The 259,048-nt window shown below is 38.3% G+C and overlaps 1 protein-coding gene across 1 annotated transcript; it reads left to right on the forward strand.

The window, feature by feature from the left end:
* The first annotated feature begins 40,005 nt into the window (after nucleotides 1–40,005).
* On the forward strand, nucleotides 40,006–235,915 carry plxna2.L (plexin A2 L homeolog). The gene is made up of 32 exons (XM_018246337.2): nucleotides 40,006–40,527; nucleotides 74,162–75,446; nucleotides 85,228–85,410; nucleotides 132,676–132,810; nucleotides 161,451–161,551; nucleotides 162,887–163,010; nucleotides 163,474–163,630; nucleotides 167,039–167,135; nucleotides 170,966–171,080; nucleotides 173,892–174,092; nucleotides 177,574–177,670; nucleotides 178,522–178,712; nucleotides 186,496–186,647; nucleotides 189,250–189,367; nucleotides 191,878–192,014; nucleotides 199,902–200,069; nucleotides 203,182–203,275; nucleotides 204,130–204,369; nucleotides 205,303–205,446; nucleotides 205,625–205,859; nucleotides 207,952–208,094; nucleotides 210,057–210,325; nucleotides 219,261–219,327; nucleotides 220,282–220,428; nucleotides 221,403–221,562; nucleotides 221,987–222,090; nucleotides 225,994–226,093; nucleotides 228,495–228,685; nucleotides 229,267–229,436; nucleotides 229,558–229,770; nucleotides 229,989–230,139; nucleotides 231,937–235,915. Exons 2-32 carry the CDS (start codon nucleotides 74,250–74,252, stop codon nucleotides 232,030–232,032), a joined length of 5,697 nt encoding a protein of 1,898 aa, XP_018101826.1. The 5' UTR covers nucleotides 40,006–40,527; nucleotides 74,162–74,249; the 3' UTR covers nucleotides 232,033–235,915.
* Nucleotides 235,916–259,048: the final 23,133 nt, after the last annotated feature.

The following is a 259,048-nucleotide window of genomic DNA, read 5'->3' on the forward strand; positions in this document are numbered from 1 at the left end:
AATTTTCCCGAAAAGTTGCTTTGTGGGAAAAGCTCAGGTTTTCAAGATTTTTTCGTGAATTTTCCCCGAAATCTCCGAATTTTTCAGTTTTCACCCGAAAGCTCCAAAAACATTGTGAAATTGCACGAAACCCCGACACAACCAAAAATCAATGGGACTGTTCCCATTGACTTTTATGCAACATCGACAGGTTTGAGATGCCGTGTTTTTATATTTGGGGTTTAATAAATTCCAAAAAAAATTAAAAGTCCGATTTAATAAAAAAAAATCAAACATTTTTGGGATTTTGGGGAATTTCGGGTATTCGGAGCTTAGTAAATAACTCCCTATGTGTATATCACCCAGGGCTACTTGGGGCCCAGCACTAAATACCATTGGTGGTGCCCACAGCACTACCCACTCCAAAATATGTGTCAATATTACCCTCATATTACATAAGACTTGCACATTTGTATATATATTAGAGCTGTCTACTGGAACTCCTGTATTCAAAGTAGTAAAAAACGATCTACCATAAACAATGTGTTTCCCAATTGAATGAGAAGCTGCTGTTTGTGGAGACTGGAGTTTTTATTGTTTCTCAGAGGATCACAGGTCACAAGCACTCAAGTACCATCAGCCTTATAGTGTCATTCAATGAATAGTTTAGACTGATTAGTAAATCATATAACCTCTCTAGACACTTGTTGAAGATAAGAGAGATGTGTCAGTTAGGCACTCTTATTTGGGAATACCTCTGAAAGGGGAAATGCAGCAGAGTACACTGTCCTTATCAAATACTTAAATAAACTATTTGATTATATTTTTTAAATATTCTTAAGACAATTTGTTACAATTTTTCCCTTCTTCTTTCAGTGTATCTTGCCCCAGCGATGAAAAATTTTTTTTGTAATATATTTTAAAATGCCTGTTGTTTCCTCTATATTACATGTATGGGATCCCTTATCCAGAAACCTGTTATCCAGAAAGCTCTGAATTATGGAAAGGCCATCTCCCAACTCCATTTTATTCAAACAATTAAAATGTTTTTTACCTTGCACTTGATACAAACTAAGATAAAAATTTAAGCTTATCGGAAGCAAAACCAGGGTCTATTTAATGTTTACATGATTTTCTAGTAGACTTAAGGTATGAAGGTCCAAATTAGAGAAATATCCATTATCCAGAAAACTCCAGGTCCTAAGCATTCTGGATAATAGATTTTCAGAAAAAAAGAAACCAAAATGAATTCCCTAAAGAGAATTTATCAGATCCTTGACTACCCTTTTGTTCATTAGACTCTACCAATAAAAAATGTAATTATATTATAGATCAGAGAATATTATGTTTAAATACAGCCTTCATAGAATATACAGTATATTCCCAAAAATGAAGTCTTACACTCTTGGGAAAAGATTTGAATATTTGGTGAGTGGTCCAAGCTTTAGTTAGATGGCTTTGTCCTTGCAGGCACAATATGGGTAGAGGATAAAGGCAGAAGGCAACAGATGAGGGTAGGGAATAGATATTAAGGGGCAGATTTATCAAAAGTTGAGGTGAATTCGAAATTCGAATTCCGAGCTATTTTTGTGTACCTCAACTAGGGAATATTCCAAATTCGATTCGAATTTGAAAAAAATGTGAAAATTCAAATATCAAAATTTATCATGTACTATCTCAACTTCGACCATTCGCCATCTAAAACCTGCCGAATTGCTGTTTTAGCAAATTTGGAGTCAATTGGTGAACTTTGAAAAATCTAAGTTTTTTTTTGGGGAGGGGAACTTTGATTCATACGATTCAAATGTGCTATTACTTCAATTCGTACGCATTCGAACGGACTATTCACCCTCAAAAAAAAACTTTGATTTTTTTTTTTAATAAACTTTGGTTAGTCGAATTTCGAAGTTTTTAAATTCAAAATGAAACCCTTGGTAAATCTACCCCTATTTATGAAGGGTCGAATTTGAAAAACAACAAAATTCTAATTCAAAAAGACCAACTGAAATTAAGTCAAAGTTTTTTCTTGGGCAAATAGGTCCATTTTCGAATAGGTGGAATCGTATGAATCAAAGTAATAGCACATTCGATTGAATAAAAACTTGTAATCTTCTAATTCGATCGAATGTGCTATTACTTCGATTCGTACACTTCGAATTTGGCCGAATACGGACCTATTCGATCAAAAACGGACCTATTCAGCCAAAAAATAAAAACTTGTAATCTTCTAATTCGATCGAATGTGCTATTACTTCGATTCGTACACTTCGAATTTGGCCGAATACGGACCTATTCGATCAAAAACTGACCTATTCAGCCAAAAAAAGCTTTGACTTAATTTTGGTTGGTCTTTTTGAATTCGAATTTTGAAGTTTTTCAAATTCGAAATTCGACTCTTGATAAATATGCCCCTTAAAGTAGAGGTATGTGTTTGGGTAAAAATAAGAAAATGCAATCAAATTTATAAAGGGATCTGCCATGATAACCGTGATATTAGAGAAGAGTATAAAACAGACTTGTTGTACTCTTGACTGTATGAAAAAAATGTTGACAGTAGTTGTTGTATAAATTGACAGTAGTTTTGTATAATATTAGTATAAGTTGACAGTAGTCAATTGGCTTCAACAATTTGTTATTTTACAAAACAGAATGGAAAATAAATTATGCCTTCATTAAAAGGAATTATATTTCCCTTTCCAAAATAGAACCTTACCAATTTTATTCTCAGGTGAATTATATTCTGCAATGTTTCAGACGTAAAATATGAATTTCCCTATGGGATCCTCTGCTGGATGTACAGAAAAGAAAGTACCAACTAAGAGATTTACAGCTTTACATCTTCCTGCTTTTTACACCCATTCAGATAGTCTTGTTATTATTTTATTCCCTAGGTATCATTATAGCTTTTATCATTATGTCATAAATTATAGAATTATTTTCAAAAATATACTGTTCAAACTCACTCAAAATACATCCAGTTAAAACCAGGAGTCATATCTGCTTACAAATCAACAGCTCTTTAAACTAGTGAAACCAATATATTCAACCAATTGTCCTAGGGTGCAATAAGTTGGACATAGGGTAAAGCTGGCCACACAAATCCACATCAGATCACCCATGAAAGATTTAGAAAAGCACAGCTTGTACATTTCAGGGCTGATCAATGAACCAATACACACAGCCAACCAAATCAATAGTTGACATTCAATCTCTGTACAGGATCTATTAGCCAGCTTTCTATCCATGTAAAATTATCAAGATCAACAGACCTCAGTTGAGAAAGCCAATATTTTTATGGCCCTGTATCAAAGCTGTGGCCAAATTTAATTAGACCACATCTACTGCAACACCACTGTCTAACTTTCTACAAAATGTAAACAAACCATATTCCTTTGAAAAAGTGCCCAGAACAAAAATTTCACATGAGCCATACCATGATGCAATTTAAAGCAATTTGCTAATCTTTGTGAATTTAGTGAATCAGAATGATTTGTTTAAAGTATTTAATCATTTGCTCGGTTCTTTTCTAAAAGGTGTTCTAGGTAAATAAACTCCTAAAGGCATATAATACCAGCCAATTCTTTATGTGGCAATGAACAGAGTTGTGTGTATTTTCTTTGCTAATTTAAATGGTACTCCTATGTATGACTGGTTCTTTAGGTATTGCTTGGAAAACCCAAACAGCCATTGGAATCTCACATTACCTTCGATAAACAAGGTGTATGATCACTCGCACATACACTAATAAATAAAAACATGGAAAAAGTGTGTGTGCTACACTGTTTGATTGAAAAGGTACATGAATTTGCAAACGATCTATACTAAGGGAATATTTATTCCGTCGTTCTGCCTGTGATTAAACATGCTCAAGGGGGAAATTAAACATCCAAGGGGGAAATTCACTAAAGGGGCTAACGTGACGTTAGCGAAAATTCGCCAGTGTGATGTCATTTCGGCACTTCGCCGATTTACTAACCAAAGTTCACTAGCGAAGGAGAGAGACTCTAGCGCTACTTCGCACTTTAACACTCTGGCGAATGGATGTAACTACGCAAATTCACGAAGATGCAGATTTTACTGAACGTTACCTCTTGTGCCAGACTTGCCTTCGCCACCTCAGACCAGGCGAAGTGCAATAGAGTAGATAGGAGTTCCTCAAAAAATTCCCAAAAAATGCTGGCGACTTTTCAGTTTTTCAGGGTGATAGACTGCAAAAGATTGTAATTTTTTTTTTTAGGCTACCCAGCTTCCCCCCTACATTTCATAACATATAGCACATAAACTATACAGTGGGCACATGTGTAGGGCATTATAACAACTCTATTTTCTTTATTAAGGTTCCCAGGGCTTGTGTAGCGTAATGTATTTGCTGCAACATATACATCCAATATACATTGAAATTTAACTTCCTGCCGTATGCAAATTAGCCAACGCTAGCGCAACTTCGCTTTGCTAGCCGAACGCAAGTGAAACTTCATCAACGTTCGGCGCCCTGGACGCAACTTCACATTTTAGTGAATTAGCTTTATCCTGGCGAATTTTCACCTGGCGAAGTGTGGCGATGTGAGTGAAGCCGTCGCTAGCGAATTTCCGCAGGTTAGTGAATTTGCCCACAAGACGGGGAGGCCCATTTATCAAAGGTCTAATTTCTAATTCATGTAAATGTTTTTAATTAAAATATACTAACAATTCGACTGGGAGGTTATTTAAGAAAAAAATCTAATGTCTTATAGTTGATGGAATGGTTCCGATCCGAAAATTCAAAATGTATTTAATTCATATTCATTTAGTACAAATGGAGTTTTTCTCCCCCCAAAAAAAATCTCGAATGTCAGGAAGGCTATTAACATCTCCAAATGGCTCAACAGACCATTGACTTGTAAATGAACACGTTTTCAGTGCCGAATATTCGAATTAGGACTGTTTCCATAGTCAAAGTGTGAGAAATCTCACATTTGAATTTACATTCGAATATGGCGATTAAAATTCAAGAATCCACTGAGAGCATATGATTAAGTGTTTGGAACACGAAACGCGTCAGGCTGTTTTGACACAATAAACTTTTTCACTTTTTGAACATCTGCCTGGTAGAAGTTTTTGCACTTGAGTGCCTGCTTCCATTCGAGATTTCGGTTTATCCGCCCCTTGTGCTGAGGGCCCAGGGCGGTGCACCTGGGCCACTTCTTTGATGTGGTGAGTAACCATTGTACTACAAAGAGACCCTACAATATCGAAGATTTAATCCACTGAAAGTGTATGGGCCAATTTATGAATATTTTTTTTTTTTTAGTTTCCCCAAAACTAAGTTTTTTAGGGCTAAAAATTGTATAGTAAAGTAATTACTGTAAACCACGAAAAACTCTGATACAAAACATCTCCATCTAAAAGCTGGCGAGGTCATGTAAAATTCAGGGAGTTGTCCTTTGCAAATTGTAAAATATTTCTTTACTCTGGGCTTTTAGGGGTTGTTTGTAATAGCACAGAAATTTTTACAAAAACAAGGTTTTTGTGTTCTTATTTGGATTTGTTACACATTTTTTATTCATTTGTGCCTTTTATATATCCGGATCTATTAATAGATAAGGAGACATGCATGCTTTTTTTAAAAATGTTGAGGATGAAAAAAAACCCGAAAATTTGAATTTTGATAAATATGCCTCCCATCTCTTCTGGGTCTTTGAAGCTGCACTTTATACAATCTTTCTCTTCCAAAAAAAAAAAATGCTATAAAATGCAAAAGAAAAAATTATTATATATTCAAAATATTCAATGAGTAATATAATATGGACTACTTTTTAATTAAAGCAAATAAGTTACTTTGCTGCACATTCTAACTATTTTAAATGGCTAATAGAAAATATATAGCTAAGATACTATGTAAACAAAAATTACGTTAATGATTTTTGTTGATTTTAAACATTATAATTTATGGAATAACAGAGGAAAAGTAATGCCTACTTATAAATAGTGTATATTTTACTTTCAAATAGGGATGTCGCGGACTGTTCGCCGGCGAACTTGTTCGCGCGAACATCGGCTGTTCGCGTCCGCCTAAAGTTCGCGAACGTCGCGCGACGTTCGCCAATAGGCGTTCGCGTCAAAATCGTTCGACCATTCGACCATTCGATCGCTAAAATCGAACGATTTAAAATTAAAATCCTTCGATCGTTCGAATCGAACGATTTTCGGATGTTCGAAGTTCGCGAACTGCTCGCGAACTGTTCGCAATTTTTGCCGGTGTTCGCGAACGGCGTTCGCGAACACATTATCGGCGGTTCGCTACATCCCTACTTTCAAACCATTACTATTTTGAGAGAGCAGTTCCATGCAGATTTAATGTGGAAACTGACCCTGTGTGTAGAGGCCAAATCAATCAGTTGGCCTAAGCCATGACCCATATCAAATTTGGGTGAAAGCCTTTCCTGGAGGAACAAACACAATCAGACAGTGGCCATTAAGAAATGTACTTATTAAAACAACTACCTGCTACAGAGTATTCCTGAGGCTGTCCTACTGGTTACACCTTAAATGGTAACAAGAATCTCACACTTCGGGGGTTATTTACTAAAACTTAAATTTATCTAATATTTTTATTAAACCAAGCTTGACCATACTCCCATCTATCGTATTTATCAATAAAATTTGGGTCGGGAAAAAACTCGATAAAATAGAAAGAAAACCTGAATCGTTTGAACTTTTCGGATTTGACGCCCAAATCCCTTGATTATTTTGGGTTATCTACCAAAAACCGGATTATAGGACAAACCCAGTGCAGATCACGATATCTTCAAATTGTGAAAATTGAACATCTGCCATTGACTTCTACATGACCTCGACAGGTTTGAGACGGCAGATTTTCAGACCAAAAAACATTGACCAGAAAAAATATAGAGTTTAGTAAATAACCCCCTTAATATAACTAAGTACACTCACAAAATATTGCTATTTAACTCCCGATCCTTCACTTTCCCTCTCTATCCAAAGCCTGCCTGAGAACACCTCAAATTATATTTATTTTATTTCATAATCTGCATAGGATCTGGCTTATGCATATCAACTATAACAGAAAAATGGCCCACATTAAAGAGAAGGTAGAATCGTTGCATAGCAAACTGAAACTCCCAGAAATGTTATCAAGCAGAAAAGTCATTGGCGCAGCACCCCTTTACCCCACAGATTGGAATCTACCATCTCTAAAGCAATATACAAAATGACTGGATCTTGTTGGGGTAATAGGACCTGCTTGGTTTATATCATATTCTTGTCACACTTTCAATGCATAAGAATCCACTTTTTTTGGTTGGCTAAAAGCTGAAATTTGAGATAGATTAGAACTGGATAGCCTAAATTAGTCTAGCATTGAGAGGTAATGTTTTCTGTCTTGAAAAAAATTGCATATTTTACTGCACTTATTAGCAAATGAGAAACATGTGTGCCTTTTACATTTCTATGCATCATTTCACACATTTTTAGAACTATTTATGTGACATCTGTCACAAAAGGCTGCTCAAATTGGTAGGTTCAAATTCTTGTCTCCAGCATCTTAACATTGTCCCCATTATCTCATCATCGTTATTTAGAGAATATAATGGTATCATAGGAGTCTTCTTGCCAGGCTATGAGAGCTATACAATGTATTTATATGTAGCCCTTGTCTTGTGGTCAGGTCATCCTTTTCTGGTCTTGTAAATAGCTAATGCTATACTGACCATAAACACAAGGTAGATTTCATACAGCTGAACTTTAAAAGGGATGTTTCTGTAAGGTGTTGTGTATATTCCACAAAAGCAAAAACACAGACCACAGAAATCAGCAGACCTTTTCCTGCAAATCCTCGTATACCTCAAGGTTCAGTCACAGTATGCCATGTCTTAAAAGGAGCTCTGTAACAAGGAATGTGAGAAAATGTGGAGAAAAGACATAAAGACATAAAATAATAATAATAATAATGAGGGTCGGCCTGGGGGCCCAGGGCCCACCGCAGCTGAGGTCGCAGGAGCCCCCTTCGGATTCCCTGCCACTTAGTTCCCCCCTGCCAAGCCCCCCCACACAGGTTTCACCTGCTAGCGACCCCCCCCGCCCGGTTTCGCCGCGAGACCAACCCTGCCCCTGCCAAGCCACCCCTCCGTGCACGTTCACACCTTGTAGAGGACATGTCCTGAGGCAAGAAGATTAGCGCAGGGAACAGGACTGGGCCAGAGGGGCCCACAAGAGCTAGAGGCCCATCTGGTTTTCTCCCAGTGCCCCGCCAGTCCGACCCTGATAATGATAACAATAAACATAAAGCACAGAAAATTGAATGTGGTAAAGAACAGATTGATATGGAAGATATAAATATATTTTGGAGTGTCAGGCAACTGAAATAATACCCCACACAGTATGCAAAGTGCAAAAAAGGCAACAAATGCCCTTTATTGGTATTTGCACACTGTGTTCTACCTTACGTTTATCGCCACTTGCCCCAGAAAGGGGCAGGAGGGTGATGAAACATAGGCTACCCCCTCCAACTGCCTACCCACCCCCCTAACTTTCTATAGTACTTGCACCCCTGTGTAATGTAAATTACCCATCATGTTCCTACAGTGATAACAAAGTTGACCAGCACACAATCGTAATCCGCCCACTCCCATCCTGTGGCCAAACAGACCCAGCAAGCCTCCTTTATGTATAGACATGAACCGGAACTGCACCATCTCACAAAAGGGGGTGGGACCATGGGCAGATTTTCAATAAGGCTAGGGGAGGCTAAGACTTCCCAAAGCTAAATGACAAAAAAAAGAACAAGAAAAAACTTTACTGACTGTTTTTCTCTTCAAGTTGTAAGTCCGGTCCTGCCACAAGGGGATTAGCTAGGCTTGGAGGAAGAAATCTGAAATTTCCTGCAGCCTAGCCAATCTACTAGTGGCAGAGCAACTGGCTGTACCAAATATTGCAAGTCACACTTATTTTTCCTGCTCATGTGTGAAATTCTGGTACCCATCGCAATTAGTCTGTTAATTCCAGTTACGCCTGCTTTATACCTAGCTCTCCCAGCATGCACAGTGAACCATCAACGCCTTTTTGGGTTTTAATATTCACTGTGTAGCCTCAAACCTACTGAGCTTTCCAACCAGAAGTGGGTTCCTGGCTGCCTATTGCTGCTGCACCAAAAGAACACCAAATGCCTGTAGGTACCAGGCCCCTAGGAATATTTTTTCTTTGCAGGGGGACCTGGCACAACATAATTACATCTGACAATACCTTTAATTAGTTGCTGCTTTTGAATCCTAAAATCTTTTCCACTATCACTAGCGATTCTTTCAGAGCTGTCAACCCCCTCAGGGATCATAGCAGAAGTGAAATTTTGTGTGCAGGTGAAAATGGTCCCTATGATGTGAGTAATGCTCACTGAAAACACTGAACACTTGCCAGTTTTGTGGCTTTTATCTTACCTGTACAGGTATGGGACCCATTGTTCAGAAACCTGTTATACAGAAAGCTCCCAATTATGGGAAGGCCAGACTCCATTTAAACCAAATAATTCAGATTTTTAAAACGTTGCCCTTTATTTTACCACCTTAAGGTTCAAAAACTCTTTCTTCCTTCTGAAGACACATTTTCTCTAAGACATACATCGCAGTCAGTTTTCTTTGGCCCTCAGTACATTTCACTTCTTGGTTGGCTGCTTCCATCGCTAATAATGGCAACACCAGCATTTATACTCTGTCTGCCAACATGTAGATCTTTGTGCTTTTTTTTTTACTTTTCTAAAAGGGCAAAGTAAGAGTTTTCACATTCTTAATGATTCAGTTGGTATGGAAACCTAGGGGCTAATGCAATTGACATACATTTAGGAAAATGTTAGGGTGGGTATATATTCCTTTTTTAAAAAAAAAAAAAATATCTGAGGTCTGGTCCAATTTTGCATTTAGCAACATTCCATCATGCCCTCTTGGCAAAGTCAATTTTGAATAACTATAAGAATGTGATTTTAAAAAGAAAAAGATGTCCTACCTAATATATTTGTTTCTAGGGAGGTTAAGTACAACTTTGTCTCAAATATGTGTTATTTCAAATCAAACTAACCTCACCAGTGTTAGGCCAGATAATGTGGGAAAGGGTGCAGTTTGAATTTATTGAGTGACAGACTAAAAGCAGTACTTAACTTTTACTGTAAAAAATTCTTTGTTAAAGCATACACTATTCACAAAGGTTCCACTCACCTGTGTGTGTATTTTCACACCAAAGGGAGTGGATCAGCTTTTTTTTTGCCTTAGTGTAAGTAATACTTAGATGCTTTCCCTAGGACCCTCTCTATTATCTGATGTTACATAATTCACTGCTCTATAAGTGTATTGGATAATGCACCACAGCGATACTTTCAACAAACAACAATTAATCCTTACTATTGGTTACAGACCTCTACAACGAAACAGAGAAAAATTCGCGAAACGGCACCTCGCAATTTCCCGTGAAACTGCGAAAAATTTGCATCCATCCCGGAATGGATGCTGGGGTCCGTTTTTTTTACTCCGGCGTCCTTTTTTTTTCCGCTGGCATCCGTTTTTTGTTTTTTTTTTACGCCGGCGCAAATGTGCCGGCGTCCAAAAAAAACCGGACCCCGGCATCCATCTTTTTTTTTTTTTACGCCGGCAAATTTTCACGGCAGTTTTCAGAATTTATTCATGACTGCCGAATAAATTCGCCCATCACTAGTTATAAGTTGCTTTCAAAGGCAATATTATGATAGATGTAAAAAAAGAGTTTAATTTGTGGTGTCGGTATCTATTTAACAAAATATATGAACAAATTGCTAGATTTTGCAGGTCATTTTTATCATATTTTACCATATCATCAGTCAAACTAAAGGCAGTTGCACCAGAATTCTGACAAAAATAGCGGCACTGAACAAGTATTCAGAGACAGCAGAGTGAACCATGATATTCTGTTCTATAGGAAAGGACAGCACCGGCTGTGAGAAAGGTGGAGCAGTATAGTGTAAAATATCATAGAATTCCCCCTGTGATTGTTATTAAAGATTATATGTAGGTGGCTTCACAGCTGATAAAGCTAGTTTTACTTCAGGAATTATATATATTAAATCTTAAGTAAACCAGAAAGTCCATATTTATAAGGCAAAATAAAATATGGAAGTTTTGTTACCATACATGCAGAGTTAAGTTTGTAGGCATGTCATTTCTTCAAAATCATTAACACCTTGAACAATGACCCAATTTCCCATCCAGTCAGAGAATAATCAATAGCAGATATGGTACATTTTTGCAATCACTGTAAAATATATTAAAAATAATTTGGTCTTGAAAGTGAGTCCACCACATTGCTATTGTACCTTAATACCAATGGAACACCAAGCAGGTCTACGCTAATCCACTTCCCTCCACTCTTTACTTTAAGGGCACATAATCTGCTCCAACTCAGTACCTGTCAGTGCACTTGGATCTGCTCTTTCTCTGCAGTTGGACAAACAACATGGTGTTCCATTAGCCAATATAACTGAACCACATGCAGAAAGAAACATTAGTAATTCTAAGTAATTAGAATTCTAATTATATATTAACAACTGAACCAGGCCTTCGGTCACCTCTGTAAAAACAATCCCTATATTATATGTATGTATACATTACATTATATGTTTACACTTTAAACAAGTGAAAATACTCCCCTACAGTCTACATAGCAAAATCCAATTGCTGTGGTTGCCCTGCAGTTATGTCCCTTTTAGTAAGTTTATCCCTTGCTTCCAATTCAGGTCACAATAACTTTCCTCAGAAGGTCTTTAGCAGAAACCCTGATGAAGAAACATTTACCAGTAGTAAATATTAATGTCATCCATCTTCAGTCAATTTAATTATGCTGCAAAAAATTAATATGATCAACTTTTACAACCATTACAATGATTACATTATAAGCTATCAGCGTTTTCCCAAAACTATGTTCAAAGCTTACTTTTTGAGTCAATATAAGTGTAAAACTATAGGTGTTTGATCACAGACATGCTGGCAAAGGCCTATCAAAATGTCTTTTCCATGGACACCATAAGCACTGGACTTTATTACTTTATTAACAGATCAAGTGGCCCATAGGGAAATCGGCCATAGTCTTTTTAGGAAGAACAGCTATTATAAAAGCAGCAGCCAGAATTTGAATGCCTGAAACATATTTATAATTCAGAATTTGGTCATATGTTTAATTAAAACCGAATCTCAGGACCCTACATTGCCACCAGATATTTAGAGTTGAAACCAGTGATCATCTCCAGGATCAGTTATATTACAGCCCACCTTTAAACCAGTCCTCTGGTCCCCTATTACCCCACCCTATACAAAAAGCTAATTATGACTATAAGATTCTGATTACATGCAGCCTTTAACCTTTTTACTGCCAAGAACATAGCTATAACCATCAAGCGCTTCTTCTGAAAAACGTAGCTCCTACATTGCTGCCACTTAAAGTCATTTTATGCCACAATGTAGGAGCTACGTTTTTCAGAAGAAGCACTTGATCTCCGCACTTCCTGCTTTAAATCAGTGCGGAGCAGTGCTGCCTCCTACCAAACCCCCTAGGCAACAAGCATACTCACCTGTCACACTGATTCTCCACATCCGATCGTCGCTCAGATGACCCCAAGTTGCAGCAACGGCATCAAGATGTATCAGATGCAGGGGTATTTAAATTCCAGCAGAAAAATGAGCACGCACACCTGAAGCCAACCAGTCTGGATAAAACTTGATTTTATTCTATATAACTAAAACAACTTGTCCTGACGCGTTTCGTTTCTAGAGATGTGTAATCATGGGTACATTTTCAAACAACCGTTACAAGAAATTTAAACATCCCAAAAGGATATGAAGTAAGGATCTATCCTACTCAGGATTAACCCTAAACTTACAATGTAGCTAACATGGAAATACCGCTATATTATGGTAACAGCTATATTAGAACTGTTATAATGAAACAATTGTAACAAGTTAATTATTCCTCTTGCCTGCACCACAATGAGTACAATCACATAGGAGATATATGTGGAATCTGTTATCCAGAAGCCATTTATCCAGAAAAATCCAGATTACGGAAAGGCCGTCTCCTATAGACTCCATTTATCCAATTAATCCAACATTTTTAAAACCTAGTACTTGATCCAAATTAAGTTATAATATAATAATCTTGATAGGAAGCACCAGCCTGTTGGGTTTATTCAGTGTTAACATGACTTTCTAGAAATGCATGGTCAGATATGTAGTTATAAACATGATATAAACCAATGCCCGGAGCTTACTATTTAAAACAAATGCATGGTTATATAAGTACAGGTATGGGATCTATTATACAAAATGCTCTGGACCTGGGGATTTCTGGATAATGGGTCTTAAGATAATTTGGATCTTTATACCTTAAATTTACTAGAAAACCATGGAAACATTAAATAAACCCAATAGCCTGGTTTTGTTTCCAATAAGGATTAAGGTACTGTTTTATTATTTGGTTTATTTGGATGAAATTGAGTCTATAGAAGACAGCCTTTCCATAATTTGGGAAATTAGATAAACTGTTTTGCTGTGGTGTGTACCTCTACTTATTAAACATAGTCTGGAGATCAATGTAAATTCCAAAAATTATTATTCCATAAAATCAAAATCATTCACAGTAGTCTAATCCCAGAAAGACCCCCAAATCCAAGGGCCATGTGGTTAAGTGAAATCAAACAAAAATGGGATAGACTTACTGTTTCTTGAAAAAGGAGACCTGTCGAGGTCATGTTGTAGTCAATGGCAGAGGTCCCTTTGAAGAGTTTTTTTTTACAGATTCGAGTTATTTCTTCACCAAAAACTGTGTTAATTTAAGTTTTCCGCAGAATCGAGTTTATTGTGTGAGTTCATTCGAAGTATAAAAAACTCATTTCTCAAAAGAAGCATATACTTAAGGGCCATTGGGGGCATCTTCAGCACCATAACCCTCAATAATATTTAAATCATAGACCCTCTTACGTTGATCAGCTGGAAGAGCTCTACAATATATCCTGTGCTCATGAGACTTCTTCAATAGCATTATAGTATGATCCTTTCCCACAAGGTCACAAACAAATGTTAAGACACAATCCGGGTACTAATCGCATAATATATATTTCCACTCTCCACTCCCTGATGAAAATTGAAAAAAATAATTTTATTTAAACTACTACTAGACATTTTGATCCACTAGGGACTATCATCTTGGCAAGAGCTGAAAAATATTTTTTTTAAATAAGAATTTGGGTTTTTCTATTTCAATAGCAATTCAACCCCCTCCCCTTTAACCTGCTCTGACGTGAAAATGGTATGCACAGGAGGGGGGCGCATCGGCTAGGACACCTCAAGACAGCCAGTGCCAGATCGCCCTTGATGGCACCAAAATTTGACAACTGGCAATTACAGAGTTGAGCTGTTTTAGAAACCTGGAATGAATACTATTAGGTCCTCGACCATTGTTTGCTTTCACATGTTTTAGTCTCTTTTGAACTTCTTTGAACTATTGCCGCATGCATACCAAGCAGCAATAATTAATTTATTAGAAATGGGTCTTTAAAAAGGAAGCTAGGCAGATCATTGATCCTTGCCTGGTACTTTGGCTCATATATGGGTCAACCCTGAAATGCCCACTGCCCAATCAGTGGCTGTAATTGGTAATTGATAAAAAATAAGGTAGCTAGTAAAAATATCGGTTGCTGGTAAAATAAGTATAAGAGGAGAAGCTCTGTTCGTTGGTTAAAATATAATTAATGGCTTTGGTAAGGATCTGTTTTTGTAAAGGAAAATAAATAAATAAAACTGTGGCTGACCTTCACCCACATTCCTGTCTCAATTAGGGATGGGCGAATTTGACCCGTTTCGTTAAAATTTCTCCGCCGGCGAAATGTCGCAGACAGGCATTAAAGTCTATGGGCGTCAAAAATTTTTTGTCATGTGCCGAAATTTTTTTTGACTGCCTAAAACACTGAAAAAGACTATAAAATGCAGTGAGGGTGATTTCTAGGCTTGTGTTGGAAAAGATGACTGATAGAGCTACTACTACAAGGCAATATCTATAATTATAACAATGGTAATGGGCCCAACGGGTTGTAGAACCACATCAACTAGCTGATGCAGACCTCAATAGCAGGAAAATTCTAACCTGCCCGATCGATGCCTGCCTGATTTTTGGCCAGATATCGATGGGCAGATAAGCTAAAGGTCTGATAGCAGCTTTAATCCATGCGTGTATGGCCACCTATAGTGATGGGCAAATCTAACATGTTTCGTCAAAAACTTGCAAAACAGCGAAATGTGTAAGTCTATGGGCGTTGTTTTCGCTGAAAATTTTCGCTCATCGCTACATGCAAACAGTATAGTTATCCTTAATGACCTAAATTCATGGGAGATCAAAAAAGCATTCAGCTTTTATTGTTATTTATTGTTATTTATTGCCTGTCATTGAATTCTAATGGCACAATTGGAATTTTATCAATTCTCATATACTTAAAATCATATGTTTTTAGTGATGGGCGAATTTGGGGCATTTCGCTTCACCGAAAAATTTGCAAATTTCCCGCGAAATTTTCGAAACGGTGAAAATTTGTGAATCTGTTTTTTTGATGCCGGCGTCCATTTTTTTGCCATCGGTGTCCTTTTTTTTTTGATGCCGCCAAATTTCCACCAGCGAATTTTCACTGTGGTGGCACAAATTTATTCGCCGTGGCAAATTGGCGGGAATTCGCCACAAATTCACGCCTGGCAAATAAATTCGCCCCTCACTATTAGTTCTTAACCCAATTTCTCTATAGAGGCACAGAGTCTCTTTAGCTGACTGAAATGAGAGACAGTTTCTGGGAGATGCTTCGCTCAAGTTATTACAGTTAATTGTAACTTTAATATATGTACATCCTACAGTACCACTTTTTAACTGTTTGATGAGTAGCTGATCTCCCTTACTGGCTACAGCAGTACAGCTGCTCCATCTAAGATTTGTGCTGAAGAAAAGCAAAGTGTATTTAAAAAAGAACAGCTTTCGAATGAAACATAACACAAAAAACAATCTGTTTTCCTCAGTTGAAAGAGCATTATAACAATATTTTCAAATATTTTATATAAGAAATGCCCTAGATAAGAAAAATACCCCTTATAGCTCAACACATATTGCACATTTGAAAATGTACCATCATTTCAATAAAGTGTGACAGTTTTATGTACAATATATTTTCCTTGTGATGGTTTCTGACCTAAATCATGAATATCTATTACCGAAAACTCTACTAAATACAACTGACCATCTGGGGATTGGTTAGGCAATAGATAATGCAGACATCAGAGCAGATAGAATAGTGTGATGAAAACCACTACTTGTTCATAGAAAATATTTTCACACGTGCAATGTGGGAATAACTGCTACAGGATGTCTTATCTAAAAACCCAATATCCAGAAAGATCCAAATTACAGGGAGCCATCTCCAGTATTACTCAAAAAAATGTTAAAAAAATTATTTCCTTTTTCTCTGTAATAATTAAATAGTGCCTTGTACTTCATTCTAACTATGTTGCATGAATTAATTACAAATTAATCAAATGCCTATTGCCATAGTTCCTTAACCAAGGGGGGTATTTATCAGAATTCAATTTTTCCTGATTTTTTAAGTAAAAAAAGTCCAACCAAACTAGAATCCACAATTTGACCTTATTTATCATTGAAAAATCGATTTGGAAAAAAACTCAAAAATTCTGATTTTTTTTTTAAAAAAAACCCCCCAAAATCTTTCAGGTTTTATGCCAGAAACGCTCAAATTTTTTGTGAAAATCACTCCAAACCCCCCTATTTTTTCAGTTTTTGGGCTGAAACTCAGCTCAGACCATGATATCTTCAAATTTGAAATGAGACCTTTGCCATTGGTTTCTACATCAGCTTAAAGATGGAGTATTTTCGAATTCAGACTTTTAGCAGCCACGGGGTATAATAAATGATGAATAATTCAAGGTTTTTTAAAAATCTAATTTTTTGAGTTTTTGCCATTTGGACTTTAATAAATAACCCCCCCAAGTGTTTAATCGAACAGTGCCCCCTAAATTTGTGATGGAGTCATAAATTAACAGGGCTTCATTAACAGTAAAAATGGTTAAACTGTTTTGCACCCTACCAAAATAAATTTAGAAAATTCTACTAGATAAAATGTTTCTGTTAAAAAAAAATACTGAGGCTTTGGATTCAAATAGCATAAATACCTATAATATCAATATCATGTCCTTTGAGCTCAAAACCTCAGTAAAGTAGACTTAATAAATGATGGTCTTATTCAGTAAAAGGTATCACCAAACTTTACATTTTCTAAATTATGGAAAGCATATTTCCCAAGCATTGTCAAGCAGATCTGAGACCATAGCAGATTATACAAATGATTTTCTTTTTTCAACTGCTACTGGTCCTTGGAATAGATGTTGCCTTACAATGAAATGGGAAACTTACTGTAACATTTCATTTCAGTATCATATTCATAGTGTTATTTAGGGCCAGCTTAATACAGAATGGGACACAGGTCAAAAATCAAGTCTGGGTCCCTCTCCTTTGGACTGTACATATACACTCTGCACCTCATAAAGTTTTGCCTATGCACTAATTATTACTGCACACAAACAATAAACAGTGTGAATTTAGTTATAATAATTTGATCATAATTAGTCAAACAATTTTGCCGTGGAATTATTAGCACAGCAGGATTAGAATTAGGAACATAACTAAAGGGAGGGCCCTTTGACATCTCCTATTATAATGTCTGCATAGAAAAGATGAATCTTAATAATTTGGGTTTAAGAGATTTTCCAGCTTGTTCTGCACTCACTATATACACTTACATGTTTTAGGAGCTGTTATTCACATTGGGGGCTGAAGCCAAATCTAAATCTAAATCCAAATCTAAACATGATATTAAGGTCAGTGGATCAGGATCTCCCTGTTATTCCATCACTGTATCTTCTTTTTATGTTCTATCTTCTTTTCCTATTATTCTCACATATCCACTATTCGCTTATCTTTTTCTACTCCCCTACCCACACTTTGTTCAAATTTGTTTATACAGGTATGGGATGCATTATCCAGAAATCCATTATCCGTATTCTATAAACCCTATAGACTCTATTTTAATCAAACAATTCAGATTTTTAAAACTGATTTCTTTTTTCTCTGCAATAATAAAAGAGTATCTTGTACTTGACCCAAACTAAGCTATAATTTATTCCTATTAGAGGCAAAAAAAAAAAACTACTGGGTTTATTTAGGTGGTTATTTATCAAAGGTCGAATGTTAGCATTGTTTTTTATATCTTGAATGAACTCAAATGAACTCACAACTCGAATGGTATTTTATTTAAGAAAGAACTGGAATGGATTGATTCAGCAAGTTGGAGTTACGAAACCCAAAAACTCAAATTGATTAAGTTTTTTGCAATAAAAACCTTGAATCATTAGAATTCATCTAGTTTTTGGGCAAAACCCCTCTAAAAAAAACACAAACATCATGAAGGCTATTAATATTTTTCAAATGGTTCAAGGAACCTCTGCCATTGACTCCTACATGACCTCAAACAGGTTTAGATGGTGTATTTTTGGATTTCAGATATTTACAGGGTTGAAGTATAATAAATCTTGAAAAATATGAGGTTTTTTTTCCACCCAAAAATTTGACTTTTGACCAAAAAAACCCCTCAAAAACCACAACTCCAACCTTAATAGATAAGCCCCTAAATGTTTACATGAATTTTAACTAGACTTAGGGGCATATTTATCAAGGGTCGAATTTCAAATTGAAAAAACGTAAAAATTCAAATTCAAAAAGACCAACCGAAATTAAGTAAAAAGTTTTTTTTGGTCAAATAGGTCCGTTTTTGATCGAATAGGTGCATATTTTGCCGAATTCGATTCAAAGTTTTCCCAAAAAGACCTTTTTGGGAAGACCAATTGACTCCAAATAGGTTCTAGGAGGTCCCCCCATAGGCTAAAACAGCAATTCGGAAGGTTTTAGATGGCGAATGGTCGAAGTCAAATTTTTAAAGAGACAGTACATGATAAGTTTCGATATTCAAATTTTTTAATTTTTTTCAAATTCAAATCGAATTTGGACTATTTCCTAGTCGATGTACACAAAATATAGTTCGAAATTCTATTTTTTTTTTTCAAAAATTCACCTCGACTTTTCATAAATCTGCCCCTAATGTATAGAGATCAAAATTATAAAAAGAGCCCTCATAAAAATAGGTCCTATACCTGTACTTCAGTTATCTCTTCTTTACTTCTCCTGAGTCCTGATTTCTCTCTTTCCCTTTTCACACTTGCCAATGCTTCCGCTGTGGATTTTTGCACCAAAATCTGCTCCATGTTTGAACACAAGCTGATGTCATACCAATCAGTGTACTTACAGGAGGGAGTGGACCCACTTGGATCAACTATCTCTCTATCTTCATTGATACGCAGATCAGGGAAGAGTCTTGTGTGCCATTAGGCTAAGGCTGAGGCTCTCCCCAATCAGTGTCTAATCAAAGCCTCAAGAGTGGAATTCAGCCACTCTTCATATATGTGGTTTTTAAAAGAGTATTTATCAATGGGTGAAAGTGAAAGTTTATCCTATGATATATACGCCTTTCAAAATCCCATAGAAATAAATGGAGAGTGGCAGAATTTCACTCCACTTTTTGATAAATATACCTCTGCTTTCTAGAGAATGTGTGGAGCAGCAACTATGGAATAGGGACTTGAAGCCCTAGCTTCACTAACATTTTACAATGGAACAAGGTAAGGGAGAGGCCTCAGGAGTGGGGAGATAGGCTAGATGGGATAGACTATCCTTGGTTTGTTTCAGTCTGTAAAATCAGGTACAATTATATTTATCTAGGAATTTAAAATTGCTCTAATAGATACAATTGAATGTCAAGCTTGAAGGTCAATTAAGATAAAATTCGGGGTCCAATTTGTTGTTCTATATATTCTTGAAACTATGACCAAATTACTTGGTTGGACCTCCAAGGGCAGCATAAACTAAAAATAAAGCACTGGTGTAAGAACACGAATTGTTATTTTTTTTCTTCTGGCTAGTAATTGAGGACATTTCATTAGCCCCCTGTTAGTATTACATATGACGTTATACTTCCATAAGAATGAGGGTACAAGTTTATTGCCACCTCAATATCACAAGTGCTTTATGGAAAACTGAGTACAGCACAAATGTTGCATGTTATTTGTGTAGACAAAATGTAGGGAATCACAACAAAGCACACTGGTGCAGTTATCTTCTTCAATGCAACCATTCACATATTCAATGACAGTTTCACCTTCTGCTACCCAAAGCAATTCATGATAACTATACTAGAAAGAAATGGTGGCAATTCCCCAAGTTTCATCACTGCAACTTTTTCAGAGCAGATGGAATTGGCCTTAATTCTGCAAGTATGATTACAAGCTGTCTCATGTGTCAGTGTTATGTTGTGTCCAATGCTTTGCACCAGAACTGCTCCATTTTGTTGTCACACATAGGGTGCTCTTTTCCACTCATTTGTTCACTGGTTTTTATACCAAACAGATGGTAATATGTTATCCTCTGGTATTGGAAAACAAGTTGGTTTTGCCCTTCTTATCTCCGTTTTTGTTGCAGTTGGGCAGACAGTTAAGCTCAAGTTGTCACTCTGTGATCATCCCATTTCATAAATCCATCTTCTACCAGCTGCTGCTCTGAAAGAAGAGACAGAGAGACGTGTGACTGCAATGAAGACAAGCTGATAGCTATGAAAGCAGGCAGTGGGAGAGCAGGAATGTGAGAAAAAATATTCCATGTCACAAAGGGCTGATTACGGCAGTGTCATTAATACCCACTGATTTCATTATTTCACTATAGGTGTTTGGTGATCATATATCTGTATTGCATTCACCATTCCTTAGTCGGTGACTGTTTCTAGCTTGTTCCATCTGTTGGGGGTGTGTGTGTCTACGTGCTCATTAGTCTGTCAACCCCCACTTCTGCCGAGAATCTCTTTTTCCCAAATCCCACTTATTGCTCCATTGTTATATGCATATAATGAGAAGGAAGACAATGGTTAAAATGCAAGATGTTCATATGTGTGTACTATAAAATTCATGGATACACATTGAAAAGGATTTACTATACAGGTATGGGATATAATATTTACAATACATGGGACCAGGACTTTTCCAGTGGTCTTTCTGTAATTTTGAGCACCATTCTTTAAGGCTATTAAAACATTTTAACATTAAAAAGCCTAATAGCATTATGTCATTAATATACATTTATGGCAGCTTAGTTACCATCTAGTACAAGTTACTGTATTATTACAGATATTTTGAGTGTGCCATTGTAATAACTTTCTAAGGATGTTCCACAAATAGGGGCAAATTTACTAAAGGGCGAAGTGACTAATGCTGACGAAAATTCGTCATTTAGGGAACTTCGCCGATTTACTAACGGTCGCCGGCGTAACTTCGCTAGCGAAGGAGATAGACTCTAGCGGTACTTCTCTCCCTAACACCTGGCGAATTTGTGCTCTGGCGGATGGACCTAACTATGCAAATTCACTAAGATGCGGATTTTGCTGAAATTACCTCTTGCGCCAGACCACCTCAGACCAGGCAATAGAGTAGATAGGACTTCCTCAAAAAAAATTTCTAAGTCCCAAAAAAGGCTGGCGACTTTTCATTTTTCAGGGTGGTAGGCTGCAAAAGAAAAAAAAATTTTCTGGTGTACCTGGCTTCCCCCCTACATTTCCTAACATATGGCACATAAACTATACACTGGGATCATGTGTAGGGCAATATAACAACTCTATTTTATTTTATTAAGGTTTCACAGGCTATGTAATGGCAGGTGTAATGTAATGTATTGGCTACAACGTATACGTCCATTCAACTTCCCGCCGTATGCAAATTAGCCAACCCTAGCACGGCTGTAGCGGGGGCTGAAAGGGCTTTGTAGCTGGGGGGAGCCTGGAAGTAGAGTCCTGCAAGGGTCCAGTTGGGCAGACCTGTACCCAACTCGGACCCGGTAAGTGGTAATCGGATCCGGTAAGTGGGAATCAGACCCGGACCTGCCAGCGAAGACTGGAAGTGATGTCACTCCGGGGGGCATATCAGACAGGTCAGGGGAAATCCTTCTACCGTATTTAACTGCAGGAGGTGGGGGGGGATGCAGCCTGCAATCAGCCCGGGTTCCCAATACAATTATTTTGCCATCAATATGGATTCATGCAGCTTAGTTACCATCACATACAAGGTACTGTTTTATCATTAAAGAGAAAAAAGAAATCATTAAAAAAAATTGAATTATATGTTTATAAAGGACTTCATAAGAGATGGCCTGACTGTAATTTGGAACTTTCTGGATATCAGATTTCCAGATAAGTGATCCCATACCTGTATTATTTTTATTAAGGAGACCCTTCAAGCTTATTACAAAGCAACGTCTATATTTGTACTGTCTGTTCCTGATCAGGGAAACACAAGCAGATGTCTGACCTAAAACAATGTCTAGCTGACTGGGCTGCATGCTTTGCTGTTCAGCTGCTGGAGATCTAGAAGTTTATTATCTCTGGTTAGAAATATGGGTGTCAAAAGGCATGACATTAGCACAGGGCGAGAAAAACGTCAGCCAAAAAGCACCTTCCAAATTGCAGATATTGGTTTCTAAACATAATGTAAACTTTCAATCTATAATTGTATCACCCAAAACTTGCATTGCAGTATAGGTAGATTTGACGATAAAATATTCTGCAAACAGTGTAGGGCAGCCAATTGTGAGCTCACAGAGCAAATCTAACTTTGCCGCTGTATTTTAAAATAGTGCCACGGGAGTCCTAGCAAATAAAACCAACATTCTTGAATGAGTTACATGCTGAGCTATTGAGAAGGAATAAAAAACAGAAGATCTGAAAATTGGCAAGGATAGTAGCAGGATAATTCATGTTGGTGGCTTATTATTCATTTCATGTGATCTTCACAAAAGCTTTTATATTAAACTCTAAAAACACATATCTCTAGAATGAATAGATTTATGGTGATTTGGTTTAATGTCTTTTTAGTGTGATTAAATAAAACCAGTCATGCCTTCATTCACATGGAAGTTGCAAGACTGACCAGACACAAAAGACTTTCTCTGAATTGCTAGTTTCCGCTAGGTCTCACTAGAGGGCGATATTTTGCAACTGTGGCTCGCCCTACTTATGCGACTCTTTTCTCCAGGCTAAATTTCATTATAGGCCAGTAGACACGGAACATCTTATTTTTCATACTTGACACAAAAACATTGAGTATGGAGACTGTTTGCAATTTAAATCAGTCAACAGAAATGATATGTAAGAAACTGCATTGCCTTAGTCTTGCAAAACACAATGTATAAGAAACTGCCTTATTCGTGATCAAGAGACAGAACGGGATTTCAGGCTCAGTTAAACCCTAGTAGTGTAACATAGTATAAACATTTAATTTCTCTATAGGGGACATTTTTAAAAAGATTAATTATATGAATTCATTAAAAACAGAGAAGAAAAGTAATTCTGGTCTATATTACAGAAAAATCCTTTATCCGGAAAACTCCAGGTGCCAAGAATTACAGATAACTGATCCCATTTCAGTAATACAAACATAACAAAGTCAAACATTCTACGGAAAATATAATTTCTGTATGGAATATACTCAGACACCTGCTTGCATGTTATTTGCTCATTATCACTAATCATGTGCATATTAAAGCATTGTTTTTTTATTGCTAGCTAACTTGCAGTACAAGTAGGAGCCCAATCATGTGCTAGGAAGAGCAGAAGTAATAAAAGGGTTGATTCACAGTCTCTGATTATTATATACAGGTTCTGTGACCCCCCCAAGGCTTTTTTTATTTGGTGTGTACTTTATATAGCACAGAATGAAATTAGTAACAGGCAAGCAGAAGTGAAGAACAGATGCTTTGTTGCAGAAGGGAAGCATTTTAAGTCTAAATCGTTTCTGTATCCTGCAATCCTCTCTCTCATCTCTGAATTTTATTTAATTCCATAATCCCCCTACCAATATAGTTACCCTTCCATGCTACACTCTCTGCATTTCTACATGCTATGCCCTTCTCTCTATTCCTACTCCATTATATGTGATGGGATTCTAGCTAAGGTCTTTGGTCAGAAAACATTTGTGGGGGCCTGCTCATTAAAGCTGACAGTCTAGAGAAGTTATCTTCATGCAATGACCATCTAGCTGTTGTTGTTACAATTCTGAGATGCTGTAAATTAAAAAAAGTCACAGGTTGGACAATAATCCAATGGCCCAGTAACATTATAATTTCTTTCACCTGATTTTTATTAACTATGCCTGCTACAGCCATGCTATGTTGTCTGGAATGAAAACTCAAGCGGCCTAGGATGGATATGAATGCGGCCCAGCTTGAAATGCTCAGTTCCAGAGGAAACGTCATAATAATAAGTCTATTTAATATACAGGTGTTTCATATTCCACTGTATAGCTCTATCTGGTTATCCAACTGGTATTGTAGTTCTTTTCTGTGTGTTTTCTTTACTTTTACAAATCAAAAGTGTTTGTGTATTTCATGTGTGGCCCAAGATAATTTTTCTTTTTCCAATGTGGCCCAGGGTAGCCAAAAGGTTGGGCACCCCTGTGTTAATGTTTTTAAGAGTGGCTTGGGTGATTTATTGGACAGACATAATATCAAAGGCTATTGTGATACTAAACTCAAACTAAAATAGTTAGTATAGGTATGGGTATATATAATTTATGTAAAAGTATGGAGGAGTGTGTGTATGGATGCGGGGTTTTCATTTGGAGGGGTTGAACTTGATGGACTTTGTCTTTTTTCAACCCGATTTAACCATGTAACTAACTATGTAACTATTTAACTATGCCAGGCCTCTGACTTGGGTCAGAAAGCCCTGCAAACAAAAATAAAATGTATTTTTAAATATAAAATAAGGGGTGGTGAATGTATCATATCATATTTTCAAAAAGGGGGTTTCTGTGCATTAGCAATGTATTCCAATGTGTTATTGAAATGCTGCCTTGTTGCTTTTTACTGATTTGGGGTGCTGTCTGCTGCATAGAGTTTGTATGCTCACATTTTTCCTGGAGCCTCTATTTTTTTCAGTCCAAAACTGATAGGTTAACTCAACTTTAGAGATTTTATGTTTTGGTAGTATAATTTGATTGCAAGCTCAACCCAGGCAGTCACTCAATCATTAAAGCATTATAATAAGTCTAGGAAATAAGAGGTTACTTATTCATGCTCAACACAGAAGTTTACCAATGGTGCCTGACATGTAGAAACTTTAAGGCTGATGGCACACAAAGTGGCCACTTCTCTTAAATGCAAAACACTAAAATGGGTGCTGGTAGGTGGGTCTAGTTTGAGGGCACTTACAAGCACAATTGTCTCATCTCCAGGGCTCATCCCTGATTCTAAGGGCTCTTGCACACGGCCGTTCCGACCTGCGCTCCCCTGCGTTCCGTTTGTTGGCGTTCAGCCGCAGGGGAGCGCAGGAATAGACGCAAGTAATGATTTGAAATGGGGCTGTACTCACTCAGGCGCGTGTAGGCGCCGAACGCAGGAAAAATGCAGCATGTTGCGTCTGAACCTGCGTTCGGCGCCTACACGCGCCTGAGTGAGTACAGCCCCATTTCAAATCATTACTTGCGTCTATTCCTGCGCTCCCCTGCGGCTGAACGCCAACAAACGGAACGCAGGGGAGCGCAGGTCGGAACGGCCGTGTGTAAGAGCCCTAATGGATTACTACCCAGATGCAAATTTGCCTAGTGTTGATAAATGAACCGCAGTCAGGAGAACTTCCAATCAAGAGATGCAGGTAAGAACAGAAAAAGGAATGTTTCTTACTGGTTGTCCCATGTGCCATAACCCTATCAAACACAAGAATAATGCATTGCAGTAGGAGGTTTATGATCATATTCTCTTGAACATTAGTCCAGATTCTTCTGCCTTGCCATTCCATGTTTTGCAACGATTTATACCATCAGTATTTCCAGTAAAGTTTAAGTTTATGCACAGTATGAAAATTGTATGGGTTAGCACCATCCATCAAATGGAGAAAAAGCGGATGTTGTGCAGGGTCGGAATTGTAAACCATTAGTAATAGGAGAAAAGGAACTAACCCTTAGAGTTGCACCTCCCCATGATCCGATAGCTCAGTGAACAATTAAAACATAACCTTTATTGTGTGTATTAAAAAGAAAAATCCAGGAAGAACATCAAATCATGGAAGGAACAGGGAGAAGGAAAGACTGAAAGTAGGGGGCACTTAATCAGTGTCAATGCGCTACAGAGTGGGTCTCAGACTCGCCTAATCGGCTTGCAGCCAGCTGCTTTAGCCACCTGGGGATACCCCTTGAGTAAATCATCAGTAAACCACCCCTTCTCCCGCAAACAGTCCCTCCCAGTTGCACGGACAGAGAAAGGTTAACTCTGCGCCATGTGTACACGACACATTATCCAGCCTGGCTTGAAAAAATAAATTTCTACCCTTTAAGGGCAGGACTACATGGCCGATTCAGCCGTGATCCGACGCGCTGCGCAAAATCGCAGGCGTCATGTCGGATGCGACGGAAATAAGGTAAGTAATTCAATTGTCGCATTGTGTCGCAGCATTGACACGCTGAGTCTGCATCCGACAGTTGTGTTGCATTGCATCAACAATGCGACACGATCCAACACTGCCTTTACTTACCTTGTTTCCGTCGCATCAGATGTGACGCCTGCGATTTTGCGCAGCGCGTCGGATCACGGCTGAATCTGCCATGTAGTCCTGCCCTAATGCTCTGCCGATATCACCAACCCCTTCACCCACAGATCACTCCTCCCAGTAGAGAATAGTTTGTAGTATCAGTTCCGTTCAGCCCCCATGCATAACCAAAATGCGCTTGACGCTCGTTTCGCCCGCAATAGGCAGGCTTTGTCAAAGGCAAGTTTTGACACAAACCTGTTATCCAGAAATCTCTGAATTACGGGAAGGCCATTTCCCATAGACTACATTTTAGCCAAATAATCCAGATTTTTATAAACAATTTCCTTTTTCTCTGTAATAATAAAACAGTACCTTGTCCAAACTAAAATATAAATAATCCCTATTGGAGGCAAACCCAGCCTATTTAATGTTTAATTGATTTTCTAATAAATTAAGGTATGAAGATCCAGATTACACAAAGATTCGTTATCCAGAAAACTCCAGGTCCCAAGCATTCTGGATAACAGATTCCATACCTGTAAAGCACCAATTAGCACATAGGGTGGAAAGCCTGGCCATATTTCAAAAAAATGATTTATTTCTCATATATGGGTAGGTAAAGCTCAACAAAGTAGGAGGCATGCCTCACATCTCACATATTACATGTACAGTGGCTGCAGAGGATATTTATAACTTTGTATCATATACTTAACTGTTGGCTGCACAATTATACATAATGTAATAATATAAAGAAAGTAGACTAGATGAGATGTGATATTGGGACTCAGTTTCATGCAAAGACATTTTCACACTGTTTGTTATTGTTTCTGTTGCAGTTGGACTCGTTAGCATATGAATTGGGAATGTTGTAATGAGGCAATTAACCACAGGTAGATCCAAGCCCTGCCTACATCTAGTAAATGAAAACACTCACAAAAGGAGCTCACACCCAACTAGAAAGGTTCATTTTAATTGATGCATGACCAATAAAAAAAATTCTGTACCATACAATACCAAAACATTACTATACTTATACCCATTACAGTACGTAGACATTACTATACTTTATCGTACATATACATTACTATACTTATATCCTTTACAGTACATACACATTATTATATTTATACCCATTACAGTACATACACATTACTATATTTAAACCTATAACAGTACATATACATTACAATACATATGCCCTTTACAGTACATACACATTACTAAACTTATACTCGATACAGTACATACACATTACTATACTTATACCCGATACAGTACATACACATTACTTTACTGATACCCAATACAGTACATAAACATTGCTATACTTATAACCATTACACCACACACACACATTGCTATACTTATAACCATTACACCACACACACACATTACACAATTAGGTTTTTAACATACAAAGATTTTAAGGAAAATACATTTATGATCCACGCATAACTTTTCACCACATGTGAAATTTAACACGTGCAGTGGGTTGGTTAGTATTTTAATGCACTACTTATTGACCTGGTTAAAAATAAATAAACATAGTAAATGTGAGTAATAGTGTCACGAAAGGCAGGCTGATTCTTGTACAGTGGGGGAGGTGAGCTAAACTGTGCCAGCTGGAGTTACAGCCAAATGTGGTGATATATGCAATTCGATTCAATCATGTTTCACTGGGGTAGTGGTTGAAAAGTGTCTCTCTTCCAAATAAAATTCTAATTGTAACAAACTACATTTGAATATATTGTATGTATAAACGAGTGGCCCTTTCTGTTTCCTTATATGCAGTTAAATATTATTGTGACATATATTTGCCTTAAAGGAGACGTAAAGCTTAACTAAAGAAGTAGACTAGAAATGTTGCACATTATGTTTTTGGCATCTATACCAGCCCAATGCAACCATAGCCATTTAGCAGTAAAGATCTGTGTCTCCAGTAGCTCCCCATCTTCTTTTCTGTTGATTCACTGCACATGCTCTATGCTGATGTCCATTACTGAGCTTTGGGACTGACATACAGTATACTGAATATATATATATATATATATATATATATATATATATATATATATATATATAATATGATATAAATGTCACAATAAAAGGCTGAATAGTAATTTATACAGATAATTACTACATGGCAGCACATAGACCAGTGCAACTAGCATTGCAGCATTAGCTCCTATTACAAGCCAACCTAATTTTCTGCTTAAAGAATTGCTTAGCTTCTCAACAGCTGATCAGAGCCCACTGAGCATGTAAGTGTCGAAAACACTTTCCAAGATGGTGACCCCCATGCAACAAGTTTAAAGTCCTGCATCATTGCTGCTATTGAGAAGCTGAAACTTTAGGTTGGTGCAATAACTTCAGTATATTAAATATGGTATTTTCAACCATATTCATGTTTAGGGTTTAGTTTTCCTTTAAAAATTTAGCGTAACCCATTTGATACCACAATAACTTTGCCATAAATTGTCCTAGGAAGAACTGAATCCATCTGCCAAGCCCACGGGAATGATCTTTCATTAAACACCTCCACACTTAATTTACTTTGGCCTTAGTAGTGACTACTCCCTCCAACTACCTTGAAAACCTGGATTGACAGGATTGCAATGGTCAGTTTACTGGGAGGGGCACTATCCATAACTGTTAGCTGTTCAACCAGTCTGTCCAGGATATGACAGCAAAGGGTACTGATAAGGGACCCCTAGGGCCAAAAGGGAGGACAAGTAAAGGAATCCAGACTTGCATAAACAATAGTCAAAAAAACCCAGCATTCCTCTGTCATGTATCATGTAATTACCAACAATACACAAGGTTGCCTGGCCACGCATCCTGTAAAGGGTGCAGTCACACTCAAAATAATAATTATGAGAAACGCCAAGCGCCTTGGGGGTTAAAAAAACAGATACATTTTATCGATTAGTAAAAGTGTTTTTATATTTTCTTTAAGGGTGAGCGATAAAACCTTTTAAGATGAAACTGTGGGTTGTTGGGAACCCTGCTTATTCCCCATAAGATGACATAACCTTTGTATGTACAGGGATCACACTCCTCCGGGAGAGTACACTTGACTGCAGATGTTCATTTTTATTTTACTATCCAGAATCCCTGTGCACTAGTGCCTTATATATGCTGTGCGACAAAAGGTAGCAGAACATGACACGTAAATGAACTTAGTAAAGCTGCCCGTACAGATGTTGTTGTTGGATACAAGGAACAATCAGAACAGACATCCTCATGCCATGGATTGCAGTTGGTTTGGCCATAAACAATCAGTATTATCTGTCTGCGTATAGTCAATATGATGATAACAATAGAATAATATTAGTGGCAACAGATGAAGTTACTGGCTGCTTCCAAACAGGCATTATAAAGTCATGCAATCTTTCCAAAGGACAATAATATTTCCAACATACAGTAGTCTTCATTTTAATTATTCATTTTTCTGTATACAACCACTGGTTACATGATATATCTTGGTGAATTTATAACTATGATGTGATTTAACTGACTTAGTGGGAGCAATTTTGTTTTGCATTGCTCATGTTATAGTTGCCTTTGTAATGTGGGCTAAATACTTGTTTTGGAGTAGGTCGTGGCAGTGTCTGTCTGGCTGTTTACATACTCTGCACTGCTGGTTGTGACTCTAAAAATATTGCTTTCTATTGCAAAAACCAATTAAACATGTTAAATGAGTGTATATTGGAAAGTGTCTTAGAATTGCTTCTTTTATTTTACAAAAACTATTTTGTATTGAGCTTCATAGGCATAAGATGCTGTGACTTCATTGAGGTGAATCTGGATGCGGCTCCAAGCGGCATGCTGTAACTATGTCTGGCAATTGGAACTGGATTGCATCACATTCTGGGAACAAACCCATCCAGTTCTCACAGAAGCATCCAATTTGCAAGGTTCAGATACACTAAATAAAACATCCGTAGTATGAATAAAGCCTAAAGCTGGCCACCCATGGGGATATTTCCTTGAAATCTGTTTGTTTGGCCAAAATATTTAATGTATGGTACAACCACAAATGTGGGCAGACTGAGCAAATCTGCTTATTTACCTGCCAGACCAAACAAGTGGATTTAAGAGGAAGCAGGGAGTGAGGCCCCATCTCATAAACATGTTCCAGTCAGTTTCCTTCAAAGACTGTGTACGGAACCTAAACTGTTTTATATCTTTATTTATAGTTTAACAGTTTTACAGGTGTACAGAAAGGAAAAAGTGGGAAAGGGGAAAAGCACTGAACATAAATCAGTCACATATTACACATTACACAGCATTGTGGACATATATTGGTTCCTGTTACTCATTGGCTGATACTTTATACTAAATGAGTTCTCAATGGTCAGTAATGGTTTACATACAGGTATGGGATCCATTATCTGGAAACCGATTATCTAAAAAGTTCCAAATTACGGGAAGGCCGTCTTCCATAGACTCCATTTTATCCAAATAATCCAAATTTTTTAAAATAATTTCCTTTTTTGTGGTAATAATAAGATAGTACCTTGTACTTGATCCAAACTAAGATATAATTAAGATATTATTATTAATCCTTATTGGAAAAACAGCCTATTGGGTATATTTAATGTTTTAAGGATTTTCTAGTACACTTACGCCCATATGTAACATAAGGCACTAAACTTGCCCAGGAGCAATAACCAATATCATCCAATAAGATATTTGCTTTTAAACAGGTGACCAGTAAATACTATCTGATGATTGGTTGCTATAGGTTACTGCACCTGCGCAAACTTAGTGTCTTTAATTGCATTACCTCAGTAATGTATAAAGATCTAAATTACAGAAAGATCCATTATCCAGAAAACCCAAGCATTTTGAATATAATTTCCTAAAATTTCCTAAAAAGCATACAATATTTAATTTTTTTAACTAAGGGATTTCGTTTGTGTATTTAGCCTATAGCAACTAAGCAGGGCCAGGACAAGCTGACCGGGCGCCCTAGGCAACCCAGTCAGCTAGCCCCACCCCTCTTCGCATGTCTCCTTGCCATAACATCAGGGAGGCTAATGAAAGGGGAAACATAAGGACAGGGGAGGGACAGAGCAGAGGGGAGGGACAGAGGGGCAACAAATTTAATTTATGTCATGGAGGGATTAATTGGTGAATTGGTGAATTCATGAAATTGTAAAATAGAATGTATTTAGGGTTGCCACCTTTTAGCCCGGTGGAGACCAGGCAGGGGGCAAGGCTGTGACGTAGAGGGGTGGGCTGTGATGCATAATGGGGGGACCATGATGTCGGGGGTGGGGCTATGTTGCGGCGATCGGATAGAGAGTCCTGCCGGTTTTCCAATTTGGATAACCGGGCAGGCAGTTTTGACCCGGGCAGCACTTCATATTACCGGGATGTCCGGGTCAAAACCGGACAGATGGCAACCAATTGAAATGGGTATGGACAGCAGTGATTGTCTCAAAAGTACCTCTTAACTGTAGCGGTCTTGAATAAAAAAATTAGTAGGAGAATGGATTTTCCCTCTGGACAGATCACAAGTAATCCAGTGGAACAAACAGTAGTCTGTCAAATTATCTCATATGCAGACATGAGGGTGGACAGAAGTGGACTAAGATGGATTAATGGGGTAAAATTATTGTCAGTCGCCAAAGCCACACTCAAGTTTTCTTGTATGCTTTGGTGTGACACTGTTTATCCACATGCCACAATTTATGAACATTTTTTGTCAATGCAAGTTTTTTGATAGGGAAATTAACCTAAAAATAACACTTGGCTTAATAAACAGATTTAAAACTAAGCAATGTTCCAAAAATAAACCATTAAAAGTTATTTGTAAATATAATCAACATTGAAAGCTGCTGCTGGTTTGATAAAACAATGTGCTTAAAACAATGTAGTAAAAGTCAGCCTTGCATGCTCTTTTGCAGATATGTCTTTAATAGTCAGAACCACCAGGACAGACACTGCTCATGGTGTGCTTTCAGTTATATTTACAAATATCTTTAAAACCATTAAAATTTTGCAAGTAATATATGATGGGAAGCTGGTTAGAATTGCATTTACTTTCATTAGGTGTTCGTTTTTACTCCATGTGGATTGCCCTATTTTCTTGATACACTCTTTTTCAGGAAAAACACCCCACTCCAAAGAAAAAATCTACCAGATGAACTAATGTGTAAAAGGAAGGTGAATTCCCTTAAAACCCTTGTATATAAAAGGAATGCCCAGAAGAGTTTTTCACCACTCCCTCTGGAAAAAAAAGGAATTTCCATACATGAAGAGAACAAATGGATTAACAAGTGTTACAGTGATATCACTGCAGGGTAAATTCTCTTATTCTGTATAAATAACATCCTACCTCTACGTTAACACTTATGAGTATTATGAAGGAATATGAAGGAAGGAATCAAACATATCCTCTCAAAATAGATCATTAATTAACAGTCTGTTCCGGCACCACTGTTATAAAGGATCTGTATCCCAAAACAATGAAATCATTCATCTGAAGATGTAACATGTAAAAAAATTATTGGATACAAAAGGCCATTTTATTATAATGTGTTTTCTAACTGTTCCAATGTGCAAGACCATCTTTTTTTCATATATGCCCATATTTGCTTGAGCTGTTGGCCAGGCATGTATGACACCTCAGGACTGCACCATTGAGAGACTATCGAGCGATCCTATTACATTGCAGTCGTTGTGTTCAAACTAAGAAGTTGATTTGCCGATACAGATGATCAGAGGGTGGATGATACAAAGGCATATGAAGAAGTGAGAGAAGCCAAAGTGCCTTATAATATCCTATCAGATCCGCTGATTGGCATCCTGAACAAATGCAACAATGCTGTTTGAAAATAATAAAATCCATCCTTTGAGTCTGAATGCTGACTGGGTGGATAGCCCAAAAGTTGGCCTGCTGGAATATCCCATACTGTGGGTCTGGCCCCCCATTATAACAGTGGATGAATTGCTCAGTATTCATTTGATAGATATTTGCCCATTTTACTTTATAACTTATTTGATCTGAACTGAATTATTGGTTACTTGTTGGTTTTAGATTTACAAACGGACATTTAGCTTTAAATATATCAGTGTTTATTGCAAATTGTATTATTTCAATCTCTACTGACTGTATATTGCAAACATGTAGATTGTATGAATTTAATTCAATTACCTACTCATTCCTATTATAAATATGAAAAAAAAAAATATTTGTTGCCTTCGCCATCTGTTAACTGTGGTATGTGGGTTGTCATAGTAGACATGCCTAGAGTTACCATTTTCCTTCTAGTTTTGTGGGAAATTTAAAATTGTAAAGTTTTTAAGGTTATTTTATGCATAGAGGTTAGTTAGTGTAATAAACCATCCATGGGTAAATTTGTTTTTAATCAATCTATTGCCCCTATTATAAAACAGCATTGTGAGAAACCCATCCTTCTTCTTTTCACTCTCATTGTTTTCTATTCACCTGCAGACCATGGGATCCCTCTTTATCCACCACCAAATTCCCATGGTAACCAAGAAAAACGTGGTTTCAGCCTTTCAGAACACTAAGGAAGGCATAGTACTTGGACCAATGCTGTGGGACTTCAAAGGTTATGGAAGAGAAAATGGATGTCTAGTTGAGGGAGACTTAATACAGTCCAAATCTCCATTTTTCCTTAACATTAAAAAGGTAATTTATATCACAGAAATGTGGGGGAAATAAACAACCATTTTGCTTTAGCTTGAACTTTGACCATGACCACTCAATGTTATAGTAATGTTGTGTAGCCACATAACATTTATTACTACATAAGAGTTATGTCTATTACTGATCTTATGAACATTTTATGGACTTGTTTGTAGAACCAGAACTGCTACTTTCACATTAGTGCTGCTTTGTCCATTCTAACACTGGCAGTTCCCTGCTCTGAATATAAATAGGTTCTCAGTAAGTCCAACACAGCTGCAGAGTTGGGGCCTATAATCGTGGTGATGGACAGTCTTCTATAGCTGCGGTGTTTCTTCTCTTTGTGTAATTAGGAGTCATTTCAACAAGAGACATCTGGTTGTGTGAGTTACGTGCTTCTGCTGCAAGAATAACACAAGAATGAGAGAAACACCCTCATCAGCCCCCCATTGCTTGTTATAGAAATCTTGGGCTTTTGACTCTACCCACTTTGCCTTGTCCTTGACATGACAATAATAGGTTTGTACAATACAGTACTTACCTATCCCAGCTGGCTTTAACTGCTTTATAAATGCTCACCTGCAGCAACTATTCTCATGTCCACTATGCCCAGACCAAAGACTAATACTGAGATCATGTTCTTGTGCATCTTACATGCAATTTTATCAACTAGCCATAAATGATGTGATGGATTACAATCCTGAAACAGTCTGTTGGATTCAAACCTGTGACTACCCAATAGCTGGACCTGGTTTTCCCTCTCTTAGAGGGGGGTCATGGACTGTGCCCCATATCTGGTAGGGGCATGCTAAAGAGCCCCTAAGATAGTTTGCTAGGGGTAGGGAGAAAAATAAATATATGAGACTTGGTGAGCGTCCATTGTGTTTCTCAGTATTAATATATGTATGCAAGATAAATCATTTTAACTAGGGATGGTGTGCTGGATTAGCTATAAGGTCAAGTAATGTGCTAGTGGTGCCACCAACATGTGTCTTTAGATGTCACACATGCACAGCTGTCAAGTGCATGATTGTCAGTCTTTATACTTGCATTATGCTGGGCCCAGCTTTAGCAAATGATTGGGTGCCAATGGATGTGCAGTATGCTTAATGTCACTTGCCTTGTAATGAAGTATAGGGGGCCATAACAATATTTCTCTTTGGAGGCCCATTAATTTTTAGCTGCACTACTCATGATGAACTCTTACAGAAATGCATACTTTCAATTTCCGAGCTTTAAAAAGCTTTTTATGCAATCGCCCCTGGGCTGGTTCTTTAATTATGTTCTGCTTTGAGGTCAACATTCCACCCCTACAAAATGTATTAGCTTGAAATGATAGTAAACGATCACTTAATAGATAAGTGAGTAACAAAGGACAAAACGTGACAGTGACTGGCACAGAGTATTGTGCAGTAATGAGATGCATGCCTGCTGACTGCTGAAAAGGTTAAAGGGGTGACATTGATAAAATATAAGTTGCTAGTAAATAGAAGTGTCCATGGTGGCACCCAGAAAACATATTCTGTGACTGACAGAATTCACTCTGGACAGAATTTGCTGACAAAATAACATTTTGAAATATGCTGCTCTCTAGAATAATGTGTATGCCTAGACTTTTTAAGGTAAAAAACATTTTAATGTTTGCATTATTGGTCAAGGGAAGACTGTATGAAGAAGGCTAGCAGTGGAATTGTGGATCAACAAGAGACAAAAAGACAATGTATTTGTAAGGCTATGGGAAGGCAATGATGTAATTGGTTAAAACTGAAGTTATATTGCAACAATGCAGAAAATCAAGTAAGATTCCTATAACATAGACTGCACATTTATTCAAGTATTCCTTGTTTGACAGCAGCATGACTGGGTTAAATACTGAAAGGGGGGTCGTAAATAGTTGTTGCTGTTATTCTTTTAACAATGGCTTGGTTACGATAAATAGCGTGGTATTCCTTCCTCTGCCTTAGGAATTTTTCCCTGAAAAGTAAGCTATGGGACCACATGGGTTTTGTGACTTCCAGGCAATCCCTAAGCCTCCTTTCTGCAACTAAATCACACTATGGTCATCACTGTTATAATGGGATACTGAGTTTGCTTTTGGATGAATTCTCAAAAGCAAAGCAGGTTTAGTTCACCTAGTGACATGACAATACAGAGTCTGGCTTGACCTCTGCTAATGTAAAGAACCCTCCTCAGAAAGAGATCAAGGAGACAAGCTGAACGCCAGAAGGGGGTTGACTTCATGTGGGCTTCTGACTTACACTGGGGCATGAACTGACAGTGTGACAATTAGACATGACCAGAATATGTGCAAGTTGCCCTAGTTCCAAATGCAGAGTTATTGTCCCAAATAGGAGCCTGCTGTGACGTCTTGGTTATTTTTATGTACCTATCGTCTCTGATACAGTATCTTATTTATCTGTTGCCTGCCCCAAATACAGCCTTAGGGTTGTATATTCATTGGAGCTTTGGCGAATATGCTTTCATATTCTGAAAGCCCAAGCAAAAGAAAGTAAACATATTTAAATATACTATTTTATGCATATTTTTCATACTGGACAACATTGACAAATATTTGTAAATGCATAGAAGGCAATATCAGTTTTCTATTGTTACTGGCCCCTCAGTTTTAGGTCTGTCCTGGTTATGGATACAGGGATCGGATCTGTTATCCAGAAAACTCCAAATTAAAGCAAGGCCACCCCCATAAACTCCATTTTATCCAAATAATCCACATTTTATAAAATGATCTCCTTTTTCTCTGTAAGGAGAAACCAGCGTGTTTATTTCATTTTTACATGATTTTCTAGTAGACTTAAAGTATTAAGATCCAAATTACAGAAAGATCTGTTATCTGGAAAACCCCAGGTCCCAAGCGTTCTGAATAACAGGTCCCATACCTGTTTATTGAAATAAACATAAATACCCAATGGGTTTCGATCCCACTAAAAATGTGGAGATCTTCATCAGGGGAACACAAAAAAGAAGGCTGGTTATGTATACAGCACTCTACTCTACAGTACTACTACTATCTGCTATGGCTTCAAATTATGCAAGTAAAGGTGTAGCTTCCAGAATGCATTGTGGCCTAACATCAGCACAGGAGTGGAATTAAGAAAGGGGTCCTTTGCATTACTGTCTGCCCTGCACTGCATTTACTCAGCACAACCACCTGCCATTGCCACACAGCTGCTTGGTGACAAATGTGTTGCTATTGTAATGAATGAGCCCCCAGTTCTAGGGAGTGAATGAACTGCGTTATGCATATTATCTGTTAAATTAATATAAACATTTGTATTGTTGCTTTAAAAATATCTTTATTCATACAAGATAGCAATAACAGGTATTCAAATCCCTATTAATAATTTTCCTTTTTGACTGAACAGTGTAATTAACCTGTAGTCCGAACAACACGAAAATCACGTATGTGATCACCAGCTTCAGACAGCAAGCTCTTGTAAACACTTTCCTTTTTGGAATGTAGAGTAAGTAGAAGAATGCTTTGTGGTTCTGCCCCTGCGCAGTGTCATGATTAGGTGCCCAGTACAGGTATGGGATCTATCAAACCCGAGGGGTGGGGGTGTCAGCTCCTACAGGTACCAGTGGGGAGGGGACCTAGGTAGGTGGGGCCCACCGGGTTTTTTCCTAATGTCCCACAGGCCAAGTCCTACCCTGCATAGAACCCTAAAACATAGTGTGCAGCATTTATAGTCTACTTCTTTTTCAATCTTTCATTCTTCTTTATTTTTTTTGTTAAAGACTCAAGGTATGGCGATCCAAATGACATTAATACATTAATTATGGAGTATGATAGAAGAAGCCAGGCTTTGGCAGGCAGGGGGTTAAGCATTATGCCAATAACATGAAGAGAAGAAAGCTCTAGTAGACAGGTGGTAAAGCTGCTCTGTAACTGCATGTCTTTGACAAGTAGAGAGAAAGGCAGGCTCTGGCAGGCAGGGGTTAAGCTATATGCCAATAATTTGTCGAGATAGAGGTTTGCTGTGGCAGGCAGCGGGTAAGCTCTCTTTTGCCTACATGTAGTTAAAATAGGGGCAAATTCCCTAACCGGCGAAAATTTGCCAGACGTTAATTTGCTAGGACAACGCTAATTCACTAACGTTCAAAGTTGCGTCCAGGGCACCAAACGCTGGCAAATTTTCGCTAGTATTACTTGGGTAATCAAAGCGAAGATACGCTAGCGTTGCCTAATTTGCATACGGCGGGAAATGAAACAGTTCCATGGACGTATATGTTGCAGCACATACATTACACTACACAAGTCCAGGGAACCTTAATAAAATTAAATAAAGTTGTTATATTGCCCTACACATGAGCCCAGTGTATAGTTTATGAGTCATATGTTAGGAAATGTAGGGGGGAAGTCGGTTATCCAAAAAATAAAATGTACGCTCTTTTTCAGCCTATCACCCTGACAAAGGAAAAGACGCCAGCGTTTCTTGGCAGAGAATTTTTCAACAATTTTTTTAGGAACACCTATCAACTCTATTGCATTTTGCCTGGTCTGAGGTGGCGAAGGCAAGTCTGGCACAAGAGGTAACATCAGTGCCAGGCCGCGCTGCACAGGTGCCCCTAGGCAAGCCAGCTTAGTGCGAGTGTGCATGCGCAAGGTGGCGCTCGCGTGCGAATTCGCAAATTGGCACAAGCGTGCTTTTGAGCGCAGAAAGAAGTTAAAAACTACAGAGTTGGGCACAGAGGGGACCTGACTGGGGGTAGGCAACAGAGGAGGTACGTGCCTGGTGCCCCCCCCCAGCTTTGCGCCCTAGGCACATGCCTACTCTGCCTACCCCTTGACCCGGCCCTGGGTAACGTTTAGTAAAATCTGCATCTTAGTGAATTTGCAGAGTAACGTCCATTCGCCAGAGCGAAAATTTGTCTGGCGTTAGAATACGAAGTAACGCTAGCATCTCCTTGCTAGCGAAGTGATGCCTGTGCCATTAGGAAATATAATGGCCTTCCTATATATTTATCTTTTTTCCCTATTAATAACATTGGGATCAACCATCATTTTTACCGGCCAGGTGGAAACCCTAGTGGTAACGCTAGCGTTATCCACTGTGCCTTTAGTGAATGTGCAGAGGAGCTTTGGAGAAGCCGCACACCACACAAACCCGAAAATTCTTATCCTGGTGCCCAGCGATAGAGGAATCGGCCACCTCACAATACAGGTAAGAAGAATTTCACTGGCACACAGGAGTTGCAGTAGCAGGGCAAGCCCTTGCAATTTTATTATGAGCTGTGCAACGTTTCGGGGACAAAGGGGCATGTCCCCGAAACGTTGCACAGCTCATAATAAAATTGCAAGGGCTTGCCCTGCTACCGCAACTCCTGTGTGCCAGTGAAATTCTTATCTTTAGTGAATGTGCCCCACGGAGAGAGAAAGTCAGGTTTTGGCAAGCAGGGGGTTAAGCTGTATGCCAATAACATGTAGAGAAATTGGCATTGGGGTTACCTATCCTTTGACTGTATGTAGGTAACAGGGAGAGAGAAAAGCATGCTCTGGCAGGCAGAGAGTTAAGATGCCCTGAGATAGTATGCTAATTAGAATGAGAGAGCCAGGGAGATTGTGGCAGACAGGAGGTTAAGCGTGCTTGTGAGAGTATGCTAATGAGAGTAGAAGGCAGGCTGTGGCAGGCAGGGGGTTAAGCAGCCCTGTGACAGTATGCTAATGACGGCGAGATCGGGAGGCAGGCTCTGGCAAGCAGAGTGACTGCTGAAGCCGTGTGTGTGTGTGTGAGAGAGAGAGAGTGTGAGTGTGTGTGGAAGGGGGTGTTTCTCCGGCTGCATGTGAAAGCGAGAAACAGCTACTGGAAGCTCTCAGCTGCTTGGGAAGCGGAGACAGGAGAGGACGCGGCAAGAGAGGAGAGAGAGGCATCTACACAGGCTGCACTTCTACTGGCACAATGGCACCCCTAAGGCACCACTGAACGAGAGGAAGGCTTGGGGACTGGCTGAGACTGACAGAAAGGAGCAGCCCGATTCAGTGCCGCTACATACGTGAGACATTGGAACAGCCCGTGCAGAACGACTCACCCACGAAGATACTTTAGGAATACAGATAAGCCGGGGACCTTGTGGATCTCACAAGCACATGTGGATTAGACCAGTGGCAGTGTAAAGCTGGCGTTGGCACAGGCGGAATGAGGTGAGACATGCTGCTGCTGTTGCTGCTGCTGGTGACAGTGCCGCTGGGGTTGCTGTAAGATCGCAATGGCAGCAGCTACAGCATCGCAAACGCTGTTGCTCCTCTGCGATTTTTATAACCAGACCTGGCAAGTAGGAGGTTTATCCCCAAGTCTTAGGTGTGTGCCCACCACTATCACACCTTGTTTTTTTTCCCCTCCAGTCTCTGCAGGGGAAAAGCCCCCATGTGGTGCTTGCAGATTTTGGCTGAGATCATGAGGAACTTGCTTGTCCAGAGCTTCATCAGCAGATCTGCCAGTGAGGATCAGTAGTACTGGGGGGAGCTCTGGGACATGCCCATGGGCTGCCACTTCAATTAACCCCTTTAGCAGCCAGGCATCAAGCATTAGTTGCAAATGGTGATATTTCAGCACTTGCATAGTGGAGTATGGGGAACAATGCACTGCAGCTTCACATAAATAACATGGAGCAATAAGAGATGTCATCACCATTATAACCACAATGGTAATTAGCTTATAGTTGTCATTACATTTCAATTACAATTAAAACACACACACACACACTATAGTATATATATATATATATATATATATATATATATATATATATATATATATATATATATATATATAGACCCCTTAAATGTTTTCTATGAAACCCCTCGGCTTAATTAATTATGATGAATGGTATTCAATAATTAAAGCCATAACATGCAGATAAACTCATGAGAAATTGTATCACTACATTGCATTAGCCGGCTGGCAGTATGCCAGTCACTGAAAACGATCCCTCGGTAACTGAATAGTTAATGATATGCACACGCATATCTGAACAGGGTAAAATGGAAGCAGAGGTAGAAATTAAACACTACTGGAAGATAAATGGGTTAATCGAGAGGCTAAACCTCCCACATACACTGGTATCATTGTGGGCTCTTTGTGAATCTGGTTTTGCTATGTGAATATGTTTCTTCTTAATGCTGTGATGAGTGACAGGCATCTTTATAAATCAGACCTGGCTTTATCCTACGCCTGCGTTGACCTTTCTAATTTGGCTTTGTCTCCTAACTCTTGTCTATGTTAGACAGCAGCACAATACACCGCTCAGACCTGGATTTGTGACCAGCATCCCATGCATCACACAAGAGGTTAAAATAAAAGCACGCATGCAGCACTTTTGAAATTGCTTTCCATTGCCTGATTATATTTTCCCTTAAATATTAATATCTGGCATTCCATTTTTCAGTGCAAATGATGTGTGAGATACACATCTATTACGATGCTCTCTCCTTCCCATTTCTAGCAGAATACCAAAGCAATATCACATTGGTGTAAATTCTCATGCTGTAGTGCAATGGTGCTGAAGTTTGGGGGGGGGCAAGGAATTCTATAATTAGAATATTAAAGCGAATGATGAGCTGAGATTGTGCTGATTCCTAAGTGCCAGTGATTGGCATAGGAATGCAAATAAAAATGATAAGATGTCATTTGTAAATATGCACTGCAGTGTGTTCCGTTGATGTCTGGCTGTTGCCGGGAAGATACAGTGCCAGGCTATGGTGAAACACGGGTATCCAGTACCAGCTGCTCACACTAAAAAAATACATTTTTGACATTTTTTGTTACTGCGTCTATAAGAGTAGTGTGTTTAAGTATTGACCAATGGGGAGTATTTTGTTATTGTGTGTACAATGTGGTACATGCAATGTGAATATTATTGCCTAGATTAGAATTGTTTCTGTTAAATAGCACTTTAGCTTAAGTTGCGGTCTCATTTTGGTACTCAGTGACTCTGGGACGTAAAGTCATGTTTGTGGTTACAGAGACCTGACACAAAAATCAAACCATTTTGCTGTGCTTCACACCTCTGTGTGCCAATAGAAAGTGTATCAACCCACTGGTTGTAAATACAGAGCAGCTGCACTCTTTTAAACTGGGGCTGAAGGGGGGTTCAGACAGACAGTCTTCCAGCTGCCATTTAAATGAAGTTCCATCACACTGAGAGTTATAGTCAAAAAACAGCTAGTTGGCCACAAGTTTGTCATCCTTGGACTGGGCAGGGATGTCTGACTCTTGATATACAATTCTTGTGTAATATAATTCCAGGCATTCTCAGACAGCCACTGGCTGTGTTAAGATCCTGTTAGTTGCAGATAAAAACAGCTGGATGGAAACAACCTTGACATATCGAGATTGGCATCCAGGGGCAAGAGGCAATTCAATGTGATACCTTGGCTTTGATATCATGACGCTATCATTAATGAACATTTCATATAGAAAGAGAAGATGTGGGGGAGCTAGTAAACCCTCCAACAGGTAGGAAGAATCATTTAGAAGAATTTTTATATTTCACATACTGGACCACATTTTCTTACGTTTTGGTTGTAATATAGGTTTGTATAATATAAATATTGTATAACTTTCTGTCCATCCTAGTCCATTACTCCATGGCTAGATAATGGATGGGTAAGAGGAGTAAAAGTGGAGTTGGAGTTATTCTGGTACACTGGCATTACTCCTTATTTATGAAATCAAAGTATTCATTATTATAGAAGTTGTCCCTGTGCTACATAATGATCACTTTAGACCACACTTTTTATACACTTTGCCGTCTACATGTCTGGTGAAACCATATTTATCTAAATTAAAATGGGTTGTATGCAATGATTTTTTAATGCATTACAGCTCTGCTAAGAGTTTTGGGTTGGAACAGAAACCCGTTATTCTGTGTCCAGTAATAAAGGCATTTGAGAGTTGCAAAGTGCTGAACTGGTGCAGAGGATATTTTTTTCCTTTAGACCCAAGTTTTGTTGTTGTGCAGCTTGTGTTCCATCAGACTGAGGAAAGTAATTGTAGCAATTTTGATTCCACTTAGGGTTGCAATTAGGGAATTTGGGGGTTCCTGGCTACATTACTGTACTGTATGGTTAGAGTGAGTAGTAATGGTCAAATCTGTACCATTTTGCTGAATGGGCTTTGTTTTGCAAAATTGCAAAAAAAACCTGGGGGGAAATTTTGCTCATCACTACTTGTGACTACAGTTATGGGACCTGTTCTCCAGAATCCTTGGGACCTGGGTTTTTTCTGGATAACGGATCTTTCTGTAATTTGGATTTTCATACCTTAAGTCTACTAGAAAATTCATGTAAACATTAAATAACCCCAATAGGCTGGCTCTGCTTCCAATAAGGAATTATTATATCTTAGTTGGGATCAGGTACAAGGTACTGTTTTATTATTACTACAGAGAAAAAGGAAATAATTTTTAAAGATTTGGATTATTTGATAATGGAGAGACAGCCGTTCAGTAATTTGGAACTTTCTGCATAGCGGGTTTCCAGATAATGGATCCCATACCTGTACTAACATACAGCTGGAATAAGCAGTGGTTTTGGATAGGTCAGATGTCATGGAAAACAAGGAGCATGGTGAACCTGGACACCTGAAACTCAGTTATTATAATTTTATAACCCCCCCCCATTCAGAAATTGTTGTCCCATGAAGTGTCAGCATACACTGATTTGGAATGGTGAACTGAAACCATTTAAATTTCAGTTTGTACAGTGAATGTATAAAAAGCAACAGTTAAATCCCTGTGTTTCTTAATATGAATATCTGTTCATGCAGATAACCCTTCCCCTGCCTAGCAAATCAAATATAAGATTAGAAAGCAAACAGGGCCTCGCAAATGCATGAAGTTGCAAATATAAGAAGTTCTGTTTATGCTTGGGTGTTACCCTGTAGGCAAGATTGGCGAGGATGTTGGATAGCATGTACTCTCACAAAGCAAACACTGTTTTGTACTATTATGCAAACGGAGGCAGGTACGAATGAAGCTTATCAGAGGATGGCATAATAACTGGTGTGATTTGCCAGAGGAGATATGGGCTCTTGCTGGTGTAATTGCCAAAGATACCAACTAAACCTATGTGCGAGTGGTAATAATCCACTCCAGGTATTTTTGAGACATTATTTTATGTTGCCATTTAGAGTAAATTGACATTAGGTTTAAAAAAATATCCAGGATTGGATCATTACCACCTTCATGACTTGGGCTGACATTTCTTAACTGGTACATTTACCAGCAAGTGACAATAAGTTGGCTCAAAAGGCGGTGCACAAGCTGGCAATTTGTGTTTCTTGTTCAAGATGGCTAAATTGGTATATTTTTCCACCGTGAGAATGCTTGGTTATTGTAATTAAAGAACGGGATATACGGGGTACCCATTATGAGTTCAATTAAGACAGAACTGCACTCAAACCACTGCCAAAATGATGTTTTCAGCACCTTTAGAAAACACAGGGCAGCAGACATTCCTCTGCGCCTTTTTGCATGCAGTATGGAACTGGACAAATAACTCACATTCATGGCTGGACAGCTGGTTCCGCCCACAGCGCAGCTTTATCTGTGTGTATTAATTAAGCCTTGCAAAAACAATTGAGGCAGCAAACATGTAATTTGACATTCACTCACCATGGGTGCATTGCTAAATACAGTCATTATTGTCACTAGCTAAACTACTGGGTCAGATGTGTCCCTCAGTATTTAGAAAATGTCCAGCCTGCTTAGCTGGGCATCCTTAGAATAAAACTGCAGTTAACAGGAACATTGAAGGGAAACCATACCGCATATACATATGATTCATACTTTGTAACATTTTTTGAACAGATAGTTAATATTGAAATCTTAGCTTTTTGTGTGCAGTGCATTTCCATTGCCATTCTCAGACAAAGCATTTTTATAAGCTTTGGTAATGCAGCCTACCCATTTATAGCCACTAGGTGTGCTGCTTTATTGAAGTGTAAAAAAGTGTCTACTAGCAAAATACCGGAACCCACTTGTTTGCATGAATACAAATATCTAAAGAAGGGCTTTCTTATCAAGGTATTTGCTTTGTCTGTATACTGTCAACAGATTTGCATCATTTTGCATTTATAGTAGTGCTCATTAACTCATGTTGGTAAACATTGTGCTATTCTAGATCTACCAGATGTATTGTTCCAAAGGTACAAACTGCAGAGAAATAAACCTTAGGGCAGGCCGATACATCTATTTCATAGAGCTGGTGTATAGTGCGCATCTTAGACTGGTTACTGCTCTCGAGATTTGCCTTACTGCTTTCTGTTCTTCTCTGATTATATACTGTTTATATGTAGTGTATGTTGTGCAATCTGGAAATATGTAGCCTGGGAATAGGGTTTGCTGGAGGGCCTGATTAATGGAGTAGTATTGCCCAGTTTATTTGCTATGCATCCTTTAAACGGGCATCAAATAATACTGGCTTTTCCTCCATATCATTCCACTGGTACAGGGACTGAAGTCTGGGCATATGTTGCATATGAACTGGACAGTTTCACAGAAAATATGGATTTGTACTTACTGAGTTGAATAGTTCCTGTCATGGGTTCAGAGTTAAAATAATAAAGTCAAATAATCCAATATAAGGGACATAGCAAGGTTCTAAGGGGAAAATGTCATAAGATTCGCAAAGAGCAAAACTTTGTGAAAATAAATTCACCTGTCGTAATGTCATATTCTTCATTAGGCTTTTATTGAATTGCATTAGTTTTTTTTATTAATTGCACATTGCCAACCTTTAACACGTGCTCTGGAGTTTCGTTAAATATTTTGTGGCAAAACGTTTCACGTTTGCAAATTTTTATTACATCCGATAGGACATTTGCTAAAGCAATTTGTTTGCAAACTTTGCGAGAAAGTCGGTAAGGTCTTTAATCCATGAAAAATGGAGCAAACATGGCCGCTAAGCACCTTTGCAACCATTTTTGCTCTAGCGAAACATATTACATCCCTCTTAAGTCTATGGGTCAGATGGAACGACTACGCATACAACTGAATAATGTGACTCTATGCAGTTTCACCTCGCCTACCCTATTGAAAGGATGTCTATTTGCTCAGTGTGTACCTTTGGTGTCTTCTGACCCTCAGATAAATTAGTAATCTTAATTTCTCTCTCCATTTGCAATATTAAAATTCACAATATCACGCTACCCACAGGGAGAACAATGAAAAAATATAGCCTTTGGAATCCATGTGAATTTTACTGCATAAATTGGAGCAGAGATATCTATCTTTTAATCGTTCTGATATTTTGTCTACTCCCTTTATACTAATTTTCTTACATTGCTTTGTACCTACTGTGTTTATGTTTAACAGGGACAAAAACTCCCTGGAAATTGGAATTATTAACAACTTTGTATTAGACATTAAAAGTGTTGTGTGTTAAAGTTATTTGTGAATGTAATTGTTATTGAAAGCAGTATCTCTCTGTCCCTTTCTGTTCTATGCCCTGGTGGATCTGACATGAAAAATGTAGCCAGAGCCTGCCGCTTAACAGACCTGTGAAGAAGCATGCAAGGCTGCTACATTGTTTCTAGAGACAGAACAAGCAGTGCACAAAGGAATAAACAAACACTGCTTTCAGTTACAATTACACTTACAAATAACTTTAAATGCACTGATAATTTTTAACAAACATATTTTGCAACATTGCTTCGAATGACCTTTTCTTTCATTTAGCAAAATTCCAGTTCTCAAACTGCTCCTTTTGCTATTTATAGACTGTAACATAATGGTTTTTGAAGGTCTGTAGGAAAAGGTTTTTGTTATTTTGTTTCTAGTCTGGCAGGAAACGGGTTAATGCAGTCATTGAAACAAACACAGGGTGACCTATAACACTAGTTCTTTAAGTTGTTTGGTTAATGAACAGATTCCAAAAGGGGCTTTTCCATGTCCATGCACACTGATGCACACTGTAAACATGCCAGACTTTAGTGGTGAAACACAACGCCTGGCTACATTGTTTCTGGGGGGAAAAATAATAAGCATTTCCTTTTCCTAAAGAAAAACGTTTTTGCTTCTGAAACATTTAAAGGAAAGTTACACACAGTTTCACCTTATTCGTTACAGAGGCTCAGACACTAAAACCCAAATGCTGTTATATTTATTCTGAAAGAGTCATTTAAATTTCCCTCTGTTATTTAAACACTTGTTGGTCCCATGTTTTGCAACCATCTGAGAGAAGAAAACAAACACAGGATCTGTTTGAGAATTAGATCTATTAGGATTAAGGCAACGTGGGTGGTTTGTAGCGTTTCATCACCTAAATGCTCTGTGGGATGGGGACTAAACATTTGAAATCCTTCAGGGCCAATTAAAATTGGTGCCAAGTAGTGGGTATTGTCCTAGTGATAGCTGGGTATCGCTGGAAAATTCTGCACCAACCATTTTCTATTGGATTGGGTGCTTGATGGTGATTCCAATGGACTTTTAATGTCTCTCTACAACAGATCAAAATAATGGTGGTGCAGCAATACGCTACAAGTTGCCCAGTCGACTGCATTCCATTGGTCAATTGTACATATACACAAATACTCAAAAAATTGCACAAGTTGCAACCAATTAGCTTTTAGTTTTGATCAGTCTGCTTCAAGTTAGAAAATAAGATGTAAACATGTGCACTAAACCTTGCTTTTCCCGGTTTGGCCGAATACCCCAAGTCCATGGGTATGGATTTCTCCAAATACGGAACTGAATCTAGGATTCAGTGCATCCCTAGTTGGTTTCTTAAGAAATTAGCCCACGGTTTACACTAAAGATCATATTTACACACACAATAGTGGCTCCAGTGATCACACAGTTCACTCAGAAATTGCCTGAATTGTAGAAAACTTGGTTGCCATGTAGTCAGCAAAAATATATTGTATATAAAATATTTCATATTGGTTCATTTCATTTAAAGGTTGCTGCCCCTTTAATTGCAAATCAACTTTATAATATAGCCTGCAGCAATTATATATTGCTTCTGAAACCCATTGGCTTATTACTGTACTGTATTATTTATACCGATGCATAAACAGTACTTTTCCATGAGTTGCCATTATATACAGAGCTTGCAATCGAATGGCTAATGCTGTATACGGGAAGACACTTCAGGATATCTGGGCTGGGTATTTCTTCTCTTGTACATAGGTTTGTGAATACATCTTCAAGCACGCTATTAATATTTCATCTTCCTGCAACTCTGAAAGATTATCATAGAGTGGGCACGGCCCATAATCCACAAATTGAAATGCCCACAGGGAAAGTTAAATGGAAGTGAAGGCAGATCAGTTTAACCCTTACTTTTGGGAATGAGGATTTTAATTACTCCTATTTTGCATGCAGCTTACCCTAAAGATTTGGCTTGTACATTCTGTACTAAATCGATGGGAATTAAACCAGAATGGGGGAAGTAAACATAGTTTGAGAGGCAGTCCTGACCGAGTGCAGTGTTCATGGCAGTTCCCTGTGTGTGTGTGTTCTATGTTTGCATTATTGTTTTGTAAGGATCTTGGTGTTCTAATTTTCAGAAATAATCAACTTCGAATAGTTGATTGGGCTTTTGTTTATCCAGAATATTCTGTGAAATGCCGTAGACCAGTATTCTGATGTAAGGGCTAATCATATGATGGATCGATCCATCGACCACCACATACATCACAGTATAAAAATATTTTAAATGTGCCTTTATCACCATAAGGGGTAATTTACAAGTTTCCCCTCTACAAGTCCAGGAGCACTTTATAGTGTAAAAGTATACAGTGCTCATTGACACTTGACTAGCAACATTGACAGTATTTTGCTCTGCACCTAGCGGTGAAAATCTGGCACTAGGGAGCATATTTTTCAAGGGTTGCATTTCGAATTGAAAAAACTTCGAAATTCGAATTCAAAAAGACCAACCAAAATTAAGTCGAAGTTTTTTTTGGTCGAATAGGTCCGTTTTTGATAGAATAGGTCCATATTCGGGCAATTTTGAATCATACGAATTGAAGGAATAGCGCATTCGATCGAATTCAATTCCAAGTTTTCCCCAGAAAAAACTTAGATTTTCACCAATTGACTCCAAATAGGTTCTAGGAGGTCCCCCATAGGCTAAAACAGCAATTTGGCAGGTTTTAGATGGCGAATGGCCAAAGTGCACAAAAAATTGCTAGAAATTCACATTTTTTTCGAAAATTCACCTCGACCTTTGATAAATCTGCCCCTAAGTGTTGAGCCTGCGAAAAGGCTGTTGGTAAATAAAGTGTTAGACTGGGGAGCCCAGGGCCCACCAGGGATGCTGTCTCAGGGCCCCCTGCCCCAACTACAAAGCCCATTCTGAACCCCAAGCCCATTTAAATACTAAATAGCTTTGCAATCTGCTTTGCCAATGAGTGCCCTCTGGACTTTGCAATACATACTATAAGGATCACAGGATATATATATAAAGAGAGAGAGAGAGAGAGAGAGAGAGAGAGAGAGAGAGAGAGAGAGAGAGCAATGGATGCTGGCACTACTCGTATAGTAGGTATTTCGTGCCTGGGAGCAATAGCCAGACAATACGATACAATGTAATTCTCATGTTTATTAAAACAAATAAGCTAACGTTTCGGCTAGCACTCATGGGGGTATATTTATCAAAGAGTGAAGTTAGAGATCTCCACAGTCCGCAGAGTGAAATACTGCTTCTCTCCATTCATTTCTATGGGATTTTTAAAGGCGTATTTATCAAATGGTGAACTTTCAAATAAAACTCATTTTCTGGTGGCTAGAACACAAAGACAGTACTGAGGAGAGAAATATACCTATTTATTAGGAAAAAGAGTATTCTCTGTTGACAGTCCTTAGCTGATAATTTGCCACCTTCAGGCAGGGAAATTCCATAATTTGCTTTGGTGGATATTTTGTTTTTCAGAGGGGACTAGAAGACTTACGTGGGTCAGATTTCTACAGGTTATATACCATAACTCTGACTAACTTCATATATAACTTCATACATATTCATATTGACATTATTGCCTCCAGTGTGATCCATTTAATTGGATTTTAGTCTGCGGTCTTATTGATCAGATCACACTCATATTTTAAATCACCTACTAGTTGCATCCAGTTTTTCCCCTTTTTGGGGATTATTTCAATGAATCATTACTCCCCTAAACATGCAGTTTGTCTTAGATCAATTCTAAAACAACTGCTAAAGGTGGTCACATACTGGCAGAAAATGGATCCCTCCTAGAACATTTCTTCATTTTATAAACATATAAAACGTAATGTAGAGGTATTAAAATGCAATGCTTAATGTATGGCAGATTTCTATAAAGCAGAGGTTTTTCAATCTCCTACACTGCAGCAAGGTCAGTACCATTGGGGACTAAATAACCTCTAGCTGCTCTGTACTTGGGAAGTGGTCCCCCTGCCCTCAGCAGCAAACAACAGTGATAAAGCCAGTTCTTGGTAGAGCAGTCATTGATCACATGAGGAATAGCAGCAGCAGCAGCCACAGATTACACTGGTCAGACTGTGAAGAAAATATGACACTCAGTGGATTCAATTTAAGGATTTTTAAGCGGCAATACATGCAGAATGTTATTTATGCTTAGCACCTTTTTTAAGTCTCCTGCTTCTTCTGCCTTGTATCAGATAAATGTATTTCCAAATAACATCATTTAGCTGCCCTTTATCAATCCAGTCTGTTCTCACAATGAAACTGGGTATCCTACTACTTGCATTTTTATTGTGCCCACTCACCTGCATTATAATGCACCTACTCACTTTCATTGTACTATTCACTTGTATTATACTGTACCTATTCACTTCAAGTATGTTGCACTTGCTTTATGGGATTCTTCCCCTGTGTTTTCATGTAGGGATATACAAATAACATGCAAATATTGCCAACAATACAACAGAAAAAGAGCTTAAAATTCAAAAGAGAAGATCCCAGCAGGCTATAAAACTACTGACATTGGGTTCTGGGTGTAAAAGTTCAGCAAAAGCTTTGAAGGCAGAACGAATCAGCTATTCTTGTTCCAGAAAAATATACACAATTCATAAAACTTGTAAACCTTTTAGCAGCAATGCTCGGAAAACATGCCCTGTGATTTTTTCCAGTATTGGGCTATTAATACCAGCGTTGTCATATGCAGAAACAACGGCTTGCCAGAAGGAGTGTTGCAGCTTCTTCTTTTAACTAAATGAATACAATGCATCTAAAACTATGCAGCCTATGGCCCTACATGTACTGTTAAGACTACCCTCTTCTGGGAGCTGTAGTTCGGCAGCACCAAGGAACAGTGTTTGATATATTGTCATGAGAAAACATGTTCAAAATTCATCAGTTAATAGTGCTGCTCAATCAGAATTCTGCACAGAAATCTGATTTGGGGCTAGACATATTGTCAATTTCCCAGCTGCCCCCAGTCATATGACTTGTGCTCTGATAAACTTCAGTCACTCTTTACTGCTGTACTGCAAGTTGGAGTGATATCACCTCCTTCCCTTTCCCCTCAAGCAGCCTAACAACAGAACAATGGGAAGGTAATCAGGTAACAGCTCCATAACACAACATAACAACTGCCTAGTAGCTATAAGAACAACACTCAATCATAAAATCCAGGTCCCACTGCGACACATTCAGTTACATTGAGTAGGAGAAACAACAGCCTGCCAGAAAGCAGTTCCATCCTAAAGTGCTGGCTGGCTCTTTCTGAAAGCACCAGGCAAAATGACCAAAGATGGCTGCCTACACACCAATATTACAACTAAAAAAATACACTTGGTTCAGGAATTCAATTTTATATGATAGAAAGAATTATTTACAGTGTAATTTAGAAATAAAAACGACTTCATAAAAATCATGACAGAATCCCTTCCAACTGTCTTTTTCTCTGAGGTTGACGTTGGTTGGCCACTACCTTCCTTATCACTTGCTTTCCTATTGTGTTACAATCCCCTAGAAAGATTGGGCTATCTTGCATAGTAATTTTTTTCAAAAGAAGGGGCAACTCCTTAGATATTCTCATTTTCTGGGCAGGGGGATCCAATAAAACAGAAGCACTGGTATCCCCTTTAGTAAGCAAAATTGTGGAAGACACTTTAAAGGGGTTGTTCACCTTTGAGTTATTTAGATTTTTTATTCAGAAGCTCTCCAGTTTGCAATTTTGTGGTCCAATTTACCCTAGCAACCACACAGTGATGTGAATAAAAGACTGGAATAGGAGAGGGCCTGAATAGAAAGATGAGTAATAAAAAGTAGCAATAACAATAAATTGGTAGCTTTACAGAGCGTTTTTTTTTTTTTAAATGGAGGTCAGCGACCCTTATTTGAAAGCCGGAAGCAGTAAGAAGAAGGCGACACATAATACAAAAATTATAAAAAAAAAAGAAAAAATGAAGGCCAGTTGAAAAGTTGCTTAGCATTAGCCACTCTATAACATACTAAAAGTTAACCTGAAGGTGAACCATCCCTTAAAGAGTATAGTGATATCATGTCGGGCTGTATGGTTGGAGATCAGTTGTAATGATAAAAATAATTTGCTTTATGCTCATAATATAATAATTTGACCTGATTTTTTTAAATTATGTTGTGAACATTCTACACTACTGTTTGTTATATCCCTTTGGTTTATAAAGCAAGTGGCATGTTTTTATTGGGATGTTATTTTGTAATCTGGACCCATGTAAATATACCTTTGCAGGGTTTTTTTTGCAAGCTTTCAAGAGAAATTGATTTATTCCCCTGTCTTAGCACACCTCTAACCCTATAACAATAATTACAAAGAAAACAGTTAGATTAGCAGCACAGCAGATATCTTTGTATTCTATGAAAAACAGTTGTTCTTCAACTTGAAAGACTGCTTTATATGTTTTGCTGAGAGAAAAAGGGAACAAAATATTAACTAGTCACCCCAGCACCCCCTCCAACAGGTGCACTCTCTAGAAACCCTTTGTCTGGTGCAGATGTGAAAGGGAAAAACAGTGAGGCAGCAGACTGCTATCACACCTGCTACTACACGTCAGCTCTGCTGTCCACACGCATGTGGGATACTATTGATATGAACTCGCTCTAGCTCATACGAATTTCAGGAGGACGTAAGGTCTTTGCAGCTTGGGGGTCCCTTCTGGCAGAGATAAGAATAATTTTCTTTGAAACAAGTGGCCGGCTTCACTCAGCAGATCGGACCTCATTCTGGAAATGTTTATGAAATTTTCATGGTGCAATGGAATTAAGTGAGACAGTATTAAGTCTAAAGAAACCTGGACTGCAAAATGTAGAGAAAGGCAAAAACTATTTATAACCATGCCTTTGGATCAACTTTATTTTCAGGCAAATGTTCTATAAAACATAGACATTATGTTATTGAGCACCTTATTAGAAGACAGCTGTTAGTAAAGCAATAATAGGATAGTTCCTTATAAAGAATTTAGCATTTTCAGTAGCATACGGTAGAGCTGAGAAGCCATAGAAATTATATTTTGCTTTTAAATATTCACTAGGGTGTGCCTTGAAGAGCAGTACTATTTTAGGGTCCCATCCCAAGATTCTTAATTCCCTTTAACCAAATGGCTTATATGATGTGCTATAGAAATAACTAGGGATGCACCGAATCCACTATTTTGGATTCAGCCGAACCCCCAAATCCTTCGTGAAAGATTCGGCCGAATACCGAACCGAATCCGTATGCAAAATTAGGGGTGGGAAGGGGATACGATTTTTTACTTCCTTGTTTTTTAACAAAAAGTCACGTGATTTCCCTCCCCACCCCTAATTTACATATGCAAATTAGGGTTCGGATACGGTTTGGCCGGGCAGAAGGATTTAGCCGAATCCTGCTAAAAAAGGCCAAATCCAGAACCGAATCCTGTATTCGGTGCATCCCTAGAAATAACAACAATGACAGGGGATCTTACACACAGCAGTGCCAAATACAAGGAATTTAGGGAAGATGGCATCAGATGCAATAACCATCTTTTCTAATTAAGGAGCAGCTAAAATGCATCTGAACCTCTTCAGACTACCACAAAATAACCAACCTTTACATAAATTATATAATAAAGTATTGATTTTCTCTATAATGTATGGGATCTCACAAGTTTCCTGTGTTGAAAATGTAATGGGGATAACCCCCATATGTGTACACGTGGCTCTGTATGCAATGTTTGACTTGAGAAATTAATCTGTGCTGCAAGGAATAGCAAACCAAATCTTGCTTAAATAATTCTCAGCAAAACAATTGGTAATCCCCAGAGGGGAACAGAGCACTTTCGGAGTATGTATTTATTAAGTCTGTCCTGCGTGTGAATATAGTTACTTGATTTCTTTATTTTTCCACTTAAATCATTGTCTACAGGAAATCGCAATGGGAGATCGGTATATGTATATGTGTGTTTTGTGTTACCCATTAACATAAATATTAAGTATATGGTTTTATAGGGTTAAAAGGAAGATCTGTTCTTATTTTAAAATAGCTCTGGGATCTAATGATAGGTTTGTTAAAACAGTAATGTTGCTGAAATTTTAAATGAGGTTATTAATGAAAAGTGTGTGATTTGGCTTATGCTATTTTTAAAGAACAGAACAAACCAGTATTTTCTTTTCCTTTCCCAAGAACCATTATTATTATTATTATTATTATTATTATGAACATAATACTTTCTTGGCATTATCTATCTAAAATCATATTATCTTGGTAATTGCATACAGGGTTACTTAATGTTAGCCATTTGACTTCATTTAGATTGTAAGCTCTTCCTGTGGATATGTATTGCTACAGCTGCTAAAGTGCCGCTACTTGGTTTAATACATGATATTAATAAGAAACGCAAACATTATCATTCAGTACAAGTGCACTTTCCTGGGTAAACCTATGTTTGTATTAGCTTTCTGCAATGTATTGCTTAACGTAGTTGAGTATTAGATTCTTTAAATGCTCAGTTAAAGGTTAAAATATGCTCTGTTTGTTGGAAGTGTTTCTCTTTCATTTATTTTTTTGTAAAGAAGAAAAGTATTAGCAAATGGATTTTTTATTGCATAAAACATTCAATACCAACATTATTTGCATCTGTTTATATGAGAGGAAGCAGACATATTACTTACTGAGATTCCAGCAAGTATCCCTCTTAGACACTTAAAGCAAGAGCACTGTACCTCTTCATTGGTGTATACTACATCCCATCTGGATGGGCTCTGCAGTGAATGACGAGGTGATTAGCCAATTGCTGTCATAGTCCTGCCCAATGACATCACAAGCCCTGTCATCAACCTTACCCTGCCTGGACTTCTTTGGTTAAAAGTTGGCATCCCTACCAGGAAGTAGAGTATGGCATTTTATTCTTTAAGGAGATACTGACCCAATAAATTAACCTTTTTGTACATCTATCATAGCATTGTCTTTGCATTCTATTTATCATTTTGCCATAAAAGTATTTGCCCAATGGTTTTAGATTACCTATCTGATCCCCAATGTTCCTCTATGAGAGGGCTGCCATATTTGTATAGCATTAGTCTGTTGGCATTAGAATCTGTAAATGACAAATTGAAAAGGGACAGTCAGGTTGGCAAAACTGTCAGTTTTAGGAACGTCAAGTTCTCTGCATAAAATGATCAACGTGACCTATAGGTAACTTTTAATGTACATTAGTATTTAGATGAGTGGTTTTTAGTGCCAATATCACTTTAAAGCAAGAACTACAAAGATATTTCCTTATTAAAACAATAGGTAAATAGTATTCCGCAATGTGCATTTCATTTGCATATCACCTAGAAAAACTTCACGCCAGATGTCTAGTCACAGAGGCTGCATATGGATCTCTCTCTTTTTAAGACTCAAAACTCAGTTTTTATCACACTTGCAAATTCACACTTTTTACAAGTTATTTCCAACATTGTGGCCAAAAGATGCTGTGTTTGTTGGTAGAGTGCTTTTGCAGATCAGGCATAACCTGGGCAGTTAAGCGATATGGAAAGCAATGCCAAATATTTAAAAGGTGAAGAATGATGGTAAGTGACATATACTATTCCTATTAAGCCTAAAAAAGGGACTACTGTCTGTATTTGTTTATGGGATATAGTGTTAGACTATGTACACAAAGGCATTTTGCTGCCAGTTTGAAAGGCATATGAACACAGTATAAATGTGTATAAATAGAAATTAAAACACATAACATATGTTGTATGATGTAACATACTGATTTGTATATGCATTTGCACTCTCTATACATATACTTGTTTTGCATGTGCATATATTTATGCCTGCATTTTAAAAGGTTTCCTAATGCATTAACCTTTGCAGGTGAATTGTATTTTTTTCATTTTACTAAATATATCCATTAACCCATTGGCCTATCATGTGATATCTAGAATTCTGGAGCTGAAAGGGAGATAAACGAATAACTGCACATCCTCCTGCCTTCCTCTTGGTTCCTGGAAGAGAAAACAGGCCATATTACACTGCTTCTCAACAGGAAAAAGTAAAAGGTGTCCAGTGTTGGTTTAATGGAGATAGATTGACCCTGCAGGGTCACACTGAGGGCAGACCCCCTTCACACATCCGTGTTCTCAATGCAAAACAGGGGACGTGACAGAGCCAATATCATAATACTGACACCTTGTAGCCTTCTGGGATTGTGGCACAGATATTCCTTGCTATAAAGCACAGATGGGTTTCTTCCGTGTCGCTACATATTGCTTCATATTGATTTAGAGAGCAGTGCAAGCATGCAGGAAGCAGAATCTTGTAGCTCTAGCAATCTGTTCTTTTTCTCTATATTAAGACTTTACATGTTCTTCCTCGCGTAGCTATCGTAGCTGCAGAAGAGCTTGCAATCTGCCTTGAAGGACCTCAGTGTGTGCATATTCCTCTTCCATACCCTAAAATACCAGGGAGCTACATTCACTGCTATGCTTATTTTAATATATAGAGGCACTTATGACTAAAAAAGAAGTACTGCACTTTTCTGACCAAGCAACTTATTTTCGTATTGTTTTTGAATTCTTTTTAAAAAGCAGACTAGTATCTGCCTGTTGGGTTTTAGATGAAAATGCATGCAAATAGTGTCATGCTTTCTCATTCCTATACTGACAACGTTTCGACTGGAGTGTACTATGGTTGGCTAGAAGAATGGTCTCTACCGACTAGTAATGGGTAGCCTAATATACTTTTTGTTACTGATTGGTTAGAACAAAATCCTTTAAGCCTAACACTAGTGTTGCATGGGGATGGAACTGGAACTCTTGTTAAACACTAAATCCCCCTGCATGTGGTCCTCTAATTTGAAAGGTTCTATCATTATTTTGTGTACTTTCTTATTTTTTCTTGTTGTGTTTAATTTTTCCACTTTCTTAATATAAATTAGCCTCTAAATGTGCTTCTCTTATTTATAAACCAACAGGAAGTCTCACATCTGTCTTTAAAGGGCAGATTTGCTAAAGGGCGAAGTGACTAACGCTAGCAAAGATTCGCCAGCGTGACGTTATTTCGCTACTTCGCCGATTTACTAGCGGTCGCTAGCGTAACTTCGCTAGTGAAGTAGATAGACTCTAGCGGTAATTCGCTCCCTGGAGAAGTTGCGCTCTGGCGAATGGACGTAACTATGCAAATTCACTAAGATGCGGATTTTACTGAACATTACCTCTTGCGTCAGACTTGCCTTCACCACCTCAGACCAGGCGAAGTAGAGTAGATAGGACTTCCTCAAGTCTCAAAAAACGCTGGCGACTTTTTGAGGGTGATAGGCTGCAAAAGATCGTAAATTTTTTTCTGGGGTACCCACCGTCCCCCCTACATTTCCTAACATATGGCACATAAAGTATACACTGGGCTCATGTGTAAGGCATTATAACAACTCTGTTTTATTTTATTAAGGTTTCCTGGGCTTGTGTAATGTATTTGCTGCAACATATACGTCAATTCAACTTTAACTTCCCTCTGTATTCCCTCTTCCCTCTGGACACCACTTCGGTTTTTAGTGAATTAGCGCTGTCCTGCTGAATCTACGCCTAGCAAAGTGTTGCGAAGTGGATACTATCGCAAATTCGGCACTTAGTGATTCTGCCCCTAAGTATTTAAATGAATTGGTGTGTAGTAACAAATTGCTACTACTGAAAAACTAAAACTGACCATACAGGTACTGGCAAAATGCATACAAAAAAAAGCTGTATGTTGGATGGATGCCACATTTTGATATTGGTTAGTTTGCTCATTAGACATGTTTGAAAATCTCGCAACATGTTGGCCAATACATGGGGCTAGAGCAGTGCATGGTGCTACACAGTTTGCTGACTGTAAAAGAATTCTTTTTCTGTACTTCCCTAATGCATATTGACCAAAATCACACCATAGTCAGGGGGAAAAAAGAACCATATTCTAATTTCTAGTAGTCCCTTTGCCAGGGTTTTCATTCATTTCATTGTAGAGATCATTCTGAAATATGAGTCCTATGGAAAATGATAGCATAATATTATACAATATATATGTGTTACAGTGTAAGGAGACTGAATATTGGGGATTACGGAGTACACTTTGATGATTTTATTTTAATTCTAAAATTGGAATTTATATAAATAAGCCTTTTGAAGGCTTTTGAATACAGACCTTTTTTTTCAAATAGAATATAGTGGTGGTCTGAAAGCCATTCACATATATATCAGGTGAGCTACATATGAGAATTCACTCACTTCTCTGGGCTTTTTGATTTTATTTTTCCTCTGAAAGCTTAGGTCATGTCCAGAGAATGAAGATTTTTTTTTACTTGTAATCCTGTTGGTTTTAGACGGCGGTTTCCTGAGACGTTTGGTCTGACTTTTACTCTGTTTTTTTTTCTTCCTTAAACAAAATAGTACAAAGGGAACTGACAGGTGTCAGTACAACTATAATGAATACATTTCTTCCTTGAGCAAAAATAATATATTGTTCGTTATTCAGTAAACATAGGCAGTGTTAGGCATGCCTGCCTCAGAGAGATTACAGTCTATTTGTGCCTTAGGCACAGGGAAGCTTTAGTGACTTTTGTTGGGGTTCACAGAACTGACAGTTTGGCGAGTAAACTAGATTACATTGTAAAGCCAGTTAGTGATCTTATCGCCTAACCAGCTTTCTGAGGGAGAGTCACAATAATCTACACCTCCATCGAAAATAAATACAGTTCATATGTTTGCAGAAATATTGTATATGTAAATCTTCTTATAGAAGCTTGCTCCCTTTCCCCCTAAGCTATTCCAACCAATCATCTCAAATGAGTATGTGGGTGAATCAAATCACTCCTATCTACTGATTATTTCCGCTGGTCCCTTGCAGCTCTAGACTATTCATAGCCGCAAGTAGAACCTTTCTGTTTGTACGATTTCTGCTTTGTTTGTATTTTCCCAACTGTGTTATCATTAAATGATAGCAATACTCTTATGTCAGTTTTCTAGGGAAGTACATTTTCCTTCTATTGTAACCACTTTGCGCTCTGGTGAGTGGGAAACTGCACCTGCCCCTGTTGTAAAGCTACTGCACATACAGCAGGTAAGTTAGCAGGGCAGTAGATTCACTTTTTAAGGATTTACAAAGAATGGTGTTCTCTAGTCATAAAAACGTTTAAGTATTGTCCAACCAAACATGGAGCAAAAAGCAGTAGAAAATAAATAACTAGTAAAATATCACCTTTAATGGTCCATCTTTAAAAATCCATAGTAAATTCAAATGATCCCAACATGTGGATCATACGCTCTACGCGTTTTGTGGCCTCTCGCCACTTCCTTAGAACGCTTCTGAGGAAGTGGCGAGAGGCCACGAACATGTAGAGTGTATGATCCACATGTTGGTGATATTTTACTAAGTACTTATTCTCCCCTGTTTTTTTCTCCGTGTTTGGTTGGACAATACATATATAATATATACCTGTGGGGGTCAGGATTTACACGTTGAGCATGGGGAGTTTTTGGATGGGGAATATACAATATACACAAAGTTACATGAGATTGAAATCTGAGTCACCACATCAGAAATTGAAATTAATCGCATTTAAGCAGAACCAAAGCATTAATAGTTAATGCTTTGTGTTGCACTGAACATGTGTCATTCATGCACTTTAACAGTTTTGCCTTTGTCCTGTAACTGCCCTATGCAATTTGTGTCACTAACATATGTAGGGAATGTGTCAGTTCGGTTAGACCTGTTTTAAGTGGTGGAGCCTAGAGCTAAATACAATTTGCATACCCTTATCTATATGTAAAATGCATTAGCCAGCTGCACTCTAGAGTTGTGGTTTAACATCTTAGAATATATTCTGGTAAATCCTCTGGCTATTGAAAGATGTTGGAGTTAAAAGTCCAGTAATTCAAGAAAGCTAATGGTTGGATACCCCAAAATAACATATTACTAGATTAAAGGAGTAGTTCACCTCACAGGTAACTTTATATATAGAATGGCCAATTCTAAGCAATTTTTCAATTGGTCATTTATTACTTATTTTTTTTATAGTTTTGGATTATTTGCCTTCTTCTTCTGACTCTTTCCAGCTTTCAAAAGGGGGTCACTGACCCCATCTAAAAAAAAAACGTCTGTAAGGCTACACATTATTGCTACTTTTTATTACTCATCTTTCTATTCAGGAGATCTCCTGCTCATATACCAGTCTCTTACTCAAGTCAATGTATGGTTTGCTAGGGTAATTTGCACCCTAGCAACCAGACTACTGAAATTGGAAAATTGGTGAGCTGCTAAATAAAAAGCTAAATAACTCAAAAACCAGAAATTATAATAAATGAAAACCAATTGCAATCTTTCTCAGAATATCACTCTCTACATCATATTAAAAGTTAATTCAAAGGTGAACAACCCCTTTCAACTATACAGGTGTGGCCCTTTCAGTAACATAGTAACCTCTCTTCCCTTCTGCATTCACACTATGGGGTCAGGTTTATCAGGAACCAATTAAACTGCCACTATGAAATGCAGGACCTCCAAACAGACACAAGGGAAGCACACAAATATCCAGAGCAGATACGTATCCAAATACGTTATCGACTAGATTCAGATTTGCATGATAATGGTTTCTTTTTTTCTTTTTTTTTATTCCATTTGCTACTTGCATACGCATTATTAAAGTGAACATGGCACTTGTTTAGCCTTGGTGTCTGCTCCCATGGGTACAGATCAACAGAGAAGAGCGATACCAATTAATACTTGTATAATCATGCACCGCACGGCAGACACATGTTAAAATGCCTTCGGGTACATAACTTTATTTTACCTTGTCCTGGAAAGGCACATAAAAGAGCAATGGCAAAACTAAACCTGCTCATTTGAATTTATAGCAGATGTCAGATATAAAGCAACCTACAGTATATAAGGAACATATCTAAAGGACACATGCAGATTGAACCCACTAAAATATCAACACCCAATCAAAAGGTGGCCATACATGGGCCAATCAAAGAGGCGACTTGTTTAGGAAGTGAAGTATAATTTAAGAATATTGGAATAGGGGTTTAACTGAACCCAATTACAAAGCAAGAAAAATGACATTGTGTCAGAGAAAACTGTTTTTCTAATTTCTTCTGTGTAACTGCCAGATGGGATGGGGTACAGTGGCACATGTTGTTTTGTCTATTGATCATAATGCCTCCAATGTTGTATTTTTGAATCAGTGGGCATGATATGAATACTAGTATTGTAACATACTAATAAAAACTGTGCAGTCCCAAGAATATAACATTAGTCTGCCCCAATAAACATGAAATGACTGTATTAGTCTTTCCACACCATTAAAAAAAAAAACTAGGGATGCACCGAATCCAGGATTCGGGTTTGGGATTCGGCCGAATCCTTGAGCCTGGCCGAACTGAATCTGAATCCTAATTTGCATATGTAAATTAGGGACGGGTATGGAAATCACGTGACTTTTCCTTACAAATGAAGAATTTTTTTAAGGTGGTTATTTATCAAAGGTTGAATTTTAGAGATTTATAGACCGCACACAAACTCACAACTCGAATGGTTTCTAATTCACGAAAAAACTTGAATGCAAAAAAAACTCGAATCAGCAAGTTCAGGGTTAACAACCAGTAAACTCAAATTGATCGAGTTCTTGGCGAAAAAAACTTTGAATTGCTTGAATTGAGTAAGTTTTTGGAAACATCAAGAAGGCTATTAATATCTTCAAATAGTTCAAGGGAACTCTGCCATCGACTTCAACATGACCTTGACAGGTTTTAGATGGTGTATTTTCGGATTTGAGCTATTTCCGGGTTGGGGGTATAATAAAACTTGAAAAATTTGAGTTTTTAAAATTTTTTTAAAATTTTTTAGTTTTTTTCAACTGCAAATTGATTTTTGACTCAAAAATAAGCTCGAAAACTCAAATTTTTGCATGGAATACACAGCTCCAAACTTAATAAATTTGCCCCTAAGGGCAATCAGTTCAAGCTATTTTTTTTTTTGCTGAAAACTTGATCAATTCGATTTTTCGGGTTAAACACCAAACTTGCTGATGTGAGTTTTTTCTTAAATCAGAAACCATTAAAGTTGTGAGTTCATTCGAGGTCTAAAAAATGCTAAAATTCGACCTTTGATAAATAACCCTTTTAAAAGTTCTATTTATTATAACCACTATATTGTCCATCAAGGATGTTGTTCAAGTATCTTTGGAAAGGGAGAGAATAATATATGCAAAGGGCATTAGTGCTATTTTCATTCTGGCATCTAAATTGATCTCAAGCTTTGCCAAGGCTGTTGCTTTAATAGACTGGAAACAAATGGCATTTGTACCGTTAATATTTCTCTCACTGCTTTCCTGCATTTCTTAAACACTTGTAAATGTTCAGATGTAATCGGGAATCTATTTTTGGAATAATCTCCTTGCAGGGCTGAGAAGGCGTTTGTTAATGGTAGCTTTTGCGTGAATAAAGCATAATGCACTATGTCATTTCACTCCCCCCCTTGCTGCTTTCCCTGCAGTTGCATGCAGCTTGTGTCTTTGGCATGGAGTCACCCTGAAAATTAAGAGGCTGCTTTGCTAATCACTCTGGTTTTCATGGGAGAATTCCTACAAACTTATGGCAATTCGTCTCAGTTGTCTGTTTTTTTCTGCATGCCTGAAACTTTTCTTTTGTAAAACCTGCATAAATATACTGTTCATACTGCAGAATGAAAAGAGATATAGAACTAAACATGTGAAAGAAAAAAGTCTCCATTTCATTTGTGGGACTGCATAGCTAGATGATATTTATTAGTAATGTTTTCTTCCGGAATTAGGGATGTGTAAAGGGCTCATAAAATATTCCTTACTTGCCTTTCAGTGATGTAACTAATGATAATAATCTCCTTGTAGGAAGCAGGCTTGATTGGCAAGAGACAATTGGGCAGATTCACTAACGGGCGAATTTTCGCCAGCATCATCGTCGCCAGGCAAAATACAATATGAATACGCTAGTTCACTAAAATACGATTTTGTCTCGGGCTTCGAACGCTAGCGTTACTTTGGCCATGCGAGCATTTCAAAGCGAAGATGTGCTAGCTATTCATTTGTGCCTTCTGAAAATTTGCTAGTGATCTTCCACTTAGGTCAATTTGCATAAGGCGGGAAATTTGTATGGACGTCTTAGTAATAAATATTGCTGCAAATGGTTTAAGTTATCGGTTTTTATTACACATGTCCAGGGAACCTAAATAAAGACAAGAGAGTTAATATAATGCCCTACACATGAGCCCACTGTAAAATTAATGTTCCATATCTAATAAAATGTGTGGAGAAAACTGCTTAAAAAAAAGTAAGTTAGGACTTTTGCAGGCAATCCCACTTAAAAAAAAAAGGAAAAGTCGCCAGCGTTTTTTGAACTTTAATACATTTTCAGCAAACAAGATATGATGTAAGTGACAGAAGATTGAGGAAGATCTAGCTGCTTTATAGCACTTTGCCTGGTCTGAGGTGGCAAAGGCAACACTGGTGAAAGAGCTAACGTTCAGTAAAATCCACATTTTAGTGAATTTGCAGACTAACGTCCATTCACCAGAGCAAAAAGTCGCCTGGCGACGGAGTGCGAACGACCACTAGTGATGGTCCCATTCGCTAGCGAATTGGTGCCTGTTAGTGAATTGGCGATGTCCCTGCGGGTGGCAACGCTGGCGAGAAGTCGCTATCGTTAGCCACTTCGCTCTATAGTAAATCTGCCCCAATGTCTCTCCACCTCTCTGATGGGGTCACCCCAGCATCTTAGTCGGATAGTACATTACTGAAATACAGAGCTGGGTTGTTTATGCTTTTTTTTTATACATTTGGCATTCAGTTGCCTTTCTAGTAAAAGTGGATTTAAAAACACGCTAGCCTGGTACATGGGGTTTGTTGTTAGCAAACAAAGAGAATCCAAATATTCCATGCCTAAAATAATGGAAGGAGGGCACAGGGAGGGAGGGAACTAAAAAAAAAATCCAACATTGCTCTCATAATAAAAGCCAATGCAGCTGGTGTTCATTGACATATAAATTGTTCCTTTGGTCCTGTCATTTCTAAAGGGGTAGCATGTTTTTTTTTCTTTCTGTGTTTTTTTTCTCTCTTTCTTTCTGTTTCTTGTGCATAAAATTTGTGCTAATAATGTGCTGTGTGTGCGATTGACTGACAGCTGGAATGAGCAAAGACTAATAATGCTTCTCCCAGCCTTGCTGGTGACAGTTAAATGATCTGTCCCTGCCTGCTCTCCCAGTCTCTGCATTTTTCTTTCCTTCACAAGGAAATCTCAAAGCCATTTGAATAATAATCTTATAGCCTCCATTAGACAGAGAAAGAAATCAGCAGAGACCCACGATTACTCCTTCAATCTAATAATTATTTAAATACCAGATAACTCCTTTCAGCTTAATTGAAGCCTTTCAGATACATCCCCAAAGCTTGTACTCCCTTCGCTGGTTGCCGTAGTCCTTTTAAAGGGGTCGGAAAAGAGGCTAAGTGCCAGTTTTGTTATCGTAATGATACCAGTTTGATTTCGAGATGGGCTATTAATGGCCTTATTGCAATGCCATGAAACATCATAATGAGTGCTTTTTATTACTACAGTGATCCTTAGTCCAGACTGATGGTTAAAGTATTTCCTTACACCGTGCTATAGTATTTGATCTTAAGGGTCTGGCCACATGGGCAGATTCGGGGAGATTAGTCGCCAGGCGACAAATCTCCTCTTCTTAGCGGCGACTAATCTCCCCGATCTTCCTTCCCCTGCCTTCCGACAGCTAAAATGTAAATCGCCTGGGGGCAGGCACACAGAACGCTTCGTTTTCCCAAGTCGCCCGTAAGCGCCTGGCGACTAATCTCCCCGAATCTGCCTGTGTGGCCAGACCCTTAAACCACAGTTGTTCATCAAAACTACAGCTGTCCAGCTTTGTTTGGGATGATATGACTAGGCAAGTGGTTTGAAAGACCATTGAAAAGTTATCTTAATCTATAAGACAGGTATAGATAGGGGCCATGTTGCAATTTGAGAACCTTGCCTCAGGCGGCAGTGAAGCACAGGCTGTAAGAGCTGAAATTCAAGTTTTTATACTAGAAGTTCAGGATTCTAGTGCAGGAAGGCAATAGGTCTCTCTGCAATAGTGATGTAGCCCATGTTTGCTCCTGTAGAAGAGCGTTTGAGTGAGGGGATGGCATTGGGAAGGCTGTGTTACACTATAAAATCCACTCACTTGGCGACATCGCCAAACGAGCGGATCTTTTACTCCATATGCCACTAAGGTCAGGGCTATATCAGCCCTATGGCCGAACGATCGGATTACAAGCGCAATGGGCTCCGATGGGGCTGTTGGGAAAAAAATCAAACCTTCCCGATCTATATCGTGTCCAGATATCGATCAGAAAGACCCGTCCGACGCCTCCATACATGGGCAGATTAGCTGTCAAATTGGTCTAAACAGAACTGCCCATGCCTACATAAGAGGGTGGGTGTGTCCATTTGGGCCAATTTGTCCGATAACCCCAAAGGTGGGCATCGAGTAATGGAATTTATAATGGACTCTATATAACAGAGGTGTAATTGCAGTATACAATGCAGCCAGTCAGCTAATTGGCTTAGATCAGTTGTGTAATTAGAATAATGAATGTCTATTTGTTATCAGTCATTGGTGTAAAAAACAGCAGAAAACAGACACCATAACTGCTCCCAATACCCAACAGATAAACTTAATGTAAAATTGCTCAGAGGGCTCTTTTGAGAACTTATGGCATTTAGTTCAATTATTTTTATCAAGTTGCTGTTGAAGGAAGCGTCTCCTGATGTTTCTTTATCACTCAAATTGAGTAGTAAAACGAAAAATGGAAGCATCAGGAGATTTCTGTTTTTTGGAACAGAAAATTAAGCTTTTGCTGTTCTGTCCTGCCCGGCCCCTCAGCGGGCACATTCCAGTGTAACATATTCATGATATTAGCAAAGTAAAACTGCTAATATCATGAAATCTAGAAAAAGAACTGTAGAAGGGCAAACTTAATTTAACATTAAGTTGTGTGGGTGGGCAAATTGTCCCCTTTAATGACCTTATATACCAAGCTCCACTGCTGGAAATGTTGTAACTAATGTATAATCTGTGTAAAGTGCTGTGGAATATGTGGCCACTATATAAAGTATAATAATACTAAAGCATGATGGCTGGTGCACATGGGGTGGTGATAGACAAACCTCCGCGCAAAAAATGTTTAAGTTCCCTTGTAACCCTTTAAAGTAAAATCTGATTGTAAATCGTCCCTGTTATGGAGACTTGTTTAACCAAGAGGTTGCCCAAATATTTTTCTTCTCAAATATTTTTCTTCTCAGTTTCCCATGCAGCTGTTTCATCAGAGGGCAACAGTTAAGATTTATAGCGTCTGTGTTAAAAATGCCATTGTAATCGTTCAGGCATTTGTGCAAAACCCATAATGACTGTGACAATCATGCCCAAAACTAAAACAGACTTTGCTCCAAGCCCAAATAAACTGGCTCTATATTTAGGTTCAAATCAAATAAGAATTTCTTATATGCAGTATATGGAGATGTTTAAGCTTGTTCCTGTACTAAAGTCTCTTCAGAACAGGCCGGCAGATAGACATAAGCAGCCTACCCCTGGTCTGCCACTGAAAAAGGAGACGCGCGTCCTTCTTTGCGCGCGGATGTGCACGCACGTCTTTCTTTGCGCACAATGGGGGTTATTTATAAAGTCCGCGCAACGCATATTTTTCGCAAATAGTTGTATTGCGCATTTTTTCCTGAACGCTAATATATTGCACTGCTCTGCCCTTCTTTCCGGTTTTTGCGAATTCGCAGTGTGAATAAATGTTTGCAAATGGCGTGCAAATGAGACGGGAGTTTGCACCCAATGTGCAAGGTTGTTAAATAGCGTTGACAGTAACTTAAATTCGCAGTTTGTGAAACTATTTTGCGACTGTTTTACGCCAAAGTTGTGGTGTAATTGAGTCGCAGAGTGTATCTTTTTTTCCTATTAATAACATTGGGATCAACCATCATTTTTACCGGCCAGGTGGCAACCCTAGTTGCACTACAATAAAGCACAGCCTTTCCCCCCACCATTAATAGTTATTAAGAAACATTTGCAAAGGAAACTTTTTAAATATCTTTTTCTTTTTGCAAAAAGCAACACAGTTGCGGTGGGAACATGTGAAGCCCAATATTTTACCTACCCTGACAGGAGAATGCTGTTGTACCAGCTGTTTCTCAATACCTGTGTGCATTGCTGTTGTGTCAGCTGTCTAATAGTGGGATATTTACTGTCAGAAATGACTGATTCCCATGTAAAAAAGGGACCTGGGGGACAGCTGGCTGTGATTTTACAATGGGTGTCTGCAGTGTGACAAGGATTCCCATGCAGGGCAGCCACAGATCAAAATCTTAGAGGTTTTATCTTACATGTGGGGGTGGGGAGTGAATTTTAAAGGAGAACTAAAGCTAAACTAAATAAGTAGCTAGAAATGTACATTATGTTATGGACTTCTGTATCAATCCAAGGCAACTGCAGCCCTGTAGCAGTAAAGATCTGTGGGACTCATTTATAAACTTTGCGCAGATTGGTTGGTTCGCAAAGTGAATATATCTGTCCTGCACATTGCAGTGCAATTTTTTAGTGTTCAGGAAAAAACATGGGCAATACAACCATGTGCGAATAAATATGCACTGCACAAACTTTATAAATTACCCCCTGTGTCTCCAAAGATGCCCCAGTAGCTCCCCATTTTCTTTTCTGCTGATTCACTGCACATGCTCTGTGCTACTGTCACTTACTGAGCTTAGGATAATCAGAATTTAATAATCATCCCTATAGCATCAGCTTATATTATAGACAACCTAATTTTCTGATAATTTGTGATAACCCCAAAGCCCAGCTTCTCAATAGCTGCTCAGAGCCCACTGAGCATGTGAGTGTCGCAGACACTTTCCAAGATGGTGACCCCCCCCTTGACAAGTTGGAGTCCTGGATCATTTTTGCTATCGAGAAGCTGAAACTTTAGGCTGGTGCAATAAGGTCATTGTTAATTAACCCCACAGACACACACACAGAGGTCAGTCTATTGGTTTAAGTTTCTGAAATAACAAAATCTGTTGAAACGGTTAAAAAAAAGTTTCTGTTTCATAAAATCTGTTTTTGAATTCAAATAAAATGTTTTCTAACAACTCACTGTATAAAGACATTTAAATAAGAATATGGCCTTGAAATCTGTTTTGTTTGTCTCTCTGGGAAGAGATGCCGTCATTATTTGTTACCAGCAAAGCCCCATTCTGAACAGTAGATGGAGATTCCTCTCTAGCACAGCACTATCTCATCTAATGGAAAATGTAGCAGATGTGTTGCACTGTGCCGGCATCAACTTTTACGAACAGGTATTGGATCTGTTATCCGGAAACCCGATATCCAGAAATCTCTGAATTACGGAATGGCCATCTCCCATAGATTCCATTATAATGAAATAATCCAAACTTTAGAAAATGATTTCCTTTTTCTCTGTAGTAATAATAAAATAGTACCTTGTACTTTATCCCAACTAAGATATAATTAGTCCTTATTGGAAGCAGAAACCTATTGGGTTTATTTCATGTTTACATGATTTTATAGTAGACTTAAGGTATGAAGATCCAAATTACAGAAAGATCTGTTATACGGAAAAACCCTGAGCATTCTGAATGACAGGTCCCATACCTGTACTTGTAACGCCCATGCGCAAGAGCTCCCAAATGGGATAACTATTTATATATGTTTTGTGTCAATTACAGCTGCCTTTATTGGGCTAATATTGAATGTAGGTTTGTATTGTCTCAAGAGCATTGTCGAGCAATTAGGCAATGTCCTAATGTCTTAAAAACCCCTGAGGTCAAACTTTCCAATAACCATGTGCCCTGAAATGACCCCCATTTTCCACCGAGATGGATTATCTAGTCACACTTATTTATTTCTACAAGACTTATGAAAAATTGTAATTGCAATGCGATATTACCTTAGGGTGGTTGACTTTCACGTTCAGCTAAAATTTCTTTTGAACCTAAAACTTTCTGTTTTTTACTGTTCCTGCTTCCAGATGTTCCCTCTGGTTTCTTTTTATTACTTAATAGGATGCATCCCACCCGCTCTGTCAGAAAGTGTTTATGAGCTGAGGAAAGCTCCACTTTTCAGATCACAGACTTTAATTTAGTAGGATATAATTCCATTTAAAATGGGCGGCAGTACATATCTGCCTATGAGCTATAGTTCAACTCAAAAATCATTTCACAATATTGGAAATGCAGTTTTCCTTATAGAGAAATATCTATATGAATATATCCAACCAATGGAAAAGATTTCACCGTGAGTGGCAGTAGCAGTTTCAAGAAGATGTGTGGTTTAGAGGCTACAAAAGTAATGGAATAATAGAAGAAATGTGACAAAAGTAAACCTCCAAGCTCATACTTTGTGGATTTAGCATTTGGCCTCAGTTTGGTTTCAAAACATTTCTGTTTTCTCAGTGGCTTATAGAATTGTGATAATACTTAGAAATTGTAGCATGAAACATGATGTTCAGACATGAAGACAGTGCTTGATAGGATCCTGCAGTGCTAGACAATGGCTCATTTAATGGTGCAATTACTACATTGTTTTGCTTTACCTGGATGTTTCTTCTGCAACTGTTATCAGGATAATATTGGGAAAGGAGAACACAAACAGCATCAGATGGGGGCCCAGGGCCCCAACCCCACCCTGGTCCACCCACCCCAGTCGCAAAAACCCCTTCGGCCCCCCGCACCGACCACAACCTCTGCCCCCCCCCAGATGTAACTATTTATTCTCACAGCCGCAACAGGGGCCAGGGAGGGATGTTGGGGCAACGCAATGGTTTCAGGCATCCTAATCCTATGACATCCTAACCCTAAACATTGCTTGACAGAATAAGAGATTGAATTGAAAAATTTGGCAAAAGGTGCAGAGGGCAGTGCAGTGGTGTGCAAGGCAGCCCTGTGCTTAATGCTTGCCATAGGTATGTGGTAAAAAATGGGCTCCTTAGCACCTTTATGTTTGAACGATGTGCAAACTAAGGGATATCCATCTACCATGCCCAGCCTGCCCCTCATAAATACATTGCTGCCGAACACAGCCATTGTTGTATTTGTGGGAGAGCTGCAAGTCTTTGTTTGTGCTCCAGAATGGACCTGCAAGTATCGGTGCTAAGTGTGGGGCACAACACAAAGTGAAAAAATCACGGTGGATTGCACTCTTAATAAATAAGGGGTGATGGCACTTTCTGTTTCTAAGATGTTTTGAAACATTATAGCTGGTTTAGCCAATTAGTCTCTAAAAAGCAATAAAAGCACTTGTGCCAAATGGAAATTTACCTAACAGATTCCAGACCAATAAAAATGATAGTTAAGCTGTAATCATTTCAAATTGCTGAACTCTAAGCTTTTCTTGTTGGGTCCCACGTCATTGCCTTATTAAATTGTATGTAGCGTGCTCACTTCTTGATCTAAAGCCTGTTCCCATTTAAGTCTTACAGCACATATCAAGTGTTTATAGTTTGTTCATTGTGTGGGTTGCAAAGTAGCGTTATTGTATTTGCAATTTGGTAAGCAGCTCTTAAATCTTAGCCGCCTCCATCCCCCATTTATGTACAAAACATCTTGTTCCTGCAAATATGTGTGTGTGTGTGTGTGTATATATATAGTCAATGGCTAAGACAACATACAGTACAGTATTGTGTAATTCCCAGACATGGAAATCTAAAAAGTGCTGACTAAAGACAACTGTGTAAGAGCACAACCTGTAAAAGCCAGTATAAGGTAATGATGCCCTATAGGAAAAGCACTGCAGTTTATGAAGTCCCGCTTTAAGGGGGGAGGAGAGGTTGGGATTTGTCTAAAATGCCACTACACAGACTAGCCAGTCCAGTGTTCACAGGTATAAGCAGATGCATTGTTAGCACATGTATGACCACAGGTAGAAGCAAATGCACTCATAAAGACAAGGGACTGGGGAACGAGTCCTGGCAAGTAAATCATTTTATATCTCATTACCAAGGGCATGGGGTGGGCTTGCACTCTTTTTTTGAATTTTTGTTCTCCAGTAAACCAGAGAATGTGGAAAAACTGTGTAAATTCAGGAAGTTATAGCTTACAATTGACTTCTACATGAACTTGCTAGCTATTAGATACCAACATTTTTAACAAGTTTTTAGTGCTTAATAAATCTCGATGGTTCGAGTTTAAAAAAAATCGAATTCTCAACTTTCGCCTTGAAAAACTAGAATCACGGGAAAGACTCTGATTGGAATGTTGACAAATCGTCACCCAAGTTATTTATAGATTATATGCCCACAGGGTTATGGAACTGACAAAAACAAAGCCTAGACACACAAACAGTCACATCTCATTTGCTCTGTGATCAAAGCAGAGATTATTGTTGAGCATATGTTAAATGTTAGATGTAGCTACATAAGCCCTGTCTCTATCAAGCCCATAGGCCCAGACACTATATTGGAGCATCAGTCATTTATTAAAAGGAGAACACTGTCCAATTATTAACAGAGAAAATATTTATAATGGCGCTATTGAGGTAACCAGAGCCAAAAAATGGAAGGGAGGGAGGAAGAAAGGAAGGGATGGAGGGAAGAAGGAAGGAAGGAAGGAAGGAAGGAAGGAAGGAAGGAAGGAAGGAAGGAAGGAAGGAAGGAAGGAAGGAAGGAAGGAAGGAAAGAAGGAAAGAAGGAAAGAAGGAAGGAAGGAAGGAAGGAAAGAAGGAAAGAAAGAAGGAAGGAAGGAAGTATAAAAATTGTCTGGAAGATGGTGCGAGATGCTTCTAGCAACGAACAACATGTCTAATAATAAAGCATACTAACAATTATAATATGAGGATTTCAAAAATCAAAGTCCATTAGCTTGTCTCATCTGACACATGCCAAGGTTTTTCTTTTAGAAAGGCAAGGGAATTAATTGTATGGTGATCTTGATGGGTTTCTTTCCAAACAGTAACTACACAAAGGAAAATGTGCCTTTTGGAATTTTCAAAACTCTTTTAATATAGGATAATACATTATATGTATATTAATTGAATATCACAAAAGACATTTTTTCAGTTTCACTTTAAATTAGGTCCCGCAAAAGCTGCCCAGGTACAACCTAACATTACAGGTTAGATGAGGGCAGCTGGTTTATTTGTGGTTTTAAGCTTCTTTTCATCACTCTGTTTTGCTGTGCACACTATACATTTTGGTTCTTTATAACCTCCTCTTCACTGTCAACAGATTCTGAACAGACTGCAGAAAAATGTGCACAATTAAAACGCCGACATGTCCCGTTCACATATACAGGATCTGCCTTAAGTACTGTTTTCCTTTTCTGTGTCACACTAGGCAATCAAAACCATTTGGTTGCATCCACGCATCCCCCGCAAGCCGTAGGTACACAAAGATAAAAGAAATCACTTTTGACTCATATTTTTGTTGTTCTTGAGGCCAGAAATGCTCAAAGATAATTACATTGAAATGATGGCTCCTGGGCCTCCTCTCCACACAGATGCTGATCATCTGTCTAATATTCCCTGTGGGATGAGATGTTCCGCAGATCTACACAGGACCTGCCTATCTGTTACATGTTTAATCTTGTGACTGAACTTGGTAATATTGCAGCCTATGATGGCTAGAGGGAATTTGGTGGGGGGGGGGGTTGTTTAACTTGTTCCTGCTGAAATGTCTGCATTGCCTGGAGTTAAAAAGACAATTATTGTACAAGCAGCCCGTAAATGGGATGTTTGTTGGAACACCTGTTCTGTACACAAGCAGCCAAGAGGGAAAAGGGTTTTGTCTTCTGTGGCTCTGGTTGGCAAACACTTGTTCTGTTAGTGAAGTATAGGTTTGCTGTTCTCTGTGATTCAGTGTTATCTCAGTTTGTTGGAGGAAACGGTTGCTTCGAGTTTACGCGTGACCATTAGACTTAGGGTCATTGCAAGTTTTGCAAAGTTTGTCCCATGGCATCCTATGAGATGTTTACTTTTATTTCTGTAACTGCAACAGACCAGTGTATGCTCTCTGTGGATTGCTAGTGGTTACTGGAATAGTGCAAACTTGTGTTTGTGCGTCACCCTTTAAGAATCAACAAATCAGCTGATAATCTTTAACGGCTGTGAATGTAAACTCAGATATACATATAAAACACTCCACTGGTACTACCAAGGGTTATTGAGTACAGTTTACTGATATAACAAGATGAATATAAGTACATATAACTAAGTAAATTTATTGAATGATGCGTCTGATCTTGGTAATACTCAGCATGCAAAAGTATAAAATTAAATATGTATGTCATAAATATTTTTTAATGAACATTTTTCTTATTTTTTCAGAACCATGTAAAGAAAGCTGAAGTACAGGAGGAGGTAAACACCAAAGAGAGCCTGGGAAACATATCTCTTCCTTCTCTCCTCCGACACAATGGAACAGCGAAGGATCTTGATGTGGACTCAGGGATCTGTAGGCCTCCACTACTGGGCGTCTTCTTCAGTCTTGATAGTTTTGACCATGTTATCTTTAGATTTTCCTTGTGCTTCCCTTTCTAACACTTTTAACGCTGAACACAGGGATTGGACATTTAGCCACCTTGCTGTACACCAGACCACAGGGGCAGTGTATGTAGGGGCTGTAAATAGGATCTACAAGCTCTCTGGAAACTTGACTCTGTTGGTATCCCACAACACAGGCCCAGGGGAAGATAACAAGTCATGCTACCCACCACAAAATGTACAGCCCTGTAGTGAACCTCGTACTCTGACAAACAATGTGAACAAACTTCTCATCATTGACTATGCTGAAAACCGTCTCTTGGCCTGTGGGAGCTTGTATCAGGGTGTGTGCAAGCTTCTTCGTCTGGATGATTTGTTTATCCTGGTGGAGCCATCTCACAAAAAAGAGCACTATCTGTCAAGCGTTAACGAAACAGGTACCATGTATGGAGTGATTGTTAATACTGAAGGTCAGGATGGCAAACTGTTCATTGGAACTGCAGTAGATGGCAAGCAGGATTATTTCCCAACACTCTCCAGCAGAAAGCTGCCTCGAGACCCAGAATCATCTACAATGTTGGATTATGAGCTGTACAGTGACTTTGTGTCATCTCTCATTAAAATCCCATCAGACACACTTGCCTTGGTTTCACATTTTGACATTTTTTACGTATATGGGTTTTCTAGTGGCAATTATGTTTATTTTCTCACTGTTCAGCCAGAAACCCCAGAGGGCATCTCTAGCAATTCAGCCAATGACCTTTTTTACACCTCCCGCATAGTGAGATTATGCAAGAATGATCCTAAATTTCACTCTTATGTTTCTCTGCCAATTGGATGCACCAAGAATGGAGTAGAGTATAGGCTTCTGCAAGCTGCTTACCTTACAAAGCCAGGAGCAACATTAGCTAGGTCACTGAAGATCACCACCCAAGATGATGTTCTTTTTGCCATCTTCTCCAAAGGCCAGAAGCAGTATCACCACCCACCTGATGACTCTACATTGTGTGTCTTCCCAATCAAGACTATTAACTCACTTATTAAAGAAAGGCTACAGTCTTGTTACCAAGGGGAGGGTCATCTGGAACTAAACTGGCTTTTAGGAAAGGATGTCCAGTGCACTAAAGCTGTAAGAATATTTCCTTCAAATGTTTATTTTTTCAATTTTGCCGTAAGTTATCAATGATGTGTTGCATGCCATTCTAGGCCCAACTCACTCGAAGTCAGATTGCTGCATTTTTCCATAATACATGCATGAAGCAACTCAGCCTCCATGCGTTCTTACTGAATCAACCAGGAATTATGGACAGCAGTACACTGAAAATTGAACATTTAGGGACATCGGGACAACATGCCAATGATTTATAAAATAAAAAAATAAATAATTTAAGAAGTTCTTTTTATAATGGTTCCGATTTAGATCCCTTTAGTAGATTTTATTTTTTATCCAAAACTCCTTAATCACATCCGAGGGCTAATTGCACTTAACTTTTCTTTGAATGACGACATGGATTTGTTTATTAGAACCACAAAAATGTTGGCTTTAGTAAACAAATTTTTTTTGCGGTTGAGGGCTCAGCCTAAGTCAACAGTAGTTTTCTTGTTATGTGTAGAGAAATTCCTTGGCTCATCTAACTCGTTTGGCCAGTAAGATATTCAACAATGCTTACCATGTGATGCCTATGTCTGTCTTTAGAAATAATGAGAAATTACTTTAAAACATAATAAAGAAAAGCAGTAGTTTAGTTCTTTAGTTTATAGCAGTTTGAAAATGTGAGGTCGTCAACAGCCTCTAGGTAAAACACAGCTAAACTGCAGAGAGAAGCAGACCAGCAAGTTAATTGTTTTGTGCTGTGAAATTAATGCAGGGGATTCCAAGATGTTATCCAATAATAATGATCTGACAAAAGCCATACCCCCTCAAGGAAATGTAAAAGGGAATTAATTACTTGTACTATTTATCTCTGACCTACATCACAATATAAATTTGTGCTGTTACATAGTTAGTTACATAGTTAAAACGTTGAAAAAAGATAAAGTCCATCAAGTTCAACCCCTCCAAATAAAAACCCAGCATCCATACACACACCCTTCCATACTTTCACATAAATTATATATACCCATATCTATACTAACTATAGAGTTTAGTATCACAATAGCCTTTGATATTATGTCTGTCCAAGAAATCATCAAAGCCACTCTTAAAGGCATTAACAGAATAAGTCATCACAACCTCACTGACCTCACTGTAAAGAATCACCTACGTTGCTTTAAATGAAAGTTCTTTTCTTCTAGTCTGAAGGGGTGGCCTCTGGTACGGTGATCCCCTGTTATTTGTCTATAATGTCCTCTAATGTCCTTGTAAAGTGTAATCATGTCCCCTCGCAAGCAACCTTTTTTCCAGAGAAAACAACCCCAACCTTGACAGTGTATCCTCATAATTTAAGTCTTCCATCCCTCCAACCAGTTTAGTTGCACGTCTCTGCACTCTCTCCAGCTCATTTATATCCCTCTTAAGGACTGGAGTCCAAAGCTGTACTGCAAACTCCAGATGAGGCCTTACCAGGGACCTATAAAGAGGCATAATTATGTTTTCATCCAATGAGTTAATGCCCTTTTTTATGCAAGACAGAACTTTATTTGCTTTAGTAGCCACAGAATGACACTGCCCAGAATTAGACAACTTTTTATCTACAAAAACCCCTAGAACCTTCTCATTTAAGGAAACTCCCAACACACTCCCATTTAGTGTATAACTTGCTTCTATATTATTTTTGCCAGTGCATAACCTTGCATTTATCAACATTGAACCTTGAACATTTTCCAGTTTGCTGCCCAGTTTCCCAACTTAGACAAATCACTCTGCAAAGTAGCAGCATCCTACGTAGAACAAATAGTCCTGCACAATTTAGTATCATCTGCAAAAATAGAAACAGTACTTTCAATGCCCACCTCCAGGTCATTAATAAACAAGTTGAAAAGCAAGGGACCTAGTACAGAGCGGTACTCCACTAACAACACTGGTCCAAATAGAAAATGTTGCTTGATAAAGGGGGTTACCCCGAAACGTTGCATGCTGCTATTCATCGAATAAAACAGCAAGGGTTTACCCTGCTAGTACTACCTGTGTGCCAGTGAATTTCCTTTTGCACCAAATAGAAAATGTTCCATTTACCTCCACTCTTTGTAGTCTATCTTTTAGCCAGTTCTCTGTCCAAGTACAAATACTATGTTCCAGGCCAACATTCCTTAATTTAACCAGTAACCTTCTGTGTGGCACTGTATCAAATGCTTTAGCAAAGTCTACGTAAATCACATCCACTGCCATCCCAGAATTGAGGTACCTGCTCATCTTCTCATAAAAAGAAATTAAATTAGTCTGGCAAGATATATTACGCATAAAACAATCCTGGCACACACTCATAGTATTATGATTTGCTATGAAGTCCAGTAGCTTATCCTTTATTAACCCTTCAAAAAGCTTTCCTACCACTGACGTCAGACTAACTGACCTATAGTTTTGAGGCTGAGAACGACATCCTTTTTTGAATAGAGGCACCACATTATCAATTCGCCAGTCTCTCGGCACTATGCCACACCTTAAGGAATCCTGAAAAATTAAGTAAAGAGGTTTGGCAATCACAGAGCTAAGCTCGCTAAGTACCCCAGGATGAATACCATCTAGCCCCGGACCTTTGTTATCTTAACATGTTCTAGTCTCTTTTGAATTTCCTCGTGTGTGAACCATGCATCATTAGTTGTATTACTAGAATTGGGACTATACCTTCATTAACTGCTTCCTCATTTGTGTAGATAAAAATTTTGAGTTCATCTGCACTTTTTTTTGTTTTCATCAACCAGCTGACCCCCCTCACTGATATTAAAGGTCCCACCCCTTCCTGATTAATTTTTTTTACTATTAACATATTTAAAAAATAATTTTGGATTCTTTTTACTGCTTGCTGCAATATCCTTTTCCATATCAATTTTAGCTTGCCTTATAGCTTTTTTGCATGATCTGTTGGCCTCCTTGTACCTTATAAATGATTCGGCTGTCCCAGCTAACTTGAAAGCCTCGAAAGCCTGTGAACTTTAGCTGAATAAAGTGCATATTTGTCAATTCTGTGTTCTGAACATGCAACTGTTGCATGCTGGGACTTTACTTTCAAAAAACGAGCACTGACAAAATGTCATATTGTTACAAATTACTTACTTTGGGGCGAATTGATTGTCTCAAGTATGGAATATCTCCCCAGTTTCCCTTTGAAAAGATGCTCTACTGTCTTGTTCATACAAAGAATTAAATTAGCTATACCAGTATTAGAATGCACTATATAAGATGATGGTGCACCCTAGGCCATAGAGACTGGTTGGCATATCAGCAGCGAGTTCACCAGCAAATATACCCCCAGCCTGTCTTACCAGCCTGAATACTGCCTGCATTATTCTAGTTATGTTTGCTCCTTACCTTGCACAATGTACCAGGGTTTAATTGATTACATTGCTGATAAGGGCCAAACATAGAACAGTAGTGATACAGTTTGGCAGGCAATGTACAAGAGTGGGCATAATTGCCAACATTTATTAGGCCTGGTGAAATGTATGTCCTGAAAATCCATGACCATAAAGTGACAATTATGACCTACTGCCATAAATATAGCCAATGTAACAAGCACCAAGAACAATGTGTAAATATTTAGGCCCACAGCTAGGAAGCTAACAGGCAAATGGATACAGAGTTATTGCTTCACAAGAGGTTCTTCTATTCCCCTCTGTTGTTGACCGCTGATTTGCATTCAAGTGAACTGTAAATGATCCCTCTCGTGCATTTCCATAATGTTCTGGAATAATGGGTGCCACTGCTGTAATCAGAAAACTCACCAGAGATAATCAGAGATAAAACAATCCCCAACTCCATGGCTAAATTAATTAAATGAAAAGAGCAAAGCAGATTTTTCTAATACCACTGGCACAAATAATACACTTGGAAAGGCATGTTTATTTGCAGAGAAGAAGAATGTTTTGCCAGCAGATTAGCAATACAATATAATACCAGCACAATGAAGAGCAATGAACAAAGCCAATGTGGTATGCGGTCATTTGATAGCTCACACTGTAGAGTCTTACATTTTTAAGGATGAATTTTCTTTTTAAATGTATTTATCTAGTTAGGCTTTGTCATTCTAAATGTCATTTTTAAGAACCACGCGAGCTTCTACAGAACTACTTTATGCTGGAGTTAAATCCAAATACAAATTTGTAAACAACAGGAATGTTTAAACAGGCATTTCTACCATTATTTTAAAAATGCCATTAATATATTTAATCAAATCCAAATGGTTAAAGTTAAATCTTGATGTTTATTTGCACTCTGTCTAACCCAGTGGGCGACAAAGAGCTTTTTTTTTCTTTTCAGACTATAAAGTAGCTTGTTGGAGAAACAAAGAGTTTTTCTGATAATACTATTTAAACTCATTGAAATAGGAGAGTTTTATCAGCAAGATTAACATTAGTTTTGGAATATATACTGCTTTACATAAGTATTCAGGCCCTATACCATTTCTCTCATTTTATTAAATAACAAATCTTACTTAAACTTACTTAACTTGGTTAAAGCTTGGTTCTCTGTGCCAAAATTTTTTTCTTTTCAGTGTGACATAGTTTCTTACTTTTATGTTAGAAACAGATAAAGAAACAGGAATATGCTGTTTGCAAAAGTCTGTGAGAATCAGTTTTTAAATAGAGTCTCAGATTCTCAATTGGATTGCGATCATGGCTTCGATTGGGACCTCGTTGAACTTTCACCTTTTTGGTTATAAGCCACTCCAATGATACTTTGGCCTTGTGACTGGGATCGTTGTCAAACTGAAAGAGCAATGATCCCAAATACAAAGCCAACAACTCAGTGATTCCAGACCAAAAAAGGTGAATGTCCTGTGATGGCCCAGTCATAGCCTTGATCTCATACCAACTGAAAATGTATTCCACTGTTTGAAAATTGCAATGTGCATATTCCAGACAGCACTACCCTATAAGACAGTGATCCCCAACCAGTATCTCGTGAGCAACATGTTGCTCACCAACCCCTTGGATGTTGCTCCCAGTGGCCTCAAAGCAGGTGCTTGTTTTTGAATTCCAGGCTTGGAGACACGTTTTAATTGCATAAAAACAAAGTATTGTGCCAAGTAGAGCCTACTGTAGACTGCAAGTCCAAATAGCCAATCACAGCCCTTATTTGTTCATGCTTGTGTGGCTCCCCAACTAATTTTACAATTGAATGTGGCTCATGGGTAAAAAAATGTGGGGCCCTTCCTACAAAAAGTAGCTTTATGAAATATTAAAGTGTGGGGACAAAATGCTGATGCAGAGCATGCATTACAGATTTTTAATTTTCTTAAGGTTTATTTTTTTAGATAAAACAATGTGATGTTAAAAAAGACTAGGATTTTTTATCCAGTAGATTGAGAGAACTGGTCAATACTTGAACCAATACTTTATATACATTTGCAATTATAACTCGGGATCCCTTGCTGTCTGCAAAATATAGCGAATAAAGTACCCACTATTGTAAAGTATAAGGATATTATAAGTCACCGAGGAGTTCCATGATCATATAAAAGCATGAGGGTGAAGGCTGAGTGCTTTTATACAGGTCATGGAACTCCGAGGTTACTTCTAATATCCTCATGTTTTCCAACAAGGGGTATTTTATTTATTATAATACATAAGTTTTAGGAGTCGTGACAAAAATTACATCATTACTCACCATTTATAACTGATGACATCACTAGTCCCCATTTATAAGGATATAATTTACAGGATATTCATGGCTCTTGTGTATTATATTATAATATTATACATCACATTGGAGTTCTATTATTACCTGTACAAAAAGACCTTTATATGCTCATAGGAACGCCTTGGTAGCTTATAATATCCTTGAATTGTACAATAGGGGGTACATTATTTCATAATTAAAGCTGATTGACAGAAAGCCCATCGCTAATAGAGTAAATTTTAATCAACAAAGTCCATCCCCCCCCCATTCTTTCTAATAATAAGACAGTAACTTGAACTCGATGGAAACTAAGCTGCATAAAACCATGTTGGTTGAAAAATAATATTAGGTATATTGAATGTTGAATTTTGTTTTTTACTAGACTTAGGATATGATGATCCAAATTACAGAAAATTCCTTGTCTGGTAAAACCCAGGTCCCTAGAATTCTGAATACATTTTCAAGGTGCAGGGGAGAATTTAGATTTTCTGTTCACTCTAAGCAACAAGAAACCTGTTAAGTTATTACTTCTAGCACTTAACCAACAGACAGAACATTTCTAATAAAATGTAGTTCCCCAGTGTCTAGTATGTCTATGGCACGCCATGACGGCATTTAATGGGAAGGGTGCATTGCTTTGTTAAACAGCCATTTATAATCTGCATAGATGCAAACCCATCAACAACTTCTGTGACCAACTAAAGGCAAAAGTTCACAGGCTAAGTGCTTTCTTTACAGGCCAGGCAACTCCAAGGTGACATCCAATATTCTTTTTAATGTTATCTTAAGAGTCCATTGTTAATTACTTGACGTGATTGGTCGTTTTGAGAAAGCAAACAAGCATGTGTTTGGTTTTATTAGATACCCATAAAGGTACTTGACCAGTAACTTCAAGCTTCCAGGTCTCAGGACTTGACATCAAAGGAATGTCTAGTTTGTCGCCCTCCTGCTGCTGTTAAATAAAATTACCAGCATCATTTGCTTAAAGTTGTACAACAGCAGTGCCTGTGTATCAGTGGCCAGGGTCCCAGAATCAACATCTGTTTCATTTTTCTGATTTGGCAGTGCATTGTTCCCTATAAAAATGAATAAGATCACAACTGTAACAAAGTAATGTTGTAGTTATTCTTATATAGTGCTAGGATAGCAGGCACTCTATAATTTGCTACATAGTACAGGTATGGGACCTGTTTTCCAGAATGCTCAGGACCTGAGGTTTTCTGGATAATGGATCTTTCCATAATTTGGATCTTCATACCTTAAATCATGTAAATATTAAATAACACCAATAGACTGCTTTTGCTTCCAATAAGGATGAATTATATATTAGTTTGAATCAAGTACAAGGTACTGTTTTATTTTTAAAGAGATAAAGGAAATAATTAAAACAAATTTGAATTATCTGAGATGGCTACCTACTATTACAACTAGAAAAAAATACACTTGCTGGTTCAGGAATGACATTTTATATTGTAGAAGGAATTGTTTGCAGTGTAAACAGTATCATTTAGAATTAAAACCGACATCATAAAAGTCATGACAGAATCTAGGGCCGAATGTTCGGGTTACCCTGATATAGCCCTGCCGTTGGTGAGCATATCGGTGAAAGATCCGCTCGTTTGGCGATGTTGCCAGACAAGCAGATCTCTTTGTGTATGACTAGCTTTACCCTTTACGTTATCCTTAATCTGTGACCTGTTACTGGCCTCACTGCATTGCAGAATATTGGCATATTTCCTTTATTTAGTTGTTAGTGTTACAAATGTAGTATTTCCTGCAGACCAGCACTAACAAACAATGCAGCTTGCACATACAACACAAATGTTGCTGCGTATATGTGTATATCCTTTGTTCTTTGCAAAGTACAACATATAGGAATCTGATTTATAAGAGTTGCAAAATTGAAAGTGATGCTTTGCTAGATATATGAAAGGTGGGATGACTATAATGCTGAAAGCTTTTCATGTTGACCCATGACGGACGGCTATCTTCATGCACAGATGGTGGTCATCATCACAGCAGTTGCTTTGGCTGAGGACTTTGTATACAAAGTCATATTTTCAAGTTTGATAGAAACAAACTGCTAAATTGGCTGAAGCTCTTTCTCTCTGTGCGGCCAACTTCAGGCAAAGGCCATCAGTTAGCTTCCTGTTCTGAAGAACCTAATATAACTTCAGAGATAAGAATTAGTTGCCTGTAGTGAAAAGGACATTGTCTTCACTTCACTTTGCATTTCTGAATACTGTTTTTCACAAACCACGTGTTTTCTCCACTTGTCAGAATAAACCATCTACAAATCAAAGTGGCTATTTGACCAATTTCTAGCTCCTCTGTCAGCTTGACATAATTGGCATCAAACTGACATTTTATATGAAAGCCTGCACCACTATTTATAAATCCCCTGACAGGTTTTTAATATAACGTGTGGATTTTGCTTCCATGTAAACTGTATAATTTTGCCCAAGTTCTGTAATTCTAGAGGCATTTCCTATATATATATATATATATATATATATATATATATAATATCAAAACAGGGGGGTTGTGGGAGCACTCTAAAGGCTTTAAAGTATATATATAAGTATAATAAATGCTATTGCATATGTACCCAAAACAGGGGTTATTTTGTTACAAAGTTATGATCATAAAATTGATAAGCCACCATACCGCGTCAAGGTAAACCCCGAATGGCGGTCCCTAACTTGTTTTATATTTTATGTGCATTTTAGCATTACCTGTAATCAATGTCCATTGAACGCTGTTTTTTCACTGAGGGCTAAATCCTCCCCAGCCAGCAATCAGGCTTTTAAAGGAGAGATATTCCCAAAACAAACGCCCAATTTTAAAAGCATAGGATCACCACTAGTTTAAAGGGGGGGTATGGGGTGCTGCAACCACTGAAGCTATGCCACAATATCGATATTGTGTTTCGACAATGCTTTGTATGTAATACAGCCTATATTTATAGACAAGTGGGAAGCGCCAGTGGTACACTAATCAGGATTAGTATGTATGATAGACTAGCTTCTCTACATAATTACTAAAGTTGGTTCACAGGTATGGGATCCGTTATCCGGAAACCCGTTATCCAGAAAGTTCCGAATTACGGAAAGACCGTCTCCCATAGACTCCATTATAATCAAATAATCCAAATTTTTAAAAATGATTTCCTTTTTCTCTGTTATAATAAAACAGTACATTGTACTTGATCCAAACTAAGATATAATTCTTATTGGAAGCAGAACCAGCCTATTGGGTTTATTTAATGTTTACATGATTTTCTAGTAGTCTTAAAGTGTGAAGATCCAAATTACAGAATATATCTATCATCTATCTATCTATCTATCTATCTATCATCTATCTATCTATTTATCTCTCTCTCTGCCCTATTATTACATAACCCCCACTCATGTACTCATACTCATATATTCAGCATGGAATTGGTCAGGTTTCAGGGCCTCCTGAGGCTCCTTCTCAGCTCACAATAAAACATGGCAAAGATGGCACATGCATGACAAACCCCAGTGAGATTATATTAGTAATCATTTTAAAAACCCAAGGTGGAAAAAGTCAGCAATCAGCCTGGCTAAGATATACAGCTTACAGTATTGCACATTTATCTATTAGGGCTTTCCGGCCTCTGTATCCAAGAATGTTTTTAAAGATGCTTTATGAGAAATACAGAGATGTAATTTGCTAAAGTGTTTTCCAGCAATATTTTTAAACATGCATTATCATAAAAAAATAAATATCTACATCTGCAATTTATATACTGTTCCTTCAACCTATCATTTCCTCCATAAAATACATAAAAATATGTAATGAACGTATAATATCCACTGTCACATAATCTTAATATTCCTTTTTACTGTGTGTAAAGCTGGCCTTACATGGAACATCCACTAGTTTGTTGAGGTGGACAAATGAGAGGATCCTTCCTTCCTCTTCCTACTCTCCCAAAAGTTCAAATATATATATGTATATATATATATATATATATATATATATATATATATATATATATATATATATATATATATATATATATATATATATATATATGAGGGTTTTGTTTAAAAAGCTAACTGCTTGATTTCTTTTTTTTAACTCTGATTTTATGCCTCTTTTGCAGCCAGTTCCCATTGATGATAATTTCTGTGGTTTGGATATTAACCAACCTTTAGGAGGATCCACCATGGTGGAAGGTGTTACACTGTACACGGAAGGCAGAGACAGAATGACATCACTAGCATCATATGTCTACAACAACGACAGTGTGATATTTGTGGGCACCAAAAGTGGAAAGATCAAAAAGGTATGATATACCAAGGTTCATTAAGATATTCCAGTACCCTTTAGTGCGGGTATGGAGTACATTAGACTTTTTTGTGTCATGTGTATTTTAAATCAATGTTTTCAGCAGAGTTATACTGTGCTGAAAAGTTGCTCTCTTGTTTAAATATGGTGGCTATAACATAGCTTTACTAAAGGCCATCTAGAAAATGTGAGTGTCACAATTTCTAATGCTTCTAAAATCACTTTTCCAATTAAATGATAGCTATTTGATGTATTATCCATTAAACAGTTATCTGCTATCTCACTTTCCTACATAAACAGATATATTTTAATTTTTAACTGATTTTAAATTATTACTCTAAATGATGTAGCATTGTAACTACACTAAAATATTTTTGTTTATCGGAAAACAATCCTAATGGGTGCTTTTAATGTTAAACCCTTTTGTTATTATATTGTTATGTCACAAAAGACAAATGAAAAACTGAGAAATACTATGTTAACTTATTTTCTATAGATTTAATAGGGACAGATAGGTGGAATCAGTAAAATAAATATTTCACTTGGTTATAACCGTAATGTAAGTGGTACCATAAGATAATAATACACTTTCTTGTACAGGAAATATGGAAATGTGGTAACGTTGGGTCCTTCTGAAATTAGTAGTGTTGACAGTTTAGAGAGAAGCCTCTTAGGAGGTATGTTTTTCACAGTCTCAAGAATGTACCAAGAAGGTGAATGACAGATTCCAAGTGGAAGAGAGCTCTGCAAGTAGAATAGATGAGTGACTAATGATCTGTGTAAGAGGGCATGAATATCTGACTTCCCTTGTCTGAGAGCAGAAATCACAGTTCACGTATATGGATAATGTGCAAAGGGTGATGAACCTTAAAGGACAGGATGAGAATTATAGGATGGCTTTTGGGAATACTAATAGGGATCCAATAAAGCAATTTCAGAAAGTAGGAAGGAGACAGAAATCCGAAAGAGCAAGAGATGACTTTGATTTTTCTGTGTATAACGATAATGTCTCTTTATATGCCAGTTTGTTTTAAACACCTGGCAGAATTATGAAATATGTCATTAAGTGGGTAAATTATGCTGTAGAAGAGATTTCACTCCAGATTAATCATGAAAATGGAAATTATCTTAAATACTGCATACATGGCAAATGTGCAGTTGGATCTTTTTCTTTAAAAAACTTTTTCTTATCTGCACATTGCTGTAAATATGTTTTATGTATTTTCGTTTGTTCCTTCATTTTAACTTAGTATAACTTATCGAACACAACTGGCTGCTTGCTGGAATATCTCCATTATTTATTAAATATAAGATAGGACACTTTTGTTGAGGAGGGAAGTAGATGGTATTTGTAGACAAAACAACTGTTGCCTTTTGTGAATATTTTAGGACCCCGTGTGTAGCCTTCAATGAGTAGTTTGGTCCTTCTACTAGGCATAGAACTATAGTCTCTGCTACAGCAGCCCCTTCTGTTTTTCTTAATGACTGCCTGTCAGTCAAAAAAAATGACAAACATTGCACTGTTAACGGCCAGCCAGGGGCTTAAGAAGATTGCCCAGTAATTATATCACTTCCAGCCATGGAAGAGCTGTTGAACTTCTCAGAACAATTAGGCAAAGTGTGCTGTGAAGCTTTCTGGAGTTAAAAATAATTAAAACTAGATTGATTTTCTTCAGAGTCAGCTTCAGTGTTGACTCTACCGAAGGGAGTGATGGGTCTGTCTGACCTGTCGTTCATCCTTCTGAAAGTCAGCAAACTAGATTACCCATGGGAGATGTCAGCAGCTGTAGGGCAGGGGTGCAGCACAAAAACTACAAATACCACTCAAACTTTGAAGTTTGCCCTAATGAAATAAATTGTCTGTGTTGGTCTTATCTTTTAAAATGCAATTCCCTGTGTTACAGCAAAAGGTCTTCAAATATCTTATATGCAGTTTATAGTAGTGCTTTTTAATAGGGTATCCCTTTAATACCTTCACGTCAAGAGGAGGCAGTAATAGGTTTAATAGTTAAAAAATTCAACATGGCAGAGCATTTATTCTGGGGTCTCATTAGTACTTAGATACTGCATGTCCATAGCCAGATCTTCGCAGACAGATACGTCTGAACACTGAGGTCAACCGCTTTTCGCTCGACAGAAGATAGAGCACCCGGGGCTACGTAACAGTACTTGTTTGTAGCTATTACTTTGATGAATCATGAAAGGCATCATTCCTTTCTGTTGCCATCACAGAAAGGACTAATGCCAAGGGCTACAGCATACAGGACAATAATTGCCCAGTAGAGCCATGTCTGTCTGCTATTGAATTGTCCTCTCTTCAGATTTGAGGACTTGTTTGTTTGCAAAAGAATATCTAGGGAGGCATAATATTTGCATTTGTAAGTAAAGTAAATCATCAGCAGTAAAATAAGCAAAGCAGTATTTGTTATTATGAACAAATTTACATTGAAATTGCTGTCAAATGACAGAGCCATGAGGGCAGTTATGTTGTACTAAAGAGTTGTCTGTTACTAGTTATTTTAGCTAATACCACAGACAATCCTCTGTGGTTAGGTCATGGTTCAGTTGCAGAAAAATTGTCTCTTAACATATCATTAGGACACTTGTCACTTCATCAAATCCAACTGTCACTGCTTTGAGCAAGAAGACAATGGCTGAGGCTTTTGTGACATTTAGCTTTAAATCCTTCATCAGTAATCCAAAACTGGTGTACTTACCCCTTCATGAGAACTGCTATTTAACACACAAATAATGGTCATTAAAGCTCATTGATTTAGGTTTACAGAAAACTGACAGTTGCTGCAATGGCAAGACATCTATTTACAAATGATTTGCCTTTACCTTTGTTAAACCTGTTTCCACAACGGCATGATTCCCTCAGGTCTCTGTTGCCTTTAGTAGACTACAGCCACTATTTAAGAAAAAAATATGAATATATATATATATATATATAAATATATATATATATATATATATATATATTCCATAATTCATACACTATATAATGCTATTTGACTAAACAGAATATTTGGGAATATTAACTTCTTGTTTTCTTGCCTCCTGGTATAGGATTAATTTGTTATGGTAGATTCGAGCTTGAAAAAAGTATATGGTATGTGAGAGTCGTGTTTGGTAAAATATCAGGACATGTTAGTAGTGTATGCAGATAGGGAGAAGTGTTATAGGTAATACTATACTACAGGCCCATTTTAAATGCTGCAGAGGATTGCAAAACTAATTGCCATAAGGAAAGATGATCAGCTCTGCCATCGGTAGACTATCCATCTGTCGTTTATATCTTTCTGCAATGTCTGGTCGCACCTAACAATCTTCTTATGTCTCAGCTTAGTAAAATGCAAAGCTGTAAAAATGTTTTAAAAATCGGCTTAGCCAACACACTTATTCACCTTTAGTGCCTGATCCATTATCATTATCATTCTCCAAAGAACATGTTCTACAACCTAGTGACCACTCACACAAGACATGCCGGTATTGAGCTAGAGTGCTATGTTCTCCAGATGAACCAGAAGTTTCAAATACACCAAAAATACCTTCAGAAAGGTAGAACTGTCTATTATCATACAATGGGCCAGATTCAGTTCCATGAGAAAGCATTATTTTATGGTTGCTCGTGTGAAAACTTAATTACAAGGTTCAGTTGGGGAGAAAAAGCTTTAGTTCAAATTCAGTTCCAGTCTTTTTCCAATAGACTTCAGTTCCTGGCTCTATGGGAAAATGTTAAATTGACTTACGAGATAAGCTTTTCTCATCTGGCCCAATATTTGCTGTTCACCCAATATGTAGCAGCGAAAAGCAAAGTAATCTACTCATATAAAAATTTGAAGCATTGATGTGCTGTTTTAACATTGAAAATAACCTATTTTGAGAAATCAGTACATTCATTAGGCCCATGGGACATGGCGTATATTCTCCACTGGCGTTTTTCAGTCAGCAGTCTCGTGCCTGAACCAAGCTGAGGAGCCTATCATTAGTTTTAATGAAAACCTCCTGGTATCAGTTGCATGACCGCTTTCCTTTCCATTCAAACCAATAACATGCTCCTTAGCAGGATTCAGAAGCTTCACCACCAGATGAAAAACGCCTGCAGAGAGGATATGTCCCATGTGCCAGGAGCCTTAGGTTTGTAGCTCACTTCCATTCTACATTTTCATTCCGCTATCGTTCCCCTAGATTTTTCAGAAGATCTATACCATGGAAATGCATGTGTGCATAGGGTGAGGGTGCATTTAAATAAGGTTAACGCAAACAGCTTGTTGTTGCATGTTAGGTATTTAACACAAAGTGAAAATGCTCCACATTAATTATGTAGGATTATAGAAGGAACATTCTTTCCGGCACGTTTTTTAATCCCCGATGCTAGCTGTACAGCAGAGGCTTTTTTTTAAATGCCTGCCTTTGATGTGAAGTAAATCCATTGCTTTTCTTCAGTCTTCTCTTCCCTTTGTAGGGAATTGAATCTCTGAAGAAAAAGACATTTCTGATCTGCAACTCAGGCTACAGGGAAGGCAGAAAAAGTACCTACTTTGCTTTCAAACATGTGGCAGCTTGAACATAACTTGTTGTAGTGGTAAGATGATGCTGTGTCATAGTCACTATGCTTCTAACTGATAGATAGATAATCCCCCATCAGTCATAGAGCCTTGGGGAACGGATGAATCCTAACCAATCAGTCTGAGATATCCAAAGGCTAAGCATTACCCATCTACCCCTAAAGTGCTGACAGCAGAATACTGTCATCTTGTCAACACTTTTTTGTTATGGACTATCATTATAATAAACACTATCTACGCTTGTCTTTTTCATTCCTTTACAATTCATTTTCCATTCCACTATGGCAGTATCTGAGGCTTTGGGGCAGATTTACTAAATTGCGAATTGTTGCCAGCAACCGATTTGCACACTTCACACCACTTCACCAGGCGCAAATTTGTTACCACTACGCCTATTCACTAAAATGTGAAGTTACATCTTTGGTGCTGAACGCTGGCGAGTTTCTTCAGTGCAAGCATTTCATAGCGAAGATTCGCTAGCATTTGTTTTTGCCTAGCGAAAAGTCGCTAGTGATCTCAAGCTTAGGTCAATTTGAATAGGGCGTGTACATTAAAGTTGTAGAGATGTTGGTGGCCACTTTTTATTACAAATGTCCAAGGAACCTTAATAAAGACAAAAGAGATCATATAATGCCCTAGACATGAGCCAACTGTAAAATGAATGTTCCATGACTCTCAAATGTCTGGGTAAAAATGTTAACCCAAAAAAAAGTTAAAGTTAGGACTTTTGCAGGCAATTCCGCTTAAAAAAAAGGAAAAATCTCCAGCATTTTTTCAACTTTAATGCATTTTCGGCAGACAGGATATGATGTAAGGGACATAAGATTGAGCAAGATGAAGCTTCATTTTAGCAGTCGCCTGGTCTGAGGTAGCGAAGTTAACTCTGTCGAAAGAGGCAACGTTCAGTAAAATCCGCACTTCAGTGAATTTATGGAGCAACGACCATTCGCCTGAGCGAAAAGTCGCCTGGGGATAGAGTGCGAACGAACATTAGCGACGGTCTCTTTCGCTTGCAAATTGTCATCTGTGCCTGTGAATTTGCGATGTCCCTGCGGATGTAATTTCTGCCGAAAAGCGTTTTAGTAAATGTGTCCCTTTGTTGGCATCTAGCATTGGTTCAAATTCTACAATACCCACAATTCTTTGGGCCCTGCCACTTGCAGCGAGTCCAATATAAGTATATTAGAGACTGCTGCACCCTTTCTCCTTATAGGCAAATGGGCTTTTTGTCCCTACCATGTAGCAGTTTATGAGAATAGTTCAGAGGAAGGATTTATGATTTATGTCATGGTGCATCCTTCCAAAATGTATTTTATTGCAAAACTTCGACTAGCTTAGTTAAATCCATGGTTTGCGTGAACTCTTTGGTTGGTATCATTGCTATTTTGTGTCAAAACAAATTTTGGAAAAACCATTGGAATTGTTGGCCACTGAGGAACAAACATCTGCAAAAAAAAAAAAAAAAAACCCAATGAAATTATAATGGTGGTGGGAAGGAGGAGCAAAGCTATAATTACTGTTCCCAAAGCCTCTAGTAAAGTGAGTCATAGTAAAGTATAATGAAGGCCACACAGAGCCTTTTGACAGCTGCGGTTTAACATTTTCAGTGCCAGCCAGTTTAAAACAAGAAACAAAGGCATTTCATTTGCATAGTATACACATTTTCTCTGAATTGCATTATCTTTACTGCACCTTGAAATGTTTTTTGCACCTGTACTGTTCCACCATCCTCCTTTAGTTTATCTTCCATGAAAACAAGCTATTTTCACAATTTACTACAATTTAAAGACAATTGCATAAGCGGCCGTAGGAGTTTATTTTAAACATCTTTGCCCTAAAGGATTGGCATATGTTTGGTATAGATAAACAAGCTGTGGCATGACCAAGATACTGCTCTGACAGCTTCCCCCAGTTCTTAGAAACAGACACTGTGCTGGGGAAACATTTCAGACTTTCCAGCTCCTCCTGCATCCACATAGCACCCAGCCTGGGAAAAACAACTGAAGGGAAGTGCATGTTTAGTTATCAACAGAGACAACGTCCCCTGCTTTGCCGCTGAGCAAACACAAAACCCTTCTGTGGGTATCGCTAGTAGAGGAAGCCGGCCTTGCCCTCAGCTGTGTTCGGATGTGGCTGCATCCGGGTAGCTGACTAACTTGTTGTGCTTGGAATGCAGAACGTATGCCAAAAGCCTCTGAGCTATCAGGCTCTCTAGGCAAGAAGTCAATCAGGGCTTACTTACACTTTTGGCTAGTCACCCAGTCAGATATTTGACTGTCAAATCACTTAGCAATTTTCTTTACTGAAAAGAAAAGAAGAATTTGACAGAAAAGAAGGGGCTGCAGGCCAGATGTTCTCAAAAGATTACTATTATATTGGAATGAAACTTGTGCTGAAATCTATTTCTATAGAATGGAGACTCGTGTACTACACTTTGCCATTTTTTGGAACTTTCCAAACATTCGTGCATAATTGTGGGCACCACAAATATGACACTTGCCACCATTTGCGTTGCACGTTGCATTATCATCAAAGTGGGCATTCTAGAACACTTGTACAGGACTACGCTGTGTGATCTTGAATGTGCTCCTTAATCTTGAGACTATCATTATTTTGGAATGTGAATTATGGTATGGGACCCGTTATCTAGAAACCCATTATCCAGAAAGGCTTTCTGCCATAGACTCCATTTTATCCAAATAATTCAAATTTTTTCCCTTTTTCCCTGTAATAATAAAACAGTACCTTGTACTTGTCTATTGGGTTTATTTAATGTGTACATGATTTTCTATTAGACTTAAGGTGTGAAGATCCAAATTATGGAAAGATCCATTATCCCGGAAACCCCAGGTCCCAAGCATTCTGGATAACAGGTCCTATACCTGTACTAAACTAAAATTGCTATTTCATTAATATAAATTACAAAATGTTATGTATAGTTGAATATGCAGGGTATTTACTAAAACTCAAGTTTATTAAAACAAAGTAGACCTAACTCCAGTCCACAAATTTAACTTACGTATCAAGAAATCAGCTTGAATAAGTCAGTGTGGGAAAAAGTCGCGACAAATTTGTTTGACAATTCAAATCGTATGAATTGTCCCTGAATTGAATGATCTTTTCGAGTTGCCACCTGAAAATCCCGACTTTGGGTTATCCAGCTCAGATCACAATGTCAAGAAACAACTCAGGGACATCTGCTATTGGCTTCTACATGACTTGGACAGGTTTTAGCTGGAGTTTTTTTCAGATTTTTAGCAGCTTTGGGGTATAATATATAGTTTTTTCCCTCTTAAAATTAGAGTTTTCCCCATTAAAAACTTGACCAGAAAAAATTGAGGCTTCATAAATAAGCCCCTATGTCTACCATGTATTTTATATTCCGGCATCTCCGAAAAATTCAGAGATTTCGGGGAGAATCCACAAAAAAAACTTGAAAATCAGAGCATTTCCCGCAAAGCAACTTTTCGGGAAAATGTAATAATAAATAAGCGTTAAAAAAAAAACAGAGTTTGAAGCAGCCGATATTGAGATAAATTCGGAACTTGATAAATAACCCCCCTAGTGTCAAAGTATTAACACTTTTCTGGCTGTGTTGAAAGTGTTTGTTAATGAGTAGGTCTTCTGGTGTATGGCCAACTAGTGGCCTTTGAAACAAACAGTTGTTTAGGAACAAAGGAAGAAAATGAACTCATACATTTGTTATATATAAATATAACATTTGGCTGAACAAATGTAACGAGTGTCCACCCTGATCTATGGTGACCTAATTTAAGTTAGCAGTGATACTGTATTCACAGAGGAGAATCATGGATGCAAACATTCACTAAAAAAAAATTGATATATCAAAGTAAAACTCTCATAGCTTTGAACAAGACTCTTTTCTTTGATTTATCTAGTTCAAAGTTTCGGACCTGAATAAAATCAAATTCATTTTTGGTCATTAATGTTTTCAAGGGACCCAGCCAGGCATGCCCGTGATTTAGGAGGTGCATATAGTCCACTGGAACTGACTCTATGACCCTCATCCAATACTAACGTTTTAATATAACCAGGAATGTGACCACTCTATAATGTGAATATAGTTTCTGTACAGCAATTCTCATAAATTACACACCTTGTTCAGTGATAATCAATATATACATGGAAAACACAAACTATTTTAGCAGTATTAACCTTCATGAAAAAATAGGCAGAAGAATGAGTAATGGGAATCAGGCAAAGTACTGAATGAGATAGAAAGAGGGTACAGTCCTAAGCGGATCTTATCTAATCAAAACTACAAGGCTTCTTATAAAAGACAGAAAAAAGCAGAATAGTGAAGAACCCGATGTTGAAAACAGGAGAATTAGGACAAATATAAAGAGTTTATACAAAGGGGTCATTTACTACATGCAAGCCAGGGTGCAAAGTGTAAGTAACTTGTGTAAATAGTGTTGTTAAAAGTGGGCGTGGTTTTTTCGGCACCACTTTTCCTGACATTTTTATGAATTGCTTGTAAACTCATTTGTTTTGCCGACAAATTTTCCGACACATTAGGCTCTCCAAAATGAAAATGTCAGTCAAATTGTCTTTTGAAAACGTTCGGTAAAATGTTGTCTATCCGACGAAAAGATATACAACATTTTAGAAAATTGTCAGACTTACATGACATTCAGAGATGGTAACATCTGCCCAGTGCCGGATTTCTTCAGCTGCCGCTCCTAGGCCGCGCGGTCCGACGAGGCGGCCGCGCGGTCCTAGCGCCCGCCTACACTTCTCATTCCAGGCGAAAAAGCACAGACGGCCCTAGTGTAATTGAATGGGGACGCACACGTCCCCATAATGCGGCTGGGCGGCATGCCGCCCCTATTTTTTTGCCGCCCTAGGCCCGGGCCTATGTGGCCTCACCACAAATCTGGGCCTGAATCTGCCTTTGTGAATTTGCCGTTCGTACGGCATTTTACAAATTTGTCGACCGCCACTTGTTTTACCGACACTTTTGGGAATTCCTCCTATGGATGATGACACAGAGCATTTTGTTGCCCGCTCTAAATCTTCTTCAAAGCATCTGAATATACCTTTGTACTGAAGTTAATCTGAACCTCCAACAATTAAACATTTGAATAACGTAAAACTGCAGGAGAAGGCCAATTTTGTTGTTAGGCGATTTGAAATGTTTTATCGGCAAAGATTCATATTCTTGTACAAAGTCTGCACAAAGGTATTTGTCACTCTTGTGGGAGGAGAGTAAGCACAGGCAACAAAACGTCCTCCACCTTATGGTGAGGTATGGACCCATAAGTGCTTTAATTGCTAATAAAATATTATTTTCTATAACTTGATACAGTTAACCAGGCAGTAGGAGAATATGGCTGTAAAAAGGGAGGTTTGAAGACGGATGTAGATTTGGATGCTGTTATAGGCTTACTTCTTCTCACATCATTGATAACTGTAAATGGAAAAATGAAGGTATTTTTGCAGATTATCAAGGCTGTTGTTTTTGGTTATGTACCTTCCCTTTAAATCTTAATAAACTTGTGTCTGCTATAGTACACTTTAAACAAACATGGCTTCTCTCTCTGTTTTGCACAAAGTAATTATGACAGCATCACTAATGTATGCCGACATTAAGAAATGATTTTAATCAAGTAAGAAATAAAAAATAACATTTTATTTTCTTTACAGAAAGCCAGTAGAGTTATGCATGATTAATCTGTTGATTGAATTGCTTAGATTTAATTTTTTCCCCCCTCTTATTACATAGAGTTTAATCTATTATAATATTTCCAAATATAGAACCTGACAGCACACATATTCCTGGCTGGTATAAAACCCACAATCATAATTCACATATTTAACTTTCTTTTATTTTCAATATACTCTAAGGTTGGTTCAGACAATTCTGATATTAGTTGTTAATATTTTATGCTCTTCTGCCCCCTCTGATGGGATCCTCCTGGTCAATCTTTACCATCTCTAGAAATCACGTAGAAATTATCTTATCTGATATCTTGCATACATTCCATTTACTGAACATTTGTGGTACTTTTTATCTTTTATCTTCTGAGTTAAGGACAAGGCTTAGTGAATTGGGTCATATTGGTCATTGTTTGTCCCACTGCAGTAACTAGTAGCATAACAAAATGGGATCAGACCTATCATTTTATTAAAACGTTGTATTTTTTCATTCTTTGCCTGTACCTACTTTTAAAACTTGGTGTGGCATGTGAGATTAATCTGTATCACATTCGAAGGTAACACACATGCACCCAGCATTGGTTGGATATTCCTGATTTGCACTGGTGCTCCGTCACAGGCAACCACAGGGTTAACTTCAATATATTAGGATAGCAAATCACGGAAAACAGCAAAGAGCAGAATACCTGCTATTCAATCTTTATTGTGCATTTCACACAACATGTTTCGGGCAGCAAGTACCCTTTATCAAGTGTTATCACTTGATAAAGGGTACTTGCTGCCCGAAACATGTTGTGTGAAATGCACAATAAAGATTGAATAGCAGGTATTCTGCTCTTTGCTGTTTTCCGTGATTTGCTATCCTAATATATTGAGATTAATCTGTATAGCGGTATGTATGTATATTTTGATTTGTATAGTATTACTTGTGCACACAGCACTGTACAGTAGAACAATAGTTTAAAGGGGTGGTTCACCTTTCTGTTAAAGGGGTTTTTCACCTTCAAACAACTAGTTGTTTTCAGATAGATCACCATAAATAACGACTTTTTCCAATTACTTTCTATTTTCTATGTGTCAGCGTTTTTCTAATATTGACTTTTAAAGTGTAATCCTTCTAAAGCAGTTCTGGGAGGGGGGGTCGCCGACCCTGTAAACTGTTTTAAACATTTCTTATCTTTGTCCCTGATGAGCAGAATCTCTGGATTTCATTACAGGCAGCTGTTAGAATTGATACAACAGTTGCTAATACTCCGCTGAGAAATGTATCAACTCAATGTTGCAAAATTGTAACAGTTTATAATCTGCACCTGAATTACTGAGCAGCCAGACTCAAACACCAGAGACACAAACATTCAACTTTAAACTTAGATTTTGGAAAAACTGTAAAAAATAACAAATGGAAAGTAATTGAAAAAAGTCTTTATTTCTGGGAAACATTCTGAAAACAACTGAACTTGAACTGAAAAAAGTGTTTGGAAGGTGAACAACCCCTTTAATTTATAGAATGCTTTATTCATAGCAACTTTGCATTTGGTTTTATTCTTTTTTATAGTTAATTATTTCCCCTCCTCTTCAGCCTCTTTCCAGCTTTTTTGGTGGTCACTGACCCGGCAGCCAACAACAAATGCTCTGTGAGGCTACAATTTTATTGCTATTGTTAATTTTTATTATTTATCCTTATATTTGGGCCCCATTCATATTCCAGCCTCTCATTCAAACCACTGCTTGATTGTTATCATAAATAAGTCCCTAGCATCCACATAGCTGCTGGAATACCTAACTGGAGAGCTGCTGAACAAAAAGCGAAATAACTGAAACCCCATAAAAAAGAAGACCCCTTGAAAATTGTCTCAGGATATCAATACCTAGCTCATACTAAAAGCGAATTCCCACATTTCGCCACGGGCGAATAAATTTGCAAAACTGCGAGGAAAATCCACTGCGTCAAGAATATTTTGAGCGCATCAGAATAGTCGCACGCATAAAAATTGTTGCACGTCAAAATTATTTGGACGCCCATTAACTTTAATGCATTTGGATAAAATAGGCACGTCGCGGGCGTGGAAATTGACACTCGTCAAAATCATTTTGATGCCCATTGACATGCGTGTCCCAAATTTTTGGCAAATTCGCCCATCACTAAAGGTGAACTGTTAATGTAACAGACATGGGTCAATACAATAACAAAATACAAATCGGAACAATCGGAAGGAGGTCCCTGCCCCATAGAGTTTAAAATTACTAAGTGGTTAGGTAACTCCTCCAATATGGTACAAGAGCTCTCAGTGGTGTAATTGCCATAATGGGGACATGCAGAAATATGTCTTGCGTGGGGTGTCTGGACACTTTGGGTTAAGTCCTTTGCAAGGACATTTACCATCCAATCTCACGTTTGCCTTTGTTATTCTGACTGCACAAGTCAAGTTGCTGCTATGAGATTGGGTAGATTGTCAGACATTGGCTGTCACTCTTGATCATGTCAAGATCACTTTCCCATCTATAGGCCCAAAATGATGTCCTGTCTTGATAAGTCTACTTTAACCCTAGCACCAAATTAGACAATAAACATGTTTTGAAGGCAGTAGGTTTGCATAGTTCTACACATGATTTGACCAGTTTGGCATGTTTCTTTGGCAAATGATAACCAGGCTTAGATTACCTTTCTTGGCATGGCCAGCATTTATGTTGTCTGTAAAACAACGCACATCAATATTAAAAGAACTGTTACTTTTTTTAAAAAAAAATCAGAGGGAGGTGTTATTATATGAAATAAGAGTTAATCAAAGCTATTCTATGGAACAGACACTTATAACAAACCCCCTCACCAAGGTTTTCAACCAGACACTGTCACTTATGTCATTAACCTCATACAGCCACATCCTTTGTATCCTTAATGGGTTATGTCTATTGAACTGTGGTTTCTGACTGTGATCCAGCCCCAGATTCCCCTTTTTTTAGGAGTCACTTCCCATCTTATCAGCAGGACGTTGTCCTGTTGTTGCTGTGACCTACGTTGCATGCTCCAGGCATAGCAAATCTGAGGTCATTGTAATAGAAGCCTTGTTGACGATTAGTTATTTTTGTTTCCTACGTTCGTTACTGTTCTATTCCGAAATCTCCCACAGAGGTAAATGCGAAGCACCTGATTTCTACAGGATGTCTCTGCAGCTGGGCAGGGCTCAATACAACCGGCTCACAAATGTGTTTCTAATGTTGAATGATTAAACATTACAAGCCTACAAAATTATAGTGAAGACATGCTCTGTTACAATAGGTGAATGGAGACTGCACCAATGATTTTGCCTGCTGTTAATGATATATATTTAGAACAAAAGGTGTTAAATGGGTGAATGATTTCCTATAATAACAAGCTTATAAGTGCACGTCTCAGTAAGTTGTAGTGATGCAGCCAGTCATGCATACAGACCAAACAGACCGTTTCTCAAATAAAGGAAATGTAACTTCCTCTGATATTGCATTTTAAAAAAAAAATTTTTTTTAACCTTAGCTATCAAACATTTTTCCGAGACAATTTACAATTGATTTTAATTTTTTATTATATGTGGTTTTTGAGTTATTTAGCTTTTTATTCAGCAACTCTCCTGTTTTGCCGTTTCAGCAATCTGGTCACTAGGGTCCAAATTACCCTAACAACCATGCACTGTTTTGAAAAAGAGATATATGAAAACAAAAATATGAATAGGAGAGGCATGAATAAAAAGACATAAAAAGTAGCAATGACAATACATTTGTAGCTTTGCAGAGCATTTGCTTTTTAGATAGGGTGATCCCCATTTGAACGCTTGAAAGAGTCAGAAGAAGAAGGCAAATAATTTACAAACTATTTATAAAAGAAAAAATGAAAGGCAATTAAAATGGTGCTTAGAAATGCCCATTCTGTTACATACTAAGAGGCAGATTTATCAAAGGTTGAGTGAAAATTGTAATTAAAATTTTTTTTTGTGTACTTCGACTAGGGAATAGTCCAAATTCGATTCAAATTTGGAAAAAAAATTAGAATTTCGAAATGTATAACTTACTGTGTCTTTAAAAATTCAACTTCAACCATTCGCCATCTAAAACCTGCCGAAATGCTGTTCTGATCTGGTTAGTTGCTATGGGTTATTGAACATGTGGCTACCTTTGCATTGTTTATTAACTAACCCCCAGTTTGTGTTTCATAATTAGGAATCAGATCCAAACTCTGTAAACTAAGGATCACATTCATTCACTTTGGTTTGAAGTATGAGCAGTTGCACTGGTTCACACGGTTCTTCATAGGCCAATAGAAACCCAAAGTGTACCCAAGGCTGTAATTTACAGAAGCACCTACAGCATACAATAGGCACATAATTAATAATTAGGTGTTTCCTCCATTAGGAGTTTATAATCGATACTGAATCACAAACAGTTGGGCAGGAGTAGGTATCTAAAATGTATCTCTCCATAAAACCTGGTTTCAATATTTTTTTTTATTGAAATTTTTTTAAAAATAGAACATACAGTCATAAATATGACATATCTTATTAATAACAGTAAAATGTTTACATCACAAGATAAAAACAGATAAACGGACCAGGTCTGAACTTTAATGTATAAAGAATTGGTTAATAGCTGTAATTATACATTAAAACATTCTTATGAAATATTTGCATAAAACCTTAGGGCACACATACATCTGCAAGTGCAGTAAACAAGGTGCAATTTTAAATGCCATTTTTTTCGTAATGTGTTTTTTTTCTCCAGAATTAGTGTTAGAGCGATTGCAAGGGGAATGCGCTTGGTGCCGTTGCACTGTGTCGACCACAGTAGTGCCTGATTTGCCAAAATTACCTGATATTGGGCCAGATTCAATTCAGTGAGAAAAAGATTTATTACGTGAAAAGTCATGGACGGGATGCAATTTAATTCAGAAGAACTTATTTCACGTTTTATCATGTTAAAACTCTATTGAAGTCTATGGGTAAAAATTGGAACTGTATTTGGAGAAAAGTTTTTCTTGTCCATGACTTTTCATGTGATAAACCATGTGATAACTTTTTCTCATCTAACTGAATCTGGCCCTTTGTCACAAAACAGACACAATTGTGCATCCATCTGGCATCATTTTGGGTGTTTGATATTCAAGTGACATCTGTCCCTGATTCTGCTCCTATTGACATTGGGCACAAAGGGAACCCAGGAGCTACAGCCTGGTCAGGAAGTGCCAGTAGCTCCAGTAGCGTTCCTAGAGGGGAACGGGCCCTGGTGCGTGACACGCAGCCGGGCCCCGCCCCCCTCCGTACGGCCGATTTTGCTGGGGATTTCAGTGGCTTGCGACGCTGCCGGGGGGCCCTGAGGGGGTGCGGGCCGTGGCCAGCTCGCACCCCCTGCTCTCCCGGTAGTTCCGCCACTGAGTAGCTCCAAGGCACTGGTTTTACCCCAACTGATTGCGGGGTAATTGCAGGGACCTCAATTACACATGCAGATGTAGGGGGTTATTTATTAAACTCCAAATGCCAAAAACTTGAAAAATTTGTATTCTTTTACTAAAAAAATCTGAATTCTTAATGGGAATTTTTTAGGGATTTATTATACCCAGAGGATGGAAAAAGTCAGAATCTGAAAATCCAGATCTCAGACCTGCCAAAGTTATATATAAGTCAATGGGAGAAGTCCCAAAGATATCTTGATTTTCGCTGGGTTTTGTGCAATTATTCGATGATTTTGTGGTTTTTGGGCAAGAATCTGAAAAAAAACGGAGTTATCGGGTTGTAAAATCCGAAAAATTCGTACAATTTTTTCAGTTTTTTTCCCTCAAAGCAAATTTTTGGGAAAGTCTATTGATAAATAAGGAGAAAAAACCCATGCTGATTTGGCCGGAGTAGTTTTCAGAAAATATTGAAATAAATTCGGACTTTGATAAATGGGCCTCGTATATGAGCCCTTATATTCCTGATTGTTACAGAGCTGAAATTAGTCTAGATCACACACTACATGCCAAGAGTAACCATTACCACAATGTGCTGTTTGACTTCTGCTCCTCCTTCAAATGGTGTTAGCATTTTAATGCCAGTTTCTAAAATCATAGTGTATCCATTATATAGTAGGGTGTGCTACCTGATACTGATATACATTGAAGCAGCCCTCCTGGAATATAAAAAGAAGCTGTAAATAGGTCTGAAATGCGCAGTACAAATTTGTGGATGCAGCGGGTTGGAGGCAGCAGCAGGTTTATAAGATTAAAGCTCAGTACACAATAAATAATTTAGTAGCTTGCTGCAAAAAAACACACATTGTATAATATCTGCTGTCTTAGACCCTGTGATATGTACACACATTTTTAAATGCACATGCCTTTCATCTGTTTGGGTATAAATACTCAGCAAGGCAGAAAACTGAAGGGAAGGTAATGGGAAAATATATAATCAAATCAGCGTTCAGCGTGCCTTGTTCTTCTCTGCTTCTGTCTGCTTGTGTTTTTTTGCTCTTGGTCTTCTAGGAATTTTGCTACAGTCTGCCTTACAAGGCATATTATTCCTCATCTCTCTCTGAAGTCTGGTTAAGGGGGCTTCTGGCAACTGTACAAGATATAAACATCCTTTTCATTCTTGACTGCAACTCAGCCAAAAATAATTTTATATATATATATAAATACCACTGTGTATAATGTGCCTTTATGTAAACAGAGAAAATTGCTCATGGGCACTTATGGGACTTCATTATGATGGAGCATATTTGCAAAATATATAGATGTGTATATAAAACTTACATCGCAGGTCAGGCCGTCAGACCGTTATCACAGTGCTGTATATAAGCACAGAGGATGGGGTTATGATTTCAGAATTTTACTGAAAAATCATTATTTTGAATAAAATCTAAGGGATCTGTGGGGAATTGCTAGGGAAAGTAAAATATTCTTGTTGTTCTATGTTGTCTGAATATTGAAAATCCTCTAGATGCTGCTGCTTTTGATATTAAAAAGATGGTACAAGCATGGGATTCGTTATCCAGAAACCCACTATCCACAAAGTTCAGAATTATGGGCCATCTCCCATAGACTCCATTTTAACCAAATAATTAGAATTCTTTCTTTTTCTCTGCAGTAGCTTGTACTTGATCCCAACTAAGATATAATTAATCCTTATTGGAGGCAAAACAATCCTATTGGATTTATTTCATGTTTAAATGATTTTTATGGTAAGGGTACGCTGCTATTTCGGGAGATTAGTCGCCCAGCGACAAATCGCTTCTTCTTCAGGCTAAAACTAATCTCCCCGAACTGCTTTCAAGCCGACTAGAATCTAAATCTCCGGCGGGATGGAACTCGGAGTACTTAGTTTTCCGAATCTGCCCGAAGTTGCCTCACGAGGAAACTTGGGCGACTTCAGAAAGCCGAAGCAATCCAACTGCGATCGCCGACGATTTACATTGTCGCTGGGCGACTAATCTCCCGAAATAGCAGCGTGTGCCCTGGCCCTTAGCAGACTTAAGGGTTGGAGATCCAAATTTTGGAAAGATCCTTTATCTGGAAAACTCAAGGTTCTGAGCATTCTGGATAACAGGTCCCATACCTGTTCCCAGCTAAGATATAAGTAGTCCTTATTGGAGGCAAAATAATCCCATTGGGTTTATTTAATGTCTGAATGATTTTTTAAATCATTCTAGGGTCTGGAGATCCAAATTACAGAAAGACCCCTTTTCCAGAAAACTCCATGTCCTAAGCATTCTGAATAACAGGTCTCATACCTGTATACTTGTTTGGATATCTGTGTTCGAAATTGATTTCATATTATTTAGACCAAGGATATCAGGTGTTATTGAACAGGAACCATTTTCTTAAAACCAGTCCAGTTTGACAACACCTAGTTTTTAAGAAAATAGTTCAATGTTTTATGATAAATAAATGATATTATAAACATGTATTTAATAGTACCAACATATAGCGTAGCACTGTATACCTCAATACCATGGCAATATTTTGAAGATCTGGGGGTAATCTGATCTAGGAGGCCCTTGGGTTACTATATACTATATATAGATGACTATATTTGGTTTTATATACATATTTATTTACCAGTGTAGACCCATATTAAAAAGGAGTTTAGAAGCCACAGTTCTTATGGATTTGCTATATAACCTACAGATGTTTATTCTGACCTTATATTCTGCCATGCAATATCATGTATGGATATTGTAAAAAACCTAGACAGGAGAAAGATGACCTGTGTCTCTTCAAAGAAGCAAACACAAGGGTTATAGAGGGCCTGCAGATTATCACATGATGTTTTGTCCCTTCATATGTCTTACTGTTTATTTCTCTAGCAAAAGCTTGCTATATGGAGACAGTCATCATGAGAGGCTGAGTAATATTTGGTTTTAGCCTTGACAGCAGAAGAACTCCTTCATTGTCTTCTACTGAATTAGTGGCACATGTGATTAGCAGTGTGTATATTTGTGCCTGCAGCCTTTTAGTGCTGATGGAGTTCTTGCAGGCTGTTTTAGGTTACAGTGTGGTCTTTTTATGTTTTCAGTCATTTTTTTTATATGTGATCTGTGCCATAATGAGACATTTGTAGAAGATTGCTAGAAATCAACAATTAAGAAATTACTTATTGGTAGATGTGACACCTGCAGTACAATTTCTTACCCATTTTACCAACAAAAACAAAACTAGCTTTAAATCTCCCACCCCTGCAGTAACAAGAAGCATTTCTTAATTCCTTAAAAGCTTATGGGGGCAGATTTACTAAAGGGCGAAGTGACTAACGCTGGCGAGAATTCGCCAGCGTTACCGTTTTTAGACATGTCCACGATTTACTAACAGGCGCAACTTCACTAGGGAAAGAGACAGATGCTAGCGGTCATTCGCACTCTATCGCCAGGCGAATTTTCGCTCTGGCGAATGGACGTTACTCCGCAAGCTCAGACCAGGCGTCCATTGGAGTGTATAGATCTTCCTCCCAAAAAACGCTGGTGTCTTTTCCTTTTTTCAGAGTGATAGCCTGCAAAAGTCCTGACATTTTTTTTGGGGTAACCGGGTTCCCCCCTACATTTCCTAACATATATAACATAAACTATACAGTGGGCTCATGTGTAGGGCATTATAACAACTTAATTTTTTTTATTTAGGTTCCCTGGACTTGTGTAATGTAATGTATTTGCTGCAACATATACGTCCATTAAACTTTACAATTTCCCGGCGTATGCAAATTAGCCTGAGCAAAGACCTCTAACAAAGTTGCGCTAGGCATAATCGAACGCTAGTGCATCTTTGCTTTGATTGCCGAAGTAACGCTAGCCAAAATTCGCCAGCGTTCGGCACCATGGACGCAACATTGCATTTTAGTAAACTAGCATTGTCTGAGCGAATTTTCGTCTGGCGAAGTGTATCGATGGGTGCAAAGCCATCACTGGCAAATTTTCGCCGGTTATTGATATCTGCCCCTTAGTGTCCTTTTGAAACCATGCGGTTTAGGGTTTATGTAGAGAGGTTGCTTTAAAAGTCCTGTGTTTATTTCAATTTTAGAAGGGAAGCCTGCCATCATGTAGCCTGTTTGTGGTCATTTCCATTTGTTTCTCTGGGTAGAGAGGAGTTAAAGGAGAAGCAGTACTACAAAGGTGACGCTTTCCTGCACCCTAGCTATTGGTAGTAATTATGGCTGCATGCATTGGTGACGGGACTCATCGATTCATATCCAGGCTCATACGGCAATCAATATACTCCCAACAGTTAAATCGCTTTTGCTCCTCTCTGAAATTAGGTAGTCCTCAGGCTTTTTATGAGGACTTTATTGATATTTGCTGTTCTTTGTTCCCTCCTGGCAAGCGGCGTGTCTCCCATGTTATGGAAGATGCTATCATTTTCATTGTTGCGATGGAGCGAATGGAAACGGGTATATTTCTATGAAGGAAATAGAAGTAATTGTCTCTCTGTGTCATAGGGTAATAGTGACATGGAATATGGCGCTCAAAGTAATTTTTATATAAAGTGGCACTTATTATTGCAGTTAGTTTAGGTGAGGGGGTTAATGGCAGCACCTTTCCCAATACACATCTTTGCAGTGAGTCTGCTTTAACCTTTTATTTGTAACAAACCTGGTTCATCTTGACTTTGATTGAATTATCCGAACTCCAGCTTACGTAGAAATATATCAGTTTACTCGGTTGAACCATATTGTTTTTTTGCAGAGGAAGATTTGGCTTAAGGGTGTAACAACGTTTAATGCCACCCTTTTTATATCATTATTAACATTTTAAGAGAGCTGGATGATTTTCATAATTGTACCATGTACTTGCTATTGAGGTGACTCCCGTCTCTGAAGAGTAATTAAAGGGTTAGTCTTTTCCAGTTGCAGCTCTGCTGGTGTTTAATAGATGGTAATAGGATTTATATCATGGGGTAATAATAATAACTCCCTGAGAAATTCATTAATGCTACTGCTTCCCCCTCATGGCTGTATGGTTGGTTTTGTGTAGTAATCTTTTCCTTTATTCACCCCCTGGGATTAACACATATTTATGTCAGACGTCTACAATGATAGGAGGGCCTGGCTGGCACAATGTTACTCTTTTCCTTCCACTGATTAGCCCCACACTGGTTTATAACTCCTCTTCTTCATTGTTTTCCGGTCGCTGTGGTTATTATAATAAAAGGGAACCTAGCTAAGGTATATACCTTGCTTCTGCATGACTCAATTTCTAGGAATCAAATATATTCATTATGTCATTTCTAGAACAGGTATAGGATCGGTTATCTGGAAAGCCATTATTCAGAAAGCTCCGAAATACTGGAAGACTGTCTCCTATAGAATCCATTTTAAACAAATAATTCTGATTTGTAAACATGATTTCCTTTTTCTCTTTAATAATAACAACACAGTCCCTTGTACAAAATCCTAGCTAAGATATAATTAATCATTATTATAGGCAAATATTATTTACTGTTTGAATTCATTTTTCACAGGTTTAAGGTATGGAGATCCACATTAAGGAAAACCCCAGGTCCTGAGTATTCTGGATAACAGTTCCCATACCTGTACTTAAAGGGCACCTGTTACCCCAAAATATTTTCCACCACCAAAGGTCCGGGCTAATAGTGCGGGTAACAGTAATTGTTTCTTTCTTTAATTTGCCCCCCGCCAGCGCTAGGACACCCGCACCTGGAGGGAGCTCCCAGTTCAAGTGGCCAAGTTAGTGCACACACCATGGGAAAATTTACAATGTACTCATTATGCGCATGACGTCAGCCGCTCATTATACGGAAGTGAACTGCACAACATTGCAGCTCAATATGGGAGTTCCCTCCTGGTGTGAGTGTCCTATTGTAGGCGGGGCCAATTTTTTAAAAAAGAAACTACTGTTACCCCAACTAGAGTACGGGCTCTATTAGCCAGCACCTTTGGTGGGAGAAAAACATTTAGGTAAACAGGGGCTCATTAATTCTTTTGGCATATACCTGTATCTACTCTATTTTAGATCTCAGAACCTCCTCAGCAATATTCAGTGTTTTGTATTTATTTATATTTGAATCACCATCAACAAAATTTTAGGATAAGGATATTTAAGTTGTTTTTGCATATCATAGATGAGTGCAAGCTCCCCTTGAAGGTCTAAGCATGGGTCAAAGCCCCTTTTAGCTCACAACAAGTTTATTGGAATTTATTGATGTATCAGTCATTCAGCCATAGGTCCTAGAATATCTAACAGCATATGATTGCTATACCCAAATCTCACCCAAGCTGACTTTCAATCTAGTCTTTCTGGTGAACCTTATTCTTACTAGACTTCAGGCTAGATATATCTATTTATCTATCTGTCTACTGTATCTATCATTGGTCTATGTAGTCAACCCATAAACTCCCAGAATCAATGAATGATTGCAGTTTCAAAACTATTATATGTTGTATATATTTAAGGTGGTTTTAGTTCAGTTTGTTGCATATATTGATCAATAGATCACTTGCAGGTAGCTTAATATCTAGACAGATAGTTAGGCACATTGATACAGTAAAATAATCACCACCACACAGTAAAGCTCCCAACACTGTATTTATGGCCCTCGTTAAAATCAACATATTCTTTTTTCTAATGTTTACTGGAAAAAAAAATCCCTTAATTAAACTCAGGTTGGTGGGCAATCTCACCTATTTCCATTCCAAATCTCTCCCATAAAAGTGTTTATTTTATTATCCACATGAGCCATTCTTGGACTCCAACCAGTGTTGTTCTTTTCATAACGGTCTTGACAGATGTCATGCTGTAGCCTCATGTTTTTGGTTGAGTATGGTATCATTAATGCTACCACCTGCGATTCTGCAGATTAAGTTTGATCCTGGCGTGGGCCAACAGATGTAACTGTAGCAACCTATCGTCTTTTCTGCTGTGGGTCCAATTTATAGGGCTCGGAAGGCAGGAATACAGCTATAACACAAACAGCTGCTCTAAATGTCCGGCTGTTTATAGCTTCTTGGCACGAGAGTGCTGTACAGGCAGGATTACAGTGTGTATTTTGGATCCAAGGAGTGAGACTCTGTACTACATTCCAGCACAGCTCTCAGAACAATGAACTGCCCTTACTAAAATGATGCTGTACGGTGGCGTAAATAAATATTACAGGGCCCAACAGCAAATTATTTTTCATCCCCCAAAATGTTTAGCGGTTGACTTGTATTACCAATATTTTTGAAATTGCTTATAAATTAGGGCCTCATGTGGCCCCTATAATTTCTGGGCCCCCCTGCAGCCGCAGGGTCTGCTTCCTCTCTAGTTACGCCCCTGATGCTGTAGGATAAGTGAAAGCTGCAATTTAGGCCAGCCAACTATTGGTGTTTTCTGTGGGTATTAGCTGGGGGGATGCAAAAAGGGTTAAACCCTCGAGCGGAATAATATGTGGCATTTTTCTAAGCTTCATTTTCCTGCATCCTCAGCAAATTACAGATAGCCGCTCAGTGTGGGTGAAACTCAAAAACACAGGAAAAAGATATAAATATACAGTTGTTACAGTAAATGAATTTTAAAAATTCAACAAAATCCTCTGGGCAATGGCATTTATAAAGATATGTAGCGGAAGAGAAAGTGCCTGAAGTACCTTCCCAGTATAATAATAGGAACTGGATATGTGAATAGGATAATGGGATAAATGGTATCTCGGTTCTTAACCCACCCCTAAGCAAAAAATAGAAAATTGTCTGCTTTTAGACTAAAGTTCCTTATGTAAACCACTTTTTTCACTTTTCACTTTAATCATTAGGGGAAGATTCCTGCAGTTGTATTCATGTACTTTTCATGAGACAAAAACATTGCTACAAAAGGCCACATGTGATGTCACCTACAGGGTAAGAAGCTGCTCCGCATTATGTGAAACGTAACAAGCAGCGAGCAGAGCAAAGTAGGACCTCTTCTTCAGCCTTGTGCAAAACACTCATATATTAAAGCAGGGATGTCAGGTTGACGGCCATCGAGCTGTTGCTAACTACATTTTAGCACGCCTGTTTTAACCCTTTAAAAGTGCTGGACTTTTAAATCTTGTTGATATTAAATGAGTGGCACCGCATGGATCAAAAGAAAACTGAAAATGTAGCATCTACAGTGCCAGCATGATGGTACTTTTATGTTAGCAGGTGGCACTTAGAGGGCCAAACAGTATACTCTGTACCTTGCTAAGGCTTTCATGAACTGAATAAGGAATATATAAGGCTAGTGCTTCACTGTGTGCTTGTGATTAATGTCTCTTAGCTCCAGATTGTTCTCAGTAGTGCTAGTAGTATTGAATATATAGGGCTCATTTATTATGGGCACAGGCACAAGTGCTACAGGGTGCCATATTGCTACCATACAAAAACCCCCTTTCACCTTACGTCTCTGGTGCTCAAAATGATGCTTATAGTAGGGACATGTAAGGTGACGACCACTGTCTATGGGCCATCATTGTAATATTCAGCACATAGACAAATGCATATAACTTTGCATGTAAAGCTATGCACACACACTAATGGCGCAGTATGTTTGGCCATCCTCAATATATATTGTTATAGCGTTTATAGGAGACAAGGTGCAGCATTTGTTCTAGTTGGGAAAACCCATTGCAAATAATCAGCCAGTAGCATTTACTGGTATGTTTTTCGAGAGGACATATTGCCAGTTTAAAATTAGGCCCCACAGGGCCACACAAACTCTTGGTCACCTGCATCCCGCCTCACAGGCCCTCTGTTGCCCAGCGCCCGACCCACAGTGGTTTGCCTGCTCCATAGTTACACAATTGTATGTTGCTATTAGATAAAATAGTGAGCTTTATAACGTCACTACCCATAAGGCTTTCAGCTCAGCTATATGTATGCTGTAAAATGGCTTGGGATGAGAAGGCATTGAGTTCAGTAACTACCACATAGTAATATTTTAGTGCTTTTAAACTACCGGGATGCATTAATGGTGCATTTACTCATATTGTGCGAAAAAGAAGAAAATTGCAAACAATTATCTTAAGTGCTCCATGATTACCTATTTTAATGGAACTGAGATGATACTACCCTGCAGAACAATCAAACCGAGAATTTGTGCATGGCCTCAGAACACCCTGATTTAAACTGTGGTGCAGGAGGATAGAACCAAGATACTTTTCTTTAACTCTTCCCATTCCATCGTAAAAGGACATGCCATAGGCAGAGCTTCAATGCTGTTATTTCCCACTTAACCCGCATTGTTCCATTAACCATTAATATTAAGCCAATTATTAAATAGCCTTTATGGTTTGTTTATTTTTATACTGGTTTTATTTTTACAACTCAACATTTTGTTTTCATTATGAAGTTTCAGTGAAATCCATCAAGCGTATGGATATGAGTTTGTAGCATTTAGTGTTTGCTATTTTACTTTTTTGGTCTGATTCGATTTCCAGCCAAATAAGAGGAGATGTGCAGATTGGACTGGATAACCAACCATTTGGCACATGCAACTGGATTGTAGAGTGAGTGGATTGCAAGGAAAATGAATCTCTGTTTGGCCACTCCCTTTTAATCATCTGTATGCTGAAATATTTATGTAACCTAAGATCATTTATACTTCTGTACATATGGGAACCTCTTTGTGATGTAGAATATTTCTATACTATATTGAAAGTCTACTTATTGCATCACACTCTTGCATATATGTGTGTTTTTATGAATTAAAATATATCAGCCATTATTTCTGGGGCCCTAGAAATACAGGGACCCCTTATAATGACCGTGACTGATGCACAATTTTAATATGTGTGCAAAACAGATCATCCTCTAAAGTTATTTTGCCATTAAGCCCTGTATCAGATTCTTCTAATCTACTTTAAGAGGTTTAAGCTTTACTAAGCAGGTACAAACAGAGAGCCAATTTCAGCCAACCTGAGTGGCTGCAGCCCAATGTGGGAGCCTGTAAAAGGAGATATTTTCCATTATAAAGTATATTGAACGCAGTGTATTTCATGACGATTTACAAGAAACCTAGTAAGAACCCAAAATATTCCCATTTGAGTTACAAGCTCTTTTTTCTTCTTATCCCTAGCTTAGGAGCCCCAGCCTTTTATGTGATAGTGCCATTTGAAGGTTTGTATCCGCTAACTGCCAGTCCTTAGTGGCATCTTTTATACTACCAGTACAAAGATACACACAATCTAGTTTGAACAGATCTTCCTAGTAAATTACAGGTTGATTATCTCTTTAGTTTATCTCCCTTGAAGGCTAGGAGTGGTTAAAGTTTATTATCAGATAGATATCCATTGCTTTGAAAAGTTAGCTGAGAAGAAGAGTGAAACAATGTAGAGGTTATGTTCTGACTTGAATGCCCTTAGGTAGCTAGGAGAGGTTTAATAGATGCTCTCTATGGGTACTGACATCATAACTATTGGAAATAAGAAGTGACACTTGAGCAGGGAAGACTTAGCTGTTGCCTCTGCATGTTCTTTTTTCATATAATGCTGACTATAGCAGTTTCCTGTTTTTACCTGCTCATTCATTTTTCATTTTAACCAATTGTCTAGTTTGGGTGCCTATTACATTTGTAGAGCACTGACTCATTATTGGATGATCCTAAAAACACTATCAATTCTACATACAGTCACACTTCCCTCCCAGGGCCGGATTTACATAGCGGGAACTGAGATGATACTACCCTGAGGAACAATCAAACCAAGAATTTGTGCATGGCCTCAGAACACCCTGATTAAAACTGTGGTGCAGGAGGATAGAACTAGGTAGCTAGGAGAGGTTTAATAGATGCTCTCTATGGGTACTGGCATCATAACTATTGGAAATAAGAAGTGACACTTGAGCAGGGAAGACTTAGCTTTTGCCTCTGCATGTTCTTTTTTCATATAATGCTGACTATAGTAGTTTCCTGTTTTTACCTGCTCATTATTTTTCATTTTAACTAATTGTCTAGTTTGGGTGCCTATTACATTTGTAGAGCACTAACTCATTATTGGATGATCCTAAAAACACTATCAATTCTACATACAGTCACACTTCCCTCCCAGGGCCGGATTTACATAGCAGGCGCCCCAAGAGCCACTGCTGTTCGTTGCCCCTGTCTCCTCTTTATTCATGCAAATTTTAATCATTGAGACTGGAGAAATTTAAAAAACAATTGTATCTCCTGCTCATCCCTAGTGTTCTTGAACAAATGTGGGTGTGGTTGGGCAGGTGCGGCCTCCTAAAATCCTGCCACCCTAGGCCCGGGCCTTGGTGGCCTTTCCACAAATTCGGGCCTGTTCCCTCCCCAGGGCTCCTTACTGATTCTCGAGTGTTAATCTGCAAAAAATACTGTGTTTTAAGGGCATCACCCTCTCTAGAAGTATCCTGAATCTATGCTGTAGCCTTGTTAATATTTTTAATATTAACCCATACCCATCTAGGCTCTAATGCTAGGATCTCACTTATTTGTTGTACTAATTGCTGTACTGTTAAATGGGAAGTGATCCTTAATATGATGTGATAAAATAGAGGCTAAACATAGGACGAGATGTTTGGACTATACAATTAGAATATCATGGACATATAAAAAAATAAACGGACCAGTGTTGCCATCACTGCAAATTAATTGCAAGGATTGTTTTTCCATTTATTGTCATGGAATGTATTATAAATCAAGTTGACTCACAGACAAATTTATGGAAGACATCAGGTCTTATGAAGAGGGCAGCTATAAACACAGATTTCAGCATCTACTATTGTCTGGAATAATGTCTTTCTGGTACATAGCTTTAATTTAATTTAAAATCATTAAGGTGTAAAAAAAAATTAAGTAATATTATTGTGTCCTAGAATGGCATCCCAGTGATACAAAGTAATCACTTTAAACAATGTATTTCTTTCTTGTATCATTGAAAATGATTAACTGCAAATACCAGTGCTGAAGCAAAACACAGAGTAAAAAACAAACAAAAAGTAAGCAATGAAATCAAATGTTTCTATATGAATTTCCTCCTATAAGCAATACAGGTATAGGATCCTTTATCAGGAACCATGTTATCCAGAAAGCTCAGAATTACAGGAAGGCCATCTCCCATATACTCCCTTTTATCCATATAATTTACATTTTTAAAAATGATTTCCTTTTTCTCTGTAATAATAAAACAGTACCTTGTACTTGATCCAAAAAGATATAATTAATCGTTATTGGAAGCAAAACTAGCCAATATTTAATCTTTAAATGATTTTCTAGTAGGCTTAATGTATGAAGATACCAGCTAGACCTGAACAGCTGCAAACCTCCAGCTGATTCCAAGTAAATTGGTACTCTGTGTATGGGCTTATAAGGGAAATAGAAATTACCTTAATACGTGCCATTTAGTGAAAAGGGAATCAAAGTGAATTGGTTAGCATCTTCAACCATAACAAAGGGCCATTTGCAACAAAAACAAAGGAAAATAGGTGTGTGTATTAGTTTGGTGGATTAGCTGCATATTTTCCTGTCAATACTTTACAGAACGAGTGTAAAATGCCTGGTATATTATGAATAAAACATTATTGATAGCTGTTGAAGTTATGACGCCAGCCCCCCTTAATAACACAATTCATATCACCACCTATTCAGCCTTCAGATGCAACTTTAAATGAATTTAAACTCTGAGGCCCAGTGTCTAAGACTTTTGTGAACTGTATTCATATGCAGGAAAACTGCAGTGAGTTTGAAAGGCAGACAGCCAGTAATCTTGGGCAATTTCATAGATACATAGCACCTCTCCACTCATAAATCAGGATCTTTAATCAAGTGCTGGCAGCTCCCAGACACCTCACCCGGCCCCTGGATATTTAAAAGTGTGCTGACAGGTAATTTAGGGGAGAGCAGCCCAGGGTGGCATTGAACTGATTGATTTAGCTGGCACTCTGCAGATGTCACTTCACCTGGAAGATAGCCAAGTAAAGTTTCACCCAATATGAGTCCAATGCAAGCTTCTGGAATGCTGATATAGAGCATTAAGGAAAAGCAGATATAAAGCAGCTTTATAGCTGCCGGAAAAGGATATGGGACATTGGTAACCCTACCACCCAACACACAATTTAAATTATTGACCTGTCCACATGATCACACATATTATTGTATCTTTTCTGTCTGTGAGTATAACCCGTGTTAGTTCCTCAGTGGTTGAAAACAACGGTTGCCCATATTTTACAAAAAGTCTATAAGCCAGATCAATTATGTTTCAAGAGGGCATGCCTTTTGTTAGGTCCCAGTGAGTCATCTAGGCAGCGTTTGAGCAAAGCTGAATTTGAATTTCAACATGGTATGTAAATAGCTGGGCTTACAGCCATCTTGCCTGCAGTGGTAACAAAGATCACTTTAATATTTTAGCAGAACAATAATCAAGAAGATGACTATCTTTACAAACCGAGCATATGCACTTCAAACAGAAATGAACCTGAGAAATGTATCTTGTAAAGATTGCTTCCAAATTGCATGAGGACAAATTTAGGGTAGTTTAAGCAGGCCAAGTGTCATCAGGTTGCTATTGGAGAAAGAAAGTTTCAGAAGCTCAATGGGAGCTGAGAGATGGGGAGGGAGATTGCGACTTGATTAGACCAAAAGATGAAATGTCTGGTACACATTACCGCGCTAGTCCTCACCACAGACAGATTGTACAAACTACAGACAGCAGGAAGAAGAGCATTTACAAAAGCATTAACACTCTCAGAGATGTCAGCCTCCATGAACTTAACTCAGTATATATTGAGATTCGGGAACAAAGCACAGCTTTTTTTTATTGGAAATGTGCCGGCACCAGCCAGGGAGAATCTGAAAATCGGTGACAGGTCTACGCCATTTAGAAGCTGAATGAAATTGCAGATGGAACATTAAAGTCACACTACCCCACTGTTGCCAATAAAACAACTTTTGTTTAGCTTGTGCTTTACACAGAGATTTACAAGGAAAATCACCCAAAAGATGAGTAGGAGACACATAATTATGTTATAAAAGCAAGTGCTAGAAAACAAGGCACTAGACAAATATGCTAGGATGTTTCAAATAAAACACAGCAATTACAGTGATTGTAGGGAAAATTTACAGAGACAGGGTAAGTATGATGGACAGGATAAAGTCAGGCAACTTGCTCCTCTTCAGCTGTTGTTAACCTCAGTCTCGCTGGTTGTAAACTTTCAGTTCATCAGGAGTCCGATACTCACAGGCATTCCACATTCACAATAAGGTACATGGGAATAAACAGGGGTATATAATGCTTCTGCATTAATTGTACTCACTAGGTAGGTCAAAAGGAAACTCCTCTGTTTTCACCTGATGCTCTGGTTTAGATAACTTGTAGCATTCACCATTTCATCAGTTCCAGAATGGTGAAAAAAGTATTTAGTTGATCTGATAAGAACATCATTACCAAGAGAGAACAAATTATTTCATACTCTTGGATAGTTAAATCATCCAGATGTAGGAGATGCTCCAGTATACCGAGGGCACCTTTCAGGTAAATCAGTTTACTATATGATGTTATAACTGGGTAAGAATGCCCAATACTCACCTCCATTGGAATAAATGTGGAAGTGTCCCTGTACCAGTAAGCATTTTTGGAGGTTAATACTGGGTGCATGGCTACATGTGGAGCATCTCAGAAATAATATGTAGCAAGTGTTTTGATTATTGCAGCAACTAACTGTGCCATATCTGTAATATTTTTAGTTTGGTCAGAATTTTATTCTTTATCTAGAGATATGCCTAAAATATAAAATACTCTTCGGGATTACTGCATAAAGCATTACTGCAGATAAGGGAATTAGAATATACAGTCACATCTCCAGGATCTCTGTCCTACACCCAGTGGTTAGTGGTATGCCTATTTAGTTCTGGGTGGGTCAGCCATATTGGAATCTATGCAGTATGTACTGTATGACCAACTTCTGCTCTCACTGCTGTCACCTGGCCATGAGATTTTCCACATGTCCGATTGACATATCTGTATACCTATTTAGATTAGTGTTTTGGTTTGGGATTAACACATACTCAAAGAAAATGATTAAATAAGACAACTATGGAAGCCCAAGTGTGGCAAGCTTTATAAATCCTGTGCAGTGGAGACATATCTAGGAATAATTGTGAATGATGTGCAAGATGAGTTTGTATGTGGTATCTACAAAAGTTCTCAATGTGAATTTAGCACTAAATTGAAAAGTGTAGTTTATGATGTAAGTAGGGTTGCCACCTTTTCTGGAATAAAAAATACCGGCCTTCCTATATATTTAACTTTTTTCCCTATTAATAACATTGGGATCAACCATCATTTTTATCGACCAGGCTGATAATATACTGCCTAGGTGGCAACCCTAGATGTAAGCAATATGAGGCTAAAAGTATCTTTGTTTCTATAAACATTGTGACTACAATTTTTTCAGTATTTAATCAATTCTTCACATTTATAATTAGCTGCCAATGCAATTTATCTTTTTTTTTTGCATTTAAAGTCTATTTTCTCTTTTTTTCCCTTTCAATTTAACTGGGCCTTTATTACCAGATTTGATCCATTAACCTTGTTAAGTCTGTAGGCTGCTCAGAAAGTGACCTCGGACCTAGGAACACAAGGTCAGGGCTTCGGTAATAGAGTTATCTGCCAGCAGCTGGCTAGGAGGCATCTACTTGCCCTAGAAGACTGACCTGTGGCTGTGTGTCTAATCTGTAATGTTGTTATAATGGAATTATTGTAATGCTATTGAAGTCAGCAGGATTGTGTTTTAGAGACGTTTCAAGTGGATTTTAGAATAATTTGCAGGAAATGTAATTTTGAACTAGTCTTAATACATTTTGGTCTGTTGCTTCCATTCTTCCTGTCTCCATTTACCACAAAGAAATAAACTTTACTAATTTAGATGGATAGCAGCTTTGAAAAGTGATATAATACAAAGGCAGAAAAGATAACTGTTGGTTGTATATACACTTGTTCTCAAAAGAGTTCCTTTAATATATTAAAGTAGATTATGGTGTCATAATCTACTGATTCCATATTTATAATCATTCTAAATGGTGATTAGTGATGTCATAAATTATAATCCATCCTTAGAGATGTAATTTGAATCACACGAGTCATTAAAAAGTGTTTATTATAAACAATATTGTACTGGCCACTCATTGGTGTCATAATCTACTGATTCCATATTTATAATCATTCTAAATGGTGATTAGTGATGTCATAAATTATAATCCGTCCTTAGAGATGTAATTTGAATCACACGAGTCATTAAAAAGTGTTTATTATAAACAATATTGTACCCTCATGCCTGCATATGGTCAAGGAAAATCTTGATGACTTCTGATATCCTTATATTTTACAGAAATGGCTACAGTATTCCCTATTATAAACAGTCCCCAATTTTCAATAACCTGGTTGCAGCAACCAGGTTATTGAAATATATGATGTATATAAGTATGGGACTGGTTATCCAGAATGCTGGGGACCTGGGATTTTCTGGATAAGGGATCTTTCCATAATTTGGAACTTCATACCTCAAGTCTACTAGTAAATCATGTAAAAATGTAATAAACCCAATAGGATTGTTTTGCCCCCCAATAAGGATTAATTATATCTTAGTTTGGATTAAGTACGAGGTACTGTTTTATTATTACAGATATTTTTTTTTATTTTTTTTTAAAATGGATTATTTGAATAAAATGGAGCTACCATTGGCCTTTCTGTAATTCATAGCTTCCTGGATAACACGTTTCTGGATAACTAATTCCATACCTGTATATATGTATGGAGAAAGGCAACAATGCATCTATCTCCTTTGTCATGCGCGTCATTCCATTTAGAGTGCCAGAAGGTGACCAAGATGCATTGACAGTGACAGTAGAAGTGCCAAGAAGTGTCTCTTAAACAGCAAGGGACAAATGATCATGTATTAAGCAAAATGTCCAGTTAGGTGCAGATTCCCAACAGAAGGAAAAATTATGCTAAAATTATTCACTAAAAGTAATATATAATTGAGGGAAGAAAATGAATGTTTTCCACTGTACTTTAAATATTGTAAGGGCTTATGCAGTCATTCATCTTTTTGAAAATTATTGTAATTTAAGTTGATTTTGCTACAAGCTGGTTATTTAGTGAGTCATAAACTATTCAAATGAACCCTTTCTGTGCCAACGGCATTGGGCCATAACAATAATAATATTGATATATAGAATTTTATTAGCAGCATCTATGATATTAGACTATATTTATTTATATATTATATATATATATTTTTTTTATATCAGTTTAATATAAATAAAGGTTAAAGGGTCAAGAATTCCTTCTTTCTCTAAACACAGCTGAGATAATATCATTCTGTATCTTACAGACAAACAATAGGTTAGACAACCAGGCCTCAGCACTTGCCTTTGTCTGGTATTTCAGTCCCATAACCTGAATCACTATGCAAACATATTAGTGTATGAAACTGCTTAATGCAGAAAAATAATAAGGAATGCCAGACAGGGTGTGAAAGTTGGTGGTTTGATCCAGAAACCCGAGGGGACAGTAATGCAGGTAATGAATGCAATGCACAAACAGAAGAAACAGGCAGATCTTCACACAGTTCTCAGTAAGACAGAAGTGCTGGGAAAAAGAGATATACATATATAAATATATGTAAAAAATGTATTTTCTGAAAAAGACACACTCTCTTGAGGACTTCTGAGATCACTACTTCTCAAATTACTTGGGTATGTTTGCTGGTTGTTTAACTAGAATATTAAATCCTTGTTCTCAGTGGAGTTTTACGGCTGCTCACTGAATAGTTTACCTAACTAGTTATATTTAGTACAGGTATGGGACTGGTTATCCGGTATGCTGGGGACCTGGGGTTTTCCAGATAATGGATCTTTCTGTAATTTGGATCTTCATACCTTAAGCCTACTAGGAAATCATGCAAATATTAAATAAATCAATAACCTGGTTTTGCTTCCAAAAAGGATTAATTATATCTTAATTTTGACCAAGTACAAGGTACAGTTTTATTGTTACAGAGAAAAATTAAATCATAAAAAGTTGGATTATTTTATGTGAAATGGCCTGCCTCTCCGTAATTCAGATCTTTTTATAACAGGTTGTTGCTTACCAAATTTTAATAATTATTTTCTAGAGCAGATGCACGCTAAATCGTGGACTAGGTAACGTGGCCTATAAATCACAAAAGCAATTTAAATTGCCCAAGGGTGGGTCAAAATGTTATATGTATTTGCATAAATTAAAAATCTCTAGAGTACTGAAATCTATTAATAAGCATAATGTATTTATCACACATAACACATCATAAATATATGGATACATAAACAGTGGCTAAAATTAAAAAATAAATAAATAAATAATATTATATATATATATATATATACAAAAAAAAATATATATATAATATATGGTTCTGTAAGTATATAAGAGTTGTACAGTATATGGGAAAGTGCAGAAAAAGCTTCTATTAATATAGAGGAACCCCATATACTAATTTAGAGGCCTGTGAAACAGAATAGCATGATGGAGGTTGAATAGGTGTAGTACCCTTTAACATTTAGCCTTGTACTCGTTATACTACATTTGCAGGACAGGGCAGAACAGTCCCCTTTGTACATTAGTGTGATTGGTTGGGAATAATAAGCTGAGCCCATTAACTGCTAGTGGTGAGGTATCAAAAGAGTAAAATAACACCAGATAAAAAATGGCCAAGTTCTGGAATTTCGCCAAAGTTTAGAGGAATGTCAGCTTATTTCTGCGTAGTCTGCAGATAAATTCTAGAAGATGTCAGTGACATGTTGAAGGTGCTGTCCTATAAAGAGAAAAGCAGAGTGTGCAATGGGCAGAGAGACAGAAGCATACTGTATGTATTCTTTTTGGTAATGCATTATTAACTGCTAAAGAGCAGTGAAAAGGTAGTAATTATTTTATTTAATAAAAAACGAATTTCTTATATTATTAAATTTTTCTGCTTTTCTGGGCAAGACCTGGAATTGTGTACTTCTTTTTTCATTCTATGTTGTTCAGTATATAAAAGCAATAATAAACAACATAACCAACAAGCTAAGCTGGTCTTTGTTTACTCAAAATAAATACATAAAATAAATAAATAGCTGATTTATTAATGTGGTACAGAGTAGCAATGGGCGAATTTGTCCCGTTGGTTCACTGCGAAACGGGTAAAAAATTTGCGAAATGCGAATTCTGATGCTGGAGTCAATTCACGGGCATCAAAATTCCAGTTTCAAATGCTGGTGAATTTTCGCTGCAATTTCACAAATGTATTTGCCGGCGGCGAAACGTATAAATTCGCCGCGAATTCACGCCTGGCGACTTAATCACTAGTACAGAGCTGTGGCCCTAAAATAAACAATATTAAAAGGGTAGAACTTAGTAATTTATGTGAGATGTAACTTCTGTTTCTGATTTAGATGGGATAGTCCCAAATTACGGTGAGGGTTTCTGGTGGATCAGTATGTGTCTGAGGAGAACTTTGAATAAATTGAACTGAATCAGAGAGGGAAAAAAATACCCACTGGTCTGCACTAGTTATTCCCCGTTCTATATAAGGGTCCTGCTTAAGCCCTGTACTAGATGAAGAAAGACCCACAAGCCCTTGAGTGCTCTGTCTATTTATTTGTGTTACTAAAAGTCTACTAAGAAATAATTGTCACCCATAGACTTCAATGCATTTTGGTATATTTTCGCCATTTTGCAAATTTTTGGCGAAGCGAGTCAGATTTGACCATCAATAATTAAAATGTTCTTAGGTGGTTATGTAATATAAGGTGCAAAGTTTGCTTACTTCTTATCACCTATAGCAGTCAATCAGCAGGTAGCATTTCCAGGTCACCTGTTTTAAAGCAAAAACCTTATTCGTTGATCTGGGTTACTGCTCCTGGGCAAACTTTGCACCTTTCAATACATAAGGGGGTTAATGTCTAACAAGTAACATACAGTAGTCTGTTATTTGCTAAACTTGTCTACCAATAGAAGTATCTAAATACATAAGTACATCATAAGTATATGAGTAAATTGTGTCTAAGCAGAAGGCCTTTAGGTGTGAAAGCTAAGAACCGTGGCCTATGGACTCCTTCATGATACCTTTCCAAACCTCTTATCTCATGTTCCTCAAAGGCTGTTTGAGAAAATTCTCCTACTAATGATAAGCACCGTTTCTAACAAACCCAGTAACTTCAGTTTGTTCTTACCAGAAAAGGTCATTTGTCATTTTGCCATGGAAAAGCACTTTGATTCATTTTAAAAGATGCGAATGTTGGTCAGCTAACCATCCAGAAATTTTTAACAGTCCATGACTGTTGATGGCAAGCTGGGGTATACCTACATGTTGGTGTTTAATGGTTTGACTAGCTGCAACTAAAGTATAAAAGGCAACCTAAAAAAATGTAGTCAAGTTGGTACCTACATCATCAACAATTTCTGGCCTAGCAGCCTCTAAGATTCAGGTCCTTATTCAAAAGAGAATTCAACTGGCTCAGGCATCAAATTATTTGTTCTGCAGTGACAAACAGTTGCAAATTGAGACAATGTAGGTGTTAAACAGTTTCTAACCAAAGCAGTCAATTCTTTTATAAACAAAAACAGGCCTTTATTTTCCCAGAAGTCCTTTGCTCTCTGTATATGTCAGTCCCCATTTGTCTCCCCTCTTAATGACCTGCGTGACAGATTAGATCATTTTGTCACAATTACTCTAGACAAAAGCATCAGGGAAAGAAGAGTTTCTATTTTTCCTTTCTTCCATGAAATAAGCGAAAATTGAATTGAAAAGACATTTGAGTCAGATTTGCATTATACTTAAGTGGTTATTCCAAGGGGCCTTTTTCATAAGTAAAAGGTTTTTTTTCTTTCCTTTCTTCAATCTTGTAAGTTGAGAGGTAATTTTTCCCTCTACTTTTCTATAGCTACTAGAACAAACTACAGTGGATATTACTTGCTCCTTGTTATTTCTTTGTGAAGCCTTGGGGATTTTTTACGCTTCTATCTCATTAGGGAAACAAATTGTCTCCAATAAATATTGAACTAGAATGGCAAAAAAAGAAATGATTATCTTTAGTGTAGCTAAAGAAAGTAATTTTAACCTCTTTAGCTATGGTTGATGGCATTATCCAAATTTCCAGGGATTTCAAGCAAAGAACTGAAAACTTTAAACCAAGAGCATGCCATTAATTTTAGCGATGTTGATGTTAAAATGTCGCTCCTTTATTAAATACATGTGCATAGAACTTATTACAGTCAAAAGAATGGTAGGAGAAAATGGGTATCCATGCAGTTAAATGTGGATCTTCATGTACTTTTTAATACTGAAAAATGCCTTCCTACAATAAAGAAAAATAATGAATCATCCAAAAGTGTTATAAATTTCTGGGTTATAAAGCTGATTCTGCAACTTACTTTGAGTCTTCTGAGAAAAAGGGGGATGTTGACCTTTTGCAGAGTCTTGCCAAAATGGGGCACAACACCAATACACTGATGTAGAATAAAATGGATTGTTTGCATGTTTGCTTAAGACTTTTGTAAGACTTTGTAAAAGGTCAACAATGATTTGCAAGAAGCTTCTCTCTCTCTCCAGTATCATATATAAATAAATATAAATATGTGAGACCCAGATACAATGATAGTGTAATAATATGTAATTTTCTGGTTGGAGGGGCAGAGATCATTTCGGCCTAGTCATCTAAAGACTAGACGTAAATGCTGCTAATAAAATCTTGATAATAAAGCTGTAAGACCCTCTCGGTAAAAGAAAACCATAGAGCTCATGTTTGTTAGTCAGCAAGTCCAACATGCTGCAACATTTGTATGTTCCGTATAGCGGCATAAGAGCCAGACAGAGGAGGCACTTTGCAGGCAGAACAACATCCCTTTCTAGATTGAACATTTATGCTGAAAGCCATTTTTGAGGCTTTTCTTGTAGGGCTGTATAAGATTTGCATTACCAAGCTCTCCTCACTTGGGCACAACTTTTGGTCACTTGTTTACACAGACTGTGTCATTTGTCTAGTTTGATATATTTTTTTAATTATTTAAATGAACCAGCTGTTTCAGCCTCTTTCTGTTCTCTCAGTCTTTTATATGGTAAGTGTTTTTTTGGAAAAAGTCCCTTTTATACATGCAAAATGGTCTATAATGTAATTTAAAGGTGTCAGTTCTAAAGATGCTTCATGATTTATGGTTGAAGGATTGGGTTTTACTGTGTTCTAGGGGCTTAATCCACTTATGTTAATTTGTTTTTTTTTGTCTTCTCCTCTGAAAAATAGTAAATTAAGTTAGTACTGCTGTTACCGAGCCGCTTTTTCACATGGTATCCCAGGATACACATTTTATGGGCAGGTCTTTTGTTCCAGCATGCCAGTTCCAACACAATACAAAACAGTACAATGGCAGTGATACAATAGTAAAAAAAAAGAGGTGGAAAAATGGCTTAAGCTGAAACCGATGTTGAATAGAATAGGTTAATTCAATTAAAGCTGTAGTTAGAATGTTAGGCATAATTAAAAATGATAAAAGCATTGCAAGTCAATTTTGAATATTTATATTATGAGGCAGTGGGATGGTCGTTGCATAGGCCAGTGTATGGCTGCCTTATGTCACAGTCCTTGGATGGGTACCTAGGATAGAAACTCAAAAATAGGAACTGGGTATGATTTGCAAATATACAGATGTTCTGTTTAAAATCTGTCATGTATACAGATGTTCTTTTTTAAAAGTCACATGTAGACATGTGGCTGCTCAGATAGATAACTCCAGTGGTCAAGAAGTTTTGGGAGTCATCATGGCAGACAATAAGCTTTTTTAGGCAAACTTCCGTTTAAGGAATGATTCACCTTTAAGTTAAATTTTAGTATGTTATAGAATGGCCAGTTCTAAGCAACTTTTCAGTGGGTCTTCATTTTGTATTTTCTATAGTTTAATTATTTGCCCTTTTCTTCTGACTCTTTCCAGTTTTCACTTAGGGGTCTCTCATCCCAAGTGAAAAACAAATGCTCTGTAAGCTACACATTTATTGTTATGCTACTTTGTATTACTTATCTTTCTATTCAGGACCTCTTCCTATTCACATTCCAGTCTTTTATTCAAATCAACGCATGGCTGCTAGGGAAATCCTAGCAACCAGATTACTAAAATTGCAAACTGGAGAGCTGCAGAATAAAAAGCTAAATAACTCCAAAACAACAAATAATAATAAAAAGTTAAATAACTCAAAAACAACAAATAAAAAATAAAAGACAATTGCAAATTGTCTCAGAATTTCACCCTCTACACCAGTGATCCCCTACCAGTAGCTCGTGAGCAACATGTTGCTCTCCAACCCCCTGGATGTTGCTCCCAGTGGCCTCAAAGCAGGAGCTTATTTTTAAATTCCAGGCTTGGAGGAAAGTTTTAGTTGCATAAAAACCAGGTGTACTGACAAACAGAGCCTCAATGTAGGTTGACAATCCACATTGAGGCTACTAAATAGCCAATCACAGCCCTTATTTGGCACCCCAGGAACATTTTTCATGCTGGTGTTGCTCCACAACTCCTTTTACTTCTGAATGTTGCTCACAGGTTCTAAAGGTTGGGGATCCCTGCTCTACATCATACTAAAAGTTAACTCAAAGGTGACCAACCCCTTTAAGTAGTTTCTTTTCTAGTAGCTAACACCTTATCACATGTATCTCATACTGAAATGTATTCATAAGTGTACAAAAAACCAGACCCGAAGCAATAGTAACTTTGCTTTCAATTAGGGCAGTAAATTTACATTTTGAAAGTGCAAGGGTAAGTTTAATTGGATTCCATACTTTATACAGGTGAAAGAGTCCTCAATAAATAGAATATTATAGTATTATCGGTGCTGTGACATAACAGCGTTGTCAGAATTTTGTAGCAACAACTTTTAGCCAATAGGATGACAGAAACTGAATGTGTGGAATTGTCCCTTTCTAATTGCTTTCAGTTAGTAGAGGGAATAAACATAGCAAGTCTCCAAACAATGGCGGTGTTAAAAGGCACAATTTTCATGATTCAACAGTACAGTTATTTTTCATATTTGTCATATGACTTGTGTTATTGTACAGGAAGACATATTACAGTGTGTCATTACAGGGCTCATTAACTAGTATGAGTGGAGTTGCAGGCAGACAACAGCTGTGTGGCTTTAGGTGTTGGAACCGTGTAAATAAATCCCCCACTCTTGTGTTTTAAAAGAGAAAACATAAATTAAGCAAAAGGAAAGGAACTATCTTAATGGACTGTTGACAGAGCCTTGTGCTTTTTTGTGACACCAATGGTGTAATCATCGGTAGAGCACCCATGATTGGCAGGAAAAAACTTTCCTAACAGTCATGAAAGTGTGCAATTAATTGATGGACTTATCATTAGGATGTGTTATCATCAGCCGCTATTTTGTTCTAATGGGTGCTAGAGTTCTGTAACAGCGCTGAGTTCTGTAATCCTCCACATTGTTATTGCCCAAGGCACATTAGCTTAGATATAATAATTTTTAAAAAGTTATTTTTCATGCTGGAACAAATTCCACCTGAAGGAATGGGTGTTTTACCTCTCAATGAAAAACACAGAATAAATTGGTTTTATAATCTGAACTACAGTAATGATATTGTTTTATTAAGTTTTCTTTCTAAACCCCCACTGAGAACTAAGTACTTTCATCCAACATATAGAACTTAGTGGCATAAAACACCTTTTTCTATACTTTAAAAGTGACCCTATATAGAAATAAAAAAAGTATTTTATGTCACTAAGTTCTATGTGCAGGAAATCCAACATGTTTTAAGTTAATTTTTTCCTTGAAGTCAAACTAAGAATGAACCACATCACTGGCCATGATGCTTAGTTCAGCTGTGAGGACTCCCGCATGGCTGCTTTGTTCCATCCTTTGGATAAATTTCATTTTACAGATGTCATTGCTGTCACCCGGGAAACAGGTGGCACCACAAGGAATATAGTAGTGCTAATATATAGACTCCTCAACCTTTTGCACGGCATGGCTTTTTAAGTCAAGACTGTGCAGCTGTATTTCAAGGGGAATATAACAGTTTTGTAGTGGGTTGCACATTTCTAGTTGGATAATTCCATTCCATTCCCAGCTTAGTAACAACACTGGCTTCTAATGAGTATTGCTTATGAAACTACCTAGAAATACAGAAACAGAGTCTTTTTTACTAAAATAGGTGCTAAATGGCACAAGTGCACACGTAGTAAGTGGAAAAAAAAACATTGCAGTTGGTAATAATAATAAGGACATGTACATGAGCTGAAATACTTAAACCAAGATACAAATGTACATCGGTACCTAGTACACTTTAGGGCAGAGACACACGGTGAGATTCGGGGAGATTAGTCACCCGGCCACAAATCTCCTCTTTTTGGGACGACTAATCTCCCGGAACTGCCTTCCCGCCAGCTAGAATGTAAATCGCAAGCGGGATGGCACTCGGTGCACTTTGTTTTCCGAAGTCGCCCAAAGTTTCCTCATGAGGCAACTTCAGGCGACTTTGGAAAACGTATCGCTCCGAGTGCCATCCCGCATGGAATTTAAAGAGATAGTCTCTAGGGTCCAAAATTTCCTTAGCAGCCAAGCAGTAGTGAGAATGAGAGACATGTATATCAAAAGGAGAGGCTGGAATAAAAAGATAAGCAATACAATGTAACTATAAATTGCAGCCTCACAGAGCAAACGTTTCTTTGGCTCCAGGGTCAGTGACCCCTGTTTGAAAGTTGGAAAGAGTCAGAAGAAGAAGGCAAATAACTTAAATGGCTTTAGCGCACGGGCAGATTCAGTGAGATTTATTCGCCTGGAGACTAATCGCCTCTTCTTCGGGGAAACAATCTCCCCGAACTGCCTTCCACCTGGTAAAATGAAAAATTGCCTGCGGCAATGCACTCGCGGGGCTCGATTTCCGAAGCTACCCGAAGTTTCCTCGTGAGGCAACTTCAGGCGATTTTTAAAATCAAGTGCCGCGAGTGCCATTGCGCTGGCGACTAAATCTCCCCGAATCTGCCCGTGTGCTAAAGCCCAAAGCTATAAAAATAAAAAGCACTAAGAATAGTTAATTCTAAAACATATTAAAGGTTACTTAAAGGTGAACAGCCCCTGTAAACCCAAAACGTCTAAAAGTTACTTTCAATAAGCCTGAATATTTGGGAAGGCTGCAATACTGAGCTGCACTTTTTTCCCTTTATAAAAAGCTCTTAACCTTGGGAAAGCTGTACCAAATATTTGAATTATTCTAGTACTTTACTGCTTAAAGTGAAACTACCTGATATATCAGATTTGTCTGTATAGTTGATTTTTTTTTTATATACTTTTTATCCAAATTCTGACATTAATTCTGCTAAAAAGGCTTAAATGTTCAGCGTATTTCATTTCAGCTTGGCATAGCTGTTTTTGTTTTTTTAATGTCAACACAGACGTGCATATTGCTCAGAACTGCCTCTTAAGTGCACAGAATTCTGATGCAGAAACATCCTTGGCAATAGATATCAGAAAGCAGTCACATGTAAATGAAAAATGAAAATGGCAATGCATGGTTTTAAAACCCTGTGACTAGACACATCTGCCAATAAAAGGGTAAGGAGCCTAACAGAAAAAAAGAGAGATTGTGAAACACCCATGGCCCAATATTCTTATCTCTGACTCACCAGAACACCTCACTAGCCTCTGGCAGCTGAAGGGTTCATTAAATTAACATCAGGTCCTTTAGTGGACTGGTTTCAGAGGCAGTTGCCATGGAAACGGCTTTATTAAACAGCTGCCCTAACGACGTGGGGACAGTGTTGGGGGGGGGTGAAATAGACAGAGCAAGAAAGACTCTGAGACTCTGAAAGTCAAAGCTGTCCTTTGAAGAAGGAACCCCAACTGAGATGGATTGGCTGCTGCTTCCTTCTGACAAATTCTGGTGGGCTTTTAACTGCTCAGTTTGGAATTGAAAGATGGAGAACTGATTTTTGAAGTGGGGCAAGCTACTTCATAAGTCCAACTGACCTTGAGCAAAATCCCTCCTACCATTTTATTCGGACGTACAAGAGCTTTATCCATATATTTATCAAAAATGCCTACTTAAGAGGATTAAAATATATATAAGCTTTAGAATACGTTATCAAAATGAATGAAACATATATGAAACGTACCCTGCTTCTGGAAATATAGGAAATCGCTGTTACCCAATCCTATAGCAGATAATATTATAAGCAAGGATAATGGACAGTGAATAATGTATAACATCAGAAGGACGCCATAAATAATTTAGAACAAAGTGCAATAATACACAACTGTAGCTTAAGAGTTGCATGAAAGTGTTTTAAATTGCCCTGCAACATTTACCAGTGGCACCCAGTTGAGAGAGGGTCACCATTGGTGCTCACAAGGGAATGTTGCAAGCGGTACTTGGAGATGATGTCTTCTGGATTGGTGTTTGTTGTGTTCTATAGTCTAAGAGGATTTTGGCTCCAAATAAGTCAACTTAGCATTAACGATATTTTATTTGAAATACAAGAAAGACATTAGGAAAACATGCCATTTTACTATTTAATGCCCTGTTACTATTATTCATTGTATTAATACATGGGGACATCCAGACAGTCCCTACAATAAGCACATCACTGATAACTTTTTATTCTTACATCTCTTAAACTTCCTATATTTGTTATCTTCCTTCCAAATTAATAATATTAATAATCACTTTTAGTGACTGGGACATTCAAGTACCAGCCTACCTCCCTAAGGAAATGCACCTCCTATCTAGTAAGTAAAGGTGGCCATACACAGGCCGATAAAAGCTGCCGACAGACCGAGTCGGCAGCTTATTGGCCCGTGTATGGGGCCCCCGACGGGCTTCCCCGATCGAGATCTGGCCAAAAGTCGGCCAGATCGCGATCGGATGGGACTAATAATCCTGTCGGATCGTGGCCGCATCTGTTCGTTGATGCGGTCCTGCGATCCAACTGCCCCTAAAGCCACCGTTAGGATCCGATCGTTGGGCCCTAGGGCCCATGATAGGATCAGCCCGATATTGCCCACCTCAAGGTGGGCATATCGACGGAGAGATCCGCTCGTTTAGCGACATCGCCAAATGAGCGGATCTCTGTAACTCTGAAGTTACAAGGGTCTACTTAGATGCTTAGCATACCACTTTTTACTAGTGTGTCCAGTTCATATTATTCTGTAACTGTCTCTCAGGAAACACCGTGTGTACAACGCAGTAGCAAATGATATTAGAATGAAACCCATTAGGGTATCTTAGAGTCAAACTTTTTGTACTTGAGGCCTAAAGAGATTGTTTGGCCAACGTCTTAAGAAGATGACATGGGAATTGAAGCCTTGTTTTTCCATGAATAGTGGACCCGTTTCATCTTTTCTTGCTAACAATGTAATGTGTAGACTGTGCATGTCTGTATGTAGGCTATAAGAGTAACAATGGGATGTTATGGGATAACAACCATGCTCAACAGGTGGGTGATAATGGATAATGCAGTCTTTAACTAGTATTACAGTTATAAAGGGGATTGTTAGGAATTGTTAGTATTATGATTAGAGCGCTGTTTGAAGCTGATTTTCTCTGTTGTTGCCCCCAACGTTTTTATTACACCCAACGTTTTTATTACACCCAAGTGATTTGGAGTCCTTGGCCAACATCTGATGCTATCAGTGTCACGATGGCCCGCTGGGTTACTCTCTACCTTTGGTTCGGGAGGCTGCTTTAATCCGTCTCTAGACACACGCCAGACTTCCTCGCTTAAATCCCCTGCACCTCTCAGCATGACAACATGTTACAATCAAATGGCTACTTGGAAATGCAAATCCTGCCACGTGCATACAGGGCGCAGCTTGTCACCCAACCCCCCCAAAGGCAATGAATTTTTAATCTGGAAATACATTGCAGCTTTTTATGTTGCCTGATTATGAACACAAATATGCCTCAGGAGTTTCTGAAATGAACTTTAAATTGTGTTTAGGAAGTCTATTTTCTTATTGCCATACTATTAGTGCAATAATGTCTTTTCTGTAGGAATATAGCTTTAAATTGTCAAATTAGCAACTTGTAAGATTTAAAAAACATTTTTTTCACATTATTGTTTATTATAAAGTATATACTGTAAATATGAAATTTTAAGTACAGGTATGGGCCAGTTATCCATAATGCTCAGGGCCTGGGGTTTTCTTGGTGAGGGATCTTTTCATAATTTGGATCTCCATGTCTACTAAAATATAATTTATCCCAATATGATTGTTCTGCCTATAATAAGGCTTAATTATATCTTAGCTGGCACAAGGTAATGTTTTATTATTACAGAGAAAAAGGGAAAAAATGTGGAATTGGCAAACGAGCAGATCTTATCGTGTATAGCCATCTTAACCTGCAAAAAATGGAATCCATGAGCAATGTCCTTTTTTGAAATTCTGAGCTTTCTGGATAACAAGTTCCAGATTATGGATCCCATACCTGTACTGAATATTCAGTTTATAATTATGGGTCAACATCAATTTATAATGAAAATATAAATAAAATATTTACCTGTTTTGTGTAATAGTCAAATAATTTGGGTTGTTTTAGAAATTAAGCCCAAGGCGTCATTATTATCCATGTCAGGCAACTCTGCTATATATATATATATATATATATATATATATATATATATATATATATATATATATATATATATATATATATATATCCAGAATAATGGTTTCCCAGATACATTTCTGTAAGTTGGATCTTCATACCTTGGGGCAAATTCACTAAAATCCGAAGTTACGCTCAGGGAGGCGAACGGTATCGAAGTTGCCCTACACATGTGCCCACTGTATAGTTTAGGTGCCATTTGTTAGGAAATGTAGGGGGGAAGGAGGGTACCCCCAAAAAAATTTACAATCTTTTTCAGCCTATCACCCTTAAAAAAGGAAAAGACGCCAGCGTTTTTTGGGACTTTTTTGAAGCAATCCCTATCTACTCTATTGCACTTCGCCTGGTCTGAGGTGGTGAAGGCAAGTCTGGCGCAAGAGGTAACGTTCAGTAAAATGCGCAAGTTAGTAAATTAGCGTAGTTACGTCCCATCGCCATAGCGCAACTTCACCTGGCGTAAGGGTGCGAAGTAGCGCTAGAGTAGGTCCACTTCGCTAGTGAATGTACGCCAGCACCCTTTAGTAAATCGGCGAAGTAACAAAGTGACGTCACGCTGGCGAATTTGCGCTAGCATTAGCCAATTCGCTCTTTAGTGAATTTGCCCCCTTAAGTCTACTAGAAAATCATGAAAATAAGAATTAATTATATCTTAGTTTGGATCAAGTACAAGGTACTGTTTTAGTATAACAGAGAAAAAGGAAATCATTTTTAAAAATTTGGATTACTTGGATAAAATGGAGTCTATGGGAGAAGGCCTTTCCGTAATTCAGCTCTTTCTGGATAACAAATTTCCGGTTCCCATACCTGTAAATATACGTAAAATAACCACTTTCTCTTTAGAGCTGTCCATAAAATTACCTTCTGGTGCGGGTGACTGTTAGCTGAATAATTATTTGTAGCTGTTTTATTTGCAATTCGCTGAACATCAACACCAAGGAAATTGGGTTTATTGATTTCTGCAAACCCATGTACATGTGACACAGGCGAATGTATGCCTGACCACGAATTCACACAAGTAAGCGTGTGCCCCCCACCCCACATTTTGCATTCACGCAGATACATGCAAACATGTTTGTATGGGTCAGCAGAAATCAATAATCCCTATTTTCTGTGCATCAATGTCATAAAGATGAGATGGCGCATGACGCACAGGAGACAAGGGAAAAGCCCCCATGATCGGGTGGCCTTAACCTGACTTAGTCTTGTAACAAGTTCAACCATTTTTTTTTTTTTACCTTGCATTACCATTTTTGTGCTCTGTTGCAGTAAATAAATAAATATCCTAACATTGAGTTGCCTATAATGACAGGGAATATTGACCATTACTCTGAAATGGATTATGGGTTAGCTCTGCCCACTGTCCAGGCATCTCAAAGATGTATTTTCCCTTCTCTGAAACGGGGCTGCAGCTGAGACAGTGTGTATAGTGACACCGGATGGCATCAGTATGGCATCTCTCTATCAGGGTTTTCCAATATGCAGCCTACAGCCTTTGGACTTCTAGAGGATTCTGGCAGTTCAAGTTCATGAATAGCCAGAGAGCTGCAGTTTGGATTATATTTGTAGATTTGCAAATTGTAGCTCTAGCACCGTTAAATAAAAGAAAGAGGCATATAAGAGACAAACGAAAGGATTGAGTGACATGCAAAATGAAAATGAGATGATAAAACGGGGAGCAGTAAGAAAAAAGCTACAGATAGTGACAGATAATGACGTATGAAGTATATATAAATGGGAGGGGGGTTTGTTTTGTTATTTCTGAAAAAATTCTGGCTGCCTATACTTGGGGGTCAGTGGTCAAATAACTTAATCCCACTCAATTAAACACCTATCAACACTATCTGGTAATTATCTGTGCGAGCAATGGGCATGTTCCAACACACAGACCTAGTAATCTATATATATATATATATATATCTATGTCTTCACAGATCAGGGCTGATGGACCCCCTGTTGGAGGCATTCAGTATGAAGTAGTGAGTGTTCTTCGAGATGGAAGTCCTTTACTGAGGGATATGGCATTCTCTACAGACAACAAATATCTATACGTCATGTCAGAAAGACAGGTAAGTGCATTGAGTTTTCTAATGAGATTCACGACCACTGTCACGGCACATCTATGTGTATGAGTGCCGCCACGTTGTTCACGTAAGCAAAGGTGCAGATTAATCAAAGGTCAAATAGTTTGTCCAGTGTTACATTTTTCATATCTTGCGAGATTCAGAGAAATTCATTAAAATTGCAGATGCTGCCCAGGGACATTATCATCGGAAAAGGCATTTTCTACCTTGAGACTATACCAAGTTAAGTTTAACTAGGGGCCTGCTGCCACATGTTGCCTTCTAGTGTATTTGCATGATCTACAGCCAAGAGCCTTTTGAATACCATTATCCTTTCAATATAAAGTGGGGCATTCAAGGTATAGCTGATAATCAGCCCACTAGAAATCTGGACAGTGCTGATCTAATGGATGAACCAAAGGCAAATGTATCTCACTCACCTTTGCACTTTTAAGGAAAAGGTTGGTGTAGAAAATGACTAAACACTCTAATCCTCACCATGTCTCCATACAGTGATATCAATGTTATCAAGCTGTCATTGCTGTCATACGCAGGAGATAAGTATACATAAGTCATTGCTCCTAACTCCTAGAGGGCATCTAAATGATGAGCATGCTAGGGGGCATCCATGGGGAGGTCCAGGTGCAATCATAACCCAAAGCTCATAAATACAGCATGGCCAAATGCAAGTATTTATTTAATACTTGCAGTATTTCAAACAGTATAGGTGCTAAGTGTGTCAGGGATTCAGGTCCAAAAAACATGGTGCTTTGCACACTTATTTTTGTGTTTTGTAACCTTCACCACCGAATGAGGCTAAACGTCTCTTAACTACACTTGCATTTGATTACTGATCAATGTTATGTCCTCCATTTTCATTTATATTAGCATAAATTTTATTATTTTCACCAGAAGTCTGTGTTCACTTGAGAGCTTGGAAGCCATCAAAGGTTTTCCAGCCTAAGCATGTAAGTCATCTTTCAATAAACTACAGATACATTTTAAAAAACCCAAATGATAAGTTGCCTGATTGTGATCTATCCCAGACTTCCTGTAGTAATCAGTGGCAATACAGTGTCTCGATATATTACAACAATATGGCACAGGCTTTCTGTAGGATTCAGCGCTGATCCCCGTGAACAGTGTCACAATGCACAATGTCTTAGCTTTTTCATCCAATTCAGCAGGATGTTTCACAGTAATGCATTCCAGACTTCCTGCAATATATCCTGGTAGCGTCTGCACCTTGTTATAGAATTAAACAGTTTATCTGTTGGATTACGGATTTGTCTGACAAGAGCAGTTTTCATGGCAACAGAATCTTCCGGCAACAATGTGTTAAAATTTTGATGAAATGCCCTTTTATAAATATTGGATGGCAAGACATATACATTTTGTTACTAAAACATAAATCTTCCCAGACATGAGCCAAGGCACTGCAAGCTTGTCTAGTGGCGATGGCTTTCAATCTGTTTCGGAAATCCAACAGAGCGGGTTTGAAAATCCCTTGGCATGGAAAACAAAATAAGTCGGGAAATAAATAAATAAATTGGAGCAGGCCTGCGTAATTTGTCCAAATCACATTTTCCAAGGTGTCGGATTGAGCCACCTTGTATCCGAAACACGGAAGCCTTTTCTCCACACCTTGTAATTGTTTGTGTCGGGTTTATGATAATTCGGAATTAAAGCGAGAGATGTTTAATCCTTTTCCCTGCTCGCCGCAGGAGACATTAATGCGCGTTTTCTCTTGCAAATTGACTTTTCCGTGTAAAGATTAGAGTGGACCGAGTTCGTTCTGTTTGGATAGCAGCCTTGTAGAATTCAGATTTCATGCAAATTTAGTTTAGTGATTCAGTCTTCTGGCAGCTGTATAATGAATGACTAGGGTAAGTCTGGGGCTAGCTAGAACATACCAAAGCATTCTGTAATATCGATATTTTAAGCAGCGGACACCTGTATGAAAAGAATGACCCAACAGTGAGAACTTGCTTGATAGCAGCAGAGAAAGAGGAAAGCATGGAAAGCAGTTAGAATTCAAGAGATAAAGCTTGTGGGTTCTTAGTTCTGAGCAATGAGACATCCTAGCTGTTACACAACTGCAAAGATGAACAGAATTCTTCAACTGAGGATTGTGTATTCCTGTAGTAGAGGAAAGCTTAGCAAGAAATTATGTCTCACTATGTAGTTATTCAATATAAAAAATTATTGGTCTTATCAGTGGTGATTTATGGAAAATACAAATTAGGTTGCCTACAGTTATTCAGATGAAGGGGTTGAACTTGATTTTGGTCTTTTTACAACCCAACTTAACTATGTAACTATGTACAGTGTAACTAAAGAATGGAAGAACCTGGAGTTAAAAAAAAAAAAAAAAAAAAAACTCAGTGGACCTAGCCTACAGCTTAATAATAATAATTGGCTTGTGATCTGCAATTAGATATCCATAGCTTCCATTAAGTTGTCAAGCAGTAAGAACCTGTAGGGGAACAGAATGGACCTAAATTTTACACAGTGGCAAAGATACATTTTTGATACACATTGGCAAAAGCACACTCTTGTGCACATGACATTTTATACAATAAGGGGTTATGTAATAAAAGGTGCAAAGTTTGCCTGTTTAAAAGCAAATGTCTTATTGGCTGCTATGGGTTACTGCTCCTGGGCAAACTTTATGCCTTTTATAACATATGGGGGCATAGACTGATGGCTCAGCTTCATGTGCATGGCTGGTAAATGTAATAGTCCTATCACAAACATAGGCCCTAACTTGACCTGAACGATATGAAAACTCCAGCATTGGCATTTTTTAATAGTTTTAAAGTAATGCCTAAATATTTGTTTGTAAGCAAGTGTATGAGAGAAATCAAGGAGCGACATAATGTAGTTTACTTGCCAGCTGGCCATGGTGGTCAGTCGTCACATACATTACGAGTTGGAAACTTAAGGGGTTGTGTATTAAAAAGCAATAAGTTTTCCCAGGAGCAGTAAGCCATAGCATCAGCTGGTAATATTAACTGGTCACCTGTCTTATTGGTTGCTATGGGTTACTCTCCTGGGCAAACTAAGGGGCAGATTTACTAAAGGGCGAAGTGACTAAGTTACTACTTTTCAAAGAAAGCTAGCGAAAGAGAAAGATGCTAGAGGTCATTCGCATTCTATCGCCAGGCGAATTTTCGCTCTGGCGAATGGACGTTTCTCTGCAAATTCACTAAGATGCGGATTTAACTGGACCTTAACTTCTTTCGCCAGACTTGCCTTTGCCAGCTCAGACCAGGCGAAGTGCAATGGAGTGCATAGATCTTCCTCAATCTTCTGTTACTTCATATATCATATGATATCACATCATATTTTTAGTTGAAAAAGTTTCTAAGTTCCATTTTTCAGCGTGAAAGCCTGCAAAAGTCTCCCATACATTTTTTAACATATGGAACATAAACTAAACAGTGGGCTTAAATGTAGGGCATTATAACAACTCTATTTTCTTTATTAAGGTTCCCTGGACTTGTGTAGTGTAATGTATTTGCTGCAACATATACATCCATTCAACTTTGTAATTTCCCGCCATATGCAAATTAGCCTGATCGAAGACCTCTAACGAAGTTGCGCTAGGCAGAATTGAACGCTAGTGCATCTTCGCTTTGATTGCCGAAGTAACGCTAGTGAAAATTTGCCAGCGTTTGGCGCCCTGGACGCAACTTTGCATTTCAGTAAATTAGCGTTGTCTGATCGAATTTTCATCTGGCTGCGAAGCCGTCGCTGGCGAATTTTTGCCGCTTAGTAAATTTACCCCTTAATGCCTAGTACTTAGTGTTTTTACATATAATGGTTAATGTTTTTTTTTTGGGTTGTAACAGGTTGTAACAGTCTTGCTCACAACTGCTGTGTTTAAATGGTTTCGTTTGTTTTTAGCATGTGCAATTATGGTACTTAAGAACAGTTCACTGGCCAAATGCAGCAATAACTAGAAATCATGTTCTGCAGAATCTTTTGGGAATAATTCTATATCTGCTCCCTTATTCTGTGTATAAGGAGATGCTTATTGACTGTGGAAAGCTGTCCTTTTCTTTTAAAATATATTTGATGCCTAAACGTCTCTCTCTGCAGTAATTATGTATTGATTAGTCTCTTGTTAGCAGTGACTCTTCTTTATTAATACATACATTAAGAAGCCAAGTAATTCTTTAGAGGCTATAAGTTTTTTAAAATAAACTTCCGAACTCGTTGTGCTGTCATTTTAGTTTTTTTTCTTATTAATTTATTCATCTCCCTCTCGTTCTGCTCTCCCTATCCAAATCTATTTCATCTAGATCTAGCCATAGGTGGCAGTTCATCTTCTCCTGTGCTCTATGTGCAGCCAATGATTTTTTGTGGTAATGAGCCGAAGCAATTGTATCTGACAAGTTAATTTCTTAATTACCACTAATTGTGCTTTCCTCCTCTCACTCCATCCCCCCAAAAATGAGGTTGCTTCTAATTGCCACCTATTCTGCATACTGTTAACGGACACTGTTCCTTTTTTTTGACAGCGACTTAATTAGGTCAGCAGTTTCCTTAAGCAGTCTGTGGAATTATTGTACCTGAGTGTGCTCCTTCCTTACAAACCCAGGGCTACATCAGCCAAAATCATTCATTTCTAACATATGGCCAGTATAATGATAAGCTTGCTCACTATATGAATTACACTGCTGAAATTGACACCTATTTTTTTTTATCTACAAGTCTTTGGATGTCCCACAGTTTTAACTGGTTTCAAAAGGCATTGACATATCATTTATATTATTTATTTTCAGTCTCTAGAAACCATTGGTTTAATCTAATCAAATTGTTAATTTATGACAGACCTGGAAATATTTTTTCTATGTGGTTCAAGTTTTCTTTCAAAGGGAGAGGCATATACCCCAGATGTAATAAAAGGCAATAAGTTTGCCCCCAGGAGCAATAACCCATAGCAACCAATCAGATATTTGCTTTTAAACAAGTGACCTGTAAATGCTAACTGCTGGTCGGTTATGCATCAAATTGGGGGGGGGGTCTGGCTCAAGGGCCCCCACTTCCCCCCATGCACCCTGTCCCACTCACATACCCCCCCTTGTACTCTTCCTGCGGCCACGGTTGTGGATTCAGGAAGAATCGCAAAGAAGTCGGGTCCCAGTGATTGGGGTCCACAAGGCTGGGCCAATTGGGTTTTTTCCTGGTGTCCCTCTGGCCCAGTTCGACCATGCATTGATTGCTATTGGTATTGGTTATTACTCCTGGCTTAGTGCCTTTTATTACATTATTTCCTTACTGTTCTACCTGTGGTTGGTGCCCAGCTTCATGTGGCAGTTGGCAGTTGCTATTCCTCTTACCAGTTAAAGCTGAGGCCTTCTCACTACCACAACAGCCACCTATGGCATGATTGTAGGGCAGAGACACTCTCACTGCTATTTCGGGAGATGAGTCGCCCAGTGACAAATCACTCCTTCTTCGGGAAACTAATCTTCCAGAACTGCCTTCCTGCTGCCTAGAATGTGAATCACCGGCGGGATGGCACTCGGAACGCTTCGGCTTTTCGAAGTCCTCGGGAGGCAACTTGAGACTACTTCGGAAAATGAAGTGTTCTGATTGCCATCTAGCCAATGATTTACATTCTAGCCGTCAGGAAGGCAGTTCGGGGAGATAAGTCGCCCGAAGAAGAAGTGATTTGTCGCTGGGCAACTAATCTCTCGAAATAGCAGCATGTCTCTGCCCATAGAAAACACAGATTTGTAGCTTCTGAACTTAGAGCGAGTCACTTCTCAACATGGAGAGAGTAGCATGTCTTGAAGCAAAACTGTGGACCCTTTTTATGGCCTGCAATATTTCATTTAATACCCCCAAAGCCAGGTCAGCTGTCTGAGGAACAGGAAAAATGATTTACCTAAGGTCGGAAATTCAGAACATACTAACATATGAATTAAACCAGACATCCCTTCTTCCGGAAGCCTAACTTTATTCATGGAAAATTATGGATTGTTATAAGTTTAGTCTCATGGCTCAGTTTGCTTGGTTTTTGTAAAAGTAAATTGCAGAACAATACCTGTGTTCAGGACGTGCGCAATCAAATCTTATAGTGTATATTATGAAGAGTGAGTCTGTTCTGTGTAGCCCTTTCCATAGGAATTAGTGGTGAATGTACACAGTGACAGGTCTCGGCTTCTTGGTAGCTGCTAAAAAAGTAATTGACATGGAGGAGGAAATTTTGATTCTCTTACATTGACAAATGCTCCTCCTATTACAAACCTTCTGTTCAGGCTGCTCGCTGGCTTCAATTCTGAATGTTTATAAGGAAAAAATCCATTTAAGCAATGCCATATAATTACATGAAAAAGAAAAATGAAAAATTTCACGTTACCCATTTTTGAAAGTGCTGGAGTGTGAAATTTGAAATCAGAGCAGAAACGCCTAGTATTCGTCTTTTTATTTCTTTTTTTTTCTCCTCTCTCTCCTCTTCATTATTCCAGGGTCTTTTCGATGTGGTAACTCTCCGTGGTAAATGAGTTCTATGGTTAGTGAGCTGATCAGAAAGGGTATTGCTCATACATAGTGCTAACACAGAGACATAACTCACGGAGTGGGCAGGAGAGTTATGGAGACATGCAAATTATTCTATTTTATACTTTAATTAGTTTGAATTAGCAACGGGAATAGAGGCAGAAAATGATCCAGTCAAGGGTGAAATAGAAAATAGGATAGGGTGGGCCTCTTTGGTATTTTAATATGAGTGTAGAATGAGATCTGTTTTGTCACCCTGTGCTTTATGTACACTCATCATGATACAGAATAGGACATAAATAGAGATTAGCTAAAGCAGAAACTTTCATGACTACTTCAATCAGAGAAACAGCCAGTTGCCCTATTAGCATATTTTACTTTTGGGCCTTCTGTATAAACTTTAGAGAAATGCCGTTCTTCTGGAAATGTTTCCCAATAGCATCCCATATTGTGAATTTATCACATGAGATAGGGTTGCCGACTTTTTTTGGGAGTAAAATTACATCTTCCTATATGTTAGCAGCTTTCTGCCATGTTAATACTATTTTACTGGATGGGTCAGTAAAATCCCAGTCAGATTGCAAATCTAATCAGAGAAAGGATAGTAACATCATTGTTCCATTTTGCCTTAAATACATATTGTGCAACTCGTAGGTGGGAACTCCAATTAGGATCATATTCAAACTTTTGCTGCTTATATTTTTTCTTTAGAAACACGTACATGACAATACAGAGGAACAGCAAAGCAACCTAGTATAGTTACTGATGTTTCAAAATGATTTCCAGAAAACACTTGGGCCACTAGGTTGTTGTATCCCATAAAACTAGTTATAAAACACTAATATACAATTCAATAAAATAGACATTATTACAGGTATGGGATCTGTTATATGGAAACCCGTTATCCAGAATGCTTCAAATTACAGAAAGGCATTCCAAAGAGTCATTTTTAATCAGATAATTAAAAATTTTAAAAAGTATTTCCTTTTTCTCTATAATATTAAAACAGTACCTTGTTCTTGATCCTAACAATATAATGTATTAGAGATAAACCAATCCTATTGGGTTTAAATGATTTTTCAGTTGTTAAAGTATGGAAATCCAAATTACAGAAAGACCCCTTATTCAGAAAACCACAGACCTTGCTTCCATACCTGTATTACTTTTTTCCTTGGGTTTCCTTGAGTTTTCTAGTTGATTTTTTGGACAAAAACCTACGTTTCTGGTTAAATTGTTGTAGCGTAGAATGTCATTTTAGAACACAGTGCAGAGTGACATTTTTTTGACCCATGTTTTTTCCCACAATGCATAGTGTAATTGTGGTCACAAGAGCTGCACTCTCCTCAGTTGCACCGATATGTCAAAACACAATTGCATATGTGGGTGTTTGAAAGGTAGGTGCTTGTTGTAAGCTGGTAACTATGGCTTCACCTCTTGCCCATTAAATCATATTAATATGCTGCACCTACTGATGCAACCTGCTGTAGAAACCCTAGCATTACCTCCATGTTCCCTACTGCCTTACTATTCCATTTTAATCTATAGTAGCTATACATTTTTATTAAAAATTGAAAAAACATAATTTTTGTATTCATCTTAGTAGACATGTCATTCTGTCTTTCTCTATTTTCTTGCTCCTTTTTTCTTAAGGGAGATTCATATTTATTCTTATAGCTGCAATAATCATTTAGGTCTGCTTTATTGATTAAGAAGAGCATCCAACCTCTCACTGTAATGAATTGATCACTTTTTCCCTTCATTATTCACTGGATGGAGAAGTCCAGTTATAATTCATAGAATCTGGCATGGTTTGAATTGACAGACCTCATGGTCATAAGCCGAAAGCTTTATTTTTTTTTTAGCTCATTTTTAGACAAGGGAAACCAGAATAAATATGTATAGTGTGAGGGCATACAGCTTACATTTCATAAAGATTTTATATTGTAGATAGATGGTTGCCCTACTTTCTCCACTTCACTCAAAAGAGATGGATATTTACTAGGCATGCTTTATAAATTTTAAATGGGGAAGGGTTTTCATATGTGTGCTTACATTTTTCCTTAAAGCCATTTTTAAAGTGCTCCTAACTTTTGCATTTGTTAGTCATATGTATTTGTATTCAGTATACAGTTACAATACAGTAATAATAACCTGGAATCACATTGGAAACCAGTAATTTAACTGAAGGGGGGCAGGCCCTGGTGCGGAACGTCCCGCTGGGCCCCCGCCCCCCTCCGTACCAGATTATTTCCCCCGAAATCGGCCAATGTGGGTGGAAATCGGCAGTGCGCGAGCTGCCGGGGGGCCCTGAGGGGGGTACGGACCCTGGCCCAATTGCACCTCCTGCTCCCCCGGTAGTTCCGCCACTGTTGGAAACTGATTGACCATCATAGTAATGCCAGTGGTGATTTGATTCCTACAGATATCAGTTAGGCTGGAAAGGGGAGGACAACATTGGCCCATGTATACAACCTGCCACCCATTGTACTGCACCTGTCCTCTTTTGAACATGACATGTGGTGCCCAAATCAGGCAAAGTTCCAGTAATTTTGTGATCTGGCCAAACAAACAGACCTTTATGTGTATCCTAAAGCTGCCCATCATAATAGAAAGACAGCAGCATTGGGGCTTTACAGTGTTAAAAGAAGAAGGTCAAAGATAGATCTGGATACTGGACAATAATAGTAAAATTATTATAATTTGAAAGCACTTAACAGTATGGCACTAACAATATTATAATATTACAAACTATAATACTCTGGAACAATATTGCGGGTTTAATGACCTGTTTAATGGCTTTTATTTTTTTAAGACACGAGTAAGGCATATTAGCTTGGCGAGTTCAGAATACAAAAATAAAAAGTGTAACAAATTGGAAGAGATCCACACGTATAAAATTATCACCATTTTAAATTAGTTGATTCAACAGGATTTCTTTTTCTTTAGTGCCAATCCCTTCCATTGGGAGCTGCATTGCTTTGAGTAGTAATGTCATTTTTTCTAATCCCAAAACTGGCTAAAGCCATTTTCTGAATCTGAGGTTTGTTAAGCCTGTATTACTAGCGTATCGTTGACAGGAGAATATGTTCCCAGGGCTGGAGGCTCACAGGAAGGTGTGTGGCATAACAGATCATTAGAACAAATATTTTTCTGCCACTGTATAATTCTCTGTTTTTTAATCTGATGGGATGGTGCAAGATTGCAGTTCAGGCACAGCCCTGTTGGATCGTATCTAGCCGTCTATCACTTCTGGAAGGGATGATGGACACAGAAGACCTTGAGGGCCTACCATTATTATCTAATATTTTTGTAGTGCCGACACATTTCCACGGCACTTAGCAGTGATCATTCATCAATTGTTCCTTGCCCCTAGTGAAGCTTACAGTGCTACCAAACTTTGCCACTGAGCTGCCAACAGAATAATTTATTGTCTGAACATATTCATATGTATTACTAAAACTTTTATAATGCCAACATATCATAGTATGTAGAAAAGTACAGGTTTTATTCAACCAAGGTTATAAATCTTGATGCCATATTTAGCTTTCCAATGTCAAAGGCTTTTCGCATAATTTTAGCTCATTATGTTTTGTGGTGTCTATTCAATGTGATATGGTATGGCGTCTGTACCAGATTAGAAATCGAAATGATTGTGTATTCATAATATAGGCCTTTACAAATAAATCGTAAACTGCAATATGCATGTAGCTTTATGTACTTATAGCGCATTGACAATTGTGATGGCAGCACTGAAACCTGAGCAGTGTTATGCATAATGAATTGACATTCACACCGATGTTGAGTATATAATATGTACCTTTTATGTATATTATAAAATATATTTTACAATATCTTTTTGTTAGTATAAATACTTTTCTCAATGTATGTGTCCTATTCAAACTACCCTGCAGAAGTTACATTTGCCGTCTTGGGATGGGATTGTTGCACTTTTCAGATGAGAGTCTCACACATAAGCAGTGGTGAGCTAGTTTGGTTTCAGTTACTTGTTATCTATAGACAGCCTTGCTAGGCATGCAGATAGAACCCCAGTGCAAAATTTTGGGTAGGCTAGCCTCTTTAACCTAACCAAACATGTGTGTTCCTAGTGAGCAGATGTCTTAATCCCTCCCCAGAGGAAGCAGACCCTGCGGCTGCAGGGGGCTCAGGAGGTATAGGGGGCCCCGTAATGCTCTAATTAATGAGCCATTTTAATATGTATTGGTAAAACAGGACAACCTAAAATTAATTTGCTGTGGGGCCCAATAACATCTAGTTATGCCACTGTCCCTCCCCATCTAGCCATCTATATTTTTATCAGTGTATATGGGATTTTTTTTCTTTGTTCTGTTATGAAAGTTCTATTTACCAGAGGCCCCTTATGGCCTCTTGCTCCAGTTGCAACCACTGTAGCTACACTAGTGTTGCTGCTTTAAAATATAAATCACAAGCAGCTGTGAACTGTTGATATCTAACAGGTAGTACCAGAAATCTCCGAGATCTAGTGTTCTCTAAATCTATTGCTAAAGCAGCGACTAACAAGTGTTTTACCTTTATCATAACTACATCTCAATTACTTTTACCAAATGTCATGTTAACACTTATTGCAGTTAACAGCAATCGGAATAAATACAGATGTACAATATAAACAAAGAGAAACCATCCAATAGGTTGACGTAATTGGACTGTATGATTACTATTGACAATTAAAACCCAGTATATCACATCCACAGAACTTTGCATAATTTGTTCATCTAAAAAGGAACACACATAATAAAACTACAACATCATTATGCACATCAAAATGCAGATGACAGATTTTTTTAATAGTGGCGTAGCTGCTTTTAAGTCCTAATTGACGCTCTGAAAAGGCAGCTGTTAGAGTGTGTAATGACAATGAGTTCATATCTCACATGTTTAGAAGCAGGGATGCACCTCTCAGCAATCTTTATCTAGCAAGATATATAGAATTGTCTATAAAAAGCCGTCTCCGTGGACCCAGCTTTCTTTGTTGCACAAAATGAGTGACTGGCTCGTTTTCTGAGCTACTGTACTTGCAAGCGGTTCCTCGGAGAGTTAATCAAAGTGCTCAGCTGTTGCTCTGGAGACTAAAAGCACTCTATTCTGAATCTGTGGTTCCCCTTTTCTATTGTCAAAATGTAGAAAGGTGACTCTCCCCCTCAACCTCCTATTATCAGAGGGAAAAAAAAAATCAGTTGAGTGAAATATCCGTTTTTTTAAAGCTGGCCCAGATTTTAGTAAACGCATGACAGTTAGTCAGGGATTCAAGGATAGGGGATCTCTTTGACAGTCAAATTTTTCTGGGACTTCAGGAAGCGTGGTTCTTATTATTTCCTCTTAATGAACTGATTTTGTTTTAGGAATGTATGGACAGTTCAGTGCCAACTGTTCCTAATTTGCTGGGGCTGTGCTGGTTTTTGAAGTTTGTCCCAGGGAATTTTATTGTCATGAGCTTCTAAAACTCTCCAGCTGTACAACAGTATCAATAGCATTTCTCTTGTCCTCTGCAATCGTTTTTCTCTGCGTGATCCTATTTTGTATATATAAAAACATCATTGTGATTTTTTTTTTTTAAAAAAAGGTTCAATGCTGGATGGAATCTTCTCCAAATTGGTCCATAACCACTTTAAAAAAACATTTTGCCTTACAGCAATGACTGTGTGTGTTCGTTCTTGCCCTTTCAAGCATAGCACCACTTATTGGACTGACGTCTCTTATGCACCTTGTCTTGTGTCTTCTCAGTTTTTTTTACCATTAAACATTATCACTACCTTTGTTTGCTTCGTTTCCTTTCTGTGACAGTCACTAGACGTGCCTCCCCTACTGTTCCCAACCATCCCTGTAAGTCTCTATGTCAGTCCTGTGTCTATTTCTATACCTATAACTGTATCTCTGTGTGTTAGCTCTACCCTGTTCTCCAGTATTATTCCAAAGGGCTGGGCAATAGAATTTGACTGTATTTATAGTAGAATTTTCTCATGTGTTCTTTTAAAAAGTGACAAGTCAAATGTCAAAATACACAGCCAAAACCTGTGCTTCCTTTCTGAATATTTATCAGCAGCATCCACTGCCAAGCACAGGAACATCCAAGTCTCTCACCTCAAACAGCTGGAACACTTTGCTTTGTGAGTGCACAGCTGCTCCATAGAAATGAGCCATCAATACCTTAGGACGCTCAAAGCCCTATCATCCGCTTATACATATTTATCGGCTCTGTGGGATGCTGCGTTGGATGGATGCACCTTCTGCAGCTCAAATACTGATTGGTAAACTACAAGGGCAAAACCAGTCCACACTGCAAAAGTGCAGGCATGGAAATATTTTTTCTATTTTTCTATTAACACAAAATATCTACTACATGTTATCCATGATGTTTTTATTGAATGCAGTTTTCTGATTATAGAGTCATTGACACTGAAAAATTGGCAAATATTTCCCTTGGTCTTTTCATGTTTATTATTTTTTAAGCTTAAAATGGCTAATATTCTTTATGCTGCTGTAAAAAGTAGCACTGTGTCTCAGTCTCAGTCACACAATATGTAAATGTAGTGCTCTGTAAGCTGGGAGAAGATCATTGCAATGTCTAGTCCCCAAAAGGGTGGATGGAAACTGTTGGGTTTCTCCAGATTTTGATCTATGGCCTGGTTTATATGGTACAGAGTCACAAGACCCACCGATTTACAGCTTTAAAGGAATTATTCAGTGTAAAAATAAAAACAGGGTAAAAAGATAGGCTGTGCAAAATAAAAAAAATCAATATAATTAGCCAAAAATGTAATTTTTAAAAAGGCTGAAATGACGGGATGTCTAACATAATAGCCAGAACACTACTTATTTTCAGCTCTCTTGGTTTCCACTGATTGGTCAATAACCAATCAGTGACTTGAGGGGGGGGGGGCTACATGGGTCATAACTGTTTTTTAATATGAAATACAAAAAGGAAAAATTGTGAGAGCACTCCATGGCTAAATAAAAATGTACTAAAATACATTGGAAGTGCTACTGATCTGGCCAAATTAACTACAGACATAGAAAAAAAGAGAGATTTTAAAATTGATCAATGCACATTCCCTGGTCCCCTGTCATATCAGTAATCTATGCAGATGCATGTATTTACAAAGACAGGGTTTTTTTTAGTTTTTTAGTTTAGTTTCTTTTTTTCTATGTCTGTTTTTAAATATGAGCTGCATGCTAAGGATCAATTGCAAACTCACTGAACAGTTATGTCCCATGTGACCCCCATTCAAGTCACTGAATTTTTCAGTAGTGTTCTGGCTATTATGTTAGACATCCAGTCACTCCAGCCTTTATACATTACATTTTTGCCTAACTAACTATATCAAATAATTTTTTTATTTTGCACACACTATGAGGCCCATTTACTTTGCTCGAGTGAAGGAATAGAATAAAAAAAACTTTGAATTTCGAATTTTTATTTGGCTAAAAATCATTTGAATATTCGACCATTCGATAATCGAAGTACTGTCTCTTTAAAAAAAACTTCAACCCCCTACTTCGCCACCTAAAACCTACCGAGGTCCCCATAGGCTTCCTAGCAATTTTTTGGTCGAAGAAAAATCGTTCGATCGATGGATTAAAATCCTTCGAATCGAACGATTCGAAGGATTTAATCGTTCGGTCGACCGATTTTTTGTTCGATCGAACTATTTGCGGTAAATCCATCTACTTCGATATTCCAAGTCGAAGGATTTACATTCGGCAGTCGAATATCGAGGGTTAATTAACCCTCGATATTCGACCATATGTAAATCTGCCCCTATCTGTTTACCAAGTTTTTGTTTTCACACTAAACTGATCCTTTAAAGATGGTAACTAAAATAGCAGTGACAGGAGTATCTTAATGTTTTGCTGGAGTTTATTCCAAGATACTTTTAATTATGACATTTAATCAGTTACTTGAAGCAAGATTTATTGACTTTATTGCAGGGTTACAAATCATTGTAACTTACTTGAACAAACCATAATACATTTATTTAACACTGACATCAAATATACAGACATGAGGTGCAGTACAGTGTAAAACATTTATAATATAATAATAATATAGCATTTGACTGATATTGTTGCAGCCATTTGGTCATTCTGGGAAACTAGAAGACAGTGGGACTTCTCCAAGGTTATAAGCAGCTGACATGTGACACACCACCACTTATTGTAGGCTCAAGTGAGGTACAAGGTGTTTTGTCATGGATAATAGCATTTGTATAAAAGAACTATGTTCCTTCCTCTATTACAGGAAGCAAGGTTACTCATGTGGGTCAGTTCATTCTTTAGGGCTTTTCCACTGATTGAGCATGTGTTTTACTGTTTCCTGTTACTGTTTCAGGTGCATGGGTTTTTCTGTTTCCTAGTTTAGGAGCATGCTTTTTTCTGTTTCCTGTTTTAGGAGCATGCTTTTTTTCTGTTTCCTGTTCCCTTTTTAATGAGCATGTGTTTTACTGTTTCCTGTTTTAGGAGCATGCATTTTACTGTTTCCTGTTCCTGTTTATGGAGCATGTGTTTTACTGTTTCCTCTTCCTGTTTAAAGAGCATGCATTTTACTGTTTCTTGTTCTCATTTTAGGAGCATGCGTTTTACTGTTTCCTGTTCTAGGAGCATGCGTTTTACTGTTTCCTTCTCCTGTTTTAGGAGCATGTGTTTTACTGTTTTCTCTTCCTGTTTTAAGAGCATGCATTTTACTGTTTCCTGTCCTCGTTTTGGAAGCATGCATTTTGCTGTTTCCTGTTACTGTTTATGGAGCATGTGTTTTACTGTTTCCTCTTCCTGTTTAAAGAGCATGCATTTTACCGTTTCTTGTTCTCATTTTAGGAGCATGCGTTTTACTGTTTCCTGTTCTTGTTTTAGGAGCATGTGTTTTACTGTTTCCTTCTCCTGTTTTAGGAGCATGTGTTTTACTGTTTTCTCTTCCTGTTTTAAGAGCATGCATTTTACTGTTTCCTGTCCTCGTTTTGGAAGCATGCATTTTGCTGTTTCCTGTTACTGTTTTAGGAACATGCGTTTTTCTGTTTCCTGTTTAAGGTGCATGCTTTTTTTCTGTTTCCTGTTTCAGGATCATGTGTTTTATGGTTTTCTGTTTTAGGAGTGTGCATTTTACTTTTTCCTGTTCTTGTTTTGGGAGCATGCGTTTTACGGTTTTGTGTTCTTGTTTTAGTAACATGTGTTTTACTGTTTCCTGTTTATGTTTTAAGAGCATGTGTTTTACTGTTTCCTGCTCATGTTTTAGGAGCATGCAGTTAACTGTTTCCTGTTCCTGTTTAAGTACAGACAATGAATTTGTGGGCGTCTTGAGGTTGTTATTAAGTAGTGATCGGAAAGTAATACAATTTCATAAAAGTTAAATTGTATATGTTATGGGTTTTTGTTGCTATGCCTCACAAAATGTGCATGACTAGGGTCTTTATCTGGTCACTGGGTAAGATTATTCTAATGTCAAATTGGTCTAAACGTGGGGAATAGGTAACCAGATAACCACAGTTGGGGGTAGTTTAATGTTGTATCTGGATTATTTCCTGAAAGAAAATGCAGTCAGCTCAATTTTAGTTTGCATCCTGCCATTTTATGGCTTTATCTTTAATGGTAGTGATTTGTGGAATGGTGAGATCTGGGACATAAATTGGAATAGACAGTAAATCCCTATAAAAGCCTACTCCTAGCAAAGCACCCTGGAAGCATATCATGCAAACACTCTTAAAGAAAATGCATGCTGCTATATATAGAAAAAATGCTTTATGCATAAGGCATGTCAGAATCCAAATATAGATTATAGCCTCTGTGAGCAGGGTGCAATTCTAGGAACGTGAAGAACAAGAGCAGAGACATCTCTGTCTGGTCATAACTGCTGGGTGGTTGTTATTATTATTATTATTATTATTATTATTATTATTAACATGTATTTTTAAAGCACCAACATTTTGCGCAGTGCTGTAAAATAAATGTGTTTATACAAAGAAATCACATGAATTACATACATAGAACATACGGAGTTACATACATAACAACCAGTACCGGTACACAGGATGAGGAAGGCCCTGTGCAAGAACTTTTCATTTCATGTTGTGTTATGCCCTTTGATATGTATTTTTTTTATATGATTTAAGTTACACTAGTATAATTATATGCATGTGTGTGTGGGATTTACTTTTTAAAGCCCCTAATAAATATTTTATTAACCGAGGAAACACATTTATCGTTCAGGCTTTTAAGAATGGTTCTTATTTTAAAAGGTCCATCTAGCACAGACCTCATTCATTGAATTTTATGATTCTCTGGAGTTCAAATTTAATTCTAGATTTAAAGAAAGAAGAGGCTTTCTTTACTTCTATCCCCTCCAACATCCTCCTGTTCACAGAGCAGCACAAAGTAATGTTGTACCTTGGCTGTTAATGCAAGTAAATGGAGTGTGACAGAAAGTCCTTTCTATCTGTCCCATGTTCAACATCTGGGGTTAATCACTGGGATCAACTCAAAGCAGCTCATAATGCAAAGAATCTGTGAAATCTAAGCAGTTTCTTATTCAAATAGATTGTTGGGCCACATAGGAAATTGATCAGGTGATCCCTAGCATTGGTATCAGTGGAACTAGCATTGCTTGGTATCAGGGAACCAGTTAGGTGATAAACTGCTCCCCTGAGTCTTTGGGGCTGAAAATGTGAAGTGGTGAAATTGTCAGTAATTCAGTCTTTTTCTTATCACATGATTGTAGGACTAATGCATAGCTAATCCCTAACAAGTTTAAACTAATCACTTACATATTAATATATAACATTTAAATATAAACTTTACACACACACACACATACATATATATATTTTTTTCTTTTTTAAGTAAGCAGCCTTTTCTGGCCCTTTTGAATAATTAAGCCATCAAAGCAGTCATGATTTATTGGTGTCTTTTTCTTAGTCATGCATCCTTAGTATGTCAGTGGAAACCATCTGTCAAGAATGCTTTTACAAAATAGAAGCTGTTTGATCGATGTACAGCATATTTAGATTTACTCATGTAAATTGGCTGGCCATAGACTTAAAGTTTTTTACTTTGAAGGTCTGTGGTGACAAAGTGCTTAAGAGCAAATAAATGGCTAGGTGTGAAGACTATTTGGAGTTAGATAAATCTGAGTACTGAATAAAACATATGCAGTCAGATAAGCTATTGCATCTAATGTCATAAGGGATTTCATACTCGTTCCATGCTGTCACATGATGTTTGGAATTAATTGCTAGCCTCCAAACTGAACTGCACCCTGATGTGACTAGAATCGATTATTTCTCGTTTTGTTTTAGCCAGGAAGTAGTTGGACATTCTGCTATTTTTGCAACATGAACCACATCAGTGAGGAAAAGGTTAATCTCAGCTCCCTTAAAGTTCCACAATGCTTAGATCTTATCAGTTTTCCCATGCATTTTTACATTGCTTGCACTGTGGGTTAGCAGTAAGAAAATAAAATATAAGCTGACCAAGAAATACATTAGCTAGGAGCAATAAGATGGAGACACTGTGTCTGTGGAAGGTTTCATTAGCTGAGGAGCGTTTGCAAGTAACTACTCTTCCGTTCCCTCACCCCGGAGCCTTTTCAATTTACACTTCCCCTGCAGTCAGTAACAGGATTCTGCAACACCTTTCATCGCTCACCCTTGTATCCTTCAACTGCAGGGTGCAATACGCACATCTCTCAGCTAATGGCAAAATCCCCACCACTCCCAACATAAACTTTTGCCATTATTCTATAAAATATCTGGACAAAATCATCAGCTGACCATTTTATAATAATATGGGTTATATTCCATAGCGCAATTTCTAAGAATGCATTTGGAAGAAATTTACGTATATCAGCTTGGACACAATGCTACAATAAAGTAAATTCGGCCTGTAAAAAGACATTAGTCATATTTTATCTTAAAGCAAACAGAGGTGTGTGCTCACACTCATTCTTTAGCTGCCAAAACGCATGTTCAAAAAAATATAACGTATCAAAAGATCAATCTTCGAGAGAGTCTATAATATCTGAAACAAGGGTCAAAATATTTGTTCTTAGATTATGATTTATAGATTGTGCCAAGAACATTGTGCCCATCCCACGCACTGTAGGAAATGAATCCCACATTTAGGTGTGAATTAAATATTCATTAAGTATAGGCTCATCCAATGTAATTAGTCACGGATCATTTGGCTGCATTCCTCAGCAATGCCAAAAAACTGACGTCTTATTTTTCTCAAGTTAATTTCACTTGGGGTTAAGTGTAATCACACCTATGCATCTGTACTCAAGTCACCTTGAGAAATGCTCTGCTAGAACTAATTTGTACCTACCCAGAAAGTTGGAACATTCATTGGGCAAGAATAACCTATATGAGAGCATAGGAACTACTTTTCATCCTTTGCCGCAATCCTAGTTAGACTTATTCCCAGAGGAATTGACACTAGTAACATAATAAATGCAGTCAGTACTCTGATCAGCATTCTAGTGTGTACCCCTCCTAAATTATTATCTAGACAATGATTGATGCCCAGTTATGCATTCAGGAAGGCATGAACTACATTACTAACACTAAAGAACATATAAAGATTGTGAGATCAAGCACCATGTCTCTTTTCACAGGTAAATAACATTGATATCAATGAAAAAGTACAAATAATAATAACATAATAATAATAATAATAAACTAGGTCCGATAGCCATATTTTGGAAAGATTAGTCACTTGTACATGTAGCAGATCCATGTTCAGGCCCATGTGCCATAGCAATTTGAGTTTTATAAGTAACAGTTACCTTCACTACCTTCATTGCCTGTGTTCCATCTTTTCAGAAGGATTTTAGTGCTTCTTAACCATCTTATTTGTCTTTTTCCCATTAACCTTGCTCTTGGAATTATAAAGATTTAAACATTCATCCTTCATGTCCTGGTCAAGAAAGATTCATAATTGGATTTAAAAGCCAAAAGCATTGGCAGTTTCTCTTCTACCTGCTATGGATCAGTGTCCGTGAAGATGAAAGTGAATTGAAGCTTAGAAATATGTTGAAATAGTTCACTTTCAACCAGATAAAGCTGCAGATGTTTTTAGCTGTTTCGTAAAAAGCTTTAGGGACTGCTTTTCCTTTCTGTTAGTTGATAAAATATATCTGGATACCCTGCTTAGACATATTTTTGTCTAACGATGTTTGGAGTTTTAACTGAATGACCATTCCAACTTGTAGATGGAGACATTAAACAAAATATTAGATTTCCTAAGCTTTTCAGAGGGTTCTCCATGAGATGGTGATGACAATATCTATGAAGGAATGTTGTATTTTATAATTAGGACCAAATACATTTAGGAAAATAAGTAATTGCACTTTGCATTCCAAAAGTATTCCATCAGTATTGAACCTGGATTTTTTTTATTGCTGTGGCAAATACATGGACTACTTATGGTCCAGACTTCCAAAAGTGTTTTAGGATAGGCTCCTCCCCTTGACATGACTTCCATATTTTGAATGTATGATATGGTATTTAAGGATCAGTGGATACAATCCTTCTGTAGTTAGTGGTAGGTACATAACATATTTTATTTACTGTACATTATTTCTCTATGATTAATTCCTAATTGCACCTTTCTGTTATCCAGATTGTCTTTTTACGATGGTGGTGGGTAGAGGGAGGTCAAAATGTCTCCTGACTCCTATTACTATTTGGTTTCATTTTCTCAGAGGCAGGCCTAATATTCAAAACACTGGTTTCCATATTAACCTTAGCATGTTCCTCCTTTATAGGGAACACTGGGGAGTCCAGAGAAACTGTCCATATAACAGAAAAATACCAGTTTAGCCTTCATGTTCAGTCAAATTGGGTCATATTTGAAGCAGCCTTATCATTTATTCTCTTTATTGTTGCTTGGCAGTAATAGTCCAGACAGTACATTGATGTTTTATTCAAGTAAAAGACTAAGTAGAAAGTTAATGTAATGTTCTCAGGTTTTCAAGAATACTAAAATCTGGGCTTTTAGCTATCCCTCCTCTGCACATGGCTTACTAGTGATGTTTCAGACTAATATCACAGCAGTCATTTTGTGCTCATGTAAGCCCCCTGTGAATTGGAAAAATAAAGCTATATTGTGAATGCACAAGACAGCTATATTAAAGAAGCTTTTGGTTCCCTGCACTGGACACTGCAAAAGCAAAATGCTATGAGCCCGCCTGGGGCATCCTCAGTGGCATCCAGAACGGCCCTCCCAGGATAACCCTGCCTTGAAGTCAAGTAGTGGGTAAACAGTGTAGCAGCTTCCCATTACAATCCTGGTTATAGTTGGGGGCACACTTAGAAGACATTTTAACATGTCCCTGTTTAACACTGACGTAAAATAAGCCTTGGGCTAAAGTGTTCCCCTGTCCACTATCCCACACAAACCAATTTGTTTTTATTGTCCTCGCTAGAAACCGTTATCTGCCGTTAGTTTGTTATGGGATACAGAACCAAAGAACATTTTTGCCCATGTTATTAATGCATAACCACCATATCATTTCATAATGAATCTATTTATCTTGGATTTTATTCTTGTCAATTCATCCTTGTCTCTCAATTTGCAACTGGCTTTAGGGTTCTAAATGAATGCTTCAATAACAGTGTCACTGAAGCTTGTTTCTGTTTGCTGTTATCTAATATTGAACAGTGAACAGGGAATGTCACTGAAATATCTGATTACCAGTTCTGGAAAGGTATACAAATATATTATGTTGAGTATATATTTTTATTATTAGACCTGTATAAGATCGCTTTATTTCAGTAGGAGATACAATATCCTATCTTATCATATGTACGATGTTACATATGTGCATCAGAGCTGTAATATAGTTATCATAATTATATATCATAATATTATTTGACTACATGATATTATAATTAGGGATTGGTGAATTTGTTCATCTTGTTTCGCCGCAGAAATTATGCCTATAGATGTGTATGGCGTTGTGCGTCAAAAAAAATGACGTGCGTCTAAAAAAATTTCGCCGCCGGCGAATTTTTGCCAAAACGAAATGGGTAAAATCCGCCCATCTATAATTACCATTGCTGCTTATTAGTTATAAGTAACCATTTAACAAATACATTTTATAAGGATATTTGAATTCAATAATCATGGCTACTGAAATTACTTTATAGACACTGGACCTCGATAAAGTAAATCCAATAGGATCTGTTGTCCAGAAAGTTCCGAATTATAGAAAGGCCATCTCCCATAGACTCCTTTTTATCCAAATTATCCAAATTTTTAAAAATGATTTCCTTTTTATCTGTAATATTAAAACAGTAGCTTGTACTTGATCCAAATTTAGATACAATTAATCCTTATTGGAAGCAAAACCAGCCTATTGGGTTTATTTAATGTTCACATGATTTTCTAGTAGACTTCAGGTATAAGGATCCAAATTACGGAAAGGTCCGTTGTCCGGAAAACCCCAGGTCCCAAGCATTGTGGATAACAGGTTTTATACCTGTACTATTTATTAATAAGGGTATCTGAGATGGAAGATGCACAACCTGTAAAGATGTTCATGTCTTCATAAAGGTCATTGGATTCCTAGATAATTCCCTATATCATAACATTATGTTGGCGGGCTGATGACATTATTATAGATGAATGCATTCTCAGAACTGCTATCATCCTTGGAACTGCAAGATTATATCATTCTAAGCAATAAAATGCACAAACAGTGTTTAAAATATTCATAACAGGTTAGTTGAATAGGCAATTAAAGAGACTAACCTACTTACATGCAAGTGAACTCTGCTAAGTCTGAATTGTTTTTTTCTTTGTAGCAGCAGGATATTTGAAGGAAGCTTGATGTAACAATATTTTTGCTAGGTATACAAGTAACAGGTAGTAAACGTAATTGTAAAAGTTCAAGGAAAATCTCTAATATAGAGTTTTCCTGCAAAATATGGCAACATGTACAGGTTAGAAGACTAAGCATTTTTATTTGCACTCTTTCCTTAAATGAAGAGAACTTCAGTAAGTTCTTTTTTGAAAGGATCTACATGGAATTAAGCTGCAAGTTTCCATCCATGGTTAATCTTGACCCACATTTGTTCTTCGACTGTTCCTTTGGCGATGGCAACCCCCTACCTTATACTTTGCTCTACCTCACTAATCAGACCCACTTATAGCTGCAACAGATGTTTTCTGCTTTTATGCCACGCACCATGTCCCAAGCCCTTTCCCTCGTGATTCCCAGGAGATGGATATTAAACAAAATGTGTTAACACTGTACTGGCATGTCTGTCAAAGACTGAGAAGCAGAAGTATTTTATTGGTGAGTGACACCGGCTCCAGAGAAACCTTCCCAGAGTATGCAGGCCAAAGGTTCTGCCATTCCTAATGATAACCACAACAATGCCATGGAATATTTAGAAAAATGTTTGTTGTTTTATTAAGTGGGACTGGGAAGATTGATCTAAAACTACTTTTATGTGCATTTGCCAAGAGGAAAAAACTAATTTTCTACCTTGTACAGGTTTGGGACCTGTTATCCAGAATGCTCGGGACCTGAGGTTTTCTGGATAACAGATCTTTCCATAATTTGGATCATCATACCTTAAGGCTACTAGAAAATCATGTAAACATTAAATAAACCTAATAGGCTGGTTTTGCTTTCAATAAGGATTAATTATATCTTAGTTTGGAAGTACAAGGTACTGTTTTATAATTACAGAGAAAAAGGAAATCATTTAAAAAAATCTGGATTAATTTATTATAATGGAGTCTATGGGGCAAATTTACTAAAGGGCGAAGTGACTAACGCGGGCGTAACTTTACTAGCAGTACTTCGCTCCCTAACGCCTGGCAAAGTTGCGCTTTGGCGAATGGATGTAACTACGCAAATTCACTAAGGTGCGGATTTTACTGAACGTTACCTTTTGCACCAGATTTGCCTTCGCCACCTCAGACCAGGCGAAGTGCCAAAAAACGCTGGCGTCTTTTCCTTTTTCAGGGTGATAGGCTGAAAAATAGCGTTCAATTTTTTGGGGGTAACATAGTCTAATGTATGTGCTGCAACATATACGTTCATTGAACTTTAACTTCCCGCCGTATGCAAATGAGGCAACGCTAGCACAACTTCGCTTTGCTTGCCGCAGTAACGCTAGCGCTACTTCCCCAGCGTTTGGCGCCCTGGACGCAACTTCAGATTTTAGTGAATTAGCGCTGTCCTGGGGAATTGACGCCAGGCGAAGTGTTGCGATGTGAGCGAAGCCATCGCTGGCGAATTTTCTGAGGTTTTTGCCCCTTTGGGAGATGGCCTTTCCGTAATTCGGAACTTTCTGTATAGTGGGTTTCCGGATAACGGATCCCATACCTGTATATGGTATTACATTATACATACTAATTTTAGTTGTTTACATTTCTGTGTTTTTCATTATGAACCAAATATATTTTTCCCACATGTGAAGAGGCCCATCGATATAATGTTTAATTATGGCGCTGTTTGCAGACCACTAGCAAAAGTCCCCAAAGACCTGCTCATGGCCAAAGGCTGCAGTCCTGACAGCCCTGTTTTGAAGATTGAAACACATAATTATTTTATTGTGTTCTTAAATGAAAACAGACGAGTGCCTACATTACCTCCAGCGCCGTTCTCTGTAGCCTTACAGCAGCTCAGCTCTTGCAAATAACACATCATCATTCTCTTGACTCTGGTCCCTCTCGACTCTGCTTACTATTTGGGCTGTGCAATAACCATTGTGCTTTTATACTTTTATTTTTGGGAAGGATCCCAGGGCCTCAGCAGTTAAAAATCCAGGGTAGTGCAATACTTGTGTGTGCTTCCCCTCTGGCTAATTTAATTCTCATTAAATAGGCACCCTGTGCACAATCTGATTGCTAAATTACGGATGAGAGGACATGTTTTGGTACACCAGCACCGGCTTCTCTCTTCTTTTTTTTTTAATGGCAACAGGGTACTTGTCAAAGTAGATGCGATGCTTGTTAATGACAGCGCGGATTGGGATCATAAAGTGTCTCCTCCAGAACGCTTGGATTTATGACTCTATAGTATCATGTTAATGCCTTTAATGTTCTGCAGTGATAGCATTTAAACAGTGAGTAAAGAGAGAGAGAGGGATTTGAAGATGAACTGTCCTTTATAGATGGAGACAGATACTGCAAACAAATAGCTGCCTACACCATTCAGTTTAAGGTGGACCCACGTCATTAAATATAGCTTGAATCATATTGATTCTTAACGCTCATGTATAATTCTAGTGTATTTTTTTAAATAGATTTAAACCTTTAACCAGCCCATGTCTAGAAGCAGTACCATTATCGCATGGAAATATAAGCAACACAAGCCACAACCATGTACATTACTGCCTCATATATTCTCTCAGAGGGTTAAAACTCTTGGAACCTCCACATCTCTAGTCTTCCTAACAATAGCCAGTTGCCCCAGGCAATAGCTCTGTTTAGAAGAGCTGACTGAGAACAGGTAGAGTCTATTAGGTGGGATATATCCAGGATAAATGACAGTGTCACTAAAGTCTGTGTGTGTGTGTTATTAATGAGTCCCTGATGGGACTTTGCATAAGACTGTGGTTTAATAGCCACACAACGTTGTAGGTGTTTGCAGAATCCCTAATTACTTCAACTTAGACTCCCAAATTATAGAGGGTTGTTTTTGGCTCGGGGGGCTGAGTAGAGCACCAGGCTACAATTAGTGGCTATAATTAATTTTCTAAAAGGATTGGCTGGTGTTCTGGGAGGGAAAGGTGGGGCAAAAAGGCTAATCATTGCATGCCAACATTTTCAGTAAATCCTACTAATGTGCCGTATGTCCTTTCTATGAGTTTTCTATAGCTAGTAAACAAAAATATAGTACAGAAAATATGAACTATATATTCTGAATATGCTGAGATATCCTTTTGCTTAAGGGATTCTGATGCAATTAAATGTTTGGATTATAGGTAACTATTAGGCCATGTATCATTTCCATTGTTGGAATCATATTTGCAAAGTGCCATCCAAAGATGTCAATATTTCACACAATGAGTACAGCAACTTGTTATGAACCCCTTCTATTAGAAAATCTTTCCAAAATATGAGACTCTGCAAATCAAATACATCATTGTGGATCTGGCGGAATCTTTTGCATGATGAGTGCTGGGATGTCTCCTTTCAGGTTAACCTAGATGAGGTGGTTTAGAGTAGTACAGTTTTGGCTTCTTAAGCACCCCGCGTGGCACTCGGGAGCTGCTTTTAAGATGGAATTGCACACAGGAAGATTATGAAAGAAGCTGTGAGTTACTGCATTCTGCAGAGATTCCAGACTTCCCACTCACATCAAGCAAAACACTCATCTCTTTATCTTCCCATTTGTGTCACCTCTAGAAAAGTCTTTTTTTATTCTCTGCCACCGTGCTATCTAAAACATGGGAGTTGATGTCTGCTGCTGACAAATCTTGGAAATAAAGACAAAATTACCTGTCTATTCCTCTCCTGTCCTTTGCTAGCATCTTCTGGCATATATACCAGACTATATAGCTTTTGCTATATGCAATGTTAAGTCTACCTTTAAATAAAACCTTATTATTAATGAAGATGTGAGACAATGTACAGTAAGTATAGTAAGGTTCAGTATAGATTCTGTGTTTGTAGGAGCATGTATATTTTCTCCCTTGGGAGCACCCTGATTAATATGCAGGTATGGGACATCCCATATCCAAAATGCTTAGAACCTGTGGTTTTCCAGATAAGGAACCTTTCTGTAATTTGGATCTCCATACCTTAATTCTATTATAAAACCATTAAAGCATTAGATAAACTTAAAAGGATTGCTTTGCCACCAATAAAGATTAATTATGTCTTAGTCAGGATCAAATACAAGGTACTGTATGATTATTACAGAGAAAAAGAAAAGTATTTTTAACTATTTGAATTATATGATTAAAATGGAGTCTATGGGAGACAGCCTTTCTGTAATTCGGAGCTTTCTGGATAACAGATTTCCGGATAATAGATCCCATACCTATACTAAAAATATCTAGAAATTGTAGATCTATATGGCCTTTGTACATGCACAACCAATCCAAGGGGCCACTCTAAGGGCTCTTATACACGGCTGCTTTTTCCTGCGCTTCTCTGTGTTTTGCGATTTCTTCCGTTCAGCCGCAAGGGATCGCAGGAATAGACACACTCCATTATTGTGAAGGGGGCTGTAGTCACACAGATGCATGTAAGCAGCAAACGCAGGTGGGATGCAGCATGTTACATTTCACCTGTGTTTGGCGCAGGAAAAAAACCCCCATGTGTAAGAGCCCTTAAGCTGGAAACTCAGAGGAAGTGCCTACTCTGTCTAGCCTTAACGCCTGCCCTGCAGAAGGCTATTATCTCTTGTATTAATGCATTTAGGCTAATGGCACATTGAACAGTTTGGGGATTTTTGCCTCTGTATTTTCCTTGCCTAATTTGTGAGATCTCAGTGTAAACGACCCCTACTACATGCATGAATCACTCTTTTTCATTATACAGGTATGGGATCTGTTATCTGTTATCCAGAAAGCCCTAAAATACAGAAAGGCTGTCTCCCATAGACTCAATTTTATCCAACTAATCCAAATTTTTAAAAATGATTTCCTTTGTCTATGTAGTAATAAAACAATATTGTGTACTTGATCCCAACTAAGGTATAGTTAATCCTTATTGGAGTAAAAAATACTCCTATTGGGTTTATTTAATGTTTACATGATTTTCTAGTAGACTTAAGGTATAAAGATCCAAATTACATTATCCAGAAAACCCCCAGGTCTCAAGCATTCTGGATAACAGGTCCCATACTTGTATTCTCAATGCTGAGTTGTAACTTATTATGTATAAATCTATCACTGACATATGTAGCTCCATAAGGCAGGTGCAGGCTTTACTCTTGTATTTCAATGTATGCCTTCAAAGTGTACAATCAGATCGAGAATAGATTAAGCACTAGGGTTAGAAAGTGGAACTGTGCTGTCAAATCCTGCATGAAAATGTGATTTTCTGAGGTTTTTTTCCATCTCCCTCAGAGGACGATTGAGGCTGTGAGTCAGTGGCTGCGAAATCCCATTGCAAAGTTCATCAGGAATCGTGTTCCAGCTGCTGGAGTGATAGATAGGTTTAATTACACTGAATTACTGCAGCTACAACCACTTGGCTCTCCCCAAAGTCATTAAAAAAATAATTTTTTTATACTCTGACCACGAGCTTAAACTGGGCTTGAAAGTAGATAAGCCAAGTGGTTAGTGTGGTATGTGCCTAGGTTAGAGGGCAGCCATGGCTCAAACCTGTCATTTCAAATGGATTATCCCAACGCCTTGCTGATTTGGATTTAGGCTCGATCAGTAATTCAGAAGCATTGTTACTGACACCGGGCTGATACATAGCAAAATATAAAAATCTAATTTGGTTGCTGCTGTAGCTTTGGGGCCTTCATTCTTCCACTGTCAGTGCTATCTGTATTATTTGCTTTAAATTGTAGCTGTGCTGTAGTCTTCTAGCACTTGATGCCATTGAAATAAATGATGAAAGTGGGATTCAGTTCACTTGTGCTGATCAAATAAATTCATATTAACTGAGTGGCTCTTTTTAGGTGTTTGAATTATAAAGTCACCAGAAAAAAATATTCTTAAACTCAGCCTGGATCACTGGTAAACATAAAGTTATATCCACACTGTACTTGTATATATACAGGTATGGGACCTGCTATTCAGAATGCTCGGGAACTTCGGGTTTTCCAGATAAGGGGACTTTATGTAATTTGGAACTTTATACCTTAAGTCTAAACATTAATAAACCCAATAAAAAAAAATCCCCGCCATTATGGATTAATTATCTCTCTATTGGGATTAAGTAGAAGGTACTGTTTTGTTATTACAGAGAAAAAAGAAATATGTTGTAAAATGTAATTATTTCCTTAAAATGGAGTCTATTGGGGGCAACCTAACCATAATTCTGAGCTTTCTGGATAATGTGTTTTTTTGGAAAACAGATCATGAACTTGTACAAGCACAGAAATAATCAATCATTTATGAACTGTGTAGAAGTTTATTTGAGGGTTATCCTTATTTCTATTATTGCTTATGTGTGGTGTTGTCTTTTAGGTGTCCAGAGTGGAGGTGGAGCACTGTGAGCAGTACACAAGCTGTGAGGAATGTCTGAGTTCTGGGGATCCTCACTGTGGCTGGTGTGTGCTTCATAACACGTGAGTACTGATCTCTACTTTGTCATACACTATGCTACATTTCAGGCTTCTTATTTGCATATAATATTGTACTATCCATCATTTTACAGATCAGACTTTTTGTGATCAGTTACGATTTACTCATTTTCAGAATAGGACTGCATGTTCTAGGGTACCAAATTCTTTTAAAATAGCAATTTAACCAGTAAATCTCTGCTGATGTCTTCTCATTTATTTATGATGCAAGAACCCTTCCCTTTGCAAGAGCAAATGCCCTTGTGGCATTAAGTAAAAAGCCCCTGAGTTGCCCTAAGCAGCCAATCAGCATGTAGCTTTTATTATTTATCTAGAGCAGTTAAGTTACTGAAATAATAAGCTGCAGGACCAACCAATGATAGGTTACAGGAACAGGGCAGCCTCTTTATTTATAGTCCCCTATAAATCCCAATCACCGAACATAAAAAGTAGTAATTTGCCTGTAAAAGACTATGAATGCACTAATTATGCATGAATGCCGTCATTTTAATAGTCATTAAGACTATGTACTGTTACTGAAATGATTTCTAAACCCTATTTGTGGATAAGCCATTGATCTTGACACTTATTTATAACCCTCAGTATATACAATAAATGTCCCACTGCCCCAGCTGCTTCTCTTAGATGAGTGTCAGGCTGCAGCCTTCCTTTAACTAGGTGTGAGAACTGTTTTAACCCAGCTGCTACTGAACTGCAGTTGCCATTACTTTCACACTTACATGGTGCAAGCAGCTTCTAGAGAATTGTACCGTATCCTGATTTATTACCTTAGTGACAGCAAGGTCAGGTTTGTATGTCATGGTTCCATGCCCTGTAAGCTCATACATGACAAGAGTTATCTTTCATGCCATCTCATACCTGTAAGGAAATATGGCATTTGGTATTTCTCTGCTGTTTTATGATTGGGCCACACCAGTCACATTCCCACTGCATTTACCTATTGGGATAAAGTTACCTACTAGGGTGCAGCCTGCACAACTTTAATCAATTTTAGCTCTAACTTGTGAATGCTTATCACTAGGAGAAACCTTGATTGCTGCTGAAGACAATCAGCCATGCATGAAGAATATTTGGGCATTTCTTAGCAAAAGTGCACGAAAAATATAAATTACAGTGCTGGATCTCAAATGACAAAGTGCCAGCACCATAAATTTTACACTTATGGGTTCCTATTTAATGAATGTCGGATCTAATTCACAGACCCGCTTGCACAAACTGGGTCTCCCCTCCAATTGTAAATATGGTTTAGGATTTGTTCTTCCTATATGAAGTGGTGCTGTATTAATGCTATGATTCTAACGCAGAATGTACTGATTTTAGGTGCTCGCGGAAGGATAAATGTGAGCGGGCGCATGAGCCATTTCGATTTGCAAACAATATGAAGCAGTGTGTGAAGGTTAATGTTCAGCCCAACAGCCTCCCCGTATCTGAACACAGCCTGCCGGTGAGGAACATGTTTATGGTTCAGGTCAATTTCGATGGATGCTGGAATCACCACAAATATACTACACTTGCACAAGTGTCACCTGAAAAAGTGGTCATAGTGTTCCAGTGTTACAGAAGTAGAATGTTAATTGTTTTAGGTATATCGGGTGCCAAATCACTAAGGTGGAAGTGCCACATGACAGTTGGGTGACATGATACAAGTTCTGATTTTCGAACTTTTGATGAAAATGTTGGAGACAAACAATTTGTTTACTGCACATTTGCAAGATAATCCTGAAGCTCTGAAATAGCCCAATTTGGCAATATTGTGAACCTGATGAATCATATACAGGTTTTTCTAACTACCAAGTAAATTTACTTGGACAGCATGCAGAACTGATACATAGCCATGTGTTCTTTTTATCTGTGTACTTTGCAATGATCTGCTAAACAATGACAGACCTGCATATCTTTGCTTTTAGCTCACTCTGGAAATCAGCAATGTCCCTGACCTTTCTGCTGGGGTGACATGCTCTTTTGGTAATCTGAAACTAGAAGAAGGTAAAGTGCTAAGTGGCAATCGCATTGTCTGTGTTTCACCAGCGGCCAAGGATATTCCCACCATGCTCGCTGCCCAAGGTAAGAATATGGAATGATTAGGCATTCTGAACTCTATTCACCCACACTCTTTTCTTCTACATTTTCTTCTGCCTGAGGTCAAAGCTGTCATTTGTCTAAGTTGCAACACACCAAGAACCCTGTCCTTTTATAACTAGGACATAAAGCATTTATCAAAGAATGAAAGCATTGGCCATTTTTACCAAACTTTCCCTAAAATGCTCACACCAATGAGTTGCATAAGTCTAGAGTGTTTATAAGAGCATTTTTTCATAAAAGTGTCCTTTCACCCTTTTTTTTAAATTTTATGGATGTCTCAGAAGAATGGATTTTTGAGGCCCTTCAATTCGCATTTCCCATATCCTTCCTAATTCCATCACAGCATTATAGAAGCAAATAAGAAACTGCATATCCAGGAAACTGAGTCTAATTATCCCCTTATTCCCAGTGGTGCTTGCAAATATAGATTAAGGTGCAAAAGTTTATTTTTGCTCTAGCAATTCTAATTTCCACAATTTATGGTCTTATGGTGTAGCTGCTGCCCCTAAAGACTTCATGCTGCCTTCGCCTCATACCCGAGCATTTACTTTTGTGCAAAAAAAGCACTATTAAGGGAATGTAATAAAAGGCATAAATATAAAAGGAGATGGCAAACTTAAGAATGGAAATCCAATTTTGCCTAGTAAGAAGTTTTATTAGACCGTTATTACATTGCAGATTGTACCTAGGGATAGAGATTTTCAAAGACTTGACTCATGTTTGCTCATACTGTTCCCCACTTTCTTGCAATGCACCTTTGGGAAATATAGGGGATTTGTTTGAGAAAAAAAATAATTTGAATATTGTGGAAGTACTGTAGATCAGTGTTTGTCAATCATAAGATGTGATTAGCATGCGAGCAATTAGAATGTGCTTAGGCTGAATGTAAGGATCTCTCCACTGGAGTTTCCTTAATTTGACACAGATGTTAGACTTCTGCACTACAGCACAATGAGCTAGGAGAGTGGCAGGCAAAGGAGAAATGTCCCATTAACATGGCTATGATGTAGAAATTCCCATACCTCTTTCTAAACCCATTCCCATCAGGCACAATTATGCAGTCAGTGGATGTAAACTAAAGAGTATTTGTTTACAAGCCATAAATGTGTTTGTGTGCCATTGTGGATCTGTTATTATGCTCCAGGGATATCCAGCCTGCCACCTTCCACCTGCTGTTCAACTGCAGCTTTCAGTTACATGTTATCAATTTTAGATGTTTTTTTCAATTCACAAGTTGCATTTTGTGTATATATATTTAGATATTAAATAGAAATCTAGAGTTCTTGGTAAAGTGATTAGAAGAAAGGAGATTGGCATTTATTCAACTCGTAAAAAGACTTCACTTTTGACATAAATCTAATAAGCAAAGAATAAATGGTACCATCTGCCAATTTAACCATCTTATACACGGACAGATTCTATATTTATAGGAGCATAACTGAATTAGTATATTGTGACTAATCATACTGAATATGATGCTGGGGGAAACACAATATAGTACAGGTAAAGCACCTGCCATTCAGAACGCTGGAGAATTGGGGTTTTCCAGATAATAGATCTTTTCATAATTAGGATCTTTATACCGTAAGTCTACCAGAAAATCATGTAAACATTAGAAATATCTAATAGGCTAGTTTTGCTTCCAATAAGAATTTATTATATCTCAGTTTGAATTGAGTATTATAAGGAACTGTTATTATTAAGAGAAATTTGGATTATTTGGATAAAATGGAGTCTATGGGAGATTGACTTTCTGTAATCCATAATGGGTTTTCAAATAACAGATCCCATACCTGTACAAGCTACTGGCCAGAGCAGCCACAGCCCAAGGATGCCAACAGGAATGTCTTCCGAAATCCTGCCCAATAAGCAAAGTCTACATAGGTGGTGGTGACATTCTGCAAGTAGTTCCAGTATTTCTTGCAAGATTTCAGCCTTTTCCTCCCCTATTATATGATCAATAGTGGTCTGCAATAGTGGAGCCCTCCCAAGCGCCAGCATCCGACTTCTGGGTTCCTTTTATAGACCCGTGCAGACCTGCCCATGACGTCACAAACGGGGCGGGGCGAGCAGGCACGCGGCTATAAAGCCAGCATTTGAAGGTGGCGGGCAGGGAGAGTAGGATGAGCTCAACCAGCGAAGAGGAGTGCTAGGTTGGCCCGTACTCACCCGACCAGCGGGTGCCGCGGGTATCAGGCCGGCCCGCACATCACTAATGCTCGAGTACTGTCACCATGCAGATATCTATAACCACACTGCTCCACCCAATCAGACTCGAAGGGTGGTGGCACCACCCTAATGTGGAGACACAGGGCATTATTTGGCAGCAGGAAGTAATTTATGGCAAAAAAAGTGTCGCTCATTCAGTTCAACTGTATTCAACCAAAAGCTTGATCTACAAAAAACTTTCAATAAATAAATAGGCACATTAGCACTGTAATACAGCTCTTAATCTTCTATATCAGGACTGGGAACAAAAAATATAACAAAAATCCTGTATTTTATCTGAAGTTCATAACAAGGGAAAGCCAGGCATCAAATATGGAACATTTATGAATACAAGGGACATTGCCATCTCAGACTTTGGAATATCCCAGTTAGATTATGCTAGAAATCATAATCAAACTGGAGGGTCATCACTATTTAATTATTTTTTTTTCTTGTTTAGTGAACAAGTCATTGTTTTTAGTAGCATATTTCTTTAAATGGCAGGTCAGGAATGCATGGCGGGGAGATAAATCACTCACACTTTTTAAAATCTCATGATGACAACAAATCTAGCATTTTTAAAGATATCTTTGACGCTTAGTTCAGTAGGTATCGTGTTACCAAGAGAAAGGCATAGATTAGCCTTTCTAGGCCAAGGGAAACAAATACAATTATGTCTTGATACATATTTAAAGCAAAGAATTCTAATTTCTCTCTGTTACTGTCTTCTATTGTTCCCATGCTTCCAAAAGATGTAATTGCACAAAAACATGATTTCCCATAGCTAATAAAAGCACAAAGTTTGCCCAGGTACAGTAACCCATAGCAACCAATGATATTTGCTTTTCAACAAGTGGCCGGTAAATACTGTTTGCTTATTGGTTGCTGTAGGTGATTAGACCTGTAGAAAACGTTGCACCTTTTATTACATAACAGCATTATATGTGTTTGGATGTACAGTTTTGTGTGTGTGTATGTGTGTGTGTGTGCATGCTTGTGCGTGGTTTAACCAGGTTGCACTAGGGGGAGTAATATTTTGTACATAATCAAAAACTTTTTCTTTAGAAGCTGATAGACTTATTGGACCTTGTTTTTATGCAGGGATTTATATAGACCCTTACTTCAGATTCTTATATGAATCGAGTCATTCAGCATTCCTATTTATTATACTTTTCTTTCCAGACTGGTTCGGTGTGGAGTTACAGCTAATCTCCAAAGAGACTGAGAAGACTTTTGTCAGCACAAACTTCAAATTCTACAACTGCAGTGCTCACCAGCAGTAAGAATATGTTCTTTCTTTATCCATACAATGTTAGGATGTCATCATGTAGCCAAGGCATTTGTTAACAGTAGAAGATCATCACTCCTAAAATCCCCACTATAAAATGTGGCCATAAACTGATCAGTAAAAGCCCCAAGCCTTCCTTTCATCTGTACAGAAGGGAGGTAAGACTTCCAGGGTGCTACACAACAAATTTGCTGAAGACCAATTGCATTAAGATGTCCAGGTTACTTGACATTTTCATTCATCTTCGCTTTAGTATACAGAAATTTTAAACCCCTCTTGCTTTAAAGAAAAGTGCATTTTAATCACATCTTCTTCTTGTGTATGGACACTTTATGGTCAAATAGCTGGCAGTCTAAAGTAATGGGTGAATCTAACCCATTGTGCTTTGCCATAAATTTGTGAAACAGTGAAAATTCCCCGAAATGCATTGAAGTCTATGGGCAACAACATGTTTTTTGACACACGAGAAATTTTTTCACCATTCGAGACTATTGGAGTCATTTTCGTGGCGAAACTTGGAGACAAAATTTCACAACTTGATAATTAATATAGAATCCCAGTATTGTAATCCAAGTGGTATTAGTACTTGTCTAACCTAATATTTTCTATATACTCTTTTTTTTCTTTAAAATAAAACCTTATACAGATATCTTGTATATGAGCAGCTAAATCCATTATGAGACTATTAATATTATGGGTGCCAAGCAGTGACAGCTCACACACGAAGTTTCAGCAGGTTTATGTGGGTAAACAGAGACATTGGGGGAGTCATTTGTTTGATTAATGTGAATGCAAATGCCTAAATTCCATCTGTTCCTAATTGTCCACTGACAATGGCACTTTTTAATGATTTGCCCCAGGATATCATTGACCCTGGCAATGTTAGAAAAGTGACCATTTGGACAAAGGTGTTATTTTTTTTATGATCAATCTGAGTTGGGAGAAAACAAAAAATACTAGATTTGTAAGGATCATACCTATAAAGCATGTCACATTTCCCAAGATTAGTGACCTCTATGCGCATGGGTCTTTTTTAATTATGGTGGTGCCAATTGTAAAAAAGGATACACGCGGACCCTGTTATAAATTAAGATGGCCACCAGCTTGTTCTGATATTGCCATTTTGCCCTATTGTCACAATCACATCCTACAACAGCTATGGGACCTGTTATCCAGGGACAAAGGGTTTTCCGGATAATGGATCTTTTCATAATTTGGATCTTCATACCTTACGTCTACTAGAAAATCATTTAAACAGTAAATAAACCCAGAAGACTGGTCTTGCAAATACAAGGTACCATTTTATTATTGCAAAGAAAAAGAAAATAATTTGGATAAATTTGGATAAAATGGAGTCTATGGGAGACAGCCTTTCTGTAACTCAGAGCTTTCTGGATAACAGGTTTCCAATTAGCAATCTCATACCTGTATATCTTCCAACCTACATCTGCAGCACTGCAAGTCCCTTATATTTAGATCCCAAGTCATGCATAACCTCACTTGCCTCACTTTTTAGTTTGGCAACAATAAAGATATTATGCAGGGCAAATATTATACTTGGGTAAGGTTCACTATCAACCACATTTAGCATTTTCATGCATATTAAGCATGGGTATTTTTATTCAGAGACAGACAATTTGAATAGCACAAAATATTGTTTTTCAGGGTCCCAGCAGACACTGGGTAACCAATACATTTACTCTGTTTCTTCCCAGCTGATGGCTGCAGTCAGCAAAATCTTTATTGCATATTAAGGTACATGATAATACAGTCTGACACCAGTCCCACCTCTGCTATTAAGGAATATGCCTTCCCGCTGGTGAATTTCCACAAGTTGGCAAATGCCGACTGTAGCTTTTCAGAAAACAGAGAGTGATTTCATGAATGTGGGTTGGAGGGCATTGCAGAGCGAGTAGACAGTTACATGATGTATAGAACTCAGGTGTTTAGACATTCCCTGATATAAATATTAAAGGAAAACTATACCCCCAAAATGAATACTTAAGTAACAGATAGTTAATATCAAACTGAATGACATATTAAAGAATCTTACCAAACTGGAATATATATTTACATAAATATTGCCCTTTTACATCTCTTGCCTTGAGCCACCATTTCGTGACTCTATCTGTGCTGCCTCAGAGATCACCTGACCAGAAATACTACAACACTAACTGTAACAGGAAGAAGTGAGGAAGCAAAAGGCAGAATTCTGTCTGTTAATTGGCTCATGTTACCTTACATGTGGTTTGTATGTGTGTACAGTGAATCTTACGATCTCAGGGGGCGGCCCTTATTTTTTAAAATGGCAATTTTCTATTTATGATTACCCAATGGCACATACTACTAAAAAAGTATATTATTATGATAATGGTTCATTTACATGAAGCTGGGTTTTACACATGAGCAGTTTTACTTAGTATCTTTTAATAGAGATCTACATTGTTTGGGGGGTATAGTTTTCCTTTAAGGTTGTGGTGACAGATGGAATGTAACAGAAGTGTGTAACCAGAGATGTTAATAGCAAATATATGTGTATTTAATGTATGTCAATGTGATGCCGTGTTTATGCATTTCAAGTCATATATGGCTTCATGGATCCTGTACTGTTTATGCTCTGCAATGTCCAGTTTATATGCAGAGGAAACTGCTGTTTATACAAGCTGGCTGGTTTCAGAGATGTCCCAGCTTTTTCCTGCAGTCCTCTCCAGCTTGGATGAACAAATAAATACTGAATCTGGGAAAGAAAGCAGGGTCCTGCTGGGCCAGACTGACTCTCACACCATAACCAGTGTTTTCATTACTTACTGTTGATTGTTTTATCCACTTGTTGCTTGGATAATTAAAACCCCAATGTCCATCGAGTTCTTTTGGGTGGGCCCTGCTTATGAAAAATGATGGTAACTTTCAGCAGTAGGATACATGAATAGGAATTACACGGGAAAGAGTATGCAGCCATTTTTGAGACTCCATTTTAAGGGATCTTGGAGGTTTTCATTTGTGAATGTGAAAAACTTTATTCATTCTGCTTTTCCACTGATGAACTCTAAATACACACATACTGGTTTCACTCGATTAGTTTTAATAGAAATTAAAATGAATCCAGTTCTGGGAGCTTAGTCTTCTATTTCTTGAGTTGTATGCTGTCGGCTTTCTGAAACGGTGCCCCTGCAGAGGAAAATTGTGATGAGTAATTTATTGGATATAAATAATAATATTTTGCCACCAAAATATATTGGTACAGGTATGGGACCTCTTATCCAGAATGCTTGGGACCTGGAGTTTTTCAGATAAGGGTATTTTCTTAATCACTGGCAAATTCAATTCAATTATTTAAACATTCATTAAACCCAATAGGATGGGTTTGCCTCCAATAAGGATTAATTATATCTTAGTTGGGATCAAGTACAAGGTACTGTTTTATTATTATATAGAAAAAGGAAATAATTTTTAAAGTTGATGGGAGATGGCCTTCCTGTAATTCCTAGCTTTCTGGATAACGGGTTTCCCATTAACTTATCTCCTACCTGTATAGATAGTATTGAAAAATAAGGTCTTTATGGTGATTGATCAGAGGGATCGATTTGGGTACAGGTAGTATAACATTTCAGTGTCCTCCCCTACACCATATTTCATGGTACTGTATGTGGCTTCTAAACGATTTGAACTACCCTCTAGGGCACGTGTTTATTTTTAATACAGCTCCGGAATATATTATATATATATATATATATATATATATTTTTATTTTTTTTTTACTTATTATTGTAAATGTTTTAAGCAAGCATTAAATGATTAATTTCTCTCTATTTCTTATACAGTTGTTTGTCCTGTGTGAATGGTGATTTTCGCTGTCATTGGTGTAAATACAGAAACCTCTGTACCCACGACCCAACTTCTTGCTCATTCCAAGAGGGCCGTGTCAATGTCTCTGAGGTACAGCCATGTCTTAAGCCTTGCCCTTTGCCTTTACTTCAGTTTTCTACATTTTTTTATGCTTCTAATTAATACTGCTTAAGTAAGCAGGTGGTAATTTTGTAGTATATATGCATGCAGGAATAAATGCTTACCATGTATAGTTTCAGTCTATGGAATGTGCAACATAAATATAAATACTGTGACCCAAACGTATAGATATACACGTATAGACTAGCATTGAGTGGTTATGCCTTTGGGCTAACTTAAATTGGCGTTGACTTGAATCATGTGTCAATTCCTTGTCCCTTAGGGCAAGACATTTAATATCCATATTTCCCAAACAAGAAAAATGATCACTGCAGGTTGCCTGGCCCTGTATGTGTATTTTTTTATCATCATTATTAATCAAAACAGTGCAAACAGTGTAGATAAAGGTTTGTGCTACATACTTATGATGATAAATATGCTGATCCACAAGTCATCACAAATATAAGGTTATCAGATGACAGAAAATTCAGGGACATTTTCTAATAAATGCATGTTGCAGGGCTGATGATTCCATTTAAATTAAATTGCAATTAGTGCAGCCCTTCTAGCTGGATTTTCTAATCACGATTAGAATTTTCAGATGACCTAGTAATCTTAACATAAAAGGTGCACTTTATATGGTGGGTGTAACTACCCCAGGTGAATTTTATAGGCTAACACCCTTTTACCTAGGATCATATAGCCTTAAAGCCTGGGCTCTCCCATAGCAGTGGGTTTTGGGAAGGTATCTCATACCAATATATGATATTCCACAATGTGTACAAAAGTATGACTGGACCAGATAAATATAAATAGTGCTCATTGGTAGGTAAGTCACATTGCTGCAAGGAGCTGGTTATATATCCATTAAAAACATATTTTATTAGATATTTACATACATAAACATATAGATATGGATATATAATGTAGTTCCATCCATTCCATAATTTAAATGATTGTTTTAATATGCTTTAGTAGCTTAGCACTGGGTGGAGTAATGAGAAAGGTTGTGGACACAGGAAGAGGAAGTGAAGGAGGTTGTGGACACAGGAAGGGGAAGTAAAGGGGAGGAGCCAGAGTGTGTGGAGAAAACAGACAGAAAATACAGCTGAGTTCTACCCTGCAGTCTGGTATCTTTATGTGGAACTCTCTTTGTTCTGCTACACCCTGCACTGGGTTATCACAGTATATATATGTGTAAAATATTTAAACACCACCAGTAGCCAACATGTTTTTAGCTGAATCATATGCATAGGTATTTGCCAGTGCCTCCATTATCTGAGCAAATACAGTATCATAAAAATCAACAAAATACAATGCAAACTGTTGTGGTAGCAATGAAACTGCCAGTGGTGATAGCTTCTTCCATATTAAGGGAAATGCACTGATGTTGTCAATAGATGGAGATTGACTGGAAGCACTGACCCATAAATGTTCCTGAGCAACCTCCACCTCCCAGCAGCAGTATGAGCCATAGTCCATTTCATACTTGCAGGTGGTTTGATTACCGCAGTTTTTCTAAAATTGCATCGTTAGGCATTTTTAAAGGAAGAAAATAAAACCCTTGCTATGAATGTAGCCCAACAATTATTTATGATTAAACTGCAGGAGATAATATCATAAGCATCCACAAATAATTTATCACGCCAAGGTGGGAAATTTTAAAACAAAAGCTGCAATTTGTGGATGTATTACCCGAGCGATAATGCTGTTTCACCAACTGGAAGCAAGAAGCAGAAACACAGTTAGATTGGTGCCTTTTCCTGGGCCTGTAATTCATAGGAATGGCTTTCTAGCAGAGTAAATAATGAAATTTGTTTAAGCATGCCGCGCATAGATTCACATCTCTCTGAGAGGAGAGACCGTCAGAATGCACGTTATGGCTATGGCTGCAACGTACAAACAGTGTTAATGCTTCTCTTGAAGAAGGTACAGAAGAGATGTGATAAATGAGCCAAACAGAGGGCGTAGGTACAGAAATGCCCTTCAGATTTTCACTGCCACAGGGATAGGTACTGTACAGCCAGGGCAGGGGAGAAGAGAAGAGTTGAAAAGAATCATTGTGATGTGCACCAGACACTTGAATCCAGTGTTTTCACATAAAAAAATGGTTTAATAAATGTGCATTTACAGACATTAATACACTTATGATACCGGCCTGCCAGTTGCCATATTGCTTGATCTAGCTGGGGTATTTCCTCGCGGATGGCAACCGTCTTATAGACGCGGCGCCTGCTCGCCCTGTCCCTTTTGTGACGTCATCAGCATGGCAGCGCGGGTCTATAAAAGCAACCCGGAAGCGTGGATGCAAGCCGGCTAAGGGAGGGCGGGTTAGAGTCGGGTGCTGGATTGGGGAAATCCCGACCCACACATCACTAGTATACTCTATTAAGAGCTTTATAGATACATGTTTATTAAAGCAAAAATGAAAATAGTTTAAATACAGTATGTGTCTGTCCCTTGTTACTCTCTGCAATAGCAGTTCTGGCTATTGATACATTGTTTCAGAAGCCAGCTGACCTGTGAAGAAGCATGCAAGGTACTGTCAGAAATGGAGTCTGGACTGGAGGAGGGCAGACTTCTACTACATTATTTTAGGAGTCAGAATTAGGAGGGTAGAAAGGGACTAATATTTTATTGTTTTGAATTATAGTTACATTTGCAAATAACATATTTTTTTTCTTTCATTTACAGTACGTATTCTGGGAAGTTGCCTAGAATTAAGTTTCTTTCAGTAACATTTTAGATTTTCTTAAAGCAGTTTAAATTTTATATCCCTGACCTGTGTATTTCTTGTCCCAGGATTGTCCCCAGCTAGTACCCAGTGAGGAGATCCTGATTCCTGTTGGTGAGGTGAGGCCAATCACCTTGAAAGCTAGGAATTTGCCCCAGCCACAGTCTGGCCAGAGAGGTTATGAGTGTGTCCTAAACATCCAGGGAGTGGTACATCGTATGCCAGCGCTGCGTTTCAACAGCTCCAGTGTCCAGTGCCAGAACAGCTCGGTGAGTATGTGCTTCACTCACATCTGTCAAGAACTGTTTATAATAAAGCCCCATTTTGGAAAATCATAGGCACTATAAATATAGTTCATGTAGATTTTCATCTACCTATTTCCCTTGTTTTAGTACTATAATTCCCAGAATTATTTGCCAGAAACAACTGTGGTTATATTTTTTACCTACCTAGTACTTTTACATAAGGGAAAAATGAAAGAAGCCCTCACCAAGTCTGAGAAATGTGCTTCTGGATATTTTATTTTTAGAGAACAGTTTCTAAGGAAATAAGGGCAAACTCTTAAACTCTCTTAATTTAGCTTTTTCTCCTTTTTTAATGTGATTATGGTCTGTGCAAGCCCAGCACCAATTTGCATCATGTGGCTACGAGACCACAAAATCTATAGAGCTAATCATATGGCTACAGCATCCTTTATTTCTCATCATTAGGGAATCGATGCATTGGTCTGGCCAGATACAATTGTGGGTTTATGGGGATTTGCAGCCTTATGAAACAGTTGTTTGCTATTTATTAATAAAAAAAGGTTGCATTCTAGTGTCAAAGGCAGGTAGAGGCCACAGAAAAGAACAGAAGTACTTAATATAAAATGTGCCAGACAAAGGCATATTAAAGGGGCTGTTCACCTTTAAATTAACTTTTAGTATGACATAAAGAGTCAGTTTGCAATTGGTTTTCATTTTTTATTGTTTGTAGTTGACCTACCCCTTTAAGTCCACCAGTTTAGTCAACTTTTTACCAAACACCTGCTTAGTTATTTATGGCATATCTTCATAAATGCATTGGTCCATATATACAATCATTGAATTTCTCACTTTGTGGTTAATTTAACAACTTATTAAAAGGGGCCAGTTACAAAAACTATACCACAAATAATGGCTTTTCTTCAAATGCGTTATAAGGCTTGGTGACCTAAACTGCAAAGATTTCATTAGTAGGGTATGGGGTGGGGGGGGCTCAGGCTTCAAGTCCCTTCTCAATCCTTTGGGCCCAAGTGATTCCAGTTTGCTAAAGGGTGGGTCCAGGTCAGAAAATTTCAAACGTGTATCACTAGTCTGAAGCTGGGCTGCTGATGAGCTATGCATCAACTAATGTTTTAAACTGTAATTATTGAAACTTCAGAGACTAGACTTACTGAGTTGCTACAAAGAAGCGGGGAAGAAAAAACTAAAAACTCAAAATGATTGTAATATTGGTCACTGTGCACTCCTGAGCACATTTATAATTTTTTATTCTCTTTTGTTTTCACAATATTAGCAGTTTTCAACAGCAGCTCTCAACAGGCCTGCAGACTGAGGGTTGTCATTGATTTTACAACAGCACACCATTTTTTTGGTGTAGTTAGTTCCCCTAAGTATCAATGCATTTAAGCTCAGTTTGCAAACCTGAAATACTAAACAGACTTTTTTTATGGAGCTTTGCACCTGTGCTTTGCATTTGTGTGGCTCCCTTTTTACTGTGCTTGAAGCATATCAACACTGTTATGTTTGCACACCTGATCCATTCTAAATTAGGATACATTTTTAGAACGATGGTTGGCTTTATCTGGCCTTTCCCTGTCGCAGTCTGCGGGGGGTCATTTGGAGAAAGAAGACAGCAATCTGACAAAAGGGTTGAAGCAAAAAGCTAATTTACAGCAGTCTGATAAAGCAGAACTGGGAAGGCTTATCTGCTTCTGTGAGTCCCAGCTCATGCCAGCTTCATAGAATTTCTAATACACTGGCTCCTGGCAGTGCAGCCGAGGGTCTGCGGGAGAGAGCAGCACACGGCAAAAGGAGAAAATAAACACATTTATTGAGCAAACAGCTATGGGGAATGCTCTTCCTGTGTAGATGCAGAAATCTTTTGTGTAACCCCATCAGTTCTGGGGCTGAACACAATGCATTGTGGGCAATTCACATTCTTATCTGCATGCTCATGAGAAGAGTGAGAACCACAATACAGCTGTTATCTTTTGGAGGCCATGGTTTCTTTTTGTATCTCACACTATTGTAATTCAGATATAATGTTATAAATCAATTGGAGGTTTGAAATAAAAAATTCAATTCAATTTGTTGATGCCTTGTGACTGGGACTTCGATCTCACTGGCATACAGGCAGGTTGGGATAGTATTATTGTTGCACATATGAAAATGAATTCAGAGTGCGAGGGTAGGGTAAGAGAGAAGTAATTCCATTTATTGAAGGGAGCTGAAAGACAACAGGAACATTCTCTTAGTCCTGCACATGGGAATTGGTGCATCAAATAAAAGTTCCTACCTCAGCTGTGCACATTAGTTCCCTCTGCAGTAGCAGAGCAGGAAGTGTTCCTGGCAAATATGGTTTTACAGGAAACAAATATAAGTAAGTGCTGAACTTGTTTTATTACACAAATTTTATTAGGTGGGTGCTAAACTTTGTACCTCTTACATTATAAAACATTCCTTTATAAAGCTGTATTATTCAATCAACTACATTATTTAAGCAAACAGTATGATAAATGGCCTTACCAATAAGTTAATACCAAGACTAGTAACCCTTCATGGAGCATTGTCTTCATGGGTCTTGTAGTGTCATGTTACCCACTGGAGATTGCTTCACATTAAAATGAAGCAATCTATGGGCTCCCTGGACCCTTGAATATCTTCATAAAAAGAAGCACCACTGCATAATCACATTGCTTCCCAATGATGTCAGTAGGAAAGGAGTTATATAATTAAGGCTAAGTCTGGTCTAGATTGTCAGATGTTTGCATTGGAATGCATCTCTCCAGCATTAGCAAAAATACACCTTCCACCTGAGTTCCGTGAGGGTGGCCTTTGTCTGGTCTTCAAATAATCCCTCAACCTCTATCTCACACTTTTGCTTGTTGGTGATTTAAGGGTGGTGGCACACGTGACTATTGGGGTTGAGATTAGCCCAGCGACAAATCGACTCTTCTTTGGGTGACTAATCTTCCCTAAATGCCTTCCTGGCCGGCTAGAATGTGAATCGCTGGTCAGATTCTACGTTTTTCCAAAGACGCCTCACAAGGAAACTTCGTGCGACTTTAGAAAGCCGAAGCAATCCGAGTGCCATCCCACCGATGATTTACATTCTAGCCAACAAGGAAGACATTTAGGGGAGAGTAGTCGCTCCAAGAAGAGGCGATTTGTCGCTGGGTGACTAATCTTCCCCAGTAGCCACGGGTGCCACCACCCTGAAAAAGGGTCTCAGTAGTCTGGACCACCAGTTCCAGTAACTCATAACAGCCAATCAGCAGAAAACGTTGATGACATTTTTTGCAGAAACCCTAGTTCAGACTCAAGTTCTAGTAACCTATAGCAACCATTTTGCAGGGAGCATTGGTCAGTCTACAGTTTGGATGCAAGCACCTTAATGCCAAGTGTTGCCATACCAGAACCAAACGTGCTTTTTTCACTGAAAAAGATTATATATAAATGACATGTCTGTGCTTTGAAGTTGTTTGAAATACTGCTCTTTTTTTTTTAGTACATCTATGAAGGAATGGATGTAAGTGATCTGCCAGTGGACTTTTCTGTGGTCTGGAATGGAAATTTTACCATTGACAACCCACAGCTTATTAAAGGTAAATAAAGACATTCACTGATTTATTTTCATTATAAATGCACAGTTGTAATATTTGGCAGGGGTTCCTTTGGTAGAAATAAACAGATCTATCCATTTACTAGATAAAATAAATGAAATGGTTCCTTAACCTTCTTATATTTTGTTTGTCCATCTGACCAATCGGCCTGTGGTATGCACTGTAGCACATTGTGTGATTTGATCAGTCACATTGGTTTGTAGATGTACTTATGGTAAATTCATTCGACTGATAGTCAGAACAGGCACATCTGATTAGAGCTGTGACCATTCTCACATCTCTCATGCAAGCACAATGAAGAGGCATCAGGAACCAATACTTTAGGTTGAAACAGAGCAACTATCAACCAGTAGGATTGAAATGTGATTTATCCACACCCCCAAGGTGCCTTTTCAAAGTGACCATACACGGGCAGATAAAGCTGCCGATATCGGTCCTTGCTCCTCGCTGTAATCCGATCGCTTGGCCTTAGGGCCAAATGTATAGATTATCCCGAAATAGCCATGCCATTGGTGGGCATATAGATGAAAGATTCGTTCATTTGGCGACGTCGCCAGATGAGTGGATCTCTTCATGTATGGCCAGCTTTACACTAATGATTGGACTGTAATGCTGAATTGTGCTGACATGCCTAGAATAAAATGATTAAAATTCCATGGGCTTGGGTTACCTATGCGATTATTCACACAGTTTAGATTCTACTGGTTCTGATGTGATTGTTTATACAATATCATGTAAAAAAATGAGTATGTAATGGTAGGATTACTCACAAGCAAGTTTTTGCCTTAGATTGTTCATTGCAATCCTGTTTAATGATTCTGTTGCGTTCATAGTTCATCTGTACAAGTGTGCAGCGCAGAGAGAGAGCTGCGGCCTGTGCCTGAAAGCTGATCATAAGTATGAGTGTGGCTGGTGCAAAGGAGAAGGCCATTGTACGTTACACCATCACTGCATGTCGCCCCAAAATCAGTGGCTAGACTGGTCCAGCAGGAATGTCAAATGTACCAATCCACGTATCCATGAGGTGAGTCAACCATATTGTTTTAATGTCTCAGTAGGTCATCACTGTGCAAGTGAAAGCTAGCCATACACCACAGCAAGAACACCTGTATGTGCATAGTTTTCCAGCTAGCAAAACTACCCATGTGTGTCGTCCGTTCCTTATGTGCCTGTTAGTAATACTTGTAGTTCACACAGTTCCAAGAGATGTTTTGCTTAAGTAACATGAGCAGCCTTCTGTAATCGCCTATTGTTACAAGGTGGTTATCACTGGCCCTCCACTAGAGGTCACAACAAATACATTCTAATCTATTAAGGTACAGGGTGATGTGATGCTGAAAAAGCTCTTGTTGTCTAATAGAGTCTTGGCAGGTAAACTACACTGATTCTAGGCTCCAAATCCATATGCACATTGCAGTTAATCTGCATTTGCTTCTTTCTTCTCTATTCACTGTACATTAGGCTGCAATCCAGTCTCAGTATTCATTAACATTAGTTTGAATTTTAGTAGTTCCTGGAATTTCTCTTTCTGCGTCGGCTTTTTGTGTTCAGTATTTGCTTTCATTTCTAGTTTTCCTTTCTGTATTGCTGTATACATGTAGGAACTGAGTGTTACCTGATTAAAGTCAGGCTCTCACACATACACACACACAATATCCACAGGCTCACAGCCATTAATTAAATAAAAGTGAGAGTGAAGCACATGCAGTGAATCGATACTCTCAGGATGAACATTTTCTTTCCTTACCAGGGACAGCTGGGGACATTTGGGTCAGTATGAGGGGGCCAGACGTTCTCCTGAAATGTCAATCAATAATGTGACTCGTTTAAATAACTCTGGGGCTTTGGGGTCCTCTCATGTGGCTGCCACCCAGCAGCTTTATCCACATAGCCTGTCATTAAAATACACAGCCAGTGACTGCTTTAAAGGTGCACTCACACCAGGCATGCTAATAAGATCTGCTAGGAGACTTGCATTTCTCATTTGACTGTTATGTGTTATAGCTGTTGAAGTACTGATCTAAACAAAGTACATTTTATGCAGTAGAAAGAAACACTGAAAACAAATGTAAGGGGAATTAGGTCATTTTGACAGCTCAGGGCATACATTTAAATTGATAGTAACAGCAAAGTTATTTTAAAACCATAAACAACACTGTACAAGCTAAATGCATCTGTCTGGGCAGTGTCCGATTGGTCGTACCTGGAAAACATTTGCTTTTTAAAGGTATAGGATCCATTATCAGGAAACCCGTTATCCAGAAAACTCAGTAGTACTGAAAGACCATCGCCCATAGACTCCAATATAATCAAATCGTTAATATTTTTTAAAATTCATTATTCATATTTTTTTTAAATGATTTCCTTTTTCTCTGTAGTAATGCAGACAATACCTTGTACTTGATCCCAACTAAGGTATAATAAATCCTTATTGGATACAAAACAATCCCATTAGGTTTAATGAATGTTTACATGATATTCCAGTAGACTTAAGGTATGGAGATCCAAATAATGGAAAGATCCCTTATCCAGAAAACTTCAGGTTCATGCAGGTCCCATATACCTGCATGCCTATATCATGGCCATTCCCCATTCTACAGTATGTGAGAACAAATAAAAGCAATAGGGGTAAGGACTATAGCGGGGTTATAGAATAAGTAGACAGTTCTTTTGCCCAGTTGTGGTAATGCATAGCAACAAATCAACAGGTAGTATTGTTATATGGACTTAAACTGATCTATTAGTCATCTGTTTGAAAGCAAACACAGTGGCTTTTATTTTATATATATATAGGATGAGAATAAAAAAAGCCAACAGAAGTAAGGAAAGTAAGCCATGTGTTTTGATGTGTCCCTGACATCCCAGTCCACCACTAAGGGGCAGATTTACTAACATTCCGATTTCTATTTTTTTCACAAATCATATTTTTGTTCTAAAAATTGTGTGTTTTTTATGTATTTCTCTAAAACTCTGAAAATGTTAGATGTATTAAGTGAATAAACCATGAAAACTCTAATACAAAAGTACACCATTCGTGGTTTTTAGAAAAATAGAGTTTTATCGTGGTTTCGAAAACCTGTAAAATCACTAAAATTTTACCTTTAATGAATAGACCTCCACAACTCATTTGTCAACACTGGGCAAATAAATGTTGCATTGGGGGAGTGACGCATGTTAACCACTGAGATTTTTGCTTTCGTTGTTTAACCTGAAGCTGGCCAATCATTGAATGTTTGTCTACCCATGTGCAAATTTTGTCAGTGTTAATAACTGCACCCCAATGTGTATGTGGGGGTTGACAATATGCCTTTACAATCCTACCCTTAGTAGCTCTTTCATGGAGCATGGTCCCTACTATGCAATAAAATACAAAGCTATTACACATGTATGCATGCCTATTAGACACCAAGGAAAATAACATTTTACACAGAGGGACCTATTTATCACGCTGTTTTCCAGGCCTGGACTGGCAATCAATGTCTTCTGGCAAACGCCAGAGGGGCTGTTACAAGGTGCCATATAAAGTCAGTATTTAGTGGGCTGGTGGGGGCTGTTTGGGCCTCTGTGTTCCTGAAATGCCAGGGCCTATTTTAATTCTCAGTCCGGACTTGCTGTTTTCTAACACAAGGAGAACAGTGTAAAAGCTTTGAAAAATAAATGACGAAATTTATCAATGTGTGCGTTTTACCACACCTGAATGCCGTATTTGATGCTGTCATTTTACACTTCATCAGACCTCTCATAATTCCTTAAAGTAAATGGGAAAAATACAAGAGGCAACTAATTTCCTGCATGAAAAAATGCTGCAATGGCTCTTTTTCCCATGGCTTTTTTTTTTTTGAAATGGCTGCTTCGTTTTACACCGGATCTACAGTACACAGAGGTTAACAATCTCTGAAAATCAATACGCAGCTTGATAAATACACCATACTGTACACAGTGATGCCTTGTGGTGTGAGGTGTGTTTTTTATGCAGCATTATAAATTGGCCCCATAATATACAGCAGTTAAATACATAGAGACATATAGATGGAAAGAGTAATATAATGCAGGAGGAAAAACATGCTTCAAATAAACCTTCCCGCTGGAAAATACTCAACTATTAGTGATGAGCGAATAAATCCGGCAGGTGCGAATTTGAGGTTAATTTGCAACGCGAATTGCCACCTGTGAATAAATTTGCGAAACTGCCACCAAAATTTGCTGTGCCAAAAAAATTTGGACGTGCGTTGGAAAAGTTCATTGCATCAAAACCATTGTGCATCAACACTATTCGGACACCCATTGACTTTAAAGCCAGCGGCAAAATTGATGTGAGCGAAAATTGACACGGGCGTCAAAATTTACGCTGCAAATTTTTTGGCGAAACGGAACAAATTCGCCCATCACTATTCCTTGCCTTGAATATCATGTGATTTGAATCAGGCTGTAAAATAGCTGCAGCAAAGTTCAGTCAACAAAAGCTGCGGTATTCTCTTTCCAAAACTGGATTATATTTTGGTACCCATGCTATTTGTTTATTTGTATATATTTGTATTAAGCTGTTATTTGTTGTATGCTTCCAAGCTTGGTTGCCTTGGAAGCACTGTAAAATAGAACTTTCCATGAGCAGAATCCCTGCCAAAACCTACTGTAAATATTTTTATTTATAAAGGCCAAATAACATTTCTAGTGCATAATATACATTAAACAGTCAGGGATGTCTATAACAGAAAGCTTGATCACTGTCCCAAATGCACACAAGGCTTAATATCTGAATCATATAAAGTATAAACCGCAGCTTATTATTCTGTCCATCAATGTCCGTCTGTTGAGTTGCTAAGGGACATCTAATACTGTTGCCCATGTGGCTGCAGAATGGATTTATATTGCATTTTCTAAATAAAACTACCGATCTGGCCCCAGTTTTGAGTGGGTTAACTATGTAGGTTGCCATATATAGCTCTTAGGTTAATGTTGCCTCGTCAATAATTGATCAGCGGTTCATAGAACTTCATTACTGAAGCAATTTCGATTAAAACATCTGATATAAACAGATGTCAGATGTCATTTGTGACTCTCCCATAGGATGAAATAACCAAATATGAGCATTTTCAAAGACAGACTTTACGTATACAGATGTGGAATCTCTTATACAGAAACTTCTGAATTCCAGCAGTGCAGCTTCCCATACTGTACTACTAAACAATTCTTCATGTTTTATGTACAGTATTTCTGCTTTTTTTTAAATAATAAGACAGTATCTTGTACATAATGATTACTCTGTTGCTTATTTTATACCTTTAAATGTTTTTTTTTACTGCCCTTAAGCCATGGAAAGACCACTTATCTGTAAAGCCCCAGTTTCCAAGCATTCTGGTACAATAAATATATATTTACATACACAGACTTGTCTTTACTTCAGATACATTTTTAGTCACCTTGAGGGCCATTTAGCAAAGAACATCAAGCACCAGTTGTTCTATGAGCACAATTCTGAGCAGCAACCCCTCACTGCTGCGCATACCACTTCCATCAAAATGGTTAAGAGTATGTTGTGCAGCAAGAGTCCTGCTTCTAAAGGAAAACAATCAAGTGCAGGGCCCTGAGAGGAAAATCTTTTGTCTTGCCTAGACTCCCATGGTCCTGCCACTTCTGTGTGCCTATGTGCTGTGCTAATCACAGCAGAATCCCTGTTGGGCCCTTTCTATGTCCCGTTAAATGGCAGAGGTCAGTCTTATGCTGCCTATGGAAATGCAGCCCCCTCAGAAAGGCACCGTGGAGCAGATGTGCCCATTGATAAATCGATTTAGTGGGAAGAGGGAAAAGAGGAGGGGGATTGGCGGTTGCTTTTCTTGAATGCTTCGGTCTACAGGATGCCCAGACAACAGTGATGCCTGCTGAAGCAGAACGGATGATTTTAAGTCTAACCCCTCCTCCTCACCATGTTGTAGCTGAATCTCAGCCTTCTTAAGGACGGGCTGTGGTAGTCCGGGAAACATGAATGAATGCGTTGATCCATTACTGGATGCAGCTGCATTGCTGTGATGTCACAAAAATGGCCCCATCTGTGCTTGAACACTAACTGTTCACTTTTTTCCCCTTTTCCATTCCCTCAACTTCTAAGTTCCATAAATGCAAAAAAGGCATTCAGTTTAGTGCCCTCTGAATCATTATTTTGTATAACATTTAATTAAATTCTGACCAATGGAATATCATATATATATATATATATATATATATATATATATATATATATATATATATATATATATATATATATATATATATATATATATATATTACACGTGAACCATGAATATCCTATATATTATATCCTTATAAATGGTGCTTAATGATGTCGTCGCTATTAATCGGAGCTTAGTGATGTCATATATATATTTATATATAGTAAACTGGAAAGACAAACACCTCCTTTCCTGACAGTTGTACACAGACACATGCACAGTTTTCTTGTGCATGTTCCTATTACCATAACATGCCCTGCAAGCAGCAGCTGAAGGCTGTTCTGTCACAATGAATAATAGCTGCCCTCTCTCTTATAACAATTAGGCTGTGAATGTTCTCTCTGCTCGGCACAAACGCTAAGGATCTCACAGAGAGAGTGGATGCGGCAGTGAGAGCGTATTGCTCTCTTATCCGCGATAGGGCACAATCATCTTCGATTGTGGCCAGAGGGGTTTACAATGGCTTGCAGCAAAATGCAGGCATGTGTTTGTGTCACAGTCAGGGTCATTTATCAATCTCTGTAGCACAGATTAGAGGGCAGCAATATGGTCTCCCTGGATTTGAAAATATCTCTGCTGAACCAAACAATATAGCAGCCTGTGTAAATACAAATATACAAAGATGTAATGTTCTATCCTTGCAATAATTTCAGCCATATTGCTTTAAATACATGATGCTTATAATTATAGTGTGCTCACGCTAGATGATAAACCATTCAGTTGTTAGATGAATGATATGATATGTTATGTCTCCCACTTCTAAGCACAAAGTGTAAGTGATATGGCAGCTCCTACACATTATACAAAGGGAGTGCAAGTGGTGTGTGGTAAATCCAACACATTATGCCAAGAAAGAATCTCAGCATGCAGTGTGCACTTTAGCAGTGTCTTTGCTTCTTGTGCCTGAATTTTGGCACTTTTAGATCTCTTGTGCTTCTCCTAAATATTTGTTGTTTCCAAAGGAACATAAAAGGCTTTGGAGTGCTTCTTAATAGGCGTATTTATGTATGTGAGGGTACTTCTCGGAGTGTATATAATACTCCCCATGTGTAACTGACGCACATGTAAGTTTATTTTTCACAGTGGTAGTGTGTATTGTTTTCCCTGCATCTCCCCATCTGTAATTAATAAAACTCATTCTGTCCCAGCCGGGGGCTGAGCTGTGACACACTTATTTCCAAACTGCTCAATTAGAATCCAAAAGAATGTAGGTCAGAGGATCCCTGCTCTGTGCTGTGCTGACCAAATTAACCCTTTCACTGCCAGGCCTCCTATAAGAAATGGTGATGACTTTACATTACTGTCAATTTGACCGGTCTGTATCAAAATTCCAGATCTGTAGCAGCAGGGACACACATAAGAAACTCATTTTTTTTCCTTTAGTACAAAATGTAGGGAACCCCTGAGGCATACAGAGCCATATTAAATATTGGTTTCCAGGGCTCTAGAAGTGATAGTGCCCCTTAGAGTTGTACACCCTGTGTCCCCCGAGATGGCTGCCATGTATGATAGGTCTGCCACTTTGCCTTATTTTCTCAGTGAATTAAAGGTGACCCCCACCATCATGTTTCATTCAGTGTGAGTAAAGCCAATAACTGATCTGACCTGTATTCCAGTGGCATTAACAAAGCATAGAACATTTATATAAAATGTGTCGCAAACTAGTGGTTCTCTTGCCCAATGCTTGAATACTGTATGTTCCGTTCACAATTATGTGTATATTTGCTATCATAGGTGATTGTGTATTTCTGGGTGTCTCAGCCATCCTTATTCCCTCATTAACAGCTGCTTGAGTCAAATCACTTTCCCTTGTGAATATTAGATTATTCTGTAGCTGTGAGACCTCTATAAATCAGTGGCTGTGACCCGGTGAATACAGCCCTAGGGAGTTATATTTATTTGAAGCCTCAGGGCAACAGATTCGCAGAATGAAGATACGATGTGCTCTTTACGGTGTTACCCTGACATATGTGTGCATTAAATTTCCAACCTGGGGTTTTCCGGGTAGCAGATCTTTCCATAATTTGGATCTTCATACCTAAAGTCTAGGTAAAATCCTGTAAATATTAAATATAGGCTGGTTTTATTTCTAATAAGGAATAATTATATCTTAGATTGGATCAAGTACAAGGTACTGTTTTATTATAGAGAAAAGGGAAATCATTTTTTAAAAATTTGGATTATTGATGGAGTCAATGGTTGATGGCCATTCCGTAATTCGAAGCTCTCTGGATAATGGGTTTCCAGATAATGGGTTCCCATACCTGTACAGTGCTTCTGTGTTACTGTACTGTGATATCACTTTTGGCTCTGCAACAGTTTTTACTATTGTTTCGATTATAACAATTAGACAGTTTAAGTTACATTGCTAAATTCGTCGTTTTGCTGCAAAGATACAAATCCCAAACAATATACCAGTGACTTATACCTCATCCCATATAAGTTCTCTTAGGGAAAGGGTATTTTATTGCACATTAAATGAATGGTGTTTAAGTAAACAAGGTTCTGATAGGTGGAACATTTTACTTTGCTAAATGTTTTGCCAGTATGTCATTGTAATGAATGTTTCATGTCTTCTAGATTCTCACCGTGTCAGGGCCTCCTGAAGGTGGCACCAGGGTTACCATCCGAGGTGCGAATTTGGGCTTGGATTTTTCAGAAATTGCTCAAAATGTGGTTGTGGCTGGAGTGCAGTGCACACCTGTGGAAGAAGAATACATTATTGCAGAGCAGTAAGTGCCTTTCTCTATATAAATCTTATAAACTCCCTTTTCTGTATATAAATTCCTTTTCTCTGTGGTACACAGATAAGCAATACTGGAAGACCAGTAGAGATGTGCGTAAGCAGCTATTTCTTTCATAACTTGTTCTAAGAATAGCAGCTGTTTTTCGTGTAGAAATGTGTTCTACAATTCACCAGTTCAGTACATTTTTTTAGAATCAATCTAACCTAAAAAGGCCATGATTGAGAAAAAGCCCTGATTGAGAAAAGGCCTGTGCCTAGGAAAGCAGAAATGGGGGAGTGGAAAGGCTGCCCTAACTTTATATTTTATGTTTTTATGTCTGTAAACTTATTAGTAAAGTAGTAAATCATTTTCTTATATTGAATTATGTATCATGGTGTTGCCTTGAAGGGTGGAGGCATGACTAAAGTGGCCTAGGCAGTGTAAACAATGTTAATAGTCTACCATAAACAGTATCCCATCATCAATTTTGCTAGCTTCTTTATATAATCTAACGTTGCTAACAATTACAGATTTGTTTCTTTGCTGCATTCACTGGTGACATGCATAGCATGAAACCATCTGAAGGGCAGCATATCTAAAAAGTGCAAGGCCCTGGTAATCAGATAATGGCAGGTAGGTCTGGATTGGAAATAATTCATTTATTGCGCAAGGAGAAATGTCAGAGAAAAATGGGAAAACAGAATGGAGGGCGGAGGCTGTAAAACCTTCCGAGAGGAACATATGTGTGCAGCAATGGGGCTTCCATTCTATTTATAGAGATATGAATTATGATGTGTGTGTGATAGCGCAGTATGTGATACAGCTTTCTAGCAATGGGTTTCCTACTAAAATGGTATATATACAGTATATAATCTTGTCTCTGCTTATATATCCATTAGTTTACCATTTATTTATATGTATGTATGTCAACAGATGGCTATACAAATAGATAGATAGATAGATAGATAGATAGATAGATAGATAGATAGATAGATAGATAGATAGATAGATAGATAGATAGATAGATAGATGGGAAAACATACAAATATTTAAATGTAGATAAAATAAAAGCATCTCTTCTTTAAGTTTTGTAGCAGTTTAGAATGTATTAGTAATAGAGCTTCACTATTGATCAGAATACTGTATGTATGCTAATTATATTAGCTTAAACTAGTTCCAGGCAGCTCACCATTATTAAAAGGTCAGCTTGAGAAACCCTGTGATGAATGTTAATTTGTGAATATTATTTCAGGAACATGTATTTATGAACTTGTGCATGTGTCATCATGTTATCAATTGTGTGAATCATTAGAATGCTCATCTCTGTGTGTTTGTAATGACTGTGTGCATGTGTGGTGTAATTGTCTATTGTCTATGTATAGTGTGAGTATGCCAGAACGTGTCGGCAAAGCAAGTATACAAGTATTACAAGTTAAAATCTGTTGTTTTTGATATGAAAATTGGGTCTTTTATTTAACAGAGCACCTGAGTGCCCCTTTTTCAAGCCCAAGACACATTTCTGACGGTGTAAGGTCTTTTATTGATCATGTTATATTAATATATCCTATAGCATGATTATTTTTAAAGTTATATCTAAATGTTGGCAAAGCCATGGAGACATTATTATAGCAGACTGCTTCTAGGTGTTTAATTAGAAATCACCATAGCAACATACTGTACAAAAGAAGTTTGAACAGAGAACCATCCTATTCAAACTGTGCTCAACTTTCTCTTGATCCAGAGAAAATCAATTCAAGAGCTGATTTTACATAATGTCATTGAGTTTGATATACTCACTGCCTTAACCAAAGAAAAAAGTTTTCTGTGTTTGCACCTGTCTCTGCACAAAGTCTGAATAGAGCCTGACTCCTACAGAAGAATACACAGCCAGCCATGCAGGCATCAGGATGATAAAGTGCTCCCCTTTTGTGTTAAATACAATTAGGGAGCCAGTAGCAATTTTCTCCTCTGTTATGGAAAACAGCATCCGACTTTGTCCATCTGGGATCCAGAACACCTCTAAAGGGATATGGAGGGGCTGCTTTCCCCAGTGACAGGAACATGGGACTGTTAATGATGTCCATGCTGCTCCCCAGTCAACCAAATGATGACTTCTGATTTTTATGCTGCTCTTTCTTTTATCATTGTGAATCCAGGGGTGTCCATCTGGCAGTCTGTAAGCTAAAAGTGATCTCGGGGAGGGGGGTATTAATATGCAACAGAGACAAATAGGGTGAGAAACCCATGGCAACTTTTACAGGGAGTTTGAAATGGAAAGAGAAGCAAAACCAGACACAGAGTACACAAACCTGTCGGCATAAGAGGGACATTAAAAAAGATAATTAGCACTGTCATATACTGTATACAATGGAGTGTAAAAGAGAAAAGAATATAGACAACTGAATGGTTGTACTGCAGGTTGTACTGCATGCACCCTGCTAAAATAGTTGAGACATAACAAAACAGTTGGAGGCCTGTAGGTTTGATGCTTCTGCAATTAAAGGCTGTGATATCAGCCAACATAAAGAATAAATGTGTTGCTGGTACAGGTGTATAAGCCCTGTTCCACTGAATAACTGCTTTTGCCTCTGTTTCTATTGTTTTTTAGGATCGTGTGTGAAATGGGTCAGGCTTCCCCAACATCAAGCTCAGGACCCGTGCTTCTCTGCATCGGGGAGTGCAAGCCTGAGTTTATGGCCCGTTCTCTGCAGCAGTACACCTTTGTGGTAAGTGAGCATGTCTAATGATCATTAGAAAGTTTCAAGTCGGCATTTTGTGAAAGCAATAAGGGAAGTCTCATTCCTTATCTAAGCACACTAGGAAATAATATCTGTATAGAGCCCTAGAACCTCATTATTGGACTCAAACAATTTTAGTTTTTTAGACCAATTGCCACTCCAGTGTGTGTCTGTAATGCCCTTTGCTAGAACAGATGTAATAGCACAGAGGAAAGTAGTATATCCCACCATACTCCATCTTCTCCAGCAGAAAATTACAGGTTTCCTCAGGCCCATGATAAAATGACACATTCCTTCAGAAAAAAAATCGATGATAGGCTTTCTGCAGCTCTGCTGCACAAGATTCTCTTTAATCATGTAACAAGCCATAACTGTCACGCCATGTTTTATGATGTCATTTAACAAAAGTATCTGAGGAAGGACAGACTGGCACAAAGAGAGACTTAAAACTAGTTAATCCCATTAATGGTGCTGGATGAGGAAGCCACTTCATATAAAAATACTTTTTATTTCCCATGCCAATTAATGCCATTTTATTAGCAAATAACCTCAAGTTCTTTCAGAGCATAACATCTCCTCCACTCCAGCTGCCCTTGTGACTCATATTCCTCATGTTTCACTAGAACTCATGAGGGCAGACATATTGATAGGCTGCCGTGAAAAGGAAAGTTGGCAGATTAACTGAAAGATGATGACATTAAGATAACTATTTATATCCATTTTTTTCTGAATGCCTTTACAATTTTCTGCATTGAACTAGAACTTAGAGCTGAACTTTTACAGTTATACGTTGAATATCAAAATAATATTATTTTACAAAATAATTATTTTTTTCTGTCCTAGCTGGTAGGCTATTCATTTTGGTTACAATGCACATTTATATGACTTATTGGGCTTGTATTGCAGTTTTCTAAAGGAAAAAAAATGTGTAAAGAGTGTTTTCAATTTAAGTGATGGATCATATTTATATAAATACTGTATATACAGGTACAGTATATTTTAATGTTATAGAGATCGAGTGATCGAAACTAAAGAGAGGTTTGAAGGATTTTCAGAGCTTGTTCTACTACGTTTATGTCTAATTCAATTAGTGTATCATATTGGCTGTAAAAAAATTATTGTCAGTGACAATGTTGGATGGCAGTTGCAACTGTTTCCCAGAGGCAACTTTATAAGAAAGACATAGTGCCATTAAAGGTCATATGATTGCAAGGGAGCCACTAAGTCTTGATTGTGCTCACTAGCAGCACCATCATAAAATCAGAAACATCCCTATATAAAAGCTCTGCAGAGTCCCTATTGTATAGATATCTACAAGACATGCTGTGGTTGTTTCTTCTGAGTTGGATACATTTTTCACTCTTTATGGTCTACCCACCCAGCATCTTGTATGTCCATGTTCAAGATAATAGATCCAACAGCTCTGTTCCAGGGCCCCCACGTCACAATCCCACTCATTATTTCTGATTTATACGAGCATGATCCCTTAACAGCCTTCCTGAGACCTGCATGTTAACGGTTCTCACTGTCTGCACACAATGCCCTGAAGTGGTCTTCCTGAACATCCACTGTGCTTTCTACAGTTTAATAATCTTGGATTGCCCTTCATAAAACTTAATATAATTTTTGGGTTTCATTAAGAGATTGTATATGTGCACAGCAATAATACCTATAAGCCCTGGAGCTATTAATAATAAGAACATGCAAGATAATTATGAAGATTTACAGGAATACCCTGGTGAAGGCTTTCATATAAAGCATACAATATCTTCTTCTCTGTGTTTTTTTTAACTATCAAGCTCACATTTTTATTTTCTCTCTTTATGTATGTATATCTCTGTTCATATAAGCCCCCCTTTCTCTGTACATGTTTCCCTGCCTCCGTCTTTTTATATACTCTTGCAGGTTTTCTACCAGGCCTGCAAATTCCATTACAGCAGCTCCTTGTCATTAAATAGTGTAATAAAATGGATTGGTGCCTTGCAGCAGTTCTTGTCTCTCATCCCTAAAAGCTTTGGTCTTAGGGAATGAAGATAATATTGCACTGGTTAAATAATAGCTAGGGATGTGTCTTACTGCCTACCTTTTCCAGCATGTACAGTACATGAAAGTGGATGGAATCTATGGTTGTGCAGTGAGTGTATGTATGTGTGTTTATGTGTGTTATTTTATACTTACTAAAATTATACAGATGGAGAACACTCTTCGAATACCTGTCTGTTATAGGACATGTTTGGGTGGGAAGGGTAGAGAACCGGACGGCAAGGAAAATAATATCCTAAAGAAAATGCTGTAGATTGTAATATCTGATGTATCCCCTACTTAATTTTTTTTTGTAGCTATTAGAGGTCACCTCTTAGTTATTTGGCTGTGGTTCTGTGCTTTTATATGGTTTCTGAACTTCTTATAGACTTCTAATATCTTTAAAAATGTACATGACAAGTTGGATAGAAATGTTTTAATATGTTTTAATTTCCATCTGTCATTTTCTTCTACAGTCTCCAACAGTGGCTCATCTGAGCCCAAGTCGCGGCCCTGAATCTGGTGGAACTATGATTACCATCACTGGACACAACCTTGCAGCTGGAAGCATTGTCTCAGTCACTCTAGGAAACCAAACCTGTGAATATTATGGGTAAGAAGATGGCAGACTTTACTGAACTGTCAGTTTATACAAACTTTAAAGGCCTACATATCTTTTGTATAGTGGCATTATAAGTGTAGACTATTAACAAATTAGAAATCAATCATCAGGGACAAAAGAATGCTCTTCTTTTCTGTATGAGAATGAATGTTAATGGAGCACAAGTTTTCTTTGTAATCTGAAGGGGCCGTTGTCTTTATTCTATATTCTGCAAAGCTTTATCTGTTCAAATAGATTATCCGTTTTTGTTCTTCCTTGTGGAGCTGATCTTCAGATTCAATGAGACTGAAGATGCATCTCGCCGTATCTTATAAAACAATCCCACTTCCATGATTTCAGGGGCATTTAGGTCAGGCCGTCTTACATCAAGAGAAGAAAAAAGCTGCATGACTGCTAATGCTCTCTGATTTCTCTGATCTTTTGCGTCCTACAAATAACACGTCTATACATTTACATTTGTCTCCATCGATGTAAAGCATAACTCAATGTGTAACTCAAACATATGAAAAGATGAAAGCTTCTAGCTATTACCCTGAGCAGAAATGCAATAGACAGGGTTCTGTTTAGTCACTTCTAATGGTAAAAGGGAATTGCACAGGAATTGGTACAGCAGAACAACATGAGAGCATTACCTACATTCCATTTTTGCCTGATGGATACAACTCCCTTACAGTGCAAGAATAGCATTCTAATCAATTTTGCTGCTTTCAACATGTCCTTCTGTGTCATCAGAGGAAAGTAGTGTTTGCTAAAGAAAACAGGTAAAAATCCTCTCAAAACAACACTTGCAGCTGTCATCCATGACAAGTTACTAGAGGCTGACATGTCATTAGCCGATTACAGCCAGCGAGTCACTTGTGCTGTTTTTTTTTTATGTGACTATTTTCGTTGGGCATTTACAACATACTAAGTTCCTAAATATATTATTTAATATTTGCCTTTTTTACCTTTTATCACTGGAAAACTTTTTGGATGAATGCTATTTTATTGCACTGGGAATGTTTTCCGTGTCCTATAAGCCATAGCTGTGAGTTGGAAGCTGGGACCTGTAGTTCAAGAGCATTTTAAGGTACACACACCCTGGATTATGAAGCTGTTTAAAGATGTTTGTACTTGAGATAACACAGTCATTTTATTATACAACAAACATGTTTTCCCTAATATAAGCCAATAGACTCCAACTTGCCATCTTTTCATTCATATTACAATATTTCATTGCGAAACACTAGATATATTTAATAGATCTCCTAATAAAACATGTACTGTATGTGACTCTGGTCTATTTTGAACAGTATTTGTTGGGGACAGGAAGGCTTGCTTTTTGTGAAAACCTGCTCTTTATTCTGTCTTCTGAATCAGCCAATACAAACTCCATTGTCAAAAAAAGGCCCTGTTGGATTTTGCAGTAGAGATACTGGGGCAAATTCACTAAGATTCATAGTTGCGCCAGCGTCCGCTTCATTGCACTTCACCGGGTGTATTTTCGCCAGTGCTACGCAAATTCACTAAAATCCATAGGTGCGCTCAGGGGAAGCGTAAGGTTGCGAAGTTGCACTAGCGTTAATTCGCCAAGCAAAGCGAAGTTACGCTAGCGATGCTTCATTTGCATACGGCGCCAAATTGAAGTTACAATGGAGGTATATGTAGCACCACTACACAAGCCTGGGAAACCTTCAAAACAGCAAATAAAATTTTTATTTTGCCCTACACATGAGCCCACTGTATAGTTAAGGTGCCATGAGTTAGGAAATGTAGGGGGGAAGGAGGGTAGCCCCAAAAAAAATTTCAATTTTTTTCAGCCTATCACCCATAAAAAAAGAAAAAATGCCAGCGTTTTTTGGAGCAATCCCTATCTACTCTATTGCACTTCGCCTGGTCTGAGGTGGCGAAGGAAGTCTGGCATAAAAGGTAGCGTTCAGAAAAATTAATTTGCGTAGTTACGTCCGTTGTGCAAATTCGCCAGGCTTAAGGGTGCGAAGTAACACTAGCGAATTTACGCCAGTGTCCGTTAGTGAATCGGAGAATGAACGAAAATGCACTACGCTAGAGAATTAACGCTAGCGTTAGGCGCTTCGTCCTTTAGTGAATTTGCCCCACTGTGTTGTTGAGACTACAGTACAATACCATCCAGTAAAGTTGAAGAGTATCCATTAAGTCCTGTAATTGGTATGTTGGCCTATGGAGCATATTTTAACAAAACAGGAATATTCCAATAGGCTGTGTAGAAGCTGTAAAATATTCATATGAGATTTATTATTGCTTAGTGCATCTGTCCCAGTGTCTCAGATGGTTAACGTAGCAATAATGCAGTTTGGCTTGAAGTCATAACAATGCTCCTGGCATGACTGCATGCTAATGCCTCACTTATATATACTAATTACACTAGGGAAGCAGTGCTCCGGAAGAAGAAAAAAATGGCATTTGATAAGTGTGGCCCTGCCTGCTGTGCTCACTGGGCCCCACTCCAACGTCCTATTTTGAGAACACTTACTCCAGTCAGTCTGTAGTTAGGGAGCCTGATTAGATGAAGCATTTTATAACAAGATTGGGGCTAATTACAGCTTCCCTTTCTCCAGCCTGCATTCCGAGTTGTGGGTAGATTCTGCATGACGGAATAATCATAGCACGGGAAGCTAATTAACTGATCAGTGGGAAGGGGCAGGATCCTGCCAGCTGTAATGTATCGCTCAGGATTGGGCTGGCAGCACAAAGGGATGTTTGAAGGACTATGCGCAACCTGGAAGCACAAAGGTAGAAAATAGGAAAAATGTGAGAGATGTGATAGGCAAGAGAAGGGTGATTAAGTGTAAATTGTGGGTACAGGGTGCTGTAAAGGAGAGAGAACCAAAAACATGGTGCAGACAGGATGATGAGAGACAAAAGACAAATGCAAATATCATGTAAAATAATAAAAGTAGATAGAGGCAGCCCATTCAATATTATTTACCTTCTTTTTTAATAATATGCAGAGTATTTTTTTTTAATTTTACAGTGGCTCTTTACCTTTAAATATAGGTGGACCGTCTGTAAAATGTTTGGTAGTATGGGCCAGTTTTCCTGTAAGATAATGAGTACCTTTTAGATATGCTATTCTTAGGTGTTTTTTGCATTGTACCATATGCAATGTTCAGATGACATTATACATCAATAGGTGTACAATGGCACTAGTGTGCTTACCCATAACAACAATAGAGCAATTGCTTTCAATATGCCTGTTTCAGCCGGCTGATCAAATCTATTTGTTGATTGGTTCTATTCATTTGCTGTTACCTAGCGCTTCGTCCATTTGTGACAGGGATAAAGCCTCACATTGCTCAATGCTTCACATGATCATGGTACAGATGAAAATATGAATTAATATGATTTGGGAGAGCCACTCTATAAACGTGACAGCATGTGCTTCCTTTTCCGTTCCCTTACGTGCTGTAATGTACGTTTTAATGTAATATTTACAAAGTTATTCTATTTTGGATTAATCACTTGGAAACAAATAACAGTAGAAGGGCAGTTTATGAAAGGTAAGATAAATTAGATACTGAATGCCAGGCCCGGACTGGCAATCTGTGGGTTCTGGCAAATGCCAGAGGGGCTGCTATAAGGTGCCATAGAAAGTCAGTGTTTAGTGGGCTGGTGGGGGCTGATTGGGCCTCTGTGTACCTGAAATGCCATGGCCTATTTTAATTCTCAGTCCGGACCTTCTGAATGCCATTTATGGCAAAGGAAAGATTATGGAATGGGGTAGTAGTAGTTGGGTTATACCTGTCTGTCTTGGACTTATTTGTTTGGATTCTTGGGATTACTGGAAAATTGGATAGCCATGAAAACCTGGTGCAACAAAACTTCAAACGTCGCTCCTTTTTTCCACTCATTTCTTCCCCTATTAAACCAACCCTACCCCAATAAATAAAACAGCTGGGTTTCCTAATATGCAGATTTGTCTAAAAATATTGTTCTGTGTTTTAATAGAACTGAAAACAATAAGGAATTAATTTCAAGGATCTAATTAGGGTAAGAGTGTTTATATGAAAAAGAAAGAAGTGATAGTTGACAATAAACAGGAAGGAAATGCAATCAAACGATTTAAATATAAGGTAATTTAATTTAAACAAATCAGACAGCATTAAAGAGAAATACAGGGTTAGTGTATGAATAATCTGAAGAATAAGACATTTGAAAACAAGACACTGGAAACACCTAGTGAAACATTCCTGCTTCATGGCAGAGCTGATAATCTCTCTAGGAAAAGCCTAAAGGAACTTCTTACCACTATATCAATTTCTTTTCTGCTTTATGCAGATGTCAAACATAAAAAATAAATGTTAGCAGTTCAGTGTATCAAACCTGCCTTTCTGTAGGAACAATGATAACGCCCACATCTTAGAATTCTCTTAGGGTCAGGAGTCTGCCTATTTTCAAAGTCAAGAGGGCAAAGCATTAGGATACCAAATCTCCTGTGACCCTTCTGCACAGGAGCCAGAGCTGCCAGTAGATACAAATTAGCTGTGGAATTAGCATCAAGTAGGAAATGTCAGTCTATGCTAATTAACTTCCCTGTTTTTGAAATAACTATGAATTCATGGTAAAGAAAAAGAAATAAAATAAAAATAATAAGCTATGCGGAAGTGCAAGGGGTGGGGATCTGGGCGCAAGTACAGGTATGAGACCTGTTATCCAGAATCTTGGGACCTGGGGTTTTTCCAGACAATTAATCTTTCCTTAATTTGAATCCTGTTACCTTAAGTCTACTAGAAAATCATTTAAACATGAAATAAACCCAATAAGCCGGTTTTGCTTCCAGTAAGGATTAATTATATCTTATTTTGGGATCAAGTACAATGAACTATTTTATTATTACAGAGAAAAAGGAAATCATTTTTAAAAATTGGGATTATTTAGATAAAATGGAGTCTATGGGAGATGGCCTTTCCGTAATTTGGAGCTTTCTGGAAAATGGGTTTCCACATAAGGGATCCCATACCTGTACCTTTTACAAATGGCACCAATTCACGCAGTGACTTTTTCAACAACTGTGGTTGAGGTTGCATTTGTAAATGAGTCCTGTAGATTATGAACTGCACATCAAAAGTCACTCCTGCAATGTAATGGGCAGCACATAAGTGGGGCATGACATTTCAGTTCAGTTTTACACCCTAGTCCACTGATTTTTTAACATGTTTAGGTCACAAGCCTTCTGAGATCTGATATTAGATATATAAAAACATTGCTGTGTCTAGGGTTGCCACCTTTTGGCACGGTTGAATCCCGGCAAGGGACTGGGCCGTGCCGCAATGGGGACTTGGTTGTGACACTGCGGGGGTTACATCAGGGGCAGGACTATGACGTGCCAATTAGCGATTGGCCGATCATCGCAACAATCATAGGGAATCCTGCTTGGTTTTCCTAATTTGGAAAACCGGGCAGGCAGTTTTTACTCGGGCAGCCCATCGAAAAACTGGCCGTCTGGGTCAAAACCAGACAGCTGGCAACCCTAGCTGTGTCCAGGCCCAGACTGGCAATCTGTGGGTTCTGGCAAAATGCCAGAGAGGCTGCCATAAGATGCCATAGAAAGTCACTATTTAGTGAGCTGGTGGGGAGCTGATTGGGCCTCTCTGGACTCAGAATGGCAGGGCCTATTTTGATTCCCAGTCCAGACCTGGCTGTATCAGTCATTCTACCATAAGTGACCATTAAACTGCAGGAGTATAAAGGAGATTTATTTGCCATGCTTCCAAAATCACAACTAACTAGGAAACCCCAGTCACTGTTTAAAGCTTCCCTACTGGGGCCAGTCTCACAGTTTACCCACTGTCCAGGTTAATATTATCCATAGCTCCAAACAGACAACCGCAGGAATTTACATGACAGGATGAATGTCATTCAGGAACATATTTAATACTCGTACTGTGGAAATGCTGACATTTACTTTGAGGGAGATCCGATTGAACCATGAGTCTTGCTCATATATTTTTCCATAGAGCCTAATTACCGAATCATGCTAATTGTTTTTGATCAATTGACAGCAAAATTCCATAAAATAAAACAGGAATTGGAATGCTATTCCTGCCTGGAAATGTTCACAGCCAGGCTAGTGCTGTGTAAATCTACAATATACTGTATATAAAACAATAAAGAAATTATTATAATATTATTTGTTACCTTTTCTGCGCCAGTAAGCAAGGGAAAGTGGCTGGGATTTCTTGAGTCCCCAAACAACCATAAAAGGTGTATTTATGTGCATGTGTTTTGGATGGTATAAGAAATCTCTGGCAATCCCAATCCTTCAGAAGCAGAAAAACTAGCAGTGTTATGTTTCATGCCGGGGCCTGCACTGTATCACCCACAGAGGCAGCCCAATATATAAAACACATAATTGTGATTCAATCTCTCCCTGCTATACTCTGTAACATTTTATTGCTTGGTGAGCAGGTGCGTGATTCTCACAATCTGCTGGAGTTTATTAAATGCTGCCCTCAGACATGCTGCTCCCTGACAAAGCATTGTAAGGTCACTGCTGAAATCTTTTATCTTTTTTGTTGTTCGGAGTCTGAAATTACAGTAGATGTGTTCTGGCGGTTGTAAGAGTTTCTGCAGGGGAACTGAATGTGAGTTGAGGGAAATATTGAAATATATTTGCTTAAAATGATTTTAGCTAAGTACTGTATATGTGTATATATATATATATATATATATATATATATATATATATATATATAATGTCCAATAAGTACCTGCACTCTTTCTCCAACGCTTATGTGGGTGCTATGGTCAAGTAGACTGGATAAAGGCCACAATGAGGGCCGAAACGTTGGATACACGAGTGATGCTTCAATAAAATCGTTTTTCACATGATTTTAATTTTTCAGCAGAAATTATGTCACTGCAGCTACCCCCTACACCCCCATCTCTGCCTCCGGGGAAGAGGTTGGGTTTTTTCTTTGGCTCATTTTATTGACCATATAGGCATTCAAGGGCTGTCCCTTTAAAGCTGCCTTCCTACCGCAGCCCCTTATATGGTAAATACCATATTATATATATATATATATATATATATATATATATATATATATATATATATATATATATATATATATATATATACACACACACACACACACACAGAGGTATGGGACCCATTATGCAGAATGCTTGGTACCTGAGGTTTTCCGGATAATGGAACTTTTTGTATTTTGGATCTCCATACTTTAAGCATACTAAAAAATTATTTAAACATTAATTAAACCCAATAGGATTGTTTTGCCTCCAATAAGAGTTAATTATATATATTTCTTGGGATCAAATATCAGGTACTGTCTTATTTTTACAGCGAAAAAGGAAATGGAGTCTATGAGAGATGGCCTTCCCGTAATTCAGAGCTTATTGGATAACGGGTTTCTGGATAACCGATCCCATACCTTTATATGGATGTGTATCAAATGTAAAAAAAGATAAGCTTTGTGCAGTGCAAGTTCATATGAGAGTACCTAGAGCATCACATACAGTACAACACTGTGGGGCACATTTACTAAGCTCAAGTGGGGGTTCGAATATAAAAAACTTGAATAGGCTACTTCGACCTTCGACTACGACTTTGATTCAAACGTTTCGAAGTAAAAATCGTTCGACTATTCGACCATTCTATAGTCGAAGTACCGTCTCTTTAAAAAAATCTTTGACTACATACTACCCACTTTAAACCTATCGAGCTACAATGTTAGCCTATGGGGACCTTCCCCATAAGTTTTCTAAGCTATTTCTGATTGAAGAAAATTCGTTCAAAGTATTTGCGCCAGTGATAGCAAATTGTGTACCCGTTATGTATACATACTGCAGTAAAAGCAATTGTTTTAATCACTTTTAAATCTGTGTTTGTTATTTTAGGAGGTCTCTTAATGAGATTGTCTGCGTGGCAGCTCCATCCACTCATGGCCTAGGTCCTGTTCATGTATCTGTGAGCGTGGACAGAGCTCAGCTTGAAAGTAACCTACAGTTTGAATACATTGATGACCCCAAGGTCGTGCGCATTGAGCCTGAATGGAGCATCGCCAGGTAGGAACAGTTTCCACCATGACTCTCTTTGAACCAATCGTATGCTGCAAGTAGACATGCCCTTAACCAAATATAATACAAACCCCTCCAAACTATTTCTTAGTACCCACAACTACAGGTAAGTGCCACAGGCTTTGTTTATAAAACTAAGTAGTAGATGTTCCTGACCTCTCATCACTTTGTCCAGCATCTTTGACTCTAGTCCTAAAAAAATATCACCTTGATCATCAGTTTCTACTTCTCCAGCACCAATAAAATACTTCCTTCCCAAATAATTTAGATTATTTAAATACCTGTCCTAAAAAGAATCCTTCTCTTCTTAGCTACAGAAGAGTGGATGTAAAATATGGACAGGACTTTTCTTCAATCTACACATTATATGAAGGCAGTAGAAATAATAAGTTGGCTGCTAGGGAAAGCAATTCTTACTGGAGTCCAGTGCCTGAAGAAAAGGCAAATACTGAAGCAAAGGAATGGCTCAGTGAAGAGCCTATGATACATACCATAAATCTTAACCAATTAACTTTTATGATACATTCAAATGTAATTTATGGGGAACAAGTACTTTTACTACTTTTGAAAATTCCAGCAACATCAGAAGGAACAATGTTTTATGGCATTGGAGTGAAAATAAATTCCTGGGATAAATGGTTTCAGCACTGCAAAAAACAGATTTCACATGACAGCCTGCATCATAGGATAATATCCTTGTTTTATGCACATGTAAAATATTACATGAAGGTCCTGATCTTTCATTGACTTGTATGTATCTGTGTGGTTAAATCACAATAATGGGGTTGTAAAGTACACCACTACATAGAAGTAATTATATCTTCCCCAGTAAAAATGTCATTGATTTGAAATGTTTGTACCATTGATTGGAAGCCACAATACTATTGATCTGTAATGGTATCATTTTTTTGTAATTCAATTGACAAAAATATTTGCAAAGTCTAGCAGCCATTCGTTTATAATTCAAAACTAATCTTGCTGAACTGTAACCATTAAATTGGTGTTTGCTTTTAAAAAATGCCAAGCTTTAATATGAGGGAAATCAAAATAAAAATATCTTATATTGTTTTATTATCCTAAGCTGACACACGTACAGGTATGGGAACTTTTATGCAGAATGCTCGGGACCTAATGGTTTCCGGATAATGGATATTTTCGTAGTTTGCATCTTCATACCTTAAATGGGAATTCCACACAAAAATAACAAGCTTTTTGAAAAGTAAACATAATTTCAAGCAACTTTGCAATATACATCAATTAAAAATATGCAGACTTTTCATGATTTTTAATGGTTTGAAAAGTTCCCTACGCCTAGCCTCTTGCTGATCTGTTTGACTACTTTGCTGAGCTGACTGACTACCGTTATTTTGTATCAGCAATGTCCTCAGCCTGAATCCTCCAAACCCCACAATTCCCTGCACACATGGTTTCAATAAGGAACGGAACATCACAGTGCAATGCATTGTGGGTTATGTAGTTCCTGCATGCCGTCTGTAAGCTGTGGAGAAGTTGTAACAATATGTAACATCAGTGTTTAGTCCCTCCCTCCCTGCCAGGATTTCAAATGATGCAGAAAGAGAAGAACTATTAAACAGCTGAATTTCAGCATGGCATTTATTCATACCTTTTAAAGAAAAGGTAACTGTGATGGGTATATGAGGAGTTTCTGTGTTTTGTGGGCCTCTTTATCAAATTTTGGTTTGGAAGCCGGAGTTCCCCTTTAAGTCTACTAGAAATAAATTTAAACATTAAATAAATAGAGGACATTATAGACAAATAGCAGGGGACCTTTTTACCCATAAAGTGGATCACCGTACCAGAGGCCACCCCTTTAGACTAGAAGAAAAGAACTTTCATTTGAAGCAACGTAGGGGGTTCTTCACAGTCAGGACAGTGAGATTGTGGAATGCACTGCCGGGTGATGTTGTGATGGCTGATTCTGTTAATGCCTTTAAGAATGGCTTGGATGATTTCTTGGACAGACATAATATCATAGGCTATTGTGATACTAAACTCTATAGTTAGTATAGGTATGGGTAAATAGAATTTATGTAAAAGTAGGGAGGGGTGTGTATGGATGCTGGGTTTTCATTTGGAGGGGTTGAACTTGATGGACTTTGTCTTTTTTCAACCCAATTTAACTATGTAACTATGTAACCCCATAGGCTGTATCTAGTATAGGTAAATCTAAAACAACCTGACTTGCCGAGTAATCATTGAAGACGTTTCACTACTCAACTGAGCAGCTTCTTCAGTTCAGCTGACTGGTGTGGGAAGTTCTCAGCATATAAACTCTTCCATTAATCCAATCACCCCATAGGCTGGTTTAGCTGCCAATAAGGATTCATTATATCTTAGTTTGGATCAAGTACAGGGTACTGTTTTATTATAAAAAGGGGGAAAAGGAAATATTTTTTTTAAAATTTCTATTGTTTGGATAAAATGGAGTCTATGGTAGACGATCTTTCCGTAATTGGGAGCTTTCTGGATAATTGTTTTCCAGATAACAGATCCCATACCTGTATATGAGTAGCAGCCATTTTACACACAACTGGTACAATATATAAATCTGTGTGTTGACATTTGGAGACTGGTATAAAAACTGCTGTACAGCCTATAGATTTCTAGCATTTGTCATTTTTGAGTTTCAGAGAAGGCAAAATCCTGTACTGTGCAGTCTGTCCATATTCTTTTACAAGAAATTTATTGTAAAGTAAAATTAAATGAATGCCTGCTTATAAATACAGTATACTAAATCAAGAATTTCGCTCTGCCTAAGGCCTAAATAAATTGTATTTTCTACAAAATAGGGTTTACTGTTCCTGTAAAATTCTGTGCAAAACACAGTGCATAATTAGTCGGGCTATATAAAGATAATAAAAGATGTTATATTATTATTGGGCATACTTTTTTCAGCCTAAGGAAAAACATTGTTTGTATGTATGAACCGTGCTGTGAAAACATGCTGGATATAGGATGGTAAAAGGGTTTCATTTATATTCCGCTGAGTAAATTGGCGTTCGAAATTTACTATTCTGTGCAGTATATATGATCTTTTCCGTGTGGTTTTGTAATCGGGGGCTGTTTTTGTAATCCACAGTGGTCACACTTCTTTCATGGTCATTGGCACCAATCTGGACATCATTCAGCAGCCAAGAATCCGAGTGAAATTTAATGGCAAGGAATCAGTGAATGTATGTAAACTAATTTTCATAGAACATAACATTAGCAAGGCTCAAGGGTTAGAACTATGGGAAGTCTAAGAGACCAGGTTTTTTAATTTCTCTTTTAAGTTTGGGAGTGATACCTATCCCGACGACAATTCAGCGCACACAGATAAATCATCAAACAATGTTTTACTTTATTTAATGCAATATGTCTAGCTTCCTATACTTTTACAAATGATAGGAAGCAGCCAATGGCATAAGTAAATGTTACTAGACCCGTACAACAAATTCATTTTAGGGCCCCCAATATATTCAGAAGTTTTCCTGTTTTACCAATAGATATTGAAATTGCTCATTAAGGGCCTTATGGGGCCCCTATACCTCCTGGGTCTGCTTCCTCTGTAGTTACACCCCTGGAAGTGGCAGTGAATTACTTTCACCCTCTATCACTTTATTTGCTATATGTAAATCTCCTGTTTGGCCTTAGTAGCAATTCATCTAGATCCATGAATCCATGCTGCACAATGAAATGCCATTGGTTCAGCTGCTAAACAGCATAAATAAACTGAATAGTGCCAGTAATCGTGCACATTTATATTTAGGCAAAATGATAAGCCTCAACACTTTGCCTGCAAAAATATTTGCTGATTTTTGCATTTGTGTAATTTCACCAGCCATTTTAACTTGCAAGCATAATGCAAACCATACAAATAGATGGTGCCATTGCTTATTATTATAAGAGTTTGGTGGCGTTGATTGTAGCTCCAGCGTTTAATTACTAATAAATGTAATTATTAATTGCACAGATAGGTGAAACATGAAGTGTTGTGTGAACAATGGATTCACGTTTCTATTTCTTTGGATGTTTACCTTTTTAATAGGTGTGTAAAGTAGTAAATGCTACGTGCTTGACATGCTTGGCTCCAGCTTTGACATTAGAGTATCGCCCAGGCTTGGATTCTGTGGAGAGACCAGATGAATTTGGCTTCATCTTTAACAATGTGCAGTCACTCCTTGTCTTCAACAACACCAAGTTTATATACTACCCCAACCCAACCTTTGAGCTTCTCAGCCCTAATGGAGTTCTAGAGCAGAAACCAGGGTCTCCAATCATATTAAAGGTGAGAGGGCAACAATCATCCAGTATAGACTGGACTGAATGTTCTAACTGAATCTCCATTGTATGTTCTGTTCTCACATGTATTACTTTATATCATGTCTATTGGTATTTATGTCTATGTACTAAAATGCATCATCTACAAAATGTATCATCCAATGTTATATAAAAGTATGAGTAGCAACTAAGTTATTGTTATTGCTGTATGGTTAAGGTTCTTTTGGGTTTACGGAAGAAATTATGTTTAAAGTGGACCCGTCACCCAAACAAAATTATTCCAAATCCTATTTTATCATGTTAGTCAAGCAAAATGAACTTTAATTACACTGTATAAATTATTTGAATCTTGTTTCTATCAGTCTGGGAATTCAAAACTATAGCAACCAGGAAGGAGCCATTTTGTGGACACTGTTATTAAGGCAAGCCTTGTATCATCTCAGAATCTTGTTTGTGCACCAGGAGACAGGGACCCAATGTCTATCCCCATGTACTGGTTACACAATTAAATGGTTATGAGAGCTGGGGGAATGTAGGGAGAGCAGAGACATCTAGGAAGTGCTGAATGGAAAGTGAAAGTAATTGCTTGTCCCGCCTCTATGACTAGGCATAAAGGCGGGGTAGGCAATATTTGATTGACAGCTGATATTTTTAAATGAGTTTACAACAGCTATGAATGCTTTAATAAAAAAAAGAAATTGGATTTCATGTTTAATTTAAAAAGGACTTTTATTATACAGATTTTCATGTCTGGGTGACGGGTCCACTTTAAAGGATGGCATTTATAGTCACTACATTTTCTTTTCTGAATGTAAAAATGATTATTAGAGAATTCTACAGAAGTCTAAAATTCAAGAATAATGAACACATCCATCTGTGTATCGAAAATATGTTAATTTGTTCAGTTACTGTTACCAATATATTTTTTATTTCTTTGCAGGGGAGAAATTTGTGTCCTCCTGCAACAGGGGGAGCCAAACTGAGTTATACTGTACTGATTGGTAAAACTCCCTGTGCAGTTACTGTATCTGAAACTCAACTTCTCTGTGAATCTCCAAATCTCACCGGACAGCATAAAGTAACAGTAAGTCTTATATAGTTATGTGTTCTATTGTTTTGAGCCTCATAAAGTGATTATTTTGAATAAAGAATTCATTGGTTGATTTATGGAAGTTAAAAAGGGGGTAATTTTTGTAAGCCATGACTGTAGGCTCCATTGACAATTTACGTTTTTTTTGCCCCACACTTTCTCCTTGTTTTAGGTTTATGTTGGTGGCATGGTGTTCTCCCCAGGTTCTATCAATGTGATACCGGACAGCCTCCTAACACTCCCAGCCATTGTCAGTATAGCTGCTGGAGGAAGCCTTCTCCTTATCATTGTCATCATTGTGCTTATCGCTTACAAACGCAAGTCTAGAGAGAATGACCTCACTTTGAAACGGTTGCAAATGCAGATGGACAACTTGGAGTCACGAGTGGCCTTGGAGTGCAAAGAGGGTAAGCATCGGGTTTTGATATATTTAGGAACAAATTATGATTTATTAATGGCAAAATAGTTAACTAAGGCTGGGGAATAAAATTCTAATTCAATAGAAAAACCATATAGCACCACCTAATGATTGCAGTCCTTGTTGTTCCAAATAATTAAAGTTTTACATCTGCTGTTATTTTAAAAGGAAATTCTCTTTGTTAGACTGACCCACGCTTATCATGACTTATGAGTATTTATGTAGAAGTAAGGACACCTGATCTAGTGAAGCTGTAATGTCAGTTAAAAATAGGGTGGCTATAAAAAGTTATGGTTAGAAAATAGTCTCATATTGTGTCTCTAAATCAATGAAATCAGAGAACATTTTTAGATGAGCAGCATGCTACCCTAGAGCAAGTACTAAGTTAATCAATTATTAATTTTATTTGTACGGGTAAATCTATAAATTGAAGGAAAAAACAATAATGAAAAGCTGGAAAACATTGTCCATAACAGTTTTTCCACAGTTCATTAATGTGCATTTAGAATTGTTCAGATGTGACACAAATGGACATTAAGTCAAGTCTCAGTAAAAATGGAATTCGTGGAATTTTGATTAGATTATTCTAGGTTTACATGCAATCAGGAACAAGAGGAAAGCAGGCAAAAAATTGGAGTTTCATCAGCATCTGAAAGATTAAATCAAGAGCAGTTTTAACTCGTTGGAGGAAAAAATATATACACTATCCAAAAAGTCCATATGAAAAATATAAGGTTGCAACTGCACTGCATTACTGCAAGGGTTATTATGAAAGCTACTAATGGATATGTTGCACAAGTCTTTCAGTTTTTCTTCCATTTCAAGAAGATGTCAAATCAATATTAAAAAAAACAGTTAATAGAACGTTTTCACCAGATTTGGTAACTAACAATAGAATAAAATTTTAGAGGGTAATACTAATTCCATACCTTTTAAGAAATTATTATTGACATCCGTTTACATGTTAGGACTTATATTGAATTAGCAAGCCAACACACCGAACAAAATGCGGCAGTAACAACCAAAAATATTCCTGATGCCTGGTAATCCTGTTTCCTTCTGGGTAGTGTTCGCTTAGCAAACAGAATAAGCGAAAAGTTGGAAGTGACACAATTTACAAATTGATTTAACAACACAGAAGCTCTTTATTGCCTGCATTGGTAACTGTGCTTGGGTCTTTCTGTACACAACTGTAGAATTGTCTAATATTATGCAGGAAATACGGGGAGGGGGGAAGCTACAGATTTTCATGTCTTTTTGCACCATAATATCTGCAGTAGGGAATGTGCCAGTTCTGTGTAAAGGATAATAATTTAAACCATTGTGATGTGATAAAATGAATGTCCACACACAGGAAACCAGATTACTACTGCAGAAAAATTCCTTTTTTCCTGCTCATACCATTAAAAGTAAGAGGGCGTAGAAGCAACTTTGATCCAGGGAACAGAATTAAGACAAGCTCCCAATATCGTATAATCATGCATATGCTGTAATTTCTAGGTGTTAGACAAAGGCCCAACATCTCTTTTATAAAAAAAATTAAGCTTTATTGTCCTGACACAGTTGCAACTATAATGTTAGCCCCTGACAAAATAATGTGTTACTCTGACAGGAGAAAGCACAGGGTTCTTACAGAGGTAGGAGGTTTGTGAGGAATTAATACATTATTATTAGTACAAGGAAAATTGGATGAGAGATTTAACATTATTCACATTCTTCATTTATTGAGGGATAGATTAATTTCGGTCAATGGCAACACACAAAATCTTTGGCATTCTGCCAGTGGGGGTTTTCCTTGCTAGAAATTACCCTCTATTGCCTGCTATAAGGTTTGCTTGAAGTCACCAAATGACATAATTTAAATAACAGCAACCTTTGATGTCTTTGTGAACTCTTTACTCCCCTAACATTACTGTAGCTTTGTTTTTTTATATTAAAGGTGAAAATAACATATCCTGGTATAAGCTGGATGGCCTATTCTCCTATTCTCCACGGCTTGTACTTATTTAGCCATAAAACCAAATATTTGTGATATGGTTGACAAACCTTGAAATTGTATTTTCTCTTTATTTGCCCACCAGCATTTGCTGAGCTCCAAACTGATATAAATGAACTGACAAGTGACTTGGATCGCTCGGGTATACCGTACCTGGATTATCGAACGTATGCCATGAGGGTGCTTTTTCCTGGGATAGAGGATCATCCAGTGCTTCAAGAGCTGGAGGTAAATACAGCCTTTTCCAAGGTTTTCGTGTTACTGTATGGCAATTGTGGCATAAGGAGAATTACTCGGTCCTAGACCATAATCCTATTAGGCCCCATTATGTTCCCTTAGTCTTGGGTAAAATAATCTGCTGTGTACACATAGTTAGAACTCTTGCATGAATTGCATCCTTCAATGTGCCCTCTATATTCCCCACCCTCCAGAACTGGCTCTGTGGTCACGATTGATATCCCCCTGCGTGGTAATATTTTATCTCAAAAGAGCTGTCTGAAATGTATTCAGACTCCACAAATCGCTGCAGCAAAGGTAGCATTTCTAGGCGACTGAAAAGAGATCCCCCTTTCAAAATAATCGCTCCATAATATATCATGTTGTTTGGAAAATGCTGTGCTTTCAGCCCCAAACAACAAAGACATATAGAGGACATGCCATTAGCAGCACTAACAGTACTCATTTTCTAATCAGTTCATCTCTTTTAAAGCAACGTGAAGGAAATGGGGAAGCTAATACCAATAATAACATGCAGTATATTATTTGCATTAGTTCCGGTCATTCAGCTAACACCAGAGTGTTTCCGCCATACCTTCTCATGCTTCTCCAGCATGCTGCTTGCTGCTAAAGCCCTGTCTACAAACAGCTACAGGTCACTGTATCACAGTGATGTACTATAGACAAGCTGGCAGAGCAGAGATGTTGCTAATGAAATCTAGAAAATGTGCTTATACTAAATCTAAGTCTGGGAGGAGGCAGAGGTAAGATGGGGCCAGCCTGATGTGCACGTGGGAGAGGTGAGATGGGAGCAGAGCTGAGACACATAATACCTCTGTGTAATAAGAAAGAAGAAAAAGAGGCTTTTCTGTTCCTGTCTGGCAGACATAAAAGTGTCTTATGAAGAGCAATTCTTTTGTAATAGCGATACTGTGATGATTCTTTTGTAATGGCAATACCGTGATGACAACAATGACTGCATGCTGCTTTGTATGTGCCGCAAATTGTTCTAAAAGCAATACTCAGACTGAGAATTGACTTTAATTCTGATCCTCTATACGTTGCAATGTCTGTGGCTTGTTGGATATTGGTAAGAATGGCTTGACATTGTCTAAATGCCCTTCTTGTAAATTTATTCATGTATTTCCCCCGATTAAATCACAAAATATCCTCCAGCTTGGTACTTTTTGGGAGAACGCTAACAAATAAGCCAAAAACAGACAAATATAAAATGAGGGAAATGTAGAGAATAACCGCCCAGCAGTGGTGTTAGGAAGGAAGTGAATTCCAAATCTGCATACTGCATTTTGGGTTTAAGCCTAACAGAGCAGCTTTATGAGAATATAATCTGTGGTTTCCAATGATAGCAAGGTGGGATGGAATGTGTGTCTCTCAGATCTCCCATCTGGCTCTTTCGTCTCTAGCAGTGAGGTCAGTAGGACAGGGAGGGAGGTTAATGTAGTAAGAGAAGAGATATGGCTACGAACTGCTCAACATGCTGAAGGAATATGTGGGTTTGTAAACGCAAAGAATATTTAGGCATTATGTGCTCAGGAGAAGTCAGGACGGATGGTCTAAGCAGAGACATCCATTTAGTCATACAGATAAATGTGGAGATAACATACATAAATTTATATATATATATATATATATATATATATATATTTTTTTTTTTATTATTATTTTTTTTATTTTATTGGGCACAATAATGATAGGTATTTTCTCTGCAGTGGCCCATAAATGCGCACTTAATAGGGCGATTTAATAAAACATTCAATCTATGAAAATTGGCGAATAGAAATGTTGCCTACATGCATTGAAGTATTCTATGAAGACTATGATGAAGGCGCACCTTTCAGTCACCTATGGTGATATTCAGCTAAACAGGCCTATTTAATGTAGCGGTGGCTGTGTATCTATTTTATTATATCACACAGCTAAAAAATAAATATATACACTTGTGCTTCCCTATAGGTTCAGGGTAACAGGCAGCAGAGTGTGGAGAAAGCCTTGAAGTTATTCGCCCAGCTAATCAACAATAAGGTGTTCTTGCTGACATTCATCCGCACTCTAGAGCTTCAACGCAGTTTCTCGATGCGTGACCGGGGGAACGTGGCATCCCTCATCATGACGGCTCTGCAGGGAAAGCTGGAATATGCCACAGATGTCCTCAAACAGCTGCTCTCTGACCTTATTGAGAAAAATCTTGAGAACAAAAACCATCCCAAACTGCTCCTGCGCAGGTGAGTGATCAAATGACTGTGTAGAATGTAGCTAATATTCCCTATTTGTTCCAGCCACTTCCCTTAACTCATGCAGCCACCTTCAGTAGTGTTAATGACTTGTGTCTCATTTTGTACTCACTAGCCTAGGAATCCAGGGATCAAGCATTGTGTTTTCATGCTGCAGTGGTACTTTAAGCCTGGTCAGGAATAAGGATGATAGATTTAATAGGTGGTACCTTGACCTTACTGGTAAGGGGACTATGAATGTGACATGAGGTGGGAGGGCAAAAAAATCCCACCATTGACCTAGTATATGTCAGTGAAATTTTAGGCTTGAGATAGATTATTCCCCATTACCTGGCCAGTACTATGCAGATATATAAAGTGAAAGGGGAAATATATTAATTACTTATTACCTGTGCTGAGCAATGGCGGCTGGGCGCTCCAGGCAAACCAGCCGGCCACACTGTGATCCGGCTCTGCCCCCATGCGGCCGTGCGCAAATGAGGAGGCGCATGCGCGGCCTGGTGCATTTATCGTCTTTTTACTCATAGGGCATCAATCATATCTAAAATCATTTACTAATTAAATACACTATGTGAAAAAGTTCAAGAAATCTGATTTTTAAAACCGTTCACTATACCTTCTGCAAAATCTCCCCTATCTCCACTGCAGTTCTAGTTGTGGCGGGCATCTTGCATTCCACTGCCTCCTCCTACCTATATCTTCACAGCCAACTGCAGCTCTGAAATCTCGCACATGCCTAGCAACCCTTCTAAGATATTTTCAAATCAGCCAAACGTCTGTGTTAGCTGCTGTTCATTGGTGCTGCCACCTGTCTGGAAGTTAGTGTGTGCCCTTCATCTGCATAAAGACATCACCAGCAGGGGACAAGATAGGGAAATCTCATGATACTTCTAGTGAAGGAGTTTACTGGTCAGATTGTTAATATGTGTTTGATTTTGGCTGTGATAGGCGCCAAATGGAAACCTCGTTATAAAGAATGTGCATAATTTTGGGGTCACTTTGGCAAAAAGAAAAACAAAACCAGGCGTACTATTTCTTAGTACCATCTGCTTTGGCCTACTCTGCTACTTTCACCCTGTGCTGCTATTTTACCTTGCAGGGCCCCCAAATGACTCCCTGATTTCATATGAATTCCATTTCTCTGCGTGACCTTTCAATAGCTGAAATGACATCTAGGTTGCATACTTTTCAGGAGTTTCGCAAATGCGATTTTAGTAATCTGCTATTTAATGGGGAGACTTTGTATAAGGGCAGCAGTCTGTGAAAGTGCTCCGAATCACTGATACAAGTTAAAACATTCCCGTTTCATGTGTGCGCTATTAAGTCCATATGTGTATGGAAACATGCAGGCAGTAGCATTTAAAGTCATTTTTCCCCCCATCTAACTGATACAATTTACCTAATAGCAAGTCTAGCACCAGTTAAATCTTTGAAGTCAACTGCTTAAAAATATTCACATAATTATAGAAATTCTGTCCAACATCATTTAACTGGCAGGATGACACCGGAGAGGCTCAGAGAACCTCACTCATGGTCTATCAATTTCACAGTAATGCACGGCACAGATCTTTGCTAAAAGTATACAAAATGTTCTATGCTAGTGATTTGCCTCAGCCCTGTGCTCCAAAAAGGAGATCTTGGGAAAACAAAAGACTCAACATTTCCTTTGATCAAAACAAGGGATTTTTTAAAACAACCCAATTTTGCTGAATTGGAATAAGGAACATTGCGACCAACTGAGTCTCGGTGTTGTACCCTCCAATACCCCTGATTAAATTATCTTTGAGGCCCACCTTTGGTTTGGTTCCTGTTGTTCCATAGTTCTACAGCCCTGGGAAAAAACTGAGCAAAATACATAAATATTGAGTTCTAGTGCTGACATTTTTCATTATTTCCTTTTGCATTAGGAATGGTTTGGGGCATTTTAAAGCCACATTGTGAGAGTTGAAAAATAAATGATGGCCCTGGCAAAATGCCCTGCTGTGCGTGCCTAAACGCTAATGTTCTCTTTAATTCTGTGGTTTTCAAACTGAGTAGGCAAGCTTGTGTGATGTTTGGGGAGAATGCATTTTTGCTATCGCTCAGATGCTTCTAGAAGCCCTAAGATCTCTTAGATCCTTTTGAAAACACACAATGAGCCTAAAATGAGTCTGCCTTATTTGTGCACATGCATTTGTGTTGATGTTACACCTTTTGTGTGAATAAATGATCACACAGCCCCCATACGTTGGAATGAATAGCCCCTGTGTTTCTGAAACTGTTGTTCCATATTGGCCCTGTGATTTTTAAAGGGGTTGTTCACCTTAAAATTTACTTTTAGTATAACGTAGAGAGTGATATTCTGAGAACACGTGCAATTGGTTTTCATTTTATGTTATCTGTGTTATTTCGCTTTTTATTCAGCAGCTCTCCAGTTTGAAATTTCAGCAATCTGGTTGCTACAGCCCAAATTACCCTAACAACCAGGCATTGATTTGAATAAGAGACTGGAATATGAATATGGGAGGGCCTGAATAGAAAGAGTAATACAAAGAAGCAATAACAATAAATGTGTAGCCTTACAGGGCATTTATTCAACATGCACATAGGAAAACCTGCAGCATTTTGCATTTATAAGATGCCAGTGTAGAAGTGCCTAATTTAAGGGAAGCACATTTAATGGTAGTGCCTTGACATTGGATGGACAGCATGTAACCTATCACCCCATTACCAGCCTTCAGTATCAGTGTAGTCATTGCAAACACATTCCTCTGTCAGTTGCGCTGTCACTGGCTTCCCTGGCTATACCCAGCCCGTGTGACAAAGTGACAGGCCGCTGATGTAGTGTCTCTGCTGAACGTATGAGTCAGCTGCTGGAGATCACATCCTGACTTAGCAGCAGGAAATATGGGAGAACGGGATTTTTCTGCAGCCAAGAGCTCACCCTGCTGGGGAATAGAGAACGCTGTGTGTACGGGAAGGTTCCACTGTAGCAATCGGCATCTCAGATTCTGTTTTTTCCCTCTCCATGTTATTTTGCTAGCAGTTCTTCTATAAGCTGTAGGGAATACGAATTTGATAATGCATACAGGTATGGAACCTCTTATCAAGAATGCTTGGGGCCTGGGGTATTCCGGATAACGGATCTTTCATTAATTTGGATCTTCATGCCTTAAGTCTACTAGGAAATAATTTAAACATTAAATAAACTCAATAGGCTGGTTTTGCTTCCAATAATGATTAATTATATCTTAGTTTGGATCAAGTACAAATCCCTGTTTTATTGTTATAGAAAAAAAAGGAAATTATTTTTTAAAAGTTGTATAAAATGGAGTCTATGGGAGAGGGCCTGTCTGTAATTCAGAGCTCTCTGGATATCGGGTTTCTGGATAACTGATCCCATATCTGTATAAGAAGCAATCAATATCTCTCTGGGAGTCATAGTGTGGCAGTATTTGGGAGCTATAACTAGATGGAGATAAAGAAAATTATGTTAGTGGTTTGTTTTAGGCTTACCAGTATAGATGGGAGGGAGGGTTTAGCCTTCAGACTGAAACCAAGGTTCAGCAGACATTAACTTCAATTAATGCTACGATGCAGAGAGGCACAAGATCCTTTACACTATGATCAGAGGTAAACAAGTTAGGGACCACCATGTGGGGTTTACCTTGACGTGGTATGGTGGCTTTTCAACTTTATGATCATAACTTTGTAACTAAAAACCCCTGTTTTGTAAACACATGCACTTGCATATATACTGAATTACTTAGACAGGGGCCCAGGGAATCTGCACTGATTAATTTGGCCAAGTCAGTAGCACTTCCATTATACATTTTTACATACATTTAGGAGTGCTCCCACAACCCCCCTTTGTATTTAGATGGGAAGGGTTCAAGATGTGCTTCCCTGGAATTGGAACTAGGACCCTCAACCAATAGCTTTGCTTTCCAAGTTTAGAGCATGTGAATAGAAATCTAAAACAATGGGCCCCAGGCTGAAGGGGTTGTTTTATGGTGCAAAGCACATAAGCAAAATGTGAGTGCTCATTTAAGCATCAGACAGGAAACAAACAGACCAAACTATACTAGAATATATACTAAATAAATTATATATACTATATACGTATATATATATATATATATATATCAGCTAAACATACACATTAAACTTAATGAAAGGGTACCTTTTTTTTCGTTATTTCTACACTTATAATCCTTCATAAGCTCATCAATTAAACCCCCCCCAAATGTTGTGAATAAAAGCTTCTAGGGTTACCCTCATCATTTTCGTTTGCCAATTTTAATTGACCCACCTCTTGCTCTTCTGCCCTGTACACACAGTCATGTGGAGGAGCCTCCGCTCCTCAGTATAACAACTGGGATATTTATGTTGCTCTCCAACAGGAAATTGCTGTAGATCCACGGTACCTTCGCTAACGCTGAAACTGTCCCACAAGACACAATAATGGAATCTTTGTTAATTTCCCTTGGGGATTGTGGGAGAGAGGAAGGGGGGGGGAGGCTACAGTTTCACTGCTAGCTATTAATATTAGTTCATCGCTCTTACTGAGCAAGCCAAAAATAGGTAGCAAATGGTTATTAACTCCATTGCTTCAAATGATGCACATTCTTCCAGCGCCTTGTTGTTCCTGTAACTGGAAGAGAAAATTATATTACTGGCAGATTTCGGGAACAAGGGTATTCAGTAAGCACCAGGGAAAAACAGGCAGGGAGATTATCCAATAGTGGGGACCATTAAAGGTCCTGGGATGACATGAAATAAAGGTAAAGCCATTGCAAATGATTTAGTGTGATCCTTTACATCCCTTATGAATAATTGTCAAACCTGATGCCCTGTAGTTACTTTAAATCAACTCCCAGTAGCAGCTGATCATGCTGGGAGTGGTAAGGCCGCAGGTTTGAGTTCCCTGCCCTAATGTCTAACTGGGTCTCTCTGGAAATGGCTCACAGTTGATTGGTTCTCTCAGCTGAGGCATCCCACGGGTTTAGACAAGTCTGTTGTATTGTCAAAATCACGAGCTCCCATTGCCGTGCTCAGCAAAACCTGCTGCACTGTTAATAAAAAGAATCTACATTGAAGTAGCGACACAGAATATATTGGGAATCAAGAGGGCCTTTAACCCTTTCTGTACACAGCAGAGTTACAGCACACATCACAGTCAAGGCTCAAACACGGCCACTCCCCCCCAAGGCTCCAAACAGCCATTATTTTTGGGAACGGTAAATATTTATGTGGAGCAAGAAAGATCAGCCGTGGCCTGAGGGAGAATACATGGTGCAGAGAAGGAGAGTGAGATAGAATAAAAATCTCTAGCCGTATTCCTGCAATTTAATTACATGCTTGGTTGTTTCAAAATGAGATTTGTTTGGTGACGGAATATAGAGGCAGTCAAGTTTCTTATACAAGGTGGGGGGGGGGCCTTTTGGGACCAGAAAAGAGCTAAAGGGGTATCTGGGATGCTGCCGTGCATGATCAGTGGATATAAACAGCAGGGGTTACAGGAGGACCAGCTTCATAGACAACCTTTAGATTAAAAGGCTATAATCACTGTCTGGTGAAACCAAAGTCCTAGTGATTGTCATTTTGTCTATTCCGCAAAACAGAATCCCGTGGCAACCGTTTAGGTGCAACTGTGCATTGCCTCTTTGCAATACATTTGCTTTCTTCTGGCACCTTTATTTATGCCCCTGCTTTGTTACTTAACATTGTCTTCCCTGAAAGACAGGTACTCCTACTTAATGACACCTCGTTTTGTATTAACTCCCTCTTGTCTAATTGTACCCTTTAAAAAGACCTTTCTGAACAGCAGGTTAGAGTTCTTTAAACACAATCAATACATCGATGTGATGAATGACTTTATTAAATCTATACTCCGGTCTGGGTACTTTATTACTGAAATGGTATCAATATGCTGCAGTGCATGACGGTGATACATGTGGGAAAACACAGTTCTGATCTATAGGGACCTGTTCTTCGGTCACCAGGGGCATAACAATAGTGAGAAGAGAGTCAGCAGCTGGGGCCACTGTTGTAGAGGATATTGATGGACAATTTCAATATATGTTGATTGTCTTAGGAAGGTTTTGGGTTGCCTTCTCCAGATGTTGTCCTACTACAACTTCCAGCCACGTCAGGAAACCTCCCATAATATTACATTAATTGTGATACAGGTTTCCTAAGGGCATATCATTTATGGCATTTATTTAGCTGATGACACAGATGAAATAGTTAATCAGCAAACCAGGAATATAAAATCCAGTCCCTCTTTTGCTCTGTGGGGCGTGTTCCCTTTCATTAAGACCAGAAAAGAAATGTAATAATTACGGCCGCTGTGCTGGGAATAAAGAAAAAGGAGGGGGGAGAGAGATTTGCTGAAATAATCTTTGAGGTTTTTGAAATTCACGCAGCTCTGAAAAAAAATTACAGGAGCCTTTTGAAAGCCAGATTTGTCTTTTCTTTTGTGAAGTTTAACATGAAGTGTGCGCAGCTTGCACTGGATTAATAACATAAGAAGAGTTCCAAACAAACCTTATTGTAAATACTAGGAAGCTTTGATTCCTCTGCTGATGTCGACTTCAGACCCTGTCATCTGATAGAGGCTGTCATTTTGTCTGCCTGTCAAAAGGAATGGGTCTCAGAACAGATGACCCACTTGCACAAAAGAATATCTGCTGTCTGGTTTGTAACAAAATATAAGTACATGTTGTTCCCTTTGCAAAATATCACTTTCCATTGGATTTGTGTGCATTCTGGGAGCTCGTTTTGCACTTTTGTGCAAGAACAGCACCCTCATGTTCATATAATGAAAAGGGGGGACTGCAGAAGGAGTAAACCCCCACCCAATGGCACTCTGAAGAACACAGAAGAACAGATTTTGTCTACTTCCTACTATATTTTTATTATATTGTCTTTAGCCCTCCTTATCTCTTTCCAGATCCAACCTGTCAATTGTAGTAATCTTTTACATACCTTTTACAATAAACTTGCTTGGGGGCATAACCTTACAACCAGGGGTGTGACCTAATGCCATGAAAGTGTGGCCCAAAAAAGCCCTAGGAGTTAGTGTAGACCACATCACACAAGGTTGTTCATGAACAACACAAAGAACAATAAAGATTTAGGGTGCCTTTTGCTGACCACCCACATTACACATACACAGTTAGGAGACAGATATACATGCTTTCATCTATGGATAGCGAAGATTTTTATAGGAACATGCCTTGTTTGTATACTCATGGTGTGCTCCTTTGCTTAATATTGAATCATCCTCTCCCTTTGTAGTATTACAGCATAGCTGGTTACTCATTCTTGTTACTTGATATGTTTAAGAGTACCTACTTTTACCTTGTAGCTACGAGAGTCAGTTTCCAAGCAGTGAATCAGCTCAAAAATATATACATTTACTGCCATTTTATGACAATACATCAAAGGCTTCTGCAGGTCTGAACAGAAAAAAAAGCATAATTAATTAATACAATGTACTTTGCATTAGATGTAAAAACATAATACAAGTCAACATCTTCATGAATGTCTCTCAAGCTTTGAGAACCTCTTCATTCTTCATTATCATTAGAAAAGCTTTCAATGACGGGTACATTCTCTCATTTAGCTATAGCTTTCCTTTAAAATTGCCATAGTCTATCCAAACTGTATCATGGGTTTAATTAACTTAAGATAATAGCTAGAGTCTTCTTTAATATTTTATTCCAATCTCTGGAACTGCTGTACTAGGCTTTTTTTCTATGGGAAAGATTCTGGCTTCCTCAAGTTGTGTATTATCTAATGCACTCATGCAAAAAGGATACGTACACTCTGGGGCATTATCTTAATTGACTTATAAATCATTCATGGCCAAAATTCACTTGAAAAAGAGTAAAACAAAAAAATCTACTTGGCCTGAGACTTTTTTCGTTTTGGTAAAGGCAAGTGAGAAAGACCTGATTAATGTATTGATCTACCTCCTTTATTGTCTAGACTCTAGAAAGTCAGAAGCAGCTGCCCGATACCCTAATTTCTATATTCCTGACCCATTTTGTTTAACAAATATTTAGATGTACCTAAGGTCAGAGCCACCTTCAACACCCTATTAAATTTCTCTGCCATTGGACAAGTAATCGTGGGGCATTATTGCTGACATCTTGCTTCTGTTAGCCACATAAAGGTCCATATATATATATATATATATATATATATATATATATATATATATATATATATATATATACAGTATATGATATTTGTGATGGATTAACTTTATATTTTGCAGTTTGGTGTCACATGGTGGGGTTTGCACTTCAAATAATGAGTCGTCATGCTGTTGTATCATATAGCATTATGGAGCTATGGTCTATGCATTTCGAATTAGATGACAACCCAATACCTACTCAATGGAGTAACTGGGTCCAGTATTTTATGATGCTTGTTTAATTATGGTGCATTCATTAGGGGAACCAATTTACAACCTGCTTGTGCCAAAATTTGGTTTTAAAAGACCGAATTATACAGAGGATCCAATATCATATATGGTGGCATCTCATCCTTCATTGAATGGGGCTGTGTAATCAAAGTATAGATATCTCTGTTGTACTGTCACTTGTTGTATTCACTATTAATTCTGTGGATCTTATCTACCATGATGTGTTTGCCCCTAACAATATCCTGCTTTCTAGTTCTATGAACAAATCAATGTTACTGTCTATGAAAGGAGCGCTTGCATGTTTGACCTTCCTACAAATCTATATATCCTCATGCGGCCTAGGTTAATTCTAACACCATTCCGGTCTATTTTCTGTCACTTTTTACGGATATAGTAGAGCAGTGTTATGCCTGAATGGGCAAGAAAAAAAAATAGGTTTTCTAATTAAATATACTCTTTAACAGTTACAATGCATTTAAATACCCTTGTCTTTTTATCATCACTTTACAGGACAGAGTCTGTAGCAGAAAAGATGCTGACAAACTGGTTTGCTTTCCTCCTGCACAAGTTCCTCAAGGTAAGATAATATTTTCAAATGGGGCAACACAGCTTAAACCTCATTGTCCGGGCGTGAACATGCTCAGTTTGCTCCTCTCCCCCCCCCCCCCGCCTTCTCTTCTGTAATCTGAGCCCAGGGCTATAAGTGAGCAGGGAGAGACTCAGACAGGAAGTGATTTCACACCAAGCTAATACTGCAGCTGCTATCCTAAACAAACAGAGAGCTTCTAGAGCTTTTTACTCATGTATGGTAAAACATTCTACAGAATAAATATAGCATTCTAGCTTGCACTATTGCAGCTAATCTATTGGCAATAAAATGCCTCCGTAGCTTTTCTTCTCTTTTAACAATGCAAGCATTATTCTATAAACCTTCCAAATGTAGTGAATTATCATGAATTAAACAATATTTACTTACCAGTAGGGATGCACTGAATCCACTATTTAGGATTTGGCCGAATACCCGAATCCATCATGAAAAATTTGGCTGTATAATGAACTGAATTCGAATTAGGGACAGGAAGGAAAAAAGTGGAAAAAACTTTTTTACTTCCTTGTTTTGTGACAAAAAGTTATGTAATTTCCCTTCTGGCCCCTAATTAGCAAATTAGGATTCAGTTCAGCCAGGCACGAGGATTCCGCTGAATCTGAATCCTGGATAAGGCTGAATCCCGAACCGAATCCTGGATTTGGTGCATCCCTAATTACCAGCCTGCATGTAGTGAAAAGATGAGCTGGTTTCCTTTACTATTCACTATTACTGTACTTTACTTTTACTATACGCAGACATCTACAGTATTTCTTGTGCACCACAAAGGCCTGGGTTGTACCAGTAGGTACAATCCAGCAGGATTTTAGAAACTGACAGTCACTGGCTACATTATATAATCAGGGAATCTAGGAGCACTGGGATGACATAAAATATAACCATGGCCTATTCTTCTAGTGACAGTGTTTGGCTATGTTTTCTTAGGAGTGTGCTGGAGAACCGCTGTTCATGTTGCACTGTGCCATCAAGCAACAGATGGAGAAAGGACCCATTGATTCCATTACAGGGGAGGCCCGCTACTCGCTCAGCGAAGATAAGCTGATCCGCCAGCAGATCGAGTACAAAACGCTGGTAAGTACACCTAAGCCAGCCCTAAGTTCCTAAAGTGCTGCAGGTGGTAAACTGGCCATTCACCCTTTAGTGGTGCATATTTATCCTTCAATTTATAAAACACTCATGTCAAAGAAACAGAAGGCTCCTTTAGAAACAGGTGGAAAGCCCAGGGCTGCCAGTTCCACATGTGGATATAAAATGAGCTGGACATTTGTTTAATATAATGCCATGAAACCTTGTAGTTTAAGGGGCAGATTTATGTTGCGTTTTCTATGAAAATTCCAGTTTTCAAAACTCGAATTTTTGGGTTAAAAAAATAACTCAAATTGTTCGAGATTTATTATTATACCCCGACCCTCTAAATAGCTTGAATCAATGGCAGAGATTGAACCATTTGAAGATGTTAATAGTCTTCATGATGTTCGAGTTTTTTTCAGAGGGTTTTGCTGAAAACTCAATCAGTTCGAGCGATTCTAGTTTTTTTCAAAGAAAACTTGGCTAATTTGAGTTTTCGGGTTTCGCAACTCAAACTCAGTGAATCAAGTTTTTTCCGTTAGAGGTTTTTTTTTTTTTTTTTAATTAGGAACCATTTGATTTATGAGTTCATTCGAGGTATAAAAAACACTAACATTTGACCTTTAATAAATAATCCCCTAAATCTCATGTTTTGCTCATGTACCTTTTTCCATCTGCATGTAATTCTTTCTCTTGGTTTCTTTTTCATCTGGATATTCTTCCCTACATTTCAGCCTTCTCCTGTTCCATAGACTTGCATGTCTCTTTCTGTAATGGTTTACCATCACTGTTTCTTATCCATCTTACTGCTTCCCCCCCTAATCTCTGCATCCGCTATTTCTCATGCTTCTTCAAACTGCCTCTTGCTATCTCTTTCTACGTCTTGATTCTCTGCTGCTTATGTCAATCCGACTCAAGATCTTTCTAGTCCTTTTTGCGCCTATCTCAGATTCTATTACTCATTCCACTTCCTGCAGATACTGAACTGCGTGAACCCAGATAATGAAAATAGTCCAGAGATCCCAGTGAAGGTTTTAAACTGCGACACCATAACTCAAGTAAAGGAGAAGATTCTGGATGCAGTCTACAAAAATGTGCCATACTCTCAAAGGCCGAGAGCTGTCGATATGGATCTAGGTAAGTCATTTACTTGAGTCTCTTTAGGCGTTATGTAATAAAGGCACTAAATTTGCCCAGGCGCAGTAACCCATAGCAATCAATCAACAGGTAGTATTTACTGGTCACCTGTTTAAAAGCAAACATCTTATTAGCTGCTTTAGGTTACTACACCTGAGTGAACTTTTATTACATATGGGGTTTTAATATGGGTAATTGGGCAAACAAAAGAAAGTGCACAAACCCACATTTACATCAGTCCTCTGGAATACTGACTTCATCTTATGTCAGTATTTCACGACAGTTTCCTATTCTGGTTTAAAATATTTTTAGAAATATGGAAATGTTTATTTGCATAGTGACTGGCAAGTTGCATAGTTACTGGCAAGTCACAAGTATTGGTGCTTTATGATGCTCCATTAACCATTGGATGAACTTCTTGCAGAATGGCGACAGGGGCGCATAGCGAGGGTCGTTTTACAGGATGAAGATATTACAACCAAGATAGAGGGAGACTGGAAGAGGCTGAACACACTTATGCACTATCAGGTATCAAACGCCACATGTCTTAAATAAGGAGGTATTTTATGCTAGTGTAACCCCTTTTTGGCCACCCCCTGTGCCAAAGGTTATACATCACATTTTTCTTAACAATGCAGTTCCTGAGACGCCTTTGCTAAGTGAAAGGGTACTGGGAATTACCTCTCATGGCAGTTTTTCACCTAATGGGATCTGGGAATACACCCGCGGGTGGCCCCATTAGGAAAACAAAAGTAAAGTAAAAAAAAAAAAAGGCAAAGTAAAATACATTTACATATTAATTGACCCACTACCCTGGAAATGTATGCAGTCCAAATCCTGGCCCTCCATACCAGGCAAAGTCCCGCAAGTCCTTTGGCAGACAAAGAGTCTTAGCCCCTTTTCCCCAAAAGAGTACCATTCTCCCAAGGTAGCGTTACCTGCCCCGAAAAATCTTCCCAATGGATATTAGCTCCCACGTGGCAGGTACCAACAAAGCCTGTGTCAAAAATGGAAAACATGCTCGATCCTCTCTTTTTCTACCCTCCCATGGGCACAACTCACCCGGGGGATTCACTCAGATGGGTAGGCTCATTCAGAGCTGGAGCAGGCATCTAGAGTGAAATCCAGTCCGTGAAGCGCATGCCGCTTGCTTTATCCTCCAGACATAGCTCCCAGCACTGTCTATAGCACAAGCACATTAAGTTCTCCTCTGCTGAACTACAGCTCCCAGCACTCTCCATGGCGCAAGCACACAAAAAGGTATCCAAGCTCTAAACCCGCATGGTTGAGCTACATCTTGCCAGCTTAAAATCACTCTCTACTCAGTGAAGCAGCATTCAGTAAAAATGGCGTTGTGAACACATGGCTCTCCTTTTTATAGAAAAATGGTGCAGCAGCGACACCTAGTGACACCCTCCGGTATCTGCCATGCTGCACCAGCAGAAGAGCTTCTGCCCCTGCCAAAACTCTAGGAGACCCTGTAGCTACACAAGCAGGAGATTTCCACCAAGTGGTTCAGAATTTCAGAGGGAATTAACCCTCTGTATCCCTACACTAGTGTCACATGCCTCTTTTTGCTGGGACATATACAGATGAAAACCTGCCATTAATGATCGCAAGATAAGCAACAAACCTCCTCCCATAGTACAGAACATTGCTTGCAGAAGCTAAATTGCACTCAACTACAACTTTACCAGGGCTAAATCTTTTCACCCTTCTCTACATGTGGTGCCTTAATTGTAACCCAATTCAATCCTGTTTTAGGCAGTGCCCCCCAGCTCCCCCTAAATAAACTGATGAGTGAAACAGCTCCTTATCAATGAACATGCTCATATTCTGGGAATATAATAAAAAAAGAGCAACATTTGCTACTGATCTAGTAACCTACTAGCTATTGGTTATTAGATCTGAGCAAATGTTAATTCTTTTATTACACAACCCCATTAGTGTAACTGGCAGTGACATTGGTCCTTCAGTTACTTCATAGAGAAGAACTATTATCAGGGTGCAACCCCCTTTGTTACATCTCTGCACCTTATATCTGGCAGCTTTATTCTGCCTACATCCATTGCTTTCAGTTGGTAGAAGAAAGGAAACTAATTTGTTCCCTCTGTGTATTATAAGGCTCCAGTTTTAAATAGGGGATTGTATATTACAGCCCTCAGCTTGATTGTTGAACACAGCATGATCCTTTCTAGGCACTGTATGGGGTACGGTTCTAAATAAGAAATCCTGCCTCCCCGTTTGTCTTTAATTTATGCCTTTTATGGCATAATCTATAATGAATAGAGCTGGGCAGTGCATTAATTTCTGCTGAGAGGACATGAACACTAGGCTGACTCCACTCAGTCTAATGCTCACGAACCTAATGCTTTGGGGTTAACACACTAATGCAGCTCTACTAGCATTATGCGCTTTAACTTAAAAGGATTTATTTGTAACATACGGGTTGCCAGAATTAAATGGAATAGATTGTCAGTGGCTTACTCTTGTTTTCCACTGCAACAATAGCAGTGATGTCTGTCTTGTGGGCTGCAGCTCAGTGCCCAGTGAGGTTATGGGTAATTGATTCTCTTTAACAAGGATGTGACAGGGCAGGAAGGAATGATACTGTCTTTCCAAAATGTTAAATTGTAAAGGAAATGTATACGACGCAGTACTGCTGGTTCATTAAAAATCCCCGATTTTGCGTAACAGAATAATAATGATTTCCCTTTTGCTTTTGTTCCTTTGTCCTGTGGTTGATTTATAAGGAGGGTGAGACTATGGAGCTTTACTTAAAGCCGCTATTACAGAATCTCGTTAGCACTAATATTCATTTACGGTTTGACTTTTGCCTAATTAATCCCCCTGATGTAACAGAGGGACAGGCAATTCAGGCTTCTGAAAGATGACTTTATTGCTTGTCCAATCATAAATCACATTTTTATAAAGTTCATAAAACCGGTTGGAATAAAAAATGGTTTAATAAGAGTGCTTTATGGCGCATAACATTATGATAGCCACTGGATTCTCTTTGTGCTTTCGCCTTAATTAAATAGCCGGCTTTCTCTTCATCATGGACATAACGTTGTAAACTAAACATGCTAATGTGTTCCCGCTTATGTTACTTATAAGTTATATGTCGGGATTCTGTGCTGGTTTATCTGAGAATAGAGGAAATAGTTCCCAGTATGTGTAGAGTTGGTCTCAGGAAAGCCATTGTTTTCCCTATAGCTAAAAAAGACTTTCATTAATATACAAATCATAAGATTAGGCAGCTATCAACTGCCATACACAGCATGATATTATACATTAGTATATACATTAGTGCATGACGCTCCAACTGGAGGCCCTTGGATCGGATACAGCCCTCTAGTTTATTATTATATTCCTCTATCTGCATATGGACTGCATAGATAGCTATAGATGACATCAACATTGGAATATAATCTGGCCTAAAACATGTAGCATGCCAACAAATTGGCCCCCATCATGGAGAGAGATGAACAACAATGCATTAGGGAATGTACAAGTTACTGTAGCTGAAAAATGAGCCCATATAAATTCTATAAAATATTGAAAAAACAATATATAACATGAATATTGTCGGACTGTACTATACCTATAAAATATCTGGAGCTGCATTTCCTTGCCCAATAGACCTTACAATGTAAATTATGAAGCCTAAGGCGTGGAGAGATTAAATGGCCCACTAAAGATGGAGATACAAGAAGGCAACCCAAGGTCTTCATGGGTCAGAGCCATGTGCCTTGCTCATTGAACCAAAGGCTGACCTTAGAAATTACATTAGCTTTCATGTACCCAATGATGACCTTAGAAATCATATTAGCTTGAGTTTTTCATACCTTCCTGTTTATGGTGTTCTTTTGCCATTTATGTGTATTGCTGGAAAGTAATATGGGGTTGCCAGGGATAATAAGAATATATATATATATATATATATATATATATATATATATATATATATATAGATAGATAGATAGATAGATAGATAGATAGATAGATAGATAGATAGATAGATAGATAGATAGATAGATAGATAGATATATATATATATATATATATATATATATATATATATATATATATATATATATATATATACTTACACACACACTGTTGTGCTCATCTCTATATGCCGCTCCAACTAACGAATGGCTTTGAAATTGGGCAATGGCTACTTGAGCAATGGAGAGTCCTACAGATGTAGGTGTATCATGGGACTCTGCAGATAAAGATGTTACCCTGGTGTGTGTGCAATCTATAAACTTTTAACTGCACTACATGTTCCTGTATTTGCATGTTGTCAATAATTTAAAACAAAGGCAAGATATTAGATACCAGAATATAGTCTTGTGCAATCCACTATTCTGCCCACCAGAGGTCAGTAAAGGACACATATGGATTGATTTTCTCTTCTTTACACAGGTCTCAGACCGGTCTGTTGTAGCCCTGGTTCCAAAACAAACCTCGTCCTATAATATTCCAGCTTCTGCGAGCATCTCCCGAACATCCATCAGCAGATATGGTGAGAACATAATATGGCATTATTATATTATAAGGATTTCTTTATATAGCACCAACAAATTTGACAGTGCCTTACAGATATCTTATATCGTTCACATCAATCCCTGTCCCAGTGGAGCTTACAATCTAAGGTCCCTATTATATTCACATACATTATAGTGAATTTTATCAAGAGACAATGAACCTACCGATATGTTTCTGGAGTGTGGGAGGAAACCGGAGTATCTCTTTTTATGCTTGAGGTATATTGGTTAAATAAGGACCCAAATCAGCTTTTAAAACGGTATCCTGGCCTTTCCCCTACACTGTACTGGAAAGATGGTGAAAAAGACTATTTGGTGGTCCCCACTGGCCCATAAGGATTGTTAAATTGTCTCTGCCTCTTGACTGTGTATCATCAGTGCTGTGAGCCTCATTATGCCCTCTGTGGTTCTCCTCCATTGTGTTGATGCCAGTTAAAGGGAATTTAGGATCCCCAGTATTTGCTTCGTAAACCTAATGGTGCTTTCTTAGACATGTTTTTGCCCAGCTATGAGCCATTATAAGGGAGAGAAAGGCATTCAGAAAACCTTATAGGCTCATGGGACACAACATTGTCACCGCCAGTGGAGAGGTGCCAAAACCAGGCCATGCAGTCTGCCATTTGCTTTTATGAAAATACCCTGCATTTGCCATTAGCCTAAACACGTTGCAAAGTTCGAATTATTTTACTTAAGACTTCTGGGTATTTCTAAATAAAAACACTAAACACAATCTTAACTAAAAAGCCCTATATTATCCCTTTGCAAATCACTTGTGCTCATACGTATGTAGGGGAGGGCCCATTGATTTGAGATTGGAATAATCAAATATCATTTAAAAAAACCTTCTTCTGCTGAACCTTAGAAAACACATATAAGTGTATATTAAATGCAGCAACGGCTTATTAAATAAAAGAGGTAAACACAGTGATTGCACTTTTTAGCACAAGTTTATACCACTGTATGTCTCTATTTTGAAGTAGAAATATTGACATTAAATATTTATATGTTTACTTACCATTAAATGTACTGTATTAATGTATTCATGCTGTCCCTGCATTGAAGGCTCATTGTCTAACCAGTATACACTTGGCCGTGCTTTGTACATACCATGATCTCCTGCACTAACACTAAGGGGCAGATTTATTAAGGGTTGATTTTTTTTATGGTCAAAACTGTCCAATTAAAACAGTCAAATTATCCAAACACGATTCGAGTTTTTTTTAAAAAAAAAAAAGCTGGCCCTTTAAGAATTGGAATTTGGCTATTCGACTATTCACCAAACCTGCTGAATTACTGTATGCGTCAATGGGAGACATCCAGGGATCAATTTGGTGATGTTTGTAGCCTTCCTGACATTCAAGTTTTTTTCTGAGAAAGTTTTCGAGTTTTGTATAATTCGAATCAAATTCGATTTGAGTTTTTGGATTGGTAAAATTCGTCCTAGTTTTAACAATTCTATTTTTCTAATAAATTTCCCCCAATTAAATTTTGAATTCAATTGAACTTAAGGGAGTTAAAAAAAAACTGACATGAATTTGAAATTCAACCCTTGATAAATGTGCCTCTAATAGTTGCACTAACTCAGTCAGTGCGGTTATGGCAAGGAAGGAGTTAATGAGAGACTGCAAATAAAGCCCATCTGCACCAATTGCTATGGTTACACTTCCCAGCAAGGAATCACAAGCGCCATTTTCATGCTGATCACGCAATAAAGCGTCATAAATCTGCAGCTGAGAGCTGCCTGCGAGGGAGAGCGCAGTAAAAACATTCTCTTTCCTTCATTAGCATGTAAATCAGCCAAAATGATAGCAAATATGATTGTGCTAAAAAAAAAAAAAAAGGCTTGAAAATGTATCACTTGGTAGAAAGATAGCAGTAATCAGTGCAGTCAGACAGAGCGTTTGCCAGACAGAGCTAAAAAGAAAAAGCTGCCTCCTGGCTCCAACAGGCCTGACATTAATAGCAGTGTGAATGGTGTCACTCGACAGACAAGGACATAATGGCTGGAGAAACAGAAACTTCCTGACACAAACACCAGTGTCTCCCTCTCTTTCTCCAGCCCGCAGACAGGGACATAGCTTTCAGGCCACATTTCCCATGCCCCCACTTTCACAGTATAAATAAATATATGTTTACACTTGACAACAGAGCCAGTGTCATTTATTCATCTCAGGCCGCTTCTTGTAGGACATTGATTCTAACACTAAACACTTAGCAGTTCTCTCTCCGTTATGGTCCCCAAAGCCCAGTCCAACGACCTGATGTTTCCTTATGTTCATCTCTTTCCTGTTACTCCACCCACATTGCAAATATTGCTTAAATTTCCTACTCTGATCTCAATTATGAACTTAACTTCATAATCTACAATATATTCTACAGATTCCACATTCCGCTACACAGGAAGCCCTGACAGCCTGCGTTCACGTGCCCCAATGATCACCCCAGATCTGGAAAGTGGTGTAAAAGTTTGGCATCTGGTGAAAAACCACGAGCATGGAGACCAGAAAGAGGGAGATCGGGGAAGCAAGATGGTGTCCGAAATCTACCTGACTCGGCTGCTCGCGACAAAGGTAGGTCGCAGTAATCTGCCCTTTACAGACCTTGTTGGTGTTAGATTAAACCTCCAAAGATGTCTGTTAACTGGAGTTCCCAACATACCTGGGCACTTGAATACCTAATATCTAATTGTAGCTAGTTGTATACTAGATGTATAAGGGTAGGACTCCAAGGGCGATTATGACGCAATCTGACGCGCTGCGCAAAAACGCAGGCCTCACGTCGGATGCGACCGAAATAAGGTAAGATATGGAAATGTCGGATGAACTCGCAGCATTGATCTGATGCAACGTGCAGTGTCTGCATTCGACAGTCGTGTTGCATCGGATCAACGCTGCAACACCATGCAAAACCATTACTTACCTTATTTCCGTTGCATCCGACTTGAAGCTGCATTTTTGCCCAGCGCGTCGGATCGCACCGAAATTGCCCGTGGAGTCCTACCCTAAGATACCACAACCAACCACTATTTTTTCAGGATTGTGATTGGGTGGTGATCAGCTGTTTTAATTTCTTGCTTACAAATAAGAATAGTGGGGTAGACTGTAAGCATATATTAAATTACTGACTGATCTTGGTTTCTCTTCCACCACAGGGGACGCTACAGAAATTTGTGGATGACCTGTTTGAGACACTGTTCAGTACGGTGCACCGAGGCAGCGCTCTCCCGCTGGCTATCAAATACATGTTTGACTTCCTGGACGAGCAGGCCGACAGACACAGCATTTACGATACCGATGTGAGGCACACATGGAAAAGCAACTGGTAAGCAGACAAATACAAACAAATGGAGGTTTGATCTAGAAGTAAAAGAATACAAAGTATATACTGTCTGATGATAGTGCCACTTTAATGTTCACCTTTGTCTCTCTATTGCGCCATTCAGCCTACCACTTCGATTTTGGGTGAATGTCATCAAGAACCCTCAGTTTGTATTTGACATCCACAAGGGAAGTATAACGGACGCCTGCCTTTCTGTAGTGGCTCAAACTTTTATGGACTCCTGCTCGACCTCGGAGCATCGACTGGGCAAGGACTCCCCCAGCAACAAGCTACTCTATGCCAAGGACATCCCCAACTACAAGAATTGGGTGGAAAGGTTAGTGCCATTGATTGGTTTCCTATTGTTAATTGTATCATAAATGATGACCAATCCATCGCTGAGGAAATTAAAAGGGTGACCGTGTTTATTCCAGCTAATATAAACCATTGCAGCCAATCAGTACACAGCATTTTATTGGTAAAAGTAGATATCTAATAGGTCACTGTGGATTATTAAAACTACTCCATAACTCCTGTCTTCTTCTGGTTTTACAGATATTATGCTGATATTGCCAAGCTCCCAGCCATCAGCGACCAGGATATGAATGCCTACCTCGCAGAGCAGTCCCGCATGCATGCTGCCGAATTCAACATGCTGAGCGCCCTTCATGAGATTTACTCGTATGTCAGTAAATACAGCGTAGAGGTGAGTAGTTAGAATGTAAAAAAAATGCAGCTTTATTGGGGAAAAAAACATACATTAGTTGCAGAGGATTCACAACAAAAACATATTAATACATGGACAAATGCGATTTAACTGCAGACACGAGGGCTCCTTCAGCAATCTTTTATAAAACAAAAATAAATCGTACAAAATAATATAGATATATTATATATTATATACCAGCCAAGAGATCCAGCAGCCCAATAACAGTTATGACCCATGTCATTAAAATTGTCCGCAGCAGCTCCCCATATTGGATTATATTGGGCAAACTTATAAGTGCCAGTGGCAACGCAAACGCAAAGTGTGCTCTGGGCTGCTATTGAAAAACAAAGCTTTAGGGTCAGTGGAAATAATCAAATAATCAAAACATTAGCGGAAAGTGTGCTTATTGCTGGTAGTCTTTAAACTACTGGGATAACTCATTGTCCCCAGGCACACTGGGGGGACAATACCAGGGTTCAGATTCAGCAAAATCAATATACATATACAGTAGAACCCCCATTTTACGTTTTTCAGGGGACCAGAAAAAAAATTATGTAAAATCCAGGAAAATGTAAAATCAGGGAAATGTATTATGCGCAATATATAGGTGGGACCAAAAAACAACAATGTAAAATGAGGAAAAACAGGGGATGTAAAATGGGGGTTCTACTGTAGATATCTTGGAACAATGCCACATGTCAGACATTTTTTGTAAGTCTGTAAACACTGTCTGACAATCAAATAGACATTAATTCACAATAGCAATAACTTTCCCTTCGGCCTACTGGATATAAGATCCACAGTGCTTCTCGATTACAATAATTAAGTTAAGATATAGTAATAGTTTAGGATGTAGGGATGCACCAAGGCCAGAATTCGGCCGAATCCTTGTGCCTGGCTGAACCTAATTTGCATATGTAAATTAGGGGCGGTAGGGAAATCACGTGATTTTTCATCACAAAAGAAGATTTTTTTTCCACTTTTTCCTTTCCTGCCCCTAATTTACATATGCAAATTAGGATCTGTATTCTGGTCAAGTATTCGGCCAAATCTTTCACCAAGGATTCGGGGATTCGTTGCATCCCTATAAGGATGTAATAATATCCCCATGTAGTTGTTACTCTTACATAGTAAAAAGTTCTAGAATCTAAGCACCTTGTTTATTAACCTTGGATTCCCGGATGTTGTTGTAATACAACTTGCAGTACTCTTTAAGCCTTAAGTATATGTTAAAGAGTGTTGAGAAATGTAGTCCAGCAACATCTGGGAACCCAAGAGTAAAGCTGACCTGCTCCTCTATGACCAACTTAAGAAAGCATTTTTTTTTTTGACACAACAGGAAGTGTTTCTGTAGTTTCTTTACTATACTATATTTAGTACAGCATTAGGTACTTGAGTTAAATATATAACGCAGCAAAAAAGGTCAGTTTTATCTTTTTCTTCTTGTCTATGAATAGATTTTAAATGGTGTTAAATGGCCTATTAGGCTTATAGTACAACAGTTGCTTCATGCTGTTTTTCTTTAGTGGCTTTGACCTGGGAAATGTCCCCTGGACTTTCAGCAGAGTAAACTCTCAGTGTTAGCTGCTAGATATAATCACATAAAACATCCATTATGCCAAAACCCGTACTAAAAGGAGCTCACCATTTTCTTTCATACGCCTGAAACAGAATATAATCAGAATTCATTCTGACTGCCCGTAAATCTGGAAGAGTCTGTTATAATGATTGTATGTGGTGTATCTTATCTTGATTCCTTTTTTGAAACTAATGAAAATCTCTTTTCTACTACAGCTCATCACAGCCTTGGAGCATGATGAACAAGGACGTCGGCACCGCTTAGCTTACAAAGTGGAACAACTCATAGGAGCAATGAGCTTTGACAGCTGAACTTTACTTCGTTCCCCTTAACTTTCTAAAGGGGGAAAGGCTCCTGGCAAAGACTCTGCTAACAGAGTGACAGGATTCCCTTTACTTTATGTCCAACTGTGAAGAACTACATGAAGTGTCAATAGGTCTAACAGTAGTTTGAACCTATCACAGAGCAAGGAAAGCAGCAGACCCTGTCCCAAACACGTCATTCCTTACCTGAATTTGAAGACTCCAGAGAGGACTTTTGAGTTGGAGAGGCTGCTTATTGCATGTTCAATGTAAATTATGTGACTACAGACAACAAAAGACTTAACTGCTCTGTTGGTTTGGGTGATTGTTTAGCTTGTCTTCTCTTCAACAGACTTCTTTTTTCTGTTATTTATTTTTACTTTGGGGAAAGAGACCATTATTTTCAGCCCGTCTTGGGATACAAAAGGGAATTTCAACTCTGCATCGTTCCTCTTATTTAGCCAATGTTGGCATATTTTGCACTGGTTCAACAGATGACTTTCCAGATGTCCATGATACACAGCCGTGGAACATTTCAGAGTGCCAACCTCTGCTTTACGACACACTTTCCACAGGTCTCTGTGGAACTTCACTGACATTCACTTCCTATTCACCAGCTGAACTATTAACAGACACAAGAGGTGTGTTCCCATAAACCCTTTCAAATCACTGTTTACCGGACCATTGTCACGTATTGCAAGTTTGTCTACACCATGGCCAAGAGCAGTGAATGGGACACATCCGTAGTGAGTTTAATTAATGGGCATGTTTCTGACAACTGAATCACAAGTAGAAATGGTAGGGGGTACATTATCCTATAGAGCAGTGGTCCCCAATCGCTTTGATGTTGCTCCAAGTGGTCTCAAAGTAGGTGCTTCTTTTTGAATTCCTGGCTTGAAGGCATGTTTTGGTTGCATAAAAACAGGTTTATGGACAAACAGAGCCTCCTTTGGGCTGCTAGTACACATAGGCTATCACATAGCCAATCACAGCCCTTATTTGGCACCGACATGAACTTTTGTCATGCTTGTGTTGCTCTCCAACTTTTTTTTACATTTGAATGTGGCTAACGGGTAAAAAAGGTTGGAGACCCCTGCTATAGAGTATCAGCTCAGTATTCAGCAATGCATGACCATGTTTTCCTACCACCTTCTCCATTCATGAACCGACATTCCTGTATAGCACTAATATTCAGACCATTATAGGGCCACTAAATAAATACCTGCTTATATATTGAATGACCATTAAATGGCCAGTAACATGAATTAATGTTGCACACATACCATAACATGCACTTTGTCTGCCTTTTCACAAGTTCTGTAGAAATACATTTCATTATAATATAATTCTATATGCCATTGGGCCTAGCTCAGAGTTTTTATAATCAGAAGCTCCGCTTAAAACAATGGTTCTGAGTCCAAATATGTAGCCACTGTTCTCCTGTGAGTTTCACTCACGCTAACCTTTGGTTGGACGTCCTAACCAGGGTTGCACCAGTGGTCCCAAGGTGAAGAGCACATTGATTGGCCGTCACAGCTGCCCCAAAAGAATTGTGATAGCACTACCCTCAAGTAGGGGAATGTAAAGAAAAAGCCTGTACAGGCCTAGCGCGCAGCAATGGAAGCAGATTAACTATAATCAAAAATACCAGTTTATTTATTAAAAAAATTGCTTTGGAACAGATTCGTATGTAAATAAATGGTTGTGGTGAGGTTTTCCAGGTTACTATACGAGGAATGCCATTTCTGGTCAGAAGTTATAGCAAGTTTTATGGAGCACCCCTTATCCTGGTGGTTCCTGAGCTGTTGCCTCATGTGCTCATATATAAACATGACTCATTGGGAATCAAGTGGGAATCACTATGGCTGTCCTTGTGTACACTACAAGTATTCTTTAAAGTGAGAAGACCTGGACTCAGAATCATATCTCTAAAGAAACAAGATGGTGGGGAGATTTGTCTGAAGATTGGAGTTGCCTCAAACATTTCACAATTCCATTTCTGCTTTTGATCCCCCCCCCCATCACTTTGTAAGGCCTATCATATGCCATGATTTGCTGCATAAAAGGGAATTTTATGAACACTCCGGAATTAATGCATGGGTAATTTCATTTGTCATTCTCCGCCCGTCATTTCCATTATTCTCATTTATGGCTGGACGTGATCAGCTTAGTCAGAAGCATCGCCCACAAATTCATTTCTTAACGATGATATGTTTACAACAGCCATTACTTGAACTAGCTTTGGATATTTATTTTTTATTGCCGTTTTGTTTGTTATATACATTCTCGGAACATCAGCCTCTTGACGCACGCTTGTTTTCGATTGGTTTACTCCAGTCTGTCTCAGCACTGCATGATTTAGTCACTGGCTATTTCATGGTCATTTAAATGCCACTCCTTCTGTTAAAGGGAAACTGGCGCATTGCTCTTACATGAAAGCATCATTTTAAGTTAAGTTTAACTTAAACTTCCCTAACATACTCAGATATAGCCTCTTTAGTAGGTGAATGTTTGATTGGCAATACTGAGCCATATCTCGGAAACATGAGTATACTTGTTTTACTCAGTAAAAAAAAGCCATACTAAACATTTTCGGTATGATTAAAATATAACATCCCTTTTAAATTTGAACATTTCTTAAAAAGCACATTTTCATGTAATAGCAGTTGTGGTTTCTCTTCTCTCCCTCTGTAACAACCAATTAAAAAGCTCCTGGGAGCACATAAAACCATGGCAGACTTAAGTATGATACATTCTATGCAGGCGGCCATGTTTAGCAACCTGTTTCATGTGCTCAAGGAAGTCTGCATTGCTTATTGCGACTTTACTCTTCCCGCACTGGAAACCAAAGCCCCCAATCTTCTCTTATTCACCTACTGTACTTAGAGGCCATGCAGTGAATTGCAGGGCGATACAGTGCTGGCCTAGAAGACCCGATTCTCTTTCTATGTATTTAATGTTTCCTAATGAAAAGTCTCTCTCTCTATTCCCTATTTACAGTTAGAGATAAATGAATTGGGGTGATTTAAGATTTGATTTGTATCCATCCAAGTGAGACATTCTGAACCAGGTTTAATCGTTTATATCAAATAGATCCAGGTGAAATCCGTGTGCAAAATGAAAAAAAAAAGTTGATTTGCTTCATTCTACAAACAATGTATCTGGAATTCCATTGTCTGAATTGTTCATCGTATACCTTGGCTGCTACCGAGCTCCCCGTCGCCATGTCTTTGTTTGCGGCTGGAGCTGCTCTTAATAATTTAAAATATAGACATTCCCATATTTTTTTACAACTGATCATCGTTGAGCATTGTCCGACTTGTTGGGTTAAATATACCCATTTCCAGTAGAAAGTCAAGAACGTTGTGGTCTTATGTGATTCATGTGCTGGACATTGAGCGAGTAGCGAGCGCTTTAGAAAACAACTCGAGCGCCTATTGTAAATGTGCCAAAACCCAGAGTACCCACAATTCCATAGCAGTCTTTATTTTTCTACAGTTCATAGCAAAGCGTGTCAGATGATGAACCAAACCGAGCAATGATATTGCGGAGTCCAAACTCTGGGAGTGGGCCTGCTTCTCCCCAGCTCTACTGCACTTGTGAACGATAATAGTGTGTCTTTTGCTTTCTCTCTTTTGATTTCCTCGTCTGCCTCGCTTTTTTTTTTCTGTCATTTTTACAGATGTCGTGAAAATTTCAAAAAACGAAAGACAAAAAAAAAAAAAACCTGAAAGTTTTAATTATTTAAAAATGTTCGGAGACAAAAAAGTTTTGTTATTATTTTAATATATTATTGTGTACCTATTGTAAATATGAAACACTCCTATTTTGCAAGCCAAGGACCCACTTTGTACTATTGTTATATATAAATAAAGTTTACTGGATAAAAAAAGCAGCGTTTATTTCACAGGAAATATAAATCAATTATTGACGTCTGAACTCTGATTTGCTATGATTCACTATAAACACTTTGTACAGATCCCTTCCTGCAATTTTCTCCTACTTCCCCTTAACTTAGCAAGATTATCAACACTTTAATGTGAGTTCATTACTCATTAGAGAGCGGCTGCACCACCAGGGAATTCTCTTTGTTTCCTAAAAACTGCTTTTCCCAGCCAACTGGAATGTACAATGCAGCTGTGATTGCTTGTCACTTCTGGAGCTTAGTGGCCCCCAGAGTGCAGCAGGCATGCAGATGGCTCCTTCTCGGCGTGACGTTTGGGACATTCTTATTAATATGCTGCTGAGTATGGAGCCTACATCACATAGCATTTGCTCCCATGACTCTTTATAACAATACTACTCCTGTGACTGCTTACTATTCCGGAAAGCATTATACAGGGAGGGAGTCCTCGAGTTACATACACCCGACTTACATACTACTCACACTTACAGACCGAGGCCGTTACAGTAACATACTATGGTTTGATGGGCTTTAATTAGCATTTCGCATTAATAAACCACATGCCCCAATCCCCTCTGGCATGTGCTGTCTACTGCAAAGCACAGAAAGGTAAAAATAAATACTATGTTAAGACAAGCATCTTTCTAAGTTGCATTTAATAAGTAAATGTATATGTTTCAACTTACATACAAATTCAACTTAAAGGGATACTGTCATGGGAAAAAATGTTTTTTCAAAATGCATCAGTTAATAGTGCTGCTCCGGCAGAATTCTGCACCGAAATCCGTTTCTCAAAAGAGCAGATGTTTTTATATTTAATTTTGAAATCTGACATGGGGCTAGACATATTGTCAGTTTCCCAGCTGCCCCCAGTCATGTGAGGTGTGCTCTGATAAACTTCAGTCTCTTTACTACTGTACTGCAAGTTGGAGTGGTATTATCCCCTCCCTTTCCACCCAGCTAACAGAACAATGGGAAGGTAACCAGATAACAGCTCCCTAACACAAGATAATAGCTCCCCGGTAGATCTAAAGCACTCAATAGTAAAATCCAGGTCCCACTGCAACACATTCAGTTACATTGAGTAGGAGAAACAACAGCCTGCCAGAAAGCAGTTCCATCCTAAAGTGCTGGCTCTTTCTGAAAGCACATGACCAGGCAAAATGACCTGAGATGGCTGCCTACACACCAATATTACAACTAAAAAATTTACACTTGCTGGTTCAGGAATTACATTTTATATTGTAGAGTGAATTACTGTATTTGCAGTGTAAACAGTGTAATTTAGAAATAAAAACTACACCATAAAAATCATGATGGAAACCCTTTAAAGGAGAAGGAAAGACATCCTGCACTTGGGGTGCCAAATGTTAGGCATCGCCAAGTGAATGTATTTACTTACCTGAAACCCCAGGTTGGTGCTCCTATCAGCAGAAAACTGCACCGGCCCGGGGTTGGAACACAATGGATCGATCATCTTCCGCCATCTTCTTTCTTCAAATTTCCCAGGGCAGACACATGTGCAGTTGAATAAAATAGCTAACTTTTTAGTTAAAGTTCAGCTCTTCGCTCAACTGCGCAGACGTAGCCGCGTGAAGAAATCGGAAGACGGAAGAGAAGCACTCAGTGGTGCTCACTAGTATAAGCCTGGGCCAGTGCAGTTTTCTGCTGATAGGAGCACCAGCCCAGGTTTCAGGTAAGTCAATACAATCACTTGGGGTACCTAACATTTGACCCCCAAATGCAGAATGACTTTCCTTCTTCTTTAAGAACAAGCCTGTATTGCAAATATATTGATATATGACTATTCATGTTCCCTGGTCCCCTGTCTCACTAGTTATATAATAAATATGCCATTGAGTATACTTCCAATAACAGGGTTTTAGTTACAAGCCACCAGACCACGTCAAGGCAAACGCCATGGTGGATCTAACTATTTACCTCTTCGTAGGCTGGCACCTGCATAGTAGCATTTCTTGGGACAAGTGTCTCCTGATTGGTCTCACAGGGCTTACACCTCACCTGCTAGGAGATAGACTGGCCATGGTCATGGCAGAAAAACATGACCAACCCCCTTAGACTCAGAGAGTCTTTCAACTCATTCCTTTCCTTTGGATTGTGGGAACTTTTGCTTTTCAGAGAATCTGAACCATCCACTATGGACATAAGATGGACTTCAGGATCTGTCACTTCCAAATGGAACAAGGTATGGGCAGTGGGTAAATGAGCTTAAGAAGAGTTTGGATATGGTTCCTCAGAGACAGACTGTCATAGTTCCTTTTAACCTGTGATATTAGGTACGTCTGTGTTAAAAACAAATACATTTATATTTACATCTGGTTCAGGTTCAGATAGTGTTTATGCACCTTTTCTACATAAGCCAAGCTGAATGAGCTAACGACAAAATCGTATGGTAAAGCATTCTGCAGAATAAATATAACATTCTAGCTTGCACTGTTGTGGTTAATCTATTAGCAATAATCTTCCTCAGTAGCTTTCCTTTTAAAGGGCACCAATCATGACCAAAATCATTTACTAAGTAAATACACTATGTGAAAGTTCAAGAAATCCGATTTTTAAAACAGTTAGAATTGTTTGTATAATGTAAATCATCAGCTCAGTATACATTCTGCAAGATCTCCCCTATCTCCACTGCAGTTCTAGCTGAGGCAGCCATCTTGGATTTCACTGGCTACTCCTACCTATATCTTCCCAGCCAACTGTAGCTCTGAAATCTCGCACATGCTCAGTTGAAATTCCTTGTTGCTTATCAACCCTTCTAAGCTATTTTCAAATCAGCCAAACGTCTGTGTTAGCTGCTGTTCAGTAGTGCTGCCACCTGCTGGAATTAGTGTGTGCCCTTCATTTGCATAATGACATCACCAGCAGGGGACAAGATAGGGAAATCTCATGATATTTCTAGTGGAGAAGTTTACTAAAACAAGGCATTCTGGGTAGAATACTCAAGCCAGTGCTACAATCTGAGCATGCTCCTGAAATTTGCATATTATAGTCTCTGGTATAGTCTCAGTATGGACTCCCTCAGTGATAGAACCCATTTGACAAAGTAAGGGATTTTTTTAAAACCTGCAGTTTTTTCAAAAAACTATATATGTAGTTTGATTAAACGTGTTTAGCTTGTACTAGTCAGATTATTCATATGTATTTGATTTTGGCTGTGATAGGTGCCCTTTAAGTATAAATCTTTCCATAAAGGCCAAAAATAATTCAATCATTGCAGGTAAGTCCCATATTTTCTTCAGCTCTTCTGACCGGCGTTGCACTTTGGTCCGGTAACGCCCTAGGCACCAGACCTCTTTGCACCTGTCGGGGTATGCACAGTCATATCAACAGATGTGATGTCACAATGCACCATGAATTCACTTCTGCTGCTTCGGAGTCGGTTAACACCTATCCCCCCACCTTTGCCACCAGATCTCAAGGAAAAGTATCTGGCGGCAGGGGAAGATGTGTATATTTTTTGTTAATTCTATTAACCATATAGGCATCCGAGGACAGCCCCTTTAAAGCTGCCACCCTAGACACAGACCCTCGAGTGCCTATATGGTAAATACGCCATTTCTTCTGACCCTAAAATAGGCTAATAGGCTAAGCATGAGATACAGTAGAATCATGTGCAAGTTATTGCAAGGAATGGCCTCTTCCCCTTCTTGCATAGAGCTGCTCAAGTGAATAAAGCAAGGGTTTACTTGCCCTTTAATTAATATTAGCAGGACGAGGGTGATTAAAGGTACAGAAAACAATTAAAACAAATATATAACAAAGCCGGGAAGATAGGAAAAAGAGTGTTGGATCAGCTACATTTAGAAAAACGGAAATAAGCAGATGTCCAAGATTGCCGGGGGCCCCAGTTGTGAGACAGCAATTGTGCTTTTGATTCCTAGCACATTATACAACTAGCAGCTAACAAACAATTTAGTAAGGCAATTCCCATTCTGTTGCTTGTACAATGGTTACTGTGGGTGTTCAAACGTTTTATGGAGAGCTATTTAAAAATGTATGTATGAGACTTTAGGCAAGGTTCTTAAATATTTCATTTCTCCAAATTCTGCCCTACCGATACTCTGCGAAATAAACATCCGACTGAAGCTAAGGACTTCCATATAAAGTAGATTTATGTTCTTTTTTTTTTAAGTTGCATTATTTATCTGAAATAAGTCATCACATTGCCACGGAATACATTTTCTACACAGTGACAGCAAATTAAAATCTAGCCATGCTAGGTATAATAGGATTTGTCATGATTCACTTTAACCTCTATAATTAAGGTTATGCTACGGATCCCCTTGGGCCTGCGTTATCCGCACCTTGGTGTCATGCAGCCAACAAAAGACGTCTCAGTTGAGAATAGAGGGGCAGCATTGGGTAATTGTTTTGGGTAATTATAAATGTCACGGGCGACGGAAACTGAAACAGAGTAAATGATTTTCCTATATTAGGCCCTGATCAAATCTCACTGGGGGTTCATTATAACCGTGTTATCACTTGCAGTTGGGAAAGTATTTATTGAACCAACAGCCGGGTAGGAAAGACTTTTTAGTAGTGACTGCACACAGAAACCTAGAAGTTATTAACAGGAGCGCCTAGGTGCTGCAGGACACAATTTCATGCCGTGAATTCTATACGAGCCATTTGACTCAGGGAGCTTTGATAAAAAAAAAAAAATGCCAGGGAAAAAATGTAAATATTAATTAAGTGAAATTGTTCCTAGGAATACTCCGGCTGAATACAGATGGGATGTTGTCGGCTCTAATTCCAGTGGAGGGGCACTAACAGCCATATCAGTCTGTGAAGGCCAGCTGCGGGTACAGTAGATCCTAGAGTTCTGAAGAACACATACCAGCAGGATGGGCTGCACATCACTGCTTAAATATGAACGGAAAGGAAGGACATTCTTACTGTAATGAAAACAATATGTAAATAAATTATGCACATCACGCATCTTCTATAGAATTCTAGTTCTTTAAAGGAGAAGGAAAGGATAAAATTAAGTAAGCTTTATCAGAAAGGTCTATATAAATACACCAGTAAACCCTCAAAGTAATGCTGCTCTGAGTCCTCTGTCAAAAGAAACACAGCATTTCTTTCCTTCTATTGTGTACACATGGGCTTCTGTATCAGACTTCCTGTTTTCAGCATAAACCTCCAGGACAGGGCTTGAGCATGCTCAGTTTGCTCCTCTCTCCCTCCCTCCTCCCATCCCTGCTGTAATCTGAGCTCAGAGCTGTAAGTGAGCAGGGAGAGACTTAGGCAGGAAGTGATGTCACACCAAGCTTATATGGCAACTTCTATCCTAAACAAACAGAGACAGTGTCTAGACTTGTTTACTCAGGTATGGTAAAGCATTCTGCAGAATGAATATAGCATTCTAGCTTGCACTATTGTGGCTAATCTGTTGGCAATAAACTGTCTTGGAGCTTTCCTTCTCCTTTAAGGGAAGGTCTGTTTGCTTCTACTCCCAGAATGGCATATTAGCGCAGAATGATCCGGTCAGCAATGGGAATTCTCCTGCCAGCAGAGGATCTAAACAAACACAAATCCCTTCTCTTATTCCAAGCCAGCTGGCCGGTGCAGCTTTGTGCAGAAAATCTCAGTGTAAGCGACATTTCCAGTCTGCAGCTTTAAATTAACAGTTAGGGGTTGCATAGAAAGGAAGGGAATTTTTATATAAATGACAAGGCAACAGCTGTATCTAAAAGACTGAAAGTATATACAGGTATGGGACCTGTTATCCAGAATGCTAGGGACCTGGGGTTTCCAGATAACGGATCTTTCCATAATTTGGATCTTCAAACCTTAAGTCCACTAGAAAAACATTATTAACATAAAACATATATTAACAGGATTGATTAAATCTTAGTTGGGATCAAGTACAAGGTTCTGTTTTATTATTACGTAGAAAAAGGAAATAATTCCTAAAAAAACTTGGATCATTTGGATAAACTGGAGTCTATGGGAGACTGCCGTCCCTTAATTCAGAGTTTCTGGATTACAGGTTTCCAGATAATGGATCCCATACCTGTAGTAGGCAAACAAGTTGCCAGTAAGAATGTCCATACAGAATAAAGAATTAAAAAGGCAACAGCTCTAGTTTTCAACCCATTTCACATGTATTCTACAGAAAAAGCCAAACTACCACTCCTGCTCCGAAACATTCAGTTGTGAGTGCTTTCCCACATCCAGTGTTGAGCTGGCACAATAGATATTAGGAAAACTTCAGGGGAACCTGATGTCTGTGAACCCTCTTGCTTCTAACCATTCTGCCAATTTCATGGTCATTCCCCAACAATAAACCTTTATAAAAATGGCAAAATAGCCTATAATATGTAAAGAAAAGAGACTAGGGGAATAAAGGAGGAAAAACATATTTAGAGAATGTGCCCATGGTCTAAGGTGGGGGACCCCAAAATTTTTTACTTGTGAGCAGCATTCATTTGTAACAAGAGTGTAGAGCAATACATTCATGAAAAAAGTTCCTGGGTGCAAAATAAGGGTGTGATTGGTTGTTAGCCCCTATGCGCACTGGCACTCAGAGTCAAGGGCAATTCTAGCCCCATTGGGTCCAGGGGGGCTGCATCACAAATAATAACCAGAGTAACTGGATTCTGAAATCACAAAGGGTCAGAACACTGAACAAAGGAATTACAGAGCTTTATAGGCATGACATGAGAACATACAGGAGTAAAAGGGAGTTACCAGTGGGAGAGCATAGAAATATCGCTCCACACCACAGAGAAACTGCTCTTCCAGATAAGCTGATGGCTCTGCCTCAAGGCCAGGGTACTAGTAACCAAGGCTAGCTTGAGAATAGAATCTATACAAGTAAAGCTGGCCATAGACACAAAGATTTCCCTGCAATATCGGACCAACAGTCGTCCGTCCTCATCTCCCGTCCTGCCACTAACCATTCAGATCAAACAAAGCAGTAAAGAACAGATCAGCCGATGTTCTGCCCCACAGCAATCGTAGGAAAGTTTTTGTCCGACAAAGCTGACAGTCTCCCACTGAAGATCATCACATCGCAATCCATGCAGAGATACGATCGTCAGCCGACAGAAATCTTTTAACCTGTCCTATCGACTGAACGACCGATTGGCATGGCAAGATAAGGGGGTTATTTACTAAGCTCCAAATGCCCGAAATTCCCTGAAATCCGAAAAATGTGTGATTTTTTGTGTTATAATAGGCTTAAAAAAACCATGAATTTTTCAGAATTTATTAAACCCCGAGGGCTAAAAAGCCCGAATATAAAAACACGGCATCTCAAACCTGTCGAGGTTGCATAAAAGTCAATGGGAACAGTCCCATTGATTTTTGGTTATGTCGGGGATTTTGGGCAATTTCACAATGTTTTCGGAGCTTTCGTGTGAAAACTCAGAAAAATTCTGAGTTTTGGGGGAAAATTCACGAAAAAATCGTGAAAATCTGAGCTTTTCCCGCAAAAGTAATTTTCGGGAAAAAAATTGGAGTTTGTAGCAGCCGATATTGAGATAACTTCGGACCTTGATAAATAACCCCCTAAATGTCAGGACACTCCGAAAATCATACAAAACGAGGATTCGTACGATCGGATCTTTGCGTCTATGGCCAGCTTCAGGGTGGGCTAACTGGGGAATCTGCTAACAGATTCTCGCTCACCTAGGTCCTGAGCATTCTGGATAACAGGTCTCGTACCTGTTTTATCTACAAGCTTGCTCACTCATAGCAAGAGACATTTAATATGACACATTCAGCTATGCAACCTTATAGCATTCTCTTTACTTCACTATTAATGTTCAGGGGCTTAACCAACTTAACAGCAAATAAAGCACAAAGATGGCTCCTTGAGACTCACTATAACAGTGAGTGGGAAACGTGAATCCAGGAATGTAATGGTGAAGAGATTAGTGTATGTACCTTCTACTCACAATTATAGTGGTCTACTATATCTTCTTCTTCTACAATCCCATGAGAAGGATCATATGAGCCATTGCACAGAAAATATCTTGCTTTTTGCACAGGAATTCACTTCTTGTACCTTGTGTGTTGTTGGGGAATGAGATGCATAATGTGGTTCTTATGTTTGATATCACTATTTCATACACAGATCTACAAATATGATATCATTTCTCTAGTGTACATATACAGACATATACGTGATTTGCACCCACACTGAAAAATGTTTTAGCACATTACGAAGAGCAATTGAAATCACATCACACATTTTATTCATTAACACGGCAATTTGCATTTCCCGAGGAAATAACCCCCTGCTAGGTTCATTAACACTTCCACCATTCAAGAATCTGACTGTAGCGCTATCACCAGATGGAGTGGGGATCCTGAAACACGATTAACCCTGTGTACGCCAGGAGAGCACCATAAAAACCATCATCCCAAAGGAAAGGCTTGTGCTCGGTGAGTTGCTGTAGGTGCCATTATAATAAATGTCTTTAAACAATATCTATAATAAATTGCCATTATGAGTTCTTAGCTTAGCATTCCCCAAAGTGCCCTATTTATACAAATAAATTCATTTTGGGTTGATAATAAAACAGCACTTTTTAATTTTAATTAAGCTATCATTAAGCCATGTTAATAGCAAAAATACATTAGGGTGTCCTTAATGAATAAATGTTTTTATGTAGCCTGAAAAGAACAGTTCAGTGTAACAATAAAACTGGGTAAATAGATAGGCTAGGTGAAATTATTCCAATACAGATATGGGATCAGTTATCTAGAAACCTGTTATCCAAGAGGCTCTGAATTACGGGAAGACCATCTCCCATAGAGTTCATTATAAGCAAAAAAATCTGATTTTTAAAAATGATTTGCTTTTTCTCTGTAATAATAAAAACAGTACTTTGTACTTGATCCCAATTAAGATATAATTAATCCTTATTGCAGGCAGAACAATCCTATTGGGTTAATTTAGGGGGTTATTTATCAAAGATCGAATGTTATAGTTTTTAGGCCTAGAATGAACCCACAACTCGAATGGTTATAATTTAAGAAAAAAACTCAAACTGAGAAAACTCGGGCGAAACCCTCTGAAAAAAACATCATGAAGGCTATTAACATCTTTAAAGGTAGAACTAGACGAGCGGCTTCCACGCCATTCTGCCCCATGGTGTTGCATCGTTGATCCGACGCAACACTATTGTTGGAGGCAGTAGTGTTGTGACGGATCAACAATGCGACACCATTCAACATTTTCTATTTCGTACCGTATTTTCCGTCGCATCCGACTTGATGCCTGTATTTTGGCGCAGCGTGTTGGATGCGGAAAACGCTGGTCTAGTTCTACCCTAATGGTTCAAGGGACCTCTGCCATTGACTTCTACATGACCGCGACAGGTTTTAGATGGTGTATTTTCGAATTCCAGCTATTTCCAGGGTCGGGGTAAAATCATTCTTGAAAAACTCAAGTTTTTTGAAAAAAACAAGTTTTTTTTTTCCCCGAAAAATCGATTGTTGACTCTAAAATAACCTTGAAAACTTAAATTTTTGTCGAAAACACAACTCAAATCGAAACAAATCTGTCTCTTAGGGGCACATTTACCTAGGGTCGAATATCGAGGGTTAATTAACCCTCGATATTCGACCGTCAAAGTTAAATCCTTCGACTTCAAATATTGAAGTCGAAGGATTTAGTGATATTCCTATGATCGAAAGATCAAAGGAATAATGGTTCGATCGAACGATTAAATCCTTCGAATCAAACGATTCGAAGGATTTTAATCCATCGATCGAACCATTATTCCTTCTATCAGAAAATTGTTAGGAAGCCTATGGGGACCTTCCCCATAGGCTAACATTGACCTCGGTAGGTTTTAGGTGGCGAACTCGGGGTTCGAAGAATTTTTTAAAGAAACAGTACTTTGACTATCGAATGGTTGAATGATTTTTAGTTCGAATCGTTCGATTCGAAGTCGAAGGTCGTAGAAGTAGCCCATTCGATGGTCGAAGTAGCCATATTCGACCATTCGAAATTCAAACTATTTTTCCTCTATTCCTTCACTCGAGCTAAGTGAATGGGCCCCTTAATGTTCAAGTGATTTTTAGTAGAGTTAAGATATGGCAATCTAAATAATGCAAAGATACATTATCCAGGTCCCATGGATTGTGTATAACAGGTTCCATACCTGTATATTAGTTAGATTCAAAAGTAAAGTAACTGCATAGTTATGTCCTATATGCCCCCTTAAAGTCACTACTCACAAGTGTTCTGGCTTTTACCTTAGACATCTGTTTACTCCAGCCTTTATACATTACATTTTTGGCTAACTATATTTCACACACCTGGATCGGTTTAAGGGCTTCCTGCCCGCGTTTATTTTCCAGCGGCTGCAGAAATTCCCCCTCGCAGGGGAAGGTAACCGAAGAACAGAAGTTCAACAGAAAAAATCCAACCTTCTCGTTCACAAAATAAATGCTTTGCTTTCTCTCTTGAAGCTGAGCAATACCAGCAGTTTGTCTCACACACATTCAGCACTACTGCTCAGCATCAGGTCTACTAAATAGACCTAGGGCCTCTTGAAAACCTGGCCTACGGATTTGGGAATCTGCCCCACCCTACTCTTGCGGGTTCCGTGTAAGACCAGTCCCGGATCAGCAATTACAAAAGCCTTGCAGAGAGACATAGTGTTTCTCTGCTAAGAGCACTACTGGTCTCACCTCAGTAACAATATCTGAGAATCCGTGGCCCAACATACATACCATCAATCACTTTTCCCCAGGAAACTGGGGACCTTTTTGTCACCATACCACATATCCCTCCCCCTCTGCTCCTCCCTAACAGATAGTATCTCAAGCTCTCCAGTGCCCACTTGATGGCCAGGCACTCTCTCTCTACAATGGCATACCTGCGTTCAGCGGGGGTTAACTTCCTGCTTAGGTATGCTACTGGGTGTTCTTCCCCATTCACTACTTGTGACAGAACAGCCCCTAACCCAAATTCAGAGCCATCAGTCTGTACAAGAAACTCTTTCTTGAAGTCAGGAGCTATCAGCACAGGGTATCTGCACAGGGATGCCTTCAAGTTTAGAAAGGCTTCCTCTGTCTCTGGGGTCCATGTAACTGTTCCAGCTTTACTCCCTTTTGTGATGTCAGTAAGCGGGGCTGCTAGGGTGGCAAAATTGAGGATAAACCACCTGTAATATCCAACTATTCCAAGAAAGGCCCTCACTTGCTTCTTGGATTTGGGCCGGCGCCACTCCTGAATTCCCTCAATTTTGGACACCTGTGGCTTGACTACCCCTCTTCCAATAACATACCCCAAATAGCGGGCCTCTTCTAACCCCATTGCACACTTTTTGGGATTTGCTGTCAGACCCGCCTTCCAGATAGAGTCAAGGACCGCTTGTACCCGGGGCAAATGACTTTCCCAGTCCGGGCTAAAGAGAACCACATCGTCCAGGTAAGCTGAAGCATATCCTCGATGTGGTTTTAGAATGCGGTCCATCATTCTCTGGAATGTGGCTGGGGCCCCATGTAAGCCAAACGGTAAGCGTTTATATTGCCACTGCCCCTCAGGAGTGGAAAATGCAGTCTTCTCTTTGGCCCTTTCAGTCAGGGGTACCTGCCAATACCCCTTGATAAGGTCTAGGGTGGTAATGTAGCGGGCCTGCCATAGCCTTTCTATCAATTCGTCGACCCGGGGCATTGGATATGCATCAAACTTGCTGACCTCATTTAACTTTCTGAAGTCATTGCAAAATCGGATGCTACCATCCGGTTTTGGGACAAGGACAATGGGGCTGGACCATTCACTATGGGACTCCTCAATTACATCCAGCTCCAACATCCTTCTAATCTCCTCTGTCACTGCCTGGCGTCGTGCCTCGGGTATCCTATAAGCTTTGACATTGACTTTAACCCCAGGTCCAGTTATAATGTCATGCTTAATAATATCAGTAAGCCCAGGCTGGTCTGAGAATATTTGTCTATTCCGGATCAGAAACTCTTTCATCTCCTGCTTCTGACTGTTAGTGAGGGTCTCAGCCACTTTTACCTCAGGCACCTGTGGGATTTCTACCTCTACAACTGCAGGACAGGCGGACAGCGATTCCCTATCCTTCCAGGGCTTAATTAGGTTAACATGGTAGAGCTGCTCTTTTTTCCGCTTGTCTGGTTGGGAAACTTTATAATTAACATCCCCTACGCGTTCTATAATCTCGTAGGGGCCTTGCCATTTGGCCAGGAACTTACTTTCCACCGTAGGAACCAGGACTAACACCCTGTCCCCAGGATGGAAAGTTCGGACACGAGCCGATCTATTATATATGCGGCTTTGAGCTTGCTGGGCCTGAAGCATATGTTCTCTCACAAGGGGCATTACCTTTGCAAGACGGTCCTGCATGTCTGCAACATGCTCTACCACACTTTTGTGTGGGGTGGCTTCAGACTCCCATGTCTCCTTTGCCACGTCCAACAGTCCTCATGGGTGGCGGCCATACAACAACTCAAAGGGTGAAAACCCTGTGGGACTTCTCTAATGGCAAACATGAGATATGGAAGTAAACAATCCCAGTTCCTCCCATCTTTATCCACCACTTTTTTTTAACATCCCCTTAAGGGTCTTGTTGAACCTTTCCACCAACCCGTCAGTTTGGGGATGATAACTGTTTTATTTGGAGAAACCTGCACAATTCCTTCATCGCCCTAGACATGAAGGGAGTCCCCTGATCTGTAAGGATCTTTTTTGGAATTCCTGTGCGGGTAAACATGTGGAACAGCTCTCGAGCTATGGTCTTTGAGGAGGTGTTCCTTAAGGGGACAGCCTCTGGATACCGAGTGGCGTAGTCCATGACTACCAAAATATACTGATTCCCCCTAGCAGATTTTATTAGTGGCCCTACCAAGTCCATGGCAATACGATCAAAAGGGATTTCGATTACGGGTAAGGAAACTAATGGGCTGCGAAAATGGGGCATTTGGGCCAATTTCTGTGGTTAGGTAACTTCCGCGTGTGGCAATCGCTGCCCGCATCCGAAACACCAATTGTGGGGGTTCACTCGCTGGTAGGCTGCAAAAGAGGCGACTTCACACACCAGGATCGGCTTAAGGGCTTCCTGCCCGCGTTTATTTTCCAGCGGCTGCAGAAATTTCCCCTCGCAGGGGAAGGTAACCGAAACACAGCAGTTCAACAGAAAAAATCCAACCTTCTGGTTCACAAAATAAATGCTTTGCTTTCTCTCCTGAAGCTGAGCAATAACAGCAGTTTGTCCCACACACATTCAGCACTGCTGCTCAGCATCAGGTATACTAAATAGGCCTAGGGCCTCTTGAAAACCTGGCCTACGGATTTGGGAATCCGCCCCACCATACTCTTGCAGTTTCCCAGTAAGACCAGTCCCGGATCAGCAATTACAAAAACCTTGCAGAGAGACATAGTGTTTATCTGCTAAGAGCACTACTGGTCTCACCTCAGTAACAATATCTGAGAATTCGTGGCCCAACATACATACCATCAATCACTTTTCCCCAGGAAACTGGGGACCTTTTTGTCACCATACCACACCATATATACTGTATATCTGTGTGTGCAAATATCGACAGACAGAAGGTCCCTTCAGAATGCTAAGAAGATGCCACCAGGGCATAATTGGGTGAAACTTTGATTATGATGTTCCTATTCATCACTGGCAATGACAGGGTCAATAACTGCAAACTCCTTCTGCTTCTGTCATTGCCAGTTTTCAGCTGGAATGAGTAAAAAACTCAGCAGAACAGAATGTGCCTCTTAGTTATTAAATCACCTTGAAGCAGGAGGACAGGCTCCATAATTCACATTCCTGGATCTGTGACCAAAAGATTTAGGATTGCACTAGCAGTCTCTTTGGAGTGTTGCTATTCAGATACATTCTGCATTCCTTCATTCTGCATTTACCATCTCTTGTGGCCCAGTATCATTAGGCAGGTATTTGAAATTCATGGAACGTTACTTAAGCCATGTTTCAGCACCCAGAAGAAGAGCATTATAAAGTATACATATATTTTATGTGGATGTATAGTACATCAGACTCCATAAGACAGACATGCTGGCCAGCTCCATATCCCCTCTAGATCTCCGTAACTAAGAATTATTGACATTCGCTAATATACTTAACGTCTTAATTTGAAAACACAGCCAGTGTTCAGTCTTCCAGAACATATATTTCCACTTTGCCTTTTACTGTTGGCTCTGCTATTTCAAAGCAGTTCGTCCGTCCATCATCCTGCTGTCACTGGGGGACACAGCGGAACAGAAAACAAAAGACGTGACAAATATGGCCTTTTCTCTTTTTAGCAATTAAGCAAAATCTCCCTGTGTCTGCCTTTTAATTAGAAGCAACCTATTGCCAGGAGGGCTTGGAGGCTTTAAAACAAAACGGAGGAGACAATCGGCTTTAATTCTGTTTACAATGGAGAGTAATATCCCCCCCGTTAGAACAGACACAATATGATTGGTCCCTTCGGAAGCAATTAATATTTTACACCTGCCAAGCAGAGCAGTGACAGAAAGTGAGAAAAAGACAGCGAAAATCAATCCAAGAGAAAGGAAAGAAATCGTGACTCGCAGACAAGTCGACTTGCTGATAAATTTTCAAGCATTTTTCAGTGGTGGGAATGTGAATGTATGTATGTATGTATGTATCTACCAACCGGCTGACTGTTTTGCCATTTTGCACTTAAGCTGTAAGCTTTAGGACCATGGCACTTACATTATTTGATCATTACTACTAGTAGCAGTGATTAAAATGCTGCTAAGCATGTCAGCTCTCTTACCATTCAGTTGAATAAGAAGCATAGAAGGTTGTATGGTGCCTGCTACTGGTGCTTAAAAGCATGCCCTGGTGAGTTCTGAATAGTGTTGCCACCAGGCTGATATTTAGGGTTGCCACCTGGCCAGTAATTTACCAGCCTGGCTGACAAAAATTAATAGGGAAAAAATATAAATATATAGGAAGGCCGGTTTGACCGGCCTAGCCGCTAAATCGCCAGCAATGTACTTGCCAGTAAATTTAAACTGCCCTATAAATCCCTTCCTTCTCTAATTCTCTCCACTGCCAATCTCCCCTTCTACCCACAGACCTGCACATGCCCCCTACCCATTTTCCAGGCCCATCCACCTTCCTTTCACCCACGCTGCTGTTTCCCCACCCCATATGTCATAGCCCCTACATGATGTCACAGACCACGCCCAATCCAAAGGTCAGTGTAAGGTAAAAAAAAAAAACCCTAGTTTTGAAGTACTATAAGTGGGTTACAGATGAGCTGCAACTCTTCTTAGTAGCCGCACAAGTAGTAGAGATCTTAAAAGTAGTGACGGGCGAATAAATGCGCCAGGAGTGAATTTGCGGCAAATTCGGCGTTCCGCCGCTGGTGAATAAATTTGCTGTGAACATTCGCCGGCGTCAAAACCATTTTGGATGCGCGCTGGAAAAGTCGCTCACGTCAAAACCGTTGAGCGTTGACATTATTCGGACGGCCATTGACTTATCGCTGGCGGACAAAATTGACGCGAACATCAGAATTGACGCGGGCGTCAAAATTTAAGTTTTGCTAATTTTTTGCCGGAAATTCATGAATTTTTCAGCAAAGCAAAATGGAACAATTTCGCCCATCACTACTCGAATAAAGTTCTGTAGGCACAGCAGCTACTGCAGGCCTCATTCTGCCTGTAAAAATGCCAAGACCCCTTGGTATTGTCATTTATCTAGGGAGAGGTTATAGGAATCCTGACATGAATAGTTTCAGACATCCTGGAGTCTGCAAGGAGCTATAAAGAGAGCTTTGTTTTCATTGCATGTTCCAAAAATATATTAATGAATAGTAACTAAATAACATCAAGAAATCAATGTAAAAAAAATAATTTAAAATAAAAGTTAAATAGCCTCATTTACAACCAGTCAAGCAACTGTAAGGAACGCCCCTCTCCTCTTCGGTCTCGTTTCCAAGATGGCGGCACCCATAGTGGTCATGTGGGATGAGGAGCTGGCACATGTAGACAAAATCCTAAATAAATATTTGACTGGTTCTTGACTCTGATTCAGACTACGCTGATCACTGCCTGCTCTGACTGCTGCCTTGATTTCGACTGAGCTTTCTTTGTGTACTGTGTATTGGACTAGTTCTGCCTGCCTGTGCTGCAGCTTCCTCCCTGGTCCTAACTTCCACCTGAAAAACCGCTGTGTCCTGACAGCAACAGCAGGGTGCAAAATACACACAGGACAGGGTTGTTTTGCGTATCCTTAAGCTGAACTCTTTACTGACTGCCAGATTTTTCATCTGGTGCTCAGTCCTGGAGTGCAGTGTTCATGGGGTGCAAAGAGGGTGCAAGTGCTTAGGAAATGTGCACTAAGAGCTGCATTTTTGCACTTGGGCCCCCAGGGCTCATAATTAACACCTTTGGTTGGATAGTTTTGTCAATAAAGACCAGTTTGGCCAAACCTACCGTATATGGCGCCTGTGGAGCACACAGTGGTATTCATGATAAACAGAGAGGAAAAATAGAAATGATTTTGGGGGTTAAATAATTCTTCTATACAAATCATTATAACTAAAGAGACGTGAATAACTGAAAAGAGACAATAAGACAACACCAAGAAGCTAACTTGCAAACCAAGTGTTAAATATCCTGAGTTATAATATCATCATTGCAGGACAGTGGAAACAGATGGGCACTGCATACTTTGGTAATTAATGCATTAATGGCTCCGTCATTTCAAAACATGCCATACAAAGAAATTAATCTCTTCTCTGACAGACTGGTGTGCAAGTGCCAGAGCGCTTAGCTTGCCAAAAAATGATGGAGGACCTGTTCAAGCTGGCATCTGTCACCCTGGCATCACTTATTTTAAACCACTCACAGGTCCGAGGTCTTTGGCTCGCTGGGGCTGATCTTGGCTCAGAACCTTGTGCATGCAGAGTGCCAGCTCACTATGACATTCTTCTGGGCTAAGGGCTAAATTCACAAAAATTTTGTGGTTTTAGAAACTAAGGGACAGAGTTTCTTTTAGTGTAATTCGGCTAGAGAATAGTCAAAATTTGATTCGAGTACTATCTCTTTAAGAATTCGACTATTCGCCATCTAAAACTTGCAGAATTGGTGTTTTAGCCATATTTTTTGAATTTCCAGTTTATGGGAGTTGATGGGCGTTTTTAGAAACTCCCATAAACTCGAAATTCAACCCTTGATAAATATGCCCCTAAGGGGCCGATTTACGAACATTCAAATTTTCTATTTTTTCACAAATTGTATTTTGTTTCTCTAAAAATGAGTTTTGTTTTTTTTATTCCTCAAACTCTTAATATTGTAGATTTATAAAGTGTAAAATCCACAAACTCTAATGCAACACTTCGGCAAGTAAAAGCAGTCGTGGTCATATAAAATTCAATGGGAGATGTACTGATCCTACTGGACCTTTTTTTTGCCATCCAGACTTTGAGGTTTTTTGGATTATTTTTTACTAATAATTGTCCAAACAACTCAACTCATTGCTGTGTTTATCTTTGTTATTACTTTTTATATTCAGACTTTTTAATACATTTCATGACATTCGTGGTTTTAGAATTAATGAGTTTATTTGAGGTTTCAAAAACCTCTAAAACCACTAAAATGAGAAAGTTGATAAATGGGTCTCCCCTTGTTGCATCCCAGTGGCTGAGCCTGCAATACCACTACAGAATGTGGGACCTTAGAGACTCAAGGTGCTTATTAGAACTATATTCCCACAATAGTATCAGGAATTATACTAACCAGCCCCAGCTCCTTGTTTGTGAGTATGGCTGGATGCAGAACTTTAACTCACAGCAGTGCCAGGAAATGTCTTAGTGAGCCCCAACTCCTTGCTTGTGAGTATAGTTGGATGTTGAACTATAACTCACAACCGTGCCAGAGAGTCAGAGATTGAGAGGTGTCACTGAGAGCAAAGGAATGGTCAGATAGGCTGGTTCATACTCAAGGAAGGAGGAGAGCTACTAAGGGGTGAGACAGGAGCGTAGTCAGGAAGCTAGCCGGATCATACACAAGGGGGAACTGATAGTGCAGTACCAGGGATTTAACAGAGGCAGAAACTAGAACAGAGTCGGTCATAACCAATAAAATAGACAACACAGTACCCATAGATCTACACATAATCAGTCAGACAGGCTAAGGTCAAAAACTAACTGATAGCTGCAATTTACTGACTAACTGAAATAAGCTTTTCACACCACCCCCAATTCAACACACACAACCTGTTTGCTCAGGCAACGAGGGAACAGAGGCAAGGTCTCTTAAAAGCTTCCTCTAGCAGCTGATTGGTGGAAAACTTCAGGTAGGTTTAACCCCTCTCCTTGCCAGAGCGCCACTGACATAGAAAGTGGGTTAATTTTTCTGCCGTAAACTGTAATCTCACATTTTGTTAAATCTAACCCTACTTTTATAATTGATTAAAATTTTTTTAATTTATTTATTTATTAAAAATCCAAATATAAAAAAATGTATTGAATAACATTGTGAAAATATATTGTTTGAGACGCAACATGCTGCATTTTTCCTGCGTTCAGCGCCTACACGCGCCTGTGTGAGTACAGCCCCATTGGAAAAAACGTAATGCGTCTATTCAGCTGAACGCAGAAAAATGGAACGCAGGGGAGCGCAGCTACAACCGCTCGTGAGTAAGAGCCCAAGCACATAACATCATCTGCGTGAAAACCATGCTGATTGTTAATTACTATGCATTTCTTCTGTACATATTCCTTTATATTATATCTCAAATTAATTCTCCAACACAGATTTCAAATTTACATGTTCATACAGGGCCGGTACTAGAGGTAGGCAAAACATTAAATCAACTCAATAGAGGGAATGTGATTAAAGTCGCAAAGAGAAAAACAATTCGCACCAATAAGACTAAAAATCCACATCTCGCAATGTAATATTGTTCCTTAAACTGTTATTACATTGTGAATTTTAATTGCGCATTGCGAATTTTAATTGTGCTCTCTTAAGAAGTGCTTGAAGGTTTCGTAAACTATTGGAGCAAACATAACGACTTTTTCAGTAAGAAGTTTTATTACATTGACTGCGCATTGGCGCAAACTATAAAATTTGCAAACTTGCAAACGACGGAAGTGGTCGCTAAACAGTTTCCGGGTTTGCAAAAGCTATATTAAATTCGTGCTAAGCAAAATTTGTTCGTGCAAAGGAATAACTTTTCGCATTGCAAATAGCTTTTCCGTTACCGACTTTTATTACATTCCTCCGAATAGGTTTTGTATGCCACCAATATGGATTCACACACCTGTCTGGTTTCGACCAAATTAGGAAAACCGGCCAGGAGAGGTTTTGACACGATCACCACGTCATAGCCCCGCTCCAATGTCACAGTCCCGCCCCACCATGCCATGGTCCCACCTCTCTACATCATGGCCCCCCCCCAAAGTGTCATGGCCCTGCCTCCCCCGTAGTTCGTCTGCGGGAAAGGTAGCAACCCTAGAGATGACCTTCCTGTAATTTGGAGCTTTTGGATAAAGGGTATTTGGATAAAGAATCCCATACCTGTACTAGAATTATATCAGCTTTCTTTCAATCCATTGATACCAATGAAGGAGTCTTAGAAGTTACTCTTGGGTGTAAGCCATCATATACTATCTTATTAACTTTGCCTAAATATTTAAGTAAAACATTTTTCAGCAAATCATTGCAAACTGCTAGTATGTGAGTGGTCAGACACTGGATCTTCTGTTGCATTTACTGAGAAATAGAAGTATTTACCTTTTCATAGTCCCCTGTAACTAACACATATTTTAATTTTTTTCATGAAGAACACATTACTATTGATAAAAAATTGTGATTGGTCTTTTCATCTGAAGCACTCATTTATTCACATACTAAATTTGCCTTCCACGTTGCTTAATAGGTCCTCAATTGTGTTTCCATCTCCTTTGTCTCACAGATTATATATAATTTATTTATAAGGTCACCATTTCCGTTCTGTTTTTGTATCTGAAAATGAATATTGTTCAAAAGTGCAAAGTGCTTTGAGACAATGTAGTAAATGTATTGACACATGAAAGGGTTGTTTTTAGAGCATATATTAAAAGGAACAGTAGTTTGATTGCTAATAATTAGGCATTCTATTCATTTTACATTTAAGCTACAAATTTACTTTGACACTGGATACTAAGAGGCACAAAAGTTTGTTGCTTATTTATTCTTCAATTACTATGTTAACCATAATTTAAGACACATGTCCTGCCCTTATCTTTCATTAGAGTTATGTATTTGTTCTTGAAATATCTCAATATACAGAGATTGCCATTTTAACTATAACCACTTGAGGGCAGTGCTTATTTAGCTTAAGATGAGATTTCCATTCAGGGAAGGGGCTCTATGCTATAAATGAATGGAAATTTAAATGTATGAAGTCTTTTTGAAATACTGATTCCTGAGACTGAAAGACTATGTCTATGTTTATTTATAAATCATTATTTTATAAGCCTCCTTAATTGCAGAAATTGCTCAGCAGTGCCAAATAGGGGCTAAATTATTTTTTAAAAAAAGGCTGCGTTTTACTTGTGAATCTATGACACCCACAGCTGGAAACTGTGCAGTTTTGGAACTGGATCTCAATTGCAAAAAAAAAAGTATACCAGAAATCTGTGGGAAAATTTGTCGGTTTGAGAATTGTGCAAGTTCATGGTGCATTGGCACGTGTGAAAGTGCGGGGGAGCTGCAGCTCTTCTTCACTTAAAGTTATTATGATTGTTCATGTGCTCCGCACAAATGATAGGGAGACAACTACAGTGTGACCTCTTGTTCTCTCTCCATTCATTTCACCTGTGGGACCATTGGGCAGTGAAGGTACGGGTGAAGCATATGTAGGGGTGATAAGTGGACAACTGAGAGTTTTTAAGTGGAGATGTGTCTGATTAAAGGGTAGTTATCATCATCATCATCATTTATTTATATAGCTCACCTTTAACTTAACTTTTAGAAAGTTATAGCATGACCTGGTCAATTTTAGCATTATTGATACTCCATGTCATCTTTCAGTATGTCATTCAGGCTAAATACAAACTGGTTCAGGTAGGTGGTCACTCTTTTTTTTTTTGTTATTAAAATTTTTTATTGAATTAGGATGGTTGGCGCATACATATAAATTCTAATTAGACATCTGTTGAAAACATAGTACAGCTCAAAAACATCGTTATCCCTGTATGTACATTCAATTTTCTTGTCTATCATGTAAATTATCAAATATTGGTGGTCGCTCATTTTGAAAAATATTTTTATTTATTTATATTGTTATATGTTGGGTTCCTGGCCGGCCAGGTTTTAAATTAAATTTTTTTAAAGTAAAAATATAATTCTTATACATTTAGATTAATTTGGTCTCCAAATACACCTTTTAATTAATTTATTACTGTTTTGTTATCCTCAAAAGGACCTTGGGAACTTAAGGTGTGTTCCTGACCAATTAAAGAGACTTCTCCTTAATGTCACCTCCATTAATTCTTAAATACTGGAGAACGGCTGAACAAAAAGCTAAAGGTTTAAAAAAAAAATTGGAAAGTGAAGACTGAAAATCCAAAGCGTCCCACTGTAAAACAGGGTGGAGATGTTATTGCATGGGTATGTATGGCTGTAAATGGAAGTGGATCATTAGAACTTATTGATGATATATGATCCAATGTTCTCCTGCACGCACACACACTTTTTGAGGACAGCACACAAATTGTGGTGGACACAAAGAATTTTATGTGAAAACACCAAATTTTGTATTATTTCCGATCTGAGCAAACAGTTTTTAAAAATTGTATACACAAGTTTAAAATGTGCACACAAAAAAATGTTTTTGCGCACATAGCTGAGAAGGAATTAGAGGGAACATTGATGACTGCTGACAGAAGCAACAGGATGAATTCTGAAGTGTATAGCTCTATACCACTAAACCCCAACCAGTGGCTTGTGAGTAACTCATTGCTCACCAACCCCTTGGCTACTGCTTACAGTGGCTTCAAAGCAGACGATTATTTTTGAATTATTGACTTGGAGGCAAGTTTTGGTTGCACAAAAACCAGATGTACTGCCAAACTGAGCTTCCTGTAGGTTGACAGTCAACATAGGGGCTACCAGATGGAGAATCAGAGCACTTATTTGGTACCCCAAGAACATTTTCATTTTCCCAAATCCTTTTATATCTGATTGTTGCTCACGGGTAAATAAGGTTGAGGACCCCTGTTCTATACTATCTGCTTAGATTCAGCTAAATCCTGCAAAACTGGTCTGCAGTACAAAAGGGCAATAACCCAAAACATACTGCTAAAGCAGCCCAAGAGCAAAAAAGTGGAAAATTTCTTAATGGCTAAGGCATCTGACCTCAATTGTGGAAGCCTAAGCTGAAAGCAGAATGACCAATGGAAAAGCAGCAACTGGGACAGCTGCATCTCTACAGCCACGATGATGATGATGATGATGATATTGGTAATGTCCATGGGTACCAAACCTCAGGGAGTTATTCATTGCAAAGGATTTTCTTTTTTTTGTTTTTTCTATTTTTGTTTTTTGAAAATGTCTCGTAGCGGAAAAACATTTTTTTCACGGTGTCTATGACAGAGTAACTGGAAAATAAACAAACAAAAGAAAAATAAAGTAAAGCAAACGCCATAGTATAGCTCCATATTTTTTTTAAAAAAATATTGACAATGATCGTCTTATTTAAGATTATGTTCGTTTGTCAGTTTCATTTTGAGCCTGTGAAAATTCTATTAGACCCCATGAATTAAAGCTGAAAGTCTAGACTTGATTACTTCACAGTAAATCCATTGTGACGGTGTACAGAGCAAAAATTGACAACATATTGTAACTTTCCAAATGTTTATAGACCTAAGTGTAACTGTAAATGTTCCAAGCAAGCATAATTTGATTTTCTACTAGCACCCCTTTAATGAAAGGCACAAAAAGGTGAGGACGCTGGTATTCATGTGTAGTGCTGTGAAGAATGTAAGTGATTCCTGCTCCTCATCCCGGGGTGGGGGCTCAGTGGCGTGAGGTCAGTAGGGTGTAGCTGGGAAACAGAGCAAGTTTGGTTACAGGTGAAGAAAATGTGTTTATCCAACTCAGGAAACAGCATGTTCTTCTGGAATGTG

The sequence above is a fragment of the Xenopus laevis genome, chromosome 2L (assembly GCF_017654675.1).
Source record: "Xenopus laevis strain J_2021 chromosome 2L, Xenopus_laevis_v10.1, whole genome shotgun sequence".
Lineage (NCBI taxonomy): Eukaryota > Metazoa > Chordata > Amphibia > Anura > Pipidae > Xenopus > Xenopus laevis.

Excerpts from the sequence above, each read along its gene's own strand:
- plxna2.L (XM_018246337.2), top strand. The coding sequence starts at position 74,250 with ATGGAACAGCGAAGGATCTTGATGTGGACTCAGGGATCTGTAGGCCTC. Across the intron at positions 178,713-186,495 it reads CCAATCCACGTATCCATGAG|ATTCTCACCGTGTCAGGGCC; the intron begins GTGAGTCAACCA and ends CATGTCTTCTAG. Across the intron at positions 229,771-229,988 it reads TACAAGAATTGGGTGGAAAG|ATATTATGCTGATATTGCCA; the intron begins GTTAGTGCCATT and ends CTGGTTTTACAG.